This window comes from Bicyclus anynana, chromosome 18, assembly GCF_947172395.1.
Source record: "Bicyclus anynana chromosome 18, ilBicAnyn1.1, whole genome shotgun sequence".
In the NCBI taxonomy this organism is placed as follows: domain Eukaryota; kingdom Metazoa; phylum Arthropoda; class Insecta; order Lepidoptera; family Nymphalidae; genus Bicyclus; species Bicyclus anynana.
The window spans coordinates 1,602,951-1,872,894 of NC_069100.1; the positions used below are offsets into that span (position 1 = coordinate 1,602,951).

The window sequence follows — 269,944 nt, forward strand, 5'->3', positions numbered from 1 at the left end:
TCAAATTCAGGAAATTTGAAACATGGGTATTTAACAATAAATATACTATTTTTAGCAGATTCAATAAGAATACTAATGTCGAATAAACGTATGATTCACAACTTAATTAACAAATCAAACTGTAACCAAAATAAGACCCTAGAATGGCAGAAAATTACCTTGATTGGAGTCATGCATTGAAACGCACCAGTGAACGTTGTGTGTAGGGTTAAGGGGCCCCTTGACAGTTAACTAACACTACCCTTTTCCACTCAAGTCACTCTCCCCGTCTACCCCAAGTATTACCCATGAAGAATTACACAAGAAATGTGGACAGCTCGAACGCTGCACCCTGAAGCCGATCGCCTTATATCGCAAGTAGTTCCCGCCAACCGATCGGTACCCCTCTCTAACTCCCCACTCTTTACGGAAACGAGTCGACGTCATATCCGTCTCAGACTACTAATTCCTACACTACTACACAAGGCCTTCGTTTTATTCTATTCCAGAGTATCTGTGCCAAATTATATCCAGAGCCGTTCTGAATTTGAATGGAAATAACACGAATTTATATAAAAAAGCCTCAATAGCTCAAAGGTAAGAGCGGTCGGACTCATCACTGAGGGGTGGTGGTTCGATCCCCGTCCCGTTGATCTCTTCTCATACCCACTCCTAATACAGTCTCTCCCGACTAGTTGGAGAGCAATGGGAATATTGGTCACATTTCAAAGTCAAGGCAAATATTTAAAAAAAAAAATGCGGTAATAAACGAGAAAAGAAAATATTTTATCGTTTACCTAATTTCACCTAATTTAGAATCACGTAATGAACCACATTTATATTATGATAGTGTACACATTATATTATTTACTAAATTATTTTACTGATTTTTACTAACTTCCGATCTCGTACCAAAAACGCGCGACCAAAATTTTTTAAACACAATTTTACAGCATTATTTATATAATTTGCCACTTATTTTTTCCTAATTTTTACAATAGTACAATGACAAAACTTTTTTACATACAACGCGGTTTTGTACGAGACTGGTCGTCAACAAATCTTCTCTCCATACATTAAGTTTAATTATTATAAATCAGTTGAATATTATTACAGAAATTATAAAGGGAACTATTTAAAGAAGAATTACACAAGACCTAAATTTTTTTAGTCTTTTTGAATGTCCAGAACTATATTTGAATTATATTATTTCAAAATTCCATTTCATTACATAGTCAGGGATCTCTAGAACATGTAATTACTAACAAGCTAATTTTTCATAAGTAGCCTCATCTCGATGAGACGATCAACTTTTTTATTTACGAAAATTCTTGATTCTGGTAGCTAACTGAGTTACCGGGAAATAAAAATTTCAGAACGTCGAAACAAGATAATGTACCACGAAAATTGTAGGACATTGTGGCAGTTGTATAGCTATTTATTAATCAACAGTAAAAAAAACATCTGATTAGTAGCAACTTTTGTTACTCTATCCTCCTCCCAACTTGTATAAGGGTTTAATTGAGGTTATTAAAAGTTGTTACTAACCAGCTCTTTTTTTTACTGTTGCTTAATCAATAGTTATACAATTTAACAGCCACATTATCCTACAAATTGCGTGGTACGTCATCTCGTTCCGACGCTCTGAAATTTTTATTTCCCGGTAACTCAGTTGGCAAACAGAATCAAGAATTTTCGTTAATAAAAAAGTTGATCGTCTCACCGAGATGAAGCTACTCACGAAAAATTTGCTTGTTACTAATCAGTTGTACAAAATGTTCTCCGGATCCCGGACTAACTTTGCACAAGCGTAACGTGTGGTCGTCAAATAAAATATTTTTCATAATGGTTCTTAAATACTAAACGTATTTTCATGTAATTTTGACAGGTACATAAAGCTTAGATTAGAGCAACATCTTATGCGTTGAAGTATTGAGATCGAATGAAATGAAAATTGTTGGAAGAATATTGTGTTAACTGAAACACAGTCATGGGTATCGTCTAGTTATAGATTGATTAAATAAATAGATACATTAGATTTATTACTACATTATAATATTTACAATCTACGTATTACAACAAACTTATGTTTAGATTTGGCTAATTTCAAATTATCTAAAATTGTTCTAATTACCTAAGTATCAAAATCTATGGCAATTTCATACAAAATACCTGAATTTGCATGGATTTTAAGATCCTGTTTAATACATACACAATTTAGAAAGATAATTTGTTAACAAAACGTATCTATTTAATAACATTTTATCATTCAATAAATTATATTTCTATATTGAATTTTTTTCATGATTCAAAATCATCCGTCATTTTATTCGGAATAGTCCATTGAGAAGTTACAAATTGGGGTTGCATTTTTTAGAGGACGTAATTTTATTTTATTGATGTGAAGGGTGGGGAGTCAGTTGAAAGCTAAAAGCAAGTTTGTGGGGCCCACCCTTGTCCCACGGCCGCCATCTTGAAAATAAGGGGATTGAAAAGGTTTTTACGTTATATCTCTTAAACTATTTGTTTGTTATAAAAAAAAAATGTTGACATTTTTGGTTGATGATGATGATGATGATTTGAAATTAAATTCTCTACAACTTGATCCAGTAACTTTTTGTCGTAGAATCATAAATAAAAAAGTTATAACCAAATAAACATTTTTTCATTAATTCAATAGCTAAGGTTTTATAAACCCTTTCTTCAAGATGGCGGCCGTGAGACAATTGTGGTCCCCACAAACTTGGTTTTAGCTTTTCACTGACCCCCCGTACACATTAAAAAAATAAAATTGCGTCCTCTAAAAAACGCAGCCTAAGGCCTAAAAAATGTAACATTTCAATGGACTAGAACGGAAAAATATAAAGTTAAAATCAAATCGATCTTGTAGTTATTTTATACGTTCAATCAACAATGTATTTTTTTATAATTATCTAGATTATAATTTCAAACTGAACAAATGGTAGAAAAGAGTAGCAAGTACTTAGATTATCTTTCAAAATAAAGTAGGTACTTTATCCTGCTTTTAGTTTAAAGATACAATAGGCAAAAGCATAGACTGACATAATAGGCAGACGGTATTTAGCTGTCAAAACTGAAGCACCTTGATAATGGTGCTCAATTGGTATCTACTATCTATATGAGTGTGAAGTGATAGCCACATTTAAGAAATTAATGGCAGTCTGTCTTCATATGTGCATCTGTGTGCGCGACTGCTTTTACGTATATACGCTATCTGGTAGCATTAGGGTGCGTCATTTTTTAGTTCACGGTCTCTGAACTTTAAATTATGTCTATGGGCAAAGGGGTAATTTTGTTTCTTTATGTAAAAAATCAAAATCGCGTATTTACGTGCTGGTATTTTTGTCAATTTTGACAGTATTGATTTATCACAAATTATAGTAAAAGGAACAAAGGAAGAGCCATAGGAATAATTCACAAAATTGACATTAAATACATACAACAAATCCTCAAAGAAACCAATTACATATAAATATTACTTAATATTTTATTTAATACACAATTAATTTATTACATTTATTATAATGAGATCTCTAAACTAAATAATCTAATATTTACTAATAAATGCTATGTACAATTTTTATTAATTGATGATATACGAGTACTAGGATTGTAGAAATAAAAGAGGACTACCTAAATCAGTACGATTGATCTTATGAATTATTTTAGACTATGATGCTGCTCTCTGATACTTCGGCTGTGGCTTCGGTCAAGGCCAAAGGCTTAACTTTGCGCGATTCCGCATATATACTAAAGCTGTATGTTGTCTACATTGACATCAGATGGGAATTTACAATACGTACAATAGGCTACTTGCCTCTTTTGTAAACAGTGTTTAAACTGAATTATGGAAGTATTATAAGCTATATTTTATTTTGTCCCGTCAATAATAACCAGTAAAAATTTTATTTAAATGAAAAAATATGTACGTAAAATTTTTGCCGCCGAAATACAACACATTAGCAAGTGACGTCATTCATAAAGATAACAGCATGATTGGCGTTTGCAGTGATGTGATTATATCACGTCACCGCTAGCGCCAATCACAAACCGATGCTGTAGCGAATGACGTTACAGTTTACGATTGGCGTTTGCGGTGACGTGATAAAAATACAATTTTGTTTTATAAAAATATTACAATTACGAGATTATTTTCACAAATAAAAATGTGATTAGTGTTTCTAGGCATCTAAACTGCCTCTATGCAAAAAATCTTCTTAGTTTTATACAACAGGCGAGTAGCCTATTAAAGATTAATAACGCAGAGTAAAAACTTACAGAGACTATCGAAATTGACTTGTAAATGACAAAATAACTAAACAGGAATATGAACCGAATATTCATAAAAGGAAATAAATCGACTAGTTTCAAAACACCTCGTTGTTGACTACAAAAGCAAAGATTCCAATTTCATAAACACAACTCTGTAAAAATAGGTTAATAAATACGCATTAAATTATAAGACTATTAGTGTCAAACTGCCAGAAGATTTGAATATACAGGAACATCAAGATTTCAACACACAGATGAAAGCACCAAAATTGGTTATTACATAATTTTGTTAGCATACCTCAATCATCTTACAAGATAGTGTCACAAGTATTTTCTAAATCAAATCATCTCAATAGGGATGATGACAGTTTTTTAAATTGTATATAAATTAGGAGAATGCTAATAGTAAAGCAATTTTGTAAAAGTGACTAGGTATCTGAGATCATTACTTTCGGAGCTACAGGGATTTAAAGAGTCAGATTTGCGGCGCTACCGCGGATCCCTGAAAAACGTACTATACAAAATGGTGCGAATTAATGACGTCGTTGATCATAACGATTTGTATGGGCGTTCAAACAAAATTACAATATCTTTGTTATTTTTGTGCGTTTATGTCTATAGTTCATATATTGAAAAATGTTACTTTTAATGTAAGAAAGCTAAAACTGTATGAATTTTCATTTAATAACGATAAAAGATTTTTATTAGATTTTGAAATTCTATTATTTTTGTTTTTTATATCCAGATAATCTTTGTTTTTTACGTATAGATTAGTTAATATTGACCTCATTAACCCGAATGTCTCATAAAAATCAATATATTCAAACCTAGTCATCATCCCCATTCAAGTGAAGCTCAATCACGCAAATATTGTGATTAGTGTATAATAAAATTACAGGAATGTCAAAGAATACGACTACATCATTAAGTCTAGAAATAGACAAAATGTCGACCAATTGCTACAGAGTAGTCCCAGTCCTAACGCAATGAAAGAGATAGTGATATTCGCACTGCTATTGGTTGACATTTTGTCTATTTCTTTTCACGAGATACGTAGAATGGTTGCATGCTAGGCCTTCAGCTGGCCTAAAAAGACATATTGTCGACCAATAGCGGAGAGTTAAAATATCACTTTAAGTATTTATTATTTACGAGAGCCTTTAGACCTCTTTAATCCGGCCCTATCGTAAAATTTGTTCTCAGTGGATACCTACTAACTACAAACTGCCTCCCTGCCAAATTTCATGTTTGTACGTTATGCGGGACTCGAGATTTCGTGATGAATGACCTTTCGCATTTATATATTAAGATTTATACACCACAATAATAAAACAAAAGAAACAATATAGAATAATATAATGAAAAAAGAGCGGGGTACAAAAGGCGACCTTATCGCCTTCCCTTTCGTCCCAACGCAATGAAAGAGAGATTTTCGATTGCACCGCTATTGGTTAACATTTGTCTATTTCTCGTCTCGAGATAATATGTTATGACGAGCATCTCAGATCTACATAGTAGTTATAAAATCTCCATCTACTTAAACGCAACACAAAAAATGCAATTGACGTCATCAGCTCTTTGGTAAGTTTCGCTCTTGTGACATAATGGCTTAGAATTACGATTGACTAAAATATGACAAATGAGGAACCAAACTATATCTCTTAAATGGCAAGTTATTTACACACGAAAATACAGTTTATGGTTATTTTTTAACTTTTATATTAAGGTTTTCACGGTAGTAAGCCACCGATAAAGCAATCTCATAAAAAATCCTATTGTGTATAAGTAAATTATTTTTTCTTGACACCTAAACAAATTCACAGACCGCAAGTGACTGAAAATGCCATCTACCAACACAATATGTGAATTCATTGAGGTGGAAAGGTAAAAACAATTTAAAAATACTCCTTAAACTTCAAGCTAGACGTAATCCAGAGAAAATCACAAGTTTAAACTAATCAGCTATTTTATCTAGAACTGTGCTGCACAGAGGAGTCGTCGTCAGCGAAACTGGCTCTGTTCCGCCTCTCGCACCGTTTCTGATGCTGCCTTATAAACGCACTCAGCCTATTCAGGAGAAACTGTTTGTCGTGACCTTCCAAAACTAACTGGTTTTTCAGCACCTCAACCATATGACGATTAGCCGCAGCCACCGCCCAGTAATAATATAAAAAGAATAGCAGGAAAGCGAAAGCCGGCACCGCGAAAGTAGACGTCCCTAACAGGAAGACGATCTCCCGCACCACAAAAGGGAAACCCTCAAACGTGTCCACAACAAACTCCCAAACGGTGCCGAAGCCTCGAAACGGACCGCAATTCCAAGATGGTGTAATCTCTGCCACGGAATACGCGACGGGAATTATAGATATCACAAAACCTAGCAGCAGAACCGACATGAACAACGATTTAGATTTAGACGCTTTGTACACTATCGGCGAAGGAGTACAATTTGTCAGGCAAGTGAACTTCTTTACGTAGAATATCAAAAAACAAAAGATTGTCCCAATTATAGGCAGAAACGGACAGAAAAATGATCCCATCCATATAATAGTCTGAATATAAACTATATCGAGAACATGTTTGGGGAGATAGAAGTCTTGGGTGCCGATGATTTTTAGACACCTGCTATTCGAATGCCTGGCTATAAAAGCTCTCGGCAAGTTAATTATGAAAGTCATCACGATTTGTAAGGCGAAATCCGTTAATATTAACTTGTACAATTGCTGACCTACGTACGTCTCCCAACATTCCATCCTGAACTCCTCATAAAAACTTGCGCATTTAACCCTATCGGGATCCGTTATTTGCATGTATATTTGGCTTAAAAGTACCGCTAGAGACGACAGCCTCAAGAGAACGGTCCTCAACAAGGCTATTATGATAGTATTCGCTGGCATGTAGTTCTCGAATTTTATGAGATAGCTAAAAATCTCTGGCACTATTATATTCAAGACGACTATAGTTATGAAAGGTAGAAACTCTAGCAGCGTGTTCTGCAACTGTCCAAACGAGTATGAACTCTCGTTGTACTGGCGCAGAGGCAGAGATTTTTCCGTGTCGTTAACAAATTCATTGGTCAGATGAGAATTTTGTTCCTCGTTCAATTTGTCCATCGAATGGTTAAATATAACGTAGATAAGTATACCGGACGCTATTAAAATTACGAACACCACAATGTGAATGAGCAAACGTTTTAAATGCAACATGATCTGACTCTCTCTGGTGCGGAGCTGCTTCTCCTCTTTGAACCTCTCCTCTTCCAAGCAACCCTTGATTTCGTTGTACAAAGCCTTGTGTTTAATTTTCGAGGATTTGTCGTTGTGTATACAGAAATCCCACCCACCAAACACAAGGTTACAATACTTGTAGAATTGTCCTTCGCTTTCGACTAAACGCTCCTTGAACCCCTTTGCAGCGGTCTTCACTATAGCGATAAGAGAAAACAGAGCCCAAGAAATCGGAACTAGAATATAAGACAGCGGCATGTTGTAGAACATTTGCGTGCGCCACAAGGAGTTGATATAATACGTATACATTTGATCACTGTAGACACCGTAGAACAAAATCGTCCTCTCCATCCAACCTGTACCCTGGATGAAAGACACGACAACATTGAACTCAGTAAGATTCCGCCTCAAATACGCTTGCGAGCAGCATATTGTGGAGTTCTCGGCGAAGTCGTCGCATTCGTAGTCGACTTCGACGAGCAAAACTGTGGGCAGTATCAAGAAGACTATCACGAAAGTGGATATCCCAAGGTTGAGGAACAGCAGCCATCTCAGGAAGACAAAGTAGGAGACTACGCCGGTGCCGAATTTCCCCTCGATCTCCCGCAGCGAGGTCTGCCACAGCTCCAGCTTTCCCACCAGTTCCGTGAACCGTATGCTGAATCTGTGCCACACTTTGCGCTGTCGCCATTGCAACTGTTCTAAGCCCTGTAGACGGAGTTTTGTGGCGTTCTAGAAACAAAAAAGTAGGATAATTACTGTATCAATTCATTGTTTACAAAAGTAGGGATTTAACTTTAGTAGTATAGTATGTATATTAAAGAAAAGAAAAACAAAAAGAAGTAGTAGTGGGAAGTCGCTATTTATGGAATAGCATGGCAAAGCCAGGGAAAAAGAAATGGGGAAAACGGGGAGAAATGCGGAGATGGTATGAGGGGAAATAGTAGAAGTGAGTTGAGAAAAGAGGATAGGAAACATGTCTAGAAATGTAAAATGAATTGATAAAATTAAAAGAGTTTGTCAAAGGCATCCTCGTAGTTGGATAAAAAAGAATAGTTAAAAGAAATAGTGTCAAAAGCTAACCTGCAGTCTCGCCTTGATGTCTCGCTTTTGGTTCATCGGCACCGGCATCGCCTTGATCTGCATGATCTCTTCCCATGTTCGTTCTTCATTCGATAAGTTTTCTGCGAAGAGCGGAAAAATTACTTTGAAAAATTGTGAAATTTGCGATTTAACGTTCCGTTACGGTGTTGTGTATAGAAACCGAAAGGGGTGTGGATTTTTATTTTCCTCCTAACAAGTTAACCCGCTTCCATCTTAGATTGCATCACCACTTACCATCAGGTGAGAATGTAGTCAAGGCTATCTTTTATAGAATAAAAAAAAACATTGCTCTTTATGTATGTGACATTCATGGCAAGCGAGAGGCGATTCAACATTCATACAAGACATCGAGGCTAGTCCACTTGGAGACTTGGAGTTTTCCAAGTCGCTCAGCTTGTTATGGAGAGAGGTAGCTTGGAATCTTTTTGAGGGATAAAATCCGGAACGAATTGATTTATCGATGAAAGAACGATAGTAACCGACTGAGAGCTATTCTCAGGGGTAGCAAGGCATTGAAGTGGCAGCGGTCATGTCTATCAGATAACCTCTGGTCATTGGAGTCGTAAGGTCCTTGAGTGGAGATCGCGTCTCGCTAAGCAGAGTGTGGGGCGCATCCACACTAGGTGGAGCGACGACCTCCGCAAGGTGCCTGGCATCAATTGGATGCAAAGAGCCAAAAAAAACATTATAGTAATGTTCTTTTTTCGAACTTTTTAGTTTCTTTAAGACGGACCTTTTATTTTAAATATAACTAAGTATGTCATTCCTGACTTGAATACATTCTAGTTAGTAAATTTTACTTCGATAGTTCCAATATATGCTTTTTGATAATTTTCGAAAACATTACCATCCTTCTGACGCAGTTGGGTAAAAAAGAGTGGGCTGGTGCTGCACATAGTCCAGCAGTGGATGAATAATGGCTATTGATGATGACGTTGTCAGTTAAGAAGAAGTTAACTAAATAATGAACCTGATAAGTCCGGCAGCATGGACAGGTGTATGTCCCGACTCTGCGTGGTGCGCGCGTACGTTGACTGTCGCCGCTCATTCTGAGAGCGCACCCGCTTCACTGTGGTCGCTGGGAACACGAACATTTACAGGATCAAGCAGGGCTCCCTTTAAAAGAGCTCTAGGATGTGCGATATTTCGTGGCGAGAAAAACAAGATTGTTGATTAATAGTGGTAAAATCGAAAATATCGCTTTCTCTTTCGTTGCATTGCAATGGGATGAGACAGAGCGCTATATTTGATTTCGCCTCTTTTGGACGACTATACGAGTAGTTCTCCTATCACGAGATATGTGTTGGCGCACCCTAGGCCTACTGAAACCTTTCTATTGTCTATTCTGTCTGAATTTTTAGGGTTCCTTAGTATGGTAGGTTAACACCTTATTAGCATCACTTGTAATTATGCAAGAAAATCTTGAAATCTCAATTCCCACTTCCCGATCTTTGATTAGGATGAAATTTTGCACACGCTCTGAGTTCTGATGACATACATGCTAATAAACGTCATTACAAATCCAATATGGCGGACTCCCCAAGATAGCAGACTGGCTGTTTGAAATCCACCCCTACGATATGGTTATCAAATGAAAGGGTTTGCTGTCAGGAATACGAAAAAAAATGGTCACGTGACTTAAATCCAATACGGCAGACAGGCTATAAATGCACTCCCATGGGTTATATATATATGGGTATCAAGCTTATTTTTTAGTTTTTTAACTATTCATGTTATTAGTTGTAATGTATGTGACACTTACTGTTCCTAGCCTGTTTGGAAGGCAGCAGCGTGGCGAGCTTGGCCGCGTCAGCTCTCTGCAGGTTCTCGAACAGCTCCTGCTCGCCGCCGGGGTACAGCTCCTGGTAGAACTCCCCGCCGGCCTCCTCCCAGCCCTCCTGCCGCTTCGAGCGCACCTTGTTCTTGGAGTTGCCACCTGACATTGTTTATGTCATTTTATCTGGAACAAAGATTCTTTCAAGAATACTAACTCCCACAATATTCCTATTTCCCTCAAATTAAAGTCATCATCATCATCATATCAGCCGATGGACGTCCACTGCAGGACATAGGCCTTTTGTAGGGACTTCCAAACATCACGATACTGAGCCACCTGCATCCAGCGAATCCCTGCGACTCGCTTGATGTCGTCTGTCCACCTGGTGGCAGGTCGGCCAACACTGCGCTTACTAGTAATTGAAAAGTGAATACGACATAAGTCCAGCGAGCGGAGATTGAACCATAGGCTCTTGATATCTGGTGATGAGTCCAGTCTTGAGCTATTGAAACTTTATTAGTATCAAGTCATCATTTTCATCATCAATACTTTATTTTGTATACGGGTCTTTTACAATAGAATAAGATGGAGTCTTATTCTATTGTAAAAGAGGGGGGTTTGGGGCTAGATATACCATACTGTCAAATGTTGCTTTACGAAAAAATATGGTCACATTTATCTTCTACATACAAGTATATACAAGCCAAGATATAATATAACAATTTCATGGAAGTATAACCTAAAGCCTCAAGTAAGTAGGTAAGTAAGAAATAATGAATCAGAGACGAAATATTTTTATTTTTCATTTCATTTCATTTCAAATATCTTAGCACTCCACGAATTCACCATCAGGGCGCCGGGTACATCGTGTGGCAGGGAGAAAAAGTTAATTCTGTTTTAATCCCGTATTTTATCAAAAAGTACACGGTACTTTTAAGTTTTCAGTGAGTAAAGTGTTTTTATAATTTTATTTAGTTACATCGTGAGGGTACCTGCATGCCTGAAAATCTCCATAATGTTTTCAAAGTTGTGAAGTTCCCAAATCCACACTAGATCATGGCGTAACCCTTCTCATTTTGAGACTCATTCTCAGGACTGAGCCGATGATGAGCATGTATGTTAACACTATTTTCGTTTTTATTTTTTTTTTGTACAGAAGACAGTTCTATTCAATTCAGGAACAAATCACTGAAGACGCAAGTCAGTAAGTAACACAAGCCTTTTATTTTCTTTACATTATTTTCGTTCTCGTGTCAGTATTAGAAGACACAACAAACTGATGACAACAAATAGACTGATACAAAGTTGACCAGCTGTATACCTACTGCAATATTGTTAATCTAAGTATAATCATGTTTGTAGATAACACAAATTATCATATTCAAGGGCTTATTGGATAGCTTTGTGATTGTAAAAAAAATTGCCAATTAGCTGCGTTGTTTAACTGCGATGAATTTAGGCTTATTGCCAATAAATCTTAACAAAATATGCGATTACTTTCATAATAATCAATTAAAATTATACATTATTATCCAGATTATCCAGCTATTAATCTTACTTGTAGAATATTTGTTGTGAAAGTTAATAAATACTTATAATGAAAATTATATGTTTTTTACACATATAAAACATATATTTAATTTAACGTACGTCGAATATTCCCCTGTCTCCTCCAACAGAGTTTTAAGAACTATTTTGTAACGATGTTTTCAGACGAATTCGAATTCGTCTCTACAGCGGCGGAGTTGTAATATCGCGCTCTCTTTCATGCTAACACCACGAAAGAAAAAGTAATATTTGCGATTCCGCCACTGTTGGTCGACATTTGTTTTTCTCTCATCGCGAAACAAGACGTGGCGCTCATCTCAGCGCGCGGTGATGCCCTGCCGTCGCGCCCCTACGTTACCGCTGATATCTAAAATGTTGTATTGCGAAGCTATGTTCCGAAACGTCATATAGTCTGCATCCTACGATTTACTCGTATAGGTACTTATAATAAAGTTGTAACAGGTAAATTTTTGTACATCGAAATTTTTTTGAAATCATACCTATACAGCCTTTTTTGATGAGTACTGTTTACAAACAAAGAAATTAGAAATGAAGGTAGAAAACGCATGTCATTTCATAACTTATTTATATTAAACTAGCGGACGCCCGCGACTTCGTCCGCGTAAAATTAGTTTTTTTAGAAATTCCTCGGAAACCATGGATTTTTCCGGGATGAAAAGTAGCCTATGTGTTAATCCAGAATAAAATCTAATTCCATTCCAAATTTCATCCAAATTGCTTTAGCAGCCGCAGCGTAAAGGAGGAACAAACATACACACACACACACAAACTTTCGTCTTTAAAATATTAGTGTGATAGCGGTCATGCTTTCGCTTTCGCTTTTACTTAGGTACACATCTTCCCTACCCCTACCTTACCCTACTCCCTACCTAAACCTACCCAACCCTACTGTGCCCCTACTTTTCCCTTACCCTACCGCTAACCCTAACCCTACCCTACCCCTGCCTTAACTCTACCCTACCCTTACCCTACCCATACCCTACCCATACCCTACCCGTACTCTACCCTACCCGTACCCTACCCTACTCGTACCCTACCCCTTCCCTACCCTACCTCTATCCTACCCTTCCCTATCGTACCCCTACTTCTACCCTACCCCTACACTACCCCTACCCTACCCTAACCTACTCGTACCCTACACCTTCCCTACCTTACCCCTACCCTTCCCCTACCTTTAGCAAAATCGGTCCTGCCCTTTGAGCGTGGTGCGATGAACAAAAGACTATTTCCCAAGAAACTAAAGTGGGGTAATCTCTGGATCTACTGGACCGATTTGGAAAATTGTTTTACCAATAGAAAGCTACGTTATTTGCGAGTGTCATAGGCTATGTTTGATCCCCATATTCACACGGGAACGGGAACTACGTAATTGAAAGCGCGGGGCGTCATGTAGCGGAATTTCTGCGTCTTTTAGAAATTTTGTATTATCTCCGAAACTATTTAAGTAATTAACATACTGTAAAGGGCAAATCTTATCTCCATAATATCCTTGTGATTATTAAATAATTTATTTTAATAAGGATTAAAGTTTAGTTGTATAAATAATGACGTAAACCTAAGTATATAAAATTAATAATTTGTAAAACACAAAAGGTACTATATCTGCTAATATATAGAAGATAGATATATGGTGTCGCGGACTTTTTTGTAGAACTTTTAAAGATACATAAAGTCTCTATACATTAATTTCAATTTTACACAATAGTTAAGGCAGCGCATGCGAATAAGTCTGTTTAAGAGGATTTTCAGTCCGACCTGTATGACAAAAACTGTGATAACTCGGCAAATATATATGATACCAATATAAAATATAGCCTATAGCACTCCCCGATAATGTAGCATTCTACTGGTGAAAAAATTTTTAAAATCGGACCAGTAGTTCCGAAGATTACCCCATTTAAAAAATGTGACAAACTTACAAACTTACAAACTTTACCTCTTTATAATATTAGTATAGAAAGTATAGAAGTATAGAAGTATAGATTATGTATGGTTTGTTTATAAAATGTTATATAGAATATATTAACCATATCTAATTGTTCTAAGCTTATTAATCAAATTTATTTTCATTAATTTAAGAACAACTTAATTATAATTATTATTAGGTGTGAAATGCCTAGTGATGTTTGTTGGTAAACAGTACTCATCAAGAAAGGCTGAAGTATAGGTACATTGCACCGTTCGGCCGTCTACAGGCGAAGCTGGGAACAAAAGCTAGTAACTAATAACCTGTTTATCATCAAGTGGGTATACTGTAACTTTTACCCACTTTAACGAGCGGTAAGTGGTGATTCAGAGTTGAACTCAATGAGTCATATCAACAGGTTCGTGAATTACAACTCGAATGAAGGTCAATACGTAAACGAGATACTGGTAAAAAAAACTAATCTTTTGACGGCCTCCGTGGCGCAGTGGTATGCGCGGTGGATTTACAAAACGGAGGTCCTGGGTTCGATCCCCGGCTGGGACGATTGAGATTTTCTTAATTTGTCCAGGTCTGGCTGGTGGAAGGCTTCGGCCGTGGCTAGTTACCACCCTACCGACAAAGACGTACCGCCAAGCGATTTAGCGTTCCGGTACGATGCCGTGTAGAAACCGAAAGGGGTGTGGATTTTCATCCTCCTCCTAACAAGTCTGCCCGCTTCCATCTTAGACTGCATCATCACTTACCATCAGGTGAGATTGTAGTCAAGGGCTAACTTGTAAAGAATAAAAAAAACTAATCTTAAAAACTGGAAGTAAAAACTACTAAAGATCATAGAAAAAAAATTACTAAGTATGTATATGTAACCAGTAGGAATCTATACTAATATTATAAAGCTGTAGAGTTTGTTTATTTGTTTGAACGCGCTAATCTCAGGAACTGCTGGTCCGATTTAAACAATTCTTTCAGTGTTAGATAGTCGATTTATCGAGGAAGGCTATAGGTTATATTTTATCCCCCTATTGTTACGGGAACGGGAACCACGAGTGAAACCGCGCGGCGTCTACTAGTATGATTTAATATGAATCTCTTCTCGTTTAAATCATACTACACAACGAAATCGAAATTATCGAATGAAATAAATAGAAATTGTGTATAGATAATTTTCTATTTATTATAGTGGTATTTCCAAAACATACGTCATTTAAGTTATATAGATAGCTATGATATGATAACACATTTCTAATGAATCATACATACATTGTTTTGTGTGTTTTAGAAGATTATAATTTTATCTTTCATAATCATATATGAATACATAATAAACATTCAATACTGTCTGTTGGTCTCACTAAAACACAAAAATGATTAGAGCTATTTGTGTAATATTTGCTGTTTTTTTGCTATAACACAAACGGAGGGAAGGGTTTTTAGATTTTTTATAATAAATATTTTTAGATTTTTTATAATAAATATATTTAGAATAGGGAAATCTCAAAGTAACATGGAAGTATTAAATTAAAACAATAGATATATAGATACTTTATATGGGAATGTTTGTGATATCTGGTGATACAAAGTTCACCATGTCAGATAGTATGATGGTACAACAATTTTTTTTCAACTTCTACCTTTGAAAAGGGAATTTTCAAATCAGAGTATTAGAGTTACCCAAGAAATTGCTGTACAGTTTACATGAACATCACTGGACAGCTTATTAAAAGGTTCTTTCTAATAATGCGGCACAAGTTAGCAGCGGCGAAGGTTGGATTTAGATGTAGGTAAGCCTTCCCAAAGAAAAGGAAATTCATACAGCATGACACAAACTCAGGTGTCTCATATATCTAGATACAGTACAACAATGAATATGAATGTTATTTAAACGGGTACATACCACAATAAAAAGACGAGATTTTTAATTTCGATATTTCGACCCACTTGCACGGTACGATCCCGTACCCGTTTAAATAACATTCATAATGAACAACCACGAAATAAGTTTAAAAATAATGAATATGCATGGATTCTTAAAGGTAACCCGGTAGGAATTGGCTTGCATGAACTCTTCGCCGCTACAAATTAGTCATCTTAAGACTGCAATGAATGGCCAGCAGGCCTGTTGGTAGGATTTTGTATTCACTCCTTTCTCTACACAGTCTTTATGACTAAGTAAAGATGATAGGGAATACTGGTAATATTTAAAAAAGATAACATTTTTATTATAATCAGAAGAAAAGCACTACAGTGCCTAGCCATGTCGCACGTCAGTTCTCTTCCTACAGACGCTAACGCATCGAAAATTAAAGAATGTATGGGAATAACAATCACTATCAACATGTCACATGATCAAGTTGTTGATAGTATCTGTCATTCCCATACATTCTGTTAGTTTTCGAAGCGTTAGCGTTTGTAGAAAGAAAATCGACCTATTTTATTGTACATCTAAATTACATGTTATTGGCTGATAATGGTTTTATAGTCATTAAGTGATAAGACACTGGTTGCAAATATAAAAAAAAACCGGAAAATTGTATAACTGCCTCTTAGGTCCAGTGGTTGGTCTATGTAGCTTCTGGTCAAGAGGTTTTAGATTTCGGCCTTGATGCATATTTTTTTTTTCTTATGTTTTTTTGTGTCTTAGCAATCAATATCACATAACAATGAGCCTTTCAATTGTGATTGTGTATGTATGGTATTCTTCATGTGATTTGAGCAGAGCAGTTCCCTCCACTAAGAGGGTTTCTGTCCTCTTTTGCTGTCAAATCTAAAAGCCAATGTGCTGCACTGTGCCTTTTCAATCTCTTATGAGTAAGTATATTATATTTTGGAACAATAAGGTCGACTATTTGTAGACTCTACCACAGGTTCGGAAGGAAGATTGACGGCAGTACTGCCTTAGCCAAATATTATATATATTTGTATGATATATTAATTTTGTAGGTTGAAAGGTATATGATAGTCACAATGTGAGTCACAAAGAAATAAGTTTCTGACAAATATGAATATAGTGGTCCCAACGAGAAGAAATACCAGATGTACACAAACTGAATTCCAGCTGTGAACCGTGCGGCAGATAGCAAATAAACAAGATAGAAAGAGGTAGACATCGTGTACTAGGTCGCTTCGTGTACATGACCACTCGCGTTTACCTCTAGTCATTGAATTACTACATAGTACTACATATGTACATAATAATTCAATGCCTCTAGTATTTCTTATCGTTGAAAATAGTATAGAAACCTTTTTTTTTTTTAGTTTTTAGTCTCTCAATACTCCTGCAATCTGTCTTGAGACATTCAGCGAGATTTTAAGTATTTATATTAAGTATAGAAACCTGAATTCATAAGAATTATTGGTCAAAATTTAAAATGTGCGTACATCTTATTGAACTTTTCTTTTCTTGTGAGATATCCTTAGTCAAACACTGTAATATTACATCTGTATATATATTAATCTTGTAGGTGAAAGGTATATAAATTCATTGCCACAATGTCTATATACCTTGCTGACAAATAATGTTTAGAAACATGAATTCATAACAATTATGAGTCAAAATTAAAAAAGTGCATGATATTGAACTTTTCTTGTGAGACATAAACACTTTTGAAATGTCAATTTGATCTATTTGTTAAGACTCTACCATCGGTTCGGAAGGTTGATGGCAGTACTGACTTAGCCAAATACTCCAATACTATATCTGTGTGATACATTAATCTTGTAAGTGAAAGGTATATGAAATTCATAGCCACAATGTCAGCCCTATATAACTTGCTGACAAATAATGATTAAATACCTGAATTCATAAGAATTATGAGTCATAATTTTAAATGTGTTGATGTAAAAATAAAATCTAACTTCTGTTTAATGTCTAATGTTGTGGCAACCATTATTGTTCTGATAGTTAGTTTAGTTTATCATCTTACACATTGGTGTATCTAGGATTATTACCTAGGGTGGGCCCCCTCCTATATACACCTATAATCTTACAGTATAAAGCTTTGACCCACAACTGTGGCAATAACATGTGACCAATTAGATAATCTCTTGAAGAGAAATAGAGAAAATTCAACCAATGGCAGTACAATTGGAAATAATATAATCTCTTTCATTGTGATAGTGTAGTCTATTTTTTCTTCACAGGTGTTACTTTTTCAGTAACACTTGTTAGTGTTACTGAAAAAGATTTCATTGGCTGTCTGATCAAGGGCCAGAAGACAGTAATCTTATAAACAATGCTTATAATGAGGAGGAGCATTAAGATATTCATTTATTTTTAAAAACATTTTTCTTTTTAAAAAGTCACTGATTAAAAAAAAAATTGGTAAGTATTAAAAAGTAAATTATACCAAATGGTAACAACTCAGAATACAGAAAAACTATCAAATACAGATAAGGGCAATATTTTTCACATAAATCTGTCAGGAAAAATAATAAAAATAATTTAATGGGTTCCAGGACAAAGCATCAGTGAATAACTAATGAGTAACATTAAGCTATGAGTCAAGCTAATATAGATTTTTTTATATTTTCTTATAATCTAGTTGGAATAGTTATAAAAGTCAAATTGCATACTTACGAAATATGACTGTATTGTATTCTTTAAAATATTTGTTCCAAATTTGATTTGATTTTTGTTTTTTTTTTATCCCTTTGGTTGAGTAGTGTTTATTTAAGTTTTAAAAAATAAGGACTCTTGTATTTACATACATAAATTAAATCTAAGGTTGTTAAAACGGTAACTGGTGCATTTTCGTGTTGAAATATTCACAGAATATGTGATTCTATGCTAACGTAAACAAATTATGCGTCAACATAAACAACCCTTAGACACAATTTCAAACAGATATCTTACATACCAATCGTTCTATAAAAATGAAACAATTATTTCGAATGGATAATCTTGTCTAAACATTAGCAATTTGTTTTTTTTCTTATTCGTTTTACAAGCAAAGAAAATTTATTAAATTATTTAACTCACCCTAATGTTGTGGAATAATCATCTGGTATCCATCTTCAGTCATATTAATCTTATTTCACGGTTAAAGTTCAGCATTATAAACATAGAGCACGAACTTTTATCACTAATGCATTTTTTTAATGAGTCTTGCAGACAGACCAAAATAATCCAGTAGGAGTGGTGTGCTGTACGACTGTGATACGTTCAGAAACCTACTACAGAACATTTCTTTAGAAAATCCCATTTTGACGCTAAGTAGACATTTTCATAGATTATATGAATTTCTATTAGTAAATCTCATGTTATTTCAAACAAAGATTTTACTTCCTCTTCAGTTTTTGTGAAATCCACGACTAATTTTAAAACGAGATGTTAAAATATCTGTTTCGGAACGCATGTTCCTTTTCGACGAATAGCGGGCAACGGCCAACTGTCATGTTCATTGTTGTCTGGAAATGTACCTATTTTTTTGTATATTTTTCTTATATTTTTTTTTGTTTTATTTCAAGTTCTAAAAAGAACTATTATATTTAAATCCCATTAAATATATATTATTCTTAAGTAGTAACAAGATTGTTTATTTTTAAAATAATTTTTACGCAGGGAAATTAAATTGAAACATCAAAGGTTTCTCCGTGATAAATTTCCCCGTGAAAATTTGATCAAATCGTGATCCTGAAAGTCGCAGTCAATGTAATTTCCTCAGGATCGCCCTCAAAAAACGACGACTGTCTATCGCTCGCGTAAACAAATCTCTGAGGAAATTTCCTCGATGCAATATCCGGTGAATACGGGATTGGCTGGATTTCGCGGCATTTTGCACACCGGCCAATAGGCGGCTGTCCCGTTCGCGGATCGACTAATCACGCAGGCTCGTAGCTAGCGGGCTCGATTTAAACCAATGCTGCATCCGGTGTCTGCCGCCGACACATCCTGCGCGAAAACCCGGGAACGGGCTAGAAGCGGGCCGACACCTGCGCAGCATCCCTTCAGACGCTCCAAGATCGCATCTCGCGAAAAGTAATGATTATTTCGGTGTACGGGCGTCTAGTTCCCGTCGCTCCCGCCGCGGCGCTGGCTCCGCACGGCAGTCATCGATGTACGTACCTCGATATAGAGGCCGAGATAAAACGCAATTTTAGCGGTGGAAATTGAAAAATTGCGGATGTAACGCGCGACGAGCGATTTAAAACAGACCTAGTATCGTCTCGGTCTGAACAAGTGGTTCGAGTCCGGTGTTCGTGCCGTTCGTACGCACCTCCATATTACCGTGCAGTGGCATGGAGGACGGGATTGCGTGAATCGTTTCACTAAGATGTGCGAGTGGCCAGCGAGTGCGAACTGGCGGCCGTCCAACAGTGGGTCGCGTCGCTCGCCGTGACATCGTAAACTGAACGTTTGTTATGCCGTGCCGTGGCGCGAGATGCCCTGACACCCGCGATCTAATCTCCCCCTAATGGCGCTCGACAAAGTACTGTTAGCTCTGATCGTACTCGCCGTCGTGTACGCGGACTATGAGATCCAAGCGAAAGCTAAGGCGAAGGCCTTGGAGGAGAAAAAGGAGGTCCAGCGCTCCCGATCCGCGCTGCCCGAACCGGTGCGCGGATCGTTCCAGAAGCTGAGCAACCTGATGAATAGAACCGACCCGGCCAGCGGGCGGAGGCGGAAACAAAATTTGAACAAATTCCTGGAAATGAGCCGTAGACACGACGACATGATGAACGATAACGAAGGCGCGATCGCTGTGAAGCAGAAGATTTATTCCGACAACGACACTAACTCTCTGGCGCACAAGATGAAGGTGCTCCGTGCTCAGGACTTATCCCAGTACGTGCCGCCGACCGACAACAGCTTCGTGCCGCAAGTGACCGGCGTGTTCTGTAACTTCGAGAGGCGGAACGGGTCGGACATTTGCATGTGGCAGTGGAACACCACGGTGTCGAGCCACGGGTTAGGGTTCGGGGTGGTGAACGCGGGAGACGTCGCAGAGCTGAACATCACTACCAGGGGACTGAGGTTCTCTGGACCGGCGTTCGATGCTGATGGGAAGCAGGAAGGTGAGAAATGGAGACTTTTTTTTTAATTTTTTTTTATTCTTTACAAGTTAGCCCTTGACTACAATCTCACCTGATGGTAAGTGATGATGCAGTCTAAGATGGAAGCGGGCTAACTTGTTAGGAGGAGGATGAAAATCCACACCCCTTTCGGTTTCTACACGACATCGTACCGGAACGCTAAATTGCTTGGCGGTACGTCTTTGCCGGTAGGGTGGTAACTAGCCACGGCTGAAGCCTCCCACCACCCACCACTTGCGGCTTTTTTTTGGTTTTGAAATGATCTTTGCTTGCAGAGTAAATAAACTGGCGGAATATGGGTTGATTTATATTCGCACTACATTGCTTTTTTTTTAATTTTCACGTAAAGCGTTAAACAATGTCAAATTCAATGTATTATGGTAGCAAACACCAAACAAAATAACAGAAGACTAGTAGGTTGGAATACACTCAATAACGTTTTTATTTTTACTTTTTCGAAAAAGCTGAAACAAAAACACACACCTGATAGTATCAAACGGATAAGTTAGTACGTTTAATATATTTTCTCTCTGACTTTATTGTGGGCTCTTATCGGGATAGCGCGCCAAGGCGATTGGAACCCTCATAATTAATTTTAAGTTTTCGACTTTAATTACTACCATTTTTTCATAATCATAACACAATAATGAATTTCGACGTTGACTTCGATGATTTTTTTGAATTTTTGGTATAAAAATAGTTCGTGAAATATATTTCACCGTCCTACCCTCTGGTGCTCGGGTTTTTCTTATTGCTCCTAGGGTTCGTAATGTTTATATGGTGTTTTCGCATTTGGAAGTTTAATTTTAAGTTTTCGACTAATTATTATTATTATTATTGTCATTAGCTTAAAATATTATTACCAACAGGTTAATTCTCTATCTTTGACGTTGGTGATGTCGTGACGTCTAGTTGACATATACGAAATTGAGATTCTATGTAAAAATGCCATCCGGTGTTTACTGGTGAATATTACACAGTAGGTAAATTACATTTTGTCTATTTGATGTTTATTTTAATAGGTCGATAATAAAGACCAAAATAGAGAATAGGCCAGCTGACGTTTCGATAGTGTTAATTAAATTAAATGAATAGTGACTTAAACTTTAATAGTCACTGCAATATTTATATAACTCGTGTGCATTAACTTGACACCTGGCTACCAAACACAACCATTCACACAGTATACTAACATCGTTCGAGCCAGGAGTCAAGTTAATCCTCACGAGCTGTAGGACGTGTTCCGTACATACCCTGTTGCTATGTTTTGACTACGAGTTTATCCCGACGCGGCTTATTTCGCGTATAGTACGATTATTAATTCCAGTCAGTAAAATGACATAAGAGCCGTGACAGCCCAGTGGATATGACCTCTGTCTCCGATTCCGGAGGGTGTGGTTTCGAATCCGATCCGGGGCATACACCTACAACTATTCAGTTGTGTGCATTTTAAGAAATTAAATATGATGTGTCACAAACGGTGAAGGAAAAACGTCGTGAGGAAACCTGCATACCAGAGAATTTTCTTAATTCTTTGTGTGTGTGAAGCTCAGACCAATTATAGAAGGACCTGTATCGCACTCATAGTCACAAACAAAATTGTCTGTCATTTTCTGAGGAAAACGAGCTTAGATTTTGTATATATCTTATACTAAACTAGAAGTTTTTGCCCGTTTTTTACACAATTCAATTACACAAAAACGTATTTTTACGGAGCTCTTTAACGGACGAACACGATTACAACTATTTAACATCGATTCTATAGAGACAGTTTTTATAATCGCATTAGATCGTTGATCATATACTTTGACAGAAAAGTAACGTCTAGCGAGGCAGGTCCTATACAATAAATGGTCTGAGGTGTGAAGTCTGCCAATCCGCATAGGGCGTGGTGGACTATTGGCCTAATGGTAAATAAACTGTTAATTTTACTGACTGAAATTATTTTTTTTTTTATTTTTTGTTACCGACTTATCGTTTTGTCTTGTTACGTCAAGAAACTCAATAGTTAAATAAAAAAAATAATCTATCTAGGTAATAAGTATACTTATAACCCGTGTGCATTAACATAACACCTGGCAACCAAACACATCCATACAAACACAGTACAAACATCATTCGAGCCAGGTGTCAAGTTAATCCGCACGAGCTCTATTGTAAATCTGTAACAGGGTCAGTTTTTTGTTGGATGGCATTATATCGTATTCGTATAATCAACGTTGAAGCCAAAATATATATTTTTTTATTTTTTGACTGTTTGTCTTTTCGCCTTTTTGTCGACCGGGCATTACGCTGAAACTATTGAATGAATTCAAATGAAACTGGCACGATTTGAGACTATAATACGAAGGAGGTTTTATGATGCATGTTGTTGCGAAAATAAAATCAGAAGGGGTTGAAATTTTGTATTTAATGTTTCTAGATTTTTCAAAGGGTTAAAGGAGATTGTCGTGTAGAAAACCTAAAAGAGTGGATTTTCATCCTCCTAACAAGTTCCGCTTCCATCTTAGATTGCATCATCACTTACAATCAGGTGAGATTATAGTCAAGGTCAAGGGCTTACTTGTAAAGAACAAAAAACTACTAAGTAAACAAATATTGTTTGTTTTCTTGAGATCTGACGTAACGGCTATTTTAAACCTTGTTTATTTATTCCCTACGATACTGCAGAAAAATAAAATCGATAAGGGTAGGAAGGTATTACCCACCTACTCGTAGATTGCAAAATTACTTATTTTCCACGATCGATGTTTTCAAGACTGTATTTACTCGCCTACCTACACTTGTCTCATACTTGTCTCAATCTATACGATCTGTAATTTCGATATAATTAAGTACCTAGCTTATTGCCTCAGCAGTACCAAACGGTGCAAAGAGCTTACATAAAATGTATACTATTAGATTAGTTTAGGGTATGTCTCACACCGACCAACTCAACAGGGTGATAGAGTCCTTTTCCTGAAAACCTAAACTAAAATTGTGCGCCGTACACAAATCACAATAAGACACCCAAAAAATTAGTTTCGGTTTCAGTTTATTTAGGAAAGTTCGTAAAAATAGAAAACGGCCTTTTTTTTTAGCCCTTGACTACAATCTCACCTGATGGTAAGTGATGATGCAGTCTAAGATGGAAGCAGGCTAACTTGTTAGGAGGAGGATGAAAATCCACACTCCTTTCGGTTTCTACACGACATCGTACCGGAACGCTAAATCGCTTGGCGGTACGTCTTTGTCGGTAGGGTGGTGACTAGCCACGGCCGAAGCAGCCAGACCTGGACCAATTAAGAAAACCCAGGACCTCCGTCTTGTAAATCCACCGCGCATACCACTGCGCCACGGTGGCCGTCAAAAGTCAAAAACTAAAATTGACAGCGCCTTACACAAATACACAATAAGACTACCAAACCAACCGAATGAAATGAGCGCCATTTAAGACATTAGCGCCGCGTCTTGGGGACTTCTTTGATGAAGAGGACTATACATTGAAGCGAAGATGCAGGCTGTTCTAGATCACTTATAAGTACCGGGACATATCTGTTTGGAAAAAAAATAGTTTCGGTTTCAATTTCTTTAGGAAATTCGTAAAAACAGAAAACGACGTAGTAAGTATTCTAGTTAATTTAGTAAGCCATTAATTTAAATAAATAAATTTTGACTTTTGACTTTGACTTTGATCTCATTATACAACCGTGCGGCGCAAGCCGCAAGGGGTCTTACTTTGGAGCTAAATACAGATGTGTGTGTAGTCCCCAAAAAACTAAGTCGGTCAAAATTTAATCCGATTTGTGAAAAATCGCGTAAAAATCAAACTACATTTTAATTTTTTAATTATAACGATAAATCCCACTAATTTTTTTGTTGTCTATCGGAGTTAAAAGTAACAGGTCAATAAAAATCCGATGCAAATGCGAAATATAACAACAGCATTAGTCTTAATGAATGTAATTACCACGGCAACTACAACGATATATTTTTATATTAAAGACAGAGCCTTTGACGGCCTCCGTGGCGCAGTCGTATGCGCGGTGGATATACAAGACGGAGGTCCTGGGTTCGATCCCCGGCTGGGCAGATTGAAATGTTCTTAATTTGTCCAGGTTTTTAATTTGGCTGGTGGGAGGCTTCGGCCGTGGCTAGTTACCACCCTACCGGCAAAGACGTACCGCCAAGCGATTTAGCGTTCCGGTACGATGCCGTACAGAAACCGAAAGGGGTGTGGATTTTCATCCTCCTCCTAACAAGTTAGCCCGCTTCCATCTTAGACTGTATCATCACTTATCATCAGGTGAGATTGTAGTCAAGGACTAACTAACTTAACTTAACTAACTAAAAAAAAGGGCACTAGTGCATCAAAACTGGGAACGAAAGTTAAATAACTTTCGTTATTTAACTTTCGTAACACATACCAAATACCTAAATATTGTCTACAATGACGAGCTGTGTTGTGAAGTGTAAAAACTACATACAGGGTGTCCCGTAATTATTGGATAAAACGCAAATGGTAGATACACCATTTGTCCATTTGGGAATGGTAATTTAATCCGTAATGTTTAATAAAAATCAGATCTTTAAAAACTTAATTACAGTAGCTGCAGCATTGTAAAACTGATTGATCAACAAAATTAGTAAAATATAGGTAATCCACAATTTCTTTTTAATTTTTTTTTTCTGGTTTAAGCGTGCGCTCAAAAGTCACTCATATTTATTTTAAGCGAACATATTTTTGTTTCTTTTGTAAGAAATCTTCATTAATTTGGGCTCCCAACTAATTTTGATACAGGGCCCCTCCAAAGCACGCTACGCCACTGCCTAAATCCAGCCCTTTCCTGAATTTATTGGCAAAAGAAAAATTCAATACACATTTCATATCTTAATACAAATACACTTGAACACGGGACCTTGAGATCCGAACCGGCATGGTCTAACCATTGGACCAACGAGTTTTTACCTGCCTAATAAAAATGATTTTGATTTATTGTAAGCTTTATTCTATTAGTGCAAGTATAAACACAAGTAGAAAGAATTGTACCAATTGTTTGATCATTATTTCACCGCCCACGACTTCCCTTTGTCTGGACGAGGACATTCACTCTTGTCCAACTAATGATTTCATCTAACTTATTAAGAGTGTGCAATATGTAATTTGGTCGTTACAAATGGTTCTGGATCTCAGATTCTGGAAAAGTTAGGAGCCTGATATTTGGGTAAATGATATTTCAAAGTGTTAGCTTCGTTATGACTATACAAAATACACAATTCGTAAAACTTTTCTCGATAGTTTATTTTTTTGAAAAATACATGTTTTGCTCACATTTTGTTTTCAATCTCAGGAAAAGCAAACTTATTTTCTTAAATTTTTGTTTTGTACAGAAAATTAGGTATATATCTTGAACATGGCCATTTTGTTTTTCGTTATGTTGTTTAATTTATTTGAAATTAGGTAAAAATGGTTTTGGCGCTCACGTCATAAAATTTGCGTCGCGCGTCAATCGCTCCGTGCTTTTCACTCACGTGAAAGTCATAATTCGGCGTCTCGCTTCGAATTTTATCCATATCGTACCGACGCGCTGCGCGCTCTTAAGTTATAGCAGACGCCCGCGACTTCACACGCGTGAATATTGAATATCAGTTCTTCACAAAACCCGCGGAACACTGAATTTTACCTTGGTAGTTACGTGTTCCGTAAAAAATATCCAAACAATAAAGTAAATATAGGTATGAACTAACTACCAATCTATCTACTATCGTCAATAGCCCAAAGCCTGAAGACAAAAGTTTTTAATAATGTGATGACGTATGGAGCGGAAACGTGGTCACTGACGATTGGCCTTATCCACAAATTTAAAGTCGCTCAGCGAGCTATTAGCCCAGTTATATTAGATAAAAAAAGATGTCAACCTCGGAATGAGAGATAATAAGCTCATCATAATAAGCTCAGGACACGGTATCATTTGTGACTTTTGAAACAAAATTTTATAGCTTATTATCTCTCATTCCGAGGTTGACCCCTAAAATGACTGGGCTATATGGAGAGGGCTATGTTAGGAGTCTCTCTGAAGGATAAAGTCCGAAACGAGGAAATCTGTAGGAGAACGAAAATAATCGAATCTGAAGTGGCAGTGGGCGGGCCATATCTATCGCAAAACAGATGTCCGCTAGGGTAGACGTGTTCTGGAGTGCAGACCACGTACCAGCAAGCTCTGAGCTGGACGCCCTCCAGCTAGATGGTCCGACGACATCAAGAAGGTAGTGGGAAGTGGCTGGACGAGGAAGGCGGAGGATCGTGTGTGGTGGCGCGCTCTCGGAAAGGCCTATGTCCAGCAGTAGATGAATACCGGCTGTTGTTGTTGATGATCTAACTTAAATTAATTATAATTAGTATACCTAATTAAAAATGGCTAGATATGTGGTTCGTTTGACGGCTTCTGTGGCGCAGTGGTACGCGTTGTGGATTTACAAGACAGAGGTCATGGATTCGATCCCCGGCTGGGCTGATTAAGGTTTTCATAAATGGTCCAGGTCTGGCTGGTGGGAGGCTTCGGCTTTTTCCTTGCTGGATTGGCTAGTTCCCATCCTACCAAGACGCACCGCCAAGCAATTTAGCGTTCCGGTACGATGTCGTGTAGAAATCGAAAGGGGTGTGTAAAAAAATTCTGAGAAACCAAAATCTATATTATAGACTAGCTGATAATATATAGCGAATAGCTTTCCTCGATAAATGGGCTATCTAACAATAAAATATTTTTTCAAATCGGACCAGTAGGTAGTTCCTGAGATTAGCGCGTTCAAGCGAACAAACAAACTCTTTACAATATTAATATACATAGGTACGTCTTGACTTAATACACTTGGCATCGCCATACAATACTAAAGCTTAAACGTACTTTAAAAAATTCTGCATTCTGTTAATCCGGGCTAATCGCTTGAACAATTTAAAACCGACTTTGATATGACTATCATTGGAATATAGAGGAGATTATTGAGCAACAGGATAAACTGAAATTAAAAAAAGTTGCGGGCGTCCACTGGTCATTACTAAATTGTTTCAGGAATTGTTATTTAACTGATTGCTAACAAACTATTCATGATATGTAAGTTCAAAATAGAAACCATCAGTATGTACCAGCTTATGGACTCACTGAATGGCAAATCTATTTTGGACAGACAGCGAGGAAAAACAAAGCGTTTGCGAGTCGCAATGAACGCATTCAATGGACGGACATGCAAATACATGTTTGGCATACGTGATTATGGCCAACAAAGTACTTGGTCGATTTAAGCAGGGCCGGACTCAAAAACTCATCATGTGGGCCCACAATAATACCATAGGGCCCTAGGCAATTTACTTAATAAAAGACCTGATAAATTCGGTCATTCTAATACGCTCATGTCATACATCATACATATATAATATAATCACAGATTAAAGAATATTAGGCAGATAGAACGCACGGAACACGATGGTGTAGGACACGGACCGTGTCGCATCAGTTGGCGTCTTAAGTTTTTTAAGTAATTTAAAAACTGTTCCCAAAAAGTATAGAAAAATGATGAAGTATTTTTCATTAGTAATTGATTAATATATTAATTAACGTCATCGTCAAAATGTGTCAAATTTATAAAAAGAGTGTATATGCGGATATCAAGTATATGCGTGACGTTTGTTTTTTATGGGGTAGGGGGTAAATATGTAAAAAAAATCAATAATTAATGATCGATTTAGCCAAATAATAGAAACTTAAAAAATATAATTATAGTTCCCTGAGATTCATTTTTATTTTAAGTATTAATATTAAAGGTATAAATAAATTTGCTATTGTTTCAGGTCATTTCCTGTACCTTCCAGTAGACCCTTCAATGGAGAATATGGTGATAAAATCACCACCATTCCCAGGCCTGTGGGAGTTTTGTAAGGTAAGCTGCCACATACGAAAGTCAACGTCCATGGTTCGATCGCCACCTGTTGGAATATTGTCCCATTGGGTGGGGAGTACCTACTAAATCAAAATCTCAGTTAACAAGCAAAAGGCTCAGTTTACAAGTACTTTTGACACGTCAGTTGACTATTTGTAAAGATTCTACCACCGGTTCGGAAGGCAGGTTCTGCTGAGAAGATACCGGCAAGAAACTCAACAGTTGCTCTTTTGAAAAAGTCATACAGTATTATAATTTACAATTGATAACAATTACTGTTTACATTTCTTATAATACATTTCATTCATACTACCAATGCTACCATTACTTATTCTGCCGCTAAGCAGCATTGTCGTGTCCAGTTCTGAAGGAATTGTAAATGGTTGCCGGTGTATTATAGACACGTGAGCCCAGTTGCGTGCATAAGTTTGTTGATCAGGGTATGCAATAGTAAGACAATTTAACCAAACTGGGCAGATGTGCATTGGATAAGCATTAACAAAACATTTGTTAGGGTATGCAAAACTTTAATGTATGTATGAAGTGCCTAAAGATGATGTACATAGAGCAGCATTATGTAGGCCGTATTCTTTGCTTGCCCTGAGTATTGTTCCATCTTAATTTATAAATGCGAAAGGTCATTCATCACGAAGTCTCGAAAATCTTGACGCACAAAGATAAAATTTGGCAGGGAGGTAGTTTATAGATAGTAGACGCTAAGAACGGATTTTGCGACAGGGCCGGATTATGGAGGTATAAAGGCGGACTATGTCGCAAATACAATAGTCTTCCACTTACAATCATGTGGCGCTTGGCTTTTCAATTATTACTATAAAAATATGTATTACATGTTAACCGTTATGGTAAATAGAAAGGAGACACGTTTATTAGCAAATCATTATCATCAGTTAATTTTGACCTACTGCAGTAACCAGCTACACCTTTTTGGAATTAAGATCTAATACCTACTACACTGTTCTCGTCAATAGTCGCTAGAAATAGTCAAAAGTGCTTGTAAACTAAGCTTATTAGAAATAAATTACTTTGATTATTTTGCTTCAATAAACAGGGTACTCGAGGGTATTTCTCATATTTATTATATTACTTAACAAAGAGTAATTCAAAGTATTCAAGGAACATGTTTTTTCAAATGAATATTTTCGGAGTAAATAATATTTTTTTTTTTATTATTTACAAGTTAGCCCTTGACTACAATCTCACCTGATGGTAAGTGATGATGCAGTCAACGATGGAAGCGGGCTAACTTGTTAGTAGGAGGATGAAAATCCACACCCCTTTCGGTTTACTGCATCGTACCGGAACGCTTAATCGCTTGGCGGTACGTCTTTGCCGGTAGGGTGGTAACCAGCCAGACCTGGACAAATTAAGAAAATCTCAATCTGCCCAGCCGGGGATCGAAACCAGAACCTCCGTCTTGTAAATCCACCGCGCATACCACTGCGCCACGGAGGCCGTCATTTCTTTTGTAAACTTAATATGTGGCTCATAAACGCATTCTATTATTAATGACGTAGCCTGTACGTACGGGTGTTACATCGTCGTCATCAACCCATATTCGGCTCACTGCTGAGCTCGAGTCTCCTCTCAGAATGAGAGGGGTTAGGCCAATAGTCCACCACGCTGGCCCAATGCGGATTGGCAGACTTCACACACGCAGAGAATTAAGATAATTCTCTGGTGTGCGGGTTTCGTGTTACATGAATAGTCGGAATTATTTGAATTACATTGTATGACAAAATGTTTTTTTTTTAGTTATTAATATATTAGTTATACAGTTCGGTTCCTATACGTTATCTCGTCAACACCTTAAAGTTATGGATAATACTCCCCAGCATCCTATATATCAATGAATCCAGAAGACGGCTTATATGAAAATCGAAAATTCTAATATTGTGCTGACATTAAGTTGTTACTAAACGCAAATCTATACTTAAAGTGCACATGGAAAGAAAAACAATATAAACAGATAGGTTTGGATGCCTTGCTTTAGTTGTCTTTCAATTACAATTTTTTTCTCTTTGTCGCTCAGTTCGAAGCCAGACTACATCAGAGCAAGATGCAAAACGCCACCATCAGACTGGTCTCCGAATCAACGCAGTCTGGAGTTCAGTTGATTTTACAGGAGATCGCTGGAAGCAATTCAGACTCGTAAGTTTTCCTGTATTTCATTGCTATGTTGTTACTTACATTTTACTATAGCAGTTTATTTGGCTGTAACGATGCCTTAAAAACAGATGATGCCATGACGAATGATGCTGCAGTTTATGGTGGATAGCAAGTAAATATAAAGCTTTTTTATTTAAGGATTATTTATTCTGGTACCTTCTGTTCGCCGAGTGGCAGTTTTCAACGTTTTCATACTGTAATAATCGCGTAACCGTAAACGCGAATTGTAATAGCGCCATTTAGTGACACTACTGCACAACTGTTTCAATTCCTTACAAATTCGCGTTTACGGTTACGCGATAGTCACAGTATGGAAACATTGAAAACTGCCACTAGGCATACTGGTATTATAAAGTATGGTATTCCTACGCCTAACATGGTGTATTTTATTGATGAAATTTCACTCAAATGAGACTTAGAACCCTTGTCTTATATTGATGATTCACGCATGGCAGTGCTTTGTAGGATTTTAAAGGAGTCTGCTGCGAGATCCTCTAATATCGATGATGATTACTTACCTACTTATTGCTGCGTTGCTTTAATATAGTCGATGCTATTATAGGTTTTTATGGTGGTTCAATCAGTCATAGACTACAGGCCCTTCAACAAAAATTACATGTGAAATGAACCAACATGAATTACGCTTAGAAGGCTACTATATCAGAAAATAACTCTGAGCACTATGCCGTCATTTCTGAGCGACCCTTATCTTTCGACTCCTGCGTTGGAAATATGTACGGCGTTTACGGGTAAAATCTCTGTATTCAAAAGGAATCTGTGTATCTGTGTGTTCAAAAGGAATTGCACAAATGCGGTACAGTAATAAATGACCTATTTTGCTTCTGCAGATGTTACAAAAAGCCTTTGTTTCCCAGCTGGCAGCCAATGAGCTTCATGATCGGCAAGGTGCAGCAGGAGGTGCGCATCATCATCGAGATCAGCCGGCCGAGCTCCGTGAGCCTGCTGCACACGCTGCCGCACATCGCGCTGGACAACATCCGCATGGTGGAGTGCTTGCCCGAGCCGCCGGTGGGCGGGGGCGAGTGCCAGCTCCATCAGCACAAGTGCAGGATCATGAATGTGAGGAACACTAGGCTTTTGTTTCATCGAATTCAGTTTCCTGTTATAAAATTATGGGGAAGTTGAGAAAAAGTAGTTTCTTTCAAGTGATAAATGAATTTGGGCTATGTATGATGCATGATGATGCATTATGAAATTTGCAAAGGCTATTGAAAATACCAGAGCAGTTGACACAAAGTACAGAGAGATAGAATAATAGCATTTAAGCAAAGTGCTTGTAAATTAAGCTTACTACAAAATTAGAAATACATTGCAAAGGAGATGGTCCATTTCAGGTCCACTCTTGTACCCTGTACCATTAGAATTTAAAATATACAAGGATTTTATTAAAATCTAAAAAAGTGAATAAATCTAACTAAATAAAAAGGAATAAATAAAATTAAAACCTAAGTTTTTGAGCTATTTAACAAGATGTCGCCCTTAAAGCAACTATGACATGACCATTGACAGCAAACGTCAAATTCACTACTACTGCATTGTAAACGTCATCAATCCGCCATTATTACCCATAATAGTGTTGCATTTCTTGGGAGAGAATTAATGTTATTTCGAAAGAATTGAAGTAAATTCGTAGATTTGTATAATCAAAAATAGTTTAAAAAAATATTTTCTTTTATTTCCGCCAGGGTACAATGACTGATCATGGGCTCCATACAATTTTGGACCATGTAGTTTTGATTATTTTGCTGCAATAACTATGAGATTGTATTAATAAGTCCAAAAGCCGCTAGTTAAACTGCGGTCAAGAGTTTTGTTGTATAAGAAATGTAGTCAGTTTGAGATAGATCATAAACCTTATTTGTTTTGCAGAAGGAGTCGTGCATCAAATTGCAGCAGGTCTGCGATTTGTTGAAGGACTGCGATGATGGAAGTGATGAACATCAGAATTGTGGTGAGAAAAACCTTGAAATTGAAAATTTCTCAGAAATTAAGATACTTTGGTGTCATTACAAAAGTATGCTACACCTCTATTTGCCGATAGTAATTTAACACAGTACTATATTCTCACTGATGTTGATACTGTAGGTAATCATGCCAAATCATAGGAGCATGCAAAAACACAGGAGGAGGCTGTTTTCAAAATGTGGTAGTTAGTAACTACCCCATTTAACTACTAAATTAAACTACTAGTTAAGCGGTTATTTGAATTAATTTTATTTTCTTTACAGATAAAATGCCTTTTGGATCTTATTGCAATTTTGAAACGGATGCCTGTGGATTCGAAAATGTACCACAGTGAGTAATTATTAATTGAGTTTGAACTAGAAGTTTATTGCGAAACTTAGCAGTTAGCACCACTAAGTTAAACGATATTAATGTTAAAAATAAATGATTCTAAGTTTAATTAAACGTAACTTACTGATGAAACGTAATTTCACTTTAACTTGGACATTGATTGAAGATAATACGCAATAAATCACAGTATGTACCAAACGATTGTTTTCCAAAGTAGCCAGACTGTTACAGATAATTTCCTAAAATAAATTCTGATTATAATGAATTTTTTTAGTCTTTGATTAATTTACTAATGTTAAACCAAAGAGTAATTTAATTTATGTGTTAATCTGACAGCTAGGACTGACTGATTTCATTAGGATATTACGATACATCTTTAGGACGACATTAACCTAGCAAGTGAGATAGCAGTTAAAGGCTAATATGTCTTAATGAATGGCTAAAACTCACGTGATACAACGTCGAAATATGCTCGAATAGTTTCGAACCCATACGGGGCCCTTAGTTGTGAGCTAGTTCTTGCAACGCGGCATGATCCAAACTGCGACACGCAGGGCGCGTTGGGAGAGGGTTGTGGGATGGGGAGTATCACGTGAATTTTATCCGTGTTTAATAACAATGTCATTTAATACTTATAAGAAAATCCAATAACTCCAGACTGATGATGCCCAATTTCCAGGCCAATCTTAAAATGGTCGCGCCACAGCGGACCAACGCCCACTGACAAGACCGGTCCCAACTACGACCATACGTGCGGGCCACCAGCAGTCCACACCACCATCAACCCTCGGATCCCCTTCTCCCCCGCGCACATCAACTACACCATCGCCTGCGTCGGCTTCTACTTCTTCGTCAACATGAACGTCACTGGCCCCAACAAAGAGAGAGCCGACTTCGCGTCAACCGCTGTCATGAAGACCGTCGTATTCAACCCCCCACCTAAAGTGCATGGGGACATCAACTCAAGATACTACAATTGTTGTATGGTCAGTAAGATTTTCGTTAAGGTTTCATTTTACTTAAACTGTCGTAGTCTATATCTATTTATACATATTTCTTTTTGTTTTATTGGTATAACTGGCACAATGACTTAACCTAACATATTAAAAATAGCTTCTTCTCATCCTTAGGATGAGAAGAAGCATGTACAACAATCAGGGGCATGTATAACAATCTACTATTAACATATGGTGTCAATAAAGTAAGGTTTTACCTTTAAGACGTTGTAATGGAGACACGGTCGTGTATAGTGCATGGGGTCATCAAATAGAGATTCAGTCATTCAGTTCATATCTTGTACTTGTTCATATCCTATCTCTACTTGCCAAGTAGAAATAGGATTGTCTGTCTGTCTTTATCCGTATTTTTTATATCTTAAAAGCGCAAGTAATCAAACAGATTAAAAACATATTTCAATGTGATCATGTTATCTTTCGGATTAATTAATTTTTAGTAATTATTGTATTTCGATATTCTTTTAGGGCCCCATTTAGATCGAGGTGAAGTGGGCCTTTCGCTTCGTCTACATAGCTACGCCTCTGATATAGACTAAGATACGCATTCCGTAAAATTTTATAATGAAATACGTATAATTAATTTAATATAAATTTTCTTAATATATCTATACTAATATTATAAATGCGAAAGTAAGTCTGTCTGTCTGTCTGTTACCTTTGTATGGCTAAACGGCTGAATAGATCATGATGAATTTTGGTATAAGGGACCTTGGAGCGAAACATAGGGTACTTTTAACACTAAAATAAAAGTAGAAGAGGATGAAAAGGGGTTGAAAGTTTGTATGGAAAGTCCTTAATTCTTAGCTGGCCCAATGCGAATTGGCAAACTTTGCACACACGCAGAGAATTTAGAAAATTCTTTAGTATTTGGCAGGTTTCCTTACGGTATTTTTCTTTCACCGTTTGAGACAGATATTTAATTTATTTAAATCATGAAAAAAATACGAACATATGATGTGATTCAAGATTTTTTGATATTCAACCCTTAAAGAGGTGACCACAAGGTTGAAAGTTTACATACGTCCGCTAGTGCATATTATAAAAACAAAAAATTCTTGCTTCTTTCTAATCCAAGTTCCGCGTTCACTTTTCCTTTAGATAAATAACCGTAAAAACTTAAAACTATATATTCACAAACAGATAAGGTTCTACTACCAACAAAACGGGAGGAACACCGGCTCCCTGAGCGTCGACGTGGTGGAGATGACCCCGCGCGGCAACGTCACCACTTCTCTGTGGTTCTCTACCAAAGACAAAGGGGAGAACTGGCTCAGGGCGGCCATATTTTTGCCGAACATAACTAGACGGTAAGTTATCTAATTGAAGATCTTAGTATTAACTAATCCACCTTACAGTTATATATATCTGACGTGCTGGTTGAATATTTATTCAGTTTTCTTTTTTGGGTTGCTTTATGCATACATTCATTATAATTTGTGTATTATGGTTTATGTATTAGTGTGTAGTTATTTGTATGTATGTATAATGTACATTATTATTACGTACACACCACCTACAGTTATCATAATAAGTTGCTAAGCCTAAGGTTGCCTGGAAGAGATCGCTACTAAGCGATAAGGCCGCCTTTTGTATTCTATTTTTTCTTATGTTTCTGTTCTGCTTGTTTTCTTTTATTTATTGTGGTGTACAAATAAAGAGTATTAAATAAAAAATAATAATTATTATAATAATAAATCTTTATTCATCAAAACTCCATAACACAAATTAAGTTGAAGCCCTGCCTCCTATACTAGTTAAATTTGAGGGGGCATACTTGGGGGAGGTAAGTACTTAACAGCATGAAAGGTTCCACACTTAGGTTTTAAATTAAGTAAGTTAAGATGTTTTTCTTTTCCTTCTTTATTGCTATGGTATTATAATATATGGTACTCACAACACTAATTTACTGAGTTGTGAGTTTTTGTTATTAAATAAAATTTTAAAATCCACAGGTAACCCAATAATAGAAAAACATTCGCTATTGGTCCGTTCAAAAAGATACGTAACTTTCCACGATAACTACATCAGTCAAGGCGACCAATTCAAAATTATTGTCTTTTGACATTTGTGACGTCATAAGTAAGGTCTAGCCCACGTTCGCATAGCGCGCTAGCTTAAAATGGCGGTTCTTAAAATGTTTAATATATTTTTTAAGAGCTTTCTCTGGCTTTTAATTTTATCATAGTTTTATGTCAGGTATGTTTAAAAAATACATATTCTACGCTTAGACCATTAATAACTGGACGCGGTTCGCACCCAAATTCACCAACAAAAAAGTCTGTAATTTTTGAGGGGGACGAGGTAAACTCACACATCGAAAACATTTAACACCATTAAGTATTTTCTGTGTCCACACACACACATACACTACACACAACTATAAATTTGACTCGCAATACACACACGCGTAATTTTTACACACTAACAAACACATTGTGCACAGTAAAAATAGATACTTACAAGCAGTATACTCGGCCGTATTTTTGAAATAAACACTTACAGCGCGCGGTACGTAAACATGTGATAGGGCTGCCTGTCTCCAGCATTTTAATTACATTTGCCAACTTTGTATTTCCATTTAGTTTTGTGATTGTAAATATACTTTTTTTATGTAAACAAATAAAATATTTTGTAAATTGTAGTAAAATAGGAAGTGATCAATAAAATGCGTGTTGTTTTTTTAATGGTAGATTTAAATACGGCTGATACTAATCAATGACCTTGAAGGATAAGTCGTATGTTTATTTTGGTGATCCATCTTGGTATTACCTCTACACTACGTGACCAAATATTAAAAAACCGGTCAAATGCGTGTCGAGCCACGCGCAGTGTAGGGTTCCGTAGATTATGTTAGCCCTTTAATCCCTTATGTTTTTCTCAATTTCAAAGCCTTTATTATTCCTTACATTAAACAAATTTTTCAATTAATAAGAGTAACAGTTTTAATTTTTTTTTCTATGTTAGTAATTAAGTTACTCTCATTTATTTATTACTTCTTTTTTTTAATTTTTAACAATATAAGTATAAAATACAAAACATTATTAAAAATTTATAAAAAAAATCACCCTCCCGCTGCGGGACATTTGAGTGCCCAAGCAACCGGTGGTCAGGGCTCCAGATTGAGGAACCTCCTCACAATACGCGCCGTCTCAAGAATCACTTCCTTTTGTATCCGACTCTTGATCCAACAGTTAAGCGAAAGCTTCTTAAGGTGTTGGTCGAAGCTTTTCGCTATAAGACCATTGACTGAAACAACTATCGGAACAATAATAGTTGACTCAACATTCCACATGGCGGTAATCTCGTGAGCAAGGTCCAAGTATTTTGATACTTTTTCCTTTTCGGCTTTAACCAGATTATCGTCATTTGGAACTGTAATATCAAAAATTATTGCACGACGCACTGACCGATCGATTAGCACTATATCAGGTCTATTGGCTACAATATATCTGTCAGTGATAATCGTTCGGTCCCAGTAGAGCAATGCACTGCTATTTTCAAGAACTGACGCTGGGTCGTACCTATAGTAAGACATCTCAAAATCGATAAGGCCATATTGAAGAGCAAGCTGTTGGTGGATTATCTTGGCTTCTTGATTATGTCTGTGCAAGTATTCGCCCCGTAGCAAGGTGGACTCCCCAGGGCGATGACACGCTCGACAGATGTCTAGAGTGCCATATTTCATAATGTGTTTCTGGTAGTTTCTCGTCTTTATAACTTCGTCCATAATTGCACAGACAAAACCCTCGGTTTAGTATATTGTTAGTGTATCTGTTTTAAGTTTAGTATGTTAGTGAGTTAGTCTTATTTCTAATTAATAAAATCTATTTAACTAGTAAGTTGAAATTGAAATTGAGGTATAGCTCGCATTTCGACCTCTAGTATGAAGTCAAACTACTGCTTGCATATTTACTGTGACATTGCTTAGACTATCCACAGATTAAATACATAGAATATTCGATTACTGATCGATGTTTGGCTGTTTCGTCAAAAGAATCGATTATTTTTATAAATTGTTTTTATTAAAAATTTGATAAAATTAAGGTTTAAATACTTTCAAATGAAACGTTACTCCATCTTTTACTAAACTACAAGTTTTTGACCGTTTTTTATGCCATTTAACTACACAAACCGGCATTTTTAGGGAGCTCCTTACACGACGAAAACGATTACAACAATGAAAAATCGATTCTGTAGCAACAGTTTTTATAAACGCATTAGATCATAGATTTTTGATCTTTGCCAGAGGGGTAACGGTTAGCGAACCACGTCCAGTTATTAATGGTCTAAGATTCTACGTGGGTGAGACCGCGTGGCGTGTGTGAGTCATTAGTATCTGACAGTGGTCTTTACTCTGTAAAGAAACATTATCACCCTAAGCCCGGCAACCCGCATTGGAATGGCGTTGTGGGTCTGGACCAAATCTGGACCATATGTTCTCTCCTACAAGACCCTATAGTGGGCTGTTGATGTGAGAACAGACTGATGATATTCCATATTTTTTACGCAGTGGTATTTGCGGTGTATTTACAAGACGGAGGTCCTGGTTTTGATACCCGGCTGGACAGATTGAGGTTTTCTTATTTGGTTCAGGTTTCGGCCGTGGCTAGTTACCACCCTTCCGATCCGGTACGGCAAAACCGAAAGGGGTGTGGATTTTCTTCCTCCTAACAAGTTAGCCCGTTTTAGCAACATAGATTGCATCTTTTACCATCAGATGAGATTGTAGTCAAGGCAAAGGGCTTTTAAAATATAATAAAAATCCCTATTGTGTAATTTTGCTGCAGATACTACTTCCTGTTCAAAACCCGCATGGGCATGAGGATATACTCGGACGCCGCCATCGACGACTTCTCGATGGCGCCCGAGTGCTTCGGCCTCAACGTCAACGCGACCGAGCTCGGCGACTACAACTACTACGACCCCGTGTTCGAGGAGAAGACTACTCCGCACAACGACTTCGCTGACGTTCAATGTGAGATTCCTAATTTTTTTTCTACAATTTACGTGTGAAACATACAATTAACAAATATATCTCATACTAAGAAATTATTACCCTAGTGGTCAGTCTCTTTCAATGGAGACCATTTTATGATTTTTAATAACAAAATATTTTTTCGAAGGGTTGTCAATATAGTAAGTGACTGGGGCTTATTATATCGATGGACAGGGCAGGGGACATAAATTCTTATATAATATTGAGGAAAATATAAAAATACGCTTACAACAATAAATAATAGCTTTTATCAATAGAGTTGGGGTAGGAGTAGGGAAGTGTAGGGTAGGGATAGAAAAGAAATGCACATAAGTCAAAGCGAAGCCTTGACTACCCTTGGTAGGCAATGATGTTAGAATAAATAGAGGTAGATATAGGTATACGCGGACCGCAAATGGCACTTTAAAGCTATGCTAATTAGCAAACCTGAGCTCAGTCGCTGCACTGTAAACGCGCCATTGATAACATCGAAGATGGAAACATCGAATGTGGTTTATGAAATCTATCTTTCTACCTCTATTTTCTAACATCATTGATGGTACGAAAATGAGCTGAGAAAGTATCAGGTTTTATAAAATGAGGAAGGCCTGTCTTCCAAGGGCTCTCTAGTTTGAGATTGAATGATTTGACCAGGAACTTTTTCTTTCAGATTACCGTTTCTCGACATGCAACGCTACTGGGCGCTTTGGTCCAAACCAGACGATGTGCGACGCGGCCTACAACAGCACGCCCGCTGACGTCACAGTACTGACGGCGCCGCCCTTCGCCGGCATACAAGTGTGGGAGGTGCCCAGCGAAGGCCTCTACACGTGAGTTAACAGTTGGTACAACCAGACGATGTGCTGCAGCCTACTACACACCAGTGCACGTCACAGTACTGACGGCGCCGCCCTTCGCCGGCATACAAGTGTGGGAGGTGCCCAGCGAAGGCCTCTACACGTGAGTTAACAGTTGGTACAACCAGACGATGTGCTGCAGCCTACTACACACCAGTGCACGTCACAGTACTGACGGCGCCGCCCTTCGCCGGCATACAAGTGTGGGAGGTGCCCAGCGAAGGCCTCTACACGTGAGTTAACAGTTGGTACAACCAGACGATGTGCTGCGGCCTACAACACACCCGCGTCGCCCTTCGCCGGCATTCAAGTGTGGGAGGTGCGAAGCGAAGCGAAGGCCTGTTGACGTAAGTTAACAGTTCGTGAATCCAATCAGATGATATGCGGCGCGACCTAGAATGGGGTACGACAGGCATACCAGCAAAAACTTTCAATAAGCTGTTTTCTAACTCGTCTATATTACAACAGCAATCCAAAGGTGTTCTAGTAGGATCCTATGAAATTTGGCTGTGCAGAGAAAAAAACTACATGGAGTAGTCATGGTCTTAAAGAGGTTACTTTAAATCTACCCTCGTGTCACAAGTCCCGGGGTGTGCCTGGAATTTTTCATCTCTGCCACACGATAAACGCGACATATGGTGAATTCATGGAATGCTGAAGTATTCGTCTTATTATTGAATTTTTATAAGAATTTTTGATGAACTTGCCAAAGAAAAATGCAATCAGTAAATTTTTCGTCTGTCTGTATGTTCGTTATAGAAACAAAAACTACTCTACGGATTTTAACGAAACTTGGTACAATTAATCTTCATACTCCTTGGCAGGTTTCATTATGCTAGGATCAATAGGAGCAGAGCAGTGAAGGGAAATATTGATAACGTTCATTTTTCAAATATGGGTGCTTGTTCCTCAGTATCTTGGCGACGGGCGCGTCGGGCGGGCTGGGCTCCATGTGGGCGGGCGTGTCTCACGGCGCGCAGGCGCGGGGACTGTTCGAGCTGCACAAAGGCGAGCGGCTCTACATGCTGCTGGGCCAGCAGGGGACCAACGCGTGCAAGAAGGTATGCTCAATCTATTCCGTAAAGTCCATTTGACCTTAGATATAGTTTACAGACCTTACCTTAATAGCAGCCTGAAGTTGGGAAATTGCCGGTGTTGATAGTCCCCCATTCCTCGGTCAGCACGTAAAGCAGTCCTGCGCCTGACCTTTCAACGGTCGTGTCGGTCTGCCATCCTATCAGACTATGAGAGTAAGGGAAAAGAAAGTGCTCCTGTGCTTGCTGTGCTATAATATCTCCTAGTTAATCTCACCATGAGATTGGCCGCCATAGCTGAAAAAAAAAGCAATTCGGTCGAGAGCATATTATTATTAAGATGACAGAGCAAGCGCGCGCAATGGGAATTCGCGCACCAATGGCATAAGAGACGAGGGAAATTATACATTGCAAGTGCCGCCTCGCCCTCCCACGATTCGGGCCATGAGGACTCTGGGGCCATGGGAGGTGGTGGGTTTGTCTAAGACCATACGCGTTTGTGTGCATAAACTGAAGGTTCGTTTTTTTTCCCGAATTTTCCTTCGTTTTACACCACCGCGCTGTCTGTCAACTGTCTGACTGTCAAACGCTTCTCTACATCTTAATACTACATCCAAAGCCAAATCTTTTTCTATAGAACAACTCTCAGAACAAAATGCGCAAATAGGTGGTACGGAGATATGATGATAGGGGTTAATAATAATCAGAAGACAGGTATCTATTTCGATCAGATACCTGTGTGACAAGTATTGCCATATTCCAGACACTGTCAGCTCAGGAGAGCCAGGAGTGCTCCCGGCGGGAGACCAACGACACGCTCCTGTTCACCAGCAAGACGCACGCGGTGCGGAACACACATGTCACCGACGGCGGCGGCGGCGGGGGAGGCGCCACCTATGTGTTTCTGGTAAGAGTTCTACACGAAGATATCTTTTTTCTTTCGAATACTTCTGTTGATTAGCAGTGTATCCAACTGACTACGAAGGATGCTTGGAAACACGAAACATTTCTTTGTGATGTAGTTACAGATGTGGTTTCATCTCTTCCCCTTTTCTTTACTTCTCTTCAAAATTTTTCGTAGCTCAAACTTCTGTCACTATTGCTCATAACACAGCATACATTTAACTGCCAGAGCCTACATCGCTGCTTTTTCCTTGCGTTTTCAATCTCAATTCTTTGTTGGCGACACATTCGAAGATAGCGATTTTTAAATTGTTTTTCTATTCACAGAAGTAACATTTTCTCTCGGAACTATTTTGAATTACAAGAACGTAAGGTGTTGGACCACTGAGTTAGCCACAAGTCTCATGTCTTTTATACCACCCTCGTTCCCTCATTCAAGTTTTATTTTACTACTTTCGACCATACCGATTCCGATATTCGGTTACAACGAAGACACTTGATGATATATCTTTCACCCTTAGGTGGACAGAGAAGGGCAGAAAATACCCTTGCTGGTCGGCGGAGGGGGCGGCGGGCTGTCGGTGGGGGTGTTCCGTGACGACGGCTCGCAGCACGCGCGCGGACGCACTAACGCCTCGGCAGAGTCCGGCTACATGTACGGACAACCTGGACGTACCTCTGGTAAGCATCATATTTTTTAGAAGCAGACATCCTCCGGTTTCACCCTCAGTATTCAGGGGAAAGGGAACTACCCCTTTCCCCTGAATCCTCACGGTTAATCAAGAGGTTTTGTTTCATTAAAGAACATTCATAAATGCTGTCTCAAAACAGCAAAATCGGTCCGCACGTTGGAAGACGAAGATTCCACAGACACTTTTGCGTCGGGGACTAAATATGAGAAATCTAAACCTTCAAATAATTTCAGGTGCTGGAGGCGGCTGGCTATCTCGCTCCGGGCCCATAACGCCGGGCTTCGAGCTGATCCGGGGCTTCTCACTAGCAGATGGAGGTCTGGGTGGCGTGGCGTGCAACGGCGGCGCGCATGGTGGCTTTGGTGGCGGCGGCGGTGGGTGCTTGCGTGGTGGCGGTGGAGGCGGCTGGGTCGGTAAGTGCACCAACATCTAAAGTAGATACCGTCTCTCAGCGGAAGGCAAGGCAATAAAGAAGCCTTTGCTAGGCTTCTATGGACCTCCACGTTGTTCCAATTTGCCTGGTGAATGGGTCAAGGCAGCGGTTTTGCAAACAATCACAATCCAGCTATCGCAAAGACAATCTCTCTATGGTTGTTAGGACATTTACTCTTTCAAGGCGCTTCGGGAACACAGAAACCATCAACCAACCTGAGGAATTATTTCTGATGGGCGACTTCATCAAGCGATTTCCTCCAGCGTTCGCCACTATTAATAATCTTCTTAATTAACCTTCTGTGGAATACAAAAAGGTTAAGATTAAGAAAAGAAAGGTTAAGAAATTTTTGTCAGATTCTACTATCATGGTGTTCCAATTCATCGCCTAGTGACTGGGCCTTGGCCTTAGGAGTGTTATTGTAAATCTTGGCAGTGTAAAAGCAAATTTTCCTCGAGTATTCAAAAACCAAAAAAAAAATTGGTTTAATAAACCTATTTTTTTTTTGGTTTTTGTATAATGAATAATGATAAGTTGGCAGTATGGCGGGGTTAACGGTAAAAATGATCTCGTTATCTTCATCATCACGATGCTGCCAGACATAATCCTTTTGTAGGAACTTCCAATCCTGAGTCGTCTGCATCCAGCGTCTCCCTGCCATTTGTTTAATAGCGTCATCCGCCGGACCGTCTAATGAGGCAAGAACGTGAGTCTTCTCCGCCCGATAATAGTCGATACAGACCTCGAGGCCTCCTCGTCCGCATAAGACGCGAGGGAGCTTTCTCCCCCGATACGACTCTTCCAACTCCTTTCGAGGTTGAGACTTTTAGCCTATGGGTATAAATGAATGTTAGACTTCGTCAAGTCCGGTAAGCAGCTGTCATATTGTCGCTGCCATGTGCAGGGGCTGTGATTAATTAGGAGAAAAGAAATCAATGCACATGGTATTTGTCGGCAGGTGGCAGCACGCACGACGGGGAGGGCCTGCACGGCGGCGGCGGCTGGTCGTACGTGGACACCACGCGCGGCGTCAACGACTTCAGCGACGTCAACATGGCGGCGCGCACCGGCCCGGGGGAGGTGCTCATCGTGCCCGCCATACACGTGAGTGTTGACGTACTGCGGCAGGTGACAGGCCTCGACGGAGAGGCGTCCTCGCCTACACATTTCAGCCCCGTCACATCGTTCATTTCCATGGCTACTTTGTTGTAAATGACATTTTAATTTTGGCATCCCATAAACATAAAGTTCAAATTCGAATAAGACATGTAATAGGTGACAAGTTCGTCAACGAGTGTAAAATAGCGGAATCGCACCCCAGGGTTGAAAATATGATGACATACGAGCAGGAAAGAAGTGAGCGGAATGCAAAATCTTCTGTAACACTTCTGTAACGCGCAGATGAGGATTAACTTTACGCATACCAGCAAACATCATGTCCAAGCGCGGAACAGGCTCAGGAATGGAGGAAGACGACTTGGCTATATGATCCGCCTTGGTGTGAAGATGAAGATATTATAAGATTTTGCGTTCAAACTACATTTGTATTTATCGTTCCAGAAATGTGGCTGCAACTACCGCTGCGTCGCCATGAACGAATACCGCAGTGAAGTGAAATGCTACTGCCCTTCGGACTGGATCACGGATGAGAATGACCCCACTAAGTGCATATGTGAGTTCGTTTTTAACCGACTTCCAAAAAGGAGGAGGTTCTACGTTCGGCTGTATGTATGTTTTTTTTTTTTTTTTATGTATGTCCAGCGATAATTCCGTCATTTGTGGACCGATTTTGAAAATTCTTTTTTTGTTTTGAAGAGTTTCATTCCAGTGTGGTCCCATTTTTTTCATGTCAGGATTTGATGATGGCATCCTGGAGAAATCGAGGGGAACTTTCGAAAACCGTAGGGACGGCTAGTGCGTTTGTTAATGTTTCCATAAGGTATTTTAAACCATTACAATTTTATGAAGGTCTGCAGTTGGTCTGATGATGGAGCCGATACACAGACGATGGAACTCGTCAACGATTTACAGCAGGTACCTTTTGTTTGGGCTTGATTTATTTGTATTGATGAGAACTTTCCACCTAGATGGTTTGTGTCTGTATTAAGGGTCTGACGATGAAGACGAAGAACAGTTAAGAGAACTCCTCAACGGTTCACAATAGCTACCTTGTGTTTGGACTTGATAAATTTGTATTGATGAGAACTTTTCACCTAGATGGGTTGTGAATGTATTAGGGGTCTGGTGATGAAGACGAAGGATAGTTAAGAGAACTCCTCGATGGTTCACAGTAGCCACCTTGTGTTTTGACTTGATAATTTTGTATTGATGAGAACTTTCCACCTGAATAGGTCGTGACTGTATTAGGGGTCTGATGACGAAGATGAAGGAGAGTTAAGGGAACTCCTCGACGGTTCACAGTAGCTACCTTGTGTTTAGACTTGATAAATTTTATATTGATGAGAACTTTCCAACCATATGGATTGTGACTGCATAGGGGGTCTGGTGATGAAGACGGAGGACAGTCACCTTTCACGTTTTTCTGAATATTCATATTACGTGCGAATAAAGGGGGAGTGAAATTTTGTAAATGATATTGGGATTGTAGGACTTAGATTTCAACTAATTGCTTATTAATTTTTGTTCACACTCAGTACGTGTGCTAACACTAAAAATTAAAAAATAAAAATTTTAATAAAAAAAATTCAACCGACTTCCAACTCAAAAATTAACCTTAACTAAAAAGCAAAAAATAACATCTTACCTATGTGCTACCTTCTGATCAGTTTGAAGGCGGTGCCAAACCAGTGTCATGTTTTAATTAAAGCCATTTCTGAAAGAACCACAGATATTTTGTAATATAAACGGCTTAAAATAAAACATCACTGGCTTGGCACCGCCTTCAAACTGATCAGAAGGTAGCACATAGGTAAGATGTTATTTTTTGCTTTTTAGTTAAGGTTAATTTTTGAGTTGGAAGTCGGTTGAATTTTTTTTATTAAAATTTTTATACTGTTACAAATCAGCCCAATTCCGTGACCTTACAAATCAGCCCAATTCTTGTGCTGCCCAGTTGAGTTTGAATCGGTGGTGGTTTAAAGTCTGAGCTTGTTAGCCTTAACGCCACTCATGTTTCGTCTGTACTATAAATCATAGATGAGCCGTGATAGCCCAGTGGATATGACCTCTGCCTCCGATTCCGAAGGGTGTAAGTTCGAATACCGTCCGGGGTATGCACCTCCAACTTTTCATTTGTGTGCATTTGAAGAGATGAAATATCACGTGTCTCTAAACGGTGAAGGAAAACATCGTGAGGAATCCTGAATACCAGAGATTTTTCTTAATATTCTGCGTGTGTGAAGTCTGCCAATCTCGAAAGACTCGAGCTCAGCAGTGAGCAGAATATGGGTTGATAATGATGATGATGATGCCCAGTCGAGTCGGAATCGATGCTAGTTTTATGCCGTAGACCTAAAGGCTAAGTAATGCTATTTTCCCTCGCAGCAACATCGGCGTCGTCGGACGACCCTTGGTACGAGAACTGGATGGTGATGTGCATCGTACTCGGAATCATCGTGGTCATTTTTATCGGCATCGTATTGTTCTTTTCGCTGCATGTCTGTAAGTATAGTTTTTAATATACCTAATGTTTAACCTTCTTACCTATTTACCCGAAGGGTCAGCCTTACTGCTAACAAGAAAATGCAGCCAATATTCTTATTCTTGGCACCATTCCACGTGGACATGATTTGTATAGCTATTAGGATAAGTAAGTTTCTTATTTTTCAGCGTAAAATAAAATGTAAAGCAAGATAGTCCTGGGTCCTGGCGCCAGCTGAAATATTCAACTCCAACCATATTCTTGACTTAAACGGCATGATGCTAAGATTTGGTAACTTATTCAATGTTTTCCAAATGATTTTCCTATTACGAAAGGCATTCCTGACTTTCAAGACGTGGAAGGCATTTGTGATAATTCATCATTGTAGTAAAATTAAAACTTACTGTAAGTAATATGGTTCTCCTTAGCTCTAAACTTTATAGTACACTCATGATAATTACGATGAAGATCTTATGAAGGTAATAATGTAGGTAATTTTACCGCAGACAACAAATACCAGAGAGAGAAAGAAGCCGACAACATGCAGAAGCAGTACCGCCAGCAAGAGCTGCAGCTTCACCGCCTGAGGCCTGGCACCGACAACTCTTTGAGCATGGCCTTCAACCCTCACTATGGCGGCGAGAGTTTCTTACCCCAGGGGGTCGATGTCAGGGGGCTGCCGAAGGTTGCCAGGGAGAGTTTGAAACTTGTCAAGTAAGTCACATTGAACCTTCTGAATTCGTAAAATCTAAAATTTTCACCAGCTACGAATACATGGTTAGCAGAGTTTTAGTTTTTTCAAGTTTTATTTCTTCTTCTTTTTATTGCTCTTAATTCCTTTAACAGAAGTCTACTAATTCTTGACCAAAAGACATGTACAACAGATGTATGCCAGATGTTAACAGGAGAACAGGTAGACTTTGAGCATATTTCAGGATTATATTCCGAAGAGGTCCTCTTCGGAATTAAAATACTAACATTCTAGTACATAAATTAAATATTGACACTTGGCGACATTTATGGGGATCCTGATCTTATTGTACTGTTGAGTTAATTTCCGGTGCTTCTAGTTCCTAGATCCTACCTTCTGAACCGCTGGTAGATTCATTAATCACTACAAACAGACTTGTTTCCAAAATGCTTGTTAACTAAACTAAAATCATTTTGAATTTTTGGGGATGATTGTCTTTTAACAATGGTACTCTTGCTGCAGGGCTTTAGGTCAAGGTGCCTTCGGTGAAGTGTACCAGGGCTTGTACCGGCACCGCGCTGGTGACAGCGTGGAGATGCCCGTCGCAGTCAAGACTCTGCCGGAGCTGTCGACGGGGCAGTCGGAGTCAGACTTCCTAATGGAAGCCGCTATCATGGCCAAGTTCAACCATCCGAACATAGTACACCTAATTGGAGTTTGCTTTGATAGACATCCCCGGTGAGTTTCATTAACGTCTATTTGTACTGTTTTGTTGGACCGTTACTGGTAGGTACAGAACATGAGTTCTGGGTTTTCTTCTTTATGTAAAATCTATGATCATGGACTTAAATTTAGTAAGCGATGGAGCGTGGGTAAGGGAGTGCACCACCACCCAGTACTCCAACTGTCAACCTCACCTGCCCGCGGTGTCTTCCGCTGATTAGCAAACGAGGCTCTGACGACCGGCAACAGAATGAGAATGAGGTAAATGTTACAGGTCGGTGTCGGGCAGCAGCGACACTTGTGCAATCAGTCTGGCACTGCGATGACCAACCCGCCTGCCCAGCGTGGTCATTATGGGCAATTCTTCCTATGAGAAGCGCCAACACACGAAGGCCTCCAGTTCTAGATCGAGTGTGGTGGCGCGCTCTGGGAAAGACCTATACCCAGCAGTGGACGAATACAGGCTGTTGATTGAGCGAGTTATGATCGGAGTATCTTTGTGTGTGATAGATTAATAGTGCAGGTATTTGCATGTCCTTATAGCTTACCTATGTCTGGTCAGTGGATAATCGACGGCTGATTATTATGTTGATAATGATGATGATGGATCTATATTCCAAATTCCTCAACCTGTATTCTCGTCATGTCTTCAGAGTTCAGACCTAAGCACCGAAAACTGAGCAGCCAAAAATTTGCTACTGACAATATCTTTTTTCCTTCACGTTATACTTCGTTTACGGATGTTATGCCCATAGGTTGTTCTGTGATTTGAACGCTAACGAAGCATTGCAGTTATTATATAAGCAGGGTGATTCTGTCCAGGTTCATAGTACTAGAGCTGCTGGCGGGCGGGGACCTGAAGAACTTCCTGCGCGAGAGTCGCCCGCGGCCGGAGCGAGCCAGCGCGCTCACCATGAAGGACCTGCTGCTGTGCGCCATCGACGTGAGCAAGGGTTGCAAGTATTTGGAGGCCAGGAGATTTGTGCACAGGTCAGTATTTCTAGGCCAGAAATTTTGACTGGTGGGAGGCTTCGGCCCTGGCTAGTTACCACCCGACAAAAACGTACCGCCAAGCGATTTAGCGTTCCGGTACGATGTCGTGTAGAAACCAAAAGGGGTGTGGATTTTCATCCTCCTCCTAAGAAGTTAGCCCGCTTCCATCTTAGATAGCATCATCACCTACCATCAGGTGAGATTGTAGTCAAGGGCTAACTTGTAAAGAATAATAATAAAAAAAAAGGGGAAAATAACGTCATGTTGCGGAAAATATGGGAATTCGTTTCTTCTATTAACATACTAAGCAGAGACTGCTAAAAAGTGATTGTGGCGCCAATTAAATCCATTTTAAAATTTCTTTCATCAGTGGAGAACTACATTATCAGCAAGTAACAAAGGCATGTATTTCATCCCCATACGCCCTCGAGAACGAAGGAACGAACAAACTACGCAAGTGAGGCAGCGGGCCGTGTAGATCCAATAGTATTCAATAAATCACACTGGTTCAGAAGTTTTTAAACCATAAATGGTGTGACTATTGCTTTATATCAGGGTTTCTCTAACTTTCGGCTCCACGAACCCCTGTTTAAATTTCTTTCTTATTATTTTCTTCTACTGTCAAAAGAAAATAAGGTTTTTATTTGAATGAAAGGTAATACATAAAGTACCAAAAGAAATATCTTTGTAATTATTAATGTGATGGGTGTGCTTGTTTCTTGTCGCAAATGGATTCAATGTTAGTAGTAATTTTGGACAATTTTAATCTTAATTTTTTCTCGATATCAGTTATCAAGCCACCAATACTCAAATCTTGTCGCGAACCCCCTGCCGTCGAATGGCGAACCCCTATGCGTTCGCGTACCCTACTTTGGGAAACCCTGCTGTAAACTAATGGCCCAACTACTTGATTCATATAAATTTCATTTTTCATGTCCTGCAGAGATATAGCAGCTCGCAACTGTTTGCTAACTTCACGCGGTCCCGGTCGTGTCGTGAAGATAGCCGACTTCGGCATGGCGCGCGACATCTACCGGTCCGACTACTACAAGAAGGGCGGTAAAGCCATGCTGCCCATCAAGTGGATGCCGCCGGAGTCGTACATAGATGGGATTTTTACTGTTAAAACTGATGTTTGGTAAGTTTTGTCTATTACTGTAACTTTTGCTACTCTACTTAACTAAGTAGCTCAATAAGGATAACTAGAATCCTACCGACTGCGCCAATTTTAGCATTTGAGTTAAAATTGGCGCAGTCGGTAGGATTTTAAAATTTATTAGGATTAAATTTTGATGTAAAATTAAATTAATTATTATAACACTGCCATGTATATGCATAAATTAATTGCTCAAATCATACAATCTCAGCTGCAGGGTTATTATGTATGCATCATTCATCATCATTTTTCATCGTATTTTCGTTTTTGCAATCATCAAACATTGTGTTTTTAACGAAATGACACAATAATCGTCATTTTTACGTAATGTAACATTAGTCTAGTAGTGGTAGTGGCAGCTAGTAACGTTATTTTAACGAAAAACTGACATAATTACGTTATTTTGTTGAAATATTCATATTAGACGATTGTTAAAACAAAACATCATTGCCACTTGATGTAAAATGGCGTAGCCAAGGTAATTTCGTAAAAATAACTATATCAGATGATCACAAAAACGAAAATAAGACGAAAATCGATGTAGTGACTCATTGTTTTACTGCGATACATAATAAGGATGGTAAGTGATGATGCAATCTAAGATGGAAGCGGGGTAACTTGTTAGGAGGAGGATGAAAATCCATACCCCTTTCGGTTTCTACACGACAACATACCGGAACCGCTTGGCGGTCTTTGTCGGTAGGGTGGTAACTAGCCACGGCCGAAGCCTCCCACCAGCCGAGATGTATGTATGGTCGTACTGTTGTAGGTCGTACGGGGTGCTGCTGTGGGAGGTGTTCTCGCTGGGCATCATGCCGTACACCGGCTGCGCCAACCGAGAGGTCATGCAGATGGTCTCCGGCGGGGGTCGGCTGGAGCGACCCCACGGTGAGCAATACACGGTGCATTACAGTAGCCAATCTTTGGCGGGAAAATCGTACCACTTGCACGTTTTATTTTTACCCGACTTCAAAAAAGGAGGAGGGTATAGATTCGACGCGTATGTTTTTTTTTGTATGGAAGAGGAATTGGTCCCATTTCATTTTCATGAAAATAGGTTTAGTAATTTTGTGTTGAAATCAAAATAACTGAAAAAACGTCTTTAAGGATTATCATTTATGTACAGCATTTTAGAGTTTTCTTGCATAAAGTTGAATGCATTATATTCAATATACTACTTGAATATGTAACATATTAAGCACAAGGTGCACAATGTATGTGATTAATTTACAGGATTCTCTCAAAAAATAGGACCGACTGACGGACGATGGAATATATTTTCGACCACTTTCACCCCAATAGGAGAAATTGTTTTTAAAGTATGTACGTAATAATTTGATAAAAATTATTACTTTACTTGCAATAATATGCACATGCGAAACCAATGAAAAAACAAATTGCTAAGACGAATTGACACCCATCTTGATAGGATTTATCCTCTAACTCGCTTGCCGATGTTGATAATATGACCTGCAAATTGCCCATGTTACCAAAATAGTGACACAATAAATATTGAAGCTACCTCCCTAGTCCGTCACCAATTCAGCTCCATGATAATGTTCATTAACTATCTACTATTAGTGCCAATGACAGGAACCAGCTCATTCAGGTACTCTCTGAGATATGAGGTCATCGCCAAACTGTTGAAAATTTCTTTAAAAAAAGAAAACTTGGGTATTTAACATAGTTACGTTTTACAAACAAAAAGTTCCTTATAAAATACTGCAAAGAAACTGTTTTTTTATTATTTGTTCCAATATACAGGGTGTCCCTCGGACGTGTACCGACTGATATGCGAGTACTGGACTGTTTTTTTTTATTATTTGTTCCAATATACAGGGTGTCCCTCGGACGTGTACCGGTTGATGTGCGAGTGCTGGAACCCGGCGCCGACGGAGCGGCCGTCCTTCGCGGCCATGTACGACCGGCTCATGAGATTCGTACAGGGAAGTGTATATCTTGCGCCGTTACTTCCATCACAGAATAAATACAACACACACAATACAAATACACAGAGTACAAGGCGCCATTAAACATCGAACCGGTTACAATAGGCTACTTGCCTCTTTTGTAAACAGTGTTTAAACTGAATTATGGAAGCTTTATTTTATTTTGTCCCGTCAATAATAACCAGTAAAAAATTTTATATAATTGAAAAATATAAATAAATATATAAAAGCGCTTGGAGGCCATTGGATCAGCTTCCACCTTCACACAGGAAATAAAACTATAAGAAATTGTAATTGTTATCAATTGTAAATTACAATACTGTATGACTTTTTCAAAAGAGCAATTGTTGAGTTTCTTGCCGGTATCTTCTCAGCAGAACCTGCCTTCCGAACCGGTGGTAGAATCTTTACAAATAGTCAACTGACGTGTCAAAAGTGCTTGTAAACTGAGCCTACTTGAAATAAATGATTTTTGATTTGAATATCTACGTAAAATTTTTGCCGCCTAAACACAACACATTAGCAAGTGACGTCATTCATAGAGATAACAGCGTGATTGGCGTTTGCAGTGATGTGGTGTGATATATCACGTCACCGCAAGCGCCAATCACGAACCGATGCCTTGTAGCGAATGACGTTACAATTTATGATTGGCGTTTGCGGTGACGTGATAAAAATACAATTTTGTTTTATAAAAATATGTGCAAGGTTTAGTTGTTATACTCTAAACAGTCTATTGTATATTTATATAACCACATGAAATTAAAAAACAAAGCACTTACTTACTTAGGTAATTTTTATCATCATCATCATTATCATTATCAAACCATATTCGGCTCACTGCTGAGCTCGAGTCTCCTTTCAGAAGGAGAGGGGTTAGGCCAATAGTCCACCACGCTGGCCCAATGCGGATTGGCAGACTACACACATGCAGAGAATTAAGAAAATTCCCATGTATGTAGGTTTCCTCACGATGTTTTTCCTTCACCGTTTGAGACACGTGATATTTAATTTCTTACGCAACAACTGAAAAGTTAGAGTTGCGTGCCCAGACCGGTTTTGAACCCACAACCTACGGAATCGGAGACAGAGGTCATATCCACTGGGCTATCACGGCATTACATACACTGTAAATTATATTATATCAATGATAATTAATAAATAAATTGTAATTTATATCATAAACAGGATCCAGAGATAACAAACGCGCAGCTGCCAGTGATGCGCTCGCTACTGGTCCCGATGGAGTCGTTCTCCGAGCCCAACGGGCCGCAGGTAAGTCCAACGCCGTGTCCACGTCCCTACGAAATTCCAACGGTCATTATGGTGTTGATCAATAAAAATGTGTAATTAGTTCCTTTTAGTATTTTTTTTTAAATAATAAATTTGAAACAACCTGTGGATATTGTATAAAGGGCTGTAAAATTATCACATTTATACATTCTGCTCAAAGATTAATAGATACTTGCGCCTCTGTATTGTCTATGAATTGATATTTCTTTCGCTTTTCGTAAAAAAGCAAAGATTGTAAATGGCAAGAGGTGTCAGCTATAAAATAATTTACATGCGTACCTAGAAGTCCAACAAGATCTATAAACCATATTTTAAATAAATAAGATTTTTTAAAAAGGCAAAACTTAATATGTATAGATTTCCCCCTGAGACTAACAAGTGACGTGACCTTAGTGTGGAATTCAAACTTTTTAGTTAAAACCGTTGTCTATAGTGAGTGGTCATTTTCTCTGTCTACGAGATATCTAAACTTGGACTACCTGTTAATTTTTTTTTAAGTATTACTTGGTGTCTTTAAAAGTTATTATATATTTTTATGAGAAAACTACAACCACCGTTAATGACAGATATATATTTTATTTAATTTAGAAGTTACACGAGTACGAAATAGCTAAAGTTTTTTGCGCCAACCGTTTTATTGATCAACACCTATAAACGGAAAATCTTTTAAATTAGGAACAACTCCCCCCATTTTGGTAACAATTACTGATTCAACAGAACAAAAACAATTTAAAAAGTGACATTAAAAAGTGTGCTAATTTATAACTGATTCATTTTCTTTTTTCCAAATGTTTTCGCTCTGGCTACTAGAAGCAAGTAACTGGATTCTTTTTTTTATTTTAAAATTTTTTTTTTCTAAATTAAACTTTCGATGTTAGTGGTCCCGTGGTTTTTGAGATCGTGCTTGCGAGTGGCGCATGACCATACCATATTCTTTTAATTTTTTTTTAAATATATATTTTCTAACTCTACCCTCTCCCGGAATGAAAATCGCGTAGAGATTTAGACAACCCTTGTAGTTTAGAAAGAGATTCATTGAGATGTTTGGAGAAAAAAAAACATACGTCAAATTAATAATTGCATGTTTTCATATATTTACAATGTAACGGAATTAATATATTTTTTCATTGATCATTCATGCTTCTAAAGGATTAAGTTTTGACATTACAAGGAATCTCTTTTTCAACCCGAATTTTTTCCAAAAACTGAGTGTTTTACTTGCCTAGTAGCTATAGCGGGAACCTGTACCTGTATTTTCTTTATTTTTTACCTCTTTCCTTAGACGGGGGTTTGTAAAAAAAAATTAAAGAACAAGTTTATACATTAAAAAAAATTAACTAGGCATTCCATTGCTTGAATGCCAGAACAAAAAATATCTGTTAATGTTTTTTTTTACAAATCTCCAAATTTTTATAATGCACGCTTAGACCTGATGTGGAATAGACTCAGGGAGATTGTAACATACATAAATACGTAAAACACATCCACCACGGTCTACATAGTAAAAAAAAACAAATACGGAATCGAAAAATGTAGGTACTCTTACTTTAGAACGAAACTAGAAAGTTAGCTTGTGTTATGAAAACGAACCTTAAAAGCAGAATAAAATACAAAAGTACGTTTGGATAGTTTTCGTAATACCTTTGCCTTTTCCCTACGGGAAAGAATAACGAAAAAAAATACGTTTGGGTTACCAGTTTAAAACACGAGTTTCCTCTAAAATTCCAAAATTAAAATATATATTTATAAAATAAGTTTGTAAGTGAAAGCAACTTTTTTATTTTACCCTTAAGGAATTCTGTTCTTAAATTATTATTAGAGCAAAGGAGAAATATATATATATTATGAATAATTCTTAGGTAATATGAATATCTTGAAATATTTTATGTTGTAATTGGTATAAAACAAAATTATTCTTTATATTAGGTAGGTACTAATAGGTATTTATTACTGTTTGACACTATTGCCAAACGGTAATAAATGGGTGCAGTAAACATTAGGTAATTTAAATTGTCAAAAATATTAAAAAGTCCATTTACTAATAAAAAATAATGAAGTTTAAGTGTTTATTTAATAATAATATTTTCCAGGCATTTTTCGATCCTTCATATATCACCAATTATTATTATTGTTATGATCAATTATTATTGTTAGTAACTACAGTTGTATAATCGAGTTTTGTTGTGCATACAGCTGGTATTAGAGATTACCTAAGTAACAATTTATTATGTTCGATGTTTGATAATTGACAAAGATGGGATATTTATTGTGCTACCTACCTGAAATAAAAAATGTTTGCGTGGTGTGTAAAATTGTAATGTTGGTCTCCCTGTGGCTTACCTCGCTGTGTTGGCAGCGCTCTGCGGGTGACTACCTCGTGCCCCTGTCGCGCCTGGACCAGCCGGCTGACGATAGGTAACGAGATATGGAGACTGGCAGTCGTAAATGCGGAGAATTGATATAACTTACCATAGACTCAGGTCTATACATATAAATTAAAACAAACTAATAGAATTGGCGTTTACACGTGATCTTCTCGTCGCAAACCTACACAATTCAAGAAATAATAAAAACTGATCTGGATATAGCACGGAATATAAAAATAATTGTGTGTCTCACAAGTGTATTCAATGTATTCGTCAGCGAAACTCATCTAAACTTTATGATGGAAGATACCATTTCTATTATCTTGTTATTAAGATTTATATGAGTCTATGGATACTTTGATATTTCAGAGAAAAAATGGTTGAAAGCTTGATTGATTGTATTCCAGAATTCCACACCCGAGTAAGTCCTAGGACATTGTTTAAGCTGCTCAAGAGCACCAACTGCTTTCCCGTTAGTACATAAATATATAATGCCATCAATATTGGCACAAGGCATTCGTTGACGGCATGTTCGCTAATGTGGATACAAAGAAAGTTCTATAAAATACAGTATTAATTCGAAAATTCATTACAAGAAAGACTTTTATACAAATTTGACAAATCTTTACCTTACCTTATCGTTACTTTTTGACAAAAATAAGAAACAGATATATAAAATAAATAACAGTATTTCATGATACTTACTAAATAAGCAAAAATAAAACAAAAAAATTGTATTTTGTACAAATAATTCAAAGGGTTTAATTTACAGTATGAATGCCAGTCTCCTATTCTATTTAACATTCATTTTATTTGTTAACTAAAACTCCAAATGAAGCTCATGTGTCCCCCTGTTGAAAAGACAATTGGATGTTGTGATAATAATTAAAAATTAAGCATACATTTTGGTTATCTTTGAAATAGCCTAGATGAAGATTTTTTTGTTAAATTAATGCAGCTTCGCCTAGATAGACAGACAGACAGCATAAAGTATTTAAAGAATAAAAGAAATTATGAACAAGATGCACTCTCAATTAAACTACCTAACATCGAAATAAAATTATCAAAATAACTAGAAACTTGGTAATTCCTATATCGCTAAAACAATAAAATAATATAATTTCTAAATTAATTAATGTGGTGGATGAGATGGTAGATAAATATTAAGAGTGGACTTTGGCCAATACTTTCATTATGTTCATTTCGAAGATAACCGATAATTCTCTAAAATTTTCCATTTGTTACTATTATTTTATAAGTAAAGTTATTGATTGCCTAATTGATCTAATTGCAATATAAGAAAATATTGAGAATAAATTTTTGCCTTATTTACAATTGTTAGGTAAATTTTTGAATATTTCTGTAATAAATTTTCACTTATATTTACCATAAAATATTTACAATTAAAAATTTTGGAAAAGTTTAGAAAAACCTCAAAATTAACAACTCCGGCAACAGCTCTAAAGACGAGCAGCATGCATAGTGAGCCAAACCCTGTTCTTCTAAATAAAAATTGCTAAAATCAAAACACATGAAATAAATAATATTAAGTACTGATAAACCTGATTATTATTGCAAATAAAGACATATTAATAACTTAAGAGAATACTTAATTGGACGACTCAAAAATGGTAATATCACGAATTTGTTAAAAATATAATAAGTAACTGTTTTAGTTATTGTCTAACTTAGAAATACCAATAATCGATATACTTATAACAATTTACACTACTCGTTTTGACAGAAAAACCATTTATTCAAACCCGGGCCCTCAAATTCCATGAATATAAAATAACCTGATCAAGAAAGTTTGAAAATACTAGTATACAGAGAATGGAGATGGAGAGTAATGTAATACATTGGGAGGAGTGGGCATAAATAATAGTTTTTGAGTCGTCTTTAAAAACCATTGTTAGTTAAAGTTAGCTTGAACGAAAAATAACTGAGCTCTGTTATAGCTCAACGGATCCGTTGGAACTGGAACCTCATAGCAAATCGCCAACGGCGGCACCGGAGAAGTCAGAAATGGAAGATTCACAATTTCCACCTCTTCTGAAAGGTATATTTTTTAACTAAACATTTTTTTTCAGTTTATTGGCGATTCAGACTAGTTATACTATAATATGATTTATGTCATTATTTATGTATAATACGTATGTATAGTAGGTTAATGAATAAAAATAATGAATGCATTGAACGAAAGGCATGAAATGATTTAGAATGATGTTTTTATTAAAGAATTTTTTTTTATTATTTATGATGTATATTCAGAACTAGATATAACAAGCAAGAAGATTTCAAGCGCACGTCACTAATTTTTTTTGGAAATCATAGTAACATTATAAGAACACATACATACATACTACATTTGTTAAATTATAACCCTTCTATTTAAGCTCTTTATTAAATTCCGGTAACATGTAACCATATCCCTTAAAATTAAGCTCACCCTAAATCCCGGCAGTGTCACAACAATAAGGCAACATTTGTTGAATCATTACCCTTGAAGTTAAGTTTTCCCTAAATCTCGGCAGCATCACAAGAATATGGCAACATTCCAACGGCGTCGCTGGGCGGGAGCGGAAAGCGCGACGAGCCCACTTCGACTGTTTCCGCCGCCGAGACAAAGAACAACACAACATTTCTTCCGTCTAACTCCACTGATAGGTACTAGTATACATTTTTTTTTTTATTTTTTAAGAAAGCATACACGGCATGTTACAAGGTAGCTATAGTATGAGCCAAACGAGTCCGCTCCGCTTTGCGAAGCTCTCATTAACCCCGCTAAGTTATGTTTATGCATATATGTTGGTAGCGGATATAATTTCTGCCTTCGATTCGGAGGGCGTAGATTCTAATCCAAGAAACCTCCATCTTTTCAGTTGTGTGAATTTTAACAAATTAAATATCACGTGTCTCAAACTGTGAAGGAAAAACTTTGTCGGAAAACCTGCATACCTGAGAAATTTCTCTCTACGTGTGTGTAGTTTGCCAATCTGCATTGGGCCAGCATGGTAAACTAAAGCCCAACCCAGAGGTTCCCAAACTTTTTTTTCTCATAGACCACTTTCAAATTTAACTGGTTCCGGTGGACCCTTGCTGAATTTCTATCCAAAACTCGACAAAAAATGTGATTTGCTAAATTAACAGCCACTACAAGATAATAGATTTTAAAAGAAATTATGAGAATTAATTACTTGCTTAGTTAATTCATTAATTTAGAATTTAGAAAACTTCCCATTAAGTATGAAACCAGATAAATTTTCGTGGACCCCTGTTTACGTATAGTGAACCCCCATTTTTAAGTCACATCAACGTAGACCCCCGCCGAGTCTTCCGTAGACCCCTGGGGGTCCACCTGTACCACTTTGGGAATCAATGGCCTAACCCCTCTCATTCTGTGTGGAGACTCGTGCTCGTACTTAATTAGAGACAAAATAAAAATTCCTCAATACTATCCCAAAAAGTGTGTTTCACGTTGACGGGTAAAGGACAGGGACGTAGCGTGGGCTTTCACCGGAACCGATTAGAAATTCGCCGCTGACTGAAAAATTGACAGCACTTGATTAGTTTCGATTTTGGCCATGCGCAAGCTCACAGGCGTATGTAGTGAGTGGGCTGGGTGGGCCGGGCCCACCCAAGAATAGTCCAGTGCCCACCCTCGGATACTGGGCTACCAATTTGAAATTCTACGATGGACGCCGAAATACTAATAATTTTACACAAAATATCAAATAATAACAATTACAACTTATAATAAAGAAAAACCTATAAGTAATAAACATTTTGAAAAATATATTAAGACCTTTTCTTATACCTACCATTACATATGTTTACTGTGCCATAGATACAAAGAAAAAATAATAAATAAGTCGAGCCGTTTCAGAGGTCTGCGTCTACTAATATTGCTAACGAAATTTTTATATTGAGTGTCGACTCTATTATATAGTCAGCGTCTGTCAGTCAGTCGATGGGTGGGCCTGCATATCACTGTCTCAGTGATATGTAGGCCCACCCCAGCCCACCCCATGCCCACCCCAGGCCAACCACAGGCCCACCCCCAGGAAATAATCCTAGATACGCCAATACGCAAGCTTAACTTGTCCGCTCTAAACAACTTGTTTTGTTATATTTGATATAGGTACATTGCATAATATATAGATAAAGTTGGGTTATATATTTTTTTACTATATTATGGTCTGATTAACAGATTGCTAAACTCTGCGGACTGCGCGTCTATGGACGAAGACACGGCCTCTGAGACGGACGACAGACCTGTCATATGGGAGACCTCCTTCACCGATCTAAAACCGAGCGGGATTGTTGACGATACCGCGCCGCCTACAGTACCCGGACCTATTGTGAGTAAACATTACATACACTGCATTGTTCACAGAATATATAATATTATATCATTCACCCGCGTAGTTCCGGCGATAATAGCTTCTTTTGGCGAAAGAGTAGTAGTAGAGCCTATTCGTAACAACATTCGTTGGTTTGTTTTATAAAGGACATTTGCGACATATTTTAAATATGTCCAATATTCCTGTTCGCCTTCAAAAAGTTGTAATATTAGATTAATAAGATATACAGCTACAACATCTAGTAATCTGGTGTTAAAATGGGCTGATAATTTATAAAACCTTGTGATACACCTTGTCAATTACAGTTTATTCGTATTGTTAAATTTGACTCAAACTTATACATATTTTTACACCCCGCAGGTTGATAAATTGATAAGCATAACTCCTACTTCACCGAAACCACCAGAGAACATACTGTCACAGGCACTAGACTCGCCGATTATAGACAGGACAAATAAGAACACCCTCGCCCCAGAGAGAAAAACCGCGCCAATCGCATCCCCCGACCCCCCGCGAATAAACGCATGGAACAGCAGAGAACCACCGAAGCTAATTACGAAAGCAAAACCCCTGTGTCTAGACGCAGCACAGTTAGAACAGAACCTTAACGCTTTAAAAAAGAACAGCGGTTCAGTTAATCTAACAACAATGAACTCTATGAAGGTGCTCCCACCGTACATAAACGTCGTCACCCCAAATAAGCTGTCCGAGTCAAAGACAATACAGATAGATCCGAAGAAAGCAGTCATACCCTGTCTCCAGTCCCCCAACGAACCAGAGATGGAGGAGAAGGGGAAACTCAAACAGTCGAGTTCGGCTGCGAGTTTACTCAACGGCCCAATGACAGATGTCCCCTACGCTGACAGCGACAACGCGTCGTCCAGCTCGGGCAGCAACGCGCAGAACCATCTCAACAACCAGAAGAACCAAAAGAACAACGTGTACACGGAGGTAGTTGTTGGAAATGGTAAAAAAATCACAAAACAGGGTAGCAAGGCAAGTAACGGAGATTACGGTGAAACAGAAATTAGTTGTTAAGAAAACAAAGATGGCCGCCGTAGGACGCTCTTTAGTGATACGAAAAATTTCGGTTGTGGTAGATAAACTTAAAATGGGGAGGTAGGTTACATGATGTGCGATTATGTTGTGTGAAGCTTTTTGTATGTTTCACTATTTGTTTGTAAGGTGTGAGAGACCAAAGACTGTTTACTGAACTGTAGAATGTTAATGTGATTGTGAGAGTTACGATCGCTGTTGACCCTGTCTCGCTCGCACAAATGTATAAAGTCCTCTCTCTATCCTTGTCGACGTCCATAAATTATAGACTTCAGAGCGTTACATATCTCCTCTTTTTATGTTTACCTAAGGTTGTGGAGCAGTGCAGTGTAGTGCCGCCGTTAAAAAAAAAGACTCATTTTTAAATAAATTTAAGACAGCCACTATGTAAATATTAATATTAAAAATGATAAAAACAATATAATTAATGTAAGTGCAAGTAAAAAAAACATTGAGTGTGAATTTCGACTTTATGACTTTATTATATTATAAGCTGTTGTTTGTTTGACATTTGTAATTTTTAATCTGTAAATTATTGTTTAAGTTGTAAAAGTTTAATTTTCAAGATGGCTTCCTAATGCTTAGTATTTATAAATAGTTCGTCATATGGTTGCTCAATTTGCTCAATCTGTTGCCAATTTAGTACAATAAATATATAATAATATAGATTTTTCTACTTATCTATTTATTCAAGCGAAATATGTTTTATTTGTTTATATTTTTATACATTACAAATGGCTTTTGTTAGCAGGAGTTTTGAAATGTTTGATCGATTTGAATGAACTCGATTCGATTATTTCAAAACAAAAACTATTATAAACGTCAAGATAGACAAATATTAGTTTTTAAGATAAATCTAATGGAATATAAAATTTTATAGTGTCACCATTCGATTTCCGCCATTTTCTGATATTTTCAGGGGTCCGTAGTGAATTTCCGCGACGTGTCATAGTCACTTAATTAAAATAAAGAGTTAAAGCTGTAACTTATTTTGTTACAAGTAGATACTTTTTTTTACAACTTTTACAATTTCAGTTCCTATACTCATTTAGCCATGAGATATTATAGTGTGAACGAGTCACTGTAATATCCCATACACTTTACACTCACCATTCCTTCACTCTCTTATTTCTAAGGGACGGTATAATACGTCAAAATGGGACAGTACTACGGCTCATTGTACTCTCCCAGGCACGGACTACGGAACCATAGTTTAGAAACTGTTCGGTTAATATTTACATAAAATATTGTATTTATTTTAAACCATTAGGATATTATTTACCATTAGAAATTATATTTATAATGGAGAATATTTATACTTTATCATATCAGTTATGCAAATTCTATACATACCTAGTTACATTTTGAATATACGGCTCTAGCTCACTTATAAACATGAATGTTTCATTTTTTAAAATAGTCATGTTTAATTTTAAATGCTTGACTAGGTTGGTACGAATAATCAAACGGGCGGGGATCGAAATCAAGTTTATATAACTAATTAATAACTAGTTTTTTTTAATTGGGCTTATAAAATAACATTAATAAAGCATAAAAAATAGATTACCGGGCGTTGGCGTAACCAGAGGTCGAAAATAAAAAAAATTTCCTCCGCGATAGAAAAAAAACTCCTTACCCACCCTGGATCCGCCACTGTATGTGTTCAGTTCAGTTTACTGCAACCAGAAATAAAATAATTGCATTGTATTCATACCTTTGTTATATTTCGTTTTTTATTTGGAATAACCAATATGAATTTATACCAAATTTTGTATTAGGAACTTGGATAAGTACTCGCTGTTTTTTAATATACGCCATTACCAGCACTATGTGCATGGAATTCCGGATCGTAATTTCTCTGTCAGACCTACTGTAATCTTGAACTACAAGGTATTTTAGTTTGCCATAGTGAAAACCATGGTTTTATTTGGCTCTAAGCAGGTTTTGTACGAAATATAGTATATTTGGGGGGAATATTATTGCATCACTTTATTGTAGAGTAACCAAAAACTAAATTCTTGTTGATACTTGTGACGACAATGCTCTACACACAGAAACCGGCATCGACGTTACAAATACAAAGATTTTAAACTTGAGGATACAGCAATAGCCGTCCTATTACTGTATCGAAAAAGATAAGAGACACAATATTGGTTGATCAAAACCTATATCAGACTTGAGTAGAACGTGGGAAATCATAACAAGTAGATCAGTCAACAGTTTCAAAACATCTGAAAACGTCATTATTTAGGGAAATGTTCCAGCAGCAAGTATTAAATATTATGTATGTCATATGTGTTGAAGCCAAAAGACGTCAAATAGCGTTTACACCTATGAACTACTGCTTCAATGGCAGAAAATGAAAGGTTTCTTGCATCGATTCCTGACTAGTAAGGAAATGTGGATACAGTACAACAATTAATCGCAGATAATTATGAGGATAAGCTCGGATTTTTGTCAACATGGTTAGCAAATCCAAGTATCCATGTTTCGAAGCTTCTTCTCCACATTTGATGAAATCAGCAAGTTGCTTATTACGAGCTGGTCAAAACTGAATATAACGAGAGATCACTAACGACTTCAATTGACACTTTTAAGTACAACATTATGAAGAAATATGTTCGCTATTAAAGCAGAAGTTACATGATAACGCTATGCCAATGTTACCTAACCAGCTAGAACCTAACGAAAACGATAAAAAGGGGAAATACCCCACCCACATTCAGTATCAGCATTCACAGGACATCTCTCTCTCCAAATAAGTGCATATTCCAGTCGATAGCATATGATCAGGCATGGCAGCGTGTGTCAGCGTCCCCATTCATATGAAGATACCCGAAACTGGGTCGATTCATAGAAATTCAAGGTTTTTGATCTGGAATTCATATACGGCTCTAAAGAAACAGTGCAGTGCGACAATGGACATTACTTTCAGTTAAATGTTATTAGGTAGCACCTTGAATTTTAAATAAAGCATTTGATTTTGCCAAAAACAGAGAGAACTCATACAAGCTCCTATGTTACGAGTATATTACCCACTAATTTTACGCGGTTTAAATATTAGGTTCCAAATGTTTTCTATTATAAATCATATATATAAAGGTAGACAGGCACGCTTTTCATATTTGTAAATAGTTTTTATATATAATAACAAATACGTAGATTTTTATGTAATTCCGGCCCCTGGATAGGTTGGAACAAGATACATAAGCACATAAAAATAAATATAGATAATAGATATATACATTTACATAGAATATAATTGGTTATATATACATAAATATATATATAGAGTTATTTATATGAAAACTGTGTTGTTAAATGTAAAAATGGACGCCCGGCGCGTCTAATTTTCTCATTCTTAGATATTTTAAAATGAATTTATCCCGTCGGCATTAGAAGAAAGCTAACATATAAAACTCTATAAACAATAGTATTATTATTATGAAAAATAAAATATATATGTATATGTTATAATGACAAATGTGTGTACATCACATATATGGATGCTTTAATTAAATATTAAGATAGGGTTTAAGAGAACACTATGGTTTTTGTTTCGATTATATTCTGTTAATTATATTTTGTTAATATCAGAGTAGTGCCAGGTTGATTAAGTATATGGCGAAGCATTTATGTATGTTTTGGGGCATGAAATGACAGGGTATCGTGTTATGTTTTTTGTTTTTTGAGAAATCTGATTAGAACGAAGCATGATGCCACGTATTAATTAGCATGCATAAGTATCCTAATATTTTACTTATAAAATGTTTTTAGGCAAGATTTTGATAGCATATTTTACTGACCTGAATTACATACCTACTGTAATAAAACGTAATTTACATTTTATAACTTATTGAAAATCAAAATATCATACACCACACATTCCACCACTGCTTCGGAAGGATAACATCAAGATGACGTCATAACACAAAATTATGACGTCATCTTGGCGTCCGTAGACGATCGACCGATAATGTAGCGCCCTTTTACTCGCGTACCAGTCCAACGCCTAGCGCCGCCCCTGGACATTGGCGATTATAGATAATGCTAATTTATGTATGCATTAGTATGTAACGTATATGTAATCTATTATTTATTATTGCACTATCCATTTTCTATAACTCGATTCTTAAATTGCGGGTTGTCTACTATTAGCGATAAGACCGTCTTCGTGCATATTTACTTGATGAATATTGTTTTATTATACATATATTTTTTTTATTTTTTGTTGTTATGTGCAATAAAGAATATATCTATCTATCTAAATAGACACCCGATCGAACGATTTATAGGTATAAAAAAAATAAGCTCATCTCCCATCGCGACGCGTATAACACATAACCAGGACCTCGCGGTTTCTTCTAAGTAGCTACTTCTTACTCCCGCGGTAATATGGGGATAAAATTTAACCTTATCAGCCGATATTCGTCCACTGCTGGACATAGGCCTCTTGCATGGACCTCCAAGCACAACGGTCTCGAGCCGCCAGCATCCAGCGGCTCCCTGCAACCCGCTTGATAAGCTCGGTCCACTTTGTGGGGGGTCGACCGACACGACGCTTTCAGGTGCGGGGTCGCCATTTCAGTACCTTAGGACCCTAACGTCCATCGGCTTTTCGGACTGTGGCTTGCCCATTGCCACTTCAGATTTGCGACTCGCTGAGCTATGTCAGTGACTTTGCTTTGTCTGCGGATCTCGTCATTCTTGATTCGATGACGTAGAGAAACTCCAAGCATAGCTCGCTCCATCGACCGCTGAGTGACTTTGAGGATCAACGATCTAATGGGATTATCTAATCTATACTAATATTATAAAGCTGAAGAGTTTGTTTGTTTGTTTGTTTGATTGAACGCGCTAATCTCAGGAACTACTGGTCCGATTTGAAAAATTCTTTCTGTGTTAGATAGCCTATTTATCGAGGAAGGCTATAGGCTATATATTATCCCCATACTTCTACGGGAACGGGAACCACGCGGGTAAAACCGCGCGGCGTCAGCTAGTGGGATTATAAAAACTGTAACTGTAGAATCGATGTTTCATAAAGAACTCCGTAAAATACCTTTTTGTGTAGTTGGTATGGTGTAAAAAGCGGTCAACAACTTCTAGTTTAGTAAAACACATATAGCTCGTTTTCCTTGAAAAAATTATAGACAATTTTGTTTGTGAATTTGGGTGCGATACTAGTCCATGTGTAATTAGTCCGAGTTCGTATCCAATAACGATTATTGAAGACATTTCAAGTAAAATAAAACTTAAAGGGTTTTTAGATAGCATGGGATTTTGCCGCGATTCACGATAATAGTACGTGTTATGAACGTCTTAAGGCAACTGTTACCTTACCCATGCTATCTGAAAAACACTTCAATGCTATTTCTAATTACACATATAAATACTGGTACGGGTAACTGTTTAAATAATTTTTATGGCTAGTTAATACGTGGTTTCATTAACATTCGCGTCATTTAAAATCAACCTTACTAATTCTTGTTTATTTGTATAAATGCATATTAATATATATAAAGCGTGTTACAGACCTTCAGTTTTAGCGGTGCAATTTTATCTAATCGAAATTTCATTATTGAAAAACTGTACTTATGCCTACACACGGATGTTTTAACTGCACAGTTAAAACTGCAGGTCAATAGCCAGCAGTATGTACCTATTTTTGTATTTTTACCGTAATATTGTAAAGTATGGCTGTTGAAAGAATGCTTCTGTAGATCCAATACACGATGTAGGTAACTTCAAAGTTGAATTTGTGATTATATCAACTCATACTAACTGTTTAGTTTTGTGACCGTATCTATACCGTACCGTATATGCGTACCCTAGAATTGTCCATTGCCCACCCTAGAATTCTGACCTACCAATTTAAAATTCTATGATGAACGCGAAAATACAAAATATACAAAGAAAAAATCAATAAAATCAGTCGACCTGTGTCGGAGGCCAGCGTCCATAAACATTGTAAACGAAATTTCTATATTGAGTGTAGACTCTGCTCAGCGGCATGAGAGGGGCCAGGCCCACCCTAGGAAATAATCCTGGATACGCCACTGTACGCCGATGTACACATTTTAATTTTAAAACAGAAAAATATTGTTTTAAGATAAGAAATATGTCAATTATTTAACTGGATTAACCAACAGGCTGTAACAACGCATTCTTACAACGGCCACACTGTGACAAACTATATAACGCCAGCTACACACTGTCTAGGGGTTAGGGATGTAAAAGCGAATAAAAGATGAAAATTTCGATATTTTAACACTGCCCACATCCTTTAAGAGTGCTGCAAACTTGACGGTATGCTTCAACGTGTGTGGTTGGCGTAATTGAGTCCTATTGCAGTAGAGGATTATGGGGTATATCGACAGAAGGGTGCGACGGGGGCTCGGGCTACTAGTAAAGAATACGACATTGTCATGACGTATTATTTACTAGCAGCGACCTAACGCGCGTGTATTTCAGTTTTTCAGTCAGGAGCGTAGCTACCGCCGAATGAGCCATATCGAAGATACGGAGCCCCCAGAACTACAAGGGCCCCTTGCGTGTGAAAACAAAAATTAGTAAAATATAGGTAATCTACAATCTAACATAGATTGTGGATTGTGGACCTATATTTTACTAATTTTTGTGTAAGCGTGAGCCCAAAAATTGGAAACATCCTACATAGGTTAAAATATTTTTGTTTCTTTTGTTCGAAATCTTTACCCTACATTTGAGCCACCAATTTTGATACAAGGCCCTCCAAAGCACGCTACGTCACTGTTTTTCGCAAATCATTTTTCATTGGTTCATGCGTTCTAAAGATTAGCACGGAAAAGACATACAGAGAGAGACTAATTTTTTATTAAAGCTTGTTAGTGTTTTGGTAAATAACTATATGCACTTGATAAAACACAGATATTTTGTTATGACAGACAGACACTTAAATTTTTTTAATGTTGCCGCCCGCTCCTCTGTCGCTCCCCTCTGTCATAGCCTCTGTACGCCGACGAGGGCTCATTTCAGGGGCGTAGCCACCGCCGTATCAGCCGTATCAATGATATGGGGCTCCGGATTACAGAGGCCCCCCATGTGTGAAAGCTAACATTAGTAAAATGTAATCCTCAATCTCCTTTGGTTTGAAGGACCTATGAATTCCCGTATATTCATAGGTTCTTCAAACATCTTTATGTTTTAAGAAATCTTTACCTTCCTTAAAGGGCCCCCTAAATAATTTTGACACAGGCCCCTTCTAAGGCACGCTACGCCACTGACTCAATTATACAGTTTGGTTATATTTGACCACGTCTTGTCCACTCTTCTCTCTCTCCATTCTCAACTCTCCTTTTTGATAGTGGAGAGATAATTGAGAAGACGTCGAAAGCGTTAGTCCTTTGAGTTGAAACACAAGCAACAAAGTTTTGGATTCTCAAAAGTTCTCAAACCGAAATTGAAAGAAACATAATCTGTAATAAAATGCATGCCAAGATGAGAAGACATAACTTTGTCTCGCTATCTCTTTCTTAGCAATAGGACAAAAGAGGAAGAAATATATAAATTGTTGTCTTGGCGCGCATTTTAGAAAGCTCACTCTATATAAACTATATCTATTAATTAACTATGATTTAAGGGTTGATAGTGTTTCAAGCTTAGGTTTCAAGCGATTTATAGTTTTGTTATTAGTGACACCACGTTTTACAATCGACAAATTGGTGCGACTTGTATGTCTGTATATAGTCAAAGACAAAATTCAAGACTCCAAAGAATGAACCTAAACTAAAAAGCAAAAAATAACATCTTACCTATGTGCTACCTTCTGATCAGTTTGAAGGCGGTGCCAATCTAGTGTAATGTTTTAATTAAAGCCGTTTCTGAAAGAACCACAGAAATTTTGTAATTTAAACGGCTTAAATTAAAACATCACTGGCTTGGCACCGCCTTCAAACAGATCAGAAGGTAGCACATAGGTAAGATGTTATTTTTTGCTTTTTAGTTTAGGTTAATTTTTGAGTTGGAAGTCGGTTGAATTTTTTTTATTAAATTTTTTTTAAATTCAATTTAATCATCAGATATAACTTACCTAATGTCAGCCACTGACGATCAAGTAATCTAACATGCCTGCAGCGCTAACGGCTTGACAGCCGATAAAACTGATCATGTGTTGGTCGCGATATGCTTGTCATCATGCCGATAACAATTATTTTAATGCGCACAACTCATTAATAATATTGATTTTAATAAATTGTACAAAAACTATCGACCCTTAAAAATGTTCAACTAAAATATCATAACCATGAAAATTGGAAAAAAAAAACGTTAAAGCAAAATATGTAATTTATAATAATTTTATATAGTTATTATAAAAATTATAATGTTAATTAGTATCACTGAATTGTGTTAATATATTGTTGTATGTATTGTTAGAATATTTCGATGTCATTATCAATCAAAAACACATCTTTCATGATACAGTAGCGCCATAGAAAAATAAATACCTTGCTGAGTTTGTTGTGGGCGCTTTTGGAACCTTCATAACTTTAATTTTAAGTTTTCGACTAATTATTATCACCATTATCTAATACTATAATTACCTGTCGTTTCGAAAGTGCTTGTAAACGAAGCCTAATAAAATAAATGAACGTTGACTTTGACATACCAATCATAGAAGAAAACACTGCTTACTCGGAAATTTTCTAAACTACATTATTTGTTGAAGGTTAAAACATTGCAAGAACGAGTTGAGTAATTGCATGTATCTATAATCTATAATATAGTATATATTTTTTGTTAAAAACATATAAAATTATTTTTTATGGGCATTAAAATGACGCCATAATTCATTAAAAAAAATGCGAAATATCTATAATATATTTAGTAAACATACTTTGAAATCCGAATTTAATGTCGCTTTTTACATCGGTTGCCTGTATTTTAAATATTTACCTAATTATGAAATAATTATTGTTACAAACAAAAGTGACGCTGTATTTTATAGTCATTTGTTTTAGATTCATCTATTTTTTTTTTTAGAACATTTGGTAATGAAAATTCAATACATTTAGTTTTAATCACACTTTTAACTAGGTATGTTACCTAATTGCAGTCAACCAATGCGACACACGCGGTATGGCAATTTAATTATTTCAAATATAATATACATAATATATACTATGTTTTATGTTTTCTTTATACAGGGTGCTGGGGAGTATTTTCCATAACTTCAAGGTGTTAAAGAGTCCACTTATAGAAGCCGAACTGCATATTTTTTAACAAAAAATAAATAAAAACTTTTCATGTTTCATACAAAGTAATTCAAATAATTCCGACTATCCATATCACACACGCCTTTATCTAACTTTGCAAGTTTGGAGACGTGACTATTATAAGGATGCATTCAGGGGACACATTATAAGATATTACAAAAGAAATATTATTTACTCCAAAAACACAATTACACCACAATATGTTCCTTGTACATTTTGAATAAATTTTTGTTAAAGAATATAACCCTAGAGTTATGGAAAATACCTACTCCCGAGCATCGTGTATATAGGTTATAAACCCAAATTTTGTCATTCGCTGCCAGATGAACTGCAAAACTGTTAGGGTACTTCCTGAAGTCGTAGAAAACTAAAATTTTGTATGCAAGTTAGGATTAGCACACATAAATAACAATTTACCTTAAAATAGGGGTTTGAAAATTTTAATGAAATTTTCGATAATTTCAAGCCAGCATCATAAAAATTTGTAAATATGTAGTAGGTATATTAGTTACAAATTAAAAAAAATATTTAGCATATTTGAAAAATAACTCCTCAATCCCTTATAGGTATAAAGGGTTGAGGAACTATTAAAAAGTTTTATTTTTTGTCACCCTAAAATTGATCAAGAATACACGTAGGTGTATGCGAGGGAACCTACATATTTGTCGACTAAGAGCTTGGAGCAGCTAGACTTACCACATTTTATAAAGGCTAGAAATAGACAGCCTGTGTTCCAACCATAGGTAACGGCAAGAGTTTAGACTGTGGTCAAAGATTTTATATAGATAATTGTCACTAACGTGTCGAATCTAAGGCGATCAAAGGTCTAATAAGGCTAATTGTCTTAATTATTTAGTCGCATACCCAGTAAATAACGAAAGTTATTTAAACAAATAATATCTAAATATTGTCTACAATGTCGAGGTGTGTATTCAAAAAGTATAAAAGCATAGCTCGGGAGTATTTCCCATAACTTCAAGGTATTAACGAGACCTCTTAAAGGAACCAAACTGCATAACTAATAGTTTATTAACTACAAAAAAATATCCATGTAACACGTGTAACACACTCACGCAACATTGCTATTTAAGATATAAACACGTATTCTAAAGATGCGTATAAGGGACACATTTTAAGATCTATTTACAAAAGAAATATTATTTACTCCGAAAAGATTCATTTTAGAACACATGTTCCTTGAACATTTTGAATTAATTTTTGTTAAAGAATAACCCTAGAGTTATGGGAAATACTCCCGAGCACCCTGTATAATGTAAGCTTATTGGATCAGTTAAATTTGGATCATTTTTTGCGGTGATTTTATAGGCACGAAACATTTCGATATGAGTCAAAATTACCGTATTGGCTATAGTTTGGCTAATGAAAGTAGAGTCTGAAATCATCCGCCTAATTAAAAAAAAAATGAGTAAATTCTCAAAATGATAGTGCAAATATTGAAACAACTGAGTTTAATACATAAAGTCTAAGTAGTAGGTAATGTATTCACAAACAAAAAAAAAATAATTTAAATAAATTATAATGAAAACGCATGTTTTTTAATTTGTTTAAATGTTTTTTTTTAATTTAGCAGGCGATTTCAGTATCCACTTTACTTTTATTAGCCAAACTCTACCTTAATTTTGGCAGAAACAAACTTGCAGTCTTCATAAAATGTGGATCTGGCTAGCGCTGGCCCTCTTTCTATTCATTTTGATTTCCGAATAACGTTTCATTGTCACTTCTGACATAAACGTTGCTCAATTTAGATTTTATTTATTAACGAGAGTTTAATGAAATATATGCTATGTTTTTTTTCATAACATGATAAATGTGGTTGTGACTTAACACTGGTAAAGTGCGAGCAAATCACGTCGAAGTTCCTTTTTTAAATTTGAGTGACTTTGAAATGTTATTCTGAGTTTTTTTTTTTTAATTTTAATTATATTATGCCTCAGACCAATTATTGTATAGACCTGCCTCGCTAGACGTTACTTTTCTGTCAAAGTATATGATCAACGATCTAATGCGATTATAAAAACTGTCTCTATAGAATCAATGTAATAGTTGTAATCGTGTTCGTCGATTAAAGAGCTTTGTAAAAATACCTTTTTGTGTAAGTGAATTGTGTAAAAAACGGGCAAAAACTTCTAGTTTAGTATAGGATATATACAAAATCTAAGCTCGTTTTCCTTAGAAAATGACAGACAATTTTGTTCGTGACTATAAGTGCGATACAGGTCCTTCTATAATTGGTCTGAGTATTATGCTGATAAATATTGTGGTGTATACTGTCAGCTCTTTATACGATACTTGGTGTTTAAGTAATAGAATAAAATATGTACCTCACATTTTATTCTATTGAATATATGTATTTAATTATTTTTGTAATTGAAGCCGTGTTTTTTTACATGACTGATATTCCCTTTTACCCATCAACTACGGGAGTAGTCATGTGAGAAGTGGGTATGACAATAGTCCAGAGGCTCATTGGACTTAAGTTTGACTACTTCGTAGCACTATAGTCTGGCAAGTTAGTTGATGACACTCCCATGATATGCGGGCGACGGGAGGAAAGATTGCGTGGGTGTGAAATCGTGCGTGCGGGGAAGTGACGTGCATCAGTCATTTCATTTCTCGCTATACGCCCCCTGGCCCGCGCGGGCCATCGGGAGTGTTACGAATGAAGTTGCCAAGCTACAAACTTATTATAGACTTTAATTACTCAGAAGTACTTTTTGTCAAGTAAAAAGTCCAAGTATTTCAATTTTTATACAATGACAATAGACCAATCAACTTTTTTATATGAGTTTTTAACCGACTTCCAAAAAGGAGCAGGTTCTACGTTCGGCTGTATGTATGTTTTTTTTTGTGTTTATTTTTGTGTTATATAAAAATATTTCTATTATTTTTTGTTGAAATATTTTATTTATCTGCTAATTTAAATTAGCAGTGGGACGACTCTTATAATACCTAATGATCGAACTTCACTATTAGTCGGAGGATTCATTCCAGACAGTCGTAGAATAAAACGAAAATACACTACAATTATTAATGTAAACTTTATTATTTAACTAGTAAAATGACATTTCAGTGACAGTTGCACTTGTCATCATAGTGACTGGAATTAATAATCTTACTATAAGTTCGTTTTATTCTACGACTGTCTGTACCGACCTTTAAATCTATGAGTATAATTTGATTAATATGTAACTATGACTACAATGTAATAAAAAAATTAGAAAATGTTTATTTTTAATTGGAGAGCGAACTTTTTGTATTGTCTGCGATAATGAAGTAATGCTACGAAGTTAGAGCTGTAAAAATCCACCTTTAGGTCTAATAGTTTGAGAACAACGAAATTTTGAAAAAAATAATGGTGTCATATTAAATAGTGCATGATCGTATATTACGAGATTCGGGCGACGATTTTTTCATTACTGGAAAATGATTTTACACATTAGTTAAGGGTTAAAACCAATAACCACGCATTGTAGTACCGTAACGTAAATCTTATGACGGTATTTATATATACCATAAAATATATAATGTAATACGTATTTCGACTATTTATAGAATACAGTATAAATAACCGAAATCATCCACCATACTTAATCGAGACAATTCTGAAATTATAAATTTCTTGCCTCGAGCCGCCAATATAAAATGGCTGCCGAAAATTTGAATTCCGAACTCAGAATAAAAAATTCGCCGCCTATGTGTGTCTGTGTTCGTAATCCACGTAATATACGATCTCCATAATTTTCAAAGAAAGAATCTCAGCAAACGACTAATTAAAAAATAATAATAAAGGTTTCGAATGCTATGTGTATTCAGAAATCATTATTATATTAGGTAAAATATAATAGTTCTAATATATTTATTAATATTGTAATGTATAAATTATATAAAACGTAAAATAAGTCAGTATTAACAAAAACCAAAAAAGTGTATGTACCTACGAATACTAATATAAAATAAAATTCTAATAATAAATGTATTTTTCTGTGTGATTTTATTTTCCCATTTTCCCGTTTACTTAAATAAAAACGTAACTAGACCTTTACGAGGTCGAACATCTCAGTCCCTCCAAAAGAAAAAAAGTAAACTTATTGCTTATAAAAGGGTAGTGTACGATATTATGTCAGCCACTAACGATCTAGTAAACTCACATGCCTGCAGCGCTAACGGCTTGACAGCAGATAAAACTGATTGTTTTGGTCGCGATGTGCATGACATCATGCCGATTACGACACACGAATTCTAATAATATAAAATCTATTGATCAAAATAATAATCGGACTCATGATTTCAGAGGAGCATCACCAATTTGCCTCAGCTTATTATGATTAAATTAGCGTTCCGGTACGATGTCTTGTAGAATCCGAAAGTGGTGTGGATTTTCATACTTCTCCTAACAAGTTAGCCCGCTTCCATCTTAGATTGCATCATCACTTACCATCAAATGAGATTGTAGTCAAGGACTGCCTTGTAAAGAATAAAAAAGAAATCCATGACCTCAGAAATCCTACAAACGAAATTCAGGATAGGTAGATTAATAAACACAAATTAATAGATTTAATCATATTTATTTATTAAAGTACAAGGTACACAAAATAGAAAATTAAACTATTCACTAGCTAATAATCGAAATTCTTTATTTATATTTTTATAGTAGGTATAGTCGGATGCAATATTTATGATATAGCTGAAACGAGCTGCGTGTCGGCATAACAAGTCAAGACGTGTGACAGTGGGTGGGAGGGAGGTGCGCGGGGTGATGCCCTGCCGTGCCTCTTTGTTACCGCTGATACCTAAAATCTTGTATTGCGCAGCTTAACGCATACGATACGATATTCCGAAACGTCATAAGGATTGCAACCGACTATAACACAGTAATTAATAATAATTATTATTTATATTTTTAATAATTGGTCCACTAAAACACGAAGTGAAAATCTTAATCACCAGTTTCAGAACGGCTGTTCAAATGAACAATTAACATCCGTCAACATTTATATAAAATAATTCAAATTCTAACCATGTGTTTATGTATGGAAATCCAAAGTCACCAAATTTTTGACAAATCGGACAAAAATCAAACAAAAAAAAGTATCCTTGATATATTTGTTAACGAATTGCCATAAACTTGTTAACGAATCGTCATTTTGGCAACCAGAATTAAAAATTACCTAAGTTTAACAGGCCGATTCGCTAACATGGTTATTACATTCAGTAAGTACACGTATGACATTGATATCCCGATTTCTTACGTAGTGGACGTGGTTTCTTACCACGGTAATGATAATCAGGTCAGAGTCTCATAAGAGACGTCATCATAATGAGTATTTCAATCACTCACTCTTACATCAGTTTTTCCTTGTTAACTTTTTCAGACATCATGGCAGAAGTGTATTTTAGTTTTTTTTAGATATTTTATTAGATTTTTCGCTTTGATAAGTTTTTCGTTTGTTATACATAAAAAGAAGCTATGAGTCATAGCTAGAATTATATATTATTTGAAATATTCATTATTGTTTTCTAGGTAGGAAAATTCTTTAACTAACATAGTGTATATATTTAAAATATGTACTTGTTAGTACTTTATCATTATACATATTTACAAATATACTGTACCCTGTGTTTAGAATAATGTATTTTATTTAATATACCAAATACTTAACTAAATATTGACTTGAAGTTATGCATCACTAGATATTGAAGGACTAAGAAAAAACAACAACGCAATATTCATAAATGTAGCTACGAAACTTAACAAATCGTTAAACATAGGTGCTCTTAGTACACATTAAAAAATGTAAGTGTAAATCATATTATATGGAAATTATTCCATACAATTTAGTTGGATTGACATAACGTGAAAGCTTACGTAGAAAACAAATCAAATTAGCATTAAAACATTAATTATTATTATAGCATTGTTTAATTATAATACAACGTATATTTTTTAACAATAATTTCCCTATAAAATCAACAAACAATTACAGATCGATTTCTGAAACGCCGATCAATATTATAATACCACTGGCCTATTGATAACGGCTAATTTACTCTCAGTTTTACTCCGTTTAAAAAAATCAATTTAATAATTATGTTTCATTAATTAAATAAATTTCTGATAACTAATCAGAATATCAAGTTGCTGTAAATAGCAACTGAATTTGGAAATAATAATAATCACACATTTTTAGGTCACACACGAAATTGATTGCCGTTTCAGGAACCGGGATCAAATGAACAATACTAATTCTACGAGTGATGTGCTGCATATCCCTATATTATGTATCAGCGGATGTACATTTTTAAAGCACCGTCACATCACTAATTCTAACCTATCTATAATATAATAGGTACCTACCTACTTGTAAACGCCAGCGAATTTATTATTTATAGGAATAATTAAACTTTTGTAAAATAGGTAATGCATTCAAGTATTCATAATATAAACATTTAGTAAAATCATTTGGATCACGTAAATCTGTCAAAGTACGATGCTCAAAACCAAGGTTCTTAATCATGAGCGCGTTCGTGTGTCGCGTCGTAAACCAAACTCTCAGAACTCACATTTTCTATTTCAGTATTAAGTATTGAAAAGCACCCAAGTTATAGTGGAAGAGCTGGTCAACATTTTTGGGTAGGTATTTGAGACTATTAGTAGCAAGAATTGGCATCCCGTGTAGGGGGGATCTAGGGCATCTAGGGGGGGGGACCAGATACGACCGAGAAAAAAGGAGCACACAAAAGACAAAACAATTTAAAAACCCCGCCGTTTTAAATTGATGTTGATTTAGATAGTTAGGTACATATTCTACGGTACGTATAATTAATTTTTTTTTTTAATTTTTAGTAGTAGTAGTTCACTTAAGGATAGGGGAAGATTGCTTAGGGCATCAAGTTGCTCGCCCTGTCTACTCTCGCAAATAACCACAACGTCCCGTATTGACTTTCAACTCGCGCTCGCTTTAATTCGACTAAATAGGGAGCGGTGAGCAGGACGAGCGGCATAAAATGCGCCAGGACCAGTAACGTGTCCAAACAACTTCTCTGCTAACTTCCCTCGCTACTTCCCACGTCACTGGTACTGTGTGGCAAGCAGCAAGCAGGTTAGAGTAGTACCTATAAGTGAGGTACAGTATGTTTTCATCTTGCTTAAGACCCTGCCCAAAAATGTCGACCAGCTCTCAGACTATTACTTTAAATACTAAAGAGATAATTTTAATTAATCGCAGTGGGTGTCTCAAAGTCGCCCTTATCTAGATGTTTCTTCGCTTTGGGCTCGTATATGAGCATTGTGTTGCGTTCTGGGCTGGTTTTGTTGCGTTGCATATCTAGGAAAACAAATTGGATGTATTAGACTCCATACACGCGTTGTCAGAAGATCTAAGATGTGCGCCATAACATAAATAAATAAAAAATAAATATACTTAAACAATACACATCACTATCTAGCCTCAAAGTAAGCATACAGAGTAGCTTGTGTTATGGGTGCTAAGACAGTTGATATTATAATTTTCATATACGTTTATATTTATATTTTATATACTACATACTAGCGGACGCCCGCGACTTCGTCCGCGTAAATTTCGATGTCAACTTTACTACTACCCATACCCTACCCTACCACTACCCCAACCCTACCCTACCCAACCCCTACATCTACCCTACCCCTACCCTACCCTACCCCTACCTCCACCCTACCCCTACCCTACCCCTACCCTACCCCTACCTTAAGTACACCCTACCCCCATCCTACCCCTACCCTCCCCGTACCCTATCCCTTTCCTACCCCTATCCCACCCGTACCCCTATCTCACGCCTATCCTACCCCTACCCTACCACTTCCCTATCCTACCCGTACCTCTACCCTACCACTACCCTACCTCTACCACTACCCTAAACCCGGCCCTAAACCTACCCTACCCCTACACTACCCCTACGCTTCCCTACCCGTACCCTACCCTACCCTGTAACTTCTCTATCTTACTCCTACCCTTAGCAAAATCGGTCCAGTCCTTCGAGAGTAGTGGTATGACCAAGAGAAATAGAGACTTTTATGCTAATAATATAAAGAGGTAATGTTCGTGTGGTTGTAGGAGGTAATCTCTGGATCTACTGGACCGATTAGAAAATTGTTTTACCAATAGAAACCTACGTTATTTGAGAGTGTCATAGGCTATGTTTGATCCCCATATTCACACGGGAACGGGAACTACGTAAATGAAAGCGCCGGGCGTCATATAGCGGAATTTCTGCGTCTTTTAGAAACTTTGTATTATCTCCGAAACTATTTAAGTAATTAACATACTGTAAAGGGCAAATCTTATCTCCATAATATCCTTGTGATTATTAAATAATTTATTTTAATAAGGATTAAAGTTTAGTTGTATAAATAATGACGTAAACCTAAGTATATAAAATTAATAATTTTTAAAACACAAAAGGTACTATATCTGCTAATATATAGAAGATATATATATGGTGTCGCGGACTTTTTTGTAGAACTTTTAAAGATACATAAAGTCTTCATACATTAATTTCAATTTTACACAATAGTTAAGGCAGCGCATGCGAATAAGTCTGTTTAAGAGGATTTTCAGTCCGACCTGTATGACAAAAACTGTGATAACTCGGCTAATATATATGATACCAATATAAAATATAGCCTATAGCACTCCCCGATAATGTAGCATTCACTTGGTGAAAGAATTTTTAAAATCGGACCAGTAGTTCCGAAGATTACCCCATTTAAAAAATGTGACAAACTTACAAACTTACAAACTTTACCTCTTTATAATATTAGTATAGATAGTATAGATAAATACTTATATAATGTATAAATACACACACACACACACTGGAAAAAACCCATGCTCTTCACACAAATATTTTCCAGTTGTGGAAATCGAACCCACGGCCGTGGATGCAGAAAGCAGGGTCACTACCCACTGCGCCACGCGGGGGTAAAGAGAAAAGGCATAGTCGACCAATAGCGACCGAACTTGAATTATCCCTCTCTTACCATACCATCGCAACGGAAGAGAGAGGCCATATTACCAGTCGGTTCAGAGTTATTAATCGACAATATAGCCGTGCTAGCCCAGTGGATATGACCTCTGCCTCCGATTCCACAGAGTGTGGGTTCGAATTCGGTCCGGGGCATGCACCTACAACTTTTCAGTTATGTGCATTTTAAGAAATTAAATATTACTTGTCTCCAACTGTGAAGGAAAACATCGTGAGGTAACCTGCATACCAGAGTATTTCCTTATTCACTGCGAGTGTGAAGTATGTAAATCCGCGTTGGGCCAGCGTGGTGGACTATTGGCCTAACCCCTCTCATCCTGAGAGGAGACTAGAGCTCAGCAGTGAGCCGAATATGGGTTGATGATGATGACACAAACAAAACATAAGTACCCACTTCTATCTCGTTATGATTATGTGGAGCGAAAACACAACATAATTTTGTCACTCACGGCGAAGGCTCAGTCGTCGCTTGTTTGGCGTGGCGGGGCCCAGCTCCAACTGCCGGCGCAGCAGTTGCGAGGCGGACGCGGGGCGCGGCGCGGCGGGTAACGTGCTCCAGGCGTGCGTCACATCGGACGACGTGTGCTCTGCCGCGAGACAAGAGCCGAATCAACAACCGGACAAGTGCGAGTCGAACCCACCGACAGAGGGCTCCGTACTAATTATTTTTCGCCAGAAATCGAAAACTCTCATCATCATCACTGTCATATCAGCCGATGGACGTCCAAACATAACGATTCTGCCGCTGTAGCCAAGTGGCAAATTGATTCTCTTTCTACGATCGCAAACGCTTTGAAAACTAGAAAGATGTATGGGAATGACATTTGCTATCGACAGGTCACGTGAGCAAGATCTGTCATTCCCATACATTTTTCTAGGTTTCGAAGCGTTTGCGATCGTAGAAAGAGAACCGACGTGCCACTTAGCTACAGGGCCTCCGTGGCGCAGTGGTATGCGCGGTGGACTTACAAAACGGAGGTCCTGGGTTCGATCCCCAGCTGGGCCGATTGAGATTTTTTTAATTAGTCCAGGTCTAGCTGGTGGGAGGCTTCGGCCGTGGCTAGTTACCACACTACCGACAAAGACGTACCGCCAAGCGATTTAGCGTTCCGGTACGATGTCGTGTAGAAACCGAAAAGGGGTGTGGATTTTAATCCTCCTCCTAACAAGTTAGCCCGCTTCCATCTTAGACTGCATCATCACTTACCATCAGGTGAGATTGTAGCCAAGGGCTAACTGGTAAAGAATAAAAAAGGGGCTAAGCCGTCTGCATCTAGCAAGTCCCTGCGACTCGCTGCAAGGCTGTATGTGACATATACATACATATAAAACAATAATATACCTACGTGTAGAATTGAGATCCTTCTCCTTATTTTTGAAGTCGATTAATAAAAATAATTAAAAATCTGTTTTAAACCCTTTTACTCTTTTAAATGTCCGACCGGAGCTAATCTTTTACTCCGTAACTTTTTAGTCAATGGCGTAATTTTCAGGCTTCCTCCTTAAATAAGGATAGGTTTTTTAAATTGTATATAAATTAGGAATATGACAATAGTAAAGCGAATTTAATGTTAGCAAGTAACATGATACCTGCGTTCATTACTTTCGGAGCTAAAGATTTAAAGAGTCATATTTGCGGTACTGCCAAGGATCCCTAAAAAACGCCCCATACAAAATGGCACGACTTAATGACGTTGATCAAAATGATCGTTAGATTTGTAAATCAAACAAAATTACAAATATCTTTGTTATTTGTGCGTTTACGTTAATAGTTCTTTATATTGAAAAATGTAACGTTTAATGTAAGGAAGCTAAGTAAGAATAAAAAATTAAATAAATTAACCCACAGAATTTTTCAAATCTTCTCTCGAGCAGTTGTTATTGATTTAAATCGTCACAAAGAAACAAGCAATAAAATCTTACTTTTTTATAGTATTATTTTTGAGTTTATAATATGATTACAAGTAAATTCAGATATTACTTTTGAGTTTATATGATTACTACTATTGAGTAAAGGAAAACAAATACAATAAGTATAAGTTGTGACATTTACCTCGAGCAGTTAACACAATCTCTCGGTGCGCAGTCGCCAGGTCCGCCTCGTTGAGCAGCACGCGGTGCTTGCGGTCCAGGGTTCGACCCTCGTCCCTCGGCTCCTCGGCGATCGACGAGTTCTTACTGGATTGCGAGAACTGACAACATAAATGTTATGCAATTACATGACATTTAAATATCATCAATTAATGTACATAATATATAGATATAATATTTTAAAGAGGTAAACTTCGATTTTTTTTCATACACGAAGATGATTGTCGTTCATGTCATGCACTTCATCTATACTTATAATAAATCTGTAGAGAGGTCAATTCTGTACATGAAATATATTTCCAAAATAACTATCAGGGGGTGATTAGTGATCGATACTGATGCCAAAAATGCAATCAGTAAAATTTTTGTCTGTCTGTCTGTCTGTCTGTCTGTCTGTCTGTATGTTCTTTATAGAAACAAAAATTACTGGACGGATTTTAATGAAACTTGGTACAATTATTCAACATACTCCTGGGCAGGTTATAGTATACTTTTCATCACGCTATGATCAATAGGAGCAGAGCAGTGAAGGGAAATGTTGGGAAAACGGGAGATGTTACTCAATTTTTTAAGCTTTCGCCGCGTGGTATGTTCGTTATTGAAACAAAAACTATTCGACGGATTTTAACGAAACTTAGTACTATTATTTCTTATACTCCTGGGCAGGTTATAGTATACTTTTCATCACGCTACGATTAATAGGATCAGAGCAGTGAAGGGAAATGTTGGGAAAACGGGAGAAGTTACTCCATTTTTTAAGCTTCGCGTGTCGAGTGTGCAGCCTTAATGGGTAGGGTAGGGGTAGGGGTAGGGACTAGGGTAAGGGAAGGATAGGGTAGGGTTGGGAAGGAGTAGGGTAGGGCAGGGTAGGGGTAGGGTAGGGGTAGTTAAAAGTTTACATATACTTTCACGCGTACGTAGTCGCGGGCTTCCGCTAGTCTATACTAATATTATATAGCTGAAGAGTTTGTTTGTTTATTTGATTGAACGCGCTAATCTCAGGAACTACTGGTCCGATTTGAAAAATTCTTTCAGTGTTAGATGGCCCATTTATCGAGGAAGGCTATAGGCTATATATTATCCCCATATTCCTACGGGAACGGGAACCACGCGGGTGAAACCGCGCGGCGTCAGAAAGTAGATGCTAAAATGCAATTAATCCAGGGGACCATTCACCCAATGTCTGAGCCTCGAATTCTCAAACGCATCGAGTTTAAAAGACACTCAGCGGGTAAACGATCCCCTGGGGGCGCCCCCACAACGTCTATGAATTCCACTGCAAAACAACAACGTACCATATTCCTAGCATAAGTAGGACTGGACTGCGGTCGATTCTTGAAGTCTATGTGATTCACAGCGCTCTTCTTCCTAACTATAGGCGAGAGTTTCCTGAACTCAGACCTCGGTTCCAACTCTATCCTAACAGTCTCATTGGTAGAAGTGTTGCTAGCCCTTCCGAATAACGGTGACAGTTTTGGTCTGGCAACATTACTCTGATCCGATTCCTCTACGCTCTCTATGGTTATAGTCGAATCTATACTGTTCGGTTTCCTTATAGGCTTGACTAGTATTAAACCTTTGCCTAAATCTTTTAGATTAGAATCTTTGGATTCATCGGAGGTTTTTGAGGATTTTGGAATTTCGAAATTTGGATTTTCGAAACCGGTTTGGGTGGCGATGTCGTCGCTCAGCGCTGTGAAAGTTTGGGAAGCTCTGTTCGACGGTTGCGACATGCGCTTGCGTCGCTCCAGCTCGGCGTGAATGTCTGTCTGCACGCGCAGGTTTATATCTCCGTAACGTTTCACGATGTAGTTCAGGAGCCAGTGGTACCCTTTCCGTAGGCCGGGGTCGATTTTTGGCTTTTTTGCGTTGGTCTCGACGCGCGCGCTGTACGACTCGACCAGCGTTGGGCATCTATACCTAGAGAAAATACAAAATATCTAAATAATTTTAAATTTAGATATGAAAGATCTTGCGTTTTCTACTTCTTTAACGTTTAATTTTTATTTTTTGTTGATAAAAACTGCAGTCCGGTCTTTGACCAAATTTTTTCTTATTAGAAAACCAAGCAAAATTCAAAATTCATTTATTTCAAGTAGGCTCAGTTTACAAGCACTTTTGATACGCCAGTTGAAAGTCAGTGTAAAGATTCAAAGAAAGGTGGTAGAATCGTGGGAGAAGAAACCGGCAAGAAACCCAAAAGTTGCTCTTTTAAAAAAAATCATTTAACCATACAGTTTGGTTTTCTTAGTCTTGGTCTTGGAAGAGAAATAGGTCAAATTCAACCAACAGCAATCTCTTTCATTGCGTTGGCACAAAAGAGATGGGACTGGGACAACTCCTCTGCCATTAGATTATATTATCTTATCTTTATTTTGTCTATTTCTCTTCACTCGGTCGCATGATAGGTCATGTGGCTGTCTCGTGAACTAAGTGTCTCACCTGTTCACCAGCGGCTCGATGTTGAGTTTCTCCACCACATCGATGTCGTCCAGCGCGCCTGACTTGTCCTGCTTGTTGGCTAGCACTAAGATCGGTTTACCTTTGTGCAAATAAACAAATTATATATTTTTTTTATTCTTTGCAAGTTGACTACAATCTCACCTGATGGTAAGTGATGATGTAATCTAAGCGCGCTAACTTGATACCGGAACGCTAAATCGGTCGGCGGTACGCCTTTGCCGGCAGGGTTGTAACTAGCCACGACCGAAGCCTCCTACCAGTCAGACCTAGACCAATTGATAAGATCCTAAGCCTAAGGTTCCCTGGAAGAGATCGCTACTAAACGATAAGGCCGCCTTTTGTATTCTACTTCTTCTTATTTATTATAATAAATAAAGAGTATTAAATAAATAAAATATAGGTTAAAATAAAGGTTTGACGACTTCCAGCCTCCCGAACAAGCCGGTTTCCGAAAAGGCTTTAGTACCATAGACCACATCCATACGCTGCGGCAAGTTATACAGAAGACTTACGAGTATAACCAGCCACTATGCTTAGCGTTTGTGGACTATGAGAAAGCCTTCGATTCGGTGGAAACCTGGGCTGTGCTAAGGTCATTGCAGAGATGCCGAATTGATTACAGATATATCCAAGCGTTGAAGTGCTTGTACGAAAACGCCACTATGTCAGTCCGTATTCAGGATCAGACTACGAGGCCAATCCAGTTGCAGCGAGGAGTGCGTCAGGGAGATGTGATCTCTCCGAAGCTATTTACCGCCGCACTGGAAGACGTCTTTAAGCTTCTGGACTGGGGCGGACTTGGCATCAACATCAATGGCGAGTACATCACTCAACTGCGGTTCGCGGATGATGTAGTCATCATGGCACAGACTCTGGATGACCTTAGTACTATGCTCAATGACCTCAGCAGCGTTTCTCAACAGGTGGGCCTGAAAATGAACATGGCCAAAACAAAAATAATGTGTAATGCTCATGTATCGCTCCACCCAGTTATAGTCGAGAACGCTGCACTCGAAATTGTAGACGAATACATATACCTAGGACATATGATCCAGTTAGGTAGGTCCAATTTCGAGAAAGAGGTGAACCGTCGAATCCAACTCGGCTGGGCTGCATTCGGGAAACTTCGCGACATCTTTTCGTCCGAAATTCCTCAGTGCCTGAAGACAAAAGTCTTCGAACAGTGCGTGTTGCCAGTGATGACCTATGGTTCCGAGACTTGGTCGCTAACTATGGGCCTCATAAGAAGGCTCAGAGTCACACAGCGGGCGATGGAACGAGCTATGTTAGGAGTATCTCTGCGTGATCGAATCAGAAATGAGGAGATCCGCAGAAGAACCAAAGTCACAGACATAGCTCAACGAGTTGCGAAGCTGAAGTGGCAATGGGCGGGGCACATAGTTCGAAGAGCCGATGGACGTTGGGGTCCCAAAGTGCTGGAATGGCGACCCCGCACTAGTAAGCGCAGTGTTGGCCGACCCCCCACCAGGTGGACTGACGACATCAAGCGAGTCGCAGGGATTCGCTGGATGGAGATGGCTCAGTATCGTGATGTTTGGAAGTCCCTACAAAAGGCCTATGTCCTGCAGTGGACGTCCATCGGCTGATATGATGATGATGATGATGATTAAATAAATAAAGTATATAATTTATTTTATTTTATTTTATTTTATAGATTTATTTGTAATCAACAGCGTAACAGTAGGTACATAATTATTAGATTACATAAGCTTAAAACTAAGGCCACAAAGATTACAGAATATACATATTATACAAAGCTACAATACAATTTCGGGTACCTATATTAACATTAAAAGATAAAAGTGTTCTAAAAAATCTTAACAAAATTTTGTAAGTGTGTGTGTAAGTTTGCGTGTTTGTGTGTGTGTGTGTGTTTGTGTGCGTGTGTGTGTAAGTGTAAATTATAAAGTTCTGTGTGACTTAATCACTTCTTTTTTAAGTTGTGTTTTAGATAGGTAAAATAAATCTAAATTGTAATAAACTTTATTATATGTTCGGGCCAGACGTAATACTATAGAATTTTGCGCATATATAGTATTACATTTGGGAACACTCAGTAACGCTGTGTGTCGACGTAGTGGTCTGAAAGATGAAGCGTTGATAGAAAAAATTGACAACAAGGAAGGGCAATCCAGTCTGCCTGTTAAAATTGCTTGAAGCAGTAACATATCGCTTAAGTTTCTTCTCCTTTCTAGTGTGTCAATTTTGTAATGCCTGCAAGCATCCTCATAACTATTAAATATTTTAAATTCCTTGAATGCCAAATATTTAAGGAATTGTTTTTGGATGGACTCAAGCCGTTGTGTGTGTATGACATAGTAGGGCGACCAGATGTTGCTAGCGTATTCAAGGGTACTTCGGACATACGCGAAGTATAGTGTTTTTATGGCTTCAATATTATTAAAGTTGCGTGTTACTCGCTTTATGAAACCGAGTTGTTTGTACGCTTTGTCAGCTACTACATCAACATGATCATTCATAGAGAGTTTACTATCAACGCTTATGCCTAAGTCTCTAACAGTATTAACCTTAACAATTTGCATGTTATTAATCTTATAGTCGAATGTTATTGAGTTTATTTTACGACTCAGAGTTATGTGATGACATTTATTAACATTTACAATGATTCTGTTTCTGGAGTAATATTCAGTTAAGGCATCAAGATCTTGTTGTAACTTATGACAATCATCCTGGTTGCGTATTTTAAGGAAATTTTTTTTATCATCTGCAAACAACAAGTGTTCGGCGTGAGCAAAGCTGTTTCCTATGTCAAACAGGTAAGCATTATACAAAAGAGGACCTAAAATAGATCCTTGGGGTACCCCTGAGGGTATTGATATAAAATTACTCCTGGCGCATCCCAATACCACTGCTTGCATGCGATTTTTAATGTAAGATGTGAACCATCGGTAGAGACTTCCGTTTATCCCTAAAGTGCTCAGTTTTTGTAATAAGATTACATGATCGACACGGTCAAAGGCTTTTTCGAAATCTGTATATATTACATCTACTTGGCATCTTTGATCCATACTTCTCAACACATAGTCAGTAAATATAGCCAAATTCGTAACAGTAGAGCGATTCCTCATGAATCCGTGCTGCTGGTTTGGGATCGACCTTGAGATAACAGGGCTAATGTGACTATAGACAAGCGTCTCAAACAGCTTACTCATAACATTTAGGATGGATATGGGCCGGTAATTCTCTATCTGAGTTTTTGATCCACTTTTGTGAATTGGAACGATTAACGCCTCTTTCCATTTATCGGGGAAGGTAGAGAAAGAATTTATAGATAAGTTAAAGATGATGGACAGAGGCTTAGCCAAAGAAGAAGCGCACTTGCTTAGGAATATAGGGGGAATGCCATCACTGCCGGATCCTTTGTTGGTTTTTAGAGCTTTTAACAATTTACGGACTTCGGTTTCGTCAGTTATAATTTTGCAAATTGATTCATTTTGTGTCGTGCTGATAGAAAGCGGGGCATCGTACAATGTCGCAGGTTTTGCAAAAACACTTTCAAAATATTTACTGAACCCATTGCTAGCCGAAATTAAATCCGTGTATGTTGTTTGTCCTAGCGTCAGTTTAGTAGGGTAGCCAACTGTATTAGTCCTCAGAGATTTCATGTAGGAAAACAACATTTTCGGGTCCTTATGGATATAAGTTTGCATACGCTCAGAGTATGAAGAAAAGCACTTCTTCTGGACAAGTTTTTGTCGCGTCCTCAATATTGCAAACTCATCATAGTCTCGTGGGTTATTTCCCGTCTTCCATTTCCTGTGCTTTTGATGCTTTTCTTTTATTATATGGATCAAAGACTTTGAGTACCAAACAGGAAAGTTAGATTTGAATTTTACTTTTACCGGAATAAATTGCTTTATACATTCGTTTAGGTACGAGTAAAAAATGTCTACTACGTCATTGATTGAATCCCCCAAAAGCACTTCATGCCACTTAATTTTAGAAAGATAATCGTTTATTTTTGTATACTCACCTTTAAAGAAGTCAGGCCGCTGAACAGGTTTCTTAGGGGCATTACGTACCAGTAGACTAGAGAAATTAAACTCGACACTCGGATGGTGTTTATCCTCAGGAACAAGGGGGTAGGTACATCTATGTACATTAAATTCAATGTTGCTAAATAACAGATCCAAAATTTTATGATTACTGTTTTCAACAGTATTCTGTTGTTTTAGATCTGATAAATTGCATACATCATTAATATTTATGAAAGCGTTTTGCAAATCTATTGAGCCGCTTCTATTTAAAGCTGGCCCAGAGTCTGACCATGTGACGTTCGGCAAGTTAAAGTCTCCAGCCAGTAGGATGTAGTCATTTGGATATAATGCAACTATTTCAGCAAGGCGAGAAGATATTGTAATTATTCGTGTCGGGAGACAGGTGTCAGGCGGCGCATAAATCAACCCAATATGGATGTTGCGATTTTGGGTTTTAATATATTCAGATGGTATAGTAGCCCATAGAGACTCAACACCTGGACAGGACCATTCATCATGGCGTTGGATATGTAATTTTTTTGACGCACACAGTAACACTCCACCGCCCAACTTCTTATCGGACGTTTTAGGATTTCGATCGCATCGCAGGACGTCATATCTGCTGTCACATATCTCACCATCATAGATGCCACTCGTCAGCCACGATTCGGTGATTAAAATTAAATCATAGTCATTGTTTAGTATGCTTTGTCTAAAATCGTGTGTTTTGGTACGTAAACCACGCACATTTTGGTAAACTATTTTAATGGGCTCATAAACTGTAAATACATAATAAGTACCGTAATATTAATATAAAAGCTTTATTAATGAGTTTTGTACGTGGTTTTGTAATTAGTAGGATTATTAGAGATCTGACATTCTTTGATTGAGTTACGTAGTAGTAATTTATTAATTTCGGGATTGATTCGTAAGTGTTGTATAGTCTGGCTGAGTTGTTCCCTGTGCAAAGTGTTAGGAGAAACTTACAAATATTATGTGTTTCAGAAAGCCGTAAGGTGTTCTTCGCGATGAATGTGTGTATGTGTGCAAGTGTGTTTGCAGAGTGAGGTGTGTCAGTAAGTTGTGTAAAGTGTATTTTATGAGATATAAAAAGTTGAGTATTATTACTAGTATTGTAATTTTTAAGCAAAATTGAAGACATTATTGGGATTTTAACAAGAATAAATAGAATTTTGCAAAGTAAAATGTACAAGACTATTTGAACTTGAGCAAGTCTTTTTCCGTCTTTATAGATAAAGCTGGCGATTCTTCGTTTTTTCGTAAAAAAATATTACAATTCCTAACCCATACAAACTTATAGGCTTTTTCTTTTGCAAGTCCTTTGGTTGCCCTTAATAATTGTTTGTTTTCTGGAGTTAGGTGTTCATTAACAAAGAATTTCTTCCCTGTGCCCTCAAGCCCTATATCTTTAGTGCTGATTCCTTTCTTCTTTTTTAGATTTGAGATAATTTTATCTTTTGTTAAGCGGTCTGTAAATTTTACTACTATGGGCTTGGGTCTACCAACTATCGTATGTTGAGGCTGGACACGGTGGGCAAATTCAATCTCGTCCAATCTCAATTCGACGCCTGCGTGTTTAGCAATTTTCACTATGAGGTTTGTGGCAGACTCACTGCTAGTTTGAGGCAAGCCGACTATTTCTAAGTTATTCATTCTTGCCTGCTGTTGTTGCCTACCGAACTGTGAGCGTATCTCGATGAGTTGATCCTCAGACGCAGTGATACGATCTTGCATTGAGCGCATGTTGTTCTTTAGATGGTCATTTTCTGTCTGGAGCTGGCTATAAGACGCCTGCAACTGGGTGAACTCAGAGGACAATGGTACTAATTCACTTTTTAATTCAGCAAAGACTGTGGACCTCAGCTCTTCAATAATTTCAGTTTTGATTGTTTTAAGCTTCACGTCTAGGATGTTTTCAAATCGGCTAATTAGGTAAGTATTATCTGTGAGAGGCACACTGCTATCGTGCCCGGTCACAGAAGCCTCGGAATCAGCGTCAATGGAACGTGGATTCTTGTGTGATTTGTCAGTACGTACCGGTGTGTTACTGTTGTCTCCACCTTTACGCACACTAGATACACAACTTGGACATTTCCATTGCGTACGTGCGGATGTTGAATCTCCAGTAAATCCGACACATTCAGAATGGTACATGCTGTTACATTGATTGCATTTAATCCTTTTTACAATAACGCTGATATTCTCACGGCAAGCCTCGCAAGTTCCAACCATTTTAATTTATTAATTTGTAGAAAAATTACAAATATATATTTAAATGAAAAAAAGTCTTCCACAGTGGTAGGTTTCGAACTGGGTACCTCGAGCTCGAGTCCGACGTATGTAACCGATACGCCACCGAAACGTTTGATAGCACTGGTGAATTTTTAGGTGCGAATGAAGTTAGGTATATCGCAACCGACTTGTCCTACAATGGATTATTTATATACCCACATCGAAAAAAAATATATATTCGTAATGTTCACACACAGCGAAAAATAACTATTTTTATCACTTTGAGACAATGTTTAGCAGGTTCGATAGTAAGCCCAGTCAGAAAAAGTTTTGCACAACACTTCAGTCCAGAGATTATAGATATTTGGAATGTTTCTGGTGTGTTATTGTATAGATGCACGACACAGTTTTTAAGCACAGTTTTAGATAGGAAATCCTTTATAAAAAACCTCACGAACACTTTCACATATACTAAGCGATAATTAGAGTGGAAATAAACTTATCTTTGTTAAAAAATCTGACGTATTGTATTTTTAAATGAAAATTTATACGGAGCTAATGTACACTGGTCGACACTAGCGCCGACACTCTAATAAAATAAATAAGTAAATATGTGTTGTATATTATAATATTATAAAGAGGAAATATTTGATTGTTTGTTTGTTTGTATTGAATAGGCTCCAGAACTACTGAACTAATTTCAAAAATTCTTGCTGTTGGGAAGCTACACTATCCCCGAGTGCTGTAGGCTATATTTTATCCCCGTATTTCTACGGGAACGGGAACCACACTATTGAAACTGCGCGGCGTGTGCCCCGACTGTTAATTTAACTTCAGAGAATGACGATTTCTGTGTCCATTACAGTGACGTGCATAGGGTTACCAGGCGTCCGGATAAAGCCGGAAATTTTGCGATCACGTGTCCAGCCAAAATGAACAGCTTTTCCCCTTTTCCACTCAAGTCACTCTCCCCGCCTATCCCAAGTAATCCATAAAGAATTACACAATAAGAGATGTGGACAGCTCGAACGCCACGAGCACACTGAAGCCGTCCATACCGCAAGTCGTTGCTACGCGGCGATAACATTCATCACTTTCACTAACCATCAGATGAGATTGTAGTCAAGGGCTAACTTGTAAAGAATAAAAAAAATATAACCGACTCCAAAAGAAGAATTGGTCTAATATTACTGTGGATACGCTACAGACGCGACGAAAGAAAGAGGTTTATTATCGACTTAGTCGCTATTGGTCGATCACATAGTCGTTGAAGCATGCTAGTCGCTATGCAAATGGAGTTAATTTTTAATCATTATAGAAAACTGCCGATTGGCTTATTTATGGTCTGGCAAGTGCGTTGATTACATTAACATGATATGCGGGCGACGGGGGGAAAGACTGCACGGGTGTGAAGTAATGCGTGCGGGGAAGAGAGGTGCATGAGTCGTGGGCTTTTCATTCATCACTACACGCCCACCGGCCCGCGCTAACCATGGGGAGTGTTACGAACGCAGTTGCCAAGCTATAATCTTCCCATTAAAACCGGTACAACCGTCGGACTGATTTTATTATTTCTACCTACTCGTTTCATCATTTCGTTTCTACTGGAAGGAAGTTTGATAAATAAAATTACATTTGAACATATTGGTATGCTACGGGCGTATATATAGCACAAATAAACGTACCTACTTATTAAAATTTCCCATAATTAACAATTAAAATTTATATGACAAATGAGAAATAACATACCTACCAATATTATTTTACAAAAAAATTTAATGAAAAAAAACCGACTTCAAAACATAAAACGGAAGTACCGACGAAACCAAACCTGGCGCACTTCGTGTTTTAGCAATAACGTACAGGTACATGGTCGGGGTACCCTAGGGGGGACTTAAGAGTGTGCAATATGTAATTTCGTGGTTACAAATGGTTCTGGATCTCAGATTCTGGAAAAGTTAGGAGCCTGATATTTGGGTAAATGATATTTCAAAGTGTTAGCTTCGTTATGACTATACAAAATACACAATTTGTAAAACTTTTCTCGATAGTTTATTTTTTTGAAAAATACATGTTTTGCTCACATTTTGCTTTCAATCTCAGGACAAGCAAACTTATTTTCTTAAATTTTTGTTTTGTATAGAAAATTAGGTATATATCTTGATGGCCATTTTGTTTTTCGTTATGTTGTTTAATTTACTTGCAATTAGGTAAAAATGGTTTTGGCGCTCACGTCATAAAATTTGCGTCGCGCGTCAATCGCTCCGTGCTTTTCACTCACGTGAAAGTCATAATTCGGCGTCTCGTTTGCGCTTCGAATTTTATCCATATCGTACCGACACGCTGCGCGCTCTTAAACAGGCGAGTGTCGCCGCTCGGATCGTACGCTTTTGCACACGCTGCGTGACCTGCCTTGCCCATTCGTTATCGTTCGAAACGTTACACGGGCTTAGCATCGTCATCAACCCATATTCGGCTCACTGCTGAGCTCGAGTCTCCTCTCAAAATGAGAGGGGTTAGGCCAATAGTCCACCACGCTGGCCCAATGCAGATTGCCAGACTTTACACACGCAGATAATTAAGATAATTCTCTGTATTCAGGTTTCCTCACCATGTTTTCCTTCACCGTTTGAGACACGTGATATTTAATTTCTTAAAATGCACACAACTAAAAAGTTGGAGGTGCGTGCCCCGGACCGGATTCGAACCCACACCCTCCGGAATCGGAGGCAGAGGTCATATCCACTGGGCTATCACAGCTCGTGTTCCCGAAACGGGACACGGGCTTAGCGCCGCCTTCAAATTAGTTTTCAGGGTATCGTCATCTAATAACGAATAACTCCCGAAAAGCGTGGGCAACGCAAGGCAACCAACAAGTGATCACTGAGTGGTGCACTCGACGTCCGAGTGTACTAGTGTGTAATGTCAGCATCATTATCAACCCATATTCGGCTCACTGCTGAGCTCGAGTCTCCTCTCAGAATAAGAGGGGTTAGGCCAATAATCTTCCACGCTTGTCTCGTGGCGCGTACATATATTGATTACGTTCCACTAAGCGATCACAACGATTACGACCACAGTTTTGCCCGTTCCACTTGCTTGCGTTATCACAATCTCAAGTGGAATGGATTAGGGAGTTTTATCAGTTTTCTAAACTGATTTTTTGTACAATTTCAAACCTATTTTTAAACTACGGTTAACTAAAATAAATCTACAACAATTATATTAAGTTTCAAAATTCGCGCCACAGATTAGTAACCTATCCTATCGATAAATGACCACAATGAGCATGATGAGCCTTCTCAGATCAATTCTACGACTGTTTTCTAATTGCTTTCTACACTTGTAGACTGAGCTTGTTTTTTTCTTTTCAGTTTTTTTATACTTTATGCAGTCGGGTGTTTTTATTTGTTTAATTAATTTATACAAACTGCATCTATAGAATCGATGTTTCATTGTGTCAAAATTACACGTGTGTGTATTACGATTTAAATTTATAGTTGCGTGTAGTGTAAGGACACAAGATACCTGTGTGAGTTTACCCTCTAAAAAACGACAAACAGTTTTGCTGGTGAATTTGAGTGTTATACAAGTCTGGTATCTTGTATCACAACGGTGATTGGTCTGAGTGAGCCTTGCATGAGTTTTATTTATTTGACTGTTTGACGTCTGTGATCAAAGCGCAACATTTACCTAACCGCTTGCGAACACAACGACATTGGTCATTATGTGCCTATGTGGACCGTTGCAAGAGCGCCCATTTTGGACGTTCGTGATCGCTTAGTGGAACATATCCATTATAAAAAGGGTAGGGTAGGTGCGTATATAATATGCATTTGCAAGTTTCTGTGTATTTTTGTATACATATAATATGCATTTACTAGTTTCTGAATATTTTATTTCAGTTCAGGGTCGCTCTATGTTATCAATATTTACACTTAAGTGGAACGAACTCCATTGGCTCGTTAGTAGGTATCTACTTTATACCTTCAAAAAAATAATTAATTACAGTAAAAACGCTTACCAGATATTTTATCATTCGATAATACCTCCTCCAGCACAGATTTGCACTCGTCCAACCTTGTGAAATCACTCGAATCGATTACAAATATAACTCCGTGCACCTCGCTGTAATACTGTGGCCATATTTGACGAAAATGTGGCCCCCCGCCCAAATCGTATATAGTTACAGGTGTATCTTTATGCACAAGATTAACTGCCTTGAAACCGACTGTAGGTAAAACCTTATCATCATTTTCACCAGCTAAATTGTTCACGGTTTTGGTTTTGCCAGCGTTGTCCAATCCGATTAGTATTAGAACTATGTGACGACGTAAACGACGCCGTCTAAAACCGAAACAGTTGCCCATTATATAAATAAACACAAATAAACTGAAAAATACACTCAAAATCCATGTATTAACACTCCTACATCGCAATATTTAACGCACAACTTCAAAATGTACACCCGCCATTCGTGTTTTCCTTCGTAAACATAACTTTTTTTTTTGTTGACACAACCGTTGCCAATGGCGATCGAGTGCCAATGTGGCCAGTATTTATTGTAGTGATAAGTTTTGTTTTGTAATTAACTTTATCAATAACTTGTGGATTAACAGTAAAATTATGCACCGATAATTTTAGTAATTAATATACCATTGTAGGTTTAACTTTGTAAAACTCCGTGCACAATGATACATTAGGTACCTACATTGATAATGTACCTAGCTACATTTTTAAAATTATAAAATAGTTTTATGAATCAATTTTATGGTTCTGTTTGAACGTGTCTCTCAAGGGCACATGTGTTTTAAATATTCTACTATTTAATATTTATGTTAACAACTAAACAGCTGAGATATCTAGAAGATTTATCACACTTCACACGAATATTAAAAAGGCGAAAGTGTGAATGCTTGTTACTGTTTTACGTTACAACTGTTGGAGTTGGACCTACTTCATGGTTTCCTAGATTTTATATAAAAAATGTGTTTGGCCGCAATTTAATTAGGCAAACCTATACTATACTACTATATACTATATATCATTTATTTCATAGCACTAATGAATAACAGATGAGGGTAATGATAATTTTATATTATAGATCGGTTACGTCCCTACAAAATCACCGCAAAAAGCGATCCCACTAATAGGCTACCAAACTGAGCGCACACATGCACAATTTTGTCTTTAATTCCATTTTTTATTTATGTATATATATCGTTTTTACACTTCCTGAACACACAACTCGACATTGTAGACAATACTTAGGTTTTATTTGTTTAAATAACGTTCGTTGTTGACCACAACTAACATTGAGATGTGGAAATTCCCTCTTTTGAGGGCCACATTTTTCATGACCTAGTAATACTAACAGTATTTAACATCATTTGATGAGGGTATATATTTCTAATGTTGGATCTTAGACCATTAGATGTTGATCAAAGAGGTTGTAAGGATTCTGTGTAATAAAATACGTAAATAAAAAATACATAGTGGTCATTTATTTCTGTAAAATAAAATTCGCAATAAATACAGGTACAATAATTTATCATGCAGATATAATAATAATCATTTATTTTTATTTACAAAGCTAAATTCTTTTATTGAGTCAAAAATTGAAATAAAATCGCACCAAAAGATAATTTTGAAGCTCTAATTTTTATAACCTTTAGACCTTCTTGTATTTTTTTTTCCAAATAAACAGGCAAAGATCGATAATTATACAGCTTAGTCACATTTTTTTTTCATTTAAATACATATGTAAATAAAATGGCATAACGACCTTTTTTAGAGGTTTTAATTGTTTTTTTTTTGTTTGAATTTAAATATACGCTTTCATTTTATTAAATACGATTTGTGTTGCCAATAACAGGTGTTAAAATTAGCACATTATATGAATCTGATGATGATTGTGTCGCCATTTTTAATGGAAAAAAATGCTAGATCTTTCATAACATTATCCAATGTGATTTCAGCGCCTTTCATTTGTTCATCAACGACATGCAGAGTTGGTGTCCCGGTGTTGCCCTTCGAGAAAAGTCTTTGCGCCAGTGTTACCAGTTTCTGTACCGCCATTGTTGAGGGGAATTTCTTTTTCAACGACTTCCCGTTCTCGTCCCTTAACGTTATTTCTAGTAACTGTGAGGTGAGTGTGGTGGTTTTTGGTTGTTTGACTAGCAAGCTGTCGTCTGGAATGCCGTATTCTGTAAAAAATAATATTTTAATTAAATAAATAATAAATAAAATAATCTTTATTACCATACTTATTACTAGGCATACATAAAATCAATTTAATTTTAATTATTGTGCTTAAGCTTAAATAAATAATATACGATATTTACAATGTCTCATAGTCCAAGATCCGGGATTAGACATTTATACCCTCATCTGTTATTATTCAAAAATCAAGTCAAAAGTCAAAATTCATTTATTTCAAATAGGCTTAGTTTACTAGTGATAATGGTGACAATAATCATCCGAAACCCATATCTAATTGTTGTAAGCTTATTAATCAAATTCATTTTCATTAATTTAAGAACAAGTTAATTTTAATTATTATTAGGTGTGAAATGACTAGTGACTTATACCCTCATTTTTAATTTGTTTGTTGGTAAACAGCTCATCAAGAAAGGCTGTAGTATAGTGCGATTTTTTTTAAATAACAGATTAGGGTATATATTCTTTACGCCGGATCTTGTACTACCATGCAGTGGCGAAGGATGAAATTTTGACAAAGGTAAGCCGTCTCAAGGAATAGGAAATTCACACCGCTTGATACAAACTACGATTTCCCATACTTCCATACATATTCGTTAGAATAATGAATAAAAATTTTAAAAGGTAACCCGACGGGAATCGGCTTGCATGAACTGTTCGCCGCTGCTACCATGACAGTATCAAATTATAGCAAAGACAAAAATAAATGGACTTGAAAACTCACTGTTAACAAGCTCCTGGAAGCGACAATGCTCTAAATCGAACGCCATTTTCTTCTGTGAGTCGCTCTGAGCCGCCTTCCACTCCGCCCCGTAGCGTTTCATGTAGTCGTACTCTGCGCCTCGACGTAGTTCACGAGTTATTATTGACCCATTCAATTCCTATAAGAAAAGATATATATACATATCTATATATATAAAAATGAATTGCTGTTCGTTAGTCTCGCTAAAACTCGAGAACGGCTGAACGGATTTATCTTATCTTGGTCTTGAAATGTTTGTGGAGGTATAGGGAAGGTTTAAAAGGTGAGAAAAATTTGATTAATTGCCGGAAAAACCATAAAAACGACCCTTTTCTATTTCCCATACAAACGTTTAAGAGTCAATGGGTAGGGTAGGGGTAGGGGTAGGGTAGGGGTAGGGGTAGGGTAGGGGTAAGGAAGAATTGCACATAAGTCAAAGCTTATATTTATTGACCGTAGCGGACCCGGTCAATATATATATATATATATATATATTTGGAGTTAACTCCTTAAGAATCGATTTTTCCTATATAGTCCCCGGTATGAAAAAAATATGGGCTCTTCGATCAACGAATGACAGCGTTACGTTTTTGTGCGCAACCTATTCTGCGTACGGCCTGCTGCACTTCGGTTGCGCGCCTTTCAGTCTTCAGGCGTAGTATTGAGACGTACATAGTGTATGCTGCGCGGCAACATACACTATTTAGACAGTCGATCTGAAAGACTAACTTCATTTGTGCGTCGGAGCTTTTTAATATTTTTTCAAGCTATTACATAGCTTTGAATGCGGCGACCGAATCAAGAAATTCCGTAACGAAAATAAACCTAACACCCAAGCCGTGCATCAAGTGAACACATTTCGACGTTGTCGTTACAACAGTACAGTCGGTAACAAAATGGATACTCACGAGGACACACTGCTGTTTTATTTATCACAATTTATTAAAAAAAAAACAGATTTCTGGCTAAAAAACTATCGTTTGTATTGTTTGCATTTTTCTTTCCAAACTAATAAATCATCGCAGGTTAATTTTTCGTCGACTAGTTAATATTTTTAGTTAGATAAGATGATGGGCCTAAGATTTGAAAAGATCGTAAATTGTACAAGAATCAAAAAAATCGTACAAATAAAAAGGATACCAGATTCCTTAGAGGCGGTAAAAAATAATACAAACAGAGTATTAAATAAAAATTTAGAGAAAATACAGAATAGGATTGACCAAAGATATACCTGCAGGTTTCCAATTTTAGCGATGATAAGTTGAGAAACAGTGTCATAGTCTTCATTGTTCTGTACTGGGTTCTTGAGGAAATATAGTTTTTTCAAACACTTCAGTTTGTTTAGTTCGCTGACCGATCTCCACTGAAAAAACAATTATACAATGATTAATTCATCATCATCCTCATCATTAACTACCCATATTCAGCACACTATTGAGCACGAGTCTTCTCTCAGAATGAGAGGGGTGAGGCCTCAGTCTTTGTAATGTTGTAATGAATGATAAATGGAGCTAATTCAAATTAAATAATGACAAAAGTATTCCTGTTGAATAATTGTATCAATTTTAAATTCACCTTTAAGCTCAATAAAACATGAATTAAATAAATATTCTTTGGATATGAAAAAGTAGAAGTTATTCAGTCACAGTGACCTCCTTTCATCCATTATGATCCATTCCATTTAAGTCTCAAGAAAATACGATGTATTTTACGGTTTTATAGAAGGATAATAAACGATTTAAGCCCTTTTTAATAAAAGTGTTAACTAGCCATTGACCTCTTATAATAAAAGGACGCACAATCATGTAGAAAATGTCACTTAAAAACTGGCCAAATCTGCTTTGGCAGTTTTAGAATTATTGGTAAAGAAAATTATACCTAAAGGCATTTAAATATAGCCCAATATTCTATAAAATCCCAAATTCAGAGCAAATTCAAACTTAAGAATTGAGTTTAAGGTTGAATTTGCAAATACGACTACTTGATAGCAAAATTTTATTTATGGTTTATTATAATAAAAATTGATGGCAATAAAAATTGTAATAAATATATGTTAAATTTAGGTTGAAATTTTTATTGTAAATTTTCACATCAAATATAATTATGTTATAAGGATAAATTATTGAAATTAATATTTTAATTGTAAAAATTTTGCATACTGTAATCAGTTGAATGTATAGGTGACTCAATATTTTTAAGACCAAAACATGTACCACATTCTAGCAAATAAATGATTTGATTTGATTTGATTTGAATTGAGTGCCAAGAAGTTGTTGTTGGCACTCATTGAGTGGGGACGTTTTTTGATAGCTGATTGTGCATCCAGTTTTTAATAGGAGATCGATGCATTGCAGCCTATTAATATGAGATAAGATTTTAGAAAAAATAGTACAAAAAAAAAGATAAAAATACTCACATCATTAATTCTATTTCTGTTCAAAAACATAACCTCCAAACTTTCAAAAATGTCCAACTTGCCGTATCCATTTTCATTAAACCTTATATGTTCAATGTGACAGTCATTCAAACTCAGCACCTTCAAATTCTTTAACCTGCCGAGGTTCATGACTTCGTACCATGATTCTATGGGGTTTCCGTCTAATCTTAAAACTGCCAGAGTATTTAAAGTGACGTCAGGTGCGTTTATAGTCTTTATTCTGTTGAAAGCTGCGATAATTTCATTGATATTCGGCCATAGATGCGATAGAGCGAGAATATCCGACCATTCGTAATCACAGACTGATATGTTCAGTTTCTCCAAGTTGGCGAAATTGATTGACAATTTGGCAAGTGTCTCCTCTGGCATGTCTATGGCCATACGGTTTTTGCTGAAACAATTTTTTAATTTCTTACAAGTACTTGACTACAATCTCACCTGATGGTAAGTGATGATGCAATCAATGATGCGGTGTAACTAACGGTGTGTTAGCAGGAGGATGAAAATCCAAAACCCCTTACGACATCGCTTGGCGGTTCGTTTTTACCTGTGATAACTAGCAGTGGCGTGCACTTCATACATGCATTAAAGTACTGCATACCCTAAGAGTTGTCCTCTTAGTGCTTATTAAATACAGATTTTTACAGTTTGCTCAATTTTATTACTAGTGCATACCCTGATAACCTTATGCACGCCACTGATAACTAAGCCACGACCGAAGCCTCCCACCAGCCAGACCTGGACCAATTAGGAAACCTTTATCGGCCCAGCCATGCCATGCCAATAATGCCATGTGAAATATTGAGTCAACCATAGGCCAGATTTTTTTTGAAAATTTTCAAGTGTTTTAACATTAGTCAGGATTAAAAAATATATATTAATAAAAAAAGTTACAGAAAAAATAATAATTAAAACTTATACTATAAAAATTTCTTAAAAAATCTGCAAATTGGTGATTATGCGAATTGGAAATGTATATAAAACAACAGTGTCAGTACTTAGTACTAACAATTGTGCATTAACTTTTTCATGATTTCGACGCAAGTTAATTATCATCATCATCTGTATCAATCCACATTTGGCTCACTGTTGAGCAAGAGTCTCCTCTCAGAATGGGAGGTGTTAGGACAATAGTCCACCACAATGGCCCTCTGCGAATTGGCAGACTTCACACATGCAGATAATTAAGAAAATTCTCAGGTTTCTTAACTATGTTTTTCCTTCACCATTTGAGACATGTGATATTTAATTTCTTAAAATGCACACAATTGAAAAGTTGGAGGATAAATAAATTATAATTTATATCATAAACAGGATTCAGAGATAACAAACGCGCAGCTGCCAGTGATGCGCTCACTGCTGGTCCCGATGGAGTCCTTTTCTGAGCCCAACTGTAGCAGGTAAGTCCAACGTCGTGTCCAACCCTTCACGAAGTTCCAACGGTCATTATGGTGTTGGTCAATAAAAATGAATTGGATGGTGGATTTAAACCCACACCCTTCGGAATCGGAAGCAAAGGTCATATCCACTAGGACATCACGGCTCGAGGTAGTTATGCACTAGGTCATATCCACTAGGATATCACGGCTCGAGGTAGTTATGCACTATCAGAAATACCTCAGATCCAACTCTCTAAGATCAGGCAGCTGCGCCGACAGCTGGATCACCTCGCGCCAGTTGGAGAACAGGTTCTGCGACACGTCCAGACTCCTCACGTTGGGACAGAGCAGCGCCACGTCCCCTGCCTTGGACACGTTCTGATCACGGACACACACTTCGAGCAGCCGGTCGAACTTCCTGGAACATTAATGTCAAAAATAAGAAGCCATTACTTCATGAGATACAATAAATAACAAAGGATGGCATAGGCATCGAAATTTGCTGACTAATTTAACAAATGCTAATGTCAAATATATAAAACTAGCTGACGCCGCGCGGTTTCACCCGCGTGGTTCCCGTTCCCGTAGGAATACGGGTATAATATATAGCCTATAGCCTTCCTCGATAAATGGGCCATCTAACACTGAAATAATTTTTCAATTCAGACCAGTAGTTCCTGAGATTAACGCGTTCAATCAAACAAACTCTTCAGCTTTATAATATTAGTATAGATACTGCTTCTGCCTCTATTTTGTGGTACAGTTTTAGAAACTTATCAAGAATCTATTACTATTGGAGCAGTGATAGCCCAGTGGATACAACTTCTGCCTCAGATTCCGGAGGGTTTGTGTTCGAATCCGGTCGGGGGCATGCACTTCCAACTTTTCAGTTGTGTGCATTTTAAGAAATTAAATATCACGCATCTCAAACGGTGAAGGAAAAACATCGTGAGTAAACCCGTCATACCAGAGAACTTTCATAATTCTCTGCGTGTGTGAAGTCTGTGGTGGGCTATTAGACCAATAGTTTATAATATATAGTAAATATCCATCTCATTCTGAGAGGCGACTCGAGCTCAGCAGTGAGCCGAATATGGGTTGATAATGATTACTATTAGATATTATAATATAGAAAATCCAAATTGAATCAGATCCACAGGAGACATATAGTAGCTACAAGCAGTTCGTAATATTACTAATAATATTGTTATGTATAATATTACTTACTGTTTTTGATGTATCTTCTCAAAGCCGACCATCTCAATGAACGGTGCACCCATCTCACGTTTCCACTCATTGATGACGGTCCTGCGATGAGCCGCCACAGTCTCATCCTGCAACCATTTAACACACAGCATTAACTTTACAAGGCCAGGCCTTATAAGCAGTGGCGTGCATAAGGTTGTTGATCAGGGTATGCACTAAAAGACAATTTAACCAAACTGGCAAAATGTGCATTGGAATATTAACAATCATTTATTAGGGTATGCAGTGCTTTAATGCATGTATGAAGTGCACCCCCGTATAAGAGATATAGATCTTAAACCCATCACACTGCTTCAATAAGAGTTAGCAGGCTTATGACATTAAATCTATTAACAACCACTATACAGTGTGCTCGGGAGAATTTCCCATAAATTCAAGATGTTGATGAGTCCACTAATAGGAGCCAAACTGCACAACTGTGATGGACTTGCCAATGCACAACTTTAAGCAATGTGTTAAAAAACATTTACTTAGTCGAGGTTACTACACTATTGATGAGTTCCGTAATGACAAAGGTGCTTGGAGGCCATTGGATCAGCTTCCACTTTCACACAGGAAATAAAACTATAAGAAATTGTAATTTAATTGTTTTCAAATGTAAATTGTAATACTGTATGACTTTTTCAAAAGAGCAACTGTTGAGTTTCTTGCCGGTATCTTCTCAGCAGAACCTGCCTTCCGAACCGGTGGTAGAATCTTTACAAATAGTCAACTGACGTGTCAAAAGTGCTTGTAAACTGAGGCTACTTGAAATAAATGAATTTTGAATTTTTTGAATCAACTAATATTTTTTTAACTAAAAAATAAAAACATTTTATGTATTCATACTAAGTAATTCAAATAATTTGTCTATCCATGTAACACACACCATTATCTATTCTTGCATTTTAAGTTTGGCTACGCTATTAATATAAGGTCACATTTAAAGGTATATTAAAATTTTATGTGCTCTGAAAATATAAGAAACATTATTTACTTTGAAAATATTAATTTTAGAACACATGTTCCTTCAACATTTGGAATTATTTTTGTTATAGAATTTAACCATGTTATGGGAAATACTCATACTCACAAGCATCCTGTATAATGTCATGACTAATAAAGAACATCCATCATGTGGTGAAGAGGAGACTAGTTATCACCAAGGCTGACAGTCCCATGTAGGAGCAGGCATAATTGCACCCAAGCCTTGGCCTTTTTAAAAAAAAAGAAACTGAACAAACACCAACTCCTTGTTTGTTTGGTTTCTTTTTTTTCATCTTTAGACCAAGAACTTTCTTTGTCTTTTGCAGCCTACATTACTGCAATTTTGTTAGTTGTTTTGTTTGTTTGTTGGGTAGTTTACTTGTTTGCTGGGTACTGCAATTACCCAAGGCATAGATTTTAACTCTTCCCTGTCAAAACAGATATACTGCTTTAAGAAAAACACATGCCAATAGCACAAACTTCAATTTCCCAAGAAAAAATCAGTCTAAAAGAGCCTCCTTTGTACTCAATAAGCCCATTATAATAAAACAAGGTGTTACACAATAGGATAACGTTTATGCTAAGTTATTACTCGTTCAAGTTAAGCAACTTGTAATATGTGGGTGTGAAGTGACACAATTTAAAATAAACACATGTGTGACATGAACAAAGAGTTATTTTATATCATTATGTTATTCAACTAGGTAAATCCTCACCTCTCTATCACCATAATACTTTCGGATGGCTTCAGCACAAGTTTTGAATGGAGCAATTTTGTTGGGACGTATGAATGAACCAGCACCTGGTTTGGTCGTTTTGAAGTACTGCACATCCTCTACGATGCCGTCATGCTTTCCCCTGTCGGCGTTATCCCACTCTACTCCATACCAAATGCCTTTGTACCCATGCACCTCCCCAATATACTTCACCGTACCAAAATCATCACTGCACTTCACACGACTTCCTACAGACACTTGGTATTCACAATCGTCGCCGCCGTTCAGGCTGTCCATGGCACCGTTGCAAAATTTCGGTATCAAATCAACAGGCATCGCGCCCACCATTCTTTTTATGTTTTCGAAAAAAGAATGTTTATCAAAATGAAAACAGACTTATTTTTCGGAAGCTACGTCCAAAGATTACAATGTATTATTGGAAATAGATAGGCAACTCTAACTTTTTTCGGAACGCTTGTGATAGCGCCATCTAGTGACTAGCTACGGTATTTTTAGTATAGTATCCATTATGTTATAAAAATAATAATGCATATTTTTTGTAAATGCGAGATTTTTGATTTTGTAAAAGTTGAAGAAACCAATTGAGAAAAACAAAAAAAAAAAGACAAAAAGTTTTCCATTGTCCGGGCTCGAACTCAGGATTATTAGATCGTACCTTTGTTATACACCACTAGGCCAAATGACTATATGGAATATCGTTGAAATTAATGTACGGTTACTGTCTATCTGTAATAATCCCTTTGCTTTAGAAATACAAACACATTCTTCCTATTGCGCGTCAAAATTAAAAGGATAAATAATTCTTTTTTGTTTTGTTTTTTTTTTCCATACTTACACGGTTTAAATCTCTAAAAACATTATAATACATACACACCATAAGTAATTGTATTTACTATTCTGGAATCTTAAATCTAGAATGTAGATGGCGCTGCTTCATAAAGATTTCACGTTCTTCTAAGTTCCCATGGCATGGCTACGTCTGTCAAGCAAAACAAATTAGCAAACTGTCAGATTTTGAGTCATCAAAAAAAAACATCAAAAAGATATTGACAAAGATCAATACGTAGACAGAGTATAAATGGCTTGTTTATGGAGCACGGCTGTGCACTGGTGCCGATTGCTGCCAGTAAATTCAATGTCGTCCGATTGTATTGTTTATGAGTCGTTTGTCAGATTAAAAAATAACCAACATAGTTTTGCAGATCTAGCAATAGATGGCGCTACCAGGACCATTTTGAGATTGACTAAAATTAATCCTTCGAGAGGTGATTGGTCGGTCTCGTTGACCGAGCATATGGTATAATGCGACCAAGTATAGACGTCAGACAAATAAGGGCGAAAATGTAAATTTTATTTCCGGATATGTACCGAATACTCCAACCGAATAGCACATTGTGTCGTTTAAAATTTTCTGAATACGGTATTCAATTTTTTTTATACTTTTTATAAAATGTATTGAAAGTTCAGCTGTGCTGAGGTGTGTTGTATTAAAAAATATTTTTAATAAACTCAAAGACGTAAGCGTTTGAGTGACTGATGATATAAAAAATATTTTTTTTAATTCATTCGTCGTGTTCGCGCAGTGCAAGCGTCCTTCCGTCATCCGCTCCGTTTCCAAAATCGAGCGGGACTGAAAACGAAAATTGTGCTATTTCTCAAAAATGGCCACCCCTAATCCACCGGACGAGTGCTCGAGTCGATAATACTAAAATGTCGCTTCGTGTCTGTGATAATATGCAGTTTATAAGTGAACAATTGTGAGTGTCGTGCAATAGTCGGATTTAACACGACAAAGGATTCAATCAAAATGAGGTACGTACAGCTAAAGTTCATCAAACCGCTGCTTGCGAGCTTTTACGAAAACAAATAAATAAATCCTGTATTGTTCGCTTGCATGCGTCGTTCTATATTTAAATTTAGAATATTTATTTACGTACCGTGCTGATCGGAGCGCGAAGTCTGTGTTCTATATTGTAATGTAAACAACGCGTATCGATTTTAAATTTGCAATTTTATGAATGAGATTGAAGAAAAACAGCCCATAATTTAGCATAGAAATCGATGAAGCATTGCATAGTGTCGGAAAACTGTCTGCTTGGACGAGTTATCGATTTTTTCTACATATATTTATCAAGAAGTGCCCCACACGTTGTATATTCAATTTATTTTTGTCTTTCCCTTTCATGGCTGTTTATTTGACCTTGAATTAAAGTGCATTGGGTATGAGGGCGATTTCTTAAAAATGGGGTGATTTTAGGGGGATGGTTCTATAGGGTGCTGGGGTGTGTAGGAGAAAAATTCACTCCACCCATTTGAATTAGGAACATGAAATCTTTTGCAAAGCAAAGTTAGACCTATTTGTTGTAAATTGAATTTGGCTTCATTTTATTTTGTACTTTTACTTTATGAATGTAAAGTACAAGAAAAAGTTTATTTGCAAATAATAATAAAACATTTTATTAGTATTACTTAACTATCAAAATATTTAATTGTGTATTTAAATCCGCACTCTGGTAAATAAATAAGTGTAAATATAAATTTCCAATATAAATTATAAATATAAATTTCCAGTTATATATAAAAAAATTATCAAGTTTCCTGGATGTTGCTAATCTAGAATGTTTATCATTGCACAAATACCTACTAAAATACATCATATCAAGTTGTGAGTCATCAGAGCTTTAACTATGGTATAACTAAGGTGTAAGTATTTGACCATGGTTGACTAATAAGTCAACATAATTATTTATATGGAAACGTTAGTGAATGTGACTCGTTTTGCTTTAACAAATAGAGATATAGAGAAGAAAAGAACAATACAAGATTCCTGTACTGAGAGCTCTGAGTTGAAGTGCCCAAAGTTCAGACTTTTAAATCTATACAAATACTATAAAAAAATCTACTATACCAATTTGAAAATACTTTTACTAATAGGAAGACACATTATTTTGCGAGTAGGCTATATTTTATTACCATAGTCCCAGGAATAGGACTCCTACATACAGGTGAAACAGTGGGGCATCTCTCTGATGATATCATCTGATAGTGTTTTATAAACTGAAAATTACAAACTAGTTCTTGAAACTGACAAGACCTATATTATAACTAGTCCACACTACTTTGTCCACATGTAAATCATTTTAAACATTCAACCCCTATTTCAGCACCTTAGTGGTTGTATTTTAAAAATTCTTGCATCACTATTTAAATTTTTCGTATTTTTTTATGATTCAAGGACAAATTTTTCAAACTGTAAATCTAAAAATAAAAGACTTTCCATACAAACTTTCAACCCCTATTTGACCATGTTACTTTTTGATCCTAAAATAAAAAGAATTATTATTTGTACTTTTTGACCCTGTTTTACTCTAAGGTACCATTATACCAAAATTCATCTTAATTGGTCCAGCGGTTTAGCAGTGAAAAGGTAATAGACAGACAGGCTTACTTTTGCATTTATAGTATTAGTATATAGATTAATTATAAATATGTTTTTCCAGTATACTCATAAGCAATTAATTAGTCAGAGCTATATTTGTGTGACCTATAAACTAAGTTGTAATGAAAAACAGACATACTCCATCAACTAATGGAGGTTAAATACTGAGTAAGGTTTTCATTTAGTTTATTACTTCGCTATATCAGTTGTATCAATCTATATACAATGAAAGAGTAGGAACCAAGCTCATAGTAAAAACTTGTCTAGAACATCACTAACCCTACATCCAGTAGTCACAAGACCTGCTTGGTGTTTTTCTCTCTATCTCGCAATGGACCCAGCACCTGAACGGTGAATCCATGGAATGTTAAGATATTCTCTTACCTCCATGGGTATATTTGCCACCAAGTAGCACTGCTTTCATCAGCATCCTGTCACAGTAAGGGATGAAGTAGGGGGCTAGCCAAAAGATACAAGAAACAACCCCTTATTCATCCTAATATCTTGGCAAACAGACTCTTGACTGATGAGTCCGAGGTGTCTTAACTTACATACAGTTTGAAAATTCTACAAAAGACCAAAATGGTTTTCTGCCAAACTTCAGTTCGAAGAAGTCACCCATGATGACGATGAGGCTTATACAGTACTAGCGGAAGCCCGCGACTTCGTCCGCATCGAACTCAGTTTTTCACAAATCCCGCGGAAATCATGAATTTTCCGAGATGAAAAGTAGCCTATGTATATACATAATAAAATCTATTTTCATTCCGAATTTCAGCCAAATCGCTTCAGTTGCCGTAGCACAAAAGAGGGACAAACATACACACTTACACACAAACTTTTGCCTTGTAATATTAGTGTGATTAGGGTTGCACCACCATAGCATATAGTCCACGTAAGTTAACCTAATGGGAATATCTATGACTAAACAAGGTGGTTGGGGTCATCCACTGTTGTAGTGTACTTTTGTAGAAACCGAAAGGGGTGTGGATTTTCATCCTCCTCCTAACAAGTTAGCCCGCTTCCATCTTAGACTGCATCATCACTTACCATCAGGTGAGATTGTAGTCAAAGGCTAACTTGTAAAGAATAAAAAAAAAAAAAAAATTAGTAAACCTCGTTAGGCATGTAAAACTGCTAAAACACTAGAATTATAAATTAATGTGGTCGCCATTAGAAAGGTCGTCCTGGGAATTTGTGGCGCGTTTATTGTTAATAATCGAGTCTAATTAATTTCGCCGGTGTCGCTGAATGTTCACGAATTACGTGCTGCCATATACCTAACATGATATTATCAAAAATTTAATAGAAGTAGGCGTTCATCATTATCATTTACAGCCGATGGACGTCCACTGCTGGACATACATCTTACATGGATTTCCCAACAAAACGGTGTCGAACCGCGAGCATCCAGCTCGGCTTCGTAAGCCGATTGATGTCCTTAATCCACCTCGTGGGGTCTACTAACACTGCGCTTTCCGGTGCGGGGTCGCCATTCCAAGTTTGCGTTTGAAATTCATTCATCATCATATCAGCCGATGGACGTCCACTGCAGGAAGGCCTTTTGTAGGGACGGGACTTCCAAACATCACATTCCTGAGCCGCTTGCATCCAGCGAATCCCTACGACTCGCTTGATGTCGTCAGTCCACCTGGTGGGCGGTCGACCAACATAGTGTTTAATAGTGCGGGGTCGTCATACCTTGAACCTTACTAGGACCTTGAAACCCCAACGACTGATCGACGAGCAACGATCTTTGCGACGCGTTGAGCTATGTCGGTGACTTTGGTTCTTCTGCGTATCTCTTCATTTCCGATTCATTCATGCAAAGATACTTCTAGCATACCACGTTCTATCGCACGCTGTGAGACTGAGCCTATCTATCGTCTTATATACTCCCTTATACTCATTCCTTATTTTTAACCGACTTCCAAAAAGGAGAAGGTTCTACGTTCGGCTGTATGTATGTTTTTTTTTTATCCACTCTTGTCACCACACAACCATCTCAACATACCCATTTCGTTCGCATGCATTCTTCTACTATTTGTGCCTAACATTCTGATCCATAAAGCATCTATATATGTAAAATCTTTGTTAGTAGATATGTAAAATCATTTGATATTTAAAAGTCTAATGTAATGGATGCATTTGGCAATAGAAAAAAATGCGTGTCACCTTGGCACGGTTTCGTCTAGTTTACCTGTTATTACGTGATCATTCTCAGGTAGCCATCTTATGTTTTATGATTGCCTGGTACTTTATTTAACAACCCATCCACGTAATGTTAAAACTTTGTTAAACAGTAATTAATAATTTTAAAAAATAAGTTGTGGTAACTGCGGGGCAAGAGGTGTCAAGAATCTCCGGGGGAGATTCTGCTGCCAACACCGACGACTAGACCTGGTAACCTACGGATCCGAGACTTGGTCGCTGACTATGGACAAAGTCACTCAGCACTTTTATTTGACAACCCTATCAGTAAAGTATCAGTGTTATAAACAAATTTGGTCTATTTCCAAACAAATTTTTGCTGACATTTTTTTTAAGCGTCTATGAATGAAAAAAATATAAATTGATAGATAATTATTTTCTTAACAATTTATTCTTATGGTTTAATATTATGTGAAGTCTGGAATTCGAGATATTTATGTTTGAAGTTTTAGAGGTTATGTTTTGTCAACAACGAATAGAGACTTACTTTTTAAATTGAAGTCTTAATTATTCCATGATTATGAAGCCGGGTATTTGAGTTCGATTGAAGAACATAAAAAGTAGGTTTGATCCCCATTTTTCTACAAAGCTGACCTTATGACTGTCTAGATGACTTTGACTAGGCTTTGACATGGATAATATACATACTTTATAAAAATGAATATATATAATTAAATCTAAAAACCAACGTGGAATTTAATACAATAGTGTTTTAAGTCAGTAGTTTAGCGGGAGAATCGGTGTCCATAAACATAAGCGGTCGTTAAAAAAGAATGTAGGTACAGAAAATCATTTGATAAGTATCGGAAAAATGCAACAAGATTTACAAGACGCTTAAGTACGCAAACAACGAAATTACGACGCGATGTGACAACTGACTGACAGTTCACAGTTGAATTGTTAGTGCATGACTTGTCATAGGAACACGTAAAAGTATCGATACTTTATAGTATCGATTAATGATTATCGATCTCCTTTCGATACTGTTATTTTTGTAATCAATAAGTAATCTTCAGGAAATTACTATCTTACTATCTAAATCTTACTATTTTTACTTACGTTTTACCTTTATTTAAAATCATGTCGAACATACTTAAACAATAAATACGTTTGTAAACACTTGTTCCTTTCCTTTGATTATTAAAATATATCATATGGCTTACTGTTGTTAATAATTGTTATTAACATGTTTGACTATTACATTTTGGTTATTTTATTACTTAAATGTAAAATGCCACCAAGTAAGAGTGAACTTTAGCAGTATTTTGTCATGATTAGAAATAAGTAATTTAAATTAAATAGGTGTACCTATTACATTTAAATTAATTACTACTTCTTGTTTGAAAATTTAATTCGTCATAAATATGAGTTTATATGTTTGTTCTACTGAAATTAAACTGATGTCATTGAATACGTGTAGTTCAATGACGATATTTTATTCGATTCGATACTGGCTTTTCGGTATCGTGCGCGTCCCTAGTTGTCCGATATATGCAATACTCGTATAAATAGTATGGTTGCCATACTCAATTATTTAAATGTAATTGATGTGAATATATTTTAGTTTTTGGACTTAATTAGACCTTTTGCTCTGTTTCAAAAAATTAAATTAATTATTTTCTACAAACTGTAATAGTTTACATTAGTAGACGCTTATGAATTCTATCAACAAACACCAGACCATTGTCCTTTTGGTAATTTATTATTACTACCTGTTGAGCTTTTTCACCGTATTTTTGTTTCGACTTTAAATTACTACGTTCTGTTGACCCTTTGATTACGAGTCTATGGTATTTGTATCTATATGCAATCTCAGTTTAAGAAACATCCATTCTGAGTATACAATACTAGCAGACGCCCGCGACTTCGTCCGCGTGAAACCCTATCCTACCCTAATCCCACCCTACGCCTAGTTAACCCTACCCCCACCCTACTTCTACCTTACCTCTAATCTACCTCTACAATAGGTATCCATATCCTACTCCTACCATATCTCTATCCTACCCTACCCCTCACGGGAACAGGATCTACGCTTGTAAAACGGCGTCGGCCTCGGATAATTTTAAAGAAAAAACATAAATCCTTTCAGCGAAATCCTTTAGGTGGGGTGAAAAGGAACATGGCGGCATTAAAAATGTTCGCGACGCTGCACTCTCGATATAATCAGTGGAAATGGGACACGACCTCGCCTCCCTCGCATGCACCGTGCTGGGAGGGGGGATGAAATGAAACGAAAATTAAAAATTCTTTATAACTTATTACTTAGTAAAGTAGAATGTCTCTGCCCCGTTGCACCAACGGTTTATTCGCCTATAGATAGGCCCTGAGAATTTTTTTACAAGAAGCAAAAATTTTTATCTTATTTCTGCATGCATTCGTTATCAATCCATATTTGGCTCACTGCTGAGCTCGAGTCTCCTCTCAGAATGAGAGGGGTAAGGCCAATAGTCCACCACGCTGGCACAATGCGGATTAGCATACTTCACACACGCAGAGATAAACGAAAATTCTCTGGTATGCAGGTTTCCTCACGATGTTTTCCTTCACCGTTTGAGACACGTGATATTTAATTTCTTAAAATGCACACAACTGAAAAGTTGGAGGTGCATGCGGACCGGATTTGAACCCACACCCTCCGGAATCGGAGGCAGAGGTCGTATCCACTGGGCTATCACGGCTCAAAAAATGGAGGAGATTTTCAATTCGACGAATTCAAGTATTTTTTTTATCTTTTAATGTTTACTACCTCAATGTGTCGAGAGCCATGATAGCCCAGTGGATATGACCTCTGCCTCCGCATTCGGAGGGTGTGGGTTCGAATCCGGTCCGGGGCATGTACCTCCAACTTTTCAGTTGTGTGCATTTTAAGAAATTCAATATCACGTGTCTCAAACGGTGAGGAAACTTGCATACCAGAGAATTATCTTAATTCTCTGCGTGTGTGAAGTCTGCCAATCCGCATTGTGCCAGCGTGGTGGACTATTGGCCTAACCCCTCTCATTCTGAGAGGAGACTCGAGCTCAGCAGTGAGCAGTATATGGGTTGATAACGACGACCTCAATGTTGGAGTAAGGATCTCTAAAAACGTTAACCTTTTAACAATCTCAACCGTGAGTGGACCAATGAAGCAGTTGAAGGCTAGTAAAGTAACTATTAGTAGCAGACATGAGAAAAGCAGTAAGTTATATACAAGAATTCCCACATTATCACGTCATTCGATTACTCGTTCCACATGATTGTATCACAGTTTAGGAAGCACACAGTCAGTGCATATATTAATGGCTAGCTGACGCCGCGCGGTTTCACCCGCGTGGTTTCCGCTCCCGTAGGAATAGGGGGATAATATATAGCCTTCCTCGATAAATGGGCTATCTAAAACTGAGAATTTTTCAAATCGGACCAGTAGTTCCTGAGATTAACGCGTTTAAACAAACAAACTCTACAGCATATATTGCATCTATGGTTATTTTAATAGTTTTGAATGCATAGGTAAACAGATAAACAGATTAATATTTTTTAAACTTTTAGAAACACAAAAATATTTAGATGCACAAATTAATAAGATGTTTATTCTTTATAATTATGTTTTGATTCGTTTATTTCCAATTGGCTCAGTATACAAGCCGTCAAGTCGTGTCATAAACAGCCTTTATGATTTACGAATTTTTGCAAAATGCGAAGTACCTGAGCTTACGATATTTAAATGTATTACTTTCATTACACATTTAAAATATTTCGTATGTTTGTTTAGTTGGCTCAACTGTAAAAAATTTAAATCATGTGATTGTATGGATGGATTGGATAGGTTACTCTTTCTCGCAAAAACTACTGAATCGATTTTTTTGAAATTCGAAACGATGAGATTATCCTAGATTAACAACACATATTCCATATTATATACTTTTTATGTCGAAATTATTCATGGTTTCTTTGGGATTTGTGCAGAACTGCGGATAATATCGCGGCGTCCTCTAGTTTGATTGCCAACTGCATGATTGTTATATGATGATCATAGCCATAAAAGAGACATGATTATACGGATATGAGGAAGTTAGATAAGATTTATTACTTGTGATTCACATAGAGATGATTGCATTACATTATGACATCTATTGTTCTTGCATTAAGATTGATTTTACTAAGACACTTGCGTTATAGGTATAATGTAGGTAATTTTCTTCTTCTCTACTATATAAAAATAAGTCGGGTTTTCCTTCCTGACGCTATAACTCCAGAACGCACGAACCGATTTCCACGGTTTTGCATTCATTGGAAAGGTCTCGGGCTCCGTGAGGTTTATAGCAAAAAAAAATCAGGAAAAGGTAGGGGTAGGGTAGGGGTAGGGTAGAGTAGGGTAGGGTAGGGGTAGAGTTGGGTAGGGGTAGTTGAAAGTTTACATCGAGTTTCACGCGGACGAAGTTGCGGGTGTCCGCTAGTTTGTTTATAATTCACATGGTGTCATCAAAGAAATATGCAGTTCTAGGTTTAACTCCGACCATATTTATAAACATGGATTAAGATTTAAACCACAATTTTCAAAATCAAAATCAGAACTTATTTATTTCGAGTAAGTTTAGTTTACAAGCACTTTCGAAACGTTAAAATTTACTATTTGTAAAGACTTTACCACCGGTTCGTAAGGCAGGTTTTTTGTGGTTTCCTAACTTACGTAAAGTGAACTTTAAATAGTAGTGCTTAGGTCCACTTTACTTTGAAGTTAATTGAGGTTTATATTTTAGTCCATGTTTATAATTTATTATGGTCAATATAGCAGGACACTCTAATGGATGTCAATATTTAACATACATTTCATAGGGTTCCGTACCTAAATAGAAAAACGCTTATAGGATCACAATATTGTCCGTCTGTCTGTTTATCTGTCTATCAAAACAATTTATCTCGGGAATACCTACGTCAAGTCATCTAGTTAAAATTAAAATCTCAAGGTATCCAGGTTCATACCACACCGTATACTATAAATTCCCTTGAAGTTGAGAAAAAAACACATTTGTAACTTCATGAGACCGTAGACCTGCTAGCCTATTCACTAATTTGGTATAATTTTAACAACCTATTAAAATATTCATCAAATCAATTGAGGAATGTCATCTACGTACTGTATGATGTCCACGAAGGGTTGTCAGTAGACACTGGATGACGTCATATTTTGTAACATAGAATCTCAATTTCGTAGTCAGCTAACAAACGTCAAACTTAGTGAATTGGCCTGCTGCATATATGATTTGAATTTCAACTTTATACCGCCCCGTATTTCTGAATTAAAGGGTCTTGACAGAAATAAGGGTTTCGTTTATTCCTTTAAAGGTACAGAACCCTAAAAAAGGTCAATATTTCATAGTCCGACCCGGATCTCGACACCAAGACTTCATGATATGAAGCTACAAAGGCTAATCACTAGGCCGACGAGATGGCTAATACGCCTTAGTCAATAGTTATTTCCGATTCTGGTGTATTTTAAGGAAACGGGTCTTTATTGACTCGCATTTCAGTTATTCAGTGACTAATGCTGACACATCGGTCGACATTGCAAAAAAAACCATCGCGGGAACGTAAATATACCGTTCGCAAGACATAAAGGGGTACAAAACTGGTGGCAATACTTTCAGTTTTTTTATTATTACAAATTACATGGCTCTTTACTTATTAAAAGTAAGTTAAATGTTTTATTTAACTTACTTTTAATAAGTAAAGAGCCGTGATAGCCCAGTGGATATGACCTCTGCCTCCGATTCCGGTGGGTGTGGGTTCGAATCCGGTCCGGGGCATGCACCTCCAACTTTTCAGTTGTGTGAATTTTAAGAAATTAAATATCACGTGTCTCAAACGGTGAAGGAAAACATCGTGAGGAAACCTGCATACCAGAGAATTATCTTAATTCTCTGCGTGTGTGAAGTCTGCCAATCCGCAATGGGCCAGCGTGGTGGACTATTGGCCTAACCCCTCTCATTCTGAGAGGAGACTCGAGCTCATCAGTTAGCCGAATATAGGTTGATGACGACTGTTAATAAGTAACTTAGTATTTTTATGTACAGGGTGCTCTGGAATATTTCCTATAGCTTCAAGTTCTTGACGAGTTCACTTATAGGAGCCGAACTGCTTAACTAATATTTTTACAACTAAAAAATAAAATATTTTTTATGTTTTCTACAAAGTAATTCGAATAATTCTGATTCCATGTAACACACGCCTTTATCTATCTGTGCATTTTAAAATACGTAAAACTTGGCTACGTCATAATTACAAGAATGCGTATAAGGGACACATCCTACGCATCCTTGGTCTATTTACAAAAGAAATATTTTTTTAATAGAATATATACCATTTTTTTTAATATGACCAGTATTCCCATTCCCCTCCAACTAGTGTGCTAGGAGTGGGTACGACAATAGAGCAACGGGGCGGGGATCGAACCACCACGGTGATGAGTCCGACCGCTCTTACCGTTGAGCTATTGAGGCTAAAATTATTTACCTCGAAAATATTAATTTTAGAACACATATTCCTTGAACATTTTTCATTAATTTTCGGTGAAGAATATAACCCCAGAGTTATGGAAAATACTCCCGAAACCCTGTATAAGCTTGCGTTTGACTACAATCATGCCTGATGGAATGCGATAGGGTCTATAGCTTTTCAAGTTCGTGGATGACTCTCCCATGACATGCGGGCGACGGGGCGGGAAGGACTGTGCGGGTGTGAAGTCGTCCGCGCGGTGCAGAGGGTAGGACTGCGCGGGTATGAAGTCGAGCGCGCGGGGCCATAGCTACTCCCTCCCGGCACGCACAGACCGTCGCGTACGAACGAACTTGCCAAGATATAGTCATTACAAATCCATTATAGAATAAGTCTATAATACATAGACTCCGTGGCGCAGTGGTATTCGCGGTGGATTTACAAAACGGAGGTCCTGGGTTCGATCCCCGGCTGGGCTAATTGAGGTTTTCTTAATTGGTCCAGGTTTGGCTGGTGGGAGGCTTCGGCCGTGGCTAGTTACCACCCTACCGGCAAAGACGTACCGCCAAGCGATTTAGCGTCCCGGTACGATGCCGTGTAGAAACCGAAAGGGGTGTGGATTTTCATCCTCCTCCTAACAAGTTAGCCCGCTTCCATCTTAGACTGCATCATCACTTACCATCAGGTGAGATTGTAGTCAAGGGCTAATTTGTAAAGAATAAATAAAAAAAAAAAAAAATTCGGAAGGGCATCCAACAAATTTTATTTTTGTATATATGTTCGTATCTTTTATACCACAACCTTGTCATGCACTGTACAGAAGCAAAAACTTGATTTACTCATAAGGAAACTGCCCTGCAGTCAGGTTTTAAGAGAGGTTTAAAAAAAACAGACTGTAGTTTCCTGTACCTGTTTTCCAATTGATGGGACGAGCAAGTATTTAAGTCCATACTATATTCGTACTTTGTGAACAATTTGTAAAAATGCCATATAAGTACCTACTTCAAGGATGTCTTGATGAATGAAATAATTTTTTTTGTTTCGAAAATTTTTGTTTACCGCCTTCACAAAAAAGAAAGGGAAGGAAGGATTGGTACTTTTTGTTTTGATATTTGGTAGTTAAGAAATATATATTAAGGTTAAATATATGTCTGTATAGTCCATAATCTTAGGATGACTAATTCCAACGACCTTGAAAAATTATCTGACCATATTTTTGTAGGACCTAGACACAGACAAACTTGTGATTAGCTAAGTGACGTTGTTCTAAATCCAATATGGCGGAAAGAAGAGAAGAAGTTGTATATATTTGTCACCATGGTTTGCTGAGAAGAACAATGCTACGAAAGACAATTGGTTAAAATCATTTACCGTTCAAATACGTAATTTAATATAATCATCAATTATTATTATTTAATAAATTAGGTAAAAAGATGAAAATTGAAAAGACACTGTCAAAATTATCACGACCTTAAAAAATATGGCAAGATTAAAGATTAACTAACTTAATTAAAAAACAAAGAAAGCATAGAAAATTTAATATTAAATAATTTTTCGCCTTTCATCTTAGCTAACAGCTCTTACAAAACTTCGATAATTAATTTTACAGGAAATAAAGTTTCAAAGCCTCCAAGTACTTTATAATCTCCTGGTACTTACACGCGCGAGGTCAGTGGCATTTGATACCAGGCGGGAATCTGATACTTCTCTGTCTATTCAAGCACAAAGGTTGTCATAGCAACCAGACGAATCGAAAGCCTTTTTGATATAAACTACTTACGAAATCCGTACCTTTTACGTTGCCTTTTTAGGGGTCCGCATCTCCAAAGAAACAATACGAGTAAACCTACTTTGTCTAACTCTTTCTAGTCTAGACAATTTTTTCCTTTTACCTTGTCATGCGACAGTTTGAGTACTCGCGAAAGTAAAATTGTTGTAGTAGTCGCTATTTTGAAATGTTTGTCGTAGTCCAGGGAAGGTTTTAAGGGTGAGAAAATATGGAAAAATGGTAGGGTAGAGGTAGGGAAGAAAAAAGTGGACATAAGTCAAAGCCAAGCTTCACCGGTCCGCTAGTTACTTAATAACATAAAATTTAAAATTTTGAAAAACCCCCGAAGGTCATGAAATTATTAATAACACTTCTCGATCAAGTCATCAATATTCTCTTTCAGTGCGCTTCCATTGGAGACACCACTCGAGTATATTTGTAGACATTCAGTTATTCTTCCCCAGTTTCCATCCCCACAACTTTTAAATGGCTCAACCGATTTTTATCAAACATGTCTAAGAACACACGAGCATAAGCACAGAAAACATATGTACAAGTCAAAATAAAAAACTAAATTGAAATCACTTCATCCATTCGGGCGCAATGGTACCACAGACAAACTGACAGATACATCAAACTTATAACACCCCTCTTTTTGCGTCGAAGGTTAAAAATATATTATATAGTTATTTTTTTTTTTTCTTAAATTAATTAGACGACCTTAGCGTGCGTTTGGTAGATGCAAATATGCACTGCTTACCCTGAAGACTCATTACGAATCTGTACGGGAATTTTCCAGTTTGTACAATTTGTAAGTATAGTATAGTACCTGCCCTAGTTAAGAATTTTGTGCATTCCACTTTAGCTAAGAACTATTGCTGATTTTATACAGCAGGCGTTATCAAAGCACAATCCATATAGTCTAAGAAAATTCAAAAACTTTATTTTCTTTTTAATTCAGCCTTTATAGTTCCATGCTTAAAGGGTCAGAATCAACACCGAGGATATAGGTTCGACCTACGCCCTATGGACTTGTCTTACTCACTCTAAACACGGTCTTTAGGTACTTTAAGTCTTGGACAATTTTGGACCTCTCAGTGTTCAGTCGGACGCCTAATCATCATCATCATCATCATCATCATATCAGCCCATGGATCTCCAGTCCCCCTGTATTCAGCAAATCCCTGTAACTCGCTTGATGTAACAAGTCCAATAGCAACTCAAGACACAAGGCAAAGTACTCAAGAAATATGTATTAAATCATTTAAAAAAAAACTGTTCAGAACCCTCGATGTGCGAATCGACTCGCACTTGCCTGTTTTTTTTTGTCGTTTAACATTAAAAAAGTGGTAGAAGATGGCTTCCTTTCTCTAACCGCCAGTTAACGGTATTCGTATTTCGCTTTCCACAGTTGATTGCCTCAATCTGGACAATAGATAGAGCTTTTGTTCCTTTATATCGGCAAAGTAACCGCTTCGAAGGCTATTCAACAAAAACTAGTTCATATCTCGGACAACGGATCTGTGGTTGAGATTTGTCCTATTTTTTAACCGACTTCAAAAAGGAGGAGGTTCTCAATTCGGTCGGTCGGTATTTTTTTTTTTTTTTTTTTTTTTTTTTTTATGTATGTACACCGATTACTCGAAGACGCCTGGACCGATTTCAAAAATTCTTTTTTTGTTTGAAACGGTATAGTCCCCATTTGGTCCCATTGCCATCATGTCAAGATCTGATGATGGAATCCTGGAGAAATTGAGGGGAACTTTCGAAAATGATATGGGTGTCTAGTGTGTTCGTAAAATTTTCCATTTAGTACTTTTAAGCACTACAATTTCATGAAGGTTTAAAGTCGGTCTGATGATGGAGCCATAAAACAGACGAGGGAACTCCTCGGCGATTTACAGCAGTTACCTTGTGTTTGGGCTTGATTAATTCGTATTGCTAAGAACTTTCTACCTATATGAGTTGTGTCTGTTATTAGGGGTCTGATGATGAAGACCAAGGTCAATTAAGGGAACTCCTTAACGGTTTACGGTAGCTACCTTGTGCTTGGGCTTGATTAATTTGTATTGCTGAGAATTTTGTACCAAGATGGGTTGTGACTGTCATTAGGGATCTGATGAATTCGTTTGGGATGAAATTTTACACTAAAAATGGAAAAATAATAAAAATTTTAATAAAAAAAATACAACCGACTTCAAAACCTAGAAACGTACCCACTAAACTAAAAAGCGAAAAATAACATCATAATATGTTCTACCTGCTGATCAGTATGAAGGCGGTGCTTAGCCGGTGTTGTCTTAATTTAAGCCATTTCTGACAGGACCACATGAAACAAAACTGTCTGCAAAATCTAAATTTATAAGATATTCTCACATGGCTTGAATTAATACATCACCGGCTTAGCACCGCCTTCATACTGATCAGCAGGTAGAACATATTATGATGTTATTTTTCGCTTTTTAGTTTAGTGGGTACGTTTCTAGGTTTTGAAGTCGGTTGTATTTTTTTTATTTTCACATACCTTCTGAGTAATTCTGATTTCCTAGTACTTTTGACTCAGCTGTTGCTTGTTTGATCACCTTCAACTATTTTCTGATTTCCTGGTACTATTGTGACATATAGGTTTTGTAAGAAATGTGTGATTGACTAGTGTAGGGTATGTAGAGAACACAATATAGAAAATGCTAAAGCTAACTTAACTTTGTAGAGAATTTAAGATTAAGACTCACACAATATAATATTAATGAGAGAGAAATAAGGGCGTGTAGAAAAAAAAATTAAAATTCATTTATTTCAATTTTCGTTTATAGGCACTTTTGAAACGTTTTTGACTGATTTAAAAAGATTGAAAAGCTTGACTCTTCTTGAGACCTGTTAACATTTCTACAGTCAAAGTAATTTGCACACACATGGCATTACTTTACTTGAAAGTGTTTTTGGTGGGATATTCTATTTTCAGAAGACGAAAACGTTACTACAATATCGCTCCTTCAGTTTCACGTTCTACTACGACCCGAGCAAAATCTGCATCATAAAATAGAACTTCTTTCTATATTGTGGGTGGCTTGGGTTATTACGTCAGATATGGATGTTCCCTGAAGCTTGTTAAGTGTGTCCGTCTTAACCCGCCTACCTTTTTAGTGTCATTGGCGACCTCATTTTTTTCGCGAGCGTTCAACGCTCGATAATCATACGTATGATGCAATTTTGTTTGACCCAAGTCATTCACGTTAGCGATAATATCAAAGATATTTATGAGATAGTTAAATAAGCAAATAAACATTAAACTTAAACTCAGTTTACTATAGTTTTACTATTTTTTTTGAATAAATAATATTTGCATTATTTGTAAGTATTAAAAAGTTTAATTTAATTTTTTACTTATCTTTGTGATAATTAAGTAGTAGAAACTTTTATGCAAAAACCAATTTCAGCGTGTGTGAATTTAGCCGCAAATACAATCCATTACTAACATTTTAAATGCCACAGTTTTTTTTTACATTTTTACGTCTGTATAAATGTTGTCAAGGAAACAGAAAGAGAATGAGAAAATCTTCCATGAATGGCATGGCCTGGCCTGGCCTGGCATGAATGAGCATTACTCGCGCGCTCATTTGGACCGACTTCATCCTCAGAATTAGAGGGGCTAGTCTAATAGTCCACCACGCTGGCCCAATGCGGATTGGCAGACTTCACACACGCAGATAATTAAGAAAATTCTCTGGTGTTTCCTCACGATGTTATCCCTTCACCGTTTGAGACTTTTTTTGTTTTAAATGCACAACTTTTTTTTTAAGTTAGAGATGCATGCCCAAGACCGGGTTCGAATCCACACCCTCCGAAATCCACTGGGCTGTCACTCATTTGGATCGACTTTAGTAGGTCTAAAATGGTCCCAACTTCGATGATAATGAAAATGATGAATACCGGGAGCGATGTTGTAGATTTCTCCGCTTTTGGTCGACATTTGTTTTTCTCTTGCCTCGAGATATGTCGTGGTGCGGTGTGATGATCTTAGATCTACAAAGACACCAAGTTATGTACGTATAACCGTATCAAAATCGCTTTCGCTTGTGCACTTGTACCCTAATTTACAGTTAGGGGTCCTGACCACACGTACACATGATTTAATAGGCTCATCCGACCGGATGTTATCATGACATGTATTGTATTAACCGGCTACATTATATGAGCCGTGGCCTGGCATTAATTGGGTAAGGGCGAATGTACACTGAGTTCGACAAGGATGTTGGGCGGCCTGGTGTTCGTGATCACTGAAGATCATTGTCATTATTACCAGCTTAATGGCCCACTATAAGATCTTATAGATAGTCTATAGGATAGAGCATAGAACAATATAAGTTCCAATGTGGGTTGACAGCCTTAGGGTTAAAATGTTTGATTCATTGCCAATATACAGGGTGTCCCGTAATTAATAGATAACACAGAAATGGTAGATACACCGCCTATTGATCTAAAACTAATTTGAACAGTTTTCCAAAAAATCTCTAGGGTGACCAAGTTATTTTTTTTTTCGGATTTTCCTAATTTTTCTCTATTGAATCAGTATTTTCAATTCTGTAGCTGTTGCAATTAACATTTTAAAAATCTGATTTTTGTTAAACATTGCGGATTAAATTACCAATGTACTACTACAATGTATATTGGTACAATACAATGTATATTGTTAACAAATTACTACTTTTATAAATAATGTTTTATTTATTTTGTTAAATCTGTTACCAATCCGTATCAGGTAGTTAACAGGACGACGGATAATACCTGACAAAGACAACCTTTCTTTTTGGCATGATCCCGGACTCGAAACGTGGCTACTAAGATCCGTAGGACAGCAAACTCGGTAACTTATCCAACGATATATAATCTACGTCCAACGATGGATACGCAAAAATGAGTGTAGTGTACCCTAAGCTTTACTTTCAAGTCTATTTCATTTAGCAAGTGTCATTATGATGTATGCAAATATACTAATCATTGTTGTCAATACTTTTGGACGTCGTCAGGTGTTGTATTGTATTGTAATGTATTGTTTACTTTCGAAGGTCAATGTACTCGCACTTGATTTTAAATATCTTCATTAATGATGAAGCCCTGGTACTTTTTTCATAGTCAACTTTTTCGTCGTGTACCACGGTTTCTTCTGGTGGTAATTGACGGTGCAGTGTCTATGATAATGATGTAATACGAGGTTCTGGGTTCGATCTCCAGTTTTGGTTAACTTAAGTTTTATGGAATATGAGATATTGTATCCGATAAGGTTCTGGTTCTGGTTCGAAGAACGCTTCTAGTTAAGCCCTCATTCGCACGAGAGCTTTTTTAACGGACGTTAAAAATGTGTTCAAATACACACGCGTTTACACGACAGCGTTTTTAAAACACGACTATTTTAGATTTTTTATCGAGCAGTGTTGCATTTTGAATTTTGGGCGTTGGAAATAGAACTTCATACAATACGCTACGCCCGCTAACGCATAGCTTTTTTAACTCTAGTGCGAATGAGGCCTTATGCTAACTTTTATGAATAGCATTGTTGAATATCTTAAATAATTAACTCGTAACGCCATCTAGCGGCAATAGTAGTAACTATTTTCAACAATATGGCATCACGCAAACATCTGTGACGGAGCAACCTAATAGGGGGCCATATGATGCAGGTGATAACATCAAATCATGTGGAAAATGGAAGCCCCACTGACTCATGTTATGGAAAAAACTAAAAGCCAACAATATTCATTAAATACTCGCATATATTGTGTGTATTTTGAATGTATTTAAGAATTTTAGTAGGTGGTAGTAAAGCTCTTTTTAACAGAAATTTTCCAAGAAATTACTCTTCATCATTCATCATTATCAGCAGATGGACGTCCACTGCTGTAGGCCTCGGCATAGTCTTTCAAACGGTCTCGAGCCGCCAGCATCCAGCGGCTCCCTGCAACCCGCTTGATGTCCTTGGTCCACCTAGTGGGGGATCGACCAACACTAGGCTTTCATGTGCGGGGTCGCCATTCCAGCACCTTGGCCAACGTCCATCGGCTCTTCGAACTATGTGGCCTGCCCATTATCACTTCAGCTTCACTGAGCTAAGTCAGTGACATTGGTTTCGTTCTACAGATCTCCTCATTTCTGATTCGATCACGCAGAGAAACTCCAAGCATAACTCGCTCCATCGCCCGCTGACTTTGAGCCTTCTAATAAGGCCCATAGTTAGTGATCAAGTCTCAGATCCGTAGGAGAAATTACTACCGCCATGCTCATTTTAGCAGCCAAACATTAACGTATTCCAATCTAAAGAATTAATGGTCGTGTAATTCAATTCAATTCAATTCAATTTATTTATTTGCAATTGTACAGTTACATTAGCTGGTATACAATAAATGTTGAAATAGGTACATTATACAATTCGCCATATACTGGCATGCAAATTTCTTAAAACACTATCTAAAAATCACTAGTCAAAATAAATACAATATTAAATTAGTTTTTTACAATATCATATGCGCACTATTCGCTTATTCTCTAAAGTGTCAATAAATTACGTCAAAGTTTATTAAAAAATGTCAATTAAATAATCTTTAATAGAATAATAACATTTCTTGAGCAAAAATTCTTTGATCTTATTCTTAAATCCGGCAGCACTCAAGTTTCTGTCGGCTAACTCTGGAGGCAGTTTATTGTACAATTTAGGCGCCATGTGAAATATGCTATTATTATATAAATATGTTTTATGCCATGTGTAACAGATTTTATTTTTTCTGCGTTTACTATCTGAATATTCAAACAATTGACTATTAGTTTTCATAAACACTAGTACCTCATAAATATACATGCATGGGCAGGTCATAATTTTAAATTTTTCAAAATATGGTTTACACGAAACTGTAGGACTTAAATGCCATATTGATCTAATACACTTCTTTTGTGCTTTGAAAACTTTATCACGGTCAAATGAATTTCCCCAGAATATGATACCGTAGCGTATATTTGCTGTAACATATGCATTAAAAGCAATTAAAACAGCTGACTGATTCACTACTTTTGAGAGCATATACAGAGCAAATGAAAATCTATTCAATTTTGTACACAAGTCTTCAATATGGGTTCTCCAATTCAGGCAGTCATCTATATAAAGACCTAAAAACTTTGTGCTTGTAGTCTCTGCTATATTTTCTCCTAAGTAATTAGAGGCAGACAGTTGATACTCTCGAGTATAGCTCGCTCCATCGCCTGCTGAATGATTACTAGTTTACTAGTTCTCATTACTGTAACGACCAAGTATTTTATCTCTATAAGACTTGGTCGCTAACAGTCAGTCATTAGAAGACTCCAGAGTCTTACTCAATCGGCTATCGAGGAGTGTAGCTCGCTCCATCGTGTGTGGTCGGTATTGGAGAGAATTTCTACTCAACATAAAGTAGGTTATGTTTGTGGTTTTATAAAATCGCGAAGGTCTAGTACATCACAGCATCTAGCTTCATAATTGCACCTATTTGTACTATTGCACGGATGCGTCTGCTTTCATAATAATTTCTTTTTTGACTCCGGAAAAAGGCGTAGAGACGCAGAAATCTTAAAATTCATCCCCCCATTCATCCCACTCATCCTCCCACTCATTTCATTCATCCCCCCATTCACTCGGCGTATTGCCGCGACAATGGCGCCGTGTAAACCATTCACTGGCCGACTAAAGTCCACAGTCTACGCCTCGGGCTGTCTTGGAATGAATAGCCTGCCTACATCGTTCCCGTTTCTGCGTCAACTTCGATGGTGGCATAGACAGTGGCTTGTGCTAGGTTTTTGACGGGGGTAGGCGTATATGTACGTACAAATTCGTTCTTAGATACAGGTTAATATTCGTAGACTGTCCTCAGAAAAACACAGAAATTATGAGAAAATCGTATAATATTCATTCAATTTAGAGTAAAATGTTAAACGACTTCCAAAAATTTGTAATTACCGCGTTTATACATACAGATTCCTCTAGAATTACTGCTGGCTTATTCACTATTTTGGTATTTATTATCAACATATTGAACATACATCATGATGTCCACCGTAAGCACCGGATGACATTTGTAATTTTGTATCATGGGCCAGCTACTGGCATATTTCCAATTTTGGTCTTTACCCAACAAAATAAAAAACAAATCAATCGACAAAATGTCATCCACATACTAAGATACAAATTACAAATGTCTTCCGATGCTTACGGTGGATATCATATAGTATGTAGATATAATGGTGGATATCATATAGTATGTAGATATAATAGAATAGGCCATACTGACGAGTAGATTATGATAGAATTCTAAAATTCAATGGCATCTATTATAAATATCTGCCTTGGAACAAGTGGCCGATAAATTCCGCTAAAACATAAATCATAATATTACTCACTACAGCGGAAGCCCGCGACTTTGTCCGACATCTATAATCCAGCCCTTAGAGTAGTATCACTGTAAAAATGGAGTAACTTCTCCCGTTTTCCCAACATTTCCCTTCACTGCTCTGCTCCTATTGATCGCAGCGTGATGAAAAGTATACTATAACCTGCCCAGTAGTATGAAGAATAATTGTACCAAGTTTCATTAAAATCCGTGGAGTATTTTTGTTTCTATAACGAACATACAGACAGAGAGACAAAAATTTTACTGATTGCATTTTTGGCATCAGTATCGATCACTAATCACCCCCTGATAGTTATTTTGGAAATATATTTCATGTACAGAATTGACCTCTCTACAGATTTATTGTAGGTATAGATTATATTAACAAAGTTTGAGTGCGTCTGTGTGTAAGTGGGTATATAATATGTATGTTTGTTACACATTTACGTCGCTTTTTATCCCAGAAACGTCTATGGTTTCCGCGGGATTCGTGAAAATGTAATGTCTCGAAAAGTCGCGGGCGTCCGCTAGTATAGAATAAAAAATGTAATTGGGTTAGTCTCATTAAAGTGAAGAACCGTCTTCGTTGCAACGAGAAACTTGCTATTTTTTTCTTTTTTATCCGTGCTTACAGCGTAGTGGAGCCGCAATCCTGAAAGAGTTTTCTACCATAAATATAAATTAATTTAATAACAATTATTATTTATGTAAATTCCTGGCATTTTATTTATTACCAGAACATTTTCATCTTCATCATCATCATCATCATATCAGCCGATGGACGTCCACTGCAGGACATAGGCCTTTTGTAGGGACTTCCAAACATCACGATACTGAGCCACCTGCATCCAGCGAATCCCTGCGACTCGCTTGATGTAGTCAGTCCACCTGGAGGGGGGTCGACCAACACTGCGCTTACAAGTGCGGGGTCGCCATTTCAGCACTTTGGGACCCTAATGTCCATCAGCTCTATGTCCCCACCTATTGCCTCTTCAGCTTCGAAACTCGTTGAGCTATGAGTCGTGAATTTGGTCGTGTTCGTGTCGGTGAATTTGGTTCTTTTGCGGATCTCCTCATTACTGATTCGATCACGCAGAGATAGTCCTAACATAGCTCGTTCCATCGCCCGCTGTGTGACTCTGAGCCTTCTTATGAGGTTATAGTTAACGACATAGTAAGCGACCAAGTCTCGAAACCATAGGTCCTCACAGGCAACACGCACTGTTCGAAGACTTTTGTCTTCAGGCACTGAGGAATTTCGGACGAAAAGATGTCGCGAAGTTTCCCGAATGCAGCCCAGCCGAGTTGGTTCTTTCTTCTTGGGTGTTAAGAACATTTTCAGCAACCTTTTTTTTTTATTCGAAATTTTTTTTTTAATTCGACAATGCCTAATTGGTGATCTAGGCGATAGGGTCCGATTCACATGATTTGGGTCAGCATTTAAAATGATAAGAGTTATTAAAACATGATTAGATTTTATTTTTTTTCTAGTTAAAATTGAAAATTTGGGGAACCCCCGATTATCAGAAACTGAACTAGAATAACTACCAGAAATTCTTTCTAACATAACAGAAAAGTTCCATGTGTAAGCTGCATCAAAAAAAAATATTTACTTACTGGCTTTCAAATGAAAACAAACCGCATAGAAATCGGTCTATCTGTTTTACAGCTACGATGCCTCAGTCAGACACACAAACAGACAGACATCGACGTCAAACTTATAACACCCTTTTTGTGTTGCGTTGGGGGTTAAAACGAACGAAAAGAGAATTGTAATAGAGATGCGAGAGTTATGATATCAAGTTGTGTGTTTAATTAAAAATATTAATTTCTCTGTTGCAGGTAAATAAGTACAAGTTCATACATTAAGTGAGTATGTACCTAACTATGTATACTCGCAAAACAGAATATTATGTAAGTATCTACAATAAAAGTCTACAAATATATTATCATTAACAACCCATATTCGGCTCACTGTTGAGCACGAATCTTCTCTCAGAATGAGAGGGGGTTGGTTAGTCCACCACGCTGGCCAAATGCGGATCGGCAGACTTTACACTAGATAGAGAATTCTCAGGTAATGCAGGTTTCCTCACGATGTTTTTTCACCGTTTGAGACACGTGATATTTAATTTCTTAAAATGCACATAACTGATAAGTTGGAGGTGCATGCCCCGGACCGAATTCGAACTTACACCCTCCAGAGATCATATCCACTGGGCTATCACGTGTCATAATACAGGCTATGAGACTCACAAATAACGTGGCTTTCTAGTGGTAAAAGAATTTTCAAAATCGGTTCAGTAGATCTAAAGATTACCCCTACAACACCACAAACTTTGCCTCTTTACAATATTAGTATAGATATATCTATCTAATACATGTTCTACCAAAAACTATAACAATTATAAATCGGCAAACGGCTGTCTAAACCAACTGAAGAAACTGGTTATAACGAAAAACAAAATATACATAATCATAGATAGATACATAATTATATTGACTCGAACCCTGGACCTCAATATCCTATTAAACAAACAACGGGGCCGTCATTGCATAGTAACCGTTATATAAATCACACGCGGCGCTGTGCACAGCTTCCTGTCACCGGATTCATCTCAATAAACGCTCCATGTCACTGAATGTAAATACGTCATAGATTATGATGTTTTAGCATAGATGCGACGCTTCTTGAGTGATATTATACCTAATAATCCGAGTATACATTTTAGGGTTATATCTACGTTTATCACCAAGTGAGATTGTAGTCCTATACGGTATATTAGGATTACGAATACACTTTTTATAAAAAATATTTGTAATATTTTTTTTTATTATTATTGATGCTATTGACACTTTTCTTTTTTAATTTTCATTTGATTCATTAATATTATACATTTTTTTTAAATACAGAATGTGACGAAATAGGTAGGTAGGTAGAAAAAGGATTTTTTTTTTCTATTTTAGCTTCGCTTACCTAGATGGTGATTAGTTTTAGATTAGGTGGTCTTCTCTTACAGGTTAGCTTAAAAACGTCGAAAGTTTTTTTTGTTTCTTCAAAAATTATAAATAATCATAATAATAATTAATAATGGTTATTAAAACAAGTAATAACAATTACTTTGATAGTGATCCAAAAAGTTAGAGCAATTAAAAGTTTGTACTTTTAATTGTTCTTACTTTTAAATAGGAAGTTTAAAATTAATGGGAATCTGCATTGCAGCGACTGGATTCGCAATGTTTTCGTTACATATTTACTGATTAAATTTACTTTATTCCATGCGAGTGTATAAATATTTTGAGTCGGAGAGTCATCAACGTTTATTCTATCAAAATATTGGCATGACCTAGTGTGCACCAGTCCCAATTTAATATTAAACGAAACGAGTTAATAGCATTTATTAATTGTTTATTATTTATTTATCGTATTAAGGTAATAAGTATGAATGTGTTTTATGTTATACGTACGTACGTAGTACAATGGATATGGCTTGAATTTTTTTTATTTTAGACTAGCCGACAACCCGCTGTTTTAGCCGCGTAGTTCCCGTTCCCGTGAACTGGAATAAAATATAGCCTATGACACTCACAAACAAAGTAGTAAAAACTTCAGTAGATGCAAAGAACCTATAACACCAGAAACTCCTCCCTCCTCTTTATAATATTAGTACCTATAGATAAGTATGATTTGGGTTTATAAACTGTATTAAGTGTCGTTCTTTGCTTAAAAAACATGAGATTTTTGCAAGAAAATTTACTTAAATATATACTGTAAATGTATTAAATGTATTAATGTATTAGTAAAATTTACGTAGGTATATTGGTACATTGACGTAAAGGTAAGATAAAATTAAAGTTCCTCAAGAGTACGAGATGGCGTTACAATATCCACTGAAATACAAAAAACACTGCTAACAAGTTAAGATACCTAGACATATAAATTTACTAGAAATTACATATTAAATTGATATTTGATGCCGATTTATCATGCACATCATAATATTCACAAAATGAGATAGGTATTTTAAAACCACAGTACAATAGATCTACTGCCGTCATTAACTTATCTATGACAACACTAACCAAGGTTTGATGTCGCATAAACAAATCGCAGTGTGTCCCTTTCTTACTGCATACACGCCTCTCACTTCCGCTCGGTGTTTACAATTTCCCGCAGTCTTGCTCTTGGTTACTGTTAAACTAGTGTTTTGCGGCTCCCGCGTACGCGCAGACGCGTGGATCGATGATCTATAGATCACTTTTATAGATCAATCGTGTTATGACAGCAGTGACAAAGATCCATTGTGTATGTGGAATGTGATGTGATTATCATTGTTTGATTGAATATTTTTTTCTTTATTGAATATCATTCAAAGTTTTTTTTTTTAATTCAAATTTATTCTTTGGCATATATCTCAGTGAAACAGTTTATTGTGGTTTGTTATAAGATTTTTGATTTATTTTAAGAAAAAATAACCTGCACGGAAGCATTGCTCATAAATAGCAATTTTATTACAGTTTACCTTTTTGGGTATGAAATACCCCTGACGTTAGTAATATAAGATGTTAATGTAACTTTAATTAAATAGGCTGTATGGATAACGACCTTCGCTTGTTCCTAAGGGAAAAAATAAAATGAATATGTACTATATGTATGTATGTACAAAAAGTTACAAACTCAGCTCTTTTTAAATGATCTCGTATATCAATCATCATTTACAATATTACTTAATTATTTACATTTGAAAATCACTTGTACTCTTACTTCTTATGTGAAAATTAAAACTGGCCTAAAAGATTTTTCGTCATTAAAAAAATCATCTAACAATACCTAAGATATATATTTATTAGTTATGTAGGTGTATAATTGTCTGAAAAAATGTTAAAGGCACTATCTAGGCCACCGCGTCCCACTAATCTCATCATTGCTTTTTACCCGACTGCGTCAGAAGGAGGGTAATGTTTTTCTAGCGTATGTATGTGTATGCCCATTTCTTTGGCACGCTCTATAGCCCAAAAGGTTGGACGGTTTTTGACATATTAGGTGTTCGAGTTCCCCAGAACTGTGGTAGTGACATAAGCTACTTAGAATTTTGTATAGATATTATGTACTAGCGGATCAATGTAATCTATTTACCACTTAAGGGGTTGAATTTTAAAAATTGATTAAAATTGAAACATTATATTTCGTATTTTTTTATGATTTCTAAAACTGTAACTTAACTATACAAACTTTCAAGCCCTATTTCACCCTCCTCTTATTTTATTTTCGGAATAAAAAGTATCCTATAACATTTTCCGTATTATGGTCTCAAAATGTGCCAGGTTTCATTTGAATTCATTTAGTAGTTTCAGCGTGATGCTCGGTCAACAAAAACATGGACAGACACCAACAAGAAATCGGAAACAAAAATTTTTGGATTCAGTATCGATTAAATAATGCCCTCCAATTAAAATTTTCAAAATATCTTCAATGTACGGAATTTGACCTGTTACAGTTTAATTATAAGTACATATAGATTAGATATTGTATACTTGTTTTATAGTAATATTGGTTTCATGTTTTTGGCTGGTGGGAGGCTTCGGTCGTGGCTAATTACCACCCAACCGGCAAAGACGTACCGCCAAGCGATTTAGCGTTCCGGTACGATGCCGTGTAGAAACCGAAAGGGGTGTGGATTTTCATCCTCCTAACAAGTTAGCCCGCTTCCATCTTAGACTGCATCATCACTTACCATCAGGTGAGATTGTAGTCAAGGGCTAACTTGTAAAGAAAAAAAAAAGTCAAGCGCAAACCTATTGTCCATAAAAAAAAACTAAAAAATGTTCAAGGATAACCAATACGTTTCATTCCTTGGCTATCAACAAAAAGTTGTTTAACGTTTATGGTGCTAACTGTACTCAGCATTCGTTATAGTTGATCGAGCCATAAACACCGTTCGGGATAAGTTGTTTTAGGTTTAACTTCAAGTAAAACCAACCAAGCCAACGAGTTAATATATTGTACTTAAATATTAAAGTTAATATTTATTTATTATACATTGCATGGGCTCTACTTTTTAACCGACTTCAAAAAAAGGAGGAGGTTTTTGTCCTGAAAAAATCCATGGTTTACGCGGTATTTGTAAACTTAACGCAAAGTCGCTGCTAAACTATTATGTAAATAAATTAAAAAATTAAAATTAATAAATAGTTATTATGTAAATAAATATAACATTAATTAATAACAGCAACTAATGAGAGGGGACAGTAGGTAAAAGATGAAAATTAAATGAATACGATAAATTAAAATTAAAGTTTTTCAAAATACTAAGATAATTAAATTAACCATACAATTTTTTTTAATCTTATTAAGGAAAAGGTGTTATTAATATTAGTATTGATATAATTACATATATTACCTACTAGCTGCGGTTTTACCCGCGTGGTTCCCGTTCCCGTAGGAATACAGGGATAATATATAACCGATAGGCTTCCTCAATAAATGGACTATCTAACACAGAAAGAATTTTTCAAATCGGACCAGTAGTTCCTGAGATTAGCGCGTTCAATCAAACAAACTCTTCAGCTTTATAATATTCGTATAGATGTTATATGTAACATATATGTAGTTACAACATAATTATCCTTATCAGTATGACATGCTATAAAGTCGGTCGTGTGTATTTATTTACCATTATTAAATTGTTACAATTTGTTCTATGATATTACTGTAACGCGCAGTTTGTAACAATAACAACTCTATGATTACTTTATTATATCCACAGATTATAAATACATTTTCATATAAACATAATTACATCATTATCAGGCCTAACTTCAACCCACCATCCGATCTCCGATGCGGATACAACTTCTAGGGTGGCATTCGTTCTTATAACGAATAATTATCAAAATAATAATTTATTAGGTATCCTACTAATATTATAAACGCGAAAGTTTGTATGGATGTCTTTTGGCTGAGATATTTTCAAAATAAATAAGATTATAAAATTTCAAAATCTAATTAAAATCTTTTATCGTAATTAGATAAAAAATCATACAGTTTTAGCTTCCTTACATTAAATGTGATATTTTTCAATAAATGAACTATTCACATAAACGCACAAATAACAAAGATATTAGTAATTTTGTTTGAACGCCCGTACAAACCTAACGATCAGCGAGCCAACGTCGTCACTAACTCGTGCCATTTCGTATGGAGCTCTATTCAAATATTAGTATCCAATCCTGATCTAGGTATTTGTGTGTATTTCTGTATTCATGCAATGTAATGAGGAATGAGGATTAAGGATATACCTACTTGTTCCTACAGCGCACAAGGTTGACACACAATTATCCTTAATTGAAGGAAAAAAGGAAGGTCCCTCATATTCACCTTACTACATGTGTTTATTTCGTAAAAGACATAATAATGTACAAGTTAAAATTAAAAATCTTGAAATCCCCGGAAGGGTAATTAACTAGAATAATGACATTTATGCCAAAATCTTTCCATCATTGCAGAAAAGTTCTAGTGGTGTTGCCAGCTAGATCAAAGAAAATTATTAACAATGGTTGGCTTTTAAATGAAAAGAACCGCGTCGAATTCGGTCCATGCGTTTGAGAGTTACGATGCCATAGACATACACACACAGACATTACTTGGATTTAAAAAAAAAAGAATTTTCAAAATCGGCTCATAATTGACGGAATTATCGCAGGACATACATAAAAAAAAAAAAAACATACAGCCGAACGTATAACCTCCTCCTTTTTGGAAGTCGGTTAAAAATGGAGGTCCTGGGTTTGAACCCCGGCTGGGCCGATTGAGATTGTCTTAATTGGTCTAGGTTTGGCTAGTTCCGATTTAGTGTTCCGGTACGATGTCGTGTAGAAACCGAAAGGGGTGTTAGCCCGCTTATATCTTTGACTGCATCATCACTTGCCCTCAGGTGAGACGTTAGTCAAGGGTTAACTTGTAAAGAAAAAACAACACAGCAATGTTTGGATACTCGAAAGCTATTAACTCGAGAGCAATCAACTGCGAGTACTCGACATGTACTCGAAGTTAACGACCAATCATACATTCGCATCCAAACAATAGTGATACACATTCGTTTGAGCCCCAGCAATTACTACATGCAAGTATGTGCAAACGCCGGCTCCGAGACGAGTGTACCCGCATTACAATGTAGTTTCATTACGGACAATGATCATTTTAAACTATAGATATGCCTACAAAATCACTGCAATAAATGATCCGAATTTAGCGACTCCACTGACACATGCACAATTTTGTGTTTACATTATATATTTATGTACCTTTGATATTTTTAGTTTTTAGTTTTTTTTTTAGTTTTATTAGAATATTTGCCATATCTTTTTTTTTTTAATATGACCAATATTCCCATTCCCCTCCAACTAGTCGGGAAAGACTGTGCTAGGAGTGGGTATGACAATAGACCAACGGGGCGTGGATCGAACCAGCACCCCTCGGTGACGAGTCCGACCGGTCTTTCCGTTGAGCTATTTTACTCTAGAGGCAGGTCATAGTGCATCAAAAGTGAAACGGACAAATGTGTAAAATTGTCTTAATTTAATTTAATCGCTTAAAACAACGAACGTTATTTAAACGAATAATACCTAAATATCGTCTACTATGTCGAGTTGTGTGTTCAGGAAGTGTAACTATTAAATACAGAAATACGAGTATAGTATAATAGAATTAAAGACAAAATTGTGCATGTTCAGTGGTGTAGCTAAATTCAGATCACTTTTTGCAGTGATTTTATAGGGAATTAACCTATCTAAAGTACAAAATTATCATTGACCTATATATGTATAGTTTTTACACTTCCTAAACACACAACTCAACATTGTACACAATATTTAGGAATTATATGTTTAAATAACTTTCGTCTTTTAATAAGCGACTAAATGAAATGAAGACAATTATGCACTTTTGTCCGCCTCAGTTTTGATTCGCTAGTGCCCTATCTCTAGTATAAAATATCGTTGTCAAGCAAGTATTGGCACAAACGGCGACGGGTCCGAGACGAGTGTACCCGCATTACGATGTAGTTTCATTAAGGATATGTGGGTCAATGAAACAGGGTCTGTATTGCAATTAAAAAGTGTACGCGTCTCAAATATGTCTGCAAGATTGTCGCCGTACTGTATGTATATGTTTCTGGCAAAGATTGTATACTATTAGATATGACACTTGCGCGTCGAAACTGAGGCGAACATAGGTGGCTAATTGTCTTAGTTTCATTTAGTCGCATTGTAGATAAGGAAAGTTATTTTAGCAAATAATAGGCTAGTTGACATTTTTTTTCAATGATCTTAAATTGATCATTATTCTATATCGAAAAAATTTAACCTTTATTTTTTTAAATATTTATATGACAATACGAGCCAAATCGTTGTCAGCCATGATGGTCTATATTTCAAATGTTTTATGACGTCATGTTAACTAATGACGATACAAAATGGACGACAGCGTTTTTGACGTTTGGAAAATTAAAAAAAATACATAATTTTTAAATAGGGTTTTATAAGAAATTCTTAACTTTTATTAATTGATATCGGTATATTTCGGACCCATATTCCATTTACCATACAAAATAAATGTTGTTTATTTTAAATTTGATAACTTAAAAACTACATAATATATGTTTAATGTAAATAAATTCAGATCACTTTTTACGGTAATTTTGTAGGCACGTAACATATCTAATAGTATAAAATCGTTGGTTTCTGGCACCAGTTACATGTTGTTAGTACAATTTTACGGTAAGCATACGAGTTCCTTAATGAAAGATAAAAGAAAGATTATTCTTCACACTTCTTAATAAGTTTTCAAAATCACAAAAATATTTCCTTTATACTAAAAGCGAAAAATAACATCGTATGTGCTGATCAGTTTGAAGGTGATGCCAAGACAGTAAATTAATTCAAGCTAAAAATACAACAAACAAAAATTAAATCAAATCAAATCAAATCCTTTATTTGCTGATACAGTTTACAAGGTCTTAACAAATAAATATAATCTGTTCTGTATCACGCATGCAAAATATTATATTAGTTACATTTAAATCATTCCAGAAATTACTTTTAACACAATATTAAAGAATTAAATAATGAATAGAAGTACAATATTAATTAATTTGAAAAAAAAATACTAATAAATAAAATTAACTAAGTAATTGGGGTAATAAGTTAAATTATAAAATTAAAATGAAAGCCACCGAACCCTCATACTCGGGTATGAGGGTCCCAAACGTGCCTCGTCTAGACTCTAGAGCCCACAACAAACTTAGCTGGGGTATTTATATAAAGTTATATCTATATACGAGTAGATAAGTCAACTATCAAAGGACAGAGCGTTGTTTGCGGTCAAAACCTCACCGCAGTTGTGTCCAACAAAGAAAACGTTGAAGCAATTCTAATTATATCCTCAGAGATATCATTATGTTGCCACAATCTCTGTTTATCTTAATTTTATACTCTTACTAGCGGATGCCCGCGACTTCTATCGCGTGGAATTCAGTTTGTCACAAATCCCGCGGGAACCATGGACTTTTCCGGAATGAAAAGTAGCAAGGACACCTGATGTTAAGTGACAATGTAGGGTTTCGCGATGGTAAAATATAACTTATTTATTTATTTATTTAATAAGGACAACCAACAGCTGATACAATGTCACATGTCAATAATTTACATTAATATACTAAGTTATTGCCCAGCTAATTACAGGTTATCACAGCATTCACTAATTAAAATAACTTACGTCAAAACTACAGTTGTCAGCAATGAAATGTCAAAAAATATACAATGCAAATTAATATCTAAAAAAAAATGTCGGATTACAATAAATTAAAAGCCATTAAAATAAAAAATAAGTCACATAAAATTAAAAAAAAAATAAACAAGAAAATTAAATCTAAAAATTACAATACATTAAGAATACAATACAATTATATTTACATACTGAAATTATTATTAATATTAAATGTCAATATGAAGAAATTATTAATTTTAAGAAGTCATTATAGGATGTCACAATATTATTATTATTAAGTATTAGCATTCAGTACATCAATTACTGAGTGCTTAAAATTATTAACATTATTGTGGAATAAATCTATATCCTTTTGATGTTTCACACACTCATTATATAGGTCCGACATCCGAGGAATGGGAGAAAATTTGCCTAATTTTGTTCTGTAGGTCTTATGATATAACAGATTACACGGGTATCGAGGCCTATTAATGCGCGGTGCTCTAATCGGAAATCTTTGAATCAAATCAGAACAGTCAACTTGATGGTTAAATAATTTAAATAAGAATGTCATAGCCATTAACCCTCTTCTAACTACAAGACTCTCTTTCTTAAAGTAAGTCAGTCTGTTTGTATAATTATGCAGATTGACTTTAAATTTATAAGATAGCTGTTTTAAAAAACGTTGTTGTACTCTTTCAATTCTTTGTACATGAGTTTTAGTATACGGTGACCAGACGGTGCAACAATACTCGAGTTTACTCCGAACATAGCAGTCAAACAATCTTATTATAGTTGACTTGTGCTTGAAGTTTTTTGAACTTCTCAGTACAAATCCCAAGGATTTATTAGCTAATTCTAAAGTTTTATCTATATGGGGTACAAAACTCAACTTGCTATCAAAAATAACACCTAAATCACGAACTGTACCAACTTCAGCTAATTGCTTGCCATTAATATCATACAATGATAATATTTTATTTTTGTTTCGTGTAAATTTTATGTGATGACATTTCTCGACGTTTAAAAACATTTTATTCATCTTACACCAACAACTCAATCTACCCAAATCCTCCTGTAGCAATTTTATGTCTGTTTCACTCCGAACAACTCTCGTTAATTTTAGGTCATCTGCAAATAGGCTTACATTACTGTTTTTAAATATTTTGCATATATCATTAATAAAAACATTGAAAAAGAGAGGCCCTAAATTGGATCCTTGTGGTACCCCTGATAGAGCTATAAACATTCCTGATTTAAATCCATTGATTACCACAACTGACTTTCTGTTAGCTAGATATGATTTACTCCACATTAACAAAGTGCCTGAGATACCATGAGCATGGAGCTTGGACAGTAACAGACCGTGATTTACCTTGTCAAAAGCCTTTGAGAAATCAGTATAAATAGCATCCATTTGGTAACCATTATCTAAGCATTCAGCAATATTTGTTACATGCAGTAGTAAATTAGTGTTTGTGGAGCGTTGGCACATAAAACCATGCTGCTTGTCACTGATGTATTTTTTCAAGTGATAATACATGTGCTGGTAAACTAATGCTTCAAAGGCTTTTGCCATGGTCGATATAATGGAAATAGGGCGATAATTCTTAACATCGTTTTGTTTACCAGACTTGTGAATAGGAACTACTCTAGTTTCTTTCCAAACATCAGGAAACTGACCATCTCTTAGGGACCTGTTAAATATCATACAAAGCGGTAAAGATAGTGGCCACGCGCATTTAATTAAAAATATTGGGGGTATGTTGTCAGGGCCAGCTCCTTTATACTGGTCAAGTCTCTTTAATTTTTTAAAAATAGTTGAGCGGGATATATTAAGATTATCTATTTCATCACAGTCATTGAAATTTACCAAACTTGATTCGTTTTTATCTTCTGTATTATCATATTCATATACTGAGGAAAAGTGAGTCGCAAATAATTCACATATAGACTTAGCGTTACTTGCTTTTTTATCATTCAAGGTCATAACTGAAGGGTAAGCGCTATTTTTATTCCGAATATTTTTCAGATGAGTCCAGAAATACCTCGGATTTTTTCCTATTGCCATTTCTATTTTATTTATATATTCATTATAACAGATTGTTATCAATCTATCACAGTCTTTACGTAGGTATTGGAATTCTAACAAATCTAACGGGTTCTTATATTTTTTTACCTTTTCATGATATTTATGTTTTAATTTAATAAGTTTTATTAAGTGAGAGGAAAACCAGACAGGATAAGTACTACGTTTGTGTTTGCTTATGGGAACATGTGTACATACAATATTACGTAGAATTTGATAGAATTTTGCAACCATTGCATTTATATCATTGCACATAGCAAATTCATCTATCCACGATATTGTGTTTAATTTGCTAATTATCTTTAAATAATCTGCTTTATAAAAGTTCAGAGTACTCCTAGATTCATTCACATTTTTAGACTCCGTAATATTTTGGGATATTGTGATTTCTAAAGGGGGGTGGTACTTATCCACCTTTCTAATGGGATATTCACATTTGCTTACCTTTATATCTTCATTCGTTAATATTAAATCAAGAATTTTATTTTTGTGGTTATATGTTAAATTATATTGTTTTAAACCGTTCAAGGACATAAAATCTATAAGGGAGCTTTTCAATATACAGTTACCGTAGTGAGATGGGTGTGCCTCAGAAATATAATCAGATGCAGACCATATTATACCGCTAAGGTTAAAGTCGCCAGTAATTAATGTGGTGTTACTAATATTATTTAAGACTTTGCTAGTGTTATCAAGAAAATTATCAAGTAATGCGTTATTAACCGGTGGGGCTAAATAAACAGCACATACATGTAAAGATTTTTTACCGTGATTAGTCATAAGATCAATAGTAACCCATATATCTTCACACTCACTTTCCCACTCAGTTTCCCGCCGTGAAACCAGTTGGTTTGAGACAGCTATGAGCACACCACCCCCAGTATTTTTATGTCCAAATAATAAGGACGTGTCCCTATCACGTCTGTATACTTTATATCTAGTGTCGAAAATTTCTCTATCAAAAATGCTTTTATTAAGCCATGTTTCCGTTAATATTATAATCTGATAATCGTGATTCAGTATTTCATGGTATATTTCGTTAGTGGACGAACGAAGCCCCCTAACATTTTGATAGTAACATTTAATTACATTGAATTTTGAAAAATTTAAAAAATAAATCGTCATGCATTACAATACTAATAACTTACTAACTAACAATTACCTAAGACTATTTTAAATTAGCTAACGTGTCCATATTTCTTATGAATTTATACTCCGTTGAATCGCTTTTGCGCATGTATATACACCCACGTTTAATCCAAACAAATCTATAATTTAGTTCTTTTGCCTTTATACGCGCAGCAGCATGTAAAGCCCTCTGGTTAGGCGACAAGTGTTCGGCTACGTATATCGGTTTTGGTTCACCACCAAGACCGACATGACTGGTATTTAGTTTATCACCGACCTTCACGGCTTTTTTATTAAAATTAATTACAGAGGCCAAAAACTCATCGCGCACTCTTGGACAACTAAACTTAACTACGACTGATCTTGGCCTACGACTATCTTTTTGGATTTTTGACGTTCGAGTACACAAATGGATATCAGTTTCCTTAAGGTTGTATTTAGTAGTAACCGCTATCTGATTGACTACTGAGAGTAAGTTTTCGTTACGGTGTTCGGGAAGGCACTGAATCTCAACATTGTTTGCTCTAGAATGCTGTTCTAATTGTGATAGTCTAGTATTAAGATCATTTATGTTAGTTTGTAAAATTTTATTTTCATTTTCCAGAGAGTTAATATTCTTAATTTTTAGCTGGATTTCTTTCTTCAGCTCTTCATGCTGTTGCTCCATGAAGGATATAGAATCAGTAATTTGAGTGACATTATTAGTTATTTCCTGAAGCTTAGAGCCAAACTGAGACAATAAATTGGTTTTGAACACATCAAGTAAAGCCTTTAGTTCTTCTCTAACAACCTGACGTACATCGTTTAATGTTAAGTCATAAGAAGCGCCGGAGTCACTGTCAGATAGTTGAGATTTTTTCCTTTTATTTCTCTTGGTACCACTCTTAATGGTTTCTTGACTGTCTCTGCTAGACGGAACACGAAGGGGAGTGTTAGAATTATCTTTACCGGGTCGGGGACGATTACATGCAGGACACAACCATGATGACAGAAAATCTGAAGATAAGTCCATATAAAGATCATTTGAAGTGTTTACACAAACAAAGTGATACTTTTTTGTACATGTTGCACATTTCAGAATTTCGGCTGTTTTGATATTGCGACCGCAACACTCATACATTTTATCCATTCGAGTTTTCGACGAGTCAGCCATTATTGTACGAGTATATTTTTATCACCCTGTAATAATTCTGTATCTGAATAATTTGCAGAATAAAATTACTTTTTGAATGATTATTAAATTACTAATTTTATATCAATAATAATATTAAATATAATATAATTAATTAATAAAATTTATAATCGAAAAATCCAATGACTTCGGTAGCAGGTTTTGAACCCGGGTACAGTGGATCAGACTCCGACGTCCTGCACACCACGCCACTCAGCCGTTAACGATATATGTGAAATTGTACATCAGTATTATTCAAAAGTAGGCTTCTTTACTCATGCGCAACACTAATGAATAAAAAATGACTTTTATGATGAGCTGGGATCGAAGTCTAGTTTAATTATATTTGCTCCTTAATTTCGCGCCACTAGTCCAGATGATATCGTCGATATGTATTAACTTATAGTGTTCGCCGCTAAGTGCTAATAATATGTTCTACCGATAAATCATAGTTCCATCTACTGGCATAAAATGAAACTATTTAGTCAATTGACAGTTAGTCAGTCAGCGTCAGTGGTTCCTTTCTTCTGTTTACATAAATTAATGTTCGGCCAATAGGTGGCGTTACACGTAACTCAATTGACAACGGTATGTGAACGTATTGCACTAATTCATCACTGTTTTTTTAAAAGTTAACGGTTGTATTGAAGTCAAAATCTTGTTTATACACTTTTTTTCACAGTTTTCAAAATGTTCACAGTTTATTTATGTACACTACAAAGAGTTAAAGGGTATAAAAGTCACATTACTAGTATTTATGTAAATAAATTAGAAGTATGTACAAATTAATAGTCTTAATTGTTTTCACTGTTAGATCTTTTTGGCGGATTCTTATACAGAGTTTTTTATTTCACCACACTAACTTTCACATTCACATCACTTGTAAGCAGTTTTAAGTATGATTTAGTAAACATTTATATTTTTAATGACATAAAAATACGGAGCCCGTTAAACTGTGTATTGACAGGGCAACGGTGGCGCCCTCTGGACTTAGAATGGATATGTGAATTCTATAGCATGACAAGTTCGTTGATGACATTCCCATGATATGCGGACGACGGGGAGGGAAGAACTGCGCGGGTTTGAAGTCGTGCGCGCGAGGCAGAGGCTGGAAGTGAGATGCATCAGCTGTGGGTTTATCTGTCATCGCTACCCGATTCCCGGTCTCTGCGGACCATCGGGAGTGTTACGAACGAATTTGCGAAACTATAGAGTAGACAAGTGATTTGTACTCAATGACTTACCCATGTAACGCAGAACGCTAAACCGCTATTGGATACGAAAGTTGGTTTTTTGGTGGTAACTAGCCCCGGCCGAAGCTGTAATATTTTTTCATTCATTAATTATCAACCCATATTCGGCTCACTGTCGAGCACGAGTCTCCTCAGGATGAGAGGGGTTAGGCTAATAGTAATACTACCACGCTGGCCCAATGCGGATTGGTAGACTTCACACACGTAGAGAATTGAGAAAATTCTCAGGTATGCAGGATTGCTTACGATGTTTTTCCTTCACCATTTTGAAACACGCGATATTTAATTTCTTAAAATGCACATGCACAAAAGTTGAAGGTGCATGCCCTCTGTATTCGAACCTACGCCCTCCGGAATCGGAGGCAGAGGTCGTATCTACTAGGCTATCACGGCTCTAAGCTATAATATACCTAAATAATCATCATCAAATCATTACTATGAAATATTTTACTAAATTCGTTTAGCTAGATATACCTTCTTATGAGCATTTACTTCCAATGCATCCAAACTTAAAAACATTAAATTCCAAGAATCATAAAGTAAGTGTGTGAAATTCTAAATTACTTTAACCTCTAAAAGTGAAATTCCTTGAAAGGTACCGTTGTTAGTATTCATTACCATGCAGGTCAAGCGAATAATGTTTTAAAAATACAATTACTATGATCAGACTTTGCATATCAGTGTAGACGGCTTTGTAACGCTTCAGTCGGCAATAGGGTTGCCAAGCGTCAGGATATAGCTGGACATACATCATTATATAGCTCTGCCTTTCTTTCTTTGAGAGAATTGGTCTTACTGAATAAGAAATTGGCGGTTCTTATTGATTTTATGTTGTTGAGTAAGTGCCGATGGCTCCATGTGGGACAACTACGGCGTCATCGCGGGGTTTGGTCGAGCGCAGAAGCATCGCCTGATGACATCCGAAGGCTGAATTAAAAGGTAGAGGACGGATCGACTCTCTAAAGGCGTCTCCTAAGAGATTCGGACCTCGGCTTAGAAGGCCATTCGGGAGGGGGTAACCGTGACCTGAGTGAATCAGGCCGGACGCCCCCAAGATCGTGAGTTAGAAAACCCACGTCCGGGTGACGTTAGATATCGGGGATCTCGTCTTCGCCAGCGACACTGTGTAACTTGTGATTGTGTTGCCCGGGAAGCATTGTCGGTCGTCATGTCATCGTCTGGATCGTAAAGGACGTTTTTGGGACGCCTCTGTTTGAAGTTAGCGTTAAGGTTGGGAGTGTAGTTGCAGGCCTCAACCACTAGTTGGTTGGGATGGATGGCAGCTCTGTCGAAATATTTTCGAGAGAGCTGTTTAGCTAACATACGTCAAAGTTAGTAAATAGGATGGCTGTTTGTATATTGTCCTAGTATGGTTATTTTATTTATTTACCCTTAATGACTTGCTAAATCGATAGTTTGGTTGGTTGGTTTGTCCGGCTTTTTAATTTTTCCTGGTAACCCTATTCGGCGAGACATGAAAGGATTTGCATTTTAGGGTTCTGTACCTTCTAGCTGAAAATTGTTTTACTCGTAGAAAGGCTCCTTATTTTAGAACGCGTGTAGAGAAGGATTATCTAAACGATTTTGTAATTACAGGCCTAATTTAATACTTGTCCCTCATTTTTGGCATTGTATTAGGTCTAAGCGATGCTTTTTGGCGTCTTAATCTAAGTCACATGCAATTAAAACGAACGAAGTCACTTAAAAGTTTCTCTTGTTCAGTTTCCGTTGTTCTATCATACAATTAACTAGCCGACGCCCCGCGGTTTCACTCGCAGTACCCATTCCCGTGACAATACTGGAATAAAATATAGCCTATGACACACAAATAACGTGGCTTTCTATTGGTAAAAGAATTTTCAAAATCGGTTAAGTAAATTCAGAGATTATCTCCTACAACACCACAAACTTTGCCTCTACAATATTAGTATAGAAATATTAAGATCTCAAGACCTCATGGATTTTATACGGACCTCATGCGCTAATCCGACTCGCGCTTGACTGGTTTTTTTTTTCACGTTAATACAGTAGTCTGACAGACTTGAAGTTGAAATAGTAAACTATAGTCATTGTAAAAGTTTTAATGAGATTGTCCGTTGTTTTACGAAACTACTGTTTTATACAGTACAGTGAGACTGTCTCTCCGTATATTGTGTTTAGGGTTGTCACATTTCACAAATCTTTTTTTTTAAGATTCAATAACTTTTCAGGTAATGAGTTGATATCAAATCCACGAGGATTCGATTCTATCCCTGCTTGGACAGTTTACACAGCGTGGTTGGAAATATAGGGTTTATTGGCCATGCTTAAAAAAATCCATGATATGCCTAATATGAAAGCAAAATCCTAACCCGCGGAGATCGTTAGATCGTTGTTCGAAACGAGTTATAATGAATTAGCCGTGACTAATATAAATTAACTGAAACACAGCTATTATTAGTAATAATAGCTCATAGCTGTATTTCTAATGATATGAACGTTTTGAATTTTGTACAAAAAATCAATATAACTTAAAAACCGTAAAATTTTGCGTATTGCGTTATTTTGGTAGGCCTCGGTGTCAACTATCAGAGTAGAGTGTTTAGAGTATGTCGACCTATTTACGGGACACCCTGAATAGGTTTTACACTTCCTGAACACAACTCGACATTGTAGACAATATTTATATATTAAGTATGTGTTTAAATGCATGCAATGCATTGATGGCAGCCCTAGTTGTATTCCAACTGAATTTGTAATCTACCTGTATATGTAACTAGTGGCCGACCGCGACTTCGCTCGGGTGAAATTTGATCCTTTTTGAATAACTTTGTTTCATAAAACAAAAGCCTTTAGAAGATTAGCTTGATTTACTTGCGAAGACCGCGTAATAATGACTTTATTACGATTAAATAAATAGATGACGTCTTCCTTGGCGTATCCGTCATTGGTGACATTTTGACTTCAACGTCTGGAGTGCGCCTCGGTGCATCCGATTGTGACTGGCAAAACCAAACACAGTCTTAAAAGTGGTGTGAAAGTTCGACATAAGAAAGAACATCCCTATCAAAATTTTACGCTGCAAAGTCACTGAGCTACAAAGTCTATGAAAGCCCTATTTCATATTAATTCTTAATCTCGTTATGCTTATCTAAATCCCTTTTAAATATTGGATAGAAGCAGGCGTTACTTTGCGGAAGTTCATCATGATTATATAATGATTTATTTATTTTGCTATCATCCGCGAAAAGTCGACGAACCCATGTGAAAACGTCACCCAGGTCCGGCAAAATACTCTCGTTATTATATTACAAAGTATATTGCAAAGTACTTTGCAATTGCACGTTGTAGAGTCAACATCTCCTGAGGATGCTCCGGTTTCGGGGTGAAACGTACGTAGAGAGTATTTTGCCGGACCTGGGTGACGTTTTCACATGGGTTCGTCGACTTTTCGCGGATGATAGCAAAATAAATAAATCATTATATATATCTAAATCCCAACTAAAACCCACAAACACACAGAGGTAACCCAAACGGCAAAACGACCAAATAGGGGCAATTTTAGTCCATACGCGTGGGTATAAGCTGCTATACACAATAACAATCTCTCGGTCAATTAGTGCTTCCCACGGACGGATCCGCGAATTGTTACTATACACACTTATGATTGTTGATATAATGCACGCCATTGACGATCAATTATTTTCACGTTTCTGCAGCACCCACGACTACAACTGATCGTGTATTGGTCGCTACGTGCCTGACGGCTCGTCTTATGAAACGTCTTCGCTGCCGTTTGCGCTGCAGAAACGTGAGAATAATTGACCGTCAATAGCTGATTTAACAGTGTTATAACAGCACAAATTTTTTCTCTCATTGAATTGTTTAAATTTTTTTTTAATTTTTATCAATGCTTACAAAATAAACAAAACATTATTAAAAAGAATGTATGAAAAAGAAACCTTATACCTCCCGTTGCGGGGTATTTTGAGTGCCTCCGTGGTGCAGTTGTATGCGCGGTGGATTTACAAAACGGAGGTCCTGGGTTCGATCCCCGGCTGGGCCTTGAGGTTTTCTTAATTGGTCCAGGTTTGGCTGGTGAGAGGCTGCGGCCGTGGCTAGTTACCACCCTAACGGCAAAGACGTACCGACAAGTGATTTAGCGTTCCGGTATGATGTCGTGTAGAAACCGAAAGGGGTGTGGATTTTCATCCTCCTCCTAACAAGTTAGCCCCTTAGACTGCATCATCACTTATTATCAGGAGAGATTGTAGTCAAGGGCTAACTTGCAAAGAATTAAAAAAAAAGCAACCGGTGGTCAGGGCTCCAGAGTGAGGAACCTCCTCACAATACGCGCCGTCTCAAGACTTCTTTCTTCTTTTTTCTGTATCCGATAGTTAACCGAAAGCTTCCCAAGTTGTTTTATTTAGCTTGCCCTGTTAATTTGTGTGTTATATCTACATCATTATATCTTTTATTTTCGACTATCGGACGCCCCGCGGTTTTACTCCCGTAGTACCTGTTCGGGGATAAATATATATCATAACGTCTACGTCTCGGCGGCAGTTTTTTTTACATATTTTTTTTTATATTCTTTACAAGTTAGCCCTCGACTACAATCTCAATTGATGGTAAGTGATGATGCAGTCTAAGATGGAAGCGGGCTAACTTGTAAGGAGGAGGATGAAATCCATACCCCTTTCGGTTTCTACACGGCATCGTACCGGAACGCTAAATCGCTTGGCGGTACGTCTTTGTCGGTAGGGTGGTAACTAGCCACGGCCGACCTGGAGTAATTAAGAAAATTTCAATCTGCCCAACCGGGGATCGAACCCAGGACCTCCGTTTTGTAAATCCACCGCGCCACGGAGGCCGTCAAACGTAAACGGCAGTCGACTGCTGTCGGCGACGTCTCGGCGGCAGTCAACGCCTACTGCAGTCGGCAGTAGGAGTTGCTGTTCGTGTAAACGAACCCTTACATGAAAATTAAATGAAAGAAAATCGATCGAAGAAACATCGAACTTGAGACTTTCCAATTGTCACCCTTGCACACAAGTTAATTAAACACCATTAAGGCTTTCAAGTTTCATGTACATAACAATCCCCCTGCGAGTTCGTAATTATTGGTAGCTTCGCTAACCTCACTGTCAGAACTCCATTAGAACCTTCCTTATCACAACACAGCTATACCTAAATAATGTTAGTAGGTACAGTGTACCAAATTGACAAATAATTTTAGTATTAATATTAGTATTAGTAGTAAGAATTTGTTTGTTTGTTTGATTGAACGCGCTAATCTCGGGAACTACAGGTCCGATTTGAAAATTCTTGCAATGTTAGAGAGCCCATTCATTTAGGAAGGCTATAGGCTATATATTATCCCCGTACTCTTACGGGAACGAGAACCACGCGGGTGAAACCGTGCGGCGTGGGGAGTTTTCAATATTTTCATACTGTTTTTGTTACGTTGACGTAAACGCAAAATATGGAATTAAAACTGTTGTGCAGTAGTGCCACTAGATGGCGCTGTTTCAATTCCTTTGAAATTCGCGTTTACGTTACGTGACAGTAACAGTATCAAACTGCCACTAGGCCCTCTGTGGAAAAAAATTTTACCGAATCATTTCACCGTGGCTAGTTACCTCGACTAGTGACAGAAGGGCTGGCTCATTTTTTGCGCAAAGGATCAGCCTGGCTGTCCAGCGCGGAAATGCAGCCAGTATTCTTGCCACCATTCCACGCGGGCATGATTTGTATAGTTATTAACATAAGTTAGCTTATGTTCCTTGTTGTATTCTTTCTCAATAAAAAAAGAAAAACAGTAATACAATAAAACATCGTAAGTAGGTATATCTGAGAATTTACTTGAGATTTTTCTCAATTATCTACATGTGTGAAGTCTTCGAATCCGCATTGGTTAAGTGTGGTGGACTATTAACGTAACCCCTATCATTATGCGAGGAGACTTGTGCTCAAAAGTGAGCCAAATATGGGTAGTTCTTTTCGAGTTTAGGTGGCATACTTATGTGTTTCTATTTCTAATGTAACGCCTCCACACTGGAAGGCGCCAAGTATAATAATAAATAAAATACACGGCATATGCCTAAATTAGGTTTTTATAGTTCAAGTAAGTCAATTAAGTGATTCATCTCGCTCCTATTATGGAAGCTTCTTTGTTTAACTTGTTTTACATTTAGACATCATCACTTAAAACCAGGTGAGATTAAGAGAGCAGGCTAACTTTTCATTGAATAACAAATAACCGGAACCCTAAAAACCAGACTCGCCGATTGAGGGTTCTGTAGGTACTAATTTGTAGCTACTTTATCACGTATTAATAGCCCATATTCGGATTACTGTTGAGCACGAGTCTCCTCTCAGAATGAGAGGGGTTAGGCCTTAGTCCACCACGCTGGCTAAATGAGGATTAAACTAAGACACACATAGAAAATTAAGAAAATTCACAGGTATGTATGTTTCCTCACGATGAAAAATATATATATAGTCTTTATTAATGATGATTATTCATAATAGCGGACGCCCGCGACTTCGTCTGCGTAAAAATTGATGTAAACTTCTCTACCTCTACCTTACCCTGCTCGTAAACCTACCCAACCCTACCCTACCCTACCCTACCCCTACCTTACTCCTACCCTACCGCTAACGTTAACCCTAGCCTGCCCCACCTTACCCCTACCCTAACCCTACCCGTAACCTATCCATACCCTACCCTACCCTGACCCTAATCTACCCCTACCCTACCCCTATCCTACTCCTCCCCTACCCTATACGTTCCATATCCTTCCCCTACCTCTACCTTACCCCTACCCTACACTACCCCTACCTTATCCGTACCCTACCCTACCCTACCCTACACTTTCCCTAAATTACCCCTACCCTACCTCTATCCTACCCCTTCCCTACCCCTATCCTATCCCTACCCTCAGCAAAATTAGTCCAGCCTTTTGTGCGTGGTGCAATGACCAAAAGACTATAATTTCCCAAGCGACTTCTATGCTAATACTATAAAGAGGTAAAGTTTGTGTGGTTGTCGGGGGTAATCTCTAGATCTACTGGACCGATTTGGAAAATTCTTTTACCAATAGAAAGCTACATTATTTGCGAGTGTCATAGGCTATGTTTGGTTCTCATATTCACACGGGAACGGGAACCACGTAATTGAAACCGCGGGGCGTCATATAGCGGCATTTCTGCGACTTTCAGAAATTTTGTATTATCTCCGAAACTGTATAACTAATTAACATACTGTAAAGGGCAAATCTTATCTCTATAATATCCTTGTGATTATTGAATAATTTATTTTGATAAGGATTTAAGTTTAGTTGTGTAAATAATGACGTAAACCTTAATTTAAAATTTAAATAATTTATTAAAGTACTAAAGGTACTATATCTGCTAAAATATAAAAGATAGATATATGGTGTCGCGGACTTTTTTGTAGAACTTTTAAAGGTTCAAAAAGCCTCCATACATTTATTTCAGTTATACGCAATGGTTGCGGCAGCGCATGCGAATAAGTAAGTTTTTCGGTCTGACCTGTAAGAGAAAACCCGCGATATCTCAGTAGTTATATATGATAGAAATATAAAATATAGCCTATAGCACTCCCCGATAACGTAGCATTCTACTGGTGAAAGAATTTTTAAAATCGGTCCAGTAGTTCCGAAGATTACCCCATTTCAAAAAATTGTTACAAACTTACAAACTTACAAACTTACAAACTTTACCTCTTTATAATATTAGTATAGAGTATAGATTAAATTTTTCATTAACTTCTAAGTTTGCACAGAGTAAAGACTATAAATGTTTGCACAGATTAAAGAGACTGTAGAATGTAGACAGTGGCGTGCACGATGATTTTAACTAGGGTATGCACTACAGCTACAAATTGTACAAAATGGGAAACCTACTCTACCACAAAACAATGGTACAACACTGTCGCAATATACTGATTTATAAGATACATTCGGGGAAATAAGGTCAATGTTAACTAATTTATACATAAAAAAAACATACATTCAGCCGAACGTAGAACCTCCTCCTTTTTGGAAGTCGGTTAAATAAAGCAAAGATTGACTGGATATTTGCAAATAAATCTATATAAAAATAAGTCGAGTTTTTCTTCCTGACGCTATAACTCCAGAACGCACGAATCGATTTCCACTGTTTTTGCATTGGAAAGATCTCGGACTTCGTAAGGTTTATAGCAAAGAAAATTCAGGAGGAGGAGGCCTGTAGCTCCGAAAGTAATGACCGCAGATGCCCTGTTACTTTTACAACATTGCTTTACTGTTAGCATACTCTTAATTTATATATACAATGTAAAAATATATAGTATACAATATATACAAATCATAAAATGTGTTGAAAAGCTTTTGGTATTACATAGTAGAACCAAATGTGAATTTACATTATGTGGATTTCCATACTTTAAGTCAAGTGCTAAAGAAAATAAGCATATCCATAATTTGAATCTATTGTTATACAACTTGACATACCATCACAGCGATGCAATTTTTTATTTTGACATGAATAAGTTTACCTCATCTTATTCGTTGACTAAAGATAATCTATATCTGCCAAAAAAATGTAAGCAGCATGTTGCGTCCCTGTTGGCTTACAACTTAAATAAGTCAGTTACAAATGTTGTAACGCAGTCTATTGACACTAATTCGACTTGTAAAAATAGTTCTTCTGTTTCTATTGACCAGAGTACGAGTGATAGTACTGTCTCAAATGTTAATTTTTATATAAACGATCCAGTTACAAGTAGTGTAACTCAGTCTATTGACATCTCTACAAACTGTAGTAATAGTACAAATATTTCTATATATGACTGCAGTACCAATCCTAGTACTGTTACAATTAAAAATTCTTTAAACTAGAAAATATGACAACGGAGGTGCACTGTAACTTTAACATTGTACACCAAAATATACAGAGCATCAACGGCAAGGAATTAGAAGTTGAACTATTTGTAGAGAAATTCAATATACACATCTTATGTATTACGGAACACTGGCTCACAAAGTCACAACTATCAGTACTTAATATTAAAAATTTTTCATTGTCAAGTGTATTCTCCAGAAGGGCTGGACATGGTGGCTCTTTAATACTCTTACTTAATAACCTAAAATACAAGGATAGAAAAGACATAGTTAGTCTTTCTGTGGAATGCATTGTTGAACTATCTTGTGTGGAGTTGGAGCGAATTGTTATAGTATGCGTGTACCGACCCCCTCCTGCTGACTTTGATCAATTTGAAGAGGTAATGGAGGATGTAATGAGACGTTTGTGCACATCTTCCAAACAAATACTGATTTGTGGCGATTTTAATGTTGATATTCTAACAGAAAACTCAAAGTCTGTTAGATTTCTTAACTTATTCAAATGTTTTGATTTGACTCATGCTTTTAATGAACCTACTAGGATAACGGCTACTTCAGGGACATGTCTGGATAATATATTTTACAATTGTGTGATTGAAAAAAAGATGATAATAAATAAATTAGGCTCTGATCACAGTGGTCAAATAATAACTATTTTAAACAATAAATCCAATAGCAACCAATGGTTCAAGTATAGGCCGATAACTGAAGGTAAATTAGAGCGATTTAAAAGCATAATTTCTTCAAAAATTCCAAGTCTTTCATTTGAAAATAGTCACCCAGACAGGCTATTTGGTACGCTGTTCAAGACAATAGACAAAGAGTTTTGTAAAATTTTTAACTTTAAACGTATTAATGTTACTCAAAAATTAAAGTTTAGCGAATGGGCTACTGTAGGCATTTACAAAAGTAGAGACAGATTGTACGAGTTATACGAGGAGAAACAGTATAATCAAACGCGAACATATTTAGAACATGTAAAAAACTATTCAAAAATTTTCAAACGTGTTTGTATTCTTGCAAAATCATTACACATCAAAGATAGAATAATAAAATCTGAAAACAAGGTACAAACAACCTGGAACATAATTAATAAAGAATCAGGCAAAATTAGACCACGTGATATGAGTTTTGAATTAATTGTCAATGATAAAAAGATAAACACCGATAACGAGGTTGTTAATGCCTTTGAAGACTTTTTCCAGAATGTTCCTATCTTGTTAACAGATTCACTGGACTCTTCTGCTACGGAAGCCCAGAGGATATTAAGAGGCCATGTTAAAGAGTGCAACGTTCTTTTTGAATTTCATCATATAACTGTATCAGACATTAAAAAAACTTTTAAACTGTTAAAATTAAAAAGAACTGGAGACATGTGGGGCATGTCAGTGAAAGTAATATCTAACATCATTGATGTCATTGCTCCCCACTTAGCTATTATTTTTAATGAATGCGTGGATTTGGGTATCTTTCCGAACCTAATGAAACATGGCAAACTGTTACCACTTTTTAAATCAGGTGACAAAACTGATGTTAATAATTATAGACCAATTACAATACTGCCAACACTTAGTAAGGTTTTTGAAAAAATCATTTTAAATCAACTTTTAAGTCATTTTAATTTAAATAATTTATTTCACCCTGAACAGTATGGTTTTACTAAAGGTCGCAGTACAACTGATGCAGGTGCTAAACTTTTAAAACATATATATGATGCATGGGAAAATGCTAAGAATGCTATTGGTGTATTTTGTGATTTGTCCAAAGCATTCGATTGTGTTGACCATAACATTCTTTTACTTAAGTTAAGCCACTATGGCATTAAAAGTGTTGCACTCGATCTCATCGCCTCTTATCTTAGTGATAGAACACAAAAGGTATGCATAAATGATTCAAAGTCTCGCGGTTTTTCTAACACAATGGGCGTCCCACAGGGTTCAATTCTGGGTCCTTTTCTATTCCTAGTGTACATAAACGATTTACCACACCATGTTAGCGGCATCTGTGAGATAGTACTGTTTGCTGACGACACATCCCTAATTTTTAAGAGTGACAGAAGTAAAGATAATTCCGACGATGTAAACCGTGCCATATCGCATGTGTCGCATTGGTTCACTGTTAACAACTTACTTTTAAATGCAAAGAAAACTAAATGTATTGAGTTTTCATTACCAAATGTTATAAAATTAGATAAGTCTATAATGATCAATGGTGAAACACTAGAAATAGAGAATTCCACAGTTTTCCTGGGAGTGACCTTGGATTCTAAACTTCAGTGGGGTGCTCATATAGAAAAACTGTCAGGTAAACTCAGCTCAGCTGCTTTTGCAGTGAGAAAAATAAGACAGTTTACTGATGTTGATACAGCTAGACTTGTTTATTTTGCGTACTTTCACAGCGTAATGTCTTACGGTATTTTGTTGTGGGGCAAGGCTGCTGATATACATTCTATATTTGTACTTCAAAAAAGAGCAATTCGAGCAATATATCAACTAAAATCACGCGAGTCCCTTCGTCAAAAGTTTAAAGAAATAGGCATTTTAACAGTAGCCTGTCAGTATATATATAACAGTATAGTTTATGTGAGACAAAATATTAATTTGTACAAACGAAAAGGAGATCTAAACCCACGTCTTACTAGACACGGGCATAAGTTAGTTATTTCTGCATATCGTCTCCAAAGAGTTAAAAAATCTTTTGTGGGTTTGGGTGTACTCTTCTATAACAAGATCCCCAAGACTGTGATGGACTTGCCAATGCACAACTTTAAGCAATGTGTTAAAAAACATTTACTTAGTCGAGGTTACTACACTATTGATGAGTTCCTTAACGACAAAGGTGCTTGGAGGCCATTGGATCAGCTTCCACCTTCACACAGGAAATAAAACTATAAGAAATTGTAATTTAATTGTTATCAAATGTAAATTGTAATACTGTATGACTTTTTCAAAAGAGCAACTGTTGAGTTTCTTGCCGGTATCTTCTCAGCAGAACCTGCCTTCCGAACCGGTGGTAGAATCTTTACAAATAGTCAACTGACGTGTCAAAAGTGCTTGTAAACTGAGCCTACTTGAAATAAATGAATTTTGAATTTTTTTAAAAAACTGTCATCATCCCTATTGTACATCACAAAGAATTTATAATACAATAAATACAAAAAAAAACTAATAATGCACAATAGGCGATATTCCAGGCAACCTAATGAAGAAACTAATAGTAAAAATTATCCAAGATTCACCATCGAAGAACAATTCACCATTCGTTCGTGCACGACTGTCACAGTCAAGCAATTATCTTTGGTCACGGTGAGACGATGGTTCGCATCAGTCGAGGGTCAGATTCCATGGGGATTCTCACGCATTCCGTGGACACTTCCTCTAAATTGTTGTCACGGTTGTTTTCGTTACCATCCAAGCTATTTTAATGGAGTAAAGATTTTTTTATTGCTATTTTATCAGGTAACATAGAAAAAAAATAGGGAGGTAGATTAAAGGTCAATTTACAGTCAGAATTGCTTATTGATATTTTGTTTTCTACAGGGGAAAACTAGAACAAAATTTTTTTTTTTAAAATGGTTCTAATTATTTGGCGTTTTTATATTCCAAGACTGTTTGGAGTCTACGACAACCAGCAGGCAAACTCAAACTCAAAATTTATTTATTTTTCAATTAGCCTTAGTTTACAAGCACTTTTGACTTATCAAAGTTATGTCATAACTTAATGGTAATCATTAAAGTTACCAGGGTTCCAAACGCGCCTTGCTTCAAGAGCCCAACAAAGTCAGCCAAGGTTTATTTTTTTTTGTTTATCACCATTTTACAAACTTGTCTAGAACTAAGTACACAAGATTTTTATCGTTTATATAATTATTAATAATTTTATTTTATAATCTATGTTTGTATATATAAATTAATCCATATATTCCTTGGTCACGCCATCACGCGTGAACAGCTGGACCCATTTCACAATTTTTTTGATGTGTTTGTTAGGAGAAGGTTCTTATGATAAAAAAAAATTAAAACATTGAAGGGGTAGTGGTAGGCAGGCTAGGGTAGGGGTAGGGTAAAGTAGGGAAGGGAAGAGTATGGCATATCATCAAAATCATCAGTTTTCGCAAATCTCGGGAAACCATGGATTTTTTCGGGATAAAAAGTAGCCTATGTGTTAATCCAGAGCAAAATCTATTTCCAATTCAAATTTCAGCTAAATCGCTTCAGTAGTAGCGGCGTTATAGAGTAACAAACATCCAAACATCCATACAAACTTTCGCGTTTATAATATTAGTAGGAATAAGTTACAATAAGACATTCATAGAAGCTTGCATTTAGTAAAAACTTGTACTTATTGAGAGACATGCACGTGCCATTTTATAATAAACTGCCACACGAAATGTGGCTACTAATTCATTAAATGCAGAGCTACTATAGTTATAAATTACGTTAGACCTGCTTAGTACCTACTTAACTGCTCTGGTTTGAAATGTATTACACTGTACCGAATGGCAAACTTCCCCGCAATAGATCTATTAAAAAATTTTCTCAAGTACTTGCTCTAGTATTTTCTTCAATTATACAAAGACGTTTCCGCGCCACTGCTCTAAATGCGGTTACGGTTCGCTACACCTGGAATCTTTATCCCTAATCCTTATTACCGCTACATAGAGTTCATTGTCCCGTAAAACTAACCAATTCAAGTTACGGGGTTAACAACACTTTATGCTCTCGACTTGTTCTCTATTTGTTGTACATTAAGGTTCTTTTTCCGTTGAAAGAGTTGATTTTGGAACTTTGTTGGGTTAGACCATTGTTAAATCTGCTGAGAAGACTTTTCCTAGTGGATTGCGGTGGATCGAAAGTTTTTTTTTTTTATTCAAATGACGTCACTGTGAATGAAGCTTCGTGAGGTTGTTTGAAAGGATTGTGGCACGCTCTCTTGAGTTTTGAGATCGGCTTACTTTTCTGCTACTGTTGTATGTTAGAGATTTTCGAGTGTTCCTGTGGGAATTTTCAACCAATGAGAGGATAACTTTATTATTTATGATTTGTAAGCTGTCTTCTTTACATATTTATTAAACTACTGCTTACTACTGGCTTACTGCCATTGACCATAACATTGAAAAAATATACTCATAATCAGCGACCAAAAAACGTCCTCAATAAACGAGTGCCAAAAACAGCTTTTGGGTGGACTTCTCAAGTAGTTGCATTGCAAATTCAGCCTTAAATGATCGGAAGTCCATGCAAGAGGCCTATGTCTGGACATAGGCCTTTTGCATGGACTTCCAAACAACGTTCTCGAGCTGACAGCATCCAGCGGCTCCCTGCAACTCGCTTGATGTCATCAGTACTCCTAGTGGGGGGGTCGAGCAACACTGCGCTTTTCGGTGCGAGGCCGCCATTCCAGCACCTTGGAACCTCAACGTCTATCGACTCTTCGAACTTTGTGGCCCGCCCATTGCCACTTCAGCTTCGCGACTCGCCGAGCTATGTCAGTGACTTTGGTTCGTCTATTCAGTTCTCCTCATTTCTGATTCGAGCACTCAGAGAAACTTCAAGCATAGCTCGCTGAGTGTATCTGAGCCTTAAGGCCCATAGTTAACGGCCAATTCTCGAATTGGTTTGGAATTGGTTGCATTAGAGAGAGTGCGACCATGGATAGAGCCCACGTCCGGATGACGTCATAAATCAGGGTTTATTTTAATGTTAATGACCGGTGTGCCTCATTGGTCGCGTGGTTAACGGGTTCAGCTGCAGCTTTAGCAGACAATAAGGTCCAGGGTTTAAAACCCGTGTCAGGCTGACAAAAAAACAATTACGTCACTGGGATTTTGCTTACAACGAAAATCTTAATAGTAGTCTGAAGTTGGGAAGTTGGCGGTGTTGGTCCAACCCCTCAGAGAGCACGTAAAGCCCGTCGGTCCTGCGCCTGATTTTTCACCGGTCATGTCTGCCGTCCCATCGAACTATGAGAGTTGAGAGAGGAACAGAGAGTGCACCTGTACACACACTTGTGCACTATAATATGCACATCCTGCGTACATGGTTAATCTCACCATAAAATTGGCCGTGGATGACGTCAAAAATCGGGGTTAATTTTAATCATAATGACCGGTCATTATCATTAACATCGGCATTATACAAAACAGCCGAATCTCCTTTCACTGTTAACAATAATGTGCAAGCCATAGTTGTGGCTGAGGATGTTATTAATGTATTGGTGTCGGCGAGTCTATTGTGACGTCACTGGCATTGTTTCGCGGTTATGTAACTACTTGGGAGGTCGTGGCTTATAGTATATGCTGCACGTCTTGTAAGAGTCACTTGCTTAAATTGCTTTAACATTGGGTAATAACTTGCAAGTGTATGGTAACCGGCAGTGGCGTGCACACTATAGATGCAAACATGCCCTGCCTACCCCGAAAACTCGTTACGAACCTGTATTGCGATAGGAATTTTCCATTTGGTACCTATAGTGCCTACCCTAGTTAAAAACCCTGTGCACGCCACTGGGTACCGGTGTTCATTGATTGCTGGCAAGGCTTAACTCGGTTGGTTGCCCTATTGGCCTAGGCCAGCCAATAAGCAATAAGTTTGACGAACTCTTTGGCGCAGTGGTATGCGCGGTGGATTTACAATACGGAGGTCCTGGGTTCGATCTCCGGCTGGGCTGATTGAGGTTTTCTTAATTGGTCCAGGTCTGGCAGGTGGGACGCTTCGACAAAGACGTACCGCCAAGCGATTTATCGTTCCGGTACCATGTCGTGTAGAAACCAAATGGGGTGTGGATTTTCATCTTCTTCCTAAGAAGTTAGTTCCATCTAAGATTGCATCATCACTTACCATCAGGTGAGATTGTAATCAAGGGCTAACTTGTAAAGAACAAAAGTCTCTCTAATACGCAAACATAGTCTCTCTACTAAACGAACATAGTCTCTCTAATAAGCAAATATAGTCTCTCTACTAAACAAACATAGTCTCTGTACTAAGCAAATATAGTCTCTCTACTAAACAAACATAGTCTCTCTACTAAGCAAATATAGTCTCTCTACTAAACAAACATAGTCTCTCTACTAAGCAAATATAGTCTCTCTACTAAACAAACATAGTCTCTCTACTAAGCAAATATAGTCTCTCTACTAAACAAACATAGTCTCTCTACTAAACAAACATAGTCTCTCTACTAAGCAAACATAGTCTCTCTACTAAGCAAACATAGTCTCTCTACTAAGCAAATATAGTCTCTCTACTAAACAAACATAGTCTCTCTACTAAGCAAACATAGTCTCTCTACTAAGCAAACATAGTCTCTCTACTAAGCAAACATAGTCTCTCTACTAAGCAAACATAGTCTCTCTACTAAGCAAACATAAAGCTGAAGATATTCAATAACAACCTTGCGTGATGCGTATAATCGTAGCCGAAGCAACGTGGTCCCAATGACGCGTGAAAACCATGTCACTCACCTGTGTGATGTGTGTTCCCACGTTTTTGTATGTAAAAACACACACACACTGATTTCGTTATTACAATTTTCCGGTCTCATAAGGTTAATAGCGAAATTAATCGCTTTACGAGCAATTGGAGATCAGAAATCAAATAAATGCTGTGATTTAAAGGTCCGTATGTTTCTTGCTCGATCGTGATAGCTCAGTGGATATGATCGCTGCCTTCGATTTGGAGGGCGTAGGTTTGAATGCCGTCCGTGCATGCGAAGAAGCGAAGTAACGTTTGAAGCTGTATTACTTTTTTTTCTGTCACCTTGTTGGCTACCTTTTACTCAACAAACAAGAAAACGAACACACAAACCAATCTTAAGTCTTCAAAAAATGACGTAAAACTCAGGCTGTATGTTCTACGATCTTTGCTTGTACTCGTTGGGAGGAAATAAAAGATGGATTAAAAATGTCGTAAAACATTGTAGCAAACTTTTTTTGATAATGTAATGATTTCATTATTATAGTCGATCAAGATTTTTTTAGATATACCTAAGTAAATTACCGGGTGGTTAGGGTAGAACTGGCCTAGGGGGTGGCCATTTCCTTTTCTTAGAAGTAAGAAAAGCCATATGTCGTAATCCAACCTCAAAATCCGAAGCCGTATACTCATACTACTGGACCAATGATTCAGTTAAAAGAACTTAAACAGTAATTCAAATACTTTGAAACTTCAAGTTTATTTACATACTAGCTGACTGAACTGTGGTTTCCGTTCCCGTAGGGATACGGGGATATTATATAGCCTATAGGCTTCCTCGATAAATGTGCTATCTAACACTGAAAGAATTTTTTAAATCGGACCAGTAGTTCCTGAGATTAGCGCGTTCAAGCCAAACTCTTCAGCTTTATAATATTAGTATAGATTTGGTGACACCGGTTCGGTAGATTCTGTTGAGAAGAGCCGACAAGAAACTCGTAATAAAACTTGAAACTTGTTCTTATTATGCTGAATGTAAGCTCACTGATGGTTACTGTTTATCAAATAGAATCTTTAGCCTGAATCAACCAGTCAGTAAAAAGGACTTAAAGTCTTGAACTATAATTAGGGTAAGTCCAGGATAGATGCCCCACTTTTTGAAAATGCTAAATAACTCTGAATTTTATAATCTTAGAGCATTGCGTTCTTTGGGAGATATTAAATGTAGTTCTTAATGTTCTATATTATTTGAATCGTTCTGATATAGACTGTGTAGATTTTGTGTAAATTGAAATTTTTTGGACCTCTAAAAAATGGGATAGATGCCTACTGTGGCGGATAGATGACTTATCATGAAAAAGCTTCTGAGGATAGGTGCCCTTAGTGGCGATTGGCGACTTAGTTTAAACATTGTAGTTGGTTTGTTCTGAAATCAAAAACTATATTATTATAATCAGTCTTTATGGTCTTTTATATAACTTTCATTTTAATTTCTTGGCCATCTTCGTTAAAGTTATGCTTTAGCTGTAGCTTTTTAGCAAACTGGTATGCTAACTGACGTATTGCTGTTCGGTCCGGCGGAAATCCAGCTTCTCTTAATTTGAATGTAAGAGCCACAAGTCGTTTTTTGTTATTACAGGATGTTTTCATAAAACAAATAAAAATAAATGCTGGATGTATATAATATTTTTTTAGTAATAATTATGCCAGATAATAACTACAATGATATGATGCAATACAATACAAAGTAAAAGTAAATCAAATTTAAAACAACAGTAGATATACAGTTATTTTGAAAATAAGATTTGCCATATTTTGGATGGTATTTCTTATATTCTAAAAATCTGATTTCTCTTCCTTTTTCATCTCTTCAAATGCTGCTAGCATACTGTCTTCGGTCTAGGTTACAGTACGAAGGACAACACCCTGTTTTCTTTTATATTTACGAGGCATTTTGCTCTCCTGCAACAATACAACACTTATAATAAACAGTTGGGGATAGTTGCCCTTAGGGGCATCTATCCTAATAAAAAACGGGGCAACTATACTTTTTGTAGGGGATAGATGCCCTTATCGATAAAAACAAAAGTTGAGTTCCAATTACTATAAAATCTATCAGTTTACATAGGCTAATCTTCAATGCAAGCAGGCAAATAGAAAAAAATAGACATTATAAGCGAGAGAAAAAATACACTGTTGAAAATACTTACGAATCTTATTTTGGCGCCTTTTGTCGTCTCACCGCGGAAGATTTTTACTCACACAGACGAAGCGCATGCACTCCGGTCAAAATTCCTCCCGACACTAAGGTTTGCGGGGGGAGGACTCGTTACTTACAGTAAAATTTAGCTCCTACAGTGCTCCTAACATAGTGAAATAAAAATCAAGTCATCTATCCCACTGGGGCATCTATCCTGGACTTACCCTATAATTAAACAGTTTAAGTTTTGCTACATATTTGAAGACATTACCGTCGGTTAGAATGGCAGGTTCAGGAGCCGACAAGAAACTCAACAGTCTCAATAATTGGAACTTATTCTTATTATGTTGAATGAATGCTTGTAAGCTCGCTGATGGTTACTGTTTATCAAGTGGAAGCTCAGCCTGGTGTCACACTAATTACTGAGCAAAGGGGTACGTGATTGGTCGCTTCCTGCGCGCGTGCAATTATAGCAGACGATAGTTTAGCATAATAGTGTTATAGCAGCCGATAGTTTAGCATGATAACGCTATGCGAGATGTCTGCTTATGATATTTGCGAATGAGCTTTTTAACCGATTTCTGAAAAGGAGGAGGTTGTCATTAATTAAAAAATTTGAAATTCTTTGGGCGATTGAAATTCTTTGGGCGAAAAGATACTTATCTTTTCGCCCAAAGAATTTCAATCGCATTTCAACGCGGGAATGCACTGCGTGATGGGCACCCTACCAAGAGCGGCAAATTTTGATAAGTATTTTTAAGTATTAGTTTTAATTTATTTTAATTTTATAGTTTTAGTCAATTTATTTCAATTTATGCTTTAATAGTTAAATATTTATTTTAATAGTTCAACCTAAGAATTCTCACAATTCTCTGCGTATGTGAAGTCTGCTAATCCGCATTGGGCCAGCGTGGTGGACTATTGGCCTAACCCCTCTCATTCTGAGAGGAGTCTCGAGCTCAGCAGTAAGCCGAAAATGGGTTGAATGCAAGAACAAAAAGTATCTATAATGTAAGATAGTCATGTTTGTTTGACAAACATGTCAGACGCTGACTTTGCAACTTTTCTAAAAAGGCGAAGGTCTGACTACGACAGGCTCTTAATCACAAGCGACGTGTTTATCAACGTTGCGCCACTGACCACTCACTTCCGGTGGTGCCACTGCGATAACTAATTTGCTCATTCTCTGGACAAAACGGAACCACGGTGACCTATTCCACCCACCTTGCCATTACATTGTTCACTTATAAGGGTACTAGCGGACGCCGCGCGGTTTTACCCGCGTGGTTCCCGTTCCCGTAGGAATACGGGGATAAATGTAGCCTATAGCACTCAGGGATAGTGTAGCTTCTCAACAGTGAAAAAAATTTTCAAATCGGACCAGTAGTTCCTGAGATTAGCGTGTTCAAGCAAACAAATAAACTCTTTAGCCTATGATATTAGTATAGATTAGTTACTTAACTATACTAATATTACAAAGAGGTAAAGTTAGTGAGGTTGTTGGGGAGGGATTCTCTGGATCTACTGAACCATTTTGAAAATACTTTTTCCGATGGAAAGCCACATTATTCATGAGTTTCATAGGTTGTTTATATTTTCGTATTCCCACGGGCCTGGGAGCTACGTAGATAAAATCACGGGCGTCTTCTTGTTTGTTTTATACTAGCAGCTGCCCCGCAGTTCCTCCCGCGTAGTTCCCGTCCCAGTCTGAATACAGGGATAAAATATAGCCTATATTACTCGTTAATAATATAGCTTTCTGTTGGTGAAAGAATTTTCAAAATCGGCGTAATGGTTTAGACGTGAAAGCGTAACAGACAAACTTACGTTCGCCTTTATAATATGAGTTAAAATGTAAAAATCTCGTGTTACGGTATTAGTGGTCGCACTCCGAAACGAATCGACCTATTTTGATTTGATTTGAAAATTATTATAGGTCGCTAAATATTTTTCACCCTCCGAAATACGTCCCCAATTTTCAAGCGCGATTTTAGAATATTTGTATGGCGGAACGTTTGCCGAGTTAGTTACTCGTAGTGATTAGTATATTAGGTCTCTGTGGGCATTTTATATCCTTCATTGAAAATATTTTAGCAAACTACTTACACAAAATATAACAGTCGTCATCAACCCATATTCGGGTCACTGCTGAGCTCGAGTCTCCTGTCAGAATGAAACATAACAGTAGTCATTAATTAATAACTATGTTGCACTCGATAACGATTAGTGGAATTGTATAGGGTAATTCCAGGATAGATGCCCCAGTGGGATAGATGACTTGATTTTTATTTCACTATGTTAGGAGCACTGTAGGAGTTAAATTTTACTGTAAGTAACGAGTCCTCCCCCTGCAAACCTTAGTGTCGGGAGGAATTTCGACCGGAGTGCATGCGTTTCGTCTGTGTGAGTAAAAATGTTCCGCGGTGAGACGACAAAAGGCGCCAAAATAAGATTCGTAAGTTCTTTCAACAGTGTATTTTTTCTCTCGCTTATAATGTCAATTTTTTTTCTATTTGTCTGCTTGCATTGAAGATTAGCCTATGTAAACTGATATATTTTATAGTAATTGGAACTCAACTTTTGTTTTTATTGATAAGGGCATCTATCCCCTACAAAAAGTATAGTTGCCCCGTTTTTTATTAGGATAGATGCCCCAAAGGGCAACTATCCCCGACTGTTTATTATAAGTGTTGTGTTGTTGCAGGAGAGCAAAATGCCTCGTAAATATAAAAGGAAACAGGGTGTTGTCCCTCGTACTGTAACCTAGACCGAAGACAGTATGCTAGCAGCGTTTGAAGAGATGAAAACGGGAGAGAAAGGCGTAAATCAGATTTCTAGAATATAAGGAATACCATCTAAAATATTAAGACGAAGATTTGCCGTTAACAGCAATTCTTATTTTTAAAGTTACTGTATGTGTTGTTGTTTTAAATTTGTATTACTTTTACTTTGTATTGTATTGCATCATATCATTGTAGTTACTGTCTGGCATAATTATTACTGAAAAAAAAATATATATATCCAGCATTTATTTTTATTTGTTTTATGAAAACATGCTGTAATAACAAAAAAACGACCCGTGGCTCTTACATTCAAATTAGGAGAAGCTGGATTTCCGCTGGACCGAACAGCAATACGTCAGTTAGCATACCAGTTTGCTAAAAAGCTACAGCTAAAGTATAACTTTGACAAAGATGGCCAAGAAATGAAAATGAAAGTTATATAAAACACCATAAAGACTGATTATAATAATATAGTTGTTTGATTTCAGAACAAACCAATTACAATGTTCAATCTAAGTCGCCAATCCCCACTAAGGGCACCTATCCTCAGAAGTTTTTTCATGATAAGTCTTCTATCCGCCACAGTAGGCGTCTATCCCATTTTTTAGAGGTCCATAAAATTACAATTTACACAAAATCTACACAGTCTATATCAGAAAGATTCAGATAATATAGAACATTAAGAAATATATTTAATATCTCCCAAAGAACGCAATGCTCTAAGATTATAAAATTCGGAGTTATTTAGCATTTTCGAAAAGTGGGGCATCTATCCTGGACTTACCCTACTAGCTTCCGGTACTTATGACTCAGTCATATGCAATACAAGAGAATCTACCTATTCGGTTTTCTGACTGCCTCGTTTAGACTATGTGGCTTTTGAACATTAAGTTCAAGGTTCGATCCTTTGGGTTGTGAAATATTATTTTCTTTTTTCTTGCGGCTTACTTAGGGTTATTGATTGTAAATTTGTGTTATCTATATTATAAACAGGTAAAGTTTGTGAGGTTGTAGGGGGTGTCTGTAGATTTACTGAAGTGATTTAAAAAAAATCTTTTACCCATAGAAAGTCACGTTATTTGCGAGTGACATAGGCTACATTTTATATCCACATTACCACGAACACTTGAATTACGCGGGTGAAACCACGGGGCGGCGGCAAGTATATACATAGATCTCGTAGCGATAGTGTTGTGCACTTATCGAGTTTACCTCATTTCCAATAACTGAAGCGCTCTCGTGAACGGCTCAACAGTTCATTCGGGGAAATATGAAATAAGGTTGAGAGGTAGCGGTTTTATTGTAAACAAGGTAGCGGATGATGTAGCGGGAGATATGTTCCGTTGAATTTGTAATTATTTCAAAGAATCCTAATAGTCTAACAGCCTGAGATCATTAACTCTTGATCCTAGCCAATGTAAGTTAGGTTAGGTTAGATCGTCAATCGTTTGCAAAACTTTTCTCACACACACACACTTTCACACACAACTACACGCGCGACCGTGACATGGTCGCACGACCACAAACAAAACAAAGGTGGTCGCGCGACTCGGTCTCGGACTTTGTTTAGAGCTCCATATAAATTCATACTAAGCAGTGGGTTGCGCGGTCGCAGGTCGCGGTCGCCTCTGAATCTACTAAACCGACTTTAACAATTCTTTTTCTAATTTCTAAAGCTACTTTATTTTATGACCATATTCCCAGACCGAAAACTGCGTGAGTGAAACCGCGGACGGCTGTTAGTAAAAGATGAAAATTTATCCTTAGATTTAAGAGTTCAGCGAAGAACGCTATGTGTGTGTCTCGCTAAAATTTTTCATTTATCAGAAGAGCTATCTGCTTGTTCCGTCAACTTTTGCGTACCTATTATTAAAAAAATCAACATGTTTATATTTATTCTGAGTATAGTATTGATATTTCTTTCATTGGTCGTTTCGTATGACGGCTACACGCTGTCGCTTATGACTTGCATCGCTTGCTTCACACGTCACTGTGTACCGCGTCACTTGGTCATATCACTTTCCCTGGTTGACCCGTTCCTGATTTCTCCAAGATCACTTCCCAGAGACATATTTTATTGTTTTTGTACACAATTATAGACTTTGTAACTAGTGGATTAAGAATCATGTACGAGTATAATACTATACATACATTTTTCTATATTTTTTCAAGCGTAAGCGACCAATCGCTAATTAGATCACTGGCTCGGCACCTCCTTCAAAGTGATCGATAGTTTAATGTTAGATATGTTTCCCTTTTTAATTTCAAATAGTTTTTAGTCTGTTTGTATTGAAAAAAATATATACATATAATTGATCATGTAGCAGTATGCTGAGCCGAGGATGTTTTCTTGATTATAACTTACTAGCTGACACCGCACGGTTTCACCCGCGTGGTTCCCGTTCCCGTAGGAATACGGGGATAATATATAATATATAGCCTTCTTCAATAAATGGGCTATCTAACACTGAAATAATTTTTCAAATCGGACCAGTAGTTCTTGAGATTAGCGCGTTCAACCAAACAAACCAACAAACTCTTCAGCTTTTTAATATATATATATATTTTAGATATAATATATCGCAGGTCTTGGTTAGGAGAAATTATGATGTGTGGTTATGCTTAAAAAAATATATTTTCTTTCTTAATTATGCGATGCATGAACTTGCGCCCACAGTATAGTGGATAGAAGCAGGCGTTACTTTGCGGAAGTTCATCATGATTATATAATGATTTATTTATTTTGCTATCATCCGCGAAAACTCGGCGAACCCATGCGACAACGTCACCCAGGTCTCTCATATTGAGAGTATTTTGTCGGACCTGGGTGACGTTGTCGCATGGGTTCGCCGAGTTTTCGCGGATGATAGCAAAATAAATAAATCATTATATACCCACAGTATAGACCAATCTAATTGTCGAAATGACTCAATCCTTTTAATTTACAAAGTAGTCAACAAATCGTTTCTTTACGACTCTCCAAGTCGCCAGTCTATTAGCGTGTGCCCTTAATTGTCTTAGATTTGTTAATTTTTATCGCATCCATCAACCGATAGCGAATGGGAATGCGTTCGGAGAACAATGGCGTCTTGAATCTGTTATATGAGGTCTAGTGATTATCTTGGACTAGTTTTGTGTAGTGCCTGTTGGCTTTTGCCCTCGTCTTCGGCTCGGGTTTCAGTTGTACGAGTATTCCAGTTCGGATAATTAAAAAATTATTCCTGTAAAAATCTGTGACAAGATAAATAAATTATTATTTAATTAATATGTAATTTATCAGTACTTTAATTGCACTACAAGAACTCAATATCCCGAAAGGTCCTGTAAGCAGAAGTCAAAGTCTCAGAGAAGACGCCATTAGAGAACCGATCTGCCCGGATTTTTGCTTCTTTCTGCCTTCAGGGTTTATCTGTGGTGCTAATATGCGACCAGCGTAGAAAAATATATACGAAATTTCGTCCAATGGCGTCAGAGTTGTCCCGATCCCATCTCTATGAAAGAGGTAGCAGCATTTCCGGTTGCGCCGCTTTTGGTTGAATTTTGTCTATTTCTCTTCACGAGATCGCCTCATTCACCTCATGGATGCATAAACGCAATGCATCCACTGAGGATTCATAATAGTCTTGTAAGTATTACAGGATTTTTCAATTTTGTAAAATGTGTTTATAGAGAGCCTACCTACCCTAGTTAAAAACTTTGTGCACACCACTGGTCACATGTTAGCGCTAGGAAATAATCCTGGATATAAAATAGTTACTAGCCCGATTTTCTTGTTTATAGATAGATCTGTATCGGTGTTACCTAGAATCTAGATAGTAGACCTAGATTACCTATTCATTGATAGTGAGTACCTAACTACCTACCTTACTAATATATATTATGATAAATACTTGTGCAGTGATGTCACGCTACATGTTTATCGGAAAATTCAACTCGGTTCCGAGAGCCAACTGTATGTAAGCAGAAACATAATCCTTACCGAATGAATCCGAATAGTCTAAGAGCTGGCGGAAATATTTTACAAAAAAAATATTCAATCATTCTCTTTTTAATCCCCGATGCAAAAAGAGGAATGTTATAAGTTTGACATGTCTGTCTGTGGTACCTTAACTCCCGAACGGATGAAGCGATTTTAATTTAGTTTGTTTCGTATGAAAGGTGACTTATGTGCGAGTGTTCTTAGACATGTTTAATGAAAATCGGTTGAGCCGTTTAAAAGTTGTGAGGGGTGTAAGTGAAGAAAAACCCAATGTCTGTAAATATATTTGAGTGGGTTCTCAAATGAAAGAGAATATTGATGACTTGATTGAGAGTATAATTAATAATTTCATGACATTCGGGGATTTTACAAAATTTTGTGGTATTGTTTGTATGATTAGCAGAGGCACAAGACAAACAGAAAATAATTTGAAAAGAAGTGTATTGTGTATATTGTATTAATGTTGTATTTATAAAATACATATTTAAGTAATGTTTAAAGGAAAATAATTTACTTATTTAGCAATTTACCATTGCGGGATATAGGAATTGAATGAGGATTATAAACAAATCCCTCAAAAGCAGTAAATTATTCTATTTCTGCTAATAACCACGGGTTATTGGCACTTGCAGAAATTGGTCATGGTAATCAAGCAATAAAAAACCTGTTTTAAAAACGGTACTTTTTTTTAAATCTACCAATTTGATTCCGGACTAAAAAAAAATAATAGTACGGTATTGTTGTTTATTTTAGTAATCATATTATATCTACTTAAATTGCCGCTAGCTCTTTACCTAGGTTGCTCTTTTTGTCTCATGTCATCCAACACCGTTGCCTTTCTACACTGTCCTATCATATTCTGTACTGAGACTTGCTTTCATAATGAAATTCCTTTATATTTGACCCTCTAGAGTTTGTAGCTACTTGGGTTTTCGTTCATCATCACATTAAATTTTTGCCACTATCGGATGCCTTAGACGTTGGAAGAATTTTCTTCCTATTAAAACAAAAATTACCTTAGCGCATTCTCTTATTCTTCCACTCTTAGACTATGCCGACTCTTCCTATCCTGACTTGTCTGAAGAACAGCTCAACAAACTTGAGCGTCTTCAGAATATGTGTATTAGATTCATCTTCTGTTTACGCAAGTTTGATCACATATCTGAATATCGTGCTCGTCTGAAATGGCTTCCTATCAGACAACGTCGTAAACTGCATATTCTGTCTCTTTTATACTCCATCCTTTATCATCCTTGCACTCCTTCTTATTTAAAACAGAAATTTTCTTTTCATGGCTCAAATACTGAGCGCCAAAATTTGAGAGCTTGTACAAACAGTCGGTTGCATGTTCCTCCTAGCCGCACTAAGTTCTATAATAAGTCATTTACACGTACATCAATTACTCTCTGGAATGGTCTTCCTTATGAAATACGTAATTCAAAGACACTGGGAACTTTTAAAAGTCGTTTATTCAAATATTACCTGTATAGTTGTAATTCGTAGTTTCTTTATAATTATTACTCAGGTATATTTATGTTTATATATATATTTATTTATTTATTTTATTATATATTATGTATATTTTATATTTATACATGTAGTATATATAAATATACTATTTTTATTATTATATATATATATATATATATTTTTGTTGCACTATCCCGCATTTAATTACATTAAATCCTTTATCCAAAGGTTGTCTGGTAGATATTGCTATAAGCAATAAGACCGCCTTTGCACATACTTGTTTTCTATGTTTTCCTTTGTTTTCTTTGTTATTGTTTTTGTTTTGTGCAATAAAGTATAAATAAATAAAATAAGATGATGATGAAATGATACTTTTTTTCCCTGATTGTGTTAGTGCCGTAGGGGGACTTTAGTCTTTAATGGGACCTCAGCGGCGTCACCGGGGGTTTGGGCGAAGCATCGCCTGATGGGGCCTGAAGGCAGACGTAGACTAGATGGGCGGAACGTTAAAAGACGTTGAAACTCCCAAACACAACTGTCATCATCATTAACAACTCATATTCGGATCACTATTGAGCACGAGTCTCTGAGAATGAGGGGTTAGGCCAATAGTCCACCACGCTGGCCCAATTGGCAGACTTTACACATGTTCTTTAAATGCACATAACTGTAAAGTTAGAGGTGCATGTCCCGGACAGGATTCAAACTCCCACCCTCCTAATCAAAGGCAGAAGTCATATCCACTGGGCTATCACGGCTCGGCTGTCATATTATGCCTGAACTAAGTAGCGCATGCTTGGAAGAAATAATGTTCAGACAGTCAATTAATGAGTATAAAAAAAACAATAAAATCACAACACTTCCTTATAGCGTTGGGGTTAAGGACAATTGTTCGAAAAAAAAACGGTTTTTTTTATCTATAGGATGTCATGATAAGTATATTGAGGTTAACTTGACTGATGATAACTGTGTCATATTTATCGATATACTGTCAGTTCACGCCCGGCCTTCGAAGGGAACGGACGTCGTGCGTTATATGTTTTTTTTTTTTTGTAATCAATAATGACTGCGCGTAGGCAACCATACGTGTAATTTAATAACATACGCATATTTATTGTGAAAATATTACGCCTAAAGTTGTTTACTTTATTTTTAAGTGATTTGAACTAAACAAAGGATTTCATTGACAATGAATGAATTTTTTGTCAATTTATAATGTTTAAGTAATTAATTTTTGGTAGTTACTCAAAATTATGTCAAAGAAAATTTTACAAAATTCTTACGTTATCTGTTAGTATATCAATAAACTAACTAACATTTAGATATTCCAAAGATTATGCCAAGGAATTATTTTAATGAACAAGTGAAGTGTTTTGCTAAGTTATTCAAAATACAGAACATGAAATAGTGAAATTCAAGTTAAAAGTGTGAAAACTAAGTGTAAAAATGCGGCGAATGAAAATGAACATCAACCCGGATCTCGGTGATCTAGAGGAGATGCTGGCGCACGTGCAAACCCAGATCGAACACGAAATCGATCTGGAGATGGAATCCAAAATGCCTTCACTAACAAGCGTGCAAGAATCACCCAAAATGAAACGGTCATCCTCTATGAAGACCGACTTCGAATACCGCAAACCTATACCACGACCGCCTTTGAACAGAATACAAAGCGAAAATGGCAAAATTGATGATTATAGAAATGAGTATGGCCAAACTAATTTGATGCAAAACGGTTTGAGAGGATCGCAGAATAGTTTGAAGTCCAACGAGGAATTGGGTTCTCAAATATCGTTCCAGTCCTTCAGGTCGGAGCCTGTCAGACATTCGGTGATGAGTCTCCCTGATAAGAGAGATAGCAGTTCCCTCAATGGGAGGTCTAAGACTGCGACCTTGCCGAGGGGATATGGATCCACGAGAGAGAAGAATTGGGAAGATTATTGGGCTCAGTAAGTATTTAATAAATATGTTTAAAGTAAATGTGCAATGTCTTTTTAGGTTTTTATACACAATATTAACAAACAAAGCCCGCAACTACCCCATTCTCACCCTACTCATACTCAATTCTACCTCTACCCTAATCCTACCCTTCTAACCTACGTCTACCTTATCCCTATCTCTATTCCTAGCTTACCCTACCCTCAGTATCCTATGTCCGTCTCCTGGTTCTAAGCTACCTCTCCACCTATTTTTAGCCAAATCAGCCGTTCTTGAGTTATAAATTGTGTAAACTAAGACTTTCTTTTATATACTTACTTACTCGTAATATCGATTATGAGACTGCGAAACCTACATACTCATGAAAAAGCTTATATTGCTCTAAGTATAAAGTATATGAACCATTTTTTCAAACTTTTACATTAAATATAATAATGACCTTGATATCGTTTCGTCACTATTAAGAAAATATCTGAGGTATCTTACGAAGCTAGCACATTTCATAACATGGTACTGCGATGTTGATGGATAATGGAATGTACGTAACAATCTACCTGTCAAATAGATAACTCTGTAACCGTTAGAGATAAGAATTGAGACTATATAGAAAGAGTTGCCCACAAAAGGTGCCGCTAAAACGAAAATAACAGTGTATTGTTCACCAGAAAACAAATAAAACCCAAAAGCGTTAGCTTTTAGCGATGTCTGTTCTGTGAATAAAACAATATGACAGTAAAATAAATACAATAGGCAGACTTATTAGTTACTAGCTGACGCTGCGCGGTTTCAACCGCGTGGTTCCCGTTCCCGTAGGAATACAGGGATAATATATAGCCTATAACCTTCCTCGATAAATGGGCTATCCAAAACTGAAATAATTTTTCAAATCGGACCAGTAGTTCCTGAGATTAGCGCGTTCAAGCAAACAAACTCTTCAGCTTTATAATATTAGTATAGATTGCTAAAACGAGAGACCTGCTTACCAAATGAGATTAAGTAGAGTTTAATAATTTTTTCACCAATGGAAATATACATTATCAGCGAGCGACAGGCTATATTTTGCTCCCGTATTTCCACGAGAGCGGGAATTACGCGTATAAAACCGCATACCAATTGAGATTAAGTAGAGTTTAATAATTTTTTCACCAATGGAAATCTACATTATCAGCGAGCAACAGGCTATATTTTACTCCCGTATTTCCACGAGAGCGGAAACTATGCGTGTAAAACCGCATCGTTACTTAAAATGGCCATGCACTAAGTTATACATCAAATAATCCCAAATAATAATAGTTTCTGGATTGTTCTATTCTAACTTTAGGGTGCTAACAAGTTAATCTCGAACAATGCGCAGGTAGAACATACAGACACTTGAACCGAGTAATTTAGTTAATTGTTATGAGAATTAGTGTGGAACAGTTACCGGAGTTCCGTGAACTACTTGGGGAGAGATTAGGATGTTCCAACGGTTAGGTACAGGTCGGTAGGTACTTAACATAAATGATCCTGGCTTATGTTATACAATACATAGGATCCGCGCCACGAAAGGAGTCCCGCGGCTAAAACCGTTTGGCGCGGTGGATTTACTAGAGGTCCTAGGTTCAATCCCCGGCTGGGCCGATTGAGGTTTTCTTAATTGGTCTAGGTATGGCTGGTGGGAGGCAATATGCTGCATGGATGCTCTGGTTTCGAAGATTTCATCATAGGCGTATAGCGGGTGGGCCGTGCCCACCCAAGAATGGTCCAGTGCCCACCCTAAAATTCTAGGTTACCTATCCATTTAAAATTCTATGATGGATGCCAAAATACAAAATATACAAAAAAAAACAATATAATCAGTAGACCCGTTTCAGAGGCCAGCGTCCGCAAAAATTGTGAACGGAATTTCTATAATGTCGACTCTCTTCAGCGGCATGTCAGGGGCCGAGCCCACCCAGGAAATAATCCTAGATACGCCAATGGATTTCATTGAAAGAAAGTAACGCCAGCTTCAATTCTACTCACATTTTTTTTTATGTGACGACACAGAAAACATATGTAGGTGACGATTAAAAAGACGTTTTTTTTCATAGTTATTTTCTGGATGACATCAGCTAACTTAATGAAAGGTTTCAACAGTGAAAGTTTAATATAAAGGTAAATGTTGCAGTCGATTGGTGAGCTGTAATTTTGTATAATAAAAGTGATTGTCGACGATTTGTTGGTTTGTTAGTGTCGACCCACTTGTAGTGTTTGTTACTTAAATTATTAGATTTAAACTATCTGATACTAGCCGACGCCCCTTGGTTTCACTCGCATAGTTCCCGTTCAAGTGGAATACGGAGATAAAATATAGCCTGTGACACTCACAAACAACGTGGTTTTCTGGTGGTAAAAGAATTTTCAAAATCGGTTCAGTACAGACCTAGAGATTACCTCCTACAACAAATTTTACCTCTTGATAATATTAGTATAGATATACGAGTAGAACTAAAAGTTTACTTCACAGTTTTTGACGGCCTCCGTGGCGCAGTGGTATGCGTGGTGGATTTACAAAACGGAGGTCCTGGGTTCAATCCCCGGCTGGGCAGATTGAGATTTTCTCTAATTGGTCCAGGTCTGGCTGGTGGGAGGCTTCGGCCGTGGCTAGTTACCACCCTACCGGCAAAGACATACCGCCAAGCGATTTAGCGTTCCGGTATGATGCCGTGTAGAAACCGAAAGGGGTGTGGATTTTCATCCTCCTCCTAACAAGTTAGCCCGCTTCCATCTAAGACTACATCATCACTTACCATCAGGTGAGATTGAAAAAAACAGTAGTACATAAAAACAATTTTTTATGTACTAGAGATTAAAAAAAACAGTAGTACATAAAAACAATTTTTGCTTCTATAAACCGCTTCCATTTTCCAGGTTTTACTCTGTCATGCCTACCCTTGTCACCTCTAGAGTTTACTATTTACATACGTCATATGGCGAGACGCGTGGCCTGATTTATTTCTACTTTCTACATTATTTGGTCTCAAGAGGTTCCTTAATGAGAGTACAAAGGTCTACATTAGAAACTTGTGATAAGCCACAAAATACCAAATATGTTACGCGGCTGTGGCGTGCACTTCTTGAATATTCCATTTTACAAGTTGTACTTAAAATGTCTACCCTATTTATAAGCGTTATACCCACCACTAGCAGACACCTCTAACAAACATATTTGGTAGCTTATCCCATCAACTACTATAAATATGTGCCGTGATAGCCCAGGGGATATGATGTGCCTCCGATTGCGGAAGGTGTGGGTTCGAATCCGGTCCGGGACATGCACGAACTTTTCAGTTGTATTTCATGAAATTAAATATCACGTGTCTCAAACGGTGAAGGAAAACATCGTGAGGTAACCTGTATACCAGAGAATTTTCTTAATTCTCTGCGTGTGTGAAGACTACCAATCCGCATTGGGCCAGCGTGGTGGACTATTGACCTGACCCCTCATTCTGAGAGGAGACTCGAGCTAAGCAGTGAGCCGAATATGGGTTGATAACGAAACTATAAATATGCAATAATATGTAAAAGAGTCAAGTGTTCTTATAGCCTTGGCGACTGTTTGTTTACTAATCACCTTGTATACGAAACTAAAAGTAAATAGGTAACACATTTTTTCCGTTCCAAGGTCAAACTATCTATTTCACTCGTTCACTTTGTGATAATTGAACGTTGCGTCCTGGGTGTTTTATTTGCTAACTTATCTCTCGAAGAATAAGCCCTCATTCGCGCGAGCCGACTAACGGCAGGTTTCAATAACCTATCCAAGATTACGGATAGATAGCTATCCTCGATTATCGGTAACAGTCAAACTATCTATAGGATAGGTTAGGGTTATTGATTATAGGTTATTGAAAAGCAGATAAGAATAGAAAGATAGATTTTCTTAACTTTAGTAAGCGAAATGGCGGCTAGATAGGTTATTGAAAACGACCGTTAGTCAATCAAATGTTTGACAATGGGGATGATGACTAGGTTTGAATATATTGATTTTTATGATACATTCGGGTAAATAAGATCAATGTTAACTGATTTATACATAAAAAGCAAAGATTGTCTGGATATTTGCAAATTAAATAAGATTATAAGAGATTCAAAATCTATAATTTTTTTTATCGTAATTAGATGAAAATTCATACAGTTTTAGCTTCCTTACATTAAATGTGACATTTTTCAATTAATAAACTATAAACATAAACGCACAGATAACAAAGATATTAGTAATTTTGTTTGAACGCCCATACAAACCTAACGATCAGCGAGCCAACGACGTCACTAAATCGTGCCATTTTGTATGGAGCGTTTTTCAGGGATCCGCCCCAGCGCCGCAAATCCGACCCTTTAAATCCCTGTAGCTCCGAAAATAATGATCGCAGATACCCTGTTACTTTTACAAAATTGCTTTGCTATTAGTATACTCTTAATTTATATACAATTTAAAAAACTGTCATCATCCCTGTAGGTCATTGTATATGGCAATTGATACAAAATTAATATTTCGTAGCACATGTTATAAACCGTTTATGTTATGTTTATTTACATGTTCTATTTAATGTTTTAAACCATTACTTAAATGAAAAAAAAAAAGAAAATGTCCGTTATTTTCCGAGAGCCAGCGAGTTATCGACTACCTACATATTGTACTGTGTGCCTAGTGGGAGTTTTCAATATTTTCATACTGTTACTATCGCGATAACGGAAACGCGAATTTATATGGAATTGAAACAGTTGTGCTAGTGCCACTAGAGGCGCTGTTTCAATTCCTTAGAAATTTGTGTTTACGTTAACGCGATGGTCACAGTATAAAACTGCCACTAGGCCCTCTGATCTCTTTCTAATCGATGTATGTATGTATGATGTGACGATGTATTGACTACACACTTGATTTTTAATCCACCATATGATTGATTACTTTGTTTCAACATAACACTATTTATTCATTGGTGTGAATTGTATTTAAATTTTTATAATTCACAATATATTTACGAATACAAAGATATTATTATGGTTAAAACTAAAAGGCTATCTCAGTTGTTCTACAAAACAAGTAGGTGGTAGAAACAAAGATGGTCACCATATGCTGACCATACGAACAATGGCGAAAGGTCAGCGAGTGAAAAAAATTGCAACAGAAGCTTAACAGACACCCACGCCGATTTTTTTGGCTATGCGACAGCTTTTGGCGGTGTTTTGCAATGCCAGTGACAGTTAAAATTGACGACTGAGCGACGCAGTGGGTTGGAACCCTGCGTTCTGTTGGCCGTGGGTTCGATTCCCACTTGTAGAAAAAATATTTGCATATACCTTTTATTTTTTACTAGTTAATTCTTGACTACAATCTCACCTGATGGTAAGTAATGATGCAATCTAAGATGAAAGCGGCCTAACTTGTTACTGTAATTTAGATGAGGAGAATGAAAATCCTCCTCCTAAATCGGTTTCTACACGACATCGTAGCGGAATGCTTAATCACTTGGCGGCACGTCTATGCCGGTAGGGTGGTAACTGGCCACGGCCGAAGCCATACCTGGACCAATTAAGAAAACTTCAATCGGCTCAACCGGGGATCAAATCCAGGACCTCCATCTTGTTAATCCGCTGCTCACACCAGTGCGGAGTCTACGGAGACCTACAAGAATGCCGTCATTTGTATGATAAGCATGAATGTTATGCAAATGACATTGCTTCTAAGCAGCACAGTAAGTGCCTTACATAACTAACGTAGACATCATTATCATTATCATCAGCCAATGGACATCCACTGCTGGACATAGGCCTCTTGCAAGGACTTCCAAACAAAATGGCTGAACTGAAGCCAATGATAATTTTATACTATAGACAGGGTAATCCGAATTTAGATACACCAATACACATACACATGTGCAATTTTGTGTTTAATTCTATTATATATTTATGTATATATAGTTTTTACACTTAAACACGCAACTCGACATATTAAACGATATTTACGAGTAGGTACTATTTGTTTAAATAATGTTCGTTGTGTAATAAGCGACTAAATGAAATTAAGACAATTATACTAATTTGTCCGCCTCAGTTTTGATGCCCTATCTCTAGTCTAAAATATCAGTGGTTGAAGCTATACTTTATTTCCTGAAATTCAAACTGCAACGGCGACAAAAGTCTGCAATGTTTTTTTTATAACAATAAAAGTCAATCAATACCGTTTAACCCAAACCCGGTTATCTGGACATTACTGATATGACCTTCTGCGGCAATCGACCCACGTCCGACCGCCGTCGACTCTGTTGCATCACTAACTACTAACTAGTTGATCTATTGTGCACTGGTTTTTGTTGCCATGCCGTGGGCATGTGGCATATATGGGCATCTTCATCTTCACCCACTCGGTTAATGAAATTGCTGTTTTGCAATGGCCTGTGAGCTTTATATGCATAAGGAGTATATACGAGTACAAGTATACTACTAGCAGACGCCCCGCGGTTTCACCCGCGTAGTTCTCGTTCCCGTGGGAACCTTACTAATATTGTAAAGCACTCTAACTAATATTGTATTGCTTGATATCAGGAACTACTGGTCAGATTTGAAAAATTCTTTCAGTGTTAGATAGCACATTTATCGAGGAATGACGTCCACTGCAGGACATAGCGACTTCCAAACATCACGATCATGAGCCACCTGCATCCAGGAATTCCTTTGGCAAAAAATACATTTAAACCTAAATTGACCCAAGCTGGAAAATAAACGTGCCGTGATAGCCCAGTGGATATGATCTCTGCCTCCGATTCCGGAGGGCGTAGGTACGAAACCGGTCCGGGGCATGCACCTCGCAACTTTTCAGTTGTGTGCATTTTAAGAAATTAAATATCACGTGTTTCAAATGGTGAAGGAAAAACTGTCTACAATTTGAAAATGAATAGGAAACCGCATAGCGTGGCAGTGTCGGATTATATCAGAAAGTTAAAAGTTACACAGAACGTTGGACCAAGTCATGCGGGAACCATCAACGATTTATAAAAACGTTTTTCATTCCCATAGTGAAAATTAACTTTCTTTTTTGTTCATCATCATTCGGCCCTTATTCGGCTCACTATTGAGATCGAGTCTCCTCTCAGAACGAGAGGGGATATGGCTTAGTACACCACGCTGGCCCAATGCGGTTTGGCAGACTTCACACACATAGATAATGAAGATATATGCAGGTTTCCTCGCCATGGAGGTGCATGCCCCGGACCGGATTCGAACCTACGCCCTCCGAATCGAAGGCTGAGGTCATATCCACTGGGCTATCGCGACTCTTGTTACCAATATGGTACGTTTAAATTAAAAAGGCTCTCCCACTTGGCCTTCCTACGTCAAGATAACGAGCACGTCTCTCGAATTAAGCAACTGTAAATAGCTTTTAATTAGAATAAGTTAAAGCAACGCGTTGGCGGCGTTACATAACTCTTTGCGCAAAGCTTTTGCAAGCGACTACCTGCAGTATATACCTTTGTAGTGTAAGAGTCCACCAATTAAATCTCTTGAAGAATCAAACGTAAAATTAATATTAGCCAGGTCCATTTCTTCACTTTCTTCTCAAATTAAAATTAAATACAATATTTTTTTTTCTATTGTAAAGTAATAAATTGGGACTTCATAAAATTACGATCTAGCCTACTTATGTGACTAATTAGTAATTTAACTTTAACCTAAACTTATAATATATTATTATTATACTAAGATAATGTCCAATAACTTAATCTTAGTCTTTCACTAACTATTACGTTTTTAGGTCACTTTGTTCACGTGATCTTCCATGTAGCACTTAACACTACACTATCACTAGTCACTAAACACTAACTCAAATGATTTGGTCCGTTTAAGTCTTCTCACTGTATTCGTAACGTCGAGTAGCTGGATTGCCTCGATGTTTACGTGATGGTGAAGTATTTGTTCATGAGCAAGAGACATTTTTTGAATTATTTTGTTAAATACTATAAGTGTAGGTCCGCTATACTAAACCTGCGAACCCCGCGCGCCTTTACCCACCGGTAGGCCCCTGATGCCTCGGTTTGTACACTGTACTTATTACTGTAGTAGTTGATTTCAGAGACTATATACTCTTAATTTAAAAAAATATTATCATTCCTATTGCTAATACCTAAGAAATTATTTCTATATTTTTTGCGGCTATGACTAACACGTGTTTGTGGCCCCTTTGAGAAAAAAGTTGACCACCATTGGTGTAGGGTATGAACTAAATCTAACATAATCGAAAATCAAATCAAAAGTATTTCGCTTCCAAACTTCTTCGCCTTTTAGATTGTGAAGTTGTTCCAGTCAAAATCTAGAACATCATTTGATTCACAAAACAATGTATAAAAAGTAGAACAAAATAAAGGCATTGTAAAAGAAAGGGTAGGTTCTGCGTTCTTTAGAAATTAATATTTCCCTATATGCTAATTTGTTACAAGAAACAGCGACGGTTTTAATGGATGGTTATAAAAAGTTTAGGGTATTTCGAAGTAACATTTCCCTTTCTTGGCTTAAATATAGAAAGTGTTATCTGACATTACATGTAACAGTGGTCTCTTATACTATAAATGTCTTCGAGCTAGCTGTATCGTACTTAACGATCAAATCGATACACTTATATGGTATTTAAATTGCGTATACGTTACGTAAAACTTACTTGCGTCTCTCTTTACGCTCAAAAGGGCGATTTATGAAACTTTTTTTAATGACTAAAAGATGACTAAGTACCTACTCGTAGTTTTTGCTAATGTTATATAAGGTAGGGGTAGGCTAGTCTATAGGGGTGGAGAAGAAGTGCATTTATACGACAAAGCGAAGCTTGGCCGGGGTCCGCTAAATAAATAAATGAACTTTTTGATTTTGTAATGAGGGTCATTGTAGCACGATTAATTTTTGTGCAATGTGACAAAACCGAATTACACAATAGCAACACGAGTGCTACAGTGGCTAATTATGTGCAGTGGCATACAATTTTTTTTTTCTACGTCTATGATAAAATAAATAATAGTAAAAAAGGGTCTCCTCGATTTGAAATCGGCAGGTCCTCCTAGATTTAGTTCTGGCTTGGCCTCTTAGATTTTGTCTCTTATAAGGAATCCTTAATTTTTATAGCCAATGCCATGGAACTATTTAAAATTAAAAAAGAAATAATTGTAGCACGGTTTAAAAATGAAAAAAAAAATCTTTTACCAATAAATTTTATTATCTGCTAGTATAGCTTGGCAACTTCGTTCGTAACACTGCCGATGTGCCGAGCGGGCCGGTAAGCGTGTAGCGATGAATCTAAAACCCATGACTGATGCACCTCACTTCCACGCACGATTTCACACCCGCGCAGTCCTTCCCCCCCCCCCCCCCCCCGCATATCATGGGAGTGTCATCAACGAACTTGTCTTAGTTAATGTAGAGAAAGATGAGTGAAAGTGACTATTAGAGAATTCCTAAACTGCAACACCTTGCAGGGCAGACTCGTTCGAAACATTCTCTAAACTGTAGGCCCAACACCTGGCAACAGGTGTTGGCAATCAAACTCATCCGGCCGACACACAGCGATGGATGTTTTATTAATTGTAAAACAAGTCAATAATTAAAAAAAAACCCGACTGCCTAACCTACTCGCACCTAGTCATCCGCCTTGCGTATTTTGTATAGTGATTAATAAATAACATTTTCTAATTAGTTTTTTTTTATATGGCCATGATATACCATTTTGAAATACTCTTGATGAGCCCTTGAATTTGATACCCATAACGCAATATTCGAAAAAAACTTTAGCGTCTCACAGTCGTCGTGTAGTTTTTTTTTAACTTCAGCTATCTAAGAACACTTGGGTTGTTGAGACAAATATATCGATATATTAATTGCGTAAAGCCATTCAGCGGCTTGCAAGATATGTATTACATACATACATACATACATACATACAAACATACATACAAGATACGCGCGAAAAACATAACCCTTCTTGCAGTCGGGTAAAAAAGCCTTTTATTTCCTCCTAAATACCTAAAGCTTCGTTAAAATAAAAGAAAAAATTTAAACAAACGTATGGTAAGTTTTTCGCTACCGCAACTAGGTCGTAGTGATTCGTGGAATAGATTCAATAATCCCCTAAATTCTCAGACCCCGTGAATAAGGTACGTGACTACTCACCGAGGGAAAACTGTCAAGAGAATAACGGTATTCGCGGAATATTACAATCATTTAGTGACGTAAACAGAGTTCTGTGAAAGCATGGATTCGAATATATTTTATTGATTATTCATTCATTATCAACCCACATTCGGCACACTGCTGAGCTCGAGTCTCTCAGAATAAGAGGGGTTAGGTCAATAGTCCACCACGCTGGCCCAATGCGGATTGGCAGACTTCACACATGCAGTTACTTCTCTGGCATGCATTTCTTCACGATGTTTTTCCTTTAGCGTTTGAGGCACGTGATATTTAATTTCTTAGCACACAACTGAAAAGTTGGAGGTGCATGCCCCGGACCGGATTCGAACTCACACCCTCCGGAATCGGAGGCAGAGGTCATATCCATTGGGCTATCACGGATATTGATTATTATTTATAAGTATCTTCGTTTATTAATTAAGTTGTTTACCATCTGTGCCCGAGATTTTAGACGCTTTTATTCTGTTAACTTTGATAAGATTGATGATTAGTTTTTATTAGATTAGACCGTGTTGGTGGGAAACCAAAAAAAATGAGGTTTTTTTATATTTTCGTCATAGTATGAAACATCGTGTCCCAAAGCGTCAGTCACAACCCTTCGCAAAGCACCGTTAAAGATTTCTAGAGAGGGTTAGAGAATGTTAAAGTTTAAAAAAAGCGAAGCTTAGTAAAAGCGGATCTACTATCAGACTTCATAAAATGAATAATATCTGGCTGTTGCAGACCCTCAGTTTAGTTATTTTTATTTTTTTTAATATTTCCATATTTTTTAATTAGGACCAATTTTTTCATTCCCCTCCAACTAGGCTGTGTTAGCAGTGTAACCGGGCGGGGATCGAACCACAACCCCTCGGTGATGAGTCCGACCGCTTTACATTTGAGCTATTGAGGTTCAATCAACGACGGTTGTCCCGTTCATAATTGATGTGGGCAGTGGAGCGAAAAGAACTTATTAAAAATATACGCATTATAAATCTTAACTAACAAGCGAATCAACAAAATATCACTTGAATAGCATTCTTGGTGGTCTAATTAACAATATACAGCAGATGTTCCACAGAAAACGTAGATATGTCGCGCGATGCAATTGGATTACTTTACCCCCACTTCAATAATACTTGGAATAATCCAAAGATACTAGAAGTAGCGTCGGGATTTCTAGGGTCTATGCTTTTTAACTGCACAACTGCCTCCTTGTCCATTTCATGCGGCTTCGGATCTTTATGTTCCGAGTTAGGGTGTGAAATATGAAGCTTTTCTTTCTTTGAAATTCTCAGCAGAAGATTAGCTAGGAAGTCGCTGGTGTTACACCCCAGTGCCGTCGGTTTCAGTGGTGTGTACTTCATAGATCAAATGATGTTCTGCCTTCCCTGATGACTCATCGTGAAGATGAGAAGACCGAATTCTTTATTTTCTGCCTACTTTAATTGAAGGCCTTGTGCTAGCCGCTGTCTGATAATGATTGTTACATAAAAACTATCTAATTCTTTTATCTGATATTTAAGAAATTAAATATCACGTGTCTCAAACGTTGAAGGAAAATCATCGCATCGTGAGGAAACCTGCATACCAAAGATTTTTTTTAATTTTCTACGTGTGTGAAGCATGGTGGCCTATTGGCCTAACCTCTCTCATTCTTAGAGGAGACTCGAGCGCAGCAGTGAGTCGAATATGGGTTGATAATGATGATCTAATACTAAGCTTCCCGACTCTCACAGTAGCATAGCGGGACTAAGTCCTAAATCCTTACTCATATGGGATGCCTGAAAGTGGGTCGTGTAAATATAAATAATACGTATGTTGTTGACGATGGTGATAACTTTGTAAAGGTTCTAATGAGAACGTTGTTGTCCACAGCGAGCAATCGATAAGCAGCGCGCGCGCTTCCGTCATGGTGTACGACGACGCCGTGAAGCGCTGGATCCCCTCGGGCTCCAGCTCGGGGCTGTCCAAGGTGCACATCTACCACCACACGCAGCACAACACCTTCCGCGTCGTCGGCAGGAAGCTCAACGACCACGAGGTAACTCACTTGTCCCTACGTAAGTCTACGTCGGCGTGACAAAAAAATGGGGGTTCACAATTTCGAAAGCGAGGTGTCACGAAAATTCATGCGGCTTCGTAGTGGTTGGTACGTGATTGAGATTCTTCTAAATACATTAAGTAGAAATAGGTTGCTTCTTTCTGCTGTATTGAATAATTCAATCACTTTTTGATTGAAAATCTTTACTTTTTAACCGACTTCAAAAAGGAGGAGGTTCTTAATTCGGTCGGTATTTTTTTTTTTGACATTCAATTAATTTACGAAGTTTATTTTCACTTTTGTGTAGAAAATTTTTAATTCGTAGTTGGATGTCAACAGCAACATTGGATGACATATGCAAAGATATTCCATAGTCAGATATGATCTTCACAATTTTCACCGAGTTTTGGGAAATGGTAATGTAGGGGGTCAACTTGCACCCTGCACCAGTCAAAAGTATGGGACCCTCTGCTATAACCCAAGGCTTTACGATAACTTACTAAATAGGTGGACCAATCTATTATTCTCTCATTTATTTATTAGTCCTTTTTTAAATTTTTAACAATGTTGGTACAAAACACTATTAAAAAATAAAAAAAAAAACTCATCTCTCCCGCTGCGGGACATTTGAGTGCCCAAGCAACCGGTGGTCTTGGCTCCAGAGTGAGGAACCTCCTCACAATACGCGCCGTCTTAAGAATCACTGCCTTCTGTATCCGACTCTTGATCCAACAGTTAAGTGAAAGCTTCTTAAGGTGTTGGTCGAAGCTTTTCGCTAAGATAAGACCATTGACTGAAACAACTATCAGAACAATAATAGTTGATTCAACATTCCACATAGCGGTAATCTCGTGAGTTATACTTTTTCGAATATATGGACCAATTATTATTATCATTCACAATAACTGACTACGACACACCTCATCTCAATAGTTAGAAGTGTAGATAAGCAATATTGTCGTGGGCAGACGCGATACCGACCATGAACCAAGCGATATCGAACAAGGAACCAGATGTTACAAAAACAACTAAATCAATATGTGGCCTTCCTACCTACGAGCCTTGTTTGGCAGATTAGAACTCTCTAACGCGCTTATTAGATTACTAGTAGGTGCCCACGACTTCTCGTGATATTCACTAATAGCCAGTTTCTTTAGGTAAAGCTAAAGTTACAGTAAAAGTAGTAAGTAGTAAAGAAAACTTTATTTTTCCGTGAATAAGACCGTTACTTTTGCTTTATGACGTTACTTTGACTGTTACTTGCGATGAAGAAACTGGCCGTAAGAGATTCACGTGAAAAAGATAAAAGAAATAGGTAAGATTACTTCTTTGCCTGTCTAACCTTTTTCTTAGCACATAAGCTGCTTTGAAACAAGCGAGCTAACCTTTATGTATAGCTAACAAATTCTGACAAATAAATGCTTGTTTACATTTTCACGCCTAAATCACTAAATCTATTTTTTTAATTTTTTCACCAATGGAAAGCTACATTAGCAGCAAGTAACATAGACTATATTGTTTGTCTCCGTATACCGCATAAACTGTTATTACTGTTATTAAATTTGTATTTATATTCTTTTACCTATGTATAGCTGTAAAACTGTTTAACTTTAACTTTAATTAGTATTATTAATATAAAGATAATCTTATTATTTAGAGCATGTAGTGTTAACCTATAAGTGGCCAAACATTTTGCCTTGTTACCTATGTTATTAAAATATTATATATCTTGTAAGAAATGTAAGGTTGTTGGTTAACCAAATAAATTAAAAAAAAAAAAAAAAATTACGAAGGGTGAAATTGCTGAGGCGACCGCCAGTAATCATCATCATCATCATCATCATCATCATCATCATCATCATCATCATTATCATCACGTCAGCCGATGGACGTCCACTGCCATAAGCCTTTAGTAGCGAGTTCCGAACGCCACGCAAAAGTTTTGCCCGTTACTGATCACGCTGGGCATGCGGGTTGGTCAGCGCAGTAATAAAATATAATAATTAATTACTGTTACGTAAATGTTACGTTATTTTCATTTAATAATTTATTTTCTTAATTAATATACTATACTTAATTTTAAAAAGTTAGGTAAGTACTTACCTAATTTCCATTTTTATTAAAAACTAGCGGACGCCCGCGACTTCGTCCGCGTGAAACTCGATGTAAACTTTCAACTACCCCTACCATTACCCCTACTCTACCCCTACCCTACCATACCCTACCCCTATCTACCCCTAACCTACCCTACCCCACCTCACCCCTACCCTACCCCTACCTCATTTTCTAATTATTATGAATATGAACTTTATACAATAGGTAACACTATAGCCCAAATTGACTACGTTTTAGTTAAGAAAACATTTGTATGGGAAAAAGAAAAGGGCTATTTTTATTGTTTTTCCGGCAACTATTCGAATTTTTCTCGCCGTAAAAACCATCCTAGAACTCCAACGAACATTTTAAAAAAGAATTGGCCAAATTGGTCCAGATGTTGTTGAGTTATGCGCTTACCAACGCATTTTGGGTATCATTTTTATATTAAAGATAATAATTTCAAATTCCAGGTGGTGATAAACTGCGGTATAGTGCGAGGGCTGAAGTACAACCAGGCAACGGCCACCTTCCACCAATGGCGGGACGCGCGGCATGTCTACGGCCTCAACTTCTCCTGCAGGGAAGATGCAGACAGCTTCGCGCGCGCCATGATGCATACACTAGAAGTAAGCTCAAGTGGAACTATACCATACCTATACCATAGCGTGACAGCCCAGTGTATATGACCTCTGCCTCCAATTCCTGAGGGTATGGGTTAGAATTCGGTCAATGCACCTCCAACTTTTCAGTTGTGTGCGCTTTAAGAAATTAAATATCACGTGTCTCAAACGGTGAAGCAAAAACATCGTGAGGAAACCTGCACACCACAGAATTTTCTTAATTCTCTGCGTGTGTGAAGTCTGTCAATCCGCATTGGGTCAGTGTGGTGGACTATTGGCCTAACCCTTCTCATTCTGAGAGGAGACTTGAGCTCACTAGTGAGACGAATATAGGTTGATAATCATACCATAGCATACTCAAAAGCTCCGAGATTCGATTCGAGATTTGGTTGTTAACTATGAGCCTCTTAAGAAAACTCGAAGTCACTCAGCGACGATGGATCGAACTATGCTTGGAGTTTCTCGAGATGCCTGATCGGATCATATATTAGTAGATCCGCAGAAGAACAACACAAAAATATTTTATTTATAGTCATTCGTTTAAAATTGCCGGAATAATAAACATATACAATTTATCCAGTAACCATATGAATAAAATATATTTATTCGCACGGTTACTGTATGAATAGTCACTTTGTATAAGATATGATGTCTGCTAAAGTGTAACACTATTCTGTAACGATGTTTTTAAAACTTGAAAGTGTGAGTTTCGAATTCGTCGTTATATCTCTCCCTCAAATACGTAACTGTAGATAGAGAGCGAAATACACAAGTTCGAAATACACAACCCATCGTTACAGAATAGTGTGTAAAAAAAAAAGAAAACGAATGTGCTTTTTAGACCACACAATTGAAGTAAAACTTCTTTAGCTCTCCCTCACAACGTCCGTTCGCCTCGCCCGATTACACTTTTCGTAACGCACTCACCAGCTAACTCCCCAAGTCGAGCGTGCGTAAATAACCGATTTCCGATAACTGTCAAGAAACCAAAGAAATAAAATTTTGATGAAATGTTCGCAGATCCTGGCGAACAAAGTGGTGAACAACACGGCGCCGCCGCCCCCGCAGGCCCCCAACCCGCCCGTGCCGTACAACGGACACAACAACACGCACTACGACGAAGACATGGGGTACAGGTAATGTAGAGATAGAGGTCATCATCATCGTCATCATCATTGCTTTGTTCATATCTCACTTAAGGCTTGTTCAGACTACTTTAGCAGTTTAGTCGAGTAGCGTATAATTTAGCTGAACACCAATAGTTTAGTGGAATCAATCTATTTTAACGGGAGAATAGCGCTTCCCAGTACGCGTCCACGCTCACTGGTTCACCGGGGTAACAAGTCCGAACCTGGCGAATTAATTAGTAGTTCCTAGTTGATCCATTTTCGTACTTCGTAGCTCCTAGTTGATAGTTCTATTAATCCATTTTCGTACCGATAGCTTCTTTTTATTAATCACACATTTTTTTAAATCCAATTCTTCTATTATAGCCATTGTGGTTAGCTTAATCAGTTAATTTATTTATTTATTTCGTTGTAGGCATGTTGTTCATCTTGTTCTAGTACAGTTCACAAGTGAGTTCACAAGTACAGTACAGTTCACAAGTGAGGTGGTTTGACCAGGTTGTGGTCAAGGGCTAACTTTTAAAGAGTAAAAAAAATACGGAAAAGAGTAAAAAGAAAAGTAAAGAGTAAAAACTCGTTACGGACTGATTTTACTCACATATCTTCTTTCACAAGTTTTAGGCCTTTCTTTAATTTTGCTATTTTAAGCTATTTCTGGTTTAATTTGCTTGTCGCAGTAAAAAAAAAACATCACTGCGTCAAATTGCGTCGACTGCTGTTAGAAGGGCCGGCTCTTTGCGCTAAGTATTCGTCTGGCTATCCAACGCAGTCAATATTATTGCCACCATTCGACGCACATGATTTGTTGTTGTTGATAGGTAAGCGATAAGGTAGCTTAAGTTTCTTATTGTATTATTTATCTTAATATATCATTCCATAATTTCAGAACAATGACCCGAGAAGACGCGGCGATACTCCAACAGCCGCAGTACCACGCGCCGCTCCATCAAGCGCACCAGCCGCCGCACCAACCCCACCAGCCGCCCCATCAACCGCACCAGCCGCCGCACCAACCGCATCAACCGCCTCACCAACCGCACCAGCCGCCGCACCAACCGCAGCTGCAGCCGCAGCACGCGCCGCAAGCTCAACACCACCCGCCCAGTCAGTACCACGCGCCTCATCACCATCACCCGGTAAGAGTCTTTGTTTCATTGAGACTGATTAAAAAATAATATGCAAAGCACTCAAAAAGGTCAGGTCAAGGCTTTTTTTTATGGAACTAGCTGACGCCACACGGTTTCACCCGCGTGGTTCCCGTTCTCGAAGGAATATGGGTATAATATGTAGCCTATAGCCTTCCTCGATTAATGGGCTATATAACACTGAAAGAATTTTTTTAATCGGACCAGTAATTCCAAAATTAATATTGTTTAAGCAGAAGGCTTCAATAGTGGTTTAAAAAGAATAAGAAAACTAATGTTTAACAGAGGTTTCACAATATTTGTCAGGGCAACTTAATAAACAAATCAATTTGTAATCAAAATAAGACCCTAGAATGGCAGAGAATGACCTTGAGTAGAGTCACGCATTTCTGATCGTTGTTTATAGGGTTAAAGACGCCTTTGACAGCTAACAAACACTCCCCTTTTGCACTCAAGTCACTCTCCCGCCTATCCCAAGTGACCCATAAATAATTAAACAAGAAATGTGGACGGCTCGAACGCCACGAGCATACTGAAGAAGTACGACGAGCGCCTTTTATCACAAGTCGTTCCAGCCAACTGATCGCTACCCCTCTCTAACTCCCTACTCTTTACGGAAACAAATCGCGCCACCTAGCGTCGGCACGAGCCAACACGAGATCGAGCGATGTCATATACGTCTCAGACTACTATTTACTACAATTGTTTATATTAAATTTGATATGAGTCAACTACAACTACCCTATTGGTGTGGTGTGAAGTACTGCTTCAACTTATTAAGAATACCAAGCTTTTGCATTTTATTAATGAATTTAAAATAAAATATTATTATTATAAATTTCCAGGCTGCTCCTCCAGCTAGCGTGGCTCAAAACGCGCCCGCCCCGCCGCCGCACGGCGTGCACACGTTGCCGCACGCGCCCGCGCCGCCCGGACACGGACACCACCGCACCAACAGGTGACTATCCAACAATATTGAAAAAAGAAAGAAAGAAAATATTTTTTTTCATACTTAAAAATTACAGAGAATCAGTTACCTTATCCTTATGACAGCATGTCTTTCTAAGTTACAGAGAATCAGTACCCTATCCTTATGATAGCATCTCTGTCTGTAACCCTTAAGAAACAGTGCAGTGGGTTCAATCCCCGGCTGGGCCGATTGAGATTTTCTTAATTGGTCCAGGTCTGGCTGGTGGGAGGCTTCGGCCGTGGCTAATTACCACCCTACCAGCAAAGACGTACCGCCAAGCTATTTAGCGTTCCAGTACGATGTAGTGTGAAAGGAGTGTGTATTTTCATCCTCCTCCTAACAAGTTAGCCCGCTTCTATCTTAGACTGCATCATCACTTACCATCAGGTGAGATTGTAGTCAACGGCTAACTTGAAAAGAATAAAATAAAAGCATGACGGGTCTAAGTTCCATATCTCCACTCCTATAAGCTGTTGAAGCATTCTACTCGTCACGATATAAATATGTCGTTGTCGCATGCTACTCGTCACGATATAATATGTCGTTGAGGTATGCGACTCTTCATGAGAGAATGATATCGTTATCCACACTCCTATAAGAAGAGCGGTTTGGCCCTAAATCGGGCAATGAATTAGGCTGATATAATGATGAATACTTTCACTTATAGGAGGCCACATAATAAAATAACAGAAATACTTTAAAATTTATTATTAACATATTATGTATTGTAAAACTGTTAAGTAGAAATAAAGCTATAATAATAATAATAATGAGCTTGAACCAACACCTTAAGAAACTTTCGCTTAACTGTTGGATCAAGAGTCGGATACAAAAGGCACCGCCTGCAAATTGATCAGAAGGTAGCACATACAATATTATTTTTTGCTTTTTAGTTTAGTGGATACAATGAGATTTTGAAGTCGGTCGTTTTTTTTTATTAAATTTTTTTATTTATTATATTGACATTGTTAAAAATGTAAAAAAAGAACTAATAAATAAATAATAGATTATAATAATAATGATGAATACAAATAGCTATTGTATTTGTCTGTCTGCAGCGCGCCGATGCCGCCCAACATGTCGCTGTCGGCCGCGTCGACGGTGGTGGCGCCGCCGCCCGTGCCGCCGCACCAGAACCTGCCCGCGCCCGCCAATGTAAGACCTGCTTTACCACTATCTGAAACCCCTAAAAAAGCCTCTAAAGGTCTTTTAAAAGTTTACTGTAAAAAAAGGTCGATGAACACAACAAAATAAACAAATCAAAAACAAAAGTATAAATTGCTTGTAATTTTATATTTAACAATTTTGGTATTCGTCCGGTAACCGGAAAAATTAATATATTTATTTATTAACGTTAGAAGTTATGAACTGCATATAATTATTTTAAATTTGTTGTGTTAATGGAAGAATAAAACAAAATATTCCTACAATGGCTGTATGAATAATCACTATGACTAATTTTAATTGGCTTGTTCCTAAATTCATGACAATAAATTTAAATAAGCTAAGCTTTGAACAATTAATTAATATCTTTTGAATAATATTAAGTATGATATGACATGCGTTTTCCAGCTTCATTTTTAATTAGTTTGTTGGTAAACATTTCACATCGATTTTGGCTTTAGTTTACCTTTATAATAAATGTTTACTTTCCAGGGTCCCATAGCGCCCCCTACTCCACCCGCGGCTCCGCAGCCTCCACCCATGGTGAGTATTCCACATAAAACGAAATTATTTTTAACTAAGCGTAGTTAGGCTTGCAGTATCCTTTTTTTTATTCTTTACAATTTAGCCCTTGACTACAATCTCACCTGATGGTAAGTGATGATGCAGTCTAAGATGGAAGCGGGCTAACTTGTTAGGAGGAGGATGAAAATCCACACTCCTTTCGATTTCTACACGGCATCGTACCGGAATGCTAAATCGCTTGGCGGTACGTCTTTGCCGGTAGGGTGGTAACTAGCCACGGCCGAAGCCTCCCACCAACCAGACCTGGACTTATTAAGAAAATCTCAATATGCCCAGCCGGGGATCGAACCCAGGACATCCGCTTTGTAAATCCACCGCGCATACCACTGCGCCACGGAGGCCGTCAAAAATCCTCCTGCTAAGGCCAAACCAAGTGATTGTGCCTTTTTTTGTGGTAGAGGAAACACCTCGAGCAGGTCCCAGGACTTGTGATCTTGGGTGTGGCGTAGAGGGATCCCTTTATAATGCATAAACACTCGACCATGCCCGACATGTTCTCCATGCCCACACTAAATAATTTAGGATCAATAATTACAACACAAAACATCATGCAGCGCACACAGCGTGACGGTATCTACGCTGCCTAACAAACAACTGAGCTCAAGTCATCAAATACCCTCTTACTGATACCTCCACAATAACATAAATAATGAATGTTAATACCACCCGTAATCGAGAGACTTGTAACCATGTGTAATTCATATATGTAGCTCGACACCGTGTTTGGCTGTAGTTTGAATGATCATTCATTATACGTTATTCCCGGTTCCAGCAACAGACCCCGCCTCCGCCAGCGCCGGCGCCGCCCCCGCCCCCGCCGCCGCCGGGCGCGCCCCCGGCCCCCGCGCCCACGCCCGCCGCGTGCCCCCCGCCCCCGCCGCCGCCGCCGCAGCCGCCCGCCGCCGACCTGTCCGGCTTGGCGGCGCAACTACAGCAGGCCAAGCTCAAACGACAAGCTAAGGTACAGTCAGCGGCGTGCACAACATAGATGCATTCATGCATTGCCTACCTTGAGGACTCATTGTGAGACTGTATTAGAAAATGAATTTTTCATTTTGTACAGTTTGTACGTACAGTGCATACCCTATTTAAAAACCTTGTGTACGCCACTGGGTATAGTGCAGTAACATACCTTCAACAAAATATAAAATAATACATGAAATAGAAACTTAAAAAGTAGTAGCTGTTATTAGCGCCATCTCTCGTGTCAGACTTGCTTTACTTCACAAGCTCCTACTAGTTAGTTCACAATTTATGCCGTTAAAAGACTAAACGGATTCGGCGCTGGGTTTACTTGTGTTGTGTGGTAGTTTAGCAGTGTAACTACAGATGGCGCTTTTAAAACTTAACCTTATGTCGTTTCGATTACACTTTTCTTAACCAGCTTTTACCTCTAAGTCAAGTTGTGGCCACAGTCCATAGATACAAGGTATAATATATAAGATATGTATAGAATAGTTGCTTAAGTTAACAGGTATGTTCCGAGTTCCATGTCCTAGAGAATACATACTTTTACTTATCAGCAGATTCAAATATGACGCAAATCAATCTTTTAATTTATATATAATTAAGTAGTATATAAGGCTGTAAGATATTGAATATAGTCATCATCTCCTTATCCCACTTAAGTGGGGTCGGAAAAATATGTCAATCTTTTCCATTCGTCTCTATTACTCGTCAACTCATCATCCACTCCTTTTACACACATGTCTTTCACACAATCCAACCATCTCTTCTTTGGCCTTCCACTTGGACATTCAACATTTTTCTACTAATATCTTTATCTATTTTTATAAGAAAAAAAAGATAAGATGTATCTTTTTTTTTATAAAAAAGATATTGAATATAGTATGCCATTATAAATATAATATACAACCGTGTAAAGTCCATGTCGTATCACTTATACCCAAACACGCAAAGTTAGTCGACTAATAACGAACTTTTACTTAAATAATGGCATGTGTTTCCAGCAACAGCAACAGCAGTCGTCGGGCAGCGCGACCCCCGGCAGCGAGGCGTCGCCCCCGGGAGGCGCGGCCGGCGACCCCCCGGCCAACGCGCGGGGTAACCTGCACTGTATGATGCACGAGATGCAGCGAACGCTCGCGCGGCGCCGCGCTCACCTCGCGCACTTGGACAAGAGCGAGGTGAGGCGAGCCACAGCATATAGCTCTCTCTATTATTTAATAGCATTTGGCTGGTGGCAGGCTTCGGCCGTGGCTAGTTACCACCCTACCGACATAGACGTACCGCCAAGCGATTTAGCGTTCCGGTACGATGTCGTGTAGAAACCGAAAGGAGTGTGGATTTCATACTACTCCTAACTAGTTAGCCCGCTTCCATCTTAGATTGCATCATCACTTACCATCAGGTGAGTAGTCAAGGGGTAACTTGACGATTTCTTTCAGGCAACCTTAGATCTTACTTCAATCTTATTTCGTTTCAATGCGACTAACAGTAAGACGAGAAAGCTATCATTTCTTCTGAAATTCCTCAGTGCCTGAAGATAATTCTTCGAACAGTGCGTGCCACCTATGGTTCCGAGACTTGGTTGCTAACTATTGGCCTCATAAGGCTCAGAGTCACTCAGCGGACGATGGAACGAGCTATGTTAGGAATATCTCTGCGTGATCGAATCAGAAATGAGGAGATCCGCAGAAGAACCAGTCGCCAAGTCGTCATTGTCGTAGTTGTCTACATGACTGGTTGGAGACAGAAATTGAAAAAAAAACATGGCAAATATTCGTCAAGTTGGGATTTTTTTTTTTTAATTGGTTTGCTAAACTGGCACAATTACTTAACCTAACATATATTAAAAATAGCTTCTTCTCATCCTCACGTAATTGTGCTTACTTGAAGCAAACACAGCATGCTGGTACATAACGCAAATTAATTAAGTTACCCTAAACAAAAAAAAAGAAAGACAAACAAACAAAAAATAAATGTGAAGATATAAAAATAACATTTAAGGGAACCTAGTCTTAATACTGCTCATTGAGTCACTGAAGATATCTATACGATCAACTCTATCCTCTATGATATTATAGTGTAGGAGCAACCAGTACAGTAAAGTGTGTAATCCAGCAGGAGTCGTCGACGGAGAGCTCGGCCAGCTCCACGCCCATGAAGTCGTGGGAGCGCTCCGCCACGCTGCCGCACCGCCTGCCCGCCGCCTGCAACGGCAACTCCGGTACGTTCACTGTCTGCATGTTCTACAGCAGGAGTCGTCAACGGAGAGCTCGGCCAGCTCCGTGTCCATGAATAGTTAATATGGTTTTAAGATAAATATAAGATAAATATACTTTATTTGCACACCACAAAGACAAAAACAAGTGAAATAAAAAACAAATTAAGAAGAGATCAGCATACAAAAGGCGGCCTTATCGCTAAGTAGCGATTTCTTCCAGGCAACCTTCGGTTTAGGAAAACTTAAGGACATCAGCAGGTGGCGTAAAACAAAAATAACCATAGTATTAGTAATACACATACATACAAATAATTTACATCCTAATACATAAACAATATTACACAAATACCTACAATAATGAATAAAATACATATCAAAATATACTAATAAATACCTTATATTGAAAAGAAATAATATATACAGATCGTCTTTACTGCACCAGATAATGAGTCTTTACGGCATTTTTAAAAATGACCAGTGTCTTTGATTGCCGTATGTTTAAAGGGAGAGCATTCCATAACTTAACGGCTTGCACAACGAAAGAATGTTTATAAAATTTCGTCTTATGCACGGGTAAACATAGAGTTAGTAATCGACACTGTCTCAGTTCAGACTGCACTCCCTGAAACGTAAATTTCTCCTTCAGATACACAGGAGATTTTGGATTAAACAACACACAGTACAAAAGTGAAAGTACATGCAGATCCCGGCGACGACGAATAGGGAGCCACTTGAGCTTCTGACGGAATTCAGAAATATGGTCATATTTGCGTAGGCTAAATATGAACCGAATAGCAAGATTTTGAAGTCGCTCAAGTTTATTGAGTTGGTCCTCAGTTATATTTAGATAGCTCGCGTCCGCATAATCTAAAACCGAAAGAAGAAGAGAATGTGCTAACATAACTTTAGTAGGAATTGGTAAAAATGATCTTAAACGTCTCAGTGAGCCAAAAGTAGCAAACATCTTTTTACTCAACTCTTTGACATGCACGCACCACGACAACTGGTTATCAAGATGAACCCCAAGATCTTTAACTGTGTCACAAAAAGGAATAGTGGTACCATTATACAAAACTGGCCGGAGATCTACCCAATCAACTCTTGAGATGAGGGCAGGACTACCAATAATAATGGCCTTAGATTTTAGGGGATTTACCTTAAGCCCATACTGTCTGCTCCAGATATCAATTGCGCTAAGGTCACAGTTTATAGCAGAGACAGTTGAGTTTAGGTTCTCAAGAGATGAAGAGCGGTATATTTGGATATCATCTGCATACATATGGTAAAGAGAAGTTATATTTTGAGTGATCGAATTAATGAAGATAGAGAAAAGTAATGGAGATAACACGCCACCCTGAGGTACCCCTGCCGTAACATCGCACCAAGATGAAAAGAAGTCATCAACCCGAATGCGCTGCTTACGGCCTTTGAGGTAGCTCTGAAACCAGTCTATAACCGATGGAGATATGTTAATAGAGCGTAATAGACTCAACAAAATGTCATAGTCTACAGAATTAAAAGCATTACTGAAATCAAGCAGAACTAGTACAGTGAGTTGTCTATTATCCATCGCCCAACGAATATCGTCAGTAACTTTAGTCAAAGCGGTAACCGTACCATGACCAGGACGAAAACCAGATTGTAATGGACTTAAAAGTAAATTTCGGTTTAAGAATACGGATAACTGCTGGAAGACAAGTTTTTCAAGGACTTTAGAAAGGAACGGCAAAATAGAAATTGGACGGAAGTCAGAAAACGTTGTGGAACTAATTTTTTTAGGAAGAGGAATAATTTGTGCATTCTTCCAAGCCTGTGGAAATTCACTGGAATAAATGGAATAGTTGAGGATATGTGTAAGAACTGGGGAAATAATATCAATGATAGGAATAATCATATTACGGCTTACGCTATCAGAACCAACAGCATTCGAAGCGATAGACAAAACACTCTTCTTAACATCACATTCGGTAAAAGATTCGGTTTTCTATAGCATTTAAAAAAAACTTTTTTTTTTTTAATTATTAAAATATAAATGACGACTCAGGATATCCTAAAAAGCCACCCGAACAAGACCAACCTGATAGGCTAAATTTGAACTTGTGAACTTCTATAAAAAATAAATTAATACATTAAAGACAAACTTAAAGATTAGTAGCGATAAATAGCGCCACCTATCGTGTCGGACTTGCTTTACTTCACAAGCTCTTGAAGCTACTAGTTCACAATTATGCCGTTAAAAGACTAAACGGCTGCGGCGCTGGGTTTGCGTTGTGTCGTAGTTTAGCAGTGTTACTACAGATGGCGCTTTAAAAACTTAACGGTATGTCATTTCGATGACACTTTTCGTAACATTTCACGGGCACTACTTCCCTAGTCAAGCATCCGTAAAAAAGTCTTACTTCAAAACAGAGATTAAAGAATAATAAGCAGATAGAGCGCACGGAACACGACGGTGTTGTAGCCGTTCCAAATACAAAATTCAAAAACGAATACATACTCGAGTCAGTACGACACGAAGCGTTGCATCTATAAAATTCAAAATTCAAAATTCATTTATTTCAAGTAGGCTCAGTTTACAAGCACTTTTGACACGTCAGTTGACTATTTGTAAAGATTCTACCACCGGTTCGGAAGGCAGGTTCTGCTGAGAAGATACCGGCAAGAAACTCAACAGTTGCTCTTTTGAAAAAGTCATACAGTATTACAATTTACATTTGATAACAATTAAATTACAATTTCTTATAGTTTTATTTCCTGTGTGAAGGTGGAAGCTGATCCAATGGCCTCCAAGCACCTTTGTCGTTAAGGAACTCATCAATAGTGTAGTAACCTCGACTAAGTAAATGTTTTTTAACACATTGCTTAAAGTTGTGCATTGGCAAGTCCATCACAGTCTTGGGGATCTTGTTATAGAAGAGTACACCCAAACCCACAAAAGATTTTTTAACTCTTTGGAGACGATATGCAGAAATAACTAACTTATGCCCGTGTCTAGTAAGACGTGGGTTTAGATCTCCTTTTCGTTTGTACAAATTAATATTTTGTCTCACATAAACTATACTGTTATATATATACTGACAGGCTACTGTTAAAATGCCTATTTCTTTAAACTTTTGACGAAGGGACTCGCGTGATTTTAGTTGATATATTGCTCGAATTGCTCTTTTTTGAAGTACAAATATAGAATGTATATCAGCAGCCTTGCCCCACAACAAAATACCGTAAGACATTACGCTGTGAAAGTACGCAAAATAAACAAGTCTAGCTGTATCAACATCAGTAAACTGTCTTATTTTTCTCACTGCAAAAGCAGCTGAGCTGAGTTTACCTGACAGTTTTTCTATATGAGCACCCCACTGAAGTTTAGAATCCAAGGTCACTCCCAGGAAAACTGTGGAATTCTCTATTTCTAGTGTTTCACCATTGATCATTATAGACTTATCTAATTTTATAACATTTGGTAATGAAAACTCAATACATTTAGTTTTCTTTGCATTTAAAAGTAAGTTGTTAACAGTGAACCAATGCGACACATGCGATATGGCACGGTTTACATCGTCGGAATTATCTTTACTTCTGTCACTCTTAAAAATTAGGGATGTGTCGTCAGCAAACAGTACTATCTCACAGATGCCGCTAACATGGTGTGGTAAATCGTTTATGTACACTAGGAATAGAAAAGGACCCAGAATTGAACCCTGTGGGACGCCCATTGTGTTAGAAAAACCGCGAGACTTTGAATCATTTATGCATACCTTTTGTGTTCTATCACTAAGATAAGAGGCGATGAGATCGAGTGCAACACTTTTAATGCCATAGTGGCTTAACTTAAGTAAAAGAATGTTATGGTCAACACAATCGAATGCTTTGGACAAATCACAAAATACACCAATAGCATTCTTAGCATTTTCCCATGCATCATATATATGTTTTAAAAGTTTAGCACCTGCATCAGTTGTACTGCGACCTTTAGTAAAACCATACTGTTCAGGGTGAAATAAATTATTTAAATTAAAATGACTTAAAAGTTGATTTAAAATGATTTTTTCAAAAACCTTACTAAGTGTTGGCAGTATTGTAATTGGTCTATAATTATTAACATCAGTTTTGTCACCTGATTTAAAAAGTGGTAACAGTTTGCCATGTTTCATTAGGTTCGGAAAGATACCCAAATCCACGCATTCATTAAAAATAATAGCTAAGTGGGGAGCAATGACATCAATGATGTTAGATATTACTTTCACTGACATGCCCCACATGTCTCCAGTTCTTTTTAATTTTAACAGTTTAAAAGTTTTTTTAATGTCTGATACAGTTATATGATGAAATTCAAAAAGAACGTTGCACTCTTTAACATGGCCTCTTAATATCCTCTGGGCTTCCGTAGCAGAAGAGTCCAGTGAATCTGTTAACAAGATAGGAACATTCTGGAAAAAGTCTTCAAAGGCATTAACAACCTCGTTATCGGTGTTTATCTTTTTATCATTGACAATTAATTCAAAACTCATATCACGTGGTCTAATTTTGCCTGATTCTTTATTAATTATGTTCCAGGTTGTTTGTACCTTGTTTTCAGATTTTATTATTCTATCTTTGATGTGTAATGATTTTGCAAGAATACAAACACGTTTGAAAATTTTTGAATAGTTTTTTACATGTTCTAAATATGTTCGCGTTTGATTATACTGTTTCTCCTCGTACAACTCGTACAATCTGTCTCTACTTTTGTAAATGCCTACAGTAGCCCATTCGCTAAACTTTAATTTTTGAGTAACATTAATACGTTTAAAGTTAAAAATTTTACAAAACTCTTTGTCTATTGTCTTGAACAGCGTACCAAATAGCCTGTCTGGGTGACTATTTTCAAATGAAAGACTTGGAATTTTTGAAGAAATTATGCTTTTAAATCGCTCTAATTTACCTTCAGTTATCGGCCTATACTTGAACCATTGGTTGCTATTGGATTTATTGTTTAAAATAGTTATTATTTGACCACTGTGATCAGAGCCTAATTTATTTATTATCATCTTTTTTTCAATCACACAATTGTAAAATATATTATCCAGACATGTCCCTGAAGTAGCCGTTATCCTAGTAGGTTCATTAAAAGCATGAGTCAAATCAAAACATTTGAATAAGTTAAGAAATCTAACAGACTTTGAGTTTTCTGTTAGAATATCCACATTAAAATCGCCACAAATCAGTATTTGTTTGGAAGATGTGCACAAACGTCTCATTACATCCTCCATTACCTCTTCAAATTGATCAAAGTCAGCAGGAGGGGGTCGGTACACGCATACTATAACAATTCGTTCCAACTCCACACAAGATAGTTCAACAATGCATTCCACAGAAAGACTAACTATGTCTTTTCTATCCTTGTATTTTAGGTTATTAAGTAAGAGTATTAAAGAGCCACCATGTCCAGCCCTTCTGGAGAATACACTTGACAATGAAAAATTTTTAATATCAAGTACTGATAGTTGTGACTTTGTGAGCCAGTGTTCCGTAATACATAAGATGTGTATATTGAATTTCTCTACAAATAGTTCAACTTCTAATTCCTTGCCGTTGATGCTCTGTATATTTTGGTGTACAATGTTAAAGTTACAGTGCACCTCCGTTGTCATATTTTCTAGTTTAAAGAATTTTTAATTGTAACAGTACTAGGATTGGTACTGCAGTCATATATAGAAATATTTGTACTATTACTACAGTTTGTAGAGATGTCAATAGACTGAGTTACACTACTTGTAACTGGATCGTTTATATAAAAATTAACATTTGAGACAGTACTATCACTCGTACTCTGGTCAATAGAAACAGAAGAACTATTTTTACAAGTTGAATTAGTGTCAATAGACTGCGTTACAACATTTGTAACTGACTTATTTAAGTTGTAAGCCAACAGGGACGCAACATGCTGCTTACATTTTTTACATTTTATAATTTTCAATATTAGTCAAGAAAAATTGCATCTTATGTTTTTATATTTTTTAAAAACTGATCACTAAACCTACAAAAATAAGATGGTGTATATTTTATTGATTATTATTATTAGTCTATTATTATATCAATTTACGTAATTGTTGTTAGTCTTTAAATACAAATCATGAAAAAAGGTTTGTATATGCGGATGAGGTGACGTTTGTTTTTTATGGGGTTCACCAGCTTCAACACGCTTGCTTGTAAAGACTCATTCTGGATCGTTCTTTGTTCTGTGCTTCAAAAATGAACAATCTTTAGTAAGTCATGTATATTGTGTTACAGCGAACACCGACGGCAGCGCGCCGGCGCAGTCGCCGCGGGCGGCGCGGAAACGGTTCGGCTCCGCTAGCGAGGAGACTATACTAAAGGTAACAACAATCGTCGTTATCAACCCATATTCGGCTCACTGCTGAGCTCGAGTCTCCTCTCAGAATGAGAGGGGTTAGGCCAATAGTCCAGCACGCTGGCCCAATGCGGATTGGCAGATTTCACTCACGCAGAGAATTAAGAAAATTCTCTGGTGTGCAGGTTTCCTCACGATGTTTTCCTTCACCGTTTGAGACACGTGATATATAATTTCTTAAAATGCACACTACTGAAAAGTTGGAGGTGCATGCCCCGGACCGGATTCGAATCCACACCCTCCGAAATCGGAGGCAGAGGTCATATCCACTGGGCTATCACGGCTCGTAACAACAATATGGCGGCCAATTCACTAACTTTGTCTTAATTATGTTTGCCACATAAAATTAACATCAAATCAATATCAACCGCATGATTAGTATTCCGTAAAGCCCATTATTAACAAAAATCACAATGTCAACTAAGCAATATCAACTATCTACTCTATGATGTAGTTTTTACCTATAATCTCAATTTTGATCAGTTAGCAAAAAAAATAAATATTAAATATGAAATCATGTGACTTGAGAATTCTCTACGTGTGTGAAGTCTGCCAATCCGCATTGAGCCAGCGTGGTGGACTATTAGACTAACCCCTCATTCTGAGGGGAGACTCACACCGAGTTACATAATAACCAATTAAGAATACCTCAATCGGCCCAGCCGGGGATCGAACCCAGGACCTTCCTCTTGTAAATCCACCGCCCATACCACTGCACCACGGAGGCCGTCAAATCTGCGGCATGGCGGGTCTAAGTTCCATATCCTTACTCCTATAAGTCATTGAAACATTCTACTCGTCATGAGACAGTGATCGTTATTGAGCCAGCCTAGTGGGCTATTAGAGTCCCCTCATCCGCAGAGGAGACTCGTGCTCAACAGTGAGCGGAGTGAGTGAGTTAATGATGAATGACATCCACAGCAAGTGAACGGCGGCAACGAGGCGGGCTGCGTGTCGGCCGCCGAGTGGGACAGCTTCAAGCAGGACGTGCTGCGCGAGATACGCACGCAGGTCGGACAGATGAAGCGGGAGATACTTGACGGTGAGAATATTAAAAAAAAAAAAAAAAAAATATATTAAATTTTTTTTTTTTTTTTTAATTTATTTATTTGAAGTAGGCTCAGTTTACAAGAAGAAAGGTCAGTTGACTATTTGTAAAGATTCTACCACCGATTCGGAAGGTATGTGCTGCTGAGAAGAACCGGCAAGAAACTCGACAGTAGCACTTTTAAAAAAAATCTTACAATTTTCAATTGATAACAACAACAAAAAATATTTGCCATACCTTTTTTAAATATAACCAATATTCCCGTTGTCCTCCAATAGGCTAGTTGACACTTTTTATAATGGTCTTAATTAACGGTTCATTATTGTTCTTCTAGATTAAAAAAAAATATTTTCATATTGTTTTGAGACGTCACGATCACATGAATATTTTAGTTTTTATATATGTTTTTGACGATACGAGCTAAAACGCCAGTCGTCCATCATGATCTATATTTCAACTATTCATGACGTCACTCACAGATTAAGAATAATAGGCAGATGGAGCGTACCGTACACGACGGTGTCGTAGCCGCTCCGAATACAAAATTCAAAAAGTAATACATTCTCGAGTCAGTACGACACGAACCGTCGCATTAGTAATTTTCAATATTCAAGAAATATAGTGTCTCATGTTTTTAAATATTTTAAAAACTGTTCACAAAAACTAAAGAAATATTTGATGGAGTATTTGACTTCAAAATTACAAAAATAAACTAAAAGCAAAAAATAACATCGTATGTGCTACATTCTGATCACTTTGAAGCCGTTTCGGAAAGAAAAATAATAAAAAAAAAACATATGCGTTGATTTGGGCACCTCCTCCTTTTTTTAAGTTGGTTAAACAATACTATTTAATTTTTTTTCAATTTCAGCCATGAAGGCGGAATTCGCTCGCAGGTAAACCTGCCGCCAGCAGACCTGCGGAACAGTTCTAAGCAACCATACCGTACAGTATGCAGCTCCAACTGACTGGGACAGTTCTAAACAAGCCTACCGTACCTTATGTCAACTATATATATAACAATATGCGTTCAAACATATTAGTATGTTGGAATTTAAATACACCAAGTTTGTAGCGAGCATTTTATAATTATTCGTAATGTTTTGTATCGAGCATATATACATGGAAGTAATGTAATTATAATGATAGTGAAATACATATTATATAAATGTTATAGTGCGCAGCGCGTATCTGGAATAAATAGTACATTGAATACAAACTGAAAAAAAAATCCGATATCTGAATAAGTACAAGGATTGTAACGCTAAGAGAAATAAACAAACAAACAAATGATTAGTCGCAAAAAATTGTAGTTCTAACGATATAAAACGTGGAAAAAGCTTCGATAATCTGTCACAAGCCTTGCAAGAAATATCAGTGATGTGCCTCGCATTTATCGATAACTCAGATTACATGTGATTATAAAGTAGCATCCAATCGTTAATTGAAATCAGAAGAAGAAATAACTACTTTAAAATAAAGTGCATTAGGTTCACTTTACTTTGACCGCCACGTCTCGATCCTAGATTTGTTGTATGCAAACCCCGTATGTGATGCGCACTGTAATATTAACAGTTCCAATATACAATAACTTATTATCCAACAGCAAGTATTAAATATTATTAAATATTGATGATAATAACCGTCTACGTGCATATATAAATAATAAAATATACCAAGATTTGTAGTAAATATGCAACGAATAATACACATAAACAGAGTAAAAAATAAATGTTTGGGTACTAAATGTAAATACAAAATTAATATTTGTACATATTGTATAAACAATACAAATATTAATTTTGTATTAAAGGCATATGTATTAGATTTGACAGTTTTGAAAAAAAATAATATCGCCAAAATGACAGACAGATCGATCAGTACAGGTGTTTATTATGTAGTGGGATAGTCCAATTTGATTTGACATGCGGTTTCGAGTGTTTTTATCATTAACACTAGATGTTTTACCGCAAAAGGTTACTTTAACCTTACCCTAATAATAATGTTACGTGGTATAGCATCTCTTGTAGTTTAACTCCACCTTAGCTGGGATATTCCAAAAAATAACTCGTATTAAGATTAAGAATTTGCAAATGGAATAGATATGTGTATGGCTGAAACTTGGTAAGCTGGGTCTCAAAGCGCGAACATGCTCGACGAGCGAGCTTCCTAGCATGTTTGATGTCTAGATGTCTGTGTAACTACTATCGACATTGTTAATATTAAAACATCGATAGTCGATAGTGTAATCAATTCTCACGGAACATCACTATCGAACTCGCTGCAATGATTGACGTCAGAGACTATAGACTCTAATGCTCGATGCCCCAAATAAGGCTGAAAAAAAAAATGTTAAATTAATAAATAATTAAAATAAGTGTTGCCAGCAACACTGGGTAATTTGTATCTGGTTATTAACTGTTCGCCAGTGTCGTCTGGGTACTGTGATTGTAATAAACGGTATTATAAGTGTTGCCAGTCGGAAAAAAATAACAACGATATCATTTTATGTAACAGTGTTGTTATACTAAACTGAACACCATTGACTCCCAAACTTTGATAGAAGTCAATACTTGATAATTTATTTTCAATGTTTTATTTCCATTATTTTGTAAAATAGCCACCATGTGTTTCGTATGGAATTTTGAAAAAAATATAGTAAACATACATCTCTCCTTTCCGTTGAGCATCATCCCAACAAAATGATTTTATGAGCAAATATGGTGAAATATCTGCCCAATATTATAACAGAAAAAAGTTAAAATTAAAAATTTTCAAGTGGCAGAAATTGAGTGTATCAAGGTTTGGCGATAAGCTATATTAAGTATAAATGGCAATCAGTTTCCTTAATCGTAGGGTGAATCGCACGAAACCAAGCATAAAGCGAGTTGTTTTCTTTTTCTAATTTTATACTTAAAAACTAAAAAAAAAAAGTATTTATTGGTATATACGTATAAACTGTGTACGTAGGCTGTAAGGATATACAATAATTATAATAGTGTGTTTTTGACGATTTTTTGACCATTTTTAATATCGATAGTAAGGTATTTACCTTATTATCGAGATTAAAAAAGCGACTGATGACTTTTTTTTCAATAAGCTCAAATTTTTTTACGTTATGTAAAATCCGGTAAGATTGATTTGTTTGTACATTTTGTATGAAATATTGTCATCCATACAAATTTTACAGGACCTATTTTTTGTAACAGTAACTCAGTGAAATTTTCATTTTAGCGATTGCTAAAAATAAAAATGTAGGTACAGAAATTTCACGATATGTATTTTATTAATTATTATAATACTATTTGAAAAGGATAACAATTTGTGATAATCAATTTGACATCATTTAGATGTGTCAAAATTGTGGTCATAAATATAAAAACTCGTACATTTAAAAATCGTCAAAAACATATTAAAAAATGTGTAATAATCGACAAGTATCAAGTTATACCTAGTATTATTATATTTATTGACTATACAATAACGATTATGGTACCACGGAGTATACAAAAATATAATATAACGCACTTTTATAAATTTTTTCTTCTTTCGCATGATGCTCACACATAGGAGTTAAAATAGGAGTTAACGAAGATGAGTGTCTGTTATCTATCCACGAGATATACAACACATAATATGTGTGTTATTGATGTGTTTGTGTGTGAGAGCATCGTGTAACTGTGTATAATATGTATCTAGCTTATACAATATTGTTTTGTATACTCTGTGTTCTCAAATAACCGACTCCGTAGCATAGTATGTTTTACTTTAGGAAGCGAACGTGTTTAAAAGTTACAATATAAAGTTATAAATGATGTCTTTTGTCGGCTGAAATGAGAACCTCTTTTAGCGGTCTTCCATAAGTGATAATATTTTAAAAGTGACGTCTTAACATGTAGATTAATTTTCTAAAAAAAACATAATGAGCTAAAACTAGAATGTAGTGCTGTAGGATTTGTAACTCGTCAAAATAGTACGTAGCTGTAAACACCTATTATCACCAATTTTCAAAAAGGTTTCTACATTTTTTTTTTGTAGTTCACACGAATGTATATCGTCTTCCACATAAATAAGAGGAAAATAATTCAGAAATTAAATCATACATTTTGTACTTATTTTTTAAACACCAAATATTTTTGCATTACAACAAAAAGACTTACAACAAAATATGCATTAAGAATAACCATTTTTTTTATTCAAAAAAACATTGACATTGGAAGAATAAAAAAAGTTCACAGTCAATTCGAAAAAGATTTCCGTTTAATTGTTAAAACATTACCGAAGTTTTCAAGTGAATGAATGTCACAATGGCGTTAATATGTCATTTTGTTGAATTCAACGCAATACTTCTTTTGTTTATCCCAATTGGGTACAGATTAACTCCCCAGTGTCACGAAAATGACACGAAACAGGTTGTACGGTGGAAAAATATCGTTTTGTATGGATAACCAAAATTTGACGGTTCCATACAAATTTGACAGTTCCATACAAATTTGACAGATGACATTTGTTAACTTTAAAACCTCTGGGGGTCTCGAAACATACGCCAAATTAGATATAAGTGCACCAAAAAACTATTTCAACCGGCAAAAGATTTTTAAACCTACAATCACAGATTATACAAAAATGATAGACAGGAAACGGGATTTATGAAATAAAAAAAAAAAAAATCTTTTATATCAATTAATTTTTGGATATTTTTTTGAATATTTATATAATTTTCTGCGGTTATTTTTTTGAATCCCAGGATTCTTGTTTAACTGTTTCATACAAGGCTGTGTTTACAGATTCTAACGCAATTATACTTCTTTTTTTTTAAAGTACACTACGTAAATAGTACACGATCGAGTACCGATCAATATGGAGCGATAAAAAAGCATTAAGTTAGAAACTTATTTTTTATTGAAAACCACTATCTATGGATTATTAACCGACTGAGAACCAAACTGCTTTTAACGTTTGGTAAAAAGATTTCGATATAAAACTCAAAGCCTATGCTTTTTGTTTTTAAATTTATAAATTAATGTTAATAAATTAATTCAGCAATTAAAGTACATTTTTAACACAATCTGTCAATTATTTCTCTAAAATGATTGAGCCGCTGGGAAAAACATTGGACTTTTTGTATCAGTAAAATTTTTCTCAGTCTAATGCAGCCATAAGTTAAGTTTATAAGATATCATAAAGGACTGAAGTAACACCATTCCATAAACAAATAGACGCCTTTACGGCCTGGCCATTTAAATACATTCATATTTTTAATTTTTATTAACTGTACACTTTTATCGCAAGAAACCACAGACTTAATGGAACATAACAGATGAGCCAATTGGAATTGAATCTGGAATGTATCTATTCATATTATAGAATATGATGAGTAATTGTTTTTATTAAGTACATAGGCATTCAATAACTAGCCAAAATTTCCAATTTTAACTTTATTAGTTTGTCATCATCATCTACATATATCTTATCATATACTTTTTACACATGAATGGCCAAGTTTTTTCACAAAAGATCTCCTTTATTCTGAAAGTAAAGAATAACCTTATGCCAGAACAATCTTGTAATTAATGAAAAATAGTCGTGACTTTTTTATAATGCGTGTAATATGTTGGTGCACATCCTTGTTTTTCATTAAGTCTGTGTTTACAAATAAAAATTATATTAAACACATACATTTTTTTTCATATAGTGAAAAAAAAAATGATTTTGACAATTTTTTGTTGCCATAAAAAGTCCTTTTTTGGGATATAATATTTCGCACATTTCTATTGGATTTTTGTTTCATAAAATGAAACTGGTGCTTATGATAGCATACGTGATTCCATTTTTTTTTTATATTATCTTTATTTTTATTTTGACTGACTGTGCATTTATCTTTAAGTGTAATGCGATTTAGAGCTTCGAATGTTATACACTGACACGATACTACTATAGCTTGGCAAATTCGTTCGTAACACTCCCGATGGCACGCGGGGGCCGGGAGGGGGGTATCGATGCCCTGCGCGCACGACTTCATACCCGCGCAGTTTTTCCCCTCCCGTCGCCCGCATATCATGGGAGTGTCATCAACGAACTTGCCAAACTACCACCAATCAGACGACGACTAAATCACGTGATATAATTTATCACGTGATTTCGCTTTTGTATCATTGGTCCATTCTTATACAAAGATTAATTGGTGGAAACTAATCAAATTATGCAGTATCACTTGATATGGAATATCACGTATACGTGTTGCTATATGTAATTTTTTTCAACTGGCACTTTAAAAGATTCACACTATTTGTGTCTATGAAATGAAAGACGTGATCTCGTACTGAAATAACGTTCTTGACCTAATCTTGAGTTCATTCGTAGACAATACAGTGCCAGTTAAAAAAATTTCAAATGGGCAAACCTATTTATTTGATAAATAAATCACCATTTTGGGTGATGCTACCATGTGATTCATTAAAAAGCAAAAATCTTAATATTATTTAAAAAATATGTTTTTTTTTTTAATATCATATCAGAGCGTAATTTTACAGCAGATTAACAAACCTGCTTGTTACGAGTAAATTAATATCCTAAAAAATTATAGTAATTATTACATTCGAAGCTCAAAATAGATGATTTTTTGCATACATCATAAAATGTTACAATACGTTAACTACCTAAAATCCTGTATAAATAAGTAATTTTTAGTGATATTTATCTATAACCAGTAAGATAACTGTAAGTATTAAAAAAACTAAAACTAACCAAATTTATGTCGTCTTAATGAAGAAAAAAGCAAGTTTATACAATTTTTGTATTGGTCTCAGTTATGTCAAAGATTGTGTATTTATTGAATAGAATAGACTAAGAGCCGGCAGACAATTTCTTCGAAGTACTTAAAAAAATAAAAAAAATAACCTTTTTTTTTACTAACAATATAAAAGCATTTTGTATGTATGCAAATATATAAATAATATATGTAATGCAATATTGTTTGTACGAAAGACGTACATGTCGAATTTGCTTCTGTGTACATACTTTAAAATATTTAATTACTTACTTCTGGAATTTGAGAAAAAAAGGCGTCGGTTGAGCTCATACTTATAAAATTGTCATGAAAATTGAGAATTTTCTAATAATTTTATATTTTATTTTATTGAGAATTTTATATTCTTGAAAAACTTTGAATGCTTATAATAGTGAATTATACGTTTCGGATAACTAATTTAAAAATGCTGTCTTCGTCATTTGACATGAAGTAATAGTGTAAGTTAAGCTAAGTAAGTAAAAACTAAGCTTACGTTTGGACTTTGTATACTCTTCAAAATGTGATGAATCCGGCCCTAAATGTTGAGTACAGCTGTATCTTGAAATGTAAAAAGACTTCGAACAAATGGTCCGCCAGCTCTTGGTATAAAAGGTATGTTGTGTAAATTGTACGCCATTTTCGACGAATATTGTATTAAATTCGCCTAATTGTTGAGAGCTTATTTTATTTCTGTGGTATGCATAATTTAAGGAAATCTGTTCTTTCTTATATAAAAAAAATCGGTGTATTTATATTGTAAGGTGATTTTTATTATTAAATTACCTTAAATGAACACCAAAATGCAAGGTAGCTCGCAAACTTGGCTGCTTCATTACCGTGTATTATTTTTAGCGCATTATGGGACAAGCTACTTTGTTCAATACAAATAATGTGCTAATTCAGTTTAAAGATTATTTCCATAAATGTGTAAAGTACACTAAATTGACAGTTCTAATAATAACTCGGCTTGAAAGGGCTAGAAGCTCGAGCTGTGACCTAGGTATAAAGTATTGTTCCATGTTTAAAAAAAATCTCACGAGTTCTCCTTAATTGTCCTAATTTATGGCCAATTTTTGGCTCTGTGCCATTTGTATAATTTGGGCCAGAGTTTGTATGGAGACTAATTTTTTCTTTCGATTAGATAAAATTATACAGTTAAACTTCGCAGTTAAAACTGAAGGTCTGTACCCCGCATTACGAAACAAAACTCAAGTTTATACACACAAACGCGCTTGATCTATTATCTTACATGTCTTACTAGTTACCAACACATTTAAAGCCCAATGGACTTTATGTGATACACTTTACAAATCAAAAAATCTAAACTACGACCTTTACTATATTCCTTGTTAAAAACATTATTTTTACAACTGTCAATTTAGTTTTGAAACCGAATTAGTTCTCTAGTGAGCTAATTATATTATTGCCAGTAGTTTGTCCTGTAAGTTTTTACAACGTAAAATAAATGCCGTATGAGTTTACTAGAATTTGGCTGATTTTTGTGATTTATGAAAGTTATAAGAATATATACAAAGTTTTGAGCAATTACGTAATTTTTAGATTTTTTTGTTTTTTAGAAAAGATTGTTCATTTTAAATAGGCCTATGATATTACAAGCTATTTTGTCAAAGAAAACACTGACATACAAGTTGGTTGTTTACTATCTTCAGATATTTCTGTAATTACATATCTGAAGATAGACAATATATAATATTATGCTGGTTATTATCGCTTCAACAATTAAATCAATGTTTTTTGACACGCAAAATGTGTCTATTATATATTTATATGTATATTATTTAGCTTTTTTCAATTTATTAAATATATATGGCGCTGTGTCAAAAAAAAATCAAAAAATTGACGCAGTTGTCGCTATTAGTACCACATGGTGTAATTCAATTTATAACTGATTAATAATTATTATTATCAGAAATAACTATTGTTTTCATTGCTTTGTAGTCACTTGAATAATTGTAAATATTATTAATTAATATACTTTACGAATTATATTTTTTTTGTGATCGCCATTTTTTCGTTTTCTTTATTTTTCCCTTCATTTTATTGTATTAGTTTTTTTTTCATATAGCAATATTAGATTTTCACTTGTATGGTCAAGGATTTTTTTTTCTTTGAATTAGTTCAATCAGTAATTGTTTATTTCCATCAGTAATTTGTGATTACTTTTCAAATGATATATGTTATTTCATTCTACTGAAATATAGACAACATAAGTAGGTACAGGTTTTATTTACAGCGAAAATATTTCTGGACCCGTATAATATATATTTCTCGACCGCAGATTCCATACGTCTTAACGAAATAATAAAAAAAAGATTTTTTTAAAAATTAAACAATATTTTTTTCTCGTTGTATGTAACTTCTTCTTACTTATTATTTTATATTCAAAAAGTCGTAGCAAAAGAAAGTTACCTAGTCGCGTAATCGTTTTGTATGGGTAATTATGAATATGAATTAAACGTAAGTATGTATTGAATGAATAAAACGGTTCGGATGTATGTAAAATGTAAACGCCATACTAATTTAAGATTCCTTAGAACACTGCCAATATATTAGAACAAACTACTTTGAATTGACGTAACTTTGCATTTAAACGAAGTATTTCAGGTTTTTGTTGTTTTTTTCGATGGAAAACGCTTTTAAATCATTTTTTTTAGATAATTTAAAAGTGATTTTCGTGAATTTATTAAATAACCGTTAGGTATGCGAAGATATGTCGATTTTTAGTACAAATATTCACTATTATACCTATGGTTCTGAATTTATATAATTTAGGGGATATACCAAAACAAATATCGTAATTTCTACTAAATTCTACAATAGTTAGTAGCTTTTTCCGATTGGCGTTTACTGAGGAGTGCTAGCTTACTGTTGTATGTGTACATAATTATGCTGGAGTCAATAAATTGATACGTAAGTAAAATAAACTATTTGTTTTATTATAATGTACTTACAAGATTTCCCTTGATCTTTTTTTCCTTAACTTTTTGATAAGTTTTAATTAGTAGAAACCAACTTCTTGTTGTGTTTTTGATTACGACATTATACAAAAGTGCCACGAACTTTTCTGACCGGGAACTGAATGAACGTTCGAACGAACGGCGATCGCCATTTTGCAAATCGCGACGAGTGACACACTCCGGGCCAGATTACTTTGTGACACTTATTATAGGACTCAAAAGGTGATTACAAATATAAGAAAACTAATGTCGAACAAAGGTTATGATTCACAACACTTGTCAGGACAACTTAATTAACAAATCAAACTGTAACCAAAATAAGACCCTAGAATGGCAGAGAATGACCTTGAGTGGAGTCACGTACTTGTGAACGATGTGTGTAGGGTTAAAGGCGCCTTTTACTGATATCAAACACTCCCCTTTTCCACTCAAGTCACTCTCCCCGACTATACCAAGTAACCCATAAAGAATTACACAACAAGAGATGTGGACGGCTCGAACGCCACAAGCACACTGAAGCCAAAACGAGATCGAGCGACGTCATATCCGTCACAGACTACTATTTCCAACACTAAACGGCGATAACACACTATAACATAGGAAGGCACTCGTATTTATTATTATTATAACATCGTTTACTCTTGGTTAAAGCTGTGATAGCCCAGTGGATATTACCCCTGCCTACGATTCGTAGGGCATAAGTTCGAATCCGGTCAAGGGCATGCACCTCCAACCTTTCAGTTAAGTGTATTTTAAACCGGCGTACCTGAGAATTGAAGTCTGTTAATCCGCATTTAGCCAGGGAGGTGGACTATTGGCCTAGCCCCACTCATTCTGAGAGGAGACTCGTAGTCAACAGTGAGAATATGGATCGTTAATGATGTAACTCTTAATATACTCAGCTCCTGTGCAAATTATTTCACTTAAATGGAAACATCCTTCGAACCTAAAACCTTGTGACCTTGGGTGTAGGTTTAAAGATACCTTTCAGAATGCACACTCAAACCCTCCCCCCAAAAAAAAACCTTAATACAAATACCTACCTCCTTTTTATAATAATTTATAAATGAATTGTAATAGTTAATACTACCCATACTCGAGGAACTCGTGCTGTAAAACTAGGCAACCTATTTGCAATGTGTCTGTCAATATTATCTATCATTTATTCTAAAACACTAATAAATAACAGATGAGGGTAGGTAGGTAGGTATATATTTCTAATTTGTCCTTCAGGTTAAATTATTGTTTCCTTGGTCTTCGGTATTCTAGGGTTGAGTTACTAAAATTAATAAAAATAAACAAATGAGTAAAAAAGGCATTTTTTTATTCAAAAGAAGAGGAAAATAAAATTACAGAAAACAATGCCAACATTTATAAATAATATCTTGTCGTAGTTTTAACCTCCTCAATAAATAGGTATGCGTTAACAATCTTTCACCAGATATCATGGTCATTAAGTTTCTGAATCTTGTACATTTACTAAAAGAACAAAAAAAAGAAGTTGCTACAAATATTTAAACATAACTACCTATATAAATATTTTTTTCTTTTTATGTACCAGACTTACAATAAATTATAAAAAGGAATAACAATAATCATCTAATTCATTCTAGGCTGTATATTTTTCAAAAATATTTGTAGCAAATACACTAAATAGTAAAAATATCAAACACTCGTATAAACAAAATCACATTAAATACAGAGAAATCGAACAAAACATGGTGGTCAAGTGTTGCCATATTAAAATAGCATTTCCGTGGTAGAATTTTAAAAATCGAAGCTTACAGCGTGATTTTTTTACTAGCTTCATGGAAACTGACCTTTATAAGTTATGCCTTTTTAAAGCATGACAATTTATTGCACTATTCGAGAATATATTTGTGCGCAAGCGCTTAACAACTAAGTAAATTATCGTATCATTTATTTTGTCAAGTTTTTTTAAAACAGAATTGTGATGAATTCATTTGGACCGCGTTTACAAAACTAAATACACATATAGTTATTTTTAATATTCGATAAAGGTAACTTAAACTTACTAAAATTAAACAAATAAATAGACACGTTTCACGGTTTTAGACATATTAGAAAAAACATAAACAAATTATTTTTATACTGGTAACAAATTTACATTATATTGTCGTAACGTCAAATTGAGGTAGAGATGTAAAAAACTCCTCCTTTTATTATACTTTGGCGTATTTTTCAAATATATATAATATTATGGTAACGAGAATGATGCGTTTGGAAATGGTTTTTAAGGTGGGTTCTAGCGATTTCTAATCTAATCTAATATTTACGCCAATAGTGAGAAAAAGCGGTAAGAATATTTTTTTTAATAATTTTTAAGGCGGTGTTTATACGAACAATTCAATCAAAATCCACAGAGAGAAAAAGGCACCTACTGAATGCTATAGAGTTGGCAGTGTTGTTTAATTTTTGTATGAAAAACGAAGAACACACCATCAATACTTCCTTTAAGTGTTTATTTTTAGTATATTTATACGACTCAGTTATCAAACTGGCGTTTATTTACTAACTGAAATTGTAAAATTATTATGTACCATTGGATCAAAAATGGCTGTAGCAAGCGGTGGTTACATGGCGCCATATTTTAAAATTAGTATTTTTAAAAGTTACCGTTAATTTTACAATCGACATTTCTTACACAATCGATTGTCCGTATAAAACCCTAAGGGACGTTGGGATTACTACTTTTCTTAATATTAATATACATTTTCATATTATATTAAAGTTTACAATAATTATAAATATATTTTTGTAAAAAAAAAGCCTTTATGTATATAAGTAAGTAGCGTACAATATGAGAAAAGTTGTACTTGAATCTTAATAAATTAAATAATTTAAGTATAAATTTATTTAGAATAATCGTCTGCTTAGAGTGTGTACTTTGAATATTTAATTCATAATTAAACAAGAAATCCATTTTGTTACGTTTATTTTAAGTTTTCTACATTTGACGTCATAATTTTAACTAAGAAATTATCATGGTTTTGAGGTCAATGTGAACAAGGATCATGCTCGTAAAAATACCAGATATTTATATTAAAAATCTTTCTCTTATTAATTTAAATTAATTAGAAATTATCAGTCCAACTCGAAGTTAAAACTAAATTACCTTGAAGTTATTTCGGTTCACAAAACAGAAATAAGTACACTCCTCGCGAAGGATTGTAATTGATATACCTAGTACATATTATATTTCAACATTTTTTTTAAATTTAGATACACTCTAAACAGGCGAATAATTAGTTTATTTTGTATTATTCACGTGTGCATAAGCCGAAGATTACAACAACATTCTTATATTTTTGTCCGTGTATGGCGACGTGATGTAAGCCCTGCAAAAAAACAAAAAACGGATTTAATTTCTGAGAAAAGACTTTTTACCATAAGGTACTGATGTAAGCATAGCCAAAGACCATGACATAATTATTATAAAACCTCCAGAGTTTAAATAATAAAGGTAATTCGTTTTGATTTATGCTTGGTATGTAGGTACAAAAGAAATATACCCACATAATCATTAACCTATTTACACTATAAAAGCCTTAAAAATATTAAAATGTGTGTAGGTATCCTAAAACTTAAAATAGATCACAAAAACACAGTGTATATCTGTTTTGGTAGTTTGGTAATAGTAGGAAATACTAAATATACTACAATACAAGCAGATATTTATAAAGTGCTACATAATAACAAACATGCAAAAAACTTAAAATTCTCAGCCAGTATTATTATTTTTGTATATACCTTATATACGCTGATAATAGTTAGTAATAAATGCTACGAAATATAGTTTAAATAAACATTTAAAAATAAAAACTAGCAACACTATTTTTATATGCCTACAGCAAGAAAATGGAATAAGAAGATTTTTTTTCTCTTTACTAATTATTCTAACATAAATACTTAATGAAATCCTAACCAAAGTGCAACATAACAAACCACAATTGGTTTTTCTTATTATTTGCTAAACATGGCAACACTTTGCCAAAATGCCAACATATTGCAAGCTAAAAGCATTACCTGCTAAAATCTCCAAATCATCAGATCATTATTAAGTCTATGAAATTCTTTTTACGAAAAATTTACTCTTTTTTACGAAAGTAGATTTTTACCCCATCAACAGGGAGTTTGAATCCACAAAAGTATTAACATAACTAATGACTATCATTTATTATTATGATTTAGTATCAAAATTTAAATCTTAATAATTTCGTAATCTTACAATACAAAGACCTTTTTAAGTCAAAATCTAGTATTTTTATAAATAAGAATATAATATTGAAAAAATATAATAATTTTTTCATCTTTGCCTAAAAATTCCTGTTATACCTACTGTAATTAGCTAAACTATAAAAAAAACATGCACACAACAACAACAAAGCAAGCCAAACGATTATAAAGGCGACTACAGACTTTAGTACTCTCAAAGGACCTGAATAGCTCGCGATTTTTTTTTAGTTTTTTTTATATATTTTTCTTGCAGTCTTCTTAGCTTCATTATTCGCTTAGCACTGGGAGCATGGATCTAGAAGAATAATTCATTAAAGGTTAATTATATATAAGTAAATATAATAATAATATACTTAATATATTTAAATACCTATATAAATATCATGGTAATGTTTCTTATAAATGTTAGAATATCTATCATTACGACTAAAATACGTTTCATAATATTATTACAAATAGTTAAGCACATTCAAAATTGTCAACTACATAAAGGTACTGATACATTGCTAACAATTATTATATTTTTATAACTTTTAAATGCTAATAATAATAATAATAATAATTCATTAGAAAATGCAAGGTTTACAGTTTGTTCCTTTAGATACATTATACTTTACTTTCTACCTTTACAGGTGTGTATATTAAAAATAATATTATATTACTAACTGCTAATACTACTAAAGCGCGCAGATACTTCTTTGACGGTAGTGTAGTAACTAACTTGGGCATAACCACCAGAACTGGGATTCAAACCCAGACCTCTTGTAAACCTTCGCCAGAGGGGTGGCTACGTGATAGTCCGGACTACTTTTAAGTTCTCGTAATATTGAGTGATGAATTAAATAAAAGACCAATGTCTCTGTGACAACTTTGCTTAAATTAAAGACGATAAATATAATCAGCTCGCAATTTTTTAATCCTTCGGGAACGAATTCTACGAAGGTAAAACCGCACGTTTATAAGTATTAAATAATATTATATATAATATAAAAAATGTAGTTGACAATTCCTCAATAAGCATAATAGAACAACTTTAGTATGTGAAAATTTTTCAACGGGTAGGTGCCAATCAGGTAATTATTCCTTTTAAACAACATTTAAACTCAGAGGATATAAATTAATAGTTGCAAACAACAGAGGATATAACGAAATCAATAAATCACAACAGTTCACACAGTAGGTATACCTACCTCTGAGCTCACTGACAGATGCTGACAAAACTGTTGACTCGAAATATAGTGGGACATTAACAGATGAAAAAAGGACTCAATGTTTTTGCAATCAACTTACTAGTGGTTCTACTATACTATTAAAAACACATTCAATAAAGCAAAAGCTTAATAGTCTAGAAATGTAGGTGACAGACAAACAAAACCAGTGAAAGCGTTTCAAAGAAGCAAAATTTTCCCTGTTAATTGAAGAATAAAAAGTTTAGTATCTTCTGTTTATCTAGCAAATAAAAGTAACAAACTTATATGAAGAGTAAAAGAAAATATAAATGAAATAAGTACACTGAAATCTCTCATGTGTACGGACCTTTATATTTTTGAAAATATAAAAGCCACTACTAGCGAACACACAAATACTTATTATTATTATACAAATATTTTACAATAACACACATTTAAGTCACATAAAATACATTAACAGTTACAACAATAGTGTTTTAAGACTTACAACAATTATACAACACAACAGTAATTTGTTCACGCTAGTAGCGCTAACTACGCGTTACAACGTATCGTCTACAGATATACCAAATTTTAGACTAATTAAGAGATAGGTACGTAAAATACGTACGTACTTTATTATTTCCGTAGGTAAATTAACTTAATTAGAAAGGTGAGAATGACTGAATGAACAAGAAATTTCGCAGAGATAAGCAATCGTTACTAACGATTAGGTATTAACCACTTGACTTTGAAATCAGATTCATACGTCATGTAGGTTTTTCATAATATTTTTAGCCCAATTCAGCTTAAATAAATGAAATTTTTAGTAAAAAAAAACTAGACCCGAATTCACAACTTCCTCCATTTTTTGAAGTCGGTTAAAAATAAGAATGACTGCAAAAAGTAGGTTCAAAAAAATAAGAAGATTAGGTAGTTGACATATCTGTAGACGGATTAATGACAGAAGCGTGATTGAAATAATGAACTACATAATACCTTCCATTTCCAAAACTATGGGAATGGGACCTTGGCAGCATTGAAAATTAAAATACATATAAGCTGCGTAGCAAAACATGAAATTATTTAAAAAGTTTACGAGATTGTTGTAAATGTTAATCAGTGTTGTTCTGCTCAAATAAAATAGTCAAGTTAAATTGGATAACCAACAAAATAGCACATGAAATAAAAACAATATTGATTGATTTTTCATTATGTACAGTTTTATTGAAATATTATCCAACCACCAATAAGGAATTATTGGGCAATGCAAAAGTTTAGTAACGTTAGACCGTTGAAGATATTTATAAATCAAATTGAGTGAAATATTAATTGTTGCTATGCCTAAATAAATCCTTTGACTTTATTTACATTAAAAATCTCGTAAACTATTGTTTTGGCCGTTGTTTCTTAAAAGCGACTTTTAAGAAAAATATTATCTTTTAACAGATATAACTGTAGAAAATTACATTATCTATTAGCGTCATAACATCTACAATCTTTTTCCAGAATGTAAAATGGCAAGCACTACTTTGAAATTTAAATTATAATAAGTTTGAGAATTAAATTAATGTTTTGTTAATTTAGTGATGAGTAAATTAAAGAAATTATTATTTTTTGTTGTTGTAATAAAACGAGATTTTACCTCTCGTCTAATAATAATTCACATAAAATTAATACCATCATCTAATAAATTTTCTTGTTGTTTCTTTAAAAATGTACAAGTTAGAGTGCGAGCAAGATACGAGTACGTAGCGCGCGACTGGCGGTGCAATTGTGTTGCCAGCGTTAGTGATCTATTTTACCCGCTGAGAGAGATAGACAAGATAGCAGCACTTTTGATTAGTTCCGATTTTTGCTACGCGCAGACTTATCTTGCGCGCACTATAAGAACAATTTCCAATGATTTGAACATACTGAGAATAACTATCTATGTTTTTTTTAAATACTAGGTTAACGAGTGACAATTAGTAGGTATTTAAGACTTTTTCCTTAACTGCTTTTTTTTAAATACAACTCAATAAACATGTTTTTAAATGAGTTTTGTAGCAATAAAATCTCATTTTATTCAATTTACTTACCGTTATATATGATTGCTTATAATATTATTATATACAAAGCAGCATAATAGTTATAATTTGCCTACAGTATGCTATAACATTAATGATGCGGTTTTTACTTAATTCTAGCATATTTACGTCAGGTTACCATTTAAGCTGGTTGTGCAAGCTCGTATTCTTTGGGAAGGCAACCAGAGAAGTTATGTTACAATAAATATTTTAATTAAAACAAATAATTAGTAAATATTATATATTACATAAATGACAGTTTCATTACAGAAATAATGTCATTTTGTGATTAAAATGTATTACATTTTGCAAATAAAGTGTTTACCCCAGAATTTATATTGTACTAGGTGTGTTATAAAGTATAGTAGGTATATAATACGTAGAGGTGCATATAGGTAAAGGGATGAAGCTTGTTGAAAATATATTCGATTTGGTTCTCATGGGGCAGACAAAGGTTGGTGGCCATACAGCCTTTGTGTAAATGTCTATTCTGCCTTAAAATTAGAAGTTTCTCTATAGCTTAGCTTACCTTTTACAAACAGAATTGAAGACATTATTAACAATAATTTTCGTAAATAAATCTAAGTTCAAAACAAACTTTAATCAAATTTATAATAAACTAATCGTAACTTTACTGTATTGATTTTATTTTTGAATAGCAACCCTACTTTTTTTTCACCCTTCAAGTGGAAGTTAATAAACATGTTATGTTCAAGCAAACATATTTTTTTTTAAGTGTCCTCTTCAGGACTAGTGAAACGTCGTCTAGTAGACTAGTAAACGACTGGTAGTAATAATTTTTTTTACCTTTAACTTTTAGGTGGCAGTGGTTGTCGTAATGGCCTTTCTTGCCACAGTAGTGACACTACTTGACAAATGGCGACGCGCATAGGGTCTCTCTCTACTACTACTTACTTTACTATTAGCCTAACCCTTAGGCCCAAGGCCTCAACCCCGAAAGGGGTCCCCCGCCCGTCTGCAGGAGGGGAAGACCCACACATCATTACTATTAGTAATATACTCACAGCTCCATATTGTGCACGGTGGAGTTGGCGCAGGCGGTGGGCACGCGCACGTGGCAGTGCTTGTGGCACTTCATGGCGCAGTCGCGGCACTCGTAGCCTTGCTTGCCGAGGCGCCGCGCGACTGTCTTGTTGCACACTTCGCACACTGTTCCACTGTGAAGACGGTAGAATAAAAATGTTTTTTTTTTAATTTTGTTGCAAAAACACTGCGACTGCAATCTCAATTAGCCATCATTCGCTCGAAAGTTTTTTTTTTAACGGACGTTAAAAAAGTGGCTGTCGCTACTTGAACGAGCAGATAATATGTCCATTAAAAGTTTATTACGTTAGGTAAATATTATTATTATTTTTAAATTATTATTTTAGTTTAAAATTTGTAGTCGAATATATGTATTTTTTGATATCAAAATATAAAAAAATCAAAAACATTATGTATATACTTTTACTCACCCGCTAAGATGTTTAGCGATGAAAGTGTGCTCGTTATAAATATGCAGTTTGACGCCCTTTCGCCTCCATCTTGATCTCTGCGCTACTGTCAGAGGCACCAAGTAGTGTTTCTTGATCCCTGCCTCTAGGGTCTCCAGGACTAACGTGGAGGCTTCATGGATGAAGGTCCGCGCTGATGCTGTACTGAATCCGGAAACTTCGCTGAGGGACGATCTGGTTCGTTATTTTTTTTTTCGAAAATGTTACAGGTAGGGAAGTAAAAAAATAAAGGTTTTTAGTGTTGAGGGTTAAGAAATTAAATTGAAATTTTTGTAAAAAAAATAGAAATCGTTTATGGTGTGAATGTTTTTTTGAAATAAAAATACCGAGAAAGGTTTATTTACAATAGAAATTGATAATTTGAAATTAGAACGTGAGAAATTGATTATTAATTAGAAAGGTATGTTCAAAATATGAATGAATTTTAGTAATCCAATAGTATAGAATAATAATTTGATTCAAGCATTAAATGGGCAAAGGTATTGTAAGCGTTTTTGAAAAAGAGAGTAGAGAAGAATTAGTATGAAAAACCAATGTTACCAGATTGCAGTGTGTTTTATCCCCAGCGTGAGTGTTGCCAGATGGAAAAAGAGAAAAAAAAATACATTTAGTGCTAATGTTATCTATAATCGCGAAAAATAAATATATCAAGTTGTTTAATTATTATGATAAATGTTAAAAAGCTTTACAAAGCCATTTTATAAATAATATTAATATGTATATTACACGATAAATAATATTAAGAACAAACTTATCCATTTTAAAAGTACAAAACTTCTAAACAATCTTTAATTTTTGTTACTAATTAAACTGCAACTGAAATAAAAATTTATTTTGTTTTTAGTAGACTATTGTAACATCAAATCTGTCAGTAGTGATTCTTAAAACTAATACGTATAGGCACTTAAAACTAATTTGATTATACTTGGTTGAAAAATTGTGTTTTGTGTTAGATCTTTTGACTTATTTTTTAATTTTTTTATTTATTTCGACACACGGTTCCTTCTTGTTTATTATATGTTTAAAAATAAAAATATATAGATGATGATATACATATAATTATGATGTGTACACACCTTCGTGAAGTTCTAGATTCATCTCCAGACTGTGCGGGGGACGCACCCGCCGAGTACACGTTTCTATTTGGCAGAGTTAGAGCTTTGTCTGAAACAAATCAATTTGTGAGTTTCTTTGAAAAATAGCCAAACCAGCAAGCCTGATGTTAAAGCTTGGGAAATTCGTTCGTAACACAGTCCTTTCCCCCCGTCGCCCGTATATCATGGGAGTGTCATCAACGAACTTGCCAAGCTATAAGTTATTTAACAGCGATAAGTCTGCAACACCAGAGGAGAATGCATTACCAGCTATTTAAAAGGAAGTGTTATCCAACCCTTGAATAACCCCAAAATACAAAATATAATATCATTATCTATTCTTATTACAAAAAACATCCAGCGAGAGGTTTTTATTTTTTTAATAAAACTATATTTGACGGCCTCCGTGGCGCAGTGGTATGCGCGGTGGATTTACAAGACGGAGGTCCTGGGTTCGATCCCCGGCTGGGCAGATTGAGATTTTCTTAATTTGTCCAGGTCTGGCTGGTGGGAGGCTTCGGCTGTGGCTAGTTACCACCCTACCGGCAAAGACGTACCGCCAAGCGATTTAGCGTTCCGGTACGATGCCGTGTAGAAACCGAAAGGGGTGTGGATTTTCATCCTCCTCCTTGACAAGTTAGCCCGCTTCCATCTTAGACTGCATCATCACTTACCATCAGGTGAGATTGTAGTCAAGGGCTAACTTGTAAAGAATAATAAAAAAAAAAACGTATATACGTGTAATACGTATGTACCTACTTACCGTGGCTATTTCGTTCCGCGCTAATGCTTCTTATACGTTGATTCTCCATGTCCTGTTCTTCGAGATCGAGGGAGGCGCCACGGTTCCGTGATCTGCCTAATCTGAAAAAAAAAAAAACAAATCAACATTTAATTAAAATTTGCCATACCGATCGATTGCCATAATCGCGTATCGAGAGTTCCTAATAACTTTGCAAATAATAATTAAGTAACATCATTTTCATAAGCTACGAGACTACAAAACATTTCTCTTTACTTTTATGATTGTAGTTCAAAGGGAAGTATGAAACCACAAAAGTAAGAGACAACAAAGAACTTCCTTTTTTAGAAACCTAAAGTTATGTTAAGTACCCTCATAAATGCACTAAAGTTTTGGACACTTCGTTTGCCACAGATGAAAAATATACACATAATTTAAAAGAGCAACTGTTGAGTTTCCTGTCGGTACTTATCAGCAGAACCTGGCTTTCCTACTGGTGGTAGAGTCTTTACAAACAGTCAACCTTCACGTTTCAAAAGTGCTTGTAAACTAACCTATCTGAAATAAATGAATTTAGATTTTTTTTAAATACTTTATGAAGGTCTTACCTTCTTTTTATAGTTCCAAAGAAGTCCCTTTTTCTCTTTTGTCTCGGCGCAGGCTCGGGCTTTGTTTCCTCTTGCTGCACGTAACCGCCTTGCTGTAGACAATATTACATACATAACTGACAAAACTCAGATTATTATGAAATTTCAAATTGTTAAAGACCTACTGAACATTATTGACATTTTAAAAGCAATAATACTTGCTAAATTTTAAATAATATTTGTATTTAATTTCTGATTGTAAAATAGACGTAATAAATTATATTTTAATCGTTTTTTTGGCGGTTTTTGGAATACTGCAAAGGGGAATAATGACACGATGCTGGTATTGTGAAAAAAACAACACAAAACATACTAAATTTAGTAAATGTTAGCTAAATAAAAACTACACAAAATATTAAAAAAAAAACATACTTTCATCGCTTCGGTATCGCCATTTGCCTTGGCGCCATTTTCTTTTATCCTTACGCTTTTGGCGGGAGATTGGTTTGGTGTCACACTCTTTTGTTCTTTCAATTCCGTCTTGTCAATGGCCGGTAGATTATTCTCTATGGCTTCCCTCTCAACTTCGATAAATTTTCCAGAATCAGTAATTTCCACCTTTTTGGGAAGGTTTTTTTTGTTAGTATGGCAACACTGCACACTAAGAAAATTGAGATTTCTAGTATTTTTTTAAGTGATTAAAGTGTTTAAAGAGCTACATTGCACACACGCAGAAAAGAAGGGTAACATTTCAATATTTTTTAATACTAAAAATCTCATTTTTGCTTGCACACAAATAAAACACATTTTAGTTAAACTGGGAACTAACATGCGACAAAAAATTACTAAAACATTATTAAATTAAAAACTATAATCGCATGTACAAATGACGACAAATGATAGTAAACAAGTCTAGTGTGATAGGCAATTAAAACTAACCTTAATGGACTTTGTCGGCTCCTGCGATGTTTTGGTTCAAACGCATGCAAAAAAAACAAAAACCATTTCGTTATTTACATTATCTACGAGTTTTCAAATTGGACAGAATATGTACTCATCAATCTTAAACAAAACTTTCAATTGGCCACCGTGTTAAGGCATCACAGTTCGTTTTTTTCGGGAATGTCTGTGATAGAATGATCGCAATACTACATATTATTATAACATACAGTGATTTGGCTTAGTAACAAGTGTATCATATTCGTATGTAGTCAGATGACGTAATGATATGTGTATCATGTAAAATTAGATAACAAAATGGTAACTGATCAGCATTACGTTCGGTCAGATGACATTGTGATACATATATCACATATAGTCAGATGACGTAGTGACAGGTATATAACGTATAATCATTAATGAGATGACATAGTGAGAGGTATAACACCGGAATGACATAGTGGCCGGTGTATTACTTATAATCAGTATGCCTAACATGCGACTAATGACATCTTGTATCATCAAAGAGAAATAGACAAAATGTCAACCAATAGTTCCAGTTCCATCGCTTTAGTCTCAACGCAACGAAAGTGAAACCTAGAGATAATTCTGATTGTGCCGCAATTGGTTGTTTATTCTTTTCTCTTGACGAGATATTATGTCTTTGGTCGCATGTTAGGCGTACAGATGATATGGTTTATTTCGTATTACAGATGACGTAGTTAGAGATACTCGTATATCACAGATGACACAGTAAAAGGTGTATCATGGTCGTATGGTCACATGACAATGTGACATAACTTGACACCTGGCTCGAATGATGTTTGTACTGTGTTTATTTGATTGTGTGTGGTAGCTAGGTGTCAAGTTGACGCGCAAGAGCTATACATACCCGCTGCACGGAGTGTATGATGAGCGTGGACTTGTTAGTCGCACTGGCCGGACTCAGCTCTAGCTCGCGCAGGGCGGATTCGGTCAGCTGGCTGGTGTCGTGACCTGCAACAATCATCAATCAAATAACAATAAATGGTTGTTAACGAGTAATTTTACGATTAAAACATGTGTGTATAAAAGAAAAAAATGCTATAAAACGTTTTCAATATTTTTCTGTAGAATGAATGTTTTCAGCGTGAGAGAATTGTTTGATATTAACAAGTGTCGTTGAATAATTAATTTGACACACTATTTAAAATACCTATTAGTAGAGGCTTCAAGAACAAGTCTAAATACATGAAATAATTAAAATAATTTTATAGGAAATACAATAATTATACAATAACAAAGTTAATGAATAACATTTTTTATTAGCATATATTTTTTCATCAATAATATTTTGAAATTAAAAAATACTGATTTGCGTTTTTATAACCTCCATCCATTCGATCCACTTGAGTTTACGATTGCAACGTTCGCAAGCAAATAGAATAGAATAACCGCGGTTTCGAGTGTGATCGCTAGGATCCCCAAGTGGAACGTAGCCATAACAGTTCGTCTCTCAGTGTTGCCAGCCGCTACCAGAATCGCCTAGTAAAAACTGTGGTTTCTAGTGTAATCGCTAAGATCCCCAAGTGGAGCGTAGCCTTATCTGTATGTCTCTCAGTATTGCCAGCCCCCCTTCTAAATTCGCCTGAAACGATGAAAGTAGATGTCTATATAGATTTACCATTTTGTTGGAAGGTGGTCTTGGTGGTGGTGGTGAGTCGTCCCTGAGGCGACACCGTGCGAAGACTCTCCTTGATCTTGAACGGCTTCGTGCCCAGGTCGGGGATGTCAGCGCCCTCTATGAAAAGGAACTGCAAACCGACATTTTCGTGATTTTACAATTAATATTTATATTCGTTATGAATACAAAGTAAATATTTAAATATTTTCCTAAACTTAATGTTGCCTGGAAGAGATCGCTATGAAGCAATAAGGCCGCCTTTTTCTATCCTACTTCTTTATATTACTTTATTAATAGAAAATAGTAAATGTTGTAATCTTCGTAAGTGAAAAAAAATCATAAATTTGTATGAAACATGTATTATGCTCAATAAAAAGAATTTTGAGATTTTATTTTTTTGCATAATGTTGTAAAAGTAACTAAAATAAAAATGTTTTCAAGGGCGTCGACAGCGTAGGACATTGGTTGCTATGCATTTGGCTATATATTAAGGAGCATATTACATAATATTCGGACGCCCGTGACTTCGTCTGCGTGGAATTCAGTTTTTCACAAATCCCGCGGAAACCAGTGATTTTTTCGGGATGAAAAAACCCTATGTATTGATGTACAATAAAATCTATTGCCATTCCAAATTTCAGCCAAATCGCATTAGTAGCCGCAGCGTAAAGGAGGAACAAACACACAAACACACAAACTCGCCTCTACAATATTAGTGTGATATTGTGGTGCATGTATTTTGATTATGGGGCAAATATATTTTGATTAAGGGACATATATATTTTGATCATGGAGCACTTATTTTCATTTTGGGGCATATATATTTTGAGGTAAGTGACCCAAGCCTCTTGAATGTTGTTTCTTTAGTTACCTCAACAGTAAGGCTCCCGCTGACGTCGTGCTCCTCCATGGGTCGTGTCTGGAGCCCTATCTGCTGTCGCTGAGAGGGCGCGGCCAGGAGTTCGTCTATACCCACCAGACCTAATCCTAGGAACCTGAAATTTATTGTTAACTTTTATTCAACACCATTATCTGTTACGGTAAAGTTAAACCTAAAAATCAAGACGCGTGAGCAGCGGCGTAGCGTGCCTTGGGGGCCCAATAGACAAATCCGAAAAAATCCCAAAAAAAATCCTATTCACACACTCAATATTACATCTTGTGTGGTATGTGACAACAAACATTTTGGTACTCATTTTACATAGCAGGTAAAATATGATGAGTTAAGGATAAGGTTTAGATTTTGCTGGTTTTTTTTTTTCAGGAAGCACGAGACTTAGTGGGATTGTGGATTATACTTTACTGATTTGTGCTTTCACACGTAAGGGGTCCCTGTAGTCAGGGGCCCCGTATCATTACATGAGGCGACATCGAGTGGGTCAGAGTGACCGCTGATACCTAAGATCTTGTATTATACAGTTTAACGCATTGTTATTACCCGCGGCACGTAACTTTAGCGCTGACCGTTTATGCGCAGAAGTCTAAAATACGGTATCGGAGGGGGGCTGCAGGTATGAAGGGCGGGCGTGCGTAGCGTCCGTAGCGGTGATTGGCTCTCTAGTCGTATTCGGTCCCCGGCACTGATACGACGCTCCGCGAACTCCCAGTGTACAGTCGCGTTCTGAATTGTTTTGTTATTGCTATTAATTTTTATTGTTGGTTTTCGTTAAGTTTATTTGTTAAATATATATATTTTAGTTTGTTTGAGACTTTACAGTGAATATGTCTAGAAGAAATACTGTTTTGAGAAGACAGGCACGGAAAATGGTGCATGACGTGCATTGTTTTTTAAAAAGAGAATCTTCTGAATTAATATATTCTTTAAAACAGCTCAAAAGTGAGATTGGCGAAGCTACGAGTATTTTATCAAATCATTTGGACAGCTGCACTGGAAATTCCGTCCGATATAATGTTTTTGCTACCTAACAATATGTAGGTAGCAAAAATGTGAAATGGAGTATTTCTAAATGTATAGAGCTAATAGAAGAAAAAGTATTACTAATGGGTGAATGGGATTGGCAAAAGCTATGCAAAAAGGTTAAGGATATAGAAGAGCAATATGCAAAAAGTGACCATGTCGTGGATTTAATAACCGAAGAATTCGTTATTCGCGTTGATGGGGATAGTTCAGAGGAAAGCCTTGGTGAGTCTGATAACGATGACACTGTTAGTACCGAGGACCGAAGTAGCCCGAAGTCCGGGCCCTCAACAAGTAAAAAGTCTTGTCGAGTTACCATTGAAGGCGTGTTACCATTGTCTGATTCAGACTAGACTAGAACTTACATATCTAGACTTACATTTATCTGAATTAAAAAATTATAATTGCAATAATGTTTTTATTTTTTACATTCTATATACTTGTTAAAAAAACGATGTCTTTGAAAATATTTGGAAATTTGAACTATAAACTACTCGCATAACACCTACACTGTGAACTTTGTAATATAGAAGTAATAACCACAATATTTTATTTAATAAGTATAATATAATTATGCGTGCGTGACAGTACCTATGCACAGCTATACCCCACATTTCGTTTATAGCTAGACTTACTATTTAACATAAACATTAAAATAATGTCATTAAAATTATTTACTTATTAATTAATAAACGTAATAATTGTATTGTGTGCGCGACAGTACCGATGCGCAGCTATCCCCACCGTGTTTCGCTCAGCGCTAAAGTTACGTGCCGCGGGTTGTACATCCCTCCTAGATACACATATCTCTAGATGCGTTACATATTTATGTAAATGTTGCTATTTCGCTGGGTATATATTATCGCGTCCATCTCCATTTCAAGTCTGTCTATAGAAGTTGTCTATAGAAAGTCGCCAGTTTAGGTTGACAAGCAAATGAAAATTATACTTAAATAGTTTATAACTTTTTGAGTTTTGGTATTTCACTGACTGAACCCAAACTCGAGATTGTAACATTGGTGTCAGAAGTGGGATGCAAAGTTTATGATATTCCGAAACATCATAAAGTGTGTCGTACCGGTGCTGTGAGGTGGAGTTGCCGGGCGACGGCGGGCCGGTGCGGTCGTACACCTCGAACAGCAGCTCAGCGGTTTGTGGAGACAGATCGCTGTAACAAAATCATAATCATCATTCACAACCCATTTTCGGCTCACTGCTAAGCTCTCAGAATGAGAGGGGTTAGGCCAATAGTCCACCACGGATTGGCCGCATTTTGGCTGGCCCAATGCGGATTAGCAGACTTCACACACGCAGAGAATTAGGAAAATTCCCTGCTATGCAGGTTGCCTCACGATGTTTGCCTTCACCGTTTGAGACACGCGATATTTAATTTCTTAAAATGCACATCGATATTTTTCCCTCTGATTATATGCCCTGACGATTTGCATTTTAACGTTTTTTTGTGTAGGTATTTCTTTATAGTCACAGAATCTTTCTTTTTCTCTTTTTCTTCTCTATGGGAAGGAGTATGTTGGAAAAGACCAACATACAAAACGAGCTATGCTCGGAGTATCTCTGCGTGAATCAGAAATGAGGAGATCCGCAGAAGAACCGAAGTCACCGACATAGCTCAACGAGTTGCGAAGCTGAAGTGGCAATGGGCGGAGCACATGTTCGAAGAGCCGAAGGACGTTGGGGTCCCAAGGTGCTAGAATGGCAACCCCGCACTAGAACGCGCAGTGTTGGTCGACCTCCCACCAGGTGAACGACATCAAGTTGCTGGGTTGCTGGATGCAGGCGGCTCAGTATCGTGATGTTTGGAAGTCCCTACAAAAGGCCTATGTCCTGCAGTGGACGTCCATCGGCTGATATGATGATGATATTTTCGGACATTTTTTTTTGACATATTCATTAATTTCTTCAATTTCAATTTTATTTTGTATTTTCTTAATTGCGTCTCAATCGTAGTTATTATTTTAAAGTTAAGTTACTCCAATGATGCTACTAGAAAATGTTAAAAGTTGTAATTAAGTATTATTGTTAATATGATTTTGTGATGATGAGTTTCTAAGTAATGTTTAGTGAAATTGATTGATTGATTGATTGATGATGGAGATAAATGTGTGGACTCACAAGAGGAAGTGCTCCTCCCACTGCGGGCTGGCGGTGTCCTTCTTGAAGCCGGTCTGGTTCTTCTGCGGCGGCTCGTCCATCTCCACCACGCAGTACGGCGCCACGCAACCTGACTTGCCTGAAACATCGACAGATGGCGTGGTCAGCGTGGTCGTTGTGATGGTTTAGTGGAGCGTATCCACTAAACCATCATGACCACGCTCACGACCACAGTTTTTCCCGTTTCACTTGCGAACGAGCGTTACAATTAAGGAGTATTATGAGTTTATATTAATAATACTAAAATGGCTAGTTAGAAAAAGGTAATGTTTTTTGAATTTTAAACTGTTCGTATATAAAAAAATATGTTATTAAAACACGATACATTATTAAATTGTATACTTTTGACTAACCATTGAAATGATATTAGTAATTTAATGTTTCTACGCTGATTCTTTTATAAAATTAAATAAATAAATAAATAAATAAATATACTTTATTTGCACACCACAAAGACAAAAACAAGTGAAATAAAAAACAAATTAGGAAGAGATCAGCATACAAAAGGCGGTCTTATCGCTAAGTAGCGATTTCTTCCAGGCAACCCTCGGTTTAGGAAAACTTAAGTACTTTAGGAAATTCAAGATTTTCAAAACCTATTCTATTCTATATAGCTGCGATTTACATTTTTAGATCGAAATTCTGAACGTCCACAGATTATATAGTAAGTCGTAGTAGGATTAATCTGTGGACGTTGATATAGGTCGTTGTGAGCGAAATTAAAGACTTCATCAGCAACGTTTTCGTCGCGACCACAATGACCGTGGAAGTCATGTGGAATGGCTGCAGCCAGCTGCTTTGAACGTTCTGATCGCTTAGTGGCCACGTAGCCATAGTATCACGTCAAATTGAATTAAAAAAAGAACCTCCCACCAGTGGCGTAACTAGGTACAGAATGGCAAAATACCACGGGCCCCAACTCGATTGGGCCCGAGAGATTTAGTTCACAGCATTACTCATGAAATTTTTGAGTACATAAAAGAAATAAGCCAATATTTTTTAATACTTTTCAGAGTCTAAAGTTTTGAAACCTGGTATCCCCGGTCCAAAATAATTGCTTACCATACTTACATATCGGTGAAGGAAAACATCGTGAGGAAACCTGCATACCAGAGAATTATTTTAATTCTCTGCGTGTGTGAAGTCTGCCAATGCGCATTGGGCCAGCGTGGTGGACTATTGGCCCGAGCTCAGCAGTGAGCCGAATATGGGTTGATGACGACTTACATACGGCACGAGTACAGGCTGACAAATTGTTATTTTATAAAATCACTAAGGTCTGGCTAAGCTTTTGCTCTTAATCTAACATACCTCCTAAGTCTTTAGCGCCGACGACCTTGACCAGCAGTCGCTTGTCGCCCAGCAGCTGGACGCAGCCCGCGGTGGAGTTGGGCGTTGAAGTGTACATGTTGTGGCGCTCGGATTGGAGCTGGGAATTTTATTACAATAAATTAGTATCCATACTAATATTATAAAGCTGAAGAGTTTGTTTGTTTGCTTGAACGCGCTAAGTCAGGAACTACTGGTTTGTTTTGAAAAATTCTTTCAGTGTTAGATAGCCCATTTATCGAGAAAGGCTTTTATTGGCACGCTATGACCAATAGGAGCGGAGCACCAATTAAGAATGTTTTAAAATCTTGTTTTCTGTTAGAATTAGAAGTCTATAAACAATAGGAAATATTGTTTATAGACTTCTAATTCTAATTCTAACACAAAACTGTTGATGAAATCTCTGATGATTCTGATTATTCGGTTCTGGAATTCTTATTGCCATTTTTCGAGTTTGCCACTAAAGCTTTTATTGTAAGTATTTTATTTGAAGCCATGACCGCGGGTGAATAGAGTAGGTATACCTTCGTCATTTCAGACGAAGTGTGTCTAAGTACAGCAGAGGCATAGATATCGCCGTATCAGCCGTATCAATTCATTTAATCTGCAATATCTCTTAATCTGGCATTTCCCGGAAAAAAAAACATAAAAGACTGCTAAAGAGATTTTCGGGATTTGCCCTTCTTGCACATTGGACGCACTAATTTTGATACAGGTTAAACCCTCACCAAGGCAAACTACGCCACTGAAGTAAAGATAGGTGTTGTGTAGTATGATTAAGTACTAGTTTGTCATATTGTGTGACATGAGCACTTACCATAGAGTCATAATGAAGGGGTAGCCGCGGCGCAGCCTCGGGCACATATCGTCTGAGTCGGGGGCAGGTGGGGTAGGGCGCGAAGTTGAAGTACAGGTGAGTGTTTCGAAGGGCACTTACTACTATATCACTGAAACATGATCCACTTTTCAATATAAAACAATAAAACAATTTTATTATTTAAAAAAAAAAAATAAGTACATCTAAAGACTCGTCGTTACATCTAAAGAGGCGTCGTTGTCAAATTCGTCAGACACGATGAACATTGGTAAAGTGCCCAAAAGCGGGCGTTTTGCCACTTTGTATGGCAATACTGATTCTCTGACCGAAACTTAGGCCAGCCTTCAGAGTGCCTAGTGGGAGTTTTCAATGTTTTCATACTGTGACATCACATGAACGTAAACGCAAATGTATAAGTAATGGAAACAGAGCCATCTAGTGGCACCACTGCACAACTGTTTCAATTCCTTATAAATTCGCGTTTATGTTTACGTGATCGCCATCACAGTATGAAAACATTGAAAGCTCCCACTAGGTACTCCGGTCACGAGAGGCGTCGATAAAACGCTTTGCGATTTTAAAAAAAAATGAGTACTCTGACCCCACGGACCTAGTGTTTCGTCCGCATCAAATAAGTAATCATCGACGAGATTGTTGTATTTGCGCCGCTTGAAGATCTCTGCTGATGCAGCACAGCCCATCATGTCAGGAATGTGTGAAAGCGCAAGGGTGTCCACGCAAGTCGCGTACCACACTTTGGACCCGACTTGCGTGATGTCTATTTGTCTATTTGATCTATTTGTAGACGGTGCGGTCTGCTTCAATATACACGTGGCGTTCGAGCTGTCCACATTTCTTGTTGTCTAATTCTTTATGTGTTACTTGGGATAGTGACTTGTGTGGAAAAGGGGATTGTTGGTTAACTGTCAAGAACGCCCCTAACCCTACACACAACGTTCACTAGTGCGTGACTCTACTCAAGGTCATTCTCTGCCATTCTAGAGTCTTATTTTGGTTACAGTTTGATTTCACACACACACTTCTGAGTTCTGCTAAAAATAGACTAATCTGTTGACAGTCTAGGCTGTTGACACACTACAAGTCTCACCTTATAAGCTGCTGTAGTTCCGACTCGTCCGCGTTGGGGCGCAGAGGCCCGACAGGCGCGAGGGCCACCTTGACGTCCGGCCAGCCGTCGCACTTCAGCTCGCCGGTCAGCTTGTCCGTGATGCACACCACGTGCAGCCGGGCGCGGAATCTGGAGAACAAGAAGCATTTAGTTTGGTTAAGCTTCATCATCGTCATCATTAACAACCCATATCTAGGTCACTGTTGAGCACGAGTCTCCTCAACTTACAGATAACATTTTTCTGTACTTTCCCCGGGGTCTTTCGACACTATACTCAGATTTTCTGTGGTAAGGTAGGTAGGCCTAGGAGTTCGGGCTTAATAGCATATCTTGAATATACCATATTCATTTCTTTTCTAATAAAAACCGAAAAAAGTTACATCCTACGCACCACAAGGAAGTATAGATATTTTTAAGTATTTATTAGCCGCACCGTAAGTAGGATGCAGTAGAGGGTCAATAGAGCCCGTAACGCAGCGAACGTGTTATTGGCTTACTTGATCGTCAGCGGCTGACATTACAAGAACCTCTGATTGCTAGGCATGCCTTCATATTAACTTACTTGTTAACATTGATCCTGTAATGTGAGACCTCTACTTTCTCTCCGCGCTGGCTGAAGGCTTTCAGCTGGAAGGCCGGCGTGGCCTCGCAGTCACACGTTATGGTCTGTAAATTGGATTAAAGGAATATTAATCTACCTCTTCAAAATGATTTTTTTTTCTTTACAAGTTAGCCCTTGACTACAATCTCACCTGATGGTAAGTGATAATCTAAATGGAAGGCCGTCAAGTATGTGTGTTGTATGTAGCATCTATCACGGTTTTACCTACACTACCAGGATTTGAAAAGCATTTGACGTTACCTATGAAAGAAAATGGGCGTTTTTGACGTATGGAAAATTTTAAAAATACATGATTTTTAAATTAAGTTTTATTAATTGAATCCATATTTTTCAGACCCCTATACCGTGTATTATACAAAATGAATATTGTTTATATTAAATTTGATGAGACAACTACCCTAATAAGACGAAAACATTTTTTATTCAAATTGTTTTCATGAATATTTTATGGCGGATAAAACAGCTAAGTAGGTACTGTAAGATCTGTGTTTTGTCTAATACCCTAATACAAAACAAAACGTTAAACATATGAATTCAAAAGCAGAGAGTCAACAAGCAAAAATGAACTCTAAATATTGCGATTTAAGTTTCAAATTAGAGTAACATTCTAAAGATAAACATTCAGCAAAAATATTATTATGGATGTCATCCTACGCAACCTTTTATCGAAGGCACATACAAGTAATATGAGACTAAATTTCAAATTATTATAAAACTGGGGATATAGCTCAGTGGTAGAGCAATCGACTGCAGATCGATAGGTCCCTGGTTCAAATCCGGGTGTCCCCTAAATTTAATAAAACATTTTTATTCAGTTTCTGACATTTTTGGATATATTTTCAGGTTTCAATTGCTACAGAAAATCAAGTCGCTACTACTCAATGTTGTGTCCAAAAAGAAAAAGGATCTATGGTCAGTTGTACCTATACATTATTAGATAATGGTGATAATAATTGGTCGAAAACTTAAAATTAAAGTCTAAACGCGCTTTGATCCCACAACAAACTCAGCCAGGGTATATTTTTTTTTGTTTATCACCATTTTACAAATTTGACAAACAGTGCAATTTAATACCAAGCTTTTTCATCATCTAAATCAGTGATTCCCAAAGTGGTCTATATCCACCCCTAGGGGTCTATGATAAACTGCAAGGGAAAGTGAAAAAACTTTAGGGGTCCATTAAATGCAAATGGTTTCCACGATAGTGGATCAAAACACATACACTGATAGTACCTATTTTTACATCATAATATTATCTTATAATATCAAAACATATACATTATTTTAAAAGTAACTATGAAGTAAAAAAAATATAATTAAGTTTATAAAATGGTGCAAGTTGTACAGAAAACCAATATCAAATATGTAGGGGGTCTACCCTACACGGAAAAACATGGCAAGGGGTCTACGATACCAATACCAATTTTGACGGCCTCCGTGGCGCAGTGATATGCGCGGTGGATTTACAAACCGGAGGTCCTGGGTTCGATCCCCGGCTGGGTCGATTGAGATTTTCTTAATTGGTCTAGATCTGGCTGGTGGGAGGCTTCGGCCGTGGCTAGTTACCACCCTACCGACAAAGACGTACCGCCAAGCGATTTAACGTTCCGGTACGATGTCGTGTAGAAACCGAAAAAGGTGTGTGGATTTTCATCTTCCTCCTAACAAGTTAGCCCGCTTCCATCTAAGACTGCATCATCACTTACCATCAGGTGAAATTGTAGTCAAGGGCTATCTTGTAAAGAATAAAAAAAAAACCAAAAAGTTTAGAAAACTCTGATCTAAATGATCTTTAATAAGATTTTTCTATCAGCTTGCGTTAAATGAAAACTTTGAACGTATTAAGATTTCTATGTGACATGGACATTTCTGTGTGAACGAGCCGCATCTATATAAACGACTAGCGGAAGAGGCAATTGTAGAAAATTAACTAGATTGCCGATAAACTGAATGTGGCCAGCAATGTAATAAAGTAGAGATTGTGACATTATTCTATCCGCAATAAGTGTTGGATAATACATTACTTTCTATACTGGAAATAGAGCAATTAATTACTTTATCATGCTATAGCCATTCACCGTGCGATAAGTCTACATGCCTGCAGCGCTAGCAGCTTGACGTCCGATAAAACTGATCGTGTGTTGGTCGCGATCGGCTTAATGTCATTCACATCGCGACCAACATACGATCAGTAGAGCCTCGATAGCTTCGATTCCGGAGGGTGTGGGTTCGGTCCGGGACATGCACCTCCAACTTTTCAGTTGTGTGCATTTTAAGAAATTAAATATCACGTGTCTCAAACGGTGAAGGAAAACATCGTGAGGAAACCTGCATAACTGAGAATTTTCTTAATTCTCTGCGTGTGTGAAGTCCTCCGCATTGACCCAGCGTGCTGGACTATTGACCTAACCCCTCTCATTCTGAGACTCGAGCTCACCAGCAAGCCGAATATGGGTTAATGATTATGATCGTGATCCAATCCAAGATGGAAGCGGGCTAACTTGTTAGGAGTAGAATGAAGTTCGACACCCCTTTCGGTTTCTACACGACATCATACTGGAACGCTAAGGCGCATAGCGGCACGTCTTTGCCGGTACCACCCAGACCAATTAAGAAAAAACTCAATCGGCCCGACCGGGGATCGAACCCAGGTCCTCCGTCTTGTAAATTCACCGCGCTTATCACTGCACCACGGGCACTGTCAAAATTCAAGAGATATGTCGTTGGTCGCATACTAGGCCTACATAGCCAGCGCTGGTACTCACCACGTCGTCCTTGGAGTCGCACTCGCAGAACACGTTGGACACGCTGGGCGGGTGGCTGTCCAGCGCGCGCACCAACTCCACGCCGATGCCTTGCTGGAACAATTACAGCAAGCAATTAACCACCTTAATAACTTACAATTAAGCCTCAATAGCTCAACGGTGAGAACGGTCGGACTCATTGATTGGTGGTTCGATCCCCGCCCCGTTGGTCTGTTGTCGTACCTACTCCTCATATAGTCTTTCCAAACTAGTTGGAGGAGAATGGGAATGTTGGTCATATTTGAAATATATGTCAAATATTCTTTATTTTAAAAAAATAAGGGTCATTATTCTATTCATCATTATTCTTCATTATTCATATATCAACTCTAAAAAGGGAACATCATTGTATCAACTCCAGCCGAGCTTTGTAGTAGAAAATATTAAAGTTTCATTAAGTACTTAAAATAATTACCAAATATAAAATCAACGCTTAAGTAAGTAATTTTTCAGCAAATGACTAAATTGTACTGAGGGTAGGGATTTTTGTTTAATGTAGAAAAGAGAGACGAATCTTAGCATTCCATGGATTCACCGTGCAGGTGCCGGGTCCATCGCGTGGTAGAGAGAAAAACTCCGAGCAGAGTCCTGAACTTGTGACTACAGGATGTAGGGTTAAGGAATTCCTTGACAATCGATCAACACTCTCGTTACAATATAACTTAACTAGCTGGCGCCGCGCAGTTTTACCCGCGTGGTTCCCGTTTCCGTAAGAAAACGGGGATAGTATGTATGTAATATTTAGCATTCCTCGATAAATGGGTTATCTAACACTGAAAGAATTTTTCAAATCGGACCAGTAATTCTTGAGATTAGCGCGTTCAATCAAACAAACTCTTCAGCTTTAAATATTAGTACAGATAAAAACCGTAAAATTTCGTCTAAAATATATATCGTTATTTTGCTTCTTGGTGTCAGCTATCATTTTGTAGGTATTGTCTATTTACGGGACACCCTGTATATCATTCAATGATCATAGCCAGGTAGGTATTAAGGTAGCTATCAAAAATTCAGTTATCGTATAGTAAATCTACACATATGGATTAACTTGAATGAATATACAATGTACGCAGAGTACCGTAAAGAAATTGATTTGTGTGAGCGCGCATAGACAATGGCATGCCAAGGTTACTGTGACGTGGGGTCAAGGATTGTCTACGGAATCCGTTACACTTTGTCACATCTAGAATATTTCATAAAGCCTCATCGGCCCAGGGGACCTTACCATGCCATGGGAACTTAAAAGAACGTGAAATCTTTATGAAGCAGCGCCATCTACATCCTAGATTTAAGATTCCAGGATAGTAAATACAATTACATAAATGTGTACGTACTAGAATGTTTTTAGAGATTAAACCCGTGTAAAAAAACCGATAAAAAAGAATTATTTATCCTTTTAATTTTGACGCGTAATAGAAAGAATGTGTTTGTATTTGTATTGTATTCCAATAATACTGTAATCTTTGGACCTTACCACAAGCTCTTAAATCCGTGACGATTCTATAATGTATCAACATTTCGTACCCTGAATTCCAATAGCAGGATTGTTCCGTTTAGCACTTTTGGACGTTTTGCGATTTTGCTATAGCGTTTTCGATTTGGACGATTTTGGCCATTTCGTTCCTTCAGTTCGTACCACTGAGACAAACCGAGGTAACATTATGTACGCCCATAATTATGATGGATAGAATATATCATTATGTATGTATGCTTTTGTAAAAGGTTGTGGTAGGCCCCTTTTATAGAAAGAAAAAACTTTTATTTTAAAATTCACCACAATCCCATAACACCTCAGACAAAATACCTTCTATAGGGCCTGCCTCGCTAGAGGTAACCCCTCTGTCAAAACTGTCAATTTTGTTGGTAAATGTGATTGCGATACAACATAGATAATACACTATGATAGAAGTTTAATAGACGGTTATAGACTTATAGTCACAACGCCGCTGGGCAGAAATTTATACTTATACTAATAGATAAAGCTGAAGAGTTTGTTTGTTTATTTGTTTGAACGCGCTAATCTCAGGAACTACTGGTCTGATTTCAAAAATTCTTTCAGTGTTAGATAGCCCATTTATCGAGGAAGGCTATAGGCTATATATTATGCCCAAAGTTCTACGAGAACAGGAGCCACGCGAGTGAAACCGCGCGGCATCAGCTAGTATTTCATAAAAGAAAGGATATCTTAATCATCTGGTATTCGAACTCAGGACCTCGTGATCCGAAGCCACACAGCCTAACCACTGAACCATCGAGGAGTTAATAAATAAGTACACTTGTAGACTAATTAACACCGATTAGTCAATACCCATACAATAACTACATATCGGATAGGTGCTAAAGAAATGTTCTCGTCGTCGGCGGAATGTTAATGACACGTTACATTTGTGAGGCAATCAAGGTTCGATCGCAACCCGCCCGACTGTGGTTTTAAAAATAAACACCAGCCGAATTAACGGTCATCGGAGAAAGATTCGACAGATCTAAGCAATGAGAATGTAATTATCATATCAACAAACCAAATTAATTGAAATCAAATCAAATAGTTTATATCAAATACATTTAGTTCACAACGTAGATAGAGAATTAAATAGACAAGACATACACATCCATCGCATTCCCTCCAAGAAAATAACTTATGACTTCGTAGAGATTTAGTGTAATGACGTATGCTGTTTTAAAGCACAACGACAGGTCAACATTTTGTTTATTTGTCAATTTTATTAAAAAAAAAAATGAAATAAATATCTTGTGAGCACAAAATTACAGTCTCACCTTGCAAGTTTTATAAGTAGCCCTCTTTAATCTAAGGTAGCCCTGTAGTTTTGTAATTACTAAAAAAATGTAAAAATCTAATAATAACTTTTGGCTTTAGGTAGGTACTTTTTAAGATTTTTTATAGTTATAGTTATTTTATTTCCAGAAAACAGATTGCCTTTGAATATATTATGTTTTTTTTTTATTGGTTTGCTAAACTGGCACAATTACTGTTGACAGCTTTAACGCCTTTGTGCGTGTAAAGAAACGCCGACACAACAAATACCTACTATGTGTTGTCAAATTATTTTCAGTGACAGAGGCGTGATCGAAAAATCGTTGCTTAGCACCTAACATATAGAATACAGATGATAACGCAATATTTTTATGCATGCCGATATTCCTTCAGTTTTAAACACCATCGCACCTATTTTGCATTGCTGCTCTTTCAGTATACACAAACGCGCCTTTCAAACGTTTGCCTGTAAAACTTACTACATACAAAATAAAATTGACTTCCAAAAGAGGTAAGTCTAAAAACATCAATTATACATTCTTACAATAAATGCTACTAATATTATAAACGCGAAAGTTTGTATGGATGTTTGTTTGGATGTATGTTTGGATGTTTGTTTAGATGTTTGTTATTCTTTAACGCTGCAACTACTAAAGCAATTTGCCTGAAATTTAGAATGGAAATAGATTTTACACTGGATTAACGCATAGGCTTTTCATTCCGGAAAATCCATGTGTCCCGACAGGTTTGTGAAAAACTAAATTTCACGCGGACCAAGTCGCGGGCGTCCGCTAGTAGAAAAAAAACTAAGCTTATTATCTCAACATACCAGACAGATAAACGATAACAAACAAATAACATTATGAGAGCAAGTAAATATCTAGCCAATAACCTCTGCCGGCTATACGAGTCGGCTATATGAGCTGTTGTTTTGGCACGACGCCATCGACTCCCATTGTGAGGGGAAGATACAGCCGATCGATAGCCACCCAAAAGGAACACTTGACTACACCACTTTTGACTTCAATACGTCCTTTTTGCTTCCATCGTCATTATCAGCCTTTTCTAACGACCCATTATAGAGCTAAGCCTTTAGGAGTGGGGATATAGAGCTTCTACCCACCAGGCTGATCCAATGCGGATCATTATGATAATGTTAAATTCTTTAATGACCACTGACAGATGTTAACGACCGGGACCTACGGCTTTACGTGTTCTCCGAAGTAATACAACCAATTCCAGAATTCCAGGCGATTTTTAAAATCGGTTTAATAATATAGTTTTGAGTTAAATCGTAACAAACGAACGAAAATCAAATATTTCCTCTTAATAATATTAAAAAGTATAAAGTGATAGATCATAATTGAAGTTACAAACTTAAAATTATATAAAGTTGTGATATCCAAGCACGCCTATTTTAGGTGTCCCAGAACAAACTTCGCCTACGGATGGTTAGCCAAAGCCAATGTGACTTATAGTAAGCGGCCTGTAAATTGAACCATACGCATTAAAACATTGTCAAGTGTTAGCGACGTGCCGCACTCGTAACCATAGCAACAGGTTGACGCCTTTACAACCGCGTAATTTTCGCACGCGAAATTTTCAATTATTGTTTGCTATCTTCAATCCCACCGGCCACCGGCTACCACGGAACACGCATCCACTTTTTGTCATGACAACTTTTATTTTGATTCAACTTACTTGTCGGGGTCTATATGTATACCTACAAAGCCCGCAGGACTAACCAACAACAGACAAACCGTCATACAAAATACCTACTTGTTGGTTCCACATTACTAGTGGGTCAGTCATCCGCAGAAATGACGCAACGGATGACGTCACCGGGCACGCAACGCGCCCAAAATACCGCGAGTGTATTCGTGGCAGCATATAAATAACACCGTCACTCACAACATATCTACCGTAGACAGAAAAGTGAATAGACGATTAGATATCATAAAAGTCAAAAGTCAAAGTTCATTTATGTCAATTAAGCTTAGTTTACATGCATTTAAGAAGCATTAGATTTTGAGTTAATGCCTAATGGTGAAAATTAAAGTCGAAAACTTAAAATTAAAGTTCAAACGAATGTTCCGTTTCTAAGTCCTAATTATCACTGCAGAAAATAAAAAATATATTTCTTAGAAATGTTTTCAGTGGAGCGCTTAGGGTTGAAGAATAGGGTATGCAGAGCAGAGTATAATATACAGTGAAAAATATCGGAGCTGGAATCTACAAAATGAATGAGGATTAACGAAGAATTAAAAATTCCCTTTTAGCTACTTAAAAAGGGGTTTTATATTTTCAAATAACCAGAGCAGGCAGTATTGTTGTTTGTATAGTGTGCGTCCGAGTGTATTCAGAGATGAATCTATGCTTATAATAAATCTGTAGAGAGGTCAATTCTGTGTTTTTACATCGACTTTCACGCGGACGAAGTCGCGGGCGTTCGCTAGTATTAAATAAGCCTTCGTTCATAAATTTTCCCCCCATTCTAACAATTTTCTCAAAGATCTTTCTTCGAGACTAAACTATTTGTTAATCAATATAATGGACACCAGAAGCGCGCGTATTTCGCATTTTTCTGAGAATACCTGACTGCGTGGAATGCCCTTATACCAAGGTTTAAGGTTACCACACAAAAGTCCGACAAAAAGTACGATTTAAAAGGTTTATATCAATAGATATATTATACAAATAGATGGCTTAAGCCAAAGTATCTTAATGCATTTGGCAAGCCGCCATCGAAGTTTGAATACAATGGGAAAATGTCGTTACCTATTTCTTGTGGAACCTTTTCAGAGGCCCCATAAAGTCTCGTCTAGCACCCTCGATATCCATTTGCCGTTGCGGTATACTTTCTTACGAAATAGATGGTATTTTAATTTCTACGAATTATAGTACCTACTTATAAAACACTAGCAGACGCCGCGTGGTCTCACCCGCAAGGTGCCTGTTCCCGTAGGAATACGGGGATAAAATATAGCCTATAGCACTCGGGGATAGTGTAGCTTCCTAATAGTAAAAGAATTTTTCAAATCGCTTCAGTAGTTTCAGAGCCTATTCATTGCAAACAAACAAACAATCAAATCTTTTTTTTAAATATTAGTTTTAATTTTGGACAAAAGCAGCGTTTGAATTTAACTTTACTTAAAAATTTTGAGCGGTAAATATGTCCGTGAAATACATATAAATTATCTCTGATATTTTAATAGACCAGTAAAAGGAGGTATCGTATAATGTTTATATGTATAGGTGTGTATCTCCATAATTTTCTTAAAAATTACTGATCCTATTTCGTGAGGGGTTTCATTATTTTACAACATATTTTAAGGGAGGTTCGTATTTCCTCAAAAAGAAGTTAATGTTTCTAAAGATTTAGTCTAGTTATAGTATAAGTATAAGTATGAACGAATGTCATACCTATTGAAACAGACGAAACGTCAAGGTCGTTATTGTTTCAATTTTGTTAATTGCTATGAAAGTTCAAGGGAAAGTTAAATGGTTGATATAATATGGTACATTAGGGGGCAAACCCAAAACCTTGAGTTCGTAGACATGTAGGCGTGCCAACTGACATATGTAATATTAGTCGTGTTTTAGTCCTTATGTGTCCGACTTAAAGTCGCCTCCCATAAAGAGATCTAGGGGAGGCTCATACTTGAAACAACATACTGTAAGCTAGCTGGGTTTTATTTATTTATCCTTACGATGTTAAAAAGTTCATAGAACATAGTTCAAAGAGCCGATGGACGTTAGGGTCCCAAGGTGCTGAAATGGCGCAGTGTTGGTAGACCCCCCACCAGGTGGACTGACGACATCAAGTGAGTCGCAGGGATTCGCTGGACGCAGGTGGCTCAGTATCATGATGTTTGGAAGTCCCTACAAAAGGCCTATGTCCTGCAGTGGACGTCTATCGGCTAATATGATGATGATGATGATGAAGATGTTAATGTCTCTATTAAGATACATATAAACATTTTGCGACTTTATTTCATCCCTTCCCAAGTCGTGTTGCCTGATTGCTATAACTTGCTTGCAGGGGCAAAACTAACATTACGTTTGGTGTATGTAAAATGCACATCTCGACAATTGCTGATTGCTGGGAAATGCGATGAATTATCATTAGACGGTAAATTATATTTAAAAGTATTCATACATACCTACATAATCATACATTCAATTAAGCTTTATTGTTTATTTCATTGTGGCACAAAAAAATTGATACCGATACTAATCCTCATAGTCACTGTCCTTTGCCGCTCTTATAAACACCAAAAACTTCAACTGCCTCATTGGTTAGCTGGTTCAGCTACGGACAATGAGGTCCAGGGTTCGAATCCCGGGTCAGGCCAACAAAAACTAAATAGGTTATGGGAATTTTTCTTACAAGGAAAATCTTAATAGCAGCCTGGAGTTGGGAAGTTGGCGGTGTTAGTACACCTCCGTGCCTCGGAGTGCACGTAAAGCCGTCGGTCCTGCGCCTGGTCTCTCACCGGTCGTGTATGTCTGCCGTCCCATCGGATTTCGAGAGTGAGAGAAGAGAGAGTGCACCTGTGCTTGCGCATACACTTGTGCACTATAATATCTCCTGCGTACATGGCTAATCTTACCATGAGATTAGCCGCCGTGACCGAAAAGTCGGTCGAGAGCATATTATTAAACATCAAAATCTAGTATTATTATGTAAAAATACTAAACTAGTTGAAAGAAATAAGATTAGTCGCCCCGTTTGCCTACTTGCTTGTCTCAGTTGGGGACAAATTGGAAATGAATTAAAAGTGTCGTAAAACGTTGTAGCAAATGTTGTGATAGAGTAGAGTAAAATAAAAGATTTCATTATTAAATTACAATTAACAAGATTTTTTTATACACAAGTAAATTGCGGTAAAACTAATTTTTACCGCAATTTACTTGTGTATAAAAAAATCTTGTAGGCCAGGGCCGGGCCTGGGCAATCCCATTTCATCACAGTAAAGATAACTTTAAAGGTTAGTATTTTACTATGAAGAAAATTTATGTTTAAATCTAAATCCACATTTATGAACAACAACAATGCTAAGGCAACAGAGCAATGTTGCTTATTGTGAGAAATAACCATAGTTGTAGTACTTCCCCGGGCGAGCGTCACAAAAGCCCTACCACTAAAACACGATCTAAACTTCTACCTTGTCAATCGTTCCCATCTCCACCAATTTGACATTAGAATCCATTATGAAATCATTCAATCCACGCAAATCGCCTCACACGACTATCACCGCTATAATAACTTAGCATTAGATCTAAAATTGCCTGCAGGTCGTTGTAATTTCGTATGACAATGACGGGCCGCTTGTACGGTTGCCAGAACAACAGACAGTCGATTTGTTACCAAGTCCAGTTTGTCGTTTTGTTTGTTTACTATCAGACAATATTTATACCTCGATAAGGATCATCATTATCACTCTATTCAAATAGTTCTCTACCTTTTTATATGAGAGGGGATATGGAACTTAGTTCCATGACACTGCTCTAATGGAAGTTGGTGGGTTTAGTCATCATTAACAACCCATATTCGGCTCACTGTTGACCACGAGTCTCCTCTCAGAATGAGAGGGGTCAGGCCAAAAGTCCAACACGCTGGCCCAATGCGGATTGATTGACCTTCACACACGTAGACAATTAAAATTCTCTGGTAAGCAGGTTTCCGTTTCCGCACGATGTATTTTCCTTCAGCGTTTGAGACACGTGATATTTAATTTCTTATAATGCACATAACTGAATTTGGAGGTGCATGCCCCGGACCGAATTCGAACCCACGTCCTCCAAATCGAAGGCAGAGGTCATATCCACTGGGCTATCACGGCTCGTTTTACTATCAGACAATATTTATACCTCGATAAGGATCATCATCATTATCAATGGGGATGATGACTAGGTTTGAATATATTGATTTTATGATATATTCGGGTAAATAAGGCCAATGTTAACTAATTTAAACATAAAAAGCAAAGATTGTCTGGATATTTGCAAAATAAATAAGATTATAAAATTTCAAAATCTATTAATTTTTTTTATCGTAATTAGATTAAAATTCATACAGTTTTAGCTTCCTTACATTAAATGTGACATTTTTCAATAAATGAACTATAAAAATAAACGCACAAATAACAAAGATATTACTAATTTTGTTTGAACGCCCACACAAACCTAACGATCAGCGAGCCAACGACGTCACTAAATCGTGCCATTTTGTATGGGGCGTTTTTCAGGGATCCGCGACAGCGCCGCAAATCTGACCCTTTAAATCCCTGTAGCTCCGAAAGTAATGATCGCAGATACCTTGTTGCTTTTACAAAATTGCTTTGCTATTAGTATACTCTTAATTTATATACAATTTTAAAATCTGTCATCATCCCTATTAAACGATCCATGGGGCCAGGATTCATTGGGGGAGGTATTATAATTGAATTCCATATCGGTAGCCCAGAATCCTAGAATGGGCACAGCTCCCCCCCTCTATATACGCCTATGAGCCACCCTTCTTATAGGAGAGGGGATATGGAGCTTACACCCACTACACCGCTCAAATTTAGATTGGCGAGCTTGGGCTGATAATGTTAATATGTTTAACCAATAACAGATATTAATAATGCTGACCAGGACCGGCTTAACATAGGCGTCCACATATCCGTATCGTAAGGATCGGGCGCATTAATTTTACGGTAGATACGTGCGCTGCGGATCAGTGGACGCACTTGTGTGCCTTTCTATACAAAGAATACTATGATCCGTTTGATGCGATGCGTCCGATATTTATGATGCGGATATATGGACGCCTACCACTAACGTGCTTTTTAAGGCCTGGGGGTGTAACACAATCAGTTTCCCAACAGTGATAGTCGTGTGAGTCGAATTGCGTGGATTGAATGATTTCGTAATGGATTCTAATGTCAAATTGATGGTGGGAACGATTGACAAGGTAAACGGATGATCGTGTTTTAGTAGTAGGGCTTTTTGTAACGCTCGTACAGGGAAGCACTATCGCTGAGCTTATTTCTGCGAACAACCAACATTGGAACCAACTCTGTTACCCACAATCATAAACGTTGATTTTGAATTTGAATTTCTACTGTTAAAGTTCGCTGGGCCAATGCGGATGCAATGCGGATGGCAAACTAAATTCTCCGGTATGCAGGTTTCCTCACGATGTTTTTCCGTGTTGTGATATTTAATTTCTTAAAATGCACATAACTGGAAAGATGGAGGTGCATGCCCCGGACCGAATTTGAACCTACGCCCTCCAAATCGAAGACAGAGCTCATATTCATACGGCGGGTAGGCATTATGCCTAGGTACCTACTAATTGTACAAAATGGAAAACTCCAACACAGGTTCGTAATCTATCTTTAGGGTAGACAATGCATTATTTCATCTATGGAGTGCACACCTATATAAAAAATATATAGCTACCTATATACAAAATAGCCGAAAAAATCAAACATCAAAAAGTCATCAACAAATTATCCCTGACCACAATACCACACAATGGACATATAAAGCACCTCTTCATAACAAACGAATTCACACAACGGGCACCTAAAAATACCCACCTTTGTCTCACAAAGAAAAAGCCATTGTTTGAGAAAAGGATACCTATTTGTATTCCGATGGATAAGAAAACTCTCTATGAGTATCTAATGGTTTATGACAGGATTACTGAAAGGTCGGTTTAAGTTACGCTTTCTTGCGTTTTGTATTAGCGTTGAGCTTCGACATCTTGCTAATTGATTAATATTGTACAACGTGGCTTTGTTTATCTGTTTATTTACACATATGTAGGAAATAGTATAATAGACGGATATGACTTCGCTCGATCGCGTTGGCTCGTGCCGACGCTAGATAGCGCGAGTTGTTTCCGTAAAGAGTGGGGAATTTAGAGATGGGTAGCGATCAGTTGGCGGGAACGACTTCCGATATAGTCCACATTTCTTGTTGTGTAATTCTTTATAGGTTACTTGGGATAGGCGAGGAGAGTGACTTGAGTGGTTGGTTAACCGTAAAGGACGTCCTTAACCCTACACACAACGTTTACAAGTGCGTGACTCCACTCAAAGTCATTGTCTGCCATCTAGCATGGCAGACAATGACTTTGAGTGGAGTCTTATTTTGGTTACAGTTTGATTTGTTATTTAAGTTGTCCTGACAGAATTTTGGGATTCCTTCCCTACATGCAAAGTGAGGATGAATTTTTTATCGTATTATCCTATAGCGTGGGTATCGTTATCGGTATTTTTGTGCATTACATAAGGGATTAAAGTGCTTACTTAATCTACGGAGCCCTTCACTGCGCGTGGCCCGGCACGCACGTGGTTTTTTATTAAAATTTTATCATACAAAGATGTTATCATTCAAAAATGTAAATAACCTATGAAAACCTATGGTGGACCATTGAAAAGGCCTGATAATATCTATAATAAGTACTTGAAGCCACATTGCTTTTACACTAAAGTCCGGCCGCTCAGAGATCGCGTTCCTCATAGGTCGTGATCGAACGGGTCAAACATATTCCATTACAATTCTTATCAACCGTCTTCAAAAAAAGGAGGAAGGTTTCTATTCAACGCGTATGTTTTTTTTTCATGTTTGTTACCTCATAACTTCGTCATTTATTAACCAATTTTGAAAGAGTATACTTACTTCCAGATTGGTCCCAAATAATTTTCATGAAATTCAGTTTAGTGATTTTCTGTTAAAGCCAAAATAACTAAAATACGTCTATGTAGTCGGTTCCATTTTTATGTTAAAAAAATATTTTGTCTCATTTATATCTATACTCTATACTAATATTATAAAGAGGTAAAGTTTGTAAGTTTGTCACATTTTTTAAATGGGGTAATCTTCGGAACTACTGGTCCGATTTCAAAAATTCTTTCACCAGTAGAATGCTACATTATCGGGGAGTGCTATAGGCTATATTTTATTTTGGTATCATATATATTAGCCGAGTTATCACAGTTTTTGTCATACAGGTCGGACTGAAAATCCTCTTAAACAGACTTATTCGCATGCGCTGCCTTAACTATTGTGTAAAATTGAAATTAATGTATGGAGACTTTATGTATCTTTAAAAGTTCTACAAAAAAGTCCGCGACACCATATATCTATCTTCTATATATTAGCAGATATAGTACCTTTTGTGTTTTAAAAATTATTAATTTTATATACTTAGGTTTACGTCATTATTTATACAACGAAACTTTAATCCTTATTCAAATAAATTATTTAATAATCACAAGGATATTATGGAGATAAGATTTGCCCTTTACAGTATGTTAATTACTTAAATAGTTTCGGAGATAATACAAAATTTCTAAAAGACGCAGAAATTCCGCTATATGACGCCCCGCGCTTTCATTTACGTAGTTCCCGTTCCCGTGTGAATACGGGGATCAAACATAGCCTATGACACTCGCAAATAACGTAGCTTTCTATTGGTAAAACAATTTTCCAAATCGGTCCAGTAGATCCAGCGATTACCTCCTACAACCACAAGAACTTTCCCTCTTTATATTATTAGCATAGAAGTCTCTATTTCCCTTGGTCATATCACCACTCTCGAAGGACTGGACCGATTTTGCTAAGGGTAGGAGTAAGATAGAGAAGTTATAGGGTAGGGTAGGGTACGGGTAGGGTAACGTAGGGTAGGGGTAGGGCCGGGGTAGGGTAGTGGTAGGGTAGGGGTAGAGGTAGGGTAGTGGTAGGGTAGAGGTACGGGTAGGATAGGGAAGTGGTAGGGTAGGATAGGGTAGGATAGGTGTGAGATTTTTGACGGCCTCCGTGGCGCAGTGGTATGCGCGGTGGATTTACAAGACGGAGGTCCTGGGTTCGATCCCCGGCTGGGCAGATTGAGATTTTCTTAATTTGTCCAGGTCTGGCTGGTGGGAGGCTTCGGCCGTGGCTAGTTACCACCCTACCGGCAAAGACGTACCGCCAAGCGATTTAGCGTTCCGGTACGATGCCGTGTAGAAACCGAAAGGGGTGTGGATTTTCATCCTCCTCCTAACAAGTTAGCCCGCTTCCATCTTAGACTGCATCATCACTTACCATTAGGTGAGATTGTAGTCAAGGGCTAACTTGTAAAGAATAAAAAAAAAAAAAAAAAAAAAAGAGATAGGGGTATGGGTGAGATAGGGGTTGGAAAGGGATAGGGTACGGGTAGGGTAGGGGTAGATTTGGGGTAGGGTAGGGTTAGGATAGGGGTAGGGTGGGGGTAGGTGTAGGGTAGGGGTAGGGTAGAGGTAGGGGTTGGGTAGGGGTAGGGTTGGGGTAGTGGTAGGTTAGGGGTAGGGTAGGGTAGGGGTAGAGTAGGGTAGGGATAGGGTAGGGTAGGGGTAGTAGTAAAGTTGACATCGAAATTTGCGCGGACGAAGTCGCGGGCGTTCGCTAGTCACTATACAAAGACAAACAGTTGGCATAACCTTGAAGCGCAGTTTGACGTGTAGACACCAGTTCGAAGTTACATAGCTTGTCAGAAACGCAATCACTGAGCGTCCGGACTTTAAACCATCTTGTAAGCAAGCATGTATGTACTAATATAATTTGATATGCGCGGCCGTGAGTCAGGCCCATAGCCGCACCGAAGCGTGTCTGATAACTTTTATGACTGTTTCAACATTAACTATACCGACTCTGTTGTAACAGCACGTAGTTAGATGCTACGACTATTGCAACCGTTTACAATGATCCATCTATATAATTACTAGCTGAAGTAGCTGACCCGGCAAACGTTGTTTTACGTACCGCCAAGCGATCTAGCGTTCCGGTACGATGTCGTGTAGAAACCGAAAGGGGTGTGAATTTAAATCCTCCTACTAACAAGTTAGCCCGCTTGCACTAGTCAAAGGCTAATTCGTAAAGAATTAAAAAAAAATACTAACTGACCCGGCAAACGTTGTTTTACATTGTAAACTCAGGGGTATAAAGCATAGAAGTTGGCTTATTCTCAGACCTACTGAGAGACGACCTTCTGGGAGGATTCGGCCGTAGCTAGTTACGACCCTACCGACAAAAACGTACCGCCTAACGATTTAGCGTTCCAGTACGATGTCGTGTAGAAACCGAAAGGGGTGTGAATGTTCAATTGTTCATACTCCTCCTCCTAACAAGTTAGCCTGCTTCCATCATAGATTGCATCATCACTTACTATCTCAGGTGAGATTGTAGTCAATGGCTAACTTGTAAAGAATAAATAAAAATACGCACCAAAAATTTCATGAAAATCGGTCCAGCCGTTTCGGTGATGTTTGACAACAAACACAGCGATTCGATCATCATTTTAACAGAGCCTGGGCCTGTAGCCACGTGGCACGTCGATACTCTTTCTGCAAACGCTAACGCTTCGAAAACTAAAAATATGTATGTGAATGACAGATCCGATCGATAACTTGATCACGTGACCTGTCGATAGCAAATGTAATTCCAATACATTAGTCCATTTTCGAAGCGCTTGCGATTGTAGAAAGAGAATCGACGTGCCACATGGCTACAGGCCCTGGCTCTGTTATAAAGTCCTTATAAAGTAGGAGATAGGAGCAGGTAGCTTAAGACTGAGACTGATGTTTTACTGCACGACCTAGGACTAGAACCTAAAACTTTGTCCTCCGTAGCCTGCCTAAGCTAACCACTGAACCAACAGTGACTGAGACAGTTAATAATATGTATTAAAGATTTTCTGTCAATTTAAGTATCTGTAAAGTTCACTAATACCTACTCGAAACTAAAGCTATTAGAGTTTTCAAGAAATACAAAATTCTAAATTGCTGCTGGTTCCAAGCTGAGAATCAAACCCCATATCTCTTGGTTATAAAGCAAGACGTCCCCAACTGCATCAAATTGATGTGTACCATAAACTAAACACTTGGAAGTTATTAGTATGTTAATACTTCCGTTCCATTTTGCATACTCTATACCTAGCGAGCGTACTTGAACCAGTTTTTTTTCATTCCGGCCCATTAATTCCTATAGCGCACCGAACATCCTTGAGATTCGAGTTGGCTTTAGCTTTATATTCAACGGTCAAAACTTATTTTGTGATATTCAAATAGGAAATTAGTTGATAGGTATCTATTTTTTTAGTTTTAAATTGTTTATATTGACAAAAAAAATTTTAGTTTATAACAACAAAAAAAATTTTTTTGACGCTCGCGACTTTGTCGACGTGAAATTCAGTTTTTCACTAATCCCACGATTTTTACCGATATAAAAGTAGGTTTTACGTTGTTTAATACCCCCTTCTATCTACTAGTGAAAGTTCCGTTAAAATCGGCAGCAATTCCAGAGATTAGCCCAGGCAAACAGAAAAAAAGTGTTTTTTTTAGTTACGTGTAAATTTTGAAAAAATAAAAATTGATAACTTAAATAACCATTTGAGAGAGCACAGGTATTTTAATATCACAGATAGACACTTCAATTTTATTTATGTTCTTTGATATTATACTAATAATAATACAGTTTGCGAAAATTATTATTTTTTAATTTCGACGGGAGAACAATTATGAACTTTCCTGTATACCGATTTAAATTAATTTATTTTAAAAGAAATTCAGTTATTTAGTAAATTGTTTTTAAATAAACACTTAACAAAACTCCAACAATTGAATACAGTTCAAATACAAGCTAAAAAAATATATTTTGGATGTTTTAACACAGAGTAACTCTATAGAGTTTATTATTGATTAATCTGTGGTTTTGACTGTTTAGTAACCCGTGCTACAAAATAAATTAAATAAAAATAATTCAAAACCGTTTTTAGTTTAAGCCATACTAACCAAGAATTTCATTTAATAAATATAAGATAAATAAATAATTAAATTTTTGATAAAAAGAAAAAAGTGCAGCATACTGAAAAAAAAACTAACAATTGTGACCTCAAAAAGGAGGGTAGAAAAATATAAATACATAAAAAGGGCGGTATCAAGTAAGTGGTTCATCTCACCTCCTCCACGGACTTCTTGGAGAACTCGTTCATGGACACAATCCATTGCTGCACAAGTTCATTCACAATAACAAGATCATTATATAACCACGTCAATGTTTCGTTCACCCACTGCACGCTCGGTGTGTCGGGCCCGGTGCATGTAGGGATGACGATGCTCTGGTGTTTCTTGAACGTCAGTTGTTCGGGACCCGGTGACATGCGACCCAGCCTCTTCTTATTAGGCGGGGTCGCCGGGACGAAGCCTGTAGGTTTAGTTGGCTTGAACGTTGATTTACTGGTAACCTTGGCTGTGGTTGCTAGTATACTGTCTGTGCTTGTGATAATTTCGGTAGCCATCTTCTTTTCTTCGGCAGGCTTTGGTTTATCCACTTTCTCCTCCACTGGCTTCTTGCTGAATCTCCCGTACGCCCATTTAGCGACACCGAGGATGATTATGGAGATCAGGATCCAAATGAAGACGAGCATCACTAGGTTGTCCATGGCTGTGTCCATATAATCGAAGCTGCATATGAGATCGTCAACCGCTTCAGCTAAGTCAGCCATAGTTTTCCATGGTGTCAGCCACCATTCGTGGGCTTTCGCCGCCTCGTTCGCCTCTACTGATTCTGGGCCGGACATTTTTTTAGTTCTATTTCCGAACGCGCTATTTTTGGACGCAGCTCTCTGTCTTCACCCGTCTCGCTCTTACGCGCGCACGAAATTCGAATTTCGAATTCGCATATTTATCTGCATTCGATTGTTTTTTTTATACTGTCGTCGTCCTTTATCGTTCAGCAACAAATTGATTTTTCTGCTTTTTATGAACGCGTTCAAATTAAAATTCGCATAATTACCTTCACATACAACAATGTTCTTTTGCGTTTTTTTTTTTTTGGTTAATGTTATTCGAGTTTTATGAACACATATTTGCTAAGGCATTTAATGTTATTGCTTTTATATTGCCTCGTTCGTTCGTTTGTCGTGGTTCAAGATTGTCTCTGCCGTGTTTTTCTTTTTGGATTTCACACCATGGTGCGGTCGAAACTCTGTAACAAACACAGAATAGGTTAAGAAAATCAATATATTCATTTGAGCCACAGGTTACACTCGGATGTGATAACTCCGAGAGGTCTGAGGTTCAATCTTTCAAGTTTCTTCTCTTAGAGTTTTACTCTAAGAGAAGAAACTTGTAAGATTGTAACTTGTAACTTGTAACTTGTAAGAATATTGGAAATACATGACAATACTTAAAACGTTTTAAATATAAATTAATAAATGTGATCTGCCTAGCAGAAAAATTCCTAATAAAGGTAACTTTACATAGTAAGGAAAAATAAACTTACACCTACCTAAAAATATATACAACAATCAATAACAACAATAAACATATTAAATTTAATAAAAAAGTAAAAACACCACAGTCCTTCCCAAAACGATAAAAATTAATAAAAAAGATACACGTCCAATTGGGAATCTTTTTTAAAGTCGATTAAAAATAAGGATTAACGAAAAAGAAAGATTTTAGGAGAAAAATCTCATTAAATACTTGAAATTGAAAATCCTTTTTTTTACTGTTGTGAAATAAGTTTAACATCATCATTACCCATATTCGGCTCACTATTGAGCTCGAGTCTCCTCTCAGAATGAGAGGGGTAGACCTTAGTCCAGCATGCTGGCCCAATGCGGATTGTCAGACTTCACACACGTAGAGTTTTTGAGAAAATGCAGATTTCCTCACGATGTTTTTCCTTCACCATTTGATATTTAATTTCTTAAAGTTAAATATCACTTGTAAAAAAAAGGTAAACATATAAATAACAAATTCGAAATACATGTAATTTTTTTTTATTCTTTACAAGTTAGCCCTTGACTACAATCTCACCTGATGGTAAGTGATGATGCAGTCTAAGATGGAAGAGACCTAACTTGTTAGGAGGAGGATGAAACACCCCTTTCGGTTTCTACACGGTATCGTACCGGAACGCTAAATCGCTTGGCGGTACGTCTTTGCCGGTAGGGTGGTAACTAACCACTGCCAAAGCCTCCCACCAGCCAAAAATTCATAACCACAAAAAACATACAACTTATTCGTGGTTGCTTATTACAGGTTCGTAAAGTTAAACAGTAAACCAAACAAACTGAGGTTTAAACAAGTTACGAACCGTTGCATGCTCTTCTTTATCTAATCTCGTGCAATAAACCTTTTGAGCAAGAGAAAACTAATTGCGAAAAATAATAAATAACATAAACGAAATTCCAGTGGCGCCAAATTTCATAACATAAGCACGTCAATAAATATGTCGTTATATTTTTTTTATTTCACAATTAAGGATTTGTTGAAAATAATCCGTACTCCATACTAATTCATACAAATATTATAAATAAGAAAAAAAGTCCGTCAGTCTATTTGTCTTTAGACGCTAGGACCTCTGAAATTTTTTTGGTGAATTTTGGTACAAAGATTAACGTAACCTTAGAGAAGACTAGGCTACTTATTATCGAGGAAAATTCTCGTTTTCAGATTAAAGAAAAAGTATATTAACTTATTAGTTTTTCAAGTTAAATCACGAAATGTCATTTGAATTTGGTAATTTAAAGTAAGGATTTTTTAATGAAAATTTCTCATCTTCCAGATAAGATGCAAAAAGATTCATACATAGACTGACAGTTAAATATAAACACAATAAATAGTACGATGTGCGGTTTTCATGGGAAGAAAGCGAAGTTAGGAACTATATTTTTTGAAATTATACCTCAATTTCTACAAAATTTCATCATCATCTATGGGACTAAATGGGGAGCATACCCTTTTATATGTATAAAAAAAAAAATTCAAATCGGTTCAGGCGTCTTCGAGTAATCGGTGTATTTACATAAAAAACACATACCAATCAAATTAATAACCTCCTTTTTGAAGAAGAAGAAGTTAAAAAAGGAATTTCTCGCTGTCGGAATCAGAATATAGTTATGTTATAAATATTCGTTTACTTGTTAAGATCAATAATAATCTCTGTAACACTGTTTAAGGCGTTATTGAGGTCAGGCGTCAGGCGTGAGGTCACAGTTCGTCGTCTGCCTCACGATGTCTGAATGCCGAACGTTGTGTGAGTCAGTATAGTATTACGTCATTTGTCTATTCAATATTGATGTCTAGACTTCTTTGTCCTCGGGTCAAAAAGTCGGATCCATCTCAGATCGTGAGGTCAGAGAGCAAGGCGATGGCCCAACGGCTTACGGCACAGGGTCTGTAGCCATGTGCCACGTCGATTCTCTTTCTACAAACGCTAACGCTTCGAAAACTAACAAAATGTATTGGGAAAGACAGATCTGATCGACATCTTGATCACGTGACCTTGTCCTCGGCTCAAAAAGTCGGATCCATCTCAGATCATGAGGTCAGAGAGCAAGGCGATGGCCCAACGGCTTACGGCACAGGGTCTGTAGCCATGTGCCACGTCGATTTTCTACAAACGCTAACGCTTCGAAAAGTATCAAAATGTATGGGAATGACAGATCCGATCGACATCTTGATCACGTGACCTGTCGATAGTGATTATCATTTCCATACATTTTTTATTTTCGAAGCGTTAGCGTTTGTAGAAAGAGAATCGACGTGCCACATGTATACAGGCCCAGGTCAAACATTACGTCGTGTTTAAAAAAAAACATAAAGCAATCATCATGTGCCTATTAATTGAAAAATGTAGTTTTATAAAGAGGGGATTTAGAGCTTAGACCCACCATACTGCTTTAATACGTATTGGCGGACTTAATCGTCGATGATTCATCATCATCATCAGCCTATTTTATCGACCAGCCACTGCATTCTATAAAGTTCGCTTTGACATCGTTGTTTTCCATGACAACATCGTTGGTATGACATCTTAATGTTGTCATCATGTAAACATAAAGTTTAAGTTTCGAATAAGACGTGTTATAGGTGAAATGTTCGTCGACGAGTGTAAAATAGCTGAATCGCACCCCAGAATCTCCTTTTTTATAGAAATAGGGATATAGAGCATAGACCGATCAGTGCTCCAATGTGGGTTGGACGAGCAGTACCTAATTAATGCTAGCCACTCACCATCCAATAAGTTCACGTGCCTGAACTTATTGGATGGTGAGTGCCTAATATAATCTCCGAGGCACGGAGTGGTAATACCACCAACTTCCCAACCAAGCTGAGAATTTTCACTTTTTACTACAATTCGTGCGCTGTAGCATGGTGCGGGTGACAGTTCATTTTTCTCTTGTGTACTTTTAAGTTTGCCGCTATTCACGATATTAGTACGTATTATGAACGTCATACAAGCAACTGTCACCCGCACCATTCTACAGGGCACGAACTGTACTAAAATTTCTTTGAAAAGTTCAGTGTGTATTATCCATCCCAGAACTCGAGTCCAGGTACTTGTGATCCGAAGCGACATAGCCTGACCACTGGACCATCGAGGCAGGCTATGACTATCAATTTAAGATGGTAAACAAAATGTTTTTATCACCATGACCTAAGCAGGTCGCATACTATTGACATCTAAAACAAGTTCATAACTTAATCACTGTACACGCACATGCTATACGTGGTCACCACTGATATGAGTACATACCGAAGATACACAGTGTTTTAAGTCCCATTTAAATTGGTACAGCTGTTCCAGAGATTGACCCGGACAACCGGGTCAATCTCTGGAACAAATTTAAAATTTTCGTCTGTCAGTCTGTTTGTTTGTACAAACAGACAGACAGATGAAAATTTTAAAAAGCTTGATTATGTTTTAGTACCGTGTACCTAAATAACTGCATAATATAAGTACTTGAGAAAAAGTAGAGTTTTTTTGATATCACATATAGACGCTCCAATTTAATTTATTAATTAGATGTTTGATGTTCTGTTTTTGTACTAATGGTTATTCTAGAAAATGTTTCTTTACATAACTATACATATAAACTATATAACTTATAAAATAAAATAAAATGTAGTTTTGTTGAAAAAATTGCAACCTATCTTTTAGTTTAAGTTTAAGGTTAAACAGTTATTCAGTTTCTGAGCGAAAGTGCAAAACATGAAAAAATAATTATCAAAATTGGTTAATAAATGACGAAGTTATGAGGTAAAAAAATTAAAAATAAAATAAAAAAAACATACGCGTCGAATTGAGAACCTCCTACTTTTTTGACGTCGGTTAATAAAAACAGCACTTTTTATATTACTATTTAAAAAGAAAGTATTAAACTTATAGGCGTAAAAGATAGTTTGTTCTTGAGAAACTAAAGAGTGTTATTTATTTGAAAATATTTGTTTCAGACAATTAGCGTATTTTCGCGTTTTAGCTTTAGGTGACCTTTTAACTTCAAATCAATTACTTTTAACACTTTTGACGTTCCAGTACATGCAAAAAATTCGAAATAATGAAAATAATGTTGTATCGTGTATATATAACGTGAAAGGTCGTATCAGACTGCGTTGGTATATTATACTAACGGATGCTCGCGACTTCGCCCTCAGACCTCTGTAATTCGGCCCTGTCGCAAAATCCGTTCTTAGCGGTTCTCTACAAACTATACGTTAGCTTTTGCGTTTTCTTTTGTGTGCCTACCTCCAAATTACATCTTTATATGTCAAACAATATTTTGTGATAACATATCTAGATTTTCTTTTTCCTTCCGCTTTTATATATCTAGATTTCATAATGTGTTATAAAAAACTTTTTCCCATTTTGAGGCACTTCCTGAAGTTCGTGTGTATCTTTGGTTGACAGTGTATCAATGGTACCGACCTTGTATCGATGACATCATCTGTGCCGCGATAATGAGGCGAATATTAATAGCTCTTAATTATATTGCAATACGGCTCGTTTTGCAACAACCAATCGTCACTGTTTATTTTTGTTAAAGTTAATTTCAAAGTTTAATTAATGTTTTATAATGCATTTTAATTGTGTATGGTGTTTTTTTCGTGCGAAATACCTACCAAAAGTACAATTTTTGTTCGTATTCACGAATTGTATATTATAATTCAGGTACAAAGGGTACGACCAATATAAGAAGTAACCTCTATTCTGTGGGTTCGAAAATTACTTAAGGAATAATCTTCGTATAGATTACTAGCTGACGCCGCGCGGTTTCACTCGCGTGGTTCCCGTTCCCGTAGGAATATGGGGATTATTTATAACCTATAGCCTTCCTCGATAAATGGGCTATCTAACTCTGAAAGAATTTTTCAAATCTGACCAGTAGTTCCTGAGATTAGCGCGTTCAATCAAACAAACAAACAAACAAACTCTTCAGCTTTATTAGTATAGGTACGAAATAATTATACGATTTGCCTCTGAACCAACATTGAACAACAATCGTGATTAAATTAGAAAAAATATGCTGTTAAAATGTTCATTACTTTAAAAATAATGTCAAATATAAAAAAATCGTGTCTCGGTTAGTCACCTGACTCTTCCGAAACGGCTGGACCGATTTTTATAAAATTTTGTGTGAATATGTATATTTTTCGCGGTTACCCAAATCTAAATATTTTTTTTTATTTTATCGACATATAGTTTTATTTCTATTTAATTTAGCATTAAACGTATGTATATACGAATGAATTGTAGAAAAGTATGTATATACTTTTCGACAGTTATTTTTGTTTATAAATTTTTGTGATATTTAAATTGTGAATTTTGTGATATCTAAGCCGTGATAGCCCAGAGGATATGACCTCTGCCCCCGAAGCCGGAGGGTGTAGATTCGAATCCGCTCCGGGGCATGCACTTCCAACTTTTCAATTTTCACAATTTTCTTAATTCTCTATGTACCTATGTGAAATCTGCCAATCTGCATTGGGCCACTAGCGTGGTGGACTATTGGTCTAACACCTCTCATTCTGAGAGGAGACTCGTGCTTAGCAGTGAGTTGAGTTGTCCCTACAACCTCGTACAACCAGTAGTAGATCCAGAGATAACAGGGGTAATCTCTGGATCTACTAACCGATTTTGAAAATTCTTCCATCATTAGAATGCCACATTATTCGTGATACTCATAGGCTATATCCCTATTATCCCTGTATTCTCACGGGTACGGGAACTACACTGGTACCGTGGGCAGCGGCTATTAGTAGGTATACGAGTAGGCCAAAAATATTTTGATGCCTCAATACCACCACAGTAAAGGGTCCCTGATTCAACACCGGTTATGGGTTCGATCCTCGTCCGTTGGACTTCTGTATTCATAACACAGTCTTTCATACTAATTTCCAATTCATCCATCCATTTCCAAAAAAAAAACCTTTAAAAAAGCCTACCAAAAGTATTTTCGGCACATAACAAAGCTTTTCGGACTAATCACCAATTCATCCATAAATTAAAAAAAAGCCAATTAAAAGACGCCTACCAATAATATATTCGTCACATGTAAGCACTACATTCACTCACGAGCACTAATTAACACTATACCACGTCCTTTCTCAATAACCAACACGGCGAGACTGTACGATGTACCTCAAATCTCAATCCACATAAAAGGTGTGATTCATAACAAACATCTTATACTAGCGGATGCCCTTGACTTCGTCCACCCTTATAACTCCTCAACCTGGCTCTCACGCAAAATCTGTTCTTAGCTGATGTCTATTAAGTATAAACTACCTCTCTGTCAAATTTCATTTCTGTAAGTAAAGCGGTCTTCAATATTTTATTATGTGACCTTTCGCATTAATATGTCAAGTTCATCTATTTTCAACCGACTTCAAAAAAGGAGGAAGATTTCGAGAGACGCGATTTTTATTTACCTCCTAACTTCGTCATTTATGAATAATTTTGAAATTTCGTTTGAAATACTTAAAGTCTTTGATTATAAATCAAAGCTTAATGTATACTTTCAGATTGGTCCCATTTGATTTTCATGAAAATCGGTTAGTAATTTTGTGTTAAAATCAAAATAACTGAAATACGTATTAGAAATCGGTTCCATTTTTATGTTTATAAGATTATTTTATCACGATTAATTTTGAGTTTAATGTCGGGGTTTGTAATTTTGGTTGCAAAATTTATTTTGCAAATAAAATTACTAACTCCGACGACTGGCTTATTTACTTTTTCATCATCATCATTAACAACCCATATTCAATTCGGCACACTGTTGAGCATGAGTCTCCTCTCAGAATGAGAAGGGTTCTAGACTAATAGTCCACCACGCTAGCCCAAAGCGGATTGGCAAATTTCACACACGAAGAAAATTAAAAATAATCTCATCTCATGCTAGTTTCTTTACGATGTTTTACCTTCACAGATACGAAAAGTTGGAGGTGCTTGCCCTAGACCAGATTCGAACCTACGCCCTCTGAATCGAAGGAACAAGGCTACTGTACCCCAGAAGGTCTCCGGTTCTGTGTTAGGGACTAGAGTTGGAGACCATGGCAACACTTTGACGACATTGCAATCGCGTACCAAATTGTCAATTCCTCCTCCTACAGTCGTGTTCCTCATATGTATGAGGGTCGTGACCACCTAAACGAACTGTTTTTTTTTCGGACACTTAATTAATAAGTAATTTATTATAATTTTACGTGCGTAGATGGCCGCCATTTTGGTTTAACTTGTCGAGGTCTTGCGTAATAAAAAACGTCGACCACTAATGGAATAAAAACAAAACGTTGATTATAACTCGCCTATCCGCATTGAATAAGCATGGTGAACGCTACTCAGTAGTCATCACCATTGAGATAATAATTAGGCAATTATCAACTTGAGTTGATCTTGCTAATTACCATTACACAACACACAAAAATCACAGTTAATTAACTTAATTATCACGAAAATACGCCAAAGTTCATCAAAACAATCATCCATTTAGCTGGAAGTTAAATTTTACGCCCTTGTGACTGGTGTGAACTATATCAACCATAGCCCACATTAAATTGGGTTATGTTTGGTTATTATCAGATTCACATGTTTTAGATAAACGATGATACAGCGATAAGTTTGGTTTGAGATCACACAATACGTCATCTTCATCTTAATACACATACTTGGGGTATGGACATAATAGTTACATGTGTACTTATTAGGGTGTTATTAGGATTTGAATAGATATAATTTATTTCTGAGTAATCTGTACCTAATCTTGTAATCCATACAATACAATGACGAATAAAATATTTAAAATAAAACTAAGAATTACACAGTATATTAAATTTAAATTTATAATAAATAAAATAATTATAACAAATACGCAGCATTATTTGTTATTAGGTGTCTATTTTTCTTTTTTTTTTATATTGAGAAATAATACAATAAGGAACTATGGCTAACTTATCCTAATAACTATGCAAATCATGCCCACGTGGAATGGTGGCAAGAATACTGGCTGCATTTCCGCGCTGGACAGCCAGGCTGATCCTTTGCGCAAAAAATGAGCCAGCCCTTCTGTCACCAGTCGAGGCAACTAGCCGCGGTGAAATGATCCGGTGAAATTTTTTGGCACTGCGACTCTATGGCCCAAGGGTCTCCACGGCAAAAGGTACAAATCTGTAACTCTCTGTCAGAGAGGCATACTTGAGCCACTTACCGGTTTCAGCTTTTTCTGCTGCGGCTCCCGGTCTTGATTCTGTCTCCCTGATATGACACGGTGTTAATATGTCAATGCATGTAGCGTCCCTATTGGCCTAACCCCTCTCATTCTGAGAAGAGACTCGAGCTCAGCAGTGAGCCGAATATGGGTTGATAACGAAATAAGATGATAACGAATTGTCTTTACTCGTACAACATCCAGTAGCTAATCTATGAGATTGTCACGGCCAATCTCGAGTGTTTTATCGAATGTGATGCATGACTAGTGACTACACTGTCTCTGAGAAACCTATGAAATATAACATTGTGCCTATATAATAAGTATGTTGATACCACGTCATCATTATCAAAGAAAACTGTCGGAAGTAAACACTCGAGTCTAAAGTTACGATCACTTGTTTTTTATTCAGTGACATGATAGTCCCTGATTACGATCCCACCAGCCCCAGCCAAGTGGTACGTCGATTTTCTTTCAACGATCGCTAACGCTTCGAAAACTAGAAAGATGTATGGGAATGACATTTGCTATCGACAGGTCACGTGATCATGATCTGTCATTACCATAGATATTTTTAGTTTTCGAAGCGTTAACGATCGTAGAAAAGGGATCGTCCCACTTGGCTAGGGGTGGGGGCAGACAAAAATTTTACTGTTTACATTTTTGGCATCACTATCGATCACTAATCACCCCCTGATAGTAATTTTGAAAATATATTTCATGTACAGAATTTACCTCTACAGTTCTATACAGTATAGACTACTTACTTGATGCTTATTTTTCTTTGTCATTAAATAATAATTTGGTGATCATTTAAGTTGGATTTAGTCATGCAGCTTGAGTATTTAAACTTAAACTTATCGTTTACATAAATACTTGATCAGGTTTAATTTGTTAATCAATATAACCTTGATGGTTCAACTGATTCTTACAAAACTGTTTTATTGGATCTTGGAAGGCTTTATGGATTAAGAAATATCTATGCGATTTCGTGGAAAAATACCAAAACCACTATTTACTTCATCATCGACCATCGTCCGATCTCTTTATAAAAATGATATAAGCCCTTATATGTAGGTATTTTCACGTTTATGTGGACGGACAAGGCCTAGAAGACTTGGGTTCGATGCCCGCTATTGCCGGACCAATCCCACTAGCTCAAGCTATTCGCCGTAGTGATGTACTGAAAATGGAAAAGATTCGTGATATTTACGATAGTCTTTTAAAAAAAATAGTAAAGTCTATAGGTACTACTGAAAACATATTATTAGATAGTATATAAATATATTCTGAGAGGAGAATCGAGCTCAGCAGTGAGCCGAATATGGGTTGATGATGATGATATAAGCTCGGTATACGTATACCTACTAATTTGTATTAATATTATAAAGAGGATAGATTTGATTGTTCGTTTGTTCAAAACATAAATTTTTGAATCAATTTGAAAAATTCTTTCACTCTTGCTACACTATCCCCGATTGCTATGGGCTATTTTATCCCCGTATTCTTACGGGAACGGGAACTACGCAGGTGAAACCGCATGGCGTTGGCTAGTCTTAAATAAAATAATACAGCCAATACCAGTAGAACACTAAACCTTAAGTAGGGCTTACGTAATACCTGACATCATGGTGCAAAAGCTAAAATGGCGTCATTCAGCACAAAAAAGAACGAAAGGTCGATAGCCTTAAATGCCAAAGAGTAATGCGACCAACAGGCAACTAGGGAAATAAACTTTATCGAAATAATAATATTATTTGGCTAATTAATTTAATATTTTTTGGTTGGTGGAAGGCTTCGGCCGTGGCTAGTTACCACCCTACCGACAAAGACGTACCGCCAAGCTATTTAGCGTTCAGGTACGATGTCGAGTAGAAACCGAAAAGGGGTGTGGATTTTCATCCTCCTCCTAACAAGTTAGCCCGCTTCCATCTTAAGACTGCATCATCACTTACCATCATAACTTGTAAAGAATAAAAAAAAAAATTCTTAATTTATTTATACTATACATATAATAAAACAAAGTCCTCAACAATATTGTGTCCGTCTGTCTTAGTTCACAATAAACTCAAAGGCTAGATACTAAACAGATTGTCATGCGGTTTTCACTAATAGATAGAGAGATCTATGAGAAAGGTTTCCGTGTCTATAGCACAGAAAACATATGTACTCTATACTAATATTTTAAAGCTGAAGAGTTTGTTTGTTTGTTTGATTGAACGCGCTAATCTCAGCTACTACTGGTCTGATTTGATAAAATTCTTTCAGTGTTAGATATCCCATTTATCGAGGAAGGCTATAAGGCTATATATTATCCCCATACTCTTATGGGAACGGGAAGCGCCCTCCGTGGCGCAGTGGTATGCGCGGTGGATTTACAAAACGGAGGTCCTGGGTTCGATCACCGACTGGGCAGATTGAGATTTTCTTAATTGGTCCAGGTCTGGCTGGTGGGAGGCTTCGGCCGTGGCTAGTTACCACCCTTACCGGCTAAGACGTACCGCCAAGCAATTATTTCCGGTACGATGCCGTGTAGAAACCGAAAGGGTTGTGGATTTTTATCCTAACCTCCTATATAAGGTGATGATGCAGTCTTAAGATAGAAGCGGGCTAACTGCCCGCTTCTATCTTAAGACTGCATCATCACTTACCATCAGGTGAGATTGTAGTCAAGGGCTAACTTGTAAAGAATAAAAAAAAATTGAATTGATTGAAATATGACGATAATTAAATTGTTGGAAATGTCGAAATGTCTGGAAGCTTTTATCGAAAACTTGTTCCCTTGAAATAACACGAAAAATCATTGCCATTCTTAGACCATTGATCTAAGCTGCCACTTGATGTATCATATTTTGAATCAGTCAATGTGATAATTAATTATTAATTAATAATTGTTGAGGAATTTATTAGTTTTAGATAAAATAAAAAAAACCATCCAAATAGTACCTTAACCTACCTCCTTGTAAACATTACACTCCTTTTTTTGGGTAATTGTGTAAAAGGGAACGTTTTCCATGGATGACGTAAGTCTTTAATTGTTTATGGCTATAATTTAAGGCTGTGCCAAGGTCAGTTTTCGTTGCGTATTATGGTTTATGTAATTAATTATTGAAACAAATTGTTTTAGGTAACACATGTGCTGGTTTAATGCTGTATTTGATAGGGTTGCCAATTGTTAGATTATCATACATAATAATTTTACATATCGAGACACGCGGCTGCGTGTCGGCCTAATTCGAGCGTTTTTATGTGATTATTATTATGTGATTGAACACGTCTGAAAATGAACTAAGAAAAAAAAGTAGGACCAGACAAAGATTTTTACTATTAGATATGTTACGTGCCTACAAAATCACCGCAAAACGTAAATAATCCAAATTTTGCTACTCTACTGAGCGCATACATGCACAATTTTATGTTGATTACACTATACATATTTTTTATGTATAAATATATTCAACGCCTCAATAGCTCAACGGTAAGAGCGGTTGGACTCATCACCGAGGGGTGGTGGTTCGATCCTCACCCTGTTGGTCTATTGTCGTACCCACTCCTATCGCAGTCTTTCCCAAAAAAAAAAAAAAGTTTTTACACTTCCTGAACACACAACTCGACAGTATGGACAATACTTAGGTATTGTTTGTTAAAATAACTTTCCCTGTTTACTATGCGACTATATCAAATTAAGACAATTAGCGACTTGTCCCGCCCAGCTTCGACGCGCTAGTGACATATCCAATAGTATAAAATCTTTGGGACCAGAAGTCCTCACACGAAAACTTCAGTAACCGGATATAAAATGCAGGTTAATCAAAAGATACCTAGCTACTTATTACTCTTTTGGGTCTTCAAAGCCTTTTACTCCCGAATCATTGGTAGAGTCAAATAGTCAAACTTGGTATTTCAAAAGTGCTAGTTAAGACTAGACTTACCTACCTACTTTAAATAAACATAATATGAGCCAACTTTAATACAGGTCCAATCGCAGGCAAACGCTAGTCACTTATTATAATTTTTTTGGGTCTATACGTAACTTTATCTACTATATCTTTACTCTGTCTATACCATTTATTTACAATACCAGACGCCCGTGACTTTGTCCGCTTGGAATTCAGTTTTTCACAAATCCCTCGGGAACTATCGATTTTTCCGGGATGAAAAGTAGCCAATGTTAATCCAGGATATCTATCTTCATTCTTAATTTCAGCCAAATCGGTTCAGTAGGTAGTTGCGGCCTTAAAGAGTAACAAACATCCATACGAATTTTTGCCTTCATAATATTGGTATTTTGGCTGGTGGGAGGCTTCGGCCGTGGCTAGTTACCACCCTACCGACAAAGACGTACCGCCAAGCGATTTAGCGTCCCGGTACGATGTCGTGTAGAAACCGAAAGAGGTGTGGATTGTCATCCTCCTCAAGTTAGCTTGCTTCCATCTTAGATTGCATCGTCACTTACCATCAGGTAAGATTGCAGTTAAGGGCAAACTTGTAAAGAATAAAAAAAAAATAGTAGGATACAGCATCCCTGCCCCCGTAGCCAAGTGGCACGGCGATTCTCTGTCTACGATCGCAAATGCTTCGAAACCTAGAAAAATGTATGGGAATGACAGATCTTGCTCACGTGACCTGTCGATAGCAAATGTCATTCCCATACATTTTTCCAGTTTCCGAAGCGTTTGCGATCGTAGAAAGAGAATCGACGTGCGACTTGGCTACAGGGGCTGTAGTGACGAGTTTCGCAAAACCCGCGTTACTGGTCCAACTGTCATAAGAGCTGCTCTGCGATGCATTAAGAAATTATGTTTACACGTATTTCATAATACGCATTGCGTAAATTATAATAGCCGACTAATAAACCACATTTACACTGAATTTATTAGAATACTGTCTCCTGTCCTGAGGTCCTGGGTTCGATCCCCGGCTGGGCCGATTGAGGTTTTCTTAATAAGTCTAGGTCTGGATAGTGGGAGGCTTCGGCCACCCTACCGACAAAGACGTGCGGCCAAGCGAGCGTTTCGGTACGATGTCGTGTAGAAACCGAAAGGGGTGTGGATTTTCATCCGCTTCATAACAAGTTAGTCCGCTTCCATCTTAGATTGCATCATCACTTACCATCAGGTGAGATTGTAATCAAGGGCTAACTTGTAAAGAATAAAAATAATGAGTGGTGGTTCGATCCCCGCCCCGTTGGACTATTGTCGTACCCACTCCTATTTCCTGACTAATTGGAGGGAGATGGGAATTTGGGTCATATTTCAAAGATATGCCAAATATTCTTAAAAAAAACAGTAGCATACATTTTGCTCAATAACCTCCATTTTCTTCCAGTGAAAGTGCCATTAAAATAGATTCAGCCGTTCCAAAGATAAACCCAAACTACTTTTGTAATTTAAAAAAAAGCTTATTGTGTGTTTTAATATCGTGTAAATTGTAGAAAGTACTTCAATACAGACAGTGATTTTGAAATCACAGACCGTTACTTCAATTTTATTTATATTATGTAGGTATGGACTGTTAATATACAGGGTGATTCGGTCTTTAGTGCGGATATTTTTTTTCGTGGTTCTGTATCATTAATAGAATATAAATCTACAAACAGTTCGATACATTTTATGTAATTTTTTTTTTTAATTTATGTCTCTAAAATAACAAAATAATGTACATATTATTACTAAACAAGATATATTCAGCTTAAAAGTGATCTGGTGACGTCCTTTAGGTATCAAACGAAAATAAAATAAACGCACAATAGGGTGACCCTAAAATTCTGTTCAAAAGTAAATAACTTTAGCTAACGATAATTTTGTTATTTTTGAGTTAAAAAAAAAAAGAAAAAATACGTGATCATTAAATTTTGTTTATGTACAAAATATAAAAATATCCGCACTAAAAAAATTTTCTTCCTGTATAGTAGGGGAGCCCGGGATGCTAAATTTGCAGTTACTCAAGCGTCATTGAGACCGATTACATTTGGTAGATTAAATTATAGGAAGAATAAATGGTTATTTACTTTTTCCGCTTTTAGCGGTGGAAAAAAAAAACTACAGACTTTAAAAACAATTTTTATTACTTTGGCTTACTGAAATTGTAAGAAAATTTTAGCGATTAATTAGGAGATTATTTCCATAAAAATAAGTAAAAAATTAATTGCACTAAAATATAAGGGTTTAATTTTGTAACTTTGAAACCCTCCCATTCCATTACGTTACGCTCAAATCGTCAGATTTTCGAAATGTGCAGTTTTTAGCTATCAACTCACCTACCTTATTTTAATCTGACGTGCTGGTTGAGTATTTATGAAGTTAGTTTTTTTTGGTTGCCCTAAACGTACCCACCAATATTAAGGGCTCATACTCGGTACTCGACAAAGTGTAAGGTATAGTCCCTTATGTTTATCTGCCGCGCTCTAGTAACTGCAAAAATCCCCTCTTCGGCTCCTCTACTATAATAGAAAAATGTATTTTGGTGTTTAATTAGACGGTCTACCTGTAATGAGCTTGAAAAACAAGTATAGAATATGAATATGGCCCAATTATTGCCCCCATGTGTATAACAATTCTATATTTTTACTAGCGCCATAATAAAAATAATTCCTTGAAGTAAAGTGGCCTAATTTAAAACTCGCGATTTTTATAACTCTAAGAAAAACTTTTTGACGGTTTTGAGTGATTTGTTTTTTTTTTGCTATATCTAATACTTTTGTATTGTATTATTTTGTGTTGTTCTTTGTTAATATCTAATACTTATAGGAGTGGAGAAAAAAATAATAAAAAAACCTAGAAACAGTAAAAAGTCATTGTTCGTTTTATTAAGTGGTATTTCTCGGGCTTAAAATAAACATCAAATATGTACAATCAACATACGTACAAAATACCTATAATCGATATATACATAAACACTAATAGCTAGTTTTCCTTGACCACTGAACTTCCTTTTAACATTGAAATATGTAAATGCAATTGATATTCATTACCTTTTACATAAATACCTACTAATATTATAAATAAGCTTTGATAATATATACGTATATATAATCAATGTAAATAAGTAAAGTTTTTGAGGTTGTAGGGGTAATCTCTGGATCTACCGAACAGTTTTTAAAAATTGTTTTACCTATTGGTAAAATAGCCAGATAGAGCCAAGTTCCTATTGAAAGCCACGTTATTTGCGAGTGTTATTTGTGAGTTTCATACGCTTTTATAATGAAATGTCTCCCAAAAGTTCAAAGTGTTTATTAAACGCAAGCTTAGGAAAGTCTTATTATAGTGTTAATGATTATCTATACTAATACTATAAAGTGGAAAGATTTGATAGTTTGGTTGTTTGTTTGCATTGAATAGGCTCAGAAACAACTGAGCTGGTTTGAAAAATTATTTTACTGTTGGAAAGCTAACACTACCCTTTATATATATATATAAAGGGTAGTGTTAGCTTTATATATATATATATATATATATATATATATATATATATATATATATATATATAAAGGGTAGTGTTAGCTATATTATATATGTGTTATATATATTTAATCCCCGTATTCCTATGGGAGCGAAAACCACTCGGGTGAAACCGCGTGGCATCTGCTAGTTTAAATGATTAAAAAGCTTGGTGTTGAACTGCACTGTAATTGTGAATTTAAGTAGTTCTAGATAAGTTTTTAAAATGGTGGTAAACAAAAAAAAATCTTGGCTGAGTTTGTTATAGCCATTTCTCGGATCAAGGCGCGTTTGGAATCCTGGTAACTTTAGTTTTAAGTTTTCGACTTTATTTATAACCATTGAATCATGACATAATTTGACGTTTCGAAACGAAAAGTGCTTGTAAACTAAGCCTAAATTGAAAT

General features: G+C 36.7%; 6 protein-coding genes and 1 non-coding gene across 20 annotated transcripts in view; 3 read left to right on the forward strand and 4 right to left on the reverse strand.

Annotated features, from left to right (window-relative positions):
- Positions 1–744: 744 nt before the first annotated feature.
- On the reverse strand, positions 745–19,006 carry LOC112046087 (transmembrane channel-like protein 7). Its single transcript, XM_052886788.1, has 5 exons — positions 18,852–19,006; positions 10,366–10,563; positions 9,574–9,681; positions 8,583–8,683; positions 745–8,231 (listed from the first exon to the last, which is right to left on the reverse strand). Exons 2-5 carry the CDS (start codon positions 10,544–10,546, stop codon positions 6,240–6,242), a joined length of 2,382 nt encoding a protein of 793 aa, XP_052742748.1. The 5' UTR covers positions 10,547–10,563; positions 18,852–19,006; the 3' UTR covers positions 745–6,239.
- Positions 19,007–19,165: 159 nt separating this feature from the next.
- Positions 19,166–74,675, forward strand: LOC112046074 (tyrosine-protein kinase receptor). Of its 2 annotated transcripts, XM_052886786.1 has the most exons (29): positions 19,166–20,887; positions 28,731–28,819; positions 30,870–30,988; positions 31,882–32,086; positions 32,897–32,978; positions 33,256–33,322; positions 34,002–34,308; positions 35,479–35,645; positions 39,126–39,313; positions 39,984–40,143; positions 41,084–41,231; positions 41,968–42,111; positions 42,629–42,788; positions 43,033–43,212; positions 44,191–44,336; positions 44,793–44,904; positions 46,737–46,853; positions 47,340–47,547; positions 48,047–48,262; positions 49,070–49,237; positions 50,184–50,378; positions 51,166–51,284; positions 52,236–52,338; positions 53,530–53,620; positions 55,995–56,053; positions 57,963–58,063; positions 58,539–58,671; positions 60,215–60,365; positions 60,729–74,675. In XM_052886786.1, exons 1-29 carry the CDS (start codon positions 20,287–20,289, stop codon positions 61,404–61,406), a joined length of 5,214 nt encoding a protein of 1,737 aa, XP_052742746.1. In that variant the 5' UTR covers positions 19,166–20,286; the 3' UTR covers positions 61,407–74,675. The 2 variants fall into 2 exon arrangements, 1 of the variants encoding a protein (XP_052742746.1); XR_008251641.1 differs by lacking the exons at positions 55,995–56,053; positions 60,215–60,365; positions 60,729–74,675.
- Positions 74,676–75,248: 573 nt separating this feature from the next.
- LOC112046085 (uncharacterized) lies at positions 75,249–95,148 on the reverse strand. The gene is made up of 6 exons (XM_024082563.2): positions 94,571–95,148; positions 84,254–84,353; positions 83,107–83,731; positions 81,774–81,912; positions 80,170–80,307; positions 75,249–78,024 (listed from the first exon to the last, which is right to left on the reverse strand). Exons 1-6 carry the CDS (start codon positions 94,914–94,916, stop codon positions 77,912–77,914), a joined length of 1,461 nt encoding a protein of 486 aa, XP_023938331.2. The 5' UTR covers positions 94,917–95,148; the 3' UTR covers positions 75,249–77,911.
- Positions 95,149–96,349: 1,201 nt separating this feature from the next.
- LOC112046079 (tubulin-specific chaperone E) lies at positions 96,350–104,710 on the reverse strand. Its single transcript, XM_024082556.2, has 7 exons — positions 104,272–104,710; positions 102,551–102,657; positions 101,562–101,741; positions 99,924–100,335; positions 98,739–98,870; positions 97,490–97,646; positions 96,350–96,752 (listed from the first exon to the last, which is right to left on the reverse strand). The coding sequence occupies exons 1-7, from the start codon at positions 104,617–104,619 to the stop codon at positions 96,439–96,441; spliced, it is 1,650 nt and encodes a 549-aa protein (XP_023938324.2). The 5' UTR covers positions 104,620–104,710; the 3' UTR covers positions 96,350–96,438.
- A 927-nt stretch (positions 104,711–105,637) lies between these two features.
- LOC112046086 (protein enabled) lies at positions 105,638–211,951 on the forward strand. 6 transcript variants are annotated; one of them, XM_052886706.1, is made up of 15 exons: positions 130,786–131,028; positions 171,026–171,679; positions 183,717–183,882; positions 186,450–186,605; positions 187,620–187,735; positions 188,613–188,862; positions 189,717–189,829; positions 190,900–190,996; positions 191,498–191,548; positions 192,363–192,551; positions 193,561–193,737; positions 194,678–194,780; positions 201,048–201,133; positions 202,090–202,210; positions 203,088–211,951. In XM_052886706.1, the coding sequence occupies exons 2-15, from the start codon at positions 171,177–171,179 to the stop codon at positions 203,114–203,116; spliced, it is 2,157 nt and encodes a 718-aa protein (XP_052742666.1). In that variant the 5' UTR covers positions 130,786–131,028; positions 171,026–171,176; the 3' UTR covers positions 203,117–211,951. The 6 variants fall into 6 exon arrangements, with proteins under 6 accessions (XP_052742667.1, XP_052742666.1, XP_052742662.1 ...); XM_052886702.1 differs by having other exon boundaries at positions 130,787–131,028; positions 194,675–194,780; XM_052886704.1 differs by having other exon boundaries at positions 130,787–131,028; positions 171,053–171,679; positions 194,675–194,780.
- Positions 211,952–213,291: 1,340 nt separating this feature from the next.
- LOC112046088 (phospholipid transfer protein C2CD2L) overlaps positions 213,292–269,944 on the reverse strand; it is a 57,983-nt gene continuing 1,330 nt past the window's right edge. Inside the window, exons 2-21 of one of the 8 annotated variants that reach the window (XR_008251632.1) lie at positions 252,559–253,586; positions 236,771–236,863; positions 233,946–234,049; positions 233,363–233,512; positions 232,255–232,384; positions 231,420–231,537; positions 230,070–230,187; positions 229,015–229,104; positions 226,890–227,013; positions 226,019–226,148; positions 225,248–225,351; positions 224,356–224,376; positions 223,849–224,034; positions 223,438–223,529; positions 222,851–222,951; positions 222,070–222,157; positions 220,955–221,167; positions 220,505–220,657; positions 216,444–216,536; positions 213,292–215,343 (exon numbers count right to left, since the gene is read on the reverse strand). Coding sequence is in view for 6 of the 8 variants with exons in the window: in XM_052886716.1 (XP_052742676.1) it covers positions 215,292–215,343; positions 220,505–220,657; positions 220,955–221,167; positions 222,070–222,157; positions 222,851–222,951; positions 223,438–223,529; positions 223,849–224,034; positions 224,356–224,376; positions 225,248–225,351; positions 226,019–226,148; positions 226,890–227,013; positions 229,015–229,104; positions 230,070–230,187; positions 231,420–231,537; positions 232,255–232,384; positions 233,363–233,512; positions 233,946–234,049; positions 236,771–236,863; positions 252,559–253,179 (2,688 nt within the window). In the remaining 2 variants the exon portion in view is untranslated. Of the gene's footprint in view, positions 215,344–216,424; positions 216,537–220,500; positions 220,658–220,954; positions 221,168–222,069; positions 222,158–222,850; positions 222,952–223,437; positions 223,530–223,848; positions 224,035–224,355; positions 224,377–225,247; positions 225,352–226,018; positions 226,149–226,889; positions 227,014–229,014; positions 229,105–230,069; positions 230,188–231,419; positions 231,538–232,254; positions 232,385–233,362; positions 233,513–233,945; positions 234,050–236,770; positions 236,864–252,558; positions 253,587–259,923; positions 260,028–269,944 lie in introns of those variants that run through there. The other 7 variants (XR_008251633.1, XM_052886716.1, XM_052886717.1 and 4 more) reach the window with 7 other exon arrangements.
- Positions 234,723–234,794, forward strand: Trnac-gca (transfer RNA cysteine (anticodon GCA)). Its single transcript has one exon. It is a non-coding gene; the product is annotated as a tRNA-Cys (tRNA).

Bases quoted from the DNA above. Each gene is read 5' to 3' on its own strand.
- LOC112046087 (XM_052886788.1), bottom strand. From the start codon at position 10,546: ATGTCAGGTGGCAACTCCAAGAACAAGGTGCGCTCGAAGCGGCAGGAG. The intron at 9,682-10,365 runs GTAAGTGTCACA...TCGTGTTCCCAG, and splicing joins TTCCAAACAGGCTAGGAACA to CGACCACAGTGAAGCGGGTG. The intron at 8,232-8,582 runs GTTAGCTTTTGA...TTTTGTTTCTAG, and splicing joins ACATCAAGGCGAGACTGCAG to AACGCCACAAAACTCCGTCT.
- LOC112046074 (XM_052886786.1), top strand. From the start codon at position 20,287: ATGGCGCTCGACAAAGTACTGTTAGCTCTGATCGTACTCGCCGTCGTG. The intron at 32,979-33,255 runs GTGAGAAAAACC...TTTTCTTTACAG, and splicing joins TGATGAACATCAGAATTGTG to ATAAAATGCCTTTTGGATCT. The intron at 53,621-55,994 runs GTAAGTCCAACG...CTGTGTTGGCAG, and splicing joins CCGAGCCCAACGGGCCGCAG to CGCTCTGCGGGTGACTACCT.
- LOC112046085 (XM_024082563.2), bottom strand. From the start codon at position 94,916: ATGGGCAACTGTTTCGGTTTTAGACGGCGTCGTTTACGTCGTCACATA. The intron at 84,354-94,570 runs GTAAGCGTTTTT...ATTTGCACAAAG, and splicing joins ATCGAATGATAAAATATCTG to GTAAACCGATCTTAGTGCTA. The intron at 80,308-81,773 runs GTAAATGTCACA...GTCTCGCGGCAG, and splicing joins GATTGTGTTAACTGCTCGAG to AGCACACGTCGTCCGATGTG.
- LOC112046079 (XM_024082556.2), bottom strand. From the start codon at position 104,619: ATGGTGGGCGCGATGCCTGTTGATTTGATACCGAAATTTTGCAACGGT. The intron at 102,658-104,271 runs GTGAGGATTTAC...AAATGGTTGCAG, and splicing joins AGTATTATGGTGATAGAGAG to GATGAGACTGTGGCGGCTCA. The intron at 96,753-97,489 runs GTGAGTTTTCAA...TATTTTTTACAG, and splicing joins CTTCCAGGAGCTTGTTAACA to AATACGGCATTCCAGACGAC.
- LOC112046086 (XM_052886702.1), top strand. From the start codon at position 171,177: ATGCGGCGAATGAAAATGAACATCAACCCGGATCTCGGTGATCTAGAG. The intron at 187,736-188,612 runs GTAATGTAGAGA...CCATAATTTCAG, and splicing joins GACGAAGACATGGGGTACAG to AACAATGACCCGAGAAGACG. The intron at 192,552-193,560 runs GTACAGTCAGCG...ATGTGTTTCCAG, and splicing joins AGCTCAAACGACAAGCTAAG to CAACAGCAACAGCAGTCGTC.